General features: G+C 41.6%; 5 protein-coding genes across 6 annotated transcripts; 3 read left to right on the plus strand and 2 right to left on the minus strand.

Annotated features, from left to right (window-relative positions):
- Nucleotides 1–15,950: 15,950 nt before the first annotated feature.
- On the plus strand, nt 15,951–28,532 carry RAB5IF (RAB5 interacting factor). Its single transcript, XM_063453253.1, has 4 exons — nt 15,951–16,215; nt 22,089–22,192; nt 24,431–24,560; nt 27,773–28,532. The coding sequence occupies exons 1-4, from the start codon at nt 16,105–16,107 to the stop codon at nt 27,812–27,814; spliced, it is 387 nt and encodes a 128-aa protein (XP_063309323.1). The 5' UTR covers nt 15,951–16,104; the 3' UTR covers nt 27,815–28,532.
- A 15,942-nt stretch (nt 28,533–44,474) lies between these two features.
- On the minus strand, nt 44,475–56,713 carry LOC134610308 (ubiquitin carboxyl-terminal hydrolase CYLD-like). The gene is made up of 12 exons (XM_063453254.1): nt 56,669–56,713; nt 54,125–54,567; nt 51,990–52,116; nt 50,384–50,522; nt 50,158–50,265; nt 49,581–49,660; nt 49,380–49,446; nt 48,896–49,028; nt 47,625–47,733; nt 46,723–46,841; nt 45,633–45,825; nt 44,475–45,078 (listed from the first exon to the last, which is right to left on the minus strand). Exons 2-12 carry the CDS (start codon nt 54,536–54,538, stop codon nt 44,891–44,893), a joined length of 1,677 nt encoding a protein of 558 aa, XP_063309324.1. The 5' UTR covers nt 54,539–54,567; nt 56,669–56,713; the 3' UTR covers nt 44,475–44,890.
- A 15,950-nt stretch (nt 56,714–72,663) lies between these two features.
- On the plus strand, nt 72,664–112,811 carry GGT7 (gamma-glutamyltransferase 7). Its single transcript, XM_063453255.1, has 15 exons — nt 72,664–72,820; nt 81,240–81,466; nt 85,158–85,309; nt 88,170–88,287; nt 88,594–88,661; nt 89,042–89,115; nt 89,493–89,686; nt 91,345–91,432; nt 92,416–92,543; nt 98,005–98,093; nt 99,301–99,453; nt 99,581–99,698; nt 99,993–100,130; nt 101,192–101,291; nt 111,751–112,811. Exons 1-15 carry the CDS (start codon nt 72,664–72,666, stop codon nt 111,912–111,914), a joined length of 1,968 nt encoding a protein of 655 aa, XP_063309325.1. The 3' UTR covers nt 111,915–112,811.
- A 17,713-nt stretch (nt 112,812–130,524) lies between these two features.
- NCOA6 (nuclear receptor coactivator 6) lies at nt 130,525–171,616 on the plus strand. Its single transcript, XM_063455713.1, has 15 exons — nt 130,525–130,604; nt 137,134–137,254; nt 137,349–137,593; nt 137,734–137,889; nt 142,472–142,594; nt 144,460–144,588; nt 152,137–152,937; nt 154,578–154,724; nt 155,716–156,787; nt 157,895–158,004; nt 163,620–166,466; nt 166,696–166,764; nt 166,889–166,916; nt 167,562–167,698; nt 170,440–171,616. Exons 3-15 carry the CDS (start codon nt 137,368–137,370, stop codon nt 170,484–170,486), a joined length of 5,892 nt encoding a protein of 1,963 aa, XP_063311783.1. The 5' UTR covers nt 130,525–130,604; nt 137,134–137,254; nt 137,349–137,367; the 3' UTR covers nt 170,487–171,616.
- Nucleotides 171,617–184,643: 13,027 nt separating this feature from the next.
- TP53INP2 (tumor protein p53 inducible nuclear protein 2) lies at nt 184,644–202,184 on the minus strand. Of its 2 annotated transcripts, none has more exons than XM_063455717.1 (4): nt 201,992–202,184; nt 191,212–191,475; nt 188,091–188,400; nt 184,644–186,356 (listed from the first exon to the last, which is right to left on the minus strand). In XM_063455717.1, exons 2-4 carry the CDS (start codon nt 191,327–191,329, stop codon nt 186,107–186,109), a joined length of 678 nt encoding a protein of 225 aa, XP_063311787.1. In that variant the 5' UTR covers nt 191,330–191,475; nt 201,992–202,184; the 3' UTR covers nt 184,644–186,106. The 2 variants fall into 2 exon arrangements, with proteins under 2 accessions (XP_063311787.1, XP_063311788.1); XM_063455718.1 differs by lacking the exon at nt 201,992–202,184 and adding an exon at nt 198,758–199,001.
- Nucleotides 202,185–288,358: the final 86,174 nt, after the last annotated feature.

Below are 288,358 nucleotides of genomic sequence, written 5' to 3' on the forward strand. Positions count from 1 at the left end.
CTCCCTAGCGATTTTCATGGCAGCCGCGATAAACCCGCCTCGTTTAATGACACGGCTAATGAGCGCCGACATCATAATGCTAAGAACGCCACAGCCCGCCAAGGTGTTTGAATGAGAAAATTTTGGGGGCGTCGTTACCTACCTAAGTGAACATGGTATTTAAAGAGAAACCAGGGGGAGACTCACTGCCCTGTTGTGGTTCTTGTTTGACCCAAGAGTGCGTATTTCATATTGGTATTCTGACTTTGGCATCGTTTGACTATTCCTCCTTCTGTGTTCCTTTGACCTCGCTATTGCATTATCGTTGATACTGATTTCTGGTACCCCTGACCTTGGCTCGCTATTTGACTCTCCTTTGTGTGTGTGTAGTGTTACTCCAGCCATCCTAAGGTCAGATACACACACTGACACAGATACACACACCTTGACACACTGTGTGTGTATGTATCTGTGTGTCAGAGTGTATCTGTGTGTTTGTGTGTGTGTGTGTGTGTGTATGTATCTGTGTGTCAAAGTGTGTATATCTGTGTTTGTATGTGCCAGTGTGCGTATCTCTGTGTCAGAGTGTATCTGTATCTGTGTGTGTGTGTGTGTATGTATCTGACACACAGACACACACACACACACTCACTGGCACATAGTGGCACACAGATACACACTGACACACACCTTGACATACACACGCACATACAAACACACTGATATACACTGGCACATACACACACACTTAGATACACACAGTGACACATACACAAATCTTGACACACAGATACACACACTGACACACTCAGACACACATACTCTTTGACAGACACACATACACTCTCACTGACAAACACACATACTCTTTGACAGACAAACATACACTCTCACTGACAAACACACATCTCTATGAGGAGGTCCTGATTGGCCAAAGCGGTGTTTGGCCCCGCCCCCTTGCCAATTTTAGCCAATCCCATGGGAAAGCATTGTATTGGCTAAATAATTCTGCTGATGTCACCAAGGGGGCGGGGCCAGGGCGGCACTTGAAATAAGGTGAGTTGTAATTAACTTTTAAGGGATTAAGGGGGGGCAAGCCACCTAAATGGTGGGTTTTGCACTATAGGGTCAGGAATACATGGTTGTGTTTCTGACCCTATAGTGTTCCTTTAAATCATCTAATCATAGCAAACATATTTAAATTTGTTCTCTATACCGTTTACGGAGAAGTACTTCTGCAGGTCTAAAAATAATTTCTAAGTACCCCTGCCTCGAGAAAGTTATTTCTATTGATTTAAATTTCAAATGAAGCGTGTAGACACTTATATTTAAGGGAACACTACAGTGTCAGGAATACAAACATGTATTTTGACATTTTAGGTGACCGGTCCTGCTCGGATCACGCTGAGGAGGTGAATTTACTCATGTTTCTTACGCCGTGCCGGTCTCGTCGCAGCTCCCTGCGTGGCTTTGCCTCAATGGCTGACAACATCAATCCAGATTTGACACACACTGACAGCCACACTTACTGACACACACATTCGCTGACAGACACACTCTCACTGACAGGCACACACCAAGTTACACATTGATACACACTTTTACACTTACTCACTTACTCACGGAGGACATTGACACCCATTCATTGACAGACACACTCATTAATTTGACACACACACACATTCAGTGTCAGACACACACACACACACTCACTGACCAACACATTCACTAAGTTGACACACACTGACAGGCACTCTCTTTGACACAAACTATCACTGATTTGACCAACATTGACAGACACACTCACTGATACACACTCTCACTGATTTGACATACATCAACAGTCACGCTGAGAGACACACACTTGTGTAATCTTTGTGCTCTTCCAGCTCTGCTCCCTCACACGCTGCCTAGTGATGCAGGGGCCGGAGACATCATAACCCAGCTCCTGGCATCATTGCAGGGCGTGCATGGGAGCAGTACTAGAAGATCATGAATATTTTAGTTCCCTCGCCACCTCTGCCTCGATTGTCCAACCGGACACTGCATTTGGGCAGACTAGGCACCTGCCATCCAAGTAAGCACACAGCCGGCTCCGTCCTGGGGGTGTTAAAGTGGTTGGGTCTTGGCATACCTCCTTCTTTTGGTGCGTGTACCCCTTGGGGTACACATACCAATGGTTGAGAAACAAAGCTCTACACAATCTAAATTTATTTTGTATTAACTGTTAAATAGTGTTTACATTGTGTACGTAGAACATGAACAGTATACACTGAAAGGTTAATCACTAAAGTAACTACCGCTAAATTGTTGGGAATCAAAAGTGAATTTTAGTTTTAATTACAATTGAACTGAAAACATAGCTGACATGGGACATTTTTCTGGTTGGCTATCTTGGCCTAGAATTGAATTCCTGATAGTTAATATTTTAGTGAATAACCCTGAATGTCTGGAGTGTGTCTGGAGGAAAACGTAAATTTATACCGACAGTAAACCATCTATACGTTGTGTAAACAAGGATCAGTACAGGGTCAGTACAACCTGTATGTGTAAGTAAGTTAAAAAGGAAGGCCTTTTTTCAGAATCTCAGGACGTCACTCAGGCATAACCCTTCACCAGTCTGACAAAATAAACTGTGTTCCTCCTGAATATCTCTGCTCACATTATGTCTATTCTGCCTCACAATTTCTATTTTAAATGGGCTCAGATCAAATTAGAATTTTTGATAATCCTGATTTCCGCCTTAAAGCGGTGCCCTCACCCCCCTAAAAAAATGAGTATTTCAAAAAGATATAATCTTTATAAAATACTTGTATTGACTGTATTGGAATTTCACTGAAATTCCAATCTAGTCATAAGATATACTGAGACAAAGTAGGCAGTAGCGGGATTTAAAAATGTTAGTAACCAGTTCCGAGTTTTCATATGTTTCCAACTCCACAGGGTCGGCCCAAGATATTGTGCTGCCTGAGACCTAGACTCCATCCCCACCCACCCCCCAAATCATGCGCACTCACACAAGCACATCGACGCAGTCACACATACATTCCCTGGTTGGCAAAAACACATGGGCAGCAGGGTAATGCTATTAATGCAATAAATGCAAAAGCCTTGTATATCATGCCAATGAGCAGCAAATGCATAAATCCTGAATATCATACCAAAGAGCAGTAAAATCAAAATAGCAATAAAAAGTACAAGTCAAGAGTCCCAATAAACATCAAGGGCTCACGATTTGATTGTGGCGAACATCGCCACAGGCTCCTGGAGGAGCCTACTTGCCAGTCTCCTGCCGAAAGACTATGGGCCCTGTAACAACCATGGGAGCAGGTGTTGGTCCAGGGTGAGAGGGGACGGGGAGACCCCAGCCAAGCTGTGGCGGCTAAGGGCACTACTGTGCTTATGGTGTCCGGTGCGGTGCTTATAATACTCGGCGACAGCTAGGAAGTGCGATTGGCAGAGGCACCCAGCCAGGTGGTCCGCCACATCTGGGGGCAGCGGTGGGATGGCTTCCTAGCGAGTCGAGAATCATCCTGGAGACACCAGAATCATTTGGGGGATAGCGCTAGCATACGTGCAGCGTCCCTGTCTGTGAAGGAACTCAGCAGGATGGAGCGAGCTATCCCCCGGGCAGTCTCCACATATGAGGATGAATGAGTAGTTCCGTTGTGCGATGCGTCTACAACTGTCTTTGTTTTGCTCTGATGTTTCGGTGGAGATTATCAAGGCACTCAAAATTCTAGTGGCCACTGATTTACAAGATAGGAGGGAACACGAGCTTCGGGTGGCCAAACTGAGGTCAGAGAGTGCAGGTGGGGGACTCCAGCGAATGGAACATTGTAGCGGCTCCTCAGCAGGTGGGGGGTGCAGATGGGACCGTGGTCTCTGTGCCTACAGAGCAAGGAAGCTGGGTGGCTTACCCAGACCTGCCACACTCCGGGTGGGGAGATCTGACTGCTGTACCTCCTGCTGCACTGCCAGTTCCAGAAACAGGGGACCTCATAGACTGGTCCTGGGAGGACATCCAGTTGGTCGGTGCAGATGGGAACGAGGTCTCTGCACCAGCCCTACAGGGATGTTGGGCAGCCGGCCCAGATCCCCAACAGCAGCTAACCTCACTGGAAGGGAGGAGAACCGGTTCCCCTTTCCAACCACAGCTGGAACTACTGGGAGAGAGAGACAGTCAGTCCTACTCCACAGCGGCAGCATACCTCTGCCCACTAAGCCCAGACTGCTCCACGACTGGGAGCAAGGGAGAGACCAGGGTAATGGATACCCACACAGCAACCTGAGACAGAGTATGGCACCAGAGGCTACCAGGTCAGATACTTGTTGTTGGGTGGGCTTCTCATCTGACTCAGGCACAGACCGGCAGCAGGTCTGGTGCCTGGTTAGTCTTCCCTTGAGGGGGGGAGATATGTGGCAGACATAACCTCGCCATGGGCCATGCTTGCCAGTCTCCTGCAGAAAGATTAAGGGCCCTGCAAAAGACTTGGTTCGTGGGATTTTCTTATTGGTTCGGAAACCGAACCAACTCCCGAACTAAAGACCACCCGGGAGCTTGTTAAACATTATTGACACCTTGTAACGAGTCTGCCAGCAGTGTTCGTCTGGGTGGCCGCCGTACGGATGCCTGAACACGTAGTGGCGGTCATCTTGTCTGCGCAAATGCAGGCAGCGGGGTTTGGTCGTCGAGTGCATGGAACTAAAATCGGACACTCGACCTTGCGAACACCGCTGAACTTCCATCCCGCCTGCGTTCGGTACTTTACATCCTGGAAGAGCGCTGTTCGGTGGAATCGTTTGTCTGGATGAGGTAAACAAGCTTCACATTATACTTAGCGATTATGTTTGGTATTTTAGGAGCATGGAACTCCCGAACGGGACTGGCCGCAACCCCTCAATTCATGGTACTGTTTTAGGCATGGGGCCATGTGTGTGGCCGGTCAGAACGATTCGGCTGTGTTTGTGCGAGCTGAGCACTTTTTGGATATGTTGGGCGCTCAGATCAGATGTATAGACTGTGGGGGTTCCTATGTGAGAAATTGTAAATGTGTATTTTTATGTGCTTTTAATATTTTGTATTTTATGCTGAGTCACAGTGACACTGTATTTTATGGCACATAGTGGGTGTGTTTGGGGGCGTGTCACTGTGCTCAGATTCTGTATATAAGTGGGCCATTTGGACGGGTTAAACAGACTACCCCCAGCATTCAGTCTCGATTTATGTCTGTGGGGTAAAGCTGTACCTGCTGTAATCACTTGCTATACTGTTCTTTGGATTACTATACCTGCCATACTCTCTTGGAGGAGAGGTCTTCCCTCTGGGAGCTGGATCCAGGTGTTGGTCCAGGGTGGGAAGGGACGGCGAGACCCCAGCCAAGCTGTGGCAGCTAGGGGGACTATGGTGCTTATGGTGTCCGGTGCGGTGTTTATAGTACTCGGCGACAACTAGGACGTGTGATTGGCGGAGGCACCCATCCGGGGTGCCAGGTGGTGAGCTATATTGACCTTAAAAGTCCTAAAGCCGAGCTTCAAGGAAGGGGATAACCCTTAAAATAAGTGCAAACATAGAAAAAAGGAGTCCCTTAAATTAAAAGGATCCTGGATTGAAGCTCCGTCAACAGAGAGGGGAAAGGAGTCCCTACCTTTATTAGTTCTAGGGACTAGGGATGTGCATGGAAAAAATATTCGGTTCGGTTCAGCATTCCGAAATTCAGCACTTCGACACTTCGGAACTTCGGCATTTCAGGAACCTTGGCGCTTCGGGACTTGGGGTAAGTGTTGGGTTAGGGGTAGGGTTAAGTTAGGGGTAGGGATAGGTTAGGGGTAGGGGTAGGGTAAGAGGTAGGGTTAGGGTAGGGCTAGTGGTAGGGTTATGGTAGGTTAGGAGTTGAGTTAGGAGCAGGGTTAGGGTTAGGAGTAGGGTTACGGTAGGGTTAGGGGTAGGGTAGGGTAGGGTTAGGGGTAGGGTTAAGAATAGGGTTAGGATTACCCTACCCTCTAACCCTACTCCAACCACTAGCCCTACCCCAACCACTAACCCTACCCCTAACTCTACTCAACCACTAAGCCTACCACAACCACTAACCCCAACCCTCTCCTGTTTTGCCACTTTTCAGAAATCAGAATCACTTCCGGAATTCGGCACTTCCGAAATTCGGCAATTCAGTTCGGTTCAGCATTCCGAAATTCGGAACTTCGGCACTACGAAAATTCGGCGGTTCGGTTCGGCATTCCGAAATTCGGCACTTCGGAAAAATTCAGCACTTCGGACATTCGAAAGCATCCAAATGTCCGAATTTCCGAAATTCGTCCGAATTTGCATTCGTAACGAAATGAATTGCACATGTCAACTATGGACTAACATTACAACAGTAATCAGGACTAAAGGAAAATAGGGTGGGGTAGTGCTGGGGTATATATAACCAATATTGGGTGCCAGTTGACTCAATAGGCAAAAAATGTCCAAAATTGATAAGGCCTCCACACTGCCCTCCAACATGAAAATGCTTGTTCTTGGGTAGAACATTGGCTTAAAAACAGAGTTCAAAGAGTTGTCATTAATGGTAAATTTTCAAGCTGGACAGAGGTGGCAAGTGGTGTCTCTCAGGGGTCTGTTCTGGGACCCCTTCTATTTAACATGTTTTAAATGATCTTGAAGACAGCATTGAAAGTCATGTTTCAGTGTTTGCAGATGACACAAAACTCTGTAAAATAATACAATGTGAGCAAGATATTACTTTGCTGCAGAGGGATTTAGATAGACTGGGGGACTGGGCATTCAAACAGCAGATGAAATTTAATGTTGAAAAATGCAACGTTATGCACTTCGGCGTAAAGAATACACAAGCAACGTATACCCTTAATGGAGCGAATTAGGGATAACAACACACGAAAAGGACTTGGGAATTGTTATAGACAACAAACAATGCAACAATGTACAATGTCAATCAGCAGTGGCCAAGGCCAGTAAGGTATTGTCATGCATGAAAAAGGGCATTCATTCTCGGGACAAGAATATAATTTTGCCTCTTTATAAATCACTGGTAAGACCACATATTGAATATGCTGTGCAATTTTGGGCACCTGTTCTAAAGAAGGATATTATGGCACTAGAAAAAGTGCAGAGGCGGGCTACAAAATTAATAAAAGGAATGGAACATATCAGCTATGAAGAAAGGTTTAGTTTTGTTAGAAAAACGTCGCCTGAGAGGGAATATGATAACATTATACAAATATATTCGGGGCCAATACAAACCATTGTGTGGAAATCTATTCACAAACCGGACTTTACATGGGACACAAGGTCATGCGTTTAGACTGGAAGAAAGAAGATTTCATCTAAGGCAAAGGAAAAGTTTTTTTACTGTAAGAACAATAAGGATGTATAATTCTTTGCCTGAAGAAGTGATTTTATCAGAGTCCAAATAGCTACTAGATGCATACTTGCAAAAACAGAATATTCAAGGATATAATCTTTCAATATAGGGTAATAACTGCTTGATCCAAGGATAAATCTGACTGCCATTCTGGGGTCAAGAAGGAATTTTGTTCCTAGCTTGTTGCAAAATTGTGCTTCAAACTGGTTTTTTTTTGCCTTCTTTTGGATCAACAGCAAAAAACAAATGTGAGGAAGGCTGAACTTGATGGACGCAAGTCTCTTTTCAGCTATGTAACTATGTAACACCCACAGATGCTAGCAATATTGAAGAGAGGTAAATGGGGAGGTAGGGGTATGGAAATCTTAATGGATGTCCATAAGCTGTCTGTATTCAAACCAAGGCTCCCCCTAACCATACCTCGGTTCCCATGGATAAATCCACTAGTACCTACCTAAACCAAACTTTTCCTGCCTGGAAAAAAAAAATCTAGTGCTTTTTTATGATTCAGTGCACAGAAGCTATCCCACTGAGAGAAATTGTATCCTAATTAATATCTTGATTTTGTATTTATTAGTAACAGTCAGTGTCCCTATCACCACATGCATTCCCAATACCCATGCGACAGCTGTATATATTGGGGGAGCCAGCGAGGAAATAACCGAGAGAACAAAAACCGTCAATTAAAAAATAATAATAAATATTATTGTACATACATAGTTTACAAAGGTAAGTAATACTATGTCCAATCTGTAAGTTTCTTATCTCTGTTGAAATATATAATCCTACTGATGACGTAGGACGCAGGACGCAACGATGTAGTGTGAGAACCGAAGGGGGAAATGGAAAAGACTAGCGGCATGAACCTCACGAACATGCGAACAAGGAGAACACCTCACTAGCACGAAGAAATTGAAGAGATGAAGGGTACAGACGGACAGGGAGAGCTTCTAAGAAGCATAAGGCAGACGATTCACGATAAGTGAGGGTGGTAGGTGGGAAGCCTTTTCTGGGATTTGGAAGGATGGAGCTAAGAAATTGGGGCATTAGTGGGAGTGGAGCAGAGCCCAAGGGAGTGGAGGGGTGATGTACTTGTTGCAAACCGGGGCCGTGAGTCTGTGAATTTTGTTGAGACGGTGGTGTACATTTGGAGTGAAATCACTGTGGAATGGTGGTGTCGGATTGGGTAATCTGCAAACCCTGATTACTATTCAAGGTTTTTGAGCAAAGAGATTGGGGACTATTTGAGTGCAAATTAATTGTATAGGGAGGGATGAGGACGCCCTAGATCCTAATAGCAAGTACTGCTTCATTTAAATTAGATAAGGTGGATTAAATTATACACCAGGTTGATTGGGAGTTTCCCCCTTTTCCTCCTTTTAAAGGGGAGCTATCCAATCTGTACATCTCTCTGCAATTCTGGATTAAATTATACACCTTATAAAAACATTTTTTTAAAATACTTTTTCTATAAAACCATAAAAAGAAAAGAAGAGCGGGAAGGGAGAGAAAAACAAAAGTGAGAAAAGGGGAAGCAAAAAAGGAAGAATAAAAGAGTAAAGGAAAGAAAACCTCTCTTTTAAAGAATATAGAAGAAAAAAGAGATAAAGGAAAAGAAAGGATAAAAAGAAAGAAAAGGAATAACAAAACTCCTTCTGGTCCCTTTAAAAAAATAAAAAGAAAGGAGGATTTTTATTTTTCTTCTGAAAGGAGATAATATCAAAGAACAAAAAGTAGGATGTGAATTTAGAGGTGAAAAATAAATCAGAACCCCAGTATCTTCAGTTCAATGGCTCTAAAAAAAAGAGAAGATTCAGACTACTGATAAAGACAAATCTATAAACACCTATTACTCGCCCAAAAACCCAGGAAGGATAAGCGAACCTAGAAGTTCCCTTGGGAACACAGAAATACATCAGTCAAACTCAAGTAACTTTGAACAAGATCAGGTGGAATCCCAACAACCACAACAACTTCTAACTAAGGAATGTGTAATGGAATTTATGGATAACCTACACACATAACCTACACAAAGATATGACGACTCTTGTGAATACATTTAAAGAAGAAACTTCTTTAATTCTTCAAGCTCTGTCTGACCAGGCATATACTATAAAAAATCTACAAGAGAATTATAGATCTTTACAAATCAAACAAGAAATTCTAGAAAACAAAATAAAATACTTAGAGGCTAAAACATTTGATATGGAAGACAGAGCAAGAAGGAAGAACATTAGAGTCAGAGGGATCTCTGAGGAATTTACAGGAGAAAAATTAGAAACCTTCATATTAGTTCTATGTTTATAACTAATTACCTCACATAACCTTGGTCAATACCCCTTCGAACGATGCCATCGTCTGTCAAAGAACAAAAATGTTCCAGACCATTTACCCAGAGAGGTGATCTTACGTTTCTCATCATATTACATAATAAAAACCTAATCATACAAGTGGCTAGGAAGGACTTAGTAAAACTGGAATCCTACGAGGAGTTAAAACTATTTCCTGACATATCGTTTGTAACAAGACAAGGAAGAAGAAGTTTTGAAGAATGTACGAAAATACTGAGAGAGAATCATATAGCATACAAGTGGGGCTTCCCAGTATTCCTGATCATTCAATATGATAACTCCTCTCTGATGTTTAAAGAACCCTCCCACGCATACCAGAAACTAAAACACTGGGGCTTATGCAAAGATTATCACAATCTAATGGAAAATCAGACATAAAAAAGGAAGACGGGTAAAGAAAGGGTAAAGAGATAAAGTAGGGAAGGGAAAAGGGAAAGGAATAAAAGGGCCCTAACGAGTTTGAACGAGTGCTCCTTCTCTGATTGGTCGCCTGCACCCTGCAGCGACCAATCAGCGCTCACTCGTGTTGACCAACCAGGAGCATGGTGCGAATGCAGTTTGAATGGGCGCTCCCTCTCCCATTGGTCAGCACGGATTCCATGCGGCCAGCGCAAACTCTGCGGCCGTGAGACTGGCTCACAGCCCCAGAGATTCCCTGCTGGCGCGCGTCCCTCTCTCCTGTGGATACCCCCATGCCGGTAGAGAGCGTTCTCCTGGGAAGCTACAAGCCTAGCTAGAAAGGGGGGACGGGAAACACTGATCCGTTGGGGAGCTGGTAGGATGGTTCCCAACATGGGGACCGAAGACAGGGTGCGCAGGCCGGTTCGGTATACGAATGCTGCCCCTTGGTGGTCTTCGGCTATACGAACCGGCGGCCACCCAGGGGCAGCACGCGCCGCATGTTCCCTTGCAGTCTGCGGTTTTCACATCTCGTTAGCGAGGGGTGAGCATTCTGACCACATATTCTAAATGGAGTATCGGGGTGGTCCAGCGCACGGAAATATTTATTCTTATCTTCAGTACTGATCCTATTCAATACGGATTCCTATTGGGAAGTACCTGATTTTTAGAGTAAACATTTAATATTATTGTTATTAATATTTAAATTATCCGAGAGATGACCTGGTGTTCAAGAACATTAAAAACACACTAGATTCAGTGATAGCCCCCCCACCACCCCCACCTCCAAAAGAAAGGGGGCCTCCCCCTCCTCCCCCCATCACAGAACCGCACCTCCAAAAATTGGACGAAGGTCACCTAAACTGTTCTCCCTAGGAGGGGGTAACCCTCAAAACACAATATGAAATAACAAAATCCCAGTGCACTCCACTCACAGAGACTGCAATGGGGAGAGCACAGTGGAAAGGTAATAAGTAGAAAAGGAACCCTAGTTTGGAGAGGTTCTTACAAAGATTGAGGGCTTTCTGTCTGATTGCATTACTATGACTTTCTCAGTTTAGTCCTTACCTTCTTTCAAACTAAAGTTGTATTCATGATACCTGGACTATTGCTCATACATCCCTACATGCCCCCTGGTTGGATTATATGAGGTGGCTATTCCTTATCAGAGATTGCGTCTGTAGTTCCACCCTCCTTCTAGTTGTCCCTAGGACCTTGTGTTTTTAGTTACTTTTAGTATTTTTTCTATACTAGATATAATAAAGCTAGGGTTCCTTTTCTACGTATTACCTTTCCACTGTGCTCTCCCCATCTCTGTGAGTGAAGTGCACTGGGATTTTGTTATGCCCTGGGGTTCATTATCTCTCATTATAATTATTCACCAGTATTGCCTACTGCTTATATCTCTTGATAAAATGAATGTAACAGAATAAGTTACAATCCAAATTATCAAACAATTCTATAGGCTATTTAGCTTTATACAAGGCCTTACTTGACTCCTAAATGAAAGCACCAGTATATATCAAAATCCGATTATTATTTCATTAAAGGACCACTCTAGGCACCCAGACCACTTCAGCTTAATGAAGTGGTCTGGGTGCCAGGTCCAGCTAGGGTTAACCCATTTGTTTATAAACATAGCAGTTTCAGAGAAACTGCTATGTTTATAAATGGGTTAATCCAGCCCTCAAAGCCTCTAGTGGCTGTCTCACTGACAGCCGCTAGAGGCGCTTGCGTGATTCCCACTGTGAAAATCACAGTGAGAGCACGCAAGCGTTCATAGGAAAGCATTGATAATGCTTTCCTATGAGACCGGCTGAATGCATGCGCAGCTCTTGCCGCGCGTGCACATTCAGCAGAATGGGAGGAGAGGAGGAGAAGAGCTCCCCGCCCGGCGCTGGAGAAAGGTAAGTTTTAACCCCTTTCCTCTCCCCAGAGCCCGGCGGGAGGGGGTCCCTGAGGGTGGGGCCACCCTCAGGGCACTATAGTGCCAGGAACACGAGCATGTTTTCCTGGCACTATAGTGGTCCTTTAACACAAACTATAAAGACACAGAAGACACTCATAAATAAAGATCTTTGAAAGTCATCGGTTTTAATGAGGTCTAAAATTAAACCAAAGCTATTTTAACATCATAGCAACAAAATGGATAACGTAACATCAATGTTGTAATAAGAGATGAAAAAAGATCAGTATCTTCATTACTTCGTATTGCATTCAAGGTGAGATAGTCTGACCTGCGGTCAAAAGATATTTGAGAACACTCACAGATGCATATATAGATCTTTTAGCTGTTTTTATCTCACATTATCTTGGGCATTTTAGGAATAACACACTTAAAGGGACACTGTAAGCAGTGTGACTGCTTCATCTCATTGAAGTGGTTATAGTATATGGAGTCTCCTGGCGATATCCTTCTATACTGCATTAAAACCGTTTCCCCCCCAATGTATGGTTTTTATTAAAGGTTAAACATGGATACAAGACATTACAGAGAAACACCGCGTACATTGAGGATTATATGATTTGAACAGCATAAATATCAGGTTGGCATTAGCGATGATAAATGAGTTACTTGTGATACACATTGACATGTTGCGTAATGACATTGTTCATTAATCGTTTGCATTAACATGTACTCTGGTCTAGTTGCAGCGTGAGTTATACCAGTGTGAAGGAACATTCCTTCCCTACATTTGGTGTATTCAACTGCTGTTCCTTGCGCTTGTCTTGTCAGTATCCGTAAAGGGTGAGATAAAGAGGGGAAAAGAGTAACAGAATTACCAACAAAAACCAAAAAGAAGAGATGGAAAGGTATAGTTGTGAGCGTGGTATCCTAGCGGGATCTATAAAGTCGTGATATGCATGTGCCTCCGTGTACCTTGGTGGGTCAGTTCCCAGCCATATCACGGCGCGTGTGGCACCTTTTACATGTGGCCTGCCCATATCAGCTCTATATACATGGCACCGGCTCATTAGTATAGGTGGTCAACATTACCTGTGTGTTTTATTTTTTATTTGTACTATAGTCGCCTCTACCTTAGTTACCACCTAAAAGGCGTTTTCTTTCTACTACCCAGCTATTCCAGAGTTTCCTGTGTTTGCTTAGGTTGCCTATTACCTTACTCATAGTTTTTTCATACTGATATGTGACTTCCAGTTTTTTTACAACCTCGTCCATTGGTGGAGCAATGGAGTGCCACACTTGTTTTTGCTACAGTAAGAAGGTTTATTTTGATAGTCTTGTCTGGGTTTTTGTCCAGTTTAGGGGACATATGCAAGAGATAGGTTTCTGGGTTCGGGTCTAGGCTTGTTTTGCATACTTCCCTTATAAATTTGCTGACCTGCCCCAGGATTGTCGCAATTTAGTGCAATCCCAGAATATGTGTTTTATCGTACCTGTTTCTGTTCCGCATCTCCAACACATCGGACTAACAATTTCACAGATGCGAGAAAGTCGCTGGGGGACTAGGTACCACCTCATCAGAACCTTGGTGTAGGCCTCCCAATGCGATAAACTTTTGGAGGCTTGGTTGGTATGGAGGATTGCCTCCTGCCACTGCTCCAAGGAGAAGGCCCTGCCCAAATCTCTCTCCCGGGACAACATATAGTTCAGATTTCCCCCTTCCCCCTGTTCCGCAATAGTGTTATAGCATAAGGATAGTGGTCTCATATGGCTCAAAGGTTTCAAGCAATACCTGGCCACTGACTATAGCATTGTCATATCGGCCTGTTTTATGCGTTTGGATTGAATTATGTCTTTGATTCGTAAATAGGTAAATATTTCCCTAGGGTGTAGTTTAAATTCGGCTGCTAATACAGGAAATGTTTTTACGCCTTGGGTGTCGCACAAGTAATTTATTATGCAAATGCCTTTCTTGCCCCATACATTTACCGGGAGGTTCGGAGGGAGTGTCACCGGTGCCTGGATGGGGGCTAGAGCGAGTAATGTCATAGGGTGAATAAGTGTACCAATCCAACTTTTCCATGAGGATAGCAGAAACTTGGTGGAGGGGAGGATCCTAGTGGATGGTGAGGTTGCAATTTCAGGTGTTGTGCAGGACCATAGTAAGTGAGGTATGGACTTCCACCCCGTACATGCTTGCTCAAGCGGTAACCACAATGGGTCTGATGATGTATGTAACAAGCGCAAGCCCTGGGATAGTATTGTTGCTTGATAGTAGCTGCGCACATCTGGGATGCCGAGATCACCTTTGAGTCTAGGTAATCACAGTAGGCAATAAGCAATTTGTGGGGGTTTCCTCTTCCGGATATGAGCATTTATTGTTTTTTGTAGATTTTTTGTGATGTTTTTTGAAATCGAAATGGGTAAAGTTCTAAAAAGGTATAGAATGTGAGGTAGGATCGTCATTTTGATGGTGTTTACACAACCTATCCATGACACTTCTAGACCTCTCCCCTTGTCCAGCATTGAGCCAAGTTTGTGGAACAGGGGGAGAGTGATTTTCTGATGTCAGTAGGTGAGTTGTTTTGATGAGTTTTATTCCAATTTAGGAAAGTGAAATTTTTCGCCAGTCGAAGTTACGTTTGTTCTGCAGTATTGATTGGGTCGTTGAGGATAGTCCTATTGATAAGGCCTGGATTTTTAATTTTTTTTAAAATTCTTTATTTTTGACAATGCAGCATGAGGTAGACAATTTTCAAAAGGCATGTATACATATGTACGTTATGAGGCATACATTCAGTTAACATATAAGGTTATCCATACTGCACTGTTTTTTTTTTAGTTTTTGTTCAAGAAGTCAAATAGGTCAAGCGTGAAAAAGTCTCTACCAGCGTAGCAGCACCTGGGGGTCACAGTCCTATACTGTGGGTGATTGGGTCCGAGAGTGGGACTGCGAGACTCCCCACGTGTCGGCCAGCCGTGAGAGAGAGTACTTAATGTACTGGCGTGTTAAGGCTGTCTATGTGAGCAGCTTAATTTAGTGTGTAAGTGGTGTCGGAGCGGGGTCTTATTCAGTAATGTCTCTAGGGTACAGATGTGTCTTGCTGACGTGGGTCATGCAGTGCCCTGTCAGGGGTAAGGCCTGGATTTTTGATACATTATTTTTATAATATGAGATTTACCTGTAAGTCTGTAATAGATTAGTTAGGTTTGGGATTGAGTTGTGTGGGTCAGTTAAAAATAATAAAATGTCGTCCACAAATAATGCTAACATCTGTTCCCCGGCAGGTGTAGAAAGCCCCTTTGTGGTGGAGTACTTTTTGATATGGCGAATAAGGGTTGGACATAAAAAAAAAAGACATAAAAAAAAAAAAATCAAAGGGGACAGCGGGCAACCCTGACGCGTTCCATTAGTAATATCAAAGGCAGATAACAGAAAGTCTGAGTTAAACACCCTTGCGGTGGGAGTAGAGTATAAAACCAGGACACTCCTTATGAAGTTGACAGAAAACCCCAATTTTTATATGGCCAGCTCCATAGGGGGAGGGGGGATGGTGTGTGTGTGTGTGTGTATATATATATTATTTTTTATTTATTATTTATCTATTGCCTACACAGTCTCCTAGACGCAACAAGATACACACTCTCTCTCTCTATATATATAAAAATGTTTATTGACAAATGGCAACTCCAGTACATGCTTTAATACACTCTACAATCACTGTCTAATTGAGTTGGGTGGTCAGGGACAACCACAGATTTTTCATAACTACATCTCCCATGATGCTCCGCCAGTGTGATATGTGGTAAAGTAACACGGGAGTTGTAGTTCTGTGACACCGTGGGGCCTGCCCAGTGTGACGTGGAACGTTTGCCAGGCGTTCCACTGGCAGGGTGGATTTAGTGCCAGCACTGCGTGACGTAGTTTTATCGCGCCGCTTCCAGGCTTCCCAAGGTGTCACTTCCGGGGCACGGTTTGTGAGAAGCCAGTCATCTCTGAGGAAGCCTGAGATCCCTGGGGATCCTTCCACACTGCCAGCCGCCATCCAGGCCCCTGCTAGGGGGTCCCAGCGTCCCTTCCCTGAGGATGAGTAACGCCAAGCGGAAAGAGGAGCAGCCCGTGTCCAACGGAGGGGTGAAGGGGAAAGTGTCTCCCTGGAGCAAAGCGTGGAGGGCGGATGCAGCATGGGAAGACAAGGTACTGCTTACTATATATGTACCAGGACAACTTCACTGGGTTATTATAGACAGCAAGCACTGGGTTATTATAGACAGCAAGCACTGGGTTATTATAGACAGCAAGCACTGGGTTATTATAGACAGCAAGCACTGGGTTATTATAGACAGCAAGCACTGGGTTATTATAGACAGCAAGCACTGGGTTATTATAGACAGCAAGCACTGGGTTATTATAGACAGCAAGCACTGGGTTATTATAGACGGCAAGCACTGGGTTATTATAGACGGCAAGCACTGGGTTATTATAGACGGCAAGCACTGGGTTATTATAGACAGCAAGCACTGGGTTATTATAGACGGCAACCGCACTGGGTTATTATAGACGGCAACCTCACTGGGTTATTGTAGACGGCAACCTCACTGGGTTATTGTAGACGGCAACCTCACTGGGTTATTGTAGACGGCAACCTCACTGGGTTATTGTAGACGGCAACCTCACTGGGTTATTGTAGACGGCAACCTCACTGGGTTATTGTAGACGGCAACCTCACTGGGTTATTGTAGACGGCAACCTCACTGGGTTATTGTAGACGGCAACCTCACTGGGTTATTGTAGACGGCAACCTCACTGGGTTATTGTAGACGGCAACCTCACTGGGTTATTGTAGACGGCAACCTCACTGGGTTATTGTAGACGGCAACCTCACTGGGTTATTGTAGACGGCAACCTCACTGGGTTATTGTAGACGGCAACCTCACTGGGTTATTGTAGACGGCAACCTCACTGGGTTATTGTAGACGGCAACCTCACTGGGTTATTGTAGACGGCAACCTCACTGGGTTATTGTAGACGGCAACCTCACTGGGTTATTGTAGACGGCAACCTCACTGGGTTATTGTAGACGGCAACCTCACTGGGTTATTGTAGACGGCAACCTCACTGGGTTATTGTAGACGGCAACCTCACTGGGTTATTGTAGACGGCAACCTCACTGGGTTATTGTAGACGGCAACCTCACTGGGTTATTGTAGACGGCAACCTCACTGGGTTATTGTAGACGGCAACCTCACTGGGTTATTGTAGACGGCAACCTCACTGGGTTATTGTAGACGGCAACCTCACTGGGTTATTGTAGACGGCAACCTCACTGGGTTATTGTAGACGGCAACCTCACTGGGTTATTGTAGACGGCAACCTCACTGGGTTATTGTAGACGGCAACCTCACTGGGTTATTGTAGACGGCAACCTCACTGGGTTATTGTAGACGGCAACCTCACTGGGTTATTGTAGACGGCAACCTCACTGGGTTACTGTAGACGGCAACCTCACTGGGTTACTGTAGACGGCAACCTCACTGGGTGGCTCACTGTAGCCACTGGGATGTGTAGATTTTTTTTTCTTTTTTATTTATAATATGCTACATATATAACATTTATTTAAAGGTGCCTAATTTCACAGCGATATATATATATACACACACACAAAATACAAAAAAAGTCTTGCACTCCTACCAATAAAGATTTTAACCCGGTGCTTGGTTGCACAATAGATACAAAACCAAAAAAGGCCAGCACTCACAGGATTTGCAAAAAATAGAAAAATATTACTTTTACTCCGTAGTCAACGTTTCAGCACCACTTGTGTGCTTTCATCAGGACAGCATACAAAACATAAATGAAAATACATTGCTTAAATAAGAACATCAATTAGATTGGGACTCACCATTCAGGTCTGACGCCAGCTAATTCGTGATGGATTTCAGCCTCTAGCCGCAAAAACGCCGGGAAACATCTCCTTCCGGCTAATGCATGCACTGTCACATGATCCGAATGACCACGTGACGTGACCGATCACTATGGAGATCAAGACGCTATTTGCGTCTAATGATCCGCCCTCCAGTTACTTCCTGGTAGATCGTGTGTCCCATCACTATGGGAACGTACTGCGCATGCGCACTAGGTCTGCCATTCCGAAATCCAGATGCATTCTCGTGATAAATACGAGTAGCTAACTGTTAAGGTATTAGGCTTTAAACATAGGCAAAGCCAAGGGAGTATATACAAAGGGGTGCATATGGACTTCTAGCTACCCCAATAGAATCAAGAGATAGACATATCCTCCCGTGGCAAAAAAATATTTAAAGGTATAGTGGACTCTAAAGACACTACATACAGGTCTTCTATAGAACAGTGCTCAAATCATTTAAAGGTATAGTGGATTTAAAGACGTTTCGTGCAAGTCTTCTATAAAGCATCGCTCAATGCTATTATTATGTGATAAGCTATCCCAATTTGGGATGGACAAAGTTATTAAAGGGCAATATCACCCACCATCTTGAGGATATTACCTGAGTGTCATAATAAACAAGGGAAAGTGATACCTGCTTTTTAAGCGTGTATAATACCGTGTGTGATAAACATCATGATAGATGTAATCTCTATATATAGTGATATCAATTGCTAACATGCAACTTTGCTGTTATGTGTGAGTGCTATTTTACGCATAAAGTGCATAATGCTGCAATATAAATAAAAATACAAACGTGAACTGAAAAACCAATTCAAATATAGACTAAAAAAATGCCCAAACAAATACTTACACTGCAGTGAGCAGCAGAAGAAATAACCTTCCATCCTTCCTAAAGAGTAAATAAGGGTAGTCCCTAACTCCCAAGCGAGAGGGCTAACCCCTCCCATGCGAATACCTATACTGAGACCAATATGAAGAAAGTTATAATTTGGCAGCCAGATACCCAAATGGGGTTTCCCAATCCAAGAGATAGAGTGAGCATAACATTAAATCATAATTAATATGAATTAAAAATAGAGGAAAACTTAAACTCATCATAAGGAGGGGTCCTTACACAGCTGGATACCAAGCCCCCTTCCATAGATTACCATAACGTGGTTTCTAAGGCCCTTACTCTTGTAAAAATGATTACAAGAAGGCTATAAATGACAATTTTTCATTTAGTCCATGTGGGGCTAATGTTCCCAACTTTTTGATCCACCATGTCTCTCTTTGTAATAGACGTTCCTGTCTGTTACCGCCCCTTCTTGAGACGGGGACATGATCTATGGCCACACACTTCAATGTTGTGAGAGGATGTCCTCTTTCCAAAAAATGACGTGCGACTGGTTTGTCAGACTTATTGTCCCTATAGGCCAGTCTAATACTGGACCTATGTCCCCTAATCCTTTCACAGAGGGCCGTCTCGGTTTTCCCAACGTAGTTGAGTCCGCATGGGCATGAAAGTTTGTAAATTACAAAGTCCGTCCGGCAGGTAATTCTGTGTTGTATTTTAAAAGTCTGTCCCGTATGTGGGTGGGTGAAGGTTTTACAGGGGATCAAGTGACCGCAGGTTACACATCCTAGGCATCTTATGCATCCATTGTTGCTCGTGTTCCTATTTGTCGGTAGGTAACTCTTGATGGGATCAGTCTGAACTAAAAGATCCCTTAAGCTTTTGTTGTTTTTATATGAGAACATTGGTTTGTTCCGTACGCTTTCTGGAAGAAGCACTCAGGAAGGCCAGGGAATACATGACCGAGGGTGTGATAATGACCCGGGACAAACAGACCCGAACCCCCTTTCCAATGACCTACAACTCATCCACAACTAACATCTGCCGAGAGATTAATAAGAATTGGCACATCATGGAGAATGATAAAAGTCTTCCAGAAAGCGTACGGAACAAACCAATGTTCTCATATAAAAACAACAAAAGCTTGTATAAATATATATATATACACACACACACACACAAATGGAAGCTTGGCACTCTCCTCCAAAAATAATTAATTATATCACATATGCCTGGGTGCAAATTGCTGGCGTCAGATATATATACTCATAAATGAAAAAAATCTAAATGCATTCACAGGTCTTCGAATTAGTGGACAAATTGGTGCTTTATTTGGTCATCAAAAAAGTGTACAAAAATCAATCGACGTTTCGACCCTGCCGGGGTCTTTTTCAAGATCTATATATATATATATATCTCTATCTTGATTTTTGTATTTTTCGTGAATAATGTGCTGCAAATTGTATAAATCGTCTGCAAATTATATAGATTATATAGATAGAGAGATTTATTAATTAAAATGCAGCACATTATACATACAAAATACATCTAAAAAAATATATATTCTCAGATATAATCGTTAGTAATAAAACATAATTAGTATTTTAGTGCTCTTTAAATGCATTATTTCTTCAGAATGTTGAATGAATTGTAAATAATAATATCTCTATCTCTATCTCAAGTTTTAAGAGAAAATGTGAAAGACACTGGACTTCATTGAGGGCAATTGTAGGGCGAGGTTTTGTGTGTGGCACACTCAGCAGCAATTATTCCACTATTTTCACAGCTGTTTGTTCCAGATTTAGGACTTTGCACCGTGGTTTCTTCTTGTGCAAATATCTCCTTGAGATAAATACATGTTAGAATGAATTGTTATTGCTGACGCAGAAGTTCTGCATTAGCAATACAGCAAGGAGGAAAGGGGCCGCAAGGGAGGCCTTTGCACATAGTGGGTACGGTGGTTAGACTGCTCCCAATCTGAGAATTTCATAAAGATAAAAACTTTATGAAATGCTCTCATTATTTCGCAACCCAGTCAAAATACATTCTAAACTAAAGTAGGGACTATTTTGTCTTGGTATTTTCCTACGCTTGACAAAAAGACAGAGCTTATTGTCAAGACCCAGCTCTACTGACGGCTGAGGGTGAAAAGGCTCTGTCTAAGCAGGGTCCTTCATAGACCTCAAAGTTGTATTCGTACATGCATGAGAGTACAGCGCTGATGTCTGCTCCTGGTACTAAGGCGACATTAGCTGAAGAGGACTGACAGGAAGAGCATGGAGGCAGCTCACCTTCCCCTGCACCCTGCAGCAATGTCACTGTTGGGGGTCTTTGCAAATTATGCAAAGAACCCACACAGTGACTGCGCTGCTTTAAGCCACAGGTGAATTACATTTGCTGCGTCTGTTTGTGCCCACCCCCCATTCATACCATATTTGATTTTCCTTCTTTTTTGTTTAAATGTGAAACGTTCCTTATTTTGTTTTCTTCTGTAGACACATTTGTATGGCCATGTAATCAGTTTTGCCTTGTTCCAGAATGTAATTTATCTTATTACTCGGAGGTCATGAACTAAATTTATATAGCTTGACAATGCTTAATACATTTTAATTGGCATTTAGAATACTCTGTCAAAACGCATGTTATGGATTTTGCTAAAATATAAGTGGCAACATAGCATTTTGTGATGTACCGTGCCACAGCAGAAAAATCTGATTTTGAGCACTTCTTTCCTTAAGGATTGCCATAGTGACTTATATTTCTAAGACCGAGAGCTTCTTAAGAAGGATAAGGATTATTTTACCCGGGAATGCTGACTCTGCATGTATGACATGCTTGGTGACAGCTGTGAAAAGACTTAAAGCCTTTTTTAAAAAAAACTTTTTGTCACTTCACAGTGATTGAAAATGCCACAAGATGTAAATAGAGCATGCGTTACCAAAATCACTTCTTGCTACCACACGAATATGGTTTTGGCGCTCCTTTGCAGTAGTGGTCTTAAGCGCAGCCATTTCACACAGTATATTAATGATTAATATAATAATGGTTATAGCTTACTCATTCTATGCAGCTGTAACTCCTACAACAGAATGATCAATGAACCATAGTTTACGTATTTGACACAATAAACACCTTAACTTGAATATTGAATATTTTTGTATTTTATTTTTTTTGTATTTTATTTGGATCATAGCTGCACAGGTGGAAGACTGTTTCAAATTAATAGCCATGCAGTTGTTTCTTTATATCTGCAGTGTGTTCAGTCTGCATTTTTGAATGTCTTACACTTGCTTTTTCTACCAACAGGATGAATTTTTGGATGTGATCTACTGGATCCGTCAGATCTTGGCTATTATATTGGGAGTGATCTGGGGAATTGTACCGCTGAAGGGTTTTGTGGGAATAGCAATGTAAGTATTGTCTATTAAGACTTCATATAGAGCTTTGTATGTCCTGTTATTTTCTTCAGATATTATATAATGGGGTTATATCTACCATTGGTGATAGATAGAGTGTCCGCTGATACCCTCAGCCCATCACTACTGCCTAAGGGAAAATCTTCTGCATTGGAGCTGGATGAGGAGGGTGGGAAAAGGGCGCACAGGCAATATAGAAAGGACTTTATTAAACTTTTCAAAAACAATTTAATCCCATAAGATGCTACCCATGACCTTCAGACACCATAACAATTTTATTGAAATCAATTTTTCTGTAGCCCAGAGCGCTCCTTTTAATAGTTTTGATCTATCTATCATTCATCTCAAACAAGGAGAAGCGCACTCTCGGGAATTTTTAAATCAAACTTTTCACTGCTTTTTAAATATCAAAAGCTGACAATCACCGCACATCTATGTTTTAGTCTCAACAGGAGGCTTTTCTCAAGACATAGTATTGCACAGTGAACAAACTTAAATAACCTTCCAGATAAGTGCGGCTGACCGTGAAAAGTAGGCATGAACACCCGTAATCAGTGAATTAACTACTAAAATAACAAGGGCTGAGCATCGGTGTCTGTCCTGCCTAAAAGTGAAAAACAATAAAGATATAGACTTGGTCGCACTGCTGCCAAGCAATCACGCATTTATAGTCAAACTTTTAAGTCTATATCCTAAATTAAGAAAGATCCCAATTAGACAGTGACCAAACATTTCTGCACTCGAGAAGGAGGGGGGGGAAACCCAGTTGGACCACACAGGTAGGTAGGTAGGTGTAGGTGTGTGTGTGTGTGTATATTCCACAGCCGGAGAAAGAGCTTCGCCAAGCTTTCAGCAACTTGGTTTTGTAAAAAATGCAATAAAGTGTGTATTTCTCGAATTTATCTTTTTGCCCTCTTTTATTTACAGGCCCACTCGTACGTTGGTTTCGGCACACCACAACCAACTTTGCTCACAGTTACTATCCATTACGTATTTAAATTCCGAGCACAAGTTAAAAGGCCTGAACTTGTGGAGGCCTGAATTTGTGGGAGGAGTAAGTCCCCTACTTAAACTCCCAGCCCCTACTCACCTCTGCCTTTCAGCTGATTGTTCCCACCCACCTACACCCTGTTATAATTACATTCTCCTTGGTGGGCCCTCTTTTATTTACAGGCCCACTCGTACGTTGGTTTCGGCACACCACAACCAACTTTGCTCACAGTTACTATCCATTACGTATTTAAATTCCGAGCACAAATATATATATATATATTGTGTGTGTGTGTGTATATATGTATATATATATATGTATATATATAATCTCCACCAGAGGGTGCTGTGGGATCTTGATATACTCAGAAGTAAAATGCTTAAAAGTATAAATAAATATCCAGTGATACAGGTTGCAAAAAATACAATATATACATTAAACATGTCTGATATTAAATACCACACTCGTGCATATTAAATAACATTTCATAGTCACAATAATTTTATCCTGTTGTCCAAGAGCCGTAGCAATACACTGATTATCTGAAATCATCGCTTGAGGCGGCCCCTCAAAGCCTTCTAATTGGTATAATATTAACATGTGTTGCCACTAAGGAGGGATGGGAGCAACTTGTAGGCACTGTACCAACTTAATTTAGAAAACGTTGATTTTAGTACCTCAAATACACAAACTGGCATTAAAAAATAAATAAAAAATAAATAAAAAAATAATCATCATGTCTGCAAGGGAAAATATCTTAACATCTAGCACCAGAGCACTGTGCGCTCTGACAACAGAAATAAAATATGCACAGAATTGACACTTTGCACGTGTGCCAGGGGTGTAACTATCCCCTGCTACAAAAGTGGAAATTAGTCATTATGGGGAGTATTTCAAGCTAAAACACAGCACGTACATACTAGTACCACCATGGTCACTTCAAATGACTGAAGTGATTATAGTAACCCCTTAAAGCAGAGCTGCCCAACAGGTAGATCATCAGATGTTGTAGTACTACAACTCCCATGATGCTTTGTCATTCTAAAGGCATGCAAAGCAATATGGGAGTTGCAGTTCTACAACATCTGGGGGATCTACCTGTTGGGCAGCCCTGCTTTAAAGCATCTTTACCTGCTGAACACTGCTGCAAAATTGTTGTCTTGTTTGTTCTGAGATGGTTATGTGATTTCTTCTATCCTCTTGTCGCTTTTAATCATACATTTTTATTTTTTATTCTGCAGATTTTGTGTGCTAAATGCCGGCATACTGTACCTGTATTTTAACAGCTTCCAACAAGTAGATGAGGAAGAATATGGGGGAACTTGGGAACTTACGAAAGAAGGATTTATGACATCATTTGCCCTTTTCTTGGTACCAGCTTCTTTTGTGTTTTTATATATAATGATAGACATTAAGTAGGATAAAGTGTAAAAATAGAACATTTCAAATATTGTTGGCCTGGAATAAAGTCATTCCTGTCGCTTTACTGTTAAAAAAAATTTGAAATCACCAATTACAACAATCAATGGTAGTTGTCATTTTAGGTGTTTTATCCCCTTGCTTTTTGATGTCATCCACAAAATGTTTGAGTGACAATGTCCGCATTACTTTTATTGCACTAAAAAAAAAAATCATTAGTAAATGTATATATTTAAATTATTTATATTTAATATAATATATTTTATATTTAAATGTTAATCTACTTCCAAAGTTGCCATTACTGTGGCTGTGAGCAGTTGGCGTGCCTACGTATACAGTGCTAAGTGTTGCAAAGTGCAATACACATTATGGGAGGAAATAATCTGACAGTGTGCAACTTCAGACACATAATCTGACAGTGTGCAACTTCAGACACATAATCTGACAGTGTGCAACTTCAGACACATAATCTGACAGTGTGCAACTTCAGACACATAATCTGACAGCGTGCAACTTCAGACACCTAATCTGACAGCGTGCAACTTCAGACACCTAATCTGACAGCGTGCAACTTCAGACACCTAATCTGACAGCGTGCAGCTTCAGACGCCTAATCTGACAGTGTGCAACTTCAGACGCCTAATCTGACAGTGTGCAACTTCAGACGCCTAATCTGACAGTGTGCAACTTCAGACGCCTAATCTGACAGTGTGCAACTTCAGACGCCTAATCTGACAGTGTGCAACTTCAGACGCCTAATCTGACAGTGTGCAACTTCAGACGCCTAATCTGACAGTGTGCAACTTCAGACGCCTAATCTGACAGTGTGCAACTTCAGACGCCTAATCTGACAGTGTGCAACTTCAGACGCCTAATCTGACAGTGTGCAACTTCAGACGCCTAATCTGACAGTGTGCAACTTCAGACGCCTAATCTGACAGTGTGCAACTTCAGACGCCTAATCTGACAGTGTGCAACTTCAGACGCCTAATCTGACAGTGTGCAACTTCAGACGCCTAATCTGACAGTGTGCAACTTCAGACGCCTAATCTGACAGTGTGCAACTTCAGGCGCCTAATCTGACAGTGTGCAACTTCAGGCGCCTAATCTGACAGTGTGCAACTTCAGGCGCCTAATCTGACAGTGTGCAACTTCAGGCGCCTAATCTGACAGTGTGCAACTTCAGGCGCCTAATCTGACAGTGTGCAACTTCAGGCGCCTAATCTGACAGTGTGCAACTTCAGGCGCCTAATCTGACAGTGTGCAACTTCAGGCGCCTAATCTGACAGTGTGCAACTTCAGGCGCCTAATCTGACAGCGTGCAACTTCAGGCGCCTAATCTGACAGCGTGCAACTTCAGGCGCCTAATCTGACAGCGTGCAACTTCAGGCGCCTAATCTGACAGCGTGCAACTTCAGGCGCCTAATCTGACAGCGTGCAACTTCAGGCGCCTAATCTGACAGCGTGCAACTTCAGGCGCCTAATCTGACAGCGTGCAACTTCAGGCGCCTAATCTGACAGCGTGCAACTTCAGGCGCCTAATCTGACAGCGTGCAACTTCAGGCGCCTAATCTGACAGCGTGCAACTTCAGGCGCCTAATCTGACAGCGTGCAACTTCAGACGCCTAATCTGACAGCGTGCAACTTCAGACGCCTAATCTGACAGCGTGCAACTTCAGACGCCTAATCTGACAGCGTGCAACTTCAGACGCCTAATCTGACAGCGTGCAACTTCAGACGCCTAATCTGACAGCGTGCAACTTCAGACGCCTAATCTGACAGCGTGCAACTTCAGACAAAAACAAAAGCTGAAAGATTGAGAGTACGGCGTGTGCGTCAGTGCACTCACCTGAATATACATTATAAGAGTGTTGTTGTGAGTAACGAAGCACTCCGCTTTAAACAAGTTTTAAAGCAGATAAAGCTTTTTAAGACACCTTTTGTTATTTAAAAAAAAAAATAGCCTAGATTTAGTTCTCGTATAATGTGTAAACATGCCACTATTTACAGAGTACCCAGTTTTTGGCAGGAGATATATGTAATAGACTATACCAAGGGCAGGCAACTTTCGGCACCCCAGATGTTGTGGACAGCATCTCCCCTCATGCTTTGCCAGCATTATGGGAACTGTAGTCAGCAACATGTGGAGTGCCGACCATTACCTACCCCTGGACTGTACCTTGCACCTAATGTATATCCCTTTGAATGTTATTGTGATGTCATTTACCGTATAATATCCACTAGGTGGAGCTGGTGTCAGTTATAGAAGAGATCATACCACTCTGCACTATACTACAATTAATAGTACATTCAAATACACACTAAAAGTTAGCTATTAGATATGCCATATTTAGCTGTGCATTAGATATATTTTGGTTTTATTTTAACTAACTTTTGTCAGTATAATAAAAAGTGTCCTCTCTATTTTCATATTAAACAAGTAGGGAGTACCCTCTTTTAATAGTATTTAATAGTATTCTATTGTTGAGATCAGCATCGCAAACCATTTTGTAATTCTTTCATTATTGTCTAATGTAGCCTACTGGTTTCAGGAAAGCCAGTACATTGAATGTCTTACGAAGTGATGTACCTTTTTATAGACCCTGATTAATGGTATTTGTGCAATTGAAAAGGGATTTGAAAGTTCCGATTACATCATGGCCTTTATTCCAAGTTTACAATAGACAAAACATGTCACATTTTTGTTTTACTTTTTAATTGAAGCATTGGTAAAGAATACTGCATGTAGTTTCAATATAAAACCAGTACTTTGTGAACATAGGTGGTATTCTATCCTCTGCTGGACATCCCCATAGATATATAATCTAACAGTGGCCACCTCTGTTAATCTGAAAGAGCGTGCCAGGCTCTCCAAATTGCTGTCCTTACTAGCCTACTGACATATGTATATCACTACGTATCCAAGGGAGAGAGTGGGTCGGTGTATTTAGGCTTAATTCATAATGTGTCATTGTATCAGATAGAAAGTGTCTATGTATGCAAGAATGTTATTAGGAGATATGGGGCTTCCGACATTCACTTTTATTTATGCCATTAATTTTCCTAAATGGATGATCATTTTTGAATATCATCTCATGCAAAAAAATTGTTCCTCCAATGTATTTTAAAAACCTGACTTTTTGTTTCCCCTTTCTTTCTTACAGGTAGTGTGGGTCATTTTCTATACCGCAATACACTTTGATTGACATGGATTTTTAGCTCCCTTTTTTGCCAAACTTATTTTTTTTTTTTTTTCCTTTTTGAGGAACCATGATTCCCCCCCCCTCCCGTAACCCCCAAATTAAGGCCTGCTATGTAGACACTGTGGAGTGTACTAAAGATGAAATTTTTTTTTTAAACACTCATTGACTGATTTATTGTTTGAAGCTCTGCCAGTGATAGTCGAGAGTCCTCGTGAAATGGATCAGTTAACCTTGGAGGTGCCAGCCTATTAACTGCCATTGATACCCACAGCAGAGAAACTTAAGTGGTCAGCTTCCTTTGCCACTTAAAAGATCACATGGTCCAATTTCAGTGTCTTCCTTGCGTTTCGCCGGTGTCCCAGAACTAGTTTCCAGAATCTGACACTGCTTCTCCTTATTGATGCTATTCCAGACATTCTGGATATTTTTACAATGGAACATTGAGGGCTACTGCTGACAATTTTTTTAACCAGAAAATGTAATGGAGAGTACAGCTGTAAAATAAATTCTTGACATTTCTTCTACCTGGACAAACCGCAATGTTTAATTCTTTCTCCAACCCTTTGTTGGCCAAGAGGTTTAAAATATTTTCTAGGCTCCTCATTAGGGGTTGAGAAAGCCTTGATCCTTTCTACATGACAGTATTGAACAAAATGGTATTTAAGCTGGTGAGAATGTGTTTTTCAATTAAAGTTGATTGATTGATTACTTTCTTATATTACTACTTGTTTATTTGGATCTAGTGGGAGTGGGGCAGGAAATGCCATAAACTTGAATGGGCACCTGGACACTCATCGGGGCTTGCTGTAAATTAAAATCCCAGCGTGAGTGTAAACTTTATTTTTGTATTTTTCATAATGAAAAATATTTTATAAACATTTGCATTCAAAGTATATCAATCAGGATATCTTGGAGAAAAACAATAGAATACGGAATACAAATCTAGCCAATTACGAAATAAGTGAACACAAGAGGGTACATATGAAGGTTTGCCACACAAGGGTCATGTCAACAAGATATGTTACTACCGTGGATCCCAAGGAGTATAGAAGCAAGACGTTATCATTTCAAAAGGATAAGAATAGTATCCATCATATGCCTCTAAGACAGGGCTGTCCAAAAGGTAGATACCCAAATGTTGTAGAACTACAACTTCCATGATGCTTTGCATGCCTTTAGGATGACAAAGCATCATGGAAGTTTTTATTTATTTATTTATTTTTTTACATCTGGGGATCTACCATTTGGGCTGCCCTGCTCTAAGGATTAGACTGCCATTGAAGTTTGAAAAGGATTCAGAATGTCATAACCGGACCTTCAAGAGATGAGTTTAGAAGGGGAAGGAGAGAAAGAAAAAGAATATAGGAAAACTAATTGGGCATAGAACCATGTACATTAGGGGAAGCAGTCGAGCAAGAGTGACTAAATCTATTGAAGAAAGAGAGAAAAATTGTAAATGTTTTGTTCAAGAAAACCGTGGTGTAATGCATGTTTAGAAAAACACTTATTTTGGATTTTGACCATTGTAGAGGAAGTCACCTGCTGTTGTATAGCTATGCAAAGGCATGTCACCAATCACAATCAAAAATCCATTTATTCATTAAGAGAGAAAATCGTACAAAACGGTAATACTTAAAGAAGTGTAGTCTGGGGACAGATTTCCAATCTACTGGCAGTGTAGAAAATAGGTAGAAATGCAATTAAATCTCTATATTCTGGCAAGTGGTGTTCTAACCCTTCTTGTAGACACACTGGTATCAAATAAGGATATATTTATTATAATTTCAGTATCATCTAAAGATGGTTTCATAACCGTTTTTTTAACATGTATACTTTTAATATTTTCAAAAAGTGTTGTCAAATGTTCTGGAACTAGATTATCCTTCAATCCTATGCACCTCCCTATGGATTCAGAAAATTGGCCTTCATCAACACAAATATTATTTCAGATACAGACACAGAGTATTGTGTGATATGTTCTAACCTCAGTATGTTTGGAGGTAAATCACTTTTATCTCTGTTTATGGTGACCTAGCCACACCTCCCCTGGCTGTTCTAAGTGGTTTAATTTTCGATCAGCTCTTATCGTACTGTGTGTTTCCTGGCCATTCATGGCAGCATCACTAATGGGTTAGCTCCGCCCCTAACATGAACAGGACAGGAAACAATCAATCAATTAATCAACCAGACTATAGGTATAAAAGGTCCCTCCTCCTTCCAACCCACAGTCTTTTTTTCTGTCCTTAGCAGGACAAACAGGAATTATACCTTAAAATTTTATTTTTGAGGCCACCTTCCCATGTTTACCATGGGTTCCTTCCAGATAAAGTTCAGCCTCTCTTTATCTGAAGAACTCAGTAATCAGCCTGCAAGAGCAGGACTAACTGAGTTAGGGTACATTTTAGTATATGTACCTCTTTAAATGGAAGGGCTGTATAAAAGATTAATGATGTGGGGTCGGTGTATCCTTAAAAATTCCCCTTTAAGCATCAATAACCCCCCCCTCAGATTTGTGGCAGAGGAGAAGCTGGGTAAGTGACTGATTTATTCTTACCCTAAATACTGGAAAAGAGTGCCACTATGGGCCAAAAATATACGATTATAAATATGGCTCTTTTTTTTACAGCCCGAGCAATCCACAAGAGGATTCACCTAGAAAACATAAAAAGAGAACCAATAGGTGTGTGAACTGCAATCAAATTGCACCTAGTGGACGTAACTTATGTCCAGATTGTCTGACTGAAGCCGCTGAAGGAAGGGAGAGAAGAAAGTCTCCACAGACAGAATTGAAAAAATGGATTGCAGAGGCGATCGCAGAAGGGTTCAAAACCACAAGCAAGATGTCCTCATCTAAACGCCTGAGAAGAGAAGAAATCTCCTCGGAGTCCAGTGATAATATGGAGATGGAGGATATGTCAGACGAAGAGGGTGAAGCTGAAAATGTTTCGAAAAGTCTGGATTCTAGAGCAGTTGACAAATTGATCAACATAATCAGAGAGACCCTGAGATTCCCAGAGAAAGAAGCTGTAATGAAGGAATCTGATAGATATTTTGAGGATTTGAGAGCCAATAGGCCTACTTTCCCAGTACACGCTGCCATAAAAGAGATAATTTCTCAAGAATGGCAAAAACCAGAAAGAAAAGCGACACTGAAAAGTAAGGTGTTCAGATTGTATCCTTACGCTAAGGAAGACTGCAAAACCTGGAATTCTGTTCCCAAGATTGATGCCGCAGTCATTCATATGGCAAAAAAGACAGCCCTTCCCATTGACTCCATGGCTTATTTGAAAGAACCTATGGAAAAAAGGCTAGATGCCAGCCTGATAAAGTCGTACCTGGCTTTAGGATCAGCACTACATCCAGCAGTAGCATTAACAACATTAACAAGATCTTTTAAGGTATGGCTAGACAACTTAGAAGAAGATATCACTAAAGGAGTTCGCAGAGAGCATCTACTGGAAGGAATGAGAGATCTGAAGCTGGCAACTGAATTTTGCTCAGAAGCATCTCTGGATGTTGCCTGAATGGTGGCGAAGAGCATGGGCCTCTCTATAGCAGCAAGAAGAGCTTTATGGCTACATTCTTGGGGGGCAGACTACGCTTCAAAAGCATCCCTGTGCGCACTTCCTTTTCAAGGGGATCTCCTGTTTGGGAAGGTGTTGGATGAAGCGATACATAAGGCTGCAGATGGGAAGAAAGCGTTTCTTCCTCAAGTCAGAAAATACGGCTCTACAACATGGAAAGATAGGCGATATAAAGACCTTTCGAGAAAGTAGAGCATATAAACCGGGGAAAGAATATTCCAGACCAAACTGGAGAAACACCCAGCAAAAATCTTCCAGAGGAAGGGGAGCTAGACAAGGTAAACATTTCTGAACGTGTGCCAGCCCAGCCAGGTATTACATCTTTTCTATCCTGTCTGGGTCAGAAGTGTGACGGACGCCTGGGTCCTTTCAATATTGGAAGAAGGATACAGGTTAGAGTTCGAGACCATGCCAACAAAAAATGTCTTTACCCAGTCTCGGGTAGCAAAAGGAGAAAGCCATGAAAGATTGCATCTCAAAACTCCTGAAAGATCAAGTAATAGAATGCGTTCCAAAAAGAGAAAAGAAGAAGGGTCACTATTCTACTGTTTTTCTAGCCCCAAAACCTCAAAAGAAGTGGAGGCTTATCCTGGACTTAAAGAAGTTGAATTTAACACTAAAAAGAAAATCATTCAAGATGGAATCTATTTCAACGATTATTCCAAACATCAGTGCGGGGGATTGGATGACATCAATCGACCTGAAAGATGCGTACCACCAGATCCCAATCAACATGGGGCATCCGAAGTTCCTCAGGTTTTGTGTTTTTGGAAGTCACTACCAGTTCCGGGGTCTCCCATTCGGATTAAGCCTGGCTCCGAGAACATTATCAAAGGTGCTTATCGCATTAGTCGCAGTAATCAGAAAGAAAGGGATAGAGATATACCATTACTTGGACGATTTTCTGATTATAGGACCATCCAGCCAGACGGTAGCACTCCACACCAAGTGGGTCGTGAATATACTCGTGAAGCATGGGTGGAAACTAAACTTGGAATCAGTGGAAAGAATGGAGAGGATTCAGACAAAGATAAGGAATCTTCACTAGAGTTGCATTACGGCACGGGAATTTATGAGCCTTATAGGTTCCCTTACATCAACTATAGGCCTGGTGAAATGGGCACAGTGGAAGATGCGCCCGATCCAGTCGCAGTTTCTACGAGAATTTAAGACGCAAGAGGAAAACTGGGATCGAAACATTCCTATTTCTCGAAGAACATTAGACGACCTGACTTGGTGGGAGAATACCAAAAACCTTTCTGTGGGGTTTCCCCTGGAGGATCCAACTTGGATCACGGTGACGACAGACGCAAGTATATGTGGTTGGGGTGCACACTTAGAAAGGGATTGGATTCAAGGATCCTGGACTCAGAGAGAGAGCAAGCTGCACTCAAACCTAAGGGAACTGAGAGCACTTTTATATGCCCTGCAAGGGTTTCAACACGCAATATCGAATTCTTGGGTGAGGGTCCAGACGGACAACAGAGCAGTGGCCTCATATGTAAACAGACAAGGCGGAACCAAAAGCAAGGCCCTGTTGCGAGAAATATCTCCATTGATGGAATTTGCTCAAGACAAATTGCAGGGCCTGAAAGCAGTATATCTACCTGGGAAAGAAAATGTTCTGGCAGACTATTTGAGCAGAACAAAAATTCTTTCGGGAGAAATGGCAATTAAACCCAGAGGTTTTTCAACAGATAGCATCAAGGTGGGGCACACCCCAGGTCGATTTGATGGCTTCGTATCGGAATGCTCAAGTCCCGAAGTTTTTTTCTCTGAAGGCAGAATATCAGTCAGCAGGACAAGATGCCTTTTCCCATCATTGGGACTTCGATCTGGGGTATGCATTCCCTCCCCTGCCTATGATTCACAGGTTGTTTTTTTTTTTTTTAATTCTTTATTTTTGTAGTGCTTTGCATTAACTTACAGGTTTACATAGACATTGTAATTGGCAACAGTAAAGGTTATCCAGCAGCATATATTACATGTCAGATGAACAGCACTTTTTGTTTTTATAAAAGGTATAGTTTAACATTAGAATAACATCAGATTGATCTTGCTGGTATGACATATGGTCTTGTTAAGTAAGATTAGTCAAGGATCTACAAAATGGTGCAACAAGGCAGATAGTAACATAGTGTGAACAAAGCTGTTCGAGTAGGTACACGGTTTAGCAATGTGGTGAGACATGCGTCTAGTCTGCCTAGGCATAGTATACGTGACTGCGTGTTGCATTAAGCTAAGTCTACATGGTTAGTAGCTGGGAGGCCAAGGTAATAATTCCAACAGAAACCAACACAGTGTAAATTGCAGGCTGGGCAAGCTTGAAAAGATATGTTGGTATATAGGACTTGTAGGCTTAATGTATAGATATGTTGGTTCTGAATATTGAGCTACATTTTTACTAAACGTGAAAACATCCTATTGCAAGATGTGGTCAGCAGAGTAGCAGGCTATGGTTCAGTGGTAGTGTGTAAAAAGCATAGGAGCAGGCTACTTTATGAGTAAGAGTCCCCGCCGGGTGCATGCTGTCAAGGGGCAAGCCAATGGGTATGTGGACATATATTTATATCAGGCATAGAGTAGAGGTACATGCAATTAGCTAAGACATTAGAACCATACGTATAATGAGAGTTCTGTGGAGAATACAGCTCGGTTCCCCAGGAGTCCGCATTGTTCCGTTGCTCAGGAGACCCCTCCGGTGCTCGGAAGTGGAGTCTAGACCTCTGCATGTGGATTCTTCAGTGCTTTCCCGGTGTCTGTTCTGCTGAACTGCTGTCGCTATATGTGAGACAGGTGATGGATTCTTTTAGTCGGTGGCTTTTCAGACTGTCATCTGGTGTGTCGTGGAGTACAGACCGTGAGAGTCCGCAGGTCGGGCAGACTTGTTGCAGGCTGGGTGTTGTGGGAGCGCCCGATCGGTCCTCCAGTACAGTTGTCGCACCGGCAGCTGGCATACTCGCTCCTGGCAGGGAAGGTTGCTGCCCACCACTCCGTCTCTCCCATGCAGCCGCTGTTTCCGGCTGGTTCGGGTCATCTGTGCCTCTCCTTGCTGGCTTAAGTGGCCGCGATGGCTGGGATCAGGAGGTAGGAGCCATTTTAGCTGGAATCTTGGGAGGGAGATGATATACCTCATGGCGCCCGCCATTTTGGAGGCAGCAATCGAGCCCCTCTGCCTCACGCTCGCGGTCACCGTGTGCGGACCGGGATCACCCCCCCGGTCCAGAGGGGGGGGGAAACGGGACCGGGGCCGCACAGGTGTAGAGTTGCTGTCAGGCTCCGTTAGGCGGGATAGTGGAGCGGCGGCCGTCCACTCCACTCACCGCCAGGGAAGGATCCGCTCGTTGCTGCAGATATCTCCCCTCCAGGGGACTAAAACTCGGGGAGCAAGCCTCTCCCTGGTTCCGGTAACCTGTGTCCATCGAGGGCCGCAGTAGTGGGTGAGTTGGGTGCTTAAAGGTATGTTCCATAAGCTTTAAGGTGTCTGCATTTGCAGGAGCTCAGCCATCCTGCGACCGCTCTGCTCGGCGGCCCGGCCCCGCCCCGATTCACAGGTTGTTGAGGAAGATTCGGAAGGAAAAGAAGACAGTGATTGCTATACTTCCGAGTTGGCCGAGAAGACCATGGTTCCCCCTCCTGAACAAGATGTGCGTGGGTCCTCCATGGCCTCTTCCTCTAAGAATGGACCTGTTGATACAAGGTCCAGCGGTGCATCCCAATCCGAACCAATGGAAATTGGCGGCATGGCTCTTGAAAAGCAGAGACTTTTAGAACAAGGAGTACCAGAGCCGGTGGTGAATACTTTACTGAAATCCAGAAAAAGTTCTACATCTGCATGTTACCACAGGATATGGGATGTGTTTCGTGTATGGGCGAATAATAAGTCCAAGAATTTCCTACAGCCTCGAATTTGGATGTTCTGGAGTTCCTCAACGAAGGTCTAGAAAAGGGCTTAAGCTTAAGCACTCTGAAGGTGCAATCATCAGCCCTATCAGCCCTGTGTAACACCTCCTGGGCATTAGACCCCATCATTGCGAGGTTCTTTAAGGCAGCTATACGCATAAGACCTCCTTCTGGAAACTATGCTCCTCCTTGGGATCTTCCTTTGGTACTGGATGTGTTGTCAGACAACCCCTTTGCTCCGTTGGATGAGTTGGGTATTATTAATCTGACGTACAAGACTTTGTTCTTGGTGGCAATCACGACAGCAAAAAGAATGTCGGAGATTCAAGCCTTCTCCAGTGATCCTGACCACGTTCAGGTCTTTCATGATAGGATTATCCTAAGACCTAAAATGGAATTCCTACCAAAGGTGGTTTCTAGTTTTCATTTGGCTCAACAAGTGGTTCTACCTTCCTTTTACCAGAACCCCTCTTCTGCGGAAGAAGCTAAGCTCCATCAGTTGGATGTGAGGGAGTGTGTCATGAAATATATTGAGGTCTCAAACAAGTTTAGAAAATCGGAGCAGTTGTTTATTATCCCGTCAGGATACAGACAAGGGGAGGCGGCATCTACAGCTACTTTAAGGCGTTGGGTTTCTAATACCATCAATATGGCATATAAACTAAAGAAAATATCTCCTCCGGAAAAGATAAAGGCGCACTCTACGAGAGCATTGGCCACCTCCTGGGCTAATTGGGCAGAGGTTCCTTCTGATGACATATGCAGGGCAGCCACCTGGTCGTCACCTATAACCTTCATCAAACATTACAAACTGGATGTGGTCTCTTCCTCATCATCCTTCGGTAGAGGGGTTTTGTCCTCAGTGAATCTATCGTGAATAAATTCTCCTTTGCAGCATGATATTGGAGTCTCGTTTTATTTACCCTCCCTTGATTATGGAGCTTGGGTATTACCCATTAGTGATGCTGCCATGAATGGCCAGGAATATAGAAAATTTTCTCCATACTTACCGTAATTTTCTTTTCCTGGCTATAATTCATGGCAGCATCAGCAACCCTCCCAATATTTTTTTTTTTTTAAGCTTTATACTAGACTGTGGGTTGGAAGGAGGAGGGACCTTTTATACCTATAGTCTGGTTGATTAATTGATTGATTGTTTCCTGTCCTGTTCATGTTAGGGGCGGAGCTAACCCATTAGTGATGCTGCCATGAATTATAGCCAGGAAAAGAAAATTACGGTAAGTATGGAGAAAATTTTCTATATTACTTGTAAACATTAACTCCTCCTCTGTAAATTGAACTCTAATCACACACAGGAGGTTGTTGCAGGCTATTAACAGACAAGAAATAATATATTCAAAGTTAAACATGCTGTGCAATATAGGTCATTCAGAATTAAGACTCTTTCAGGAAGTGTGTAGGGAGGCTGTGTGAGTCTCAGACTGGGGTGTGTTGCTAGGGCTGCATAAACTATTACAAAGGTGATTTTACTCATAAACAGCAGAATATTGAGCAGTGAGAGTGCAGGTGGCATGATCTATACACTAAAACCACTTAATTAAATGGTCACTATAGTCACCAGAACAACTACAGCTTATTGCATTTGTTCTAGTGAGTAGAATTATTCAGAGAAATTGCAGTGTTTACATTACAGCCTAGTACTGATTCCTTAGATGGCTGCTAGAGGTGCTTCCTTGGGCAGTGCTGCAGAGTAAGCAGCACTGCCATCCAGGGTCTCCACTCTCTGCATGCAGACACTGAACTTTCCTCATAGAGATTCATCTCTGTGAGAACATGCTGATTGGTCAGGGCTGTGATTGACTTGTGCTGGCACTTCCCATGATCTGCCTCCTTGACAGTCTTAGCCAATCCTACGGGGAAGCACTGTAATTGTCTCAGGCCACCACATCTGATGATGTCAGCAGACAGATGCAGTTCACAGGCAAATGGGGGCAGAGCCAGGAGCTGCATACTTGAATACAAGTAAAATGTTACTAAATGTAGTGAGGCAAGAGGGAACCAGGGGGGCTAGATGGTGATTTTAACACGTTTGTGTTCTTGACCCTATACTGCTCCTTTAAGCTTTGTCCTTTTAAAGTCAATAATGGAATAAGGTTATAAAAAACATCAAAGTTCCTAACTCTACAAAGCCCCACCAAGCAAGCAAATTAGATTGGAGTGGAGTGCTAATGTGAGAGCTGCGTTATATAAAGCTGGTTGCAAATGAGTGCCTGCAGAAATAAGGACTTCGATATTGAACCCTCTTTCATATGTTCAAATAATGAAAAGTAGAGTATACATACCAAGCAAGCAGAAAATATGTTGACTGTTTATAGACCCAAATCAATTTTTAGCTGCATCTATTTAGTGTTGGTGGAAAAGTGCAAGTTTTTAGGTTATTCACTAAACAAAACCTTAGCGTGTTAAATGTGAACGTATAAAGTGAGATTAAAATAGCCGTGACTATAGCAGAGAGGGTGGTTTTATTTTTTTTTTCTTCTCCATATTTGCTTTTTTTTTGCCTCAATGTTGACATTTAGATTTCATTTGCTAAAATAGTTTATTGAATAGGGAGGAATAAATGTCAGAGCATTTAAAGGTACACTGTAGGCACTATAACTACTTCATCTCAATGGATTTGTTATGGTACCTGGAGGTTCCTGGGAACCATGTTACGTTAAAGGTATTGAATATTTTAACAAAAATACAGTACGTCTAGCACTCTACCTGATAAAATCATAAAGTCAAAAATACCAATGTGCTCCACAGCGCAGAAATTATATTCCAAAGAAAAAATTAATGCACTCACTGGATTCCAAAAAATCCAACTGTGTTTATAAGTTGCAAAAAGAGCAACGTTTCAACTTCTTGGTCTTTATCAAACGTTGCTCTTTTTTGCCATTTATAAACATGGTTGGATATTTTGGAATCCAGTGAGTGCATCCATTTTTTTCATTGGAGAATATATATATAATATATGTGTATGTACAAAAAGGAGAACTCGTCCCTACCTTTAGAATATGACCAGATACCTCAGCTTTATACATACACCTAGGGTCAAACTGTGTTTGAAAACAGACAGTTGATTTCTATGGTTTTCTCTGCTGCAGGGTGTGACTGTCAAAATAAAAATCTATATCCTTCCAGTACTCCAAAATATTGTATTAAAAAATATTTTTGAAGTGAACTTCTCCTTTAAAGGGACACTCCAGGCACCCAGACCACTTCTGCCCATTGGAGTGGTCTGGGTGCCAACTCCCACTACTCTTAACCCTGCAACTGTAATTATTGCAGGTTTTTATAAACTGCAATAATTACCTTGCAGGGTTAACTCCACCTCTAGTGGCTGTCTACTAGACAGCCACTAGAGGGCACTTCCTGATTTATAGCAAAGATTTTCTTTGCAAGAGCGTCACTGTACGTCCTCACGCTGTGTGAGGACCTCCAGCGTCACTCATTTCCTCATAGGAAAGCATTGAAAATCTTTTTCAATGCTTTCCTATGGGGAGCGCTAATGTGCATGCATGGCATTGCCGCGCATGCACATTAGGTCTCCTCGGCCGGTGGGTTGGATCAGTCTCGCCCACCGGCCGACGGAGACAGTGGGAGGAGCGGCGCGGAGGAGGAGACAGCGACTCCTTCAGTAACCGGGGATTGGGGGGTGGGAGGGAGAGGGTACCTCCAGTGCCAGGAAAATGGATTGTTTTCCTGGCACTGGAGTTTTCCTTTAAGGAGCTGAAAACTTTAACCACCCCCAAACTTGTTGAGACTATTACACATGTTGGACCATCTCTGAAAACATATTCTAAATTAAATATATTTTTAAATAAATTCCTAATTACAGAAGGCTATGAAAGAGCAAAAATAGGCTATATTAAGTTTATGTTTATGCTGTAAATCCACATCCATTACTGCTTTTACTTTTTACAATAAACTCTGGCCACAATCACTACAGCAATGCTGCTATGGGTATAGCAGGGATTTGTGGTACGTGTAGTTCAACTGTCCGCTTTTTACAGTAGAAAGCTAACAGTTGACCTATACTTCCCAGAACCTCCATTCCCGTGCAGCCTAATAATATAGAAATATTTATGAGAGGAAAAAAGGAAAACTTCAGATCTTTGAGGTGGAGAAAGGGTGGGCCTATGGAGCAATCTATTATATTTAAACAAATTGACCACAATCTGGCACCTAAGAGCAGCCATCTTGTTTGTAGTGCCAGGACCCAGACACATGAGACAATTTTTTCTCCCCCCTTATTGAAGGTTTTTCTCTTAAGTGGAAATTCAAAGAGAATTTCAGATTTAAGGTCGTAATAGGCGAAACTGGAAAATTAAAGAAGTCCGCTATGCTTCTAGTTCGGCTAATCGGCTTTACTTTGCTTTCTTACTTTAGTGAATAACATTGATAGAGGCAAATAAAACAATTCTTAGTTTTATCACCGCTCATATTACATTTGACGTAATCAAAAAATAAACTTCAGTGTAATCTGTGGAATTACTTCCTTGGAATGTTTATTAGAACAGTGCAAATATTCATATCAACAAGGCCAATCTCAGAAAACGTGTGTACTGATCATAATTACGCAGAATAATTTTAAAGGTGCTTTTCTTTTGTCGAACTAGAAGCAACTTCATGCACGCTGTTTTGTCTGCAGCCTTTGCAAGCCCTCCCCTTCTAAAACTAGCCCAGACTTCCCAATGTAGCTCAGTGAGAAGTCTTTGCAAGGCAGGTACTCTAGGCAATTGCTGCCTCCGGAGTTTAGCTCCACTGAGTTAAACAAACCAGGAATCAACAGAACCTGTTGTCTGATTGAAAGCCATGGGAGTGTAACAAGGTTAATTTATAAAAGTTTACATTTCTATTGAAATCTGCACTCTTTGTAAAAGGAAAAATTAGGACACACTCGTCACACATAAAGCACTTAAGCAAATTTAAAGGGACACTCTAGGCACCAAAACAACTTCATCTAAATGAAGTTGTTATGGTGCAAGGATATCCCTAGAGGCACTCTTACCTCGAGGTGTTATACGTTCTCAAACAGTTTAACCCTAAAGTTGACACCAGCACTGCCAGCACTGATCTCCACTCCCCCCAGGCAGAATCCGGCTAATGAAATTTCACTTTCAGGAAGCGCAAATTGCCCCTGGGCAGGGGCACCGCTGATTGGTTGAAAGCAGTCAACGGACACTCCCAGCCCACCAGTGACTTTCCATTTACAAAACGTAACGTTCTCAAGCCAGTTTTGTGATTGGGGAGTCACTGAAATTCAGAAGCCGGATGCTGCCTGGGGGAGTCGAGATCACCACTGGAGGAAACTTTAGGGTTAAATCCTTAAGGTATAAGTTCGCTAAAGGGCCTCCTGGAGCCATAACAACTTCATTTAGACAAAGTTCTTATGGTGACCGGAGTGTTCCTCTAAGTGCTTTAGGAGTCCGGAGTGTCCCTTTAACCAGCACAGCTTGTTGGAATGATGGTGCAAGTAGGCTATAGATAAAAGTTCTGTTTCTCTCCTGGCATGGAAATACCACCTTTCTGTTTGGGATATAAGACTGTAAAGATATTACTCTCTCGGGGGGCGGGGCCTGACTGCCGACGGGATCAGACTGAGCTCTGTCTGAGCTCTGTCTGAGCTCCCGCTTCAGGGCCTGAAGAATCTGAGCCAACTAGGAGCCAAAGGCAACTACAGTTCCTTACTGGTGCCCACCGTGACCTCCAGCTGATGGAGCACACAGGGATACCTCTCACAACCATTGACTGGCATCCAAAGTAACCCGACGAGGCCGGAAGCTCGCTGGAGCTTGAGCCTGGCAGGGACGGCCGCTCTCCCGGGTCTCCGGCCGGCGTCTCGCCTCCCCCCCCCCTCTGGACCGGGGGGGTTATCCCGGTCTCCATGGGCTGCTACCGACATGCTAACCTGGGCCCAAACACCCGCCCTACCACAGAAGGCTTACAGGGCAGGGCCCCCCATGTGCGTGACCAGCAAACACGAACAAGCTGAATGCAGACCACCCAACACCAACCGACCATCATGACAACCTGCCCCAGAGCATGGCCGGCTGACAATAACGTGCAGACCCAGGTACATACAACCAAAGCTCAGCAGAGAAAAACGGGGAACAAGAAGTGTGGGACACCACTGAACTAGCCTTCTAACGCAGACTCACTGCTGCACTTGGAGGGCCTGCTCAAGCTGCATTTCACCCGAAAGAGGTACCTGGCACGACACTACTTATGCCTACAAACCCCACTACAGCCTCCCACCTTTGCAAAGCGATCACCTACTCACCTGCCTGCAAGCAAACTGGCACCGACGCAGCTGCCCAACACCCACACTCACCGGGCACGGCGCCAACGCAGACCCACTCACCAGCCTCATTGCGGCTCTACCACACGACGGTCAGGAATAGACCGACCCCACGCTCCCAAATCATCCTGGCAGAAGAGACACGTGCTACAGCGCCCACCACAGGCATGGAATCGACCCAGGGGAAATGGCCCGGGACAAGAACCTTGCTGCCCGACGGCTGCCATGATGCAGCGGTGTAAAGGACTTTGGGACTGGCAGCACATGTGCATAAAACAGGGAGTACCCTTGGTGCTCTGTGGTGGTAGCCTACCAGCAGTGGGCATCGAATGAGCCACCCAATATACAAACTGTCAGGGTAGTGCGCAATAGTGAAGGGACAGCTAGGCATAATGCGGCTAACCTTTCAGCTTAAGCATCCCCGCTGATGAAACCTGATAGTCCACATAACCTTATTTTAAGCTCCTACTCACGAACATGTTGTCAAAATTAGTATTTACCTGGTCCACTGTAGACATGTACAAACCACACAGTACAGTAGTGCAGTCTAACTTGAGGGTAACTTGCGAGACGATTCTCAGACATTAGACCAATCCTATAGCCTGGAAACCCTTGTTAACCCTGCAGAGTCAATCCAATACCACAACACACTACTGCGTATATTTAACATGTAAATGTACAGTACCCGCTTTAGCAAATGCAGGAGTGAATGGGCTAGCATGTAACCTCACATTTAGTTTAGACTCCAGCAGTCCCAACCAAGCGTTGCCTATATTACCTGATTATACTACTGCTTAACAGCTAAGAGATACCAAATACCAAATACCAAATAATCCTACCAAACTGCTTATTACTTATAAAATTGTGCATGCATCAACATACCCCTTTTTGTTACAAATGTTTATAAAGAAAAAGCATGAGGATTGCCGTTGGGGTACCCCATGTGTGTTGTTAACTCATATGCACTGCAAAAATAAAGAATATAAAAAAAAATATATAGATATTACTCTCTCATTCATCTAAGATATTTTTTAACTGCTAAAAATATTTTTAGATTTCCTTTGCTGGAATCCACAAGGAACACCCAGATCTAGAAGTAATGTATTTTTCATCTAATCCTGGTCTCACCAGTGCTTTGATCAGGAGCACAATGCTTATTCCATAACTAGTTAGTGAGAAATGTATTTGGCCGTTAGCATCCCACTGAAAGTTACGAGAGGATACAAAAAAGTCACTAGGCAGTTGTACACCCTGTCTACCCATTCTATACAACATCTTGTACAGGTCATGAGAAAATGATGCTACCCTTATGACATCATTGTGGGTGGGTTTATAGCTGATATTTTACCTGCTAACTAATGCAAATAAATAAGGGAGCCGATCAATACAAGAAGTAAAAGTGTTTATGATGTCTGAAGTGTCTCTATAAACGCTTTACTGGCATCGCAATATAGACCTTGCCAGCAAGGTATGCCCTGATTATTTCGCTTAATCCTGGCAGTTGTCAAATGTGCACCACTTTGGAATATACATTTCTTTAATACTGTCACATTGTTATGAGGGCACATACCATTAGTGGACATTAAAGGATCACTCCAACCAAAAACAATGTTATAATAAAATTTGTTTTTTGTTGTTGTTGTAGTTAACAGTTGTTGGTATTTCCTAATGAAGGCACTTACTGTAATCCCACTCCAAGACCAAGTTCATCCTGCATGCCGATCCTCCTTTGATGACATCACTTTCCCTTAATGAAGAGGTTGTGATGTTACAAAGGCCAGGCTGTGTGGAAGGTCTTGGGTGGCAATGCAGGGGGGCATGCGGCGGAGCCAGGTTATCCGTGCTGACGACAGACTTTTTTTATGCACATAATTAACAGCCTGGAACTCTAATTCCAGGTTGCTAATGATGCTTCCAGAGGTGAAGTTACTCCTCTAGCGGCAAAGTGCATTATCTCAGCATACGCAGCATTTCTTAGTGACTCACAGCATTCCATAACCACTTCAATTCACTGAAGTGGCCATGTTGCCTTGTGTGAACCCTTTAACCCCTTAAGGACACATGACATGTGTGACATGTCATGATTCCCTTTTATTCCAGAAGTTTGGTCCTTAAGAGGTTAAAGGGATTATGTTGATATTCCACTTTTTGAAAGACCAAGACAACAGTAATTCTTTTTTTTTTTAAATTTTTATTAACATGATTGCAGTTAACATTTTGTTAAAATTATTTATCTATATCAGCTGAAATACAAGGGAAATGTCTGTCTTCCTTTTTTTCATGTGTTTTCTTATGCCAAGGTTATCTGAGAGGAAAAAACCAAAATGTTGTAGACAAACGTGTTTGTGGGCGAAACTTTTAATTAGTGTGGGGTGTGGTGCAAAACTGTCCAGCTCAGACTTTGAATAGAGAGCAGATTATGGCCAAGCTCCTTATTATCTAAGCGTGAGAAAGAGGTTGTGGACAAGTGGACAGTCGTATATTATTTTCCCTGATTAGCAGATAAAATTAGGAGTGGCTCATAATGTGCCACATCATGCCAAATAAACCAGTTAAACCAGTAACCATATAAAAAAAATCAGGGATCTGTTTTCAAGTATACGAACCGAGCATTCAGAGTCCATCACAACTTGAGAATTTCTTTACTTTGAATTTAAAGGTCCTTAATTATAATTTGGATGAATTTCATCCCGCAATGTCTTGCAAATATAAAACAACTGGAGGCTTGCACCTCTTTCAGTTTTGTCCTGCTGGCCCTGTTTTATGGAGTTTAAATTTCCAAAGTATAAAGAGCATCATACAGCTGGCTAACTTTTCTTTTTTTTTGGAGAGAGAGAAAAAGTTCATGTCGAATTATGACCATTTTAGGTTGTCCTGTTGTCAGCCTCCAAACAGAAGATTATTTTATTGCTCTTTTCAAATAAAGTCAGGGAAACAAATCTCTGCATCAAGCTTCCAATCATGGTTGCCACATAAATCGGATGTATACTGACAAGAACAATAGAAAATAGTCAGGGAACCTGGGAAAACAAGAATGTGAACGTCCTCCAAAACTTATTTTGTATTTGCAGATACTTGTCCATTTTCAAAGATGTAGAAATATTTATATTTCAGGAGGTCAACATCAGCATACAGCGAAGGTGCCAAAAGTTAAATGCTAGCTTTCCCACTGGAAACACTAGAATGTCCAAACTCTTGCATGACTTCCGATCAGTGGAGCTTGTGATGGGAAACATAATTGTCCAAAGAGCATATCACGAACCAAGGGCTGTGACAGATTGTTCATCAGCCATTCTGGGCACCATGCTCTGGGTATTGGTATATGCACATGTAGCTATCCGAGAAAAATCTCCTACATAAACTGTCCATCTTACTGAAATCGACCCTTTGGAACTGCTCTTCGGACATTGATAGGTAGTCTCCCAGTTGAGGGCAAGATCGTACCAGGGGAACATTTGTTCCGATTTCATTTCCTAAGCAGAAAAAACATTAGATTATTTTTAGAATTCTCGAGAATTTTTTATATTGTCCATGTCGGCATAATGTGCAGTTCACAAATATTAGTCTCAGTTCATACCATCTGCCATCACTCTATGCATGCTGTTGCATGAATTTATCAAGATTTTCTACTACACTTTCTGTATAAAATTACGGTAATAATTAAACTAAGAAATTTATTAATTAGTTAAGGTAATTTCCAAACTGTTGTAGAACTGACGCACCCAAGATTCTCTTTAATTCTTATAGTTCCACAAAATCTGGAAGTTTTACCAATAAGCCATTTTTGCTTTACACTAGGCGAGAAGTCTGGTGGATCGTCATAGAAGGGACAGTAAGTTGTATGATGCTCAAATCCATACCTGGATATTTACCAAGTGAAGACGGTTGTCCAATGGGGCCTAATTTCTAATCTGGTAATAAGTTTCCTGTTACAGACATGTTTTCAATATTTAGTGTTTATCTGATTTTGAAATCTCAGATTCTACATTATGTCATGCCAACATCTAAAAATCGTTATCTCCCATACCTGTTTTTCCTGCCATGCTGTCGAAAAACACCCAGGAATGTTTGCTGGGTCCATATTTCACGAATGATATGAAGTGACTAGTCTTAATGCAGAGGACCGCCAACAGCTGTAGTTTTTGTAGTGGCAGGGAGCCATCCGTCTGTGTATCCAGTCTCAGAGGACTGTGGTCATTTAGTTGTTTCTGAGAATGAACCTGAGAGACAAAAAAAGGGAACATGAAAATCGGTCAACTGATTGTTGAAAATCAGCCAGCAACTTTGTTGTGTTCATGCTGATTTTCATCTAACACCAGCACTGTGGAAGGGCATAAATATATTTGATGCGTTTCTCGATTATTCATTAAACCATGAATTTACCAAGGAAATGCAAATTTGTGGTCAAAATAGCAGAAATGGAAAGCCTGCTATGGCTCCAACTCATTTATTATGGCCTAAAAAAAGTAAAAATTCTGATACTGACTGGCTAATGACTTATCCAAATGGACATTATACTATTCACATGTTGAAGCATACAAAAACCCTCTATAGATGGTATATGATGCCTCACAGATTACAAAATATTTTCCCAAGGGTCTCTCCAACATGCAGGAGGGGCGCATCAGACAGAGGAACATTCCTTCATGTCTAGTGGACATGCTGAGGCATTCACCCACTTTGTAATGATGTCCAAAACGTTTTAAGGACCCTTGGAGTAAAACATTTCCCTATGACAGCTACTACTTGTTTACTCATGTTACTTGTTACTAATTTTTACTTAATGAAGAATTCAATGTTTGCAACAGAACACATACCAGACCATGTTGTATTTGGAGTGTCTAGACATAGAAGCTTATTGCTGAACCTTCTGTAATTTGGCTTGTTGTGTGGATGGGGAGAGGTGGGAGCAGTATTTAGCTCATTCTGCTCCATGTCCGATTCCTCCCAAAATTACTTCTTTGGACAAGCTAGCTCACCTTTTGGAACAGGCATCATCAGTGACCACCTAATCCAATCCAATCCCACATAGAAAAAGTGAGGACCGGGTCTTCAGGTCATTGATCTGCAAATGTTACCAGATATCTGAGAAGAGGAGTGTGGCTACCACTGCTTACCTGTCTTTCACACTGTTGGCAGAACTGGCGAATATGGCCGTCAGTGGTAAGAGGGTCTGCAAGACACTGTGTGCATTCATATTCAGCAACTCCCAGGCAAATACAGCAAACTTTGCTTCCTGTAGACAAAACGTCAATTATTAACCAGTAACAAAAACATGATTTTTTCCCCCTTCCTTACAGGCAACTTAACCCTTTTTGCTGTTGGTAATGACCTTCTGTTGTCATCTGCAGCACTTCTGAAATGTGGATGATGAATAAATGTCATCTCCTTATTTTTTCTTCCTTAAAGCATAATGAGGAGTAATTAAATCTTCCCTCTCCAGTATACTAATTAAGGTGACGCCTTAGGTCATGTGAAGTCACCTGGCAAGGCCAAGAGAAAATTCAAGTTCCAACATACCGTACTTGATATTGTACAGTGCCCCATAATTTAATGATCTGATGGTACAGAACTTGATTGGTCTTTGCTTTATAATGAAACATATTTTTGGTGATGACAAAAGATGGTTCGGACACACCAATCTCAATTTAAAGGCAGTTTCTTGCAGACACAGTTGCATACCATCTTTAAAGAGAACTTTTCTTAAGTCTCTGTTTAAATCTGAAAAATCACATCTGTGTCTGTAATAAACTGCCTTTAAATGCTGATCAGTGTTCCCTTCTCATTTTTTTCATATCGTCCAGAGTGTGGCTGGTCCTGGCCAGTTGGCCACTGAAGTACGATCAGATTTTGGATTATGCCTTCTATGTTTTGACGATATTTTTTGGTGATGTCATTCTTAACTTCACCATGAAGTATAGCTTTTAGGTATTGGCAAAAATGAAACCTCTACATATTGCCGGCATCAGATTAGCACCAAAATCTAGCACGATTTCATCTGTCAAGTTAAAATAATTACTTGTGTAGAGCATGTTGGTAATGTCCAATTCCAAGGAAGGGATGATAAAGGGGAACATCTTAAACTTCTTTCCAAATCTTGGCATCTGAAGGATCAGGCATGAGGGAGTCTGTAATGAATTAGGCTACTGTCAGATGCAAATAATAAAAACCATCCAGTGTATACTACGGCACTCATAGGAGTCTTACAGAATTTACACTTATTGAGTATATCATATGTAAGATGGCGAGAATCTTTGTGCAATGCTTTCATAAAAGAACATGGGTTTCTACATCCACGTACAGGACACAAATCCATATTAGGGACCACTACACGTGTTAACCAGCACACATTGTATATCTACACACATGCAAGCAAGTTAGTCAAATATTTTAAACTGACATCATCAAGAAAAATTTAATCTGAATTTAGTTTTTCATGATATATTTCACATGTAGTCTTGCATCTTGGGTTCCTTTATTGTCGTTTTAAATTGGGATCATTTTGGAAATTGTACAGTGCAGGGCAGGGCTGTACTGAAATTTTTTTTTTTAAGCTGAAGAAGGATGCATTTTTAAAGGAGTGCCCCAACATTAAAAAAAAACTTTGTGTTTTATAATTTTAGATGTACTTCTCGCCTATTTAGACTTATGGGTTTAACTTAGCTTTCACCGTACTTCGTGCCTGTCACAGCCTCCTCCTCTGGCTGAGATCATCGTTACTGATGATCTCAGGCAATCACACTTCATATCTATGGGGAGTGTTTGGCATCTTCACGCAAATCATGAAAGATTGCAGGACTGTAATAGGAAGCAACTCTAGTGGCTGTCTGATTGACAGCCGCTAGAAGTGTCCATAGGGACAAATGGGAACACTAGTCAGACATCAGGAACATGCACTCTACACCAAAACCACTACATTAACTTCTAGCAGTTCTGGTGCTTAGACTGCCTCTTTAATATATTTTCCTGCATTACATTTGAAGTTTCTCATATATTATTCTATATCTTTATATATATTCTACAGCATTACACACATATGTTAGGGCTCCAGAGATTAGGAATTTCTATTGTTTTGTTCTTACGAGTATAGTGAAAAATCTCAAATAGTTGATTCTGTAGGTTATGGATTGAGACCCTCTGATCTAGGTTAGGTAAGGTATCTGATAATAAGTACAGATCTGGTTAGGCTATCTCTCTGTCAATAGAAGGAAAGATGAATGTTATAGATAAAAAAAAATTGGGTGTATAATGATGACTAGAAAGCTATTTCTTTTTGGATGATAATATCACCTTTTCAAATTTCAGGTCATCATAGAATCGAAATGATCTTTCCATCAGAGTTTGCACCGAAGGTACCTTCAAAGTTCCATCCCTCTCGACAATAATTTGATAAATGTTGCTTTCTTGCGTCTTGTCGTTACATCTGGAGCAGGAGGAAAAAGGAAAAAAAGAGCTTTCACAAACACCAGCAATATCAAGGTTGGTCATCACTGGCCAAATCAGATTTTGTTTTTCTTTATCTACTTTACTTCCTATTTGAGTTTGTGTATCCTTCTTTCTGTTACATGTCTATTCCCAATACCAGCCACCTTAGAATCCCCCATGTTCAGAACTCCTTTCCATTAATTCAAAATACCCAGGTGTTAACATCTATCTTTACTTTATATATTGTTAATTATGTCTTCTGTCCTGCAGAATTGTTGAGTTTCGTCTATTTTTCTTCTACTTCTAATTTAAGTATTATAAATCATAGCAATGTATATTTTCAGCCCACCTGATTTTCAGCAGTGGTTCTACAGCTAGGACTTCGTGTAGTAAAGCATTTAAAAACTCTTCAGGATCTGAAACAGAGAGTCCATCAATCAATAAATCAGAGAACTAAATAGTCTGTACTTATTCATGTTTTTCCAAATGTATAATGTTGGGGCATACGTGTACGGAAACGTATGAGGTTGGTGGACAAATATTAACGTACCTTTTTCCTCTGTCACGAAGGTTTCACATCGAAGTAACTTTCTGAGCTTCATGACACGCTCAGCATGGACAAAGCCATTTCTGTAAAGTGAAAACAACATGAGATGTAGAATGAGGTGCCAGACAAGGGTGACTATATAAATCATATTCTATCTGAAAGAACCCACAATGCCAAATATTGTTCAAGAGTTCAAAGTTGAACAGGTTCCTCTAGCGAGAAAACATGGTGGCTTTGGAACTTTGATTGGTACTCTTGTGGGTATGATATACATGTGATTTTTTTTATTATCAGAAGACTTTTTTGATTGGTTTCACCAATCAATATATCATATATCATTCTTCCTAATATTGCATTGGTCACTTTAATTACTGGGAGACTTCAAGGAACCCAGAGTTTCATTTTTCACTAGTTCCCAGTTTGTGATCTACCTATCCTTTTTTTGTACAGTTTTGTAATATGCACGTACCCTCACCAAATTACACCTCATGAACCATCAAGTGGAACTAAAAAAAAAAAAAACCTCAGATGGACTCAAGTTGGCAACAGTCTTTACTTCAAGCCTTTGCTGCATGCTTACCTTCTCAGTGGATTCACAATATCCTGCCTCAAGATACGCTGCACTTTTGCATCACAGACCTCCGGAGATTGTAAAATGTGATCCAGAACCGAGGAAAATGTGAACAGACTATAAGGAGGGAAAACAACATTTAAAAAAATAAATCCATTAAAAAAAACAAAAAAACCCATCAACTTTCACTTACTACTATGGATTTGTAGGATACTGTAAAATATTGATAATTTACCTAAATAGTGTGGTATCAAGGTAACATGAGTTGTGGTGCCCTTGTATACCCCTTCTCAATCCAACCATCTTCTCAAGACCATCACACTCACGCACAGGAGGAATATCAATCAAAACATCATCGAGGGCACTGTGAATATCTAGGGATAGGGAGCACAAAACCGGTTCTGTAAGAGCAAAACTTATATACATGTATAATATGTATATAGACATAATATAATATAGCAATACTATTTTTTTTATGAATATAGAAAAACACATTATAGACCATAATTTGGGTAATTAATCTTTACTAATGGATTGTACTAAAAACATAATATATTTGTTACTTTTAATAAACTGCACTAGAAATTATTGGGAATACAAAGTTGAAGGGGATAGAGTTGATTAAAGCGCTACGGAATCTGTTGGCGCTATATAAATGGCAATAATAATAATAATATATTCACCAAAACAACTTTAGCTTAATGAAGCAGTTTTAGTGTATAACTCATGTCCCTGCAGTCACATTTCTCAATTCTCTGCCATTTAAGAGTTAAGTTACTTTGTTTAGGCTGCATTAGTCACACCTCTCTGCATATGACGTGCACTGCCTTCGTAAACACTTCCTTTTTTCATGCACTGTGGCTAGGGCTGCATAAGCAGAAACATGATCTGTACACCAAAACAGCTTAATTAAGCTAAAGTGGTTTTGATGTCTATCCCTTAAAAATAGGCATGAATATATGTCTTTGTTGCAATTAAAAGTATTGAGTTTGTTAAAAGAAAAAAATAAACATATAAAACATATATAGTTGCATAACATCCAATTAAATGTATCCACCTGCGCCTTGCAGGTTGTGTTAAAGATTTCACCATCAAGTATGTTGTAAACAAGTAGGTGGAGTATAATTATCTCTTGAACATACACATTTGCATTACTCGATGCTATGTTCAGGCATTGTTGTTCTAAAGGCATTGGAATGGCATGACAAAACTGCAAAGGATTCTGGACTATGCCTCTTGACGTGAATTTACTTCACAGAGCCCCAGTGCTGCTGTCATTACAAGATGTAACGCTATAGACAAGTTTTAATTGAAATATAGTGTAACACCATAACTACCGATCTGTGGTGGCCTAGTACTGTAGGTCACACAAACTGGAAGTCAGCCATTACGCTGCCTCAGATACTAGAGTTTTAAACGCTTTTATTTGTTGTGGCTTAATGAAGAGTAAGAGAGATGTATAACCCCACACCCCACCTCAGATACTCTAAATCAGGGGTGCCAAAAAAGTAGATTCCAATATGTTGGAGAACTACAACTTCCATGATGCTTTATATGCCTTAAGAATGACAAAGCATCATGGGAGCTGTAGTTTTAAAACATTTGGGGAATCAATCTATCCCTGCTCTAAAACCCATTAAGGAACTAGATCTGTGCAGAAGTCTACACAGCCAATGCTATGGTATAGTAAGAATTTTACAGGGCTGTCCCTTACCCTTACTTACCCATCTGTTACTGGACTACAATTCCGAGCATTCTTAGCCAGCCAATGGATTATACAATATACCACAATACCCTGAGAATGGCAGCAAGTAAAAAACTTAATTATTTCACCTCTTTACCTCTTTCATCCAGGCCTGGTCTGGTGTCTCTGTAATACAGGTGGTACTGTACATTAGAGCTCACTGCCAGTATTTCTCCAGCGTTGATTTTTAATGGTTTGCTTGTATTATTGCTGCACTCCCCATCCTGCAAATTACAATATGAAACTGACATTATGGACAATATAATATATTATTTATATATAGAGCGAGGTACGTCATCAACTCCTTATATAGTAAAGATTATAGCATATTAAAGGAATATTGAAAGAAAAAGTACAGACAATTAAAATGCATTTAGTCTATTAATAAATTTAAATAAAGGGTTCCGCTTAAACACTTTCTTTTTTTTTTTTGCAAAGGATTATAACTGTAACGTTAAGACAGGACACTTTATAAAAATCACACCATACAGCATAAGATAAAGGGACTAAAAGAAAACACTGCAAGACGGGGTTGTTGTTGCAATGATCTCTCCCAGCTCTTAGTTACATTAGTTACATTAGTTACATTAAAGGAAATATGTTGGCACCATAACCACTTCAATTACTAGATGTGGTTATGGTGCCTACAGTGTCCTTTTAACAATATTCTTATAACATAATACATTCAAAACTGCATTGTCATGATAAATAACAAAACAAAACCCTGAATGTGTATAGCATGCCCAGTTTTATGAATATTTCTAAAAAAAATAAATAAAAATGGTATGCTTCTTTGTATTTCACCTTATTGTCTGTGATTTCCTTTTCTACAAATAAAATCATAAATTCCTCAGTACCCCTTGGTAAAAGGGTACTCCAATCACTGTGTAGGGGGATGCTGAGTGATGGAAACCTATGAATAAAGTTAGGATCCAGAGAAATATCCAGACATAAGGATACTGAACAATGATGTTGTTGGTTCTATAAATAATTTTGATCCTTTACGCTATATATACCTATTAAATACATAGGCGTAGAACTGGTAAATAGGAATATTGAATAAGGATCGCTCGGTATGAAGTGAATCTATGATTAAAAATGTTGTAATGGCATTTAACTTTAAATATAGAGTTAAACATGTGCCCTGTAACTTTCCGATTTGAGTGTCTGCCAAAAAATGTTAAGTACTATTTATATGGCTCTTGAATTCTTGGATGTTAAATCTGAAATCCTTTTAAACTGAAAAGATACACCTCAGAATTGCTCAACATAGCCTTGAATTGGGTCTTGTCGGAACTGTACACAACTTAGGAACGTAAGACCCAAACTTGCAATAATAACGTGCCAACTAACTGGGCAATTGCTTGACAAACATGTCTTACCCCTACATCTAGACCAGGGGTAGGAAACGTTCGCTACATCTCCCCTGATGCTTTGCCTGCATTATGGCTGTAAGAGCATTATGGCAAATGTAGTCCACAACATCTGGAGTGCGGCAGGTTGACTACCCCTGATTTGCCACACTTTTGGTATATTGCCAAATTCTCCCTCCTGATCTATATGGAGTCCAAATGACTACCAATTATTTTATTTAAACCCTTGGCCAGTGCACTTTGGGTAAGGGGATAAGAAGGGGACACCCTTTTTCTTGAAAATAATCTGCAGGACCTCCAAAATGCTTGTTACTAGCAGTGACATAGAGACGAGAGCATAGAAAGCTGTGCCCACCCCCATATACAATGCACATACAGTAAAAACGTGAAGCTAAAGTTGAGCTTTTCACAAACTTAGCTGTAGGCTAGAAGGCATTTCTGAAATACATAAGGACCAATCTGACCCATCTGATCCTGCTCCCTTCTGTCCCAGTAACATACATTCCAATAATGGGAGTTATTTAACATACCACAATCGAATTCTTATATGAGAGCCACTTATCGGCCTTGTTGGTGAGGTATAACACATAACAATGCAGGCATATTGAGGAAAGGGTGCATATCTGTAGTTCCCTATTAGATGTTGGGAGACCCCAAAATATGCAAATACATTAAACAATATTGTAAAAGATACACTGAGAATGGGCAAAGGGTTAAAAAAGCTTGTCTTATGGATACTTATCATTTCCATGTATTCTTAGGGTCTCCTTAAATTTAAAAGGACAATCTAGAGTAGGCATATGAGAAGTCCATGTGAAGAAATTACCCACTAAAAATTATTTGAATAAATTGTACTCACCAGCAGTTCCACTTCAATCAGAAGTTTTGTGAGATCTGATAGTCTTGATTTGTCGGAAAGCTCCCAAATGGCATTAACTACCCCTACTGAGGCATATCCCTGGAAACGTATCCTGACAACATCGTTGATCTGCATGCCACATATAGCTTGGAGCAGCTTCTCATTGTTGAGGAGATGAAGCCGTCGCTGGGGCACGCCAATACCATACAGAAAAGCCGAGTCTCTCTTCCCTAGTACGCGAACCAGGTTTCTTTTCACTGTCACTTCTGGACGGTTTGGTAGATCTAAGATACGCCCACGGGAATGGTCATTGTCCAGTAAGACACCCATGGAACCAGCAAACACTTTGTGTCTTCCAGCTGTAAATTCCCGGAGAGCAATAAAAGGTCGTTGGGGCTTTAGTGTGGAGCTCATCTTGGCAATTCTGGCACCTAAAAGTATTTCTGAAATAATAATGAGATTAATTAATGAAATTTGTTAGGTGTGGCAAGATTTTCCACAGATAATTATCCCTATGAAGCATTCTCTGTTGCTATGACAACAAATCAATATATTGCACACACTTGTAGGTTAAAATTAATCAAGCCCACAAAAAGTATGTCTGGATTTTCACATGATTACCCTTTGAAATAATGTGTACTCACGAGCCATAGCCTATAAAATTTTAAAAGTAACCTATAAAGGTTAATTTACCCTCACCCCATTGCTCTAGTGCTGGTATTCACCTTGCAGAGAAACACATTTCTCAGTCAGTGCACCATTCGGGTCCTCTGGATCTTTGCAAAGGTATACTAAGTGACAGCCAACTCCATCTTTCTACATTCATACCAAGGCAACCTTTGTTGGGCAAACTTCATGGCTACATTCCTATTTAGTGAATATTTTTACATTCTGATGGTATTGTTGGAAAGTTACATTCCCAGAAATACCCGTATCAGATTCCTTACAAATACCCATCAATAAGGCATTTGATCATTTCTATTTAAAGGGACATTATAGACACCTGAACAACTTTAGCTTAATGAAGCAGTTTTGGTGTATAGAACATGCCCCTGCAGCCTCACTGCTCAATCCTCTGCCATTTAGGAGTTAAATCACTTTGTTTATGAACCCTAGTCACACCTCCCTGCATGTGACTTGCACAGCCTTCCATAAACACTTCCTGTAAAGAGAGCCCTATTTAGGTTTTCTTTATTGCAAGTTCTGTTTAATTAAGATTTTCTTATCCCCTGCTATGTTAATAGCTTGCTAGACCCTGCAAGAGCCTCCTGTATGTGATTAAAGTTCAATTTAGAGATTGAGATACAAGTATTTAAGGTAAATTACATCTGTTTGAAAGTGAAACCAGTTTTTTTTTTTTTCATGCAGGCTCTGTCAATCATAGCCAGGGGAGGTGTGGCTTGGGCTGCATAAACAGAAACAAAGTGGTTTAACTCCTAAATGACAGTGAATTGAGCAGTGAAATTGCAGGGGAATGATCTATACACTAAAACTGCTTTATTTAGCTAAATTAATTTTGGTAACTATTGTGTTCCTTTAACCCCTTAAGGACCAAACTTCTGGAATAAAAGGGAATCATGACATGTCACACATGTCATGTGTCCTTAAGGGGTTAAAGAAACCAAATATCTAAAAGCATGTCAATTTACATAATTATACTTTTCAGGTATCCCTGCACAGCAACGTGTACACAAAATCTTTGATTTAACCTTCATTTATGTGCTAGAGGTGAATCCATTATTGTAAATACATTGTGCGATATTTTTGTTTAAAAATGATACATATGCAGTGATGAGGTCAACGGTTTCTGTACAGGCTGTGGACATTCTAAATGAACAGATAGACAGACAGACACATACACACACACACACACACATTAATTTACATGTATAACCAAAATATAGTTATATACAACATATAAACAAGCTATGACATATTAGAACTGTGCTGCTGAGTGTTATATAAACAGGAAAGTAAATACGAGAGATGCACTCTCATTATTTGTTTTACAAGGTACCCCAATATAAGCTACCTCCGAGGGCAATGATATTTAACAACAACTCTGCAAATGCCTGTAAGGTATATTTCCTATTATGTAAAATGTCTGCTTGCAGAAGCCGTATTTTGGTATTTTTCTACCATAACTCATGTCATGGCATATATCCTGTCTATTCACTAACAGCTCAAAACATTATCAAAAGTTAGGCTGTAGCATCCAAGCAATAACTATCACTGATAATTCTTTAAACTTTGTAATTTTTCACCTGTATTTCTAAATTTGGTTTTCAATTCACTACAAATCAGTGTTTAGCGAATAAACTCTAACTTCACGTAACCAACAGATGTATCCTCCTTAAACTCAAGCAATCTTAATGCCTAACTACCATCTTCCACGCACAAAAACTGCTACATTTTCTTACAATTATAATTAATATAATTATTTTGTTTCAAACTCTTTTTTTCCCCTTGTCCCTGCATATGCACCACACTGTCCATACTGCCCTCTCTCACTGACCCCTTGTCCTAACCATATAATCTTTTTACCTCTATATTCATATTCTTACTTTTGTGCTTGTGATTCAGTGTCACCGTGCTTCTGTCCTTGTCACTGCTGTTTGATGACAGCTATATTTATACTGGGTGAATGACAGAGATCCACCCATTGAAAACAGGTCGAGCATTTGCAAACTGGCTACCACCCATAGGAGGTACTAGCCATCAGCGTCACTCTATGGACAAGTCTATGATGAAAATAAATAGTTGGATATTAATAGGTAGTTAGATGTGTAGGGTGACCCAGAATGAAAGCCCTATACTATAGGATATTATCAGCTTGCAGAGAGCCCTGTAGTAGGATGTGTATTAAATATTTTTTTCTATGTTGAAAGAATCTATGTACACTGCAAGTTGTAATGGCCACACGTGGAGGGAAAATAGCCGAAATGGAAACATTCTCCCAGCCAGCTATGCTTTCAGTTCCGCTGCTTTGGCCTTAAAAGATTAGTTAAAGTAGACTTACCGAAATTGCTCCCATATACATTAATATACACTAAATATCACAAAGATATAAGGTGTATTCAATGTAAAATATAGAGATTTACTCACTTTTCCTCAGTTTCAGTGCTGCTTCGTGAGTGGTAGTCTTCGTGTAAAACCCACCTTCTGGCCATCCTCCGCTCCACATGCAATCTATTTTGATTTGCCCTGATTGGTATGTTCTCCAAGCAGAGAAAATCTCATCAGTGATGTCGGTACGCTAGCTTAGTTGTCAGGGTGCCGGTGTCAGAACGTCACTCCATTCCTGTACTCCCTAAACAGCAGTAGAAGCGTCAGCTAGGGAGCTTCCATAGCAACCACTGCGCATGCACGATGGTTGATATGGGTAGAGAGCAGAGGGGACCTCCTGTGGGAGGACTTTTCAGCTCTCTCTTGTCAGACTGACAGCTGGGAGAAAAACTTATTTTTAAACAGGTTTTTCTCCTAACCTATACAAAACTTCTATCACAATGTAGAGCTAGAATCGTATGTTTAATCTAATGAGCATAAGTTGTTTGGGGCATGACAGGTGCCCTTTAATTTCAAGTTCTAATTAAATACCCTTCAATTCTCACGTTAGTTAAAAATCCTGCTAGTTTTAAATTTATGATTTAATTTTTTTTTTCTTTATTTAAGCGTGACAAGATAAATACATAAAACATGCAAACAGAGATCAAGAGTATAGCATTGGTGTCACATAGAATTGCATATTGTACATGAACATAAATGTTATCTCTTAAGTTATATAATTTATAATGGCTTTTGGGATTGGATTTTATGCTTAATCCTTGTCAATATTTTGTAGTCATTTAGTGGTGTAAGTAGGCAGCCAGTTTTAGATGTGGGCATCAGTCCAGGTCCAGCTTATAAGCAAGTGTGTGCACTTTCTATACTCCAAATTTATTTTAATCACTGTAAAAATAGAATAGAAATAATTTGTTGGGGAAAAACACATAATAATCACAGCAATTCCTGACTAAAAATAAGGAGAAATTGGGTCTTTCTACTAAATATCACTCTAAAACTAGTCAAGGTGTCACCATACAAACCATCTAAAATAATTAAAAGTAACAGCAATCCCCGACTCCCCCCTCTCGTTGTTCAAAAAAGGAAAATGAGCCAAGCAGGCAGACAGACTAGAGGGAGAAACAGGGGTACACAGTGCCGGATTAACATAGGGGCTGATGGAGCTGCAGCTCCAGGCCCAGGCCCATAGAATAGGCCAATGTAAAAAAACGAAAAAAAAAAAACAACTTTTTTTTTTTAAAACACACTACTCTTGGGTTTGTCACCTGACTGGTATTTTACCAGCACAGCCGGTATTTGGGGTTGCCTGGCTGTGCCGGTATTGCAGTAATACCAGCAATACAAATGCAGATATTTTTCTCAGTATAAATGGAGATTACTCTGCAATACCAGCACCAGCCAGTAGGGGTCACTGTGTGTGGAGAGAGGCAGGGATAGGAAGTTACAGCATATCCCTCCCTGCATCTCTCTACTCACTGATCCACGGGGGGAGCAGCTGCACAGCACAGAGAGTTCAGACAGCAGCTCCCAGTCTGCAGACAGACAACAGCTCAGGGAAGTGAAGGATGGGGGGGAAAGGCAGCAGGAAAACACGGGGACACAGACACTAGGGGACACTGAGACACTAGGCTACACTGTGAGGCACTAGGGACACAGTGTCTCCATGTGTCCCCATGTCTCGCAGCCAATGTCCCTAGTGTCTGTGTCCCCACGGCTCCCAGTGTCCCCTAGTCTCCCAGTGTCCCAGTGTCCGTGTCCCCATGGCTCCCAGTGTCCCCTAGTCTCCCAGTGTCCCAGTGTCCGTGTCCCCATGTCTCTCACTGTCCCTAGAGTCTCATTGTCCCCATGTATCCCAGTGTCCCCAAATATCTGTCTCCCAGTGTCCACATGTCTCCAGCTAGTGTATCAGTGTCCCCATCTCTCCCAGCCAATGTCCCTAGTGTCTCAGTGTCCCCATGTCTCCCAGTGTCCCCTAGTCTCCCAGTGTATGTGTCCCCATGTCTCCCAGTGCCCCCAAATCGATTTCTCCCAGTGTCCCCATATCTCCAAGTGCCCCCAAATGTTTCAGTGTCCCCATGTCTCACAGTGTCCCCATGTCTCCCACTGTCTGGGTCCACACGTACCCCCATGTCTCACAGTGTCCCCAAGTGTCTCAGTGTCCCCATGCCTCCCAGCCAGTGTCCCTAGTGTCTCAGTGTCCCCATGTCTCCCAGTGTCCCCATGTCTGTATCCACAAGTGCCCCCAAGTGTCTGTGTCCCCTGGTGTCTCACAGTGTCCACATGTCTCAGTGTCCCCTTGTATCCTAGTGACAAGGGAAACATTGAGACATGGGTACACGGGGAGAAATGAGGACACTGAGACACTGGAAGACTAGGGTACTGGGCGTCCAATTCTTTGGACAGACATGCCCCCTTTTTGGGCATGTTTGCCCCTTTTGGCAGTTCTGGTCACGTGATTCTCGACAGTTGCCCACCCTTTTACCCCGCCCATTGACTTCCTGCTTCACTGGACACTGCTGTTAGGGGGTATGGATTTACTTGAAAGATGAAAGCATAAATTATGTGTATTAGCATAGAGTATGTGTATTCTTATAGCTGCATCCTTTGATGCACCATCTCCATCAGGTACATGACGCTTGGGAGGTAGGACTGTTTTAGTGTTTTTGGTCGATAAGATTCTGTAATTAGGCCCCATCATAATTGTCAGCACCAGGCCCACTGGGCTCTTAATCTGGCCCTGGGGGTACAGTAGAAACATCGGAATGCCACCTTTACCAAGGGGGCACAAGGGCATTGGCAATACTATGCAAGCACACACACAAAAATAAAAAAAAAGGTAAAGCCTACCACAGAGCACTGCCGGACTGCCCAGCAGCCGGGACGAGGGAACAGATAAACGCTGTCTTAGATAGGCTACTATAACCAGAGGCTCACTAGGCCAGCTAACAGATAGACCCCGCGCAGACAACTAAAATGGTCAGAGTGACTAGACAAGGCACAACATAGACACCTTAAGTGGCACTAGGCCTGAGCCCAAACCACACACGGCACTACTCACACAGACTACCCATCCCATGTCCGGCCACCAGGTCCAGGACGACCCATCAACTTTGTGTGTAGCATAGGATTGAACAAATACTTGTCATGTATGTACCTATTGGTAATGTATTGTACCCAATCTATTGTGTCCACCGGGTCCTGGTATTCACCCCTCCCTCTCTTCTTTTTGTACCCAACTGCCTCTTCGCTGACTCAATAAAAAGTAACAGCAATCAGTAAAACTGGTAAAAAAAAAAAAGTCAAGGAGCTGATATAAGATAGATAACAAGTCAAAAAGAGGAAAAAGGTAAAAACCAAATATGTTCAAATAAGTTCAACTTCAGTCCTTCCATGATGAATAAAAAAAAGTCCCAAACCTACTAGTTAATAAATAGGGCTTATAGAAACACTGTGGCACAACGTGCTAGAGTGCTATAAAATGGGTATGCACTGTAGCAATGATAAAATTACATCTTAAAACAGTATAGAACTTAGCAAGTACCTGTGGAAGGTGTAACAATATAGCACATACAATCCCCAAATTTTTCTTATAGGATTCCACTTTATACGATGTGATTTTAGAGGATCCATAAAAACTTGTCTTTGCAATGCACACTTGGGTTGGTGGAAAGCTGGGAGCAACTCTTCAAATCACAGATTCTGATTGGCTGCACGTTTTATGTACTATTGTTTTATCAGAAACTGCCTCTTAGAATGAAAATTGTGATGCAATTCAAAGATGTCTACCTCGACAATGAAACATTGACATATCTTCAAATGGCATATTGGTTGATGAAGAAAGCAGTTCAGTAGATAAATCCCTGAGCGGAAGACCAGCCTGAAAATCTTCATCTTTGTAGATGAAGCTAGGGAACTCCAGCCTCTGATAAAGTGACCTGTGAGTCACGAAATGCGTTGGGCAGAGTTTGGACTGAATACCGGCGGTGAATTATTGTCCAGCAAAGAAAAAAGGATTTGGGGCACACCCGAAACATGCATTCTACAGGAATGGTGCTGCCATAGTGACCAATATTCATACATGATACAAATGAAGAATATTGTCCAGCTCTATTTTTCACATTAGCTATAGCTGCATCTACAAGTGGTGAAACGCAGGAGACCGAGCACTGGAAAGCACAACGGTCCCAACATAGGATTTCATGGACCCTCCATCCCATTCTAAAGATCAAGCAGTAGGGAGGGTTTTGTTATTTTCTTGAAGGGACAGCGTTCCATGCAATGCTATCTTGATTAATCTTGAATTTTATTCTTACTATTAACAAATTATTGTCGCTAGAGAGAACACTATGCTCTTTTTGTATTACATTTTTTTAGATATCCGACATACAGATGAACTTCTTAAGATCTACTAGCTATAATATGGTTTAAAGTAGAATACTTCATTCATTATTTTGGATTATATGTACTATGTTGTTACACCTTCTACACTAAGTACTATATTATTTCGCAAGAGGTGCTTTTATCACTGTATATATCCATTTTGAAGTACTCTAGCATATTTTGCCGCAGTGTTTTTTTTTTTATAATCCCTTTTATTTATTAACTACTAGGTTTGGGACTTTTTATGCATCTTATAAGGACTCTATTGGAACTTATTTGTTTTTTTTTCCTTATTGACTTGTTATCTATCTTATATCAGATCCTGTTTTTTAATCAGTTTACTGATTGCTGTTACTTTTTTTTTTTTTTTTTTTAAATTCTTTATTTTTGCGTGCAAGAGATAAGCAGATGCGATTACATTTGCAGTGCCCCAACGGCATACACTCATTGTTATACATAGGTTGTTAAGTTAAGAGGCATAGCATAGAGTTACTGTGCACATTTTTATATTGTCACGATATATAGTCGAGTATGTGTCGCTTGTGTGAACTTGGTGTAAGCATATAGTGAGTCAGCGCTTGAAATCAGTCACCCCGAGCCATCAGAGACTGGTACTCCCATGTGTGCATAGCAATAAGTGGTCGAGTATAGTGCTGTGTTGTATGCATGGATACGGCCTTGTGTAGGCGTTTAATGTGAGAGTGTTCCCCCAGGCTGTGTACATATGAGGAGACATGTCTGCTGTCATGAGGGTAAGGAAGAGGTCATCAGTGACATGCAATATCAGTCCTCAAGCACTCTGTGGTCCCCACATGGTACGGGAGGCATAGAGACTGTAGTGGATAATCAGCAGTTAGCGTCTCTGAGCATGTTCAGGATGGTTGTTGCCGGTATATCGGCCTCGGCTTGGCATGTGGAAGTCCTTAAATGTGGGTGCATGAGGTGACATTAGGTTGCTCACGTGAGGCATATTCGCCCATAGTCCCCTTGATCTGTAGCTTGTTGTTCTCCCTCCATGAGCCTTTCCCCATCCTGCTGCGTGTCCATAGTCGTGGCTTGTTGGTGGTCTTGGGCTGCTGCTGGATATGGGATGCTGTTTGGTGGGTTGATTGATGGGGGGGGGGGCGTTGTGTTTAGGGTTCCGGCCCTCGGTTCTGGCAGAGGGAAAGTAGCTCTGCGCATGGCGCAGGTGGTAGTAGCTATGGTGCTGCTTTTCGCTGTGCCTCTCCCCCCTCCTTCTCCCATCTGCCACTGGGGGTAGGTGTCTCTTAGGGGCCCCGCTCTGCCTACTCACTGTGAGGTGCCTGGCATGTCTGTTCTGCGGGGATCAGCAGTCTGTGTCAGGCGCCATGAGGCAATGTTGTCACACGCGGCCTCCGCCATCTTAGATGCCGGCCGTCTCTGCGAGGACTCTGAGTGCGGCCACGGGGTGCGGACCGGGATTACCCCCCCGGTCCATGGGGGGGGGGATCAGGGCCAGGTCCGTTCCAGTGCAGCGTGGCTATCGGGCTCCGGGTGGCAGCATAGTGGAGCGGCGGCCGTCCACTCCACCCACCGCCCAGAGAGCTCCCGCCCGTTGCGGCAGAGAACTCCCCTCCGGGGGACTAAAACCCATCAGGCAAGCCTCTCCCCGGTCCGGTGGCCCCCATCCATCGAGGGTCGCAGTGATGGGTACGTTGGATGAGTTTAATCTGTAGTAGTAGTGGGCTTATAGGGTCATTGTGTGCGGGAGCTGATCTTCCCTGCGACCGCTCCGCTCGGCGGTCCGGCCCCGCCCCCCGATTGCTGTTACTTTTAATTCTATTTTAATTACTGTCAGAGCTCCCTTTGTACCCAACTGGACCCCTCATTCCTACCGATGGCATGGAAGACTGCTGTGCAAGTCATGATGTGAATACCATTAAAAGTAGCCAATAAAATTAAAGAATTTCTCTCAAGCCATATGATACGTTGGTAATAATGAACGTAGGGCAAAATTAAATGTTGTCACCAAAGTCCATTTTTTTAAAAAATTGTACTTGACTTTCCCTTTAGAATTCTGTTTTTTTATTCTTAGGTCACACCTTTGTACTCTGTGTTTTGTGCTGAATTTAAGTGTACTCTGTATTTGTATATTTATAGTACCATACAATTAGTGCAAAATGTACAACTCTGTCAACATTTGGGAGGATCTTCAAATTCATCTTGAAATCCTCCTATGTAATGATGTTTTCAATGAAAAATGCCAATAACCTGATATTTTAAACATAGCTAAATATAGATTTTGGACCAAAACAAAAGTTAGGAGCCCCAAGAGCAAAATGACAAACCAAGACAAATATTTAAACCTACTTGGTCTCATAGAAATGGCACTACTTCTGTTTATTAGATGAAAATATAGATCTAATGACATTCGTTAAGCAAGTAGGGATGACAATAAAATTGACGATTTACTTATTTCTGTAAATTATTAAATATATGAATGTACAATCTCTATACTCTATGTATCATAAGGTGGATTTATAAAAATCTTACTATGTATACATAGTAGCGCTATTGAATTCCAGAATATTGCCAAATGCTTTGCTGAATACACAAATGAGCACACAGATATATCTAATGCTTAATACTATGAAATTGGATCTTTCATGGTACACACAATTTAGGATTATATTAAAGAGCATACATTTCTTACATTGCACAAGCAAAAATGATAGAAAATGATAGATTTTATAGTAACGCACTTTAAAAAGTTGCCCCCTCTTCCATAGAAGGATTAAGGTCCAACGGGGCTCTAGGCAGATGACATGTTTGCTGCCCCCTTTGTTCTTCAAATAGGAATGGTGAATGGGACCAAGTAAATACATGATTTCCAGGGCCCCTGTCTAACTCTTGGGCACTAGGTGGCTGCCTAAGGCCACCTTATGGTCTCACTCCGCCTAACAATTCTTTGCTTAGAGATCTGAGGATTGCTGAGGGTTGAGTTACAAGGGAGGGCATAGGACTTCTCCCAAACGCAGCGTGTTAATGTCATTAGGGAGACTTGCACGGCAGGACCAATTAGAGATGTGCATGGGCAAAAAAATTGGTTTGGTTCGGCACTTCTGAAATTCGTCACATCGGAAATTCGGTACTTCGGCAATTCGGACATTCGGAAGCATCCGAATTTCTGAATTGCCTGAATTTAAATTCGGACCGAAGCGAATTGCACATGTCTAGGACTAATTATTTTAGCGAGATGCAGGATAAAGTAAGAACCAGGATGTATGTAACAACCAACGGATGTCCGAGAATGGCACCCATAGAGCGATGGACACCAGGTATATACAACAATAACAGCTTTAAAAGCAAATAAATATACAATTTAACATTTGATAAACTTAGGAGCTGTTGTAACTTAAAGTGAACTTGGCGTGACAGGTTAATACTGACTGGTGTTGCAGTTACATTTCGCAATTTGTTTTTAATTTCACTACAATTTAATGTTTAATGAATAAACCCTTTTGACTACAATCAAGTCTGCTGGAGATTCGATAAGGTGGGTCCAAGCAAATCAGCACTGCACATATACTTAACCTATCTCTACATATAGTCTAAATATTACAGTATATGCAATCTCCATGCTTTATCTGTGTAATAATATTACGGACGGTAGGTATATAATAAATCTTTGGCAAACACCGTCAGAATTATTTACTAAACTGTGAATTTTTTTTTTTTTATTCTTTATTTATAACACAGTTGAACACCACATGTACAAGAAATATCGAGACATATAACGCCACCTGAATATATGCAGGAGCCAAGAGGAACATAAGGCACATTATATAAAGCATATAATAAGTCTCTTGCAGCTTCGTTGATGTCGTTGGCAAGTTGGTAGCGAGGCATGCATATGAGTGCGTAGTGTCCCTCCATTTTCGTATACATAAAACTCAAAAAGAACTGGAATGGCTATAGCATATGATATACATGTCATTGAAAATTATACATATGTAGTCACATATCCTTCGGGCTTTAGAAAAAACCTTGTCCAGCCTCGCCTATTGGGACGCCTAGTGGTGCGATCGCACATATCTAAGAAAAGCTCCATGTAGTAGTGTCCCTTTCCAGACAGGACAAGGTCCAAGCCAAGATTGAGGAGGAAAAGAATATGAAGCCATTCAGACGAATAGAAAAAGAAAGGGAAAAGGAAGGAAAGACAGGAAAGACATAGAAAAGCGGGGACAGGAAAGAAAATAGAAGGAATGGCCAGGAGGGGAAAACAAAAAGGGGGGGAAGGGGAGGGTAGGTAAAAGGGAGGGGATGTTAGTCACGTGTCCCCCGACAGCAGCTCGTGAAGCAGCGCCAATAACCTCAACTTTACCGTGCCGTACTTAGCCCAAAATCTCACTTCCCCCAAAAAGCTTGGCGTATCCCGGAGGCCGCCTAGTGGGAGCCTCAATATTCCCTCTAAAGGGAAGTAAACCATGCATACATCTGTCCTGCACACAATCATAGAGGGAGGGGTATGGAGGCCCACGCCTAGGTCCCGTGTGCCCTAATCACTCATGCCACTGTCTATCCAAGGTGCCCAAACCTTATCAAATTTAGCAGTTGTGCCCCTGACCTTTGCTGTGAGTTTATCCATAAGGAATGTATCCTTAATCTTCTGTAGCACTGCCTGAAGACTAAACTGTGAATTTATAGGAATTTGCAAGGGGAAATTAACGTGACTGTGCACTACATTCCTAGTACACTGAGAATTGTCAGAAATTTTAAGTAAATTTCAAATTTAAGGTTATAGTAGCTGAACTGGGTGCATAGCTGACTTGAGAACATTTGCAGTTTGGCTACTTTGGCCTTAAATTTGAAATTCACTTTAAATTACCCACAATTCTCACTTTATTAAATAACCCTGCTAGTTGGTACCACCTCACTCTTTATGATCTGGTTTGAACTCACTTTCTTTCCGTGACTTGGTATGTGTTTGTCATATATTTATATGGTCCTGTGTGGACGTCACATTCCAGTGGAATTTGCCACTTGCGTCACTCTCCAGTGATTACGCCACAGTAATGGCAGAAATCTCTGTGTAATTAACACAAGATAATTAGTAATGTTCAGATTGAGATTAGAATGTTTGTGGTGTGTTGTTATTATTATTATGTGTAAACAAATATTATATACTAAAATATTTTGCATTGAAGAATACAATCTGTACAATTATATAATATATAAAGGGCGCAAACTTCGGAAAAAAAACCCTGAAATGTTTTTTTGTTTTTTTTTTAACTTGTGTCCTGCACTGGTAGGCTATTGATGTAAATGTGGATATTGTATGTATAGATTCTAGCCTAATCGCTTTTTCTTTGTCTTTCATATATTTGATTGTTGTATTGTGTCGTAAATAAAGTTACTATTATGTACTTTTCAGTAGTTTAGGTGTGCATCCTGGTTTATTATTAAACAAATATTATATACACACAAATTGTGGAGGGGCAAACTCATGGAAAATAAATTGCCTAAATTGGCAACGGTCAAACAAGTAAAATTAAATGTAAAAATAATTGCTTCAACAAATTACTGCATAATTTACACTATGAGCACCATAACAACTTAATCTGAATGTAGTTGTTATGGTGCCAGGAAGTCCTTGGCGTCAGCTTACCTTTAAAAGTTAAACCGTTCAAGAATGGTTTAACCTCAAAGTCTTCTCTCCAGTGCTGTTTGGCTCTGTTCTGTCTGCTGCTCTCAGGTTCTCTAAATCAGGAAGCCTTGGACTGCCGCAGACAGGAACATCGCTGATTGGCTGAGAGCACCAGCCGACACTCTAAGCCAATCAGTAGCTCTCCATTCATATAAATTACGCACATAAAATACATATATTTCTCAAGCCTTTTTGTGAATAGGGAGTTACTGATTGGCTTAGAGCAGGTGTTCCCAACCTGTGGTACACGTACCCCCAGGGGCACAATCCAGTAGCACGACTGGTCTCCTTCTAACTTGACGGAGTGCTGGGAGGAAGTGAGTCGTGCACTACCTCCCAGCTCAAAGCGAATCTGCCGCGATGGAGGGGGAGCCGCAGGAAGGAGGGGGATAGAAACATAGAATGTGACGGCAGATAAGAACCATTCGGCCCATCTAGTCTGCCCAGTTTTCTAAATACTTTCATTAGTCCCTGGCCTTATCTTATAGTTAGGATAGCCTTATGCCTATCACACGCATGCTTAAACTCCTTTACTGTGTTAACCTCTACCACTTCAGCTGGAAGGCTATTCCATGCATCCACTACCCTCTCAGTAAAGTAATACTTCCTGATATTATTTTTAAACCTTTGTCCCTCTAATGTAAGACTATGTCCTCTTGTTTTGGTAGTTTTTCTTCTTTTAAATATAGTCTCCTCCTTTACCGTGTTGATTTGTGGGATGTGCAACAAGACTCTTACACACATCAGCCTCAGCCATGGAAGCCACCCTCCAGCACCTACAAGGTAAGAAACTGGAGTGTGGCTAGAATTGTGACTTCTATGTTTGTTTTTTGTATCTGTACATCGGTGTGTGCCAGTGTGTGTATCTGTATGGGTGTAATTGAGTGTGTATCTGTATGTTTGTCAGAGTGTGTGTATCTGTATGTGCGTCAGTATGTATCTGTATGTGCCTCAGTGTGTATGTGTGTATCTGTATGTGCGTCAGTGTGTATCTGTGTTTCTGTATGTGTGTCTGAAAATCTATATGTGTGTCAGTGTATCTGTGTGTCTGTGCAACTGTATTGTGTCAGTGTTTGCATCTGTGTCTGTGCAGCTGTATGTGTGTCAGTGTTTGCATCTGTGTCTGTGCAACTGTATGTGTGTCAGTGTTTGCATCTGTGTCTGTGTATTTGCAAGTATGGACGTGTGTGTCTGTAAATCTGTATGTGTGTCAGTTTGCATCTGTATGTGTGTCAGTGTGTGTATTTGTATGTGTGGCAGTGTGTATCTGTGTTTCTGTATGTGAGTCAGTGTGTGCAGGGCCGCCATCAGGGGGTGACAACCATAATGGTTGTCACGGGCCCGGCGACCCTGGGGGGCCCGGCCGCCCGGGCCCCACGTGTAGCAGCGGAACTGCGGCGCCCTTAGGGCCACCCGATGGGCCTCATATCTTCAGGGGCCCGGTCAGCGCTGTGGCCGTGGTATAGCGCGACCGGGCCCCTTTAAAAAATAAATTGCCGCCGCAGCGCAAGTGCTGCTGGGAGGAAGTGGTCACTTCCTCCCAGCTCACTCCGCGTGGGAGGAGGGAGCGCCCGCCCGCGACAATGAAGAGGGAGAGCCAGCCGACTGACAGTCCCATCAGCCCCAGCCAGCCACCCTCCTGCAAAGACAAGGTAAGAAACAGGAGGGTGGCTGGAAAATGAGCTCTGTGTGTGTGTGTGAATGTATGTCTGTGTGTATGTCTGTCTGTCTGTTTGTTTGTGTGTATGTCTGTCTGTGTGTATGTCTGTCTGTCTGTCTGTCTGTGTGTATGTCTGTGTGTATGTCTGTCTGTCTGTCTGTGTGTATGTCTGTGTGTATGTCTGTGTGTATATCTGTCTGTGTGTATGCCTGTCTGTGTGTATGCCTGTCTGTCTGTCTGTGTGTATGTCTGTCTGTCTGTTTGTTTGTGTGTATGTCTGTCTGTCTGTGTGTATGTCTGTCTGTCTGTGTGTATGTCTGTCTGTCTGTGTGTATGTCTGTCTGTGTGTATGTCTGTGTGTATATCTGTGTGTATGTATGTCTGTGTGTATGCCTGTCTGTTTGTGTGTATGTATGTATGTGTGTATGTATGTCTTTCTGTGTGTATGTCTGTCTGTGTGTCTGTGTGTGAATGTATGTCTATCTGTATGCATGTCATTATGTGTATGAATGTCAATGTATGTATGTATGCATGTCATTATGAATGTGTGTATGTCTGTCTGTATGCATGTATGTCTATGTGTATGCATGTCAGTGTATGTATGTCTGCATGTCATTATGAATGTGTGTCTGTCTGTATGAATGCATGTATGCCAGTATGAATGTATGTCATTATGAATGTGTGTATGTATGGATGTCAGTGTCTGTATGAATGTATGTATGCCAGTATGAATGTATGTCTGTATGTATGTATGCATGTATGTCTATCTGTATGCATGTCATTATGTGTGTATGAATGTCAGTGTATGTATGTCTGCATGTCAGTATGAATGTGTGTATGTCAGTATGAATGTCTGTCTGTATGTCATTATGAATGTGTCTGTGTCTGTATGTCCTTATGCATGTGTGTCTGTATCTGTTATTATGTGTCTGTCACTATGTACGCCTGTGTGTCTGTATATGTGTGTATGTCTCAGTATTTGTGTGTCAGTATGTATGCCTATATGCGTATCAGTATGTGTGTCTGTTAGTATGTATCAGTGTGTGTGTGTGTGTGTATCTGTGTCCTTTTGTATCAGTGAATGTGTTTGTGTCTGTGTGTGTATTCCTGTGGGCGGGATTTGGAGGCGGTCTCTGTGGGCGGTTTTGGAGGCGGGCCCCCAGGGGCCCAGACCCTGAGCTCAGTTAGGGGCCCCAAAATTTCTGGTGGCGGCCCTGAGTGTGTGTATATACATGTGTGTTAATGTTCGCATCTGTATGTGTGGCAGTGTTTGTATTTGTATGTGTGTCTGTATCTGTATGTGTGGCAGTGTTTGTATTTGTATGTGTCAGGATAGGTAGCATTGTGTCTGTACAACTGTATGTGTGGCAGTGTTTGAATCTGTGTATCTGTATCTGCGTCAGTGTTTGTATCTGTATCTGCATGTATCTCAGTGTGTGCATCAGTGTTTGTATCTGTGTACCTGCATGTTTATCAGAATGTATATCAGTGTATCTGTGCATCTGTACGTGTGTCAATATGTGTCTATGTATCTGCATGTGTGTCAGTGTGTGTATCTGTATCTCTTTATCTGTGTGAGTGTGTCATTGCTTGGATCTGTGTGTCTGTACATCTGTATGTGAGTCAATGTGTGTGTCTGTGCAACTGTATGTGTGTCAGTGTTTGTATCTATGCATCTGTGCATGTGTATCTGTGTTTTTTGTGTCAGTGTTTGTATCTGTGTCTTTGTGTGATTTTTTGTCTATGTATCTGCATGTGTGTCAGTGTGTGTATCTGTATCTCTGTGAGTGTGTCATTATTTGAATCTGTGTGTCTGTACATCTGTTTGTGTGTCAGTATGTTTATCGGTGTGTCTGTGCAACTGTATGTGTGTCAGTGTTTGTATCTGTGTGTCTGTGCATCTGCATCAGTGTTTGTTTTGTGTCAGTGTTTGTATCTGTGTCTTTGTGTGGTTTTGTATCTGTATCAGTGTTTGTATCTTTGTACCTACACGTGTCAGTTTGTGTGTCTGTGTATCTGCATTTGTGTCAGTGTGTCTATCTGCAAAATGAGAAGCAGGGAGAGCCTGGGGCAGAGGAGAAGCAGGAAGAGCCTGGAGCAGAGGAGAAGCAGGGAGAGCCTGGGGCAGAAAACAAGGGAGTCTGGGGCAGAGAAAAGCATATGAATTTGAAATAACAGCAACTATATTAATAACAAACATTTCGCTAAAATGAGGAGTACAATTTATGGAAATGGGCTGCCAAGGGGTACTCAAGTGAAAAAAAGGTTGGGAACCACTGGCTTAGAGCATTAGATCACTCTCTTTGCCAATTTGTGACATCCTTGTCGTCTGCAATCTGAGGCTTCATGTTTAAAGAATCTGACAGCAGCGTCAGGACGGGTTGAGCTACATTGTGCTTGAGAGAAAACTTTAGTGGTTCATCAATGTTTAAATCCTTAAATGAAAGCTCAAGCCAGGGACCTCCTGGCTTCCTAACAACATCATTCCGATTAAGTTGTTATGGTGCCTAGAGGATCCCTTTAAAAAAATAACATTTCGGTCATCGCAAAGGTGCAGGCTTTATCCAAATTGGGGATCCAAATGTTATTATTTTGAACTCAATTTACAGAAAACAGAAAAATTAGGTGTCCTATCCCACCATCCCAATTTAGTTTCTGATGTCCCAGATACAAGGACACAAGAGAAATGTTCTCAGTCAGCATGATGGGCTGACCGTACTAGGACCATGCAGAGAGTGCTCCACCAAAGCTCTCTGCATCGCCTGCCCTGAGTGGGGCCAGCTGTGAGTCAACTGGTGTGACCGTTCTCAGATACTTCTAAAGCAGACGTCCCTACTTCCGCATTATGCGTTCAGTCCAAGGTTGGACAAAATGAATTTTGATATAGCTGAAGCGGAATATCCCTCCCCCCCAATTTTTTGCAGGTTGGGGGTATCATCTAGTAGTCTGGTGTATGGTACATTCGCAGTGCTGTAGTTCATTGAGGAGCTCCACATGCTCCCTTGGGATGTTGGCTGTTCCAGGAGGTTTTTTTTTTTTAAAAGCTGACCTGTGGCGTGGCAGTGAGACCTCTTGGTCAGTGCTCTGATTGAAGGCCTAATTTGCCTTACTTTAGTATGAGCGCTGGAAAACCAAAAGGACAAGTGAAGAAAGGGATCCATAACTGCGCAGAGCAGGCATAAGGCATTAATCTTTATTATTGCACAAGTTACCATACAGTATTAAGGATTTATTCACTGAACCGAAATGAAATATTTAATCCACAATAGCCAAAAAAAAAAAAAAGGTTCGTTCCACACGTGTTAATAATTGCACAAACCTCTCTCAGTTCAGTAATGTCCTGTTTATTTCATTTTCACTTGGCCCATACAGGTGTATGGGACTAGTAATTTTATTTTACGCTTTATGTGATGGAAATTTAAGGACACCCACTTTCTCCCCCTAAAAATGTAAGTATCCATATGTTCTGCCTTTTAATAATACAAATAATAAAGCTCGTTTTTTCTATCAACGTGAGAGCAGCTGTGCACATGTGAGCAGAAATAAGAATAGATTGTTTATTCCAATTTATTTATGCCACCATCCACAGCTCTGCTGTAACCATGGCGACAGAGAAAGCCATTAGGTAAATGCCTTATCCCGGCACGTGACGTCACGCGGCGACAATATCAACGTGACACCCGACCCTCCCTTTTTGTGTGCTCGTGACGTCATCACATTCGGAGCCGCTTCCCGTGACCGCACCGGTGACGTCAGAGACGGATAAAGATGGCGGAGCAGGCTCCCGGGCGCTCGCTGGGCTCCTACTCCCCGGTGGATTACATGAGTATAACCAGCTTCCCCCGGCTGCCCGAGGAAGAGGCCGGGGGGGAGCCGGGGCCGCGCGTCGGGGAGGAAGACACCTTCCTGGGGGAGCATGACTCCGGTAATACCCTAACATGGAGACACGGAGCTGGGCTTTACCATTATTATTACTATTAATATTATTATTACTATTAATATTATTATTACTATTATTATTATACCGGGCTCACAGTGGGCGATAATACAGTGCGGCAGCATCCATCCAGGATACAGGCAGAACCAGGGCAGCATCTCTGCATCCATCCCATGTACCTGGGCATCCTTTCATACCGTGTACCAAAGCATCCCTTTATCCATCTCATGTACCAAAGCAACTCTCCATCCCAGACACCTATGCATACATTCTATGTACCTGGGCATCCTTTCATACATAACGTGTACCAAAGCATCCCTTCCTCCATCTCATGTACCAGGGCATCTCTTCATCCATCCCAGGCATCTCTCCATCCATCCCATGTACCAGGACATCCCTTCATCCATCCCATGTACCAGGACATCCCTTCATCCATCCCATGTGTCAGGACATCCCTCCATTCATCCTATTTACCAGGGCATCGCTCCATCCATCCCATGTACCAGGGCATTGCTCCATCCATCCCATGTACCAGGGCATCCCTCCATCCATCCCATGTGCCAAAGCATCCCTCCATCCATCCCATGTACCTGGACATCTTTCCATCCATCCCATGTACCAGGGCATCCGTCCATCCATCTCATGTACCAAAGATCCCTCTATTCATCCCATGTATCAGGGCATCCCTCCATCCATCCCATGTACCAGGGCATCCCTCCATCCATCACATCTACCAGGACATCCCTCCATCCATCCCATATACCAGGAAATCTCTCCATCCATCCCATGTACCAAGACATATTTCCATCCCAGAAATCTCTCCTTTCATACCACATACCAATGCATCTCTCCATCCACCCGTGGTATCTCTTCATCCATCCCATGTACCAGGGCATCTCTTTATCCATTCCAGGCATCTCTACATACATCCCATGTACCTGGACATCCCTCATAACAGGTTATCCTTCGATCCATCTCATATACCAAATAATTTCTTCGTCCATCCCATGTACCAGGCCATCTTTCCATCCATTCCATGTACTAGAGCATCAGTCCCATGTACCATCCCATGAGCCAGGGCATTATTTCCATCCCATGTACTACAGAATTTCTCTACCCACTCATGTACATAGGTGTCCCTCCATTCCACATATGGCATCCCTCCGTGAGTCCATCCATTCCATGTACCAGATCAGTATTTCCGTCGTATGCAGCAGAACATTATTTCCATCCATCCCATATACGAGTACATCTATCCATCCATCCTTCCATCTTACCACAGCATCTCTCCAATCTTTGTACCAGTGTATTCCAAATGCATCTATGTATTGCATGTACCATGGTATATTCAGTGCCACTCTCCATCCATCCCATATATCATTGCATCTCTGAAATACATGATTCGTATCAGTACATTTTCTATGCATCTTAGTCTGCCATCCCACTAACCAGCTTTAGTGTGAAGTAATTTGCAGAGTAATGTTTAAAGGAACACTCAAAGCACAATAACCACTAGAGTGTACTGATGTCACTCCGTTAAACAATGATTAATAGTGTAATTTTATTGACAAAATATTGCAAACTTTTCTTATCTATTCTGTTTGATTGTTCTTTTATATCCAGTTCAACCAGAAATTCACCTTAATCTTTATGTATGGTCATATGGGCAGGACATGAAAAGTGCTTTCCACCAGTATTTAAGATCAGCAAGGTAATCAATTCAAGTAGTTATTTCGGAATACTTTCTTAGTTGAGCAAGGGGCTCTGTCACCTTCTGGAGCCTTTTAAAAATATGCAAAGACTTTCGACGGTGACTTCGCCGCTTGCAGAGCAGTGGCCCAGCTAAGGGAACACGGGAAGGTTTTACTTTTCTGAAGCTGTCCCTCATGGCCACTTCCAAAAAGACCCCTGATAGTAAAATTTCTGCTTGCAGAGCAATGTCCCTGCCAGGGGTGCTTGGGAAAATACGTTTTATTTACCTGAAGCTGTCCATCCTGACAGTTACCATCTTCATCCAGTGGAACCTCTTCAGCTCCTGATGCTTTATCTGCTAGGAACCCACATCAGTGCTCTACTCATGCGCTAATGCAAGAATTCAACACTCATGACTATGGGGGATCCCGCGAGACCACAGGAGCCTCTGTAGACTATGCCATTTCCTCGCAGTCGTCTCTAGTGACGGCTTTGGGAAATGACAAAACTTGACGTGGTTGCCCTGTTTGTTGTTTAGTTTTGTTAGGTGTAAGAAAGATACATAAGACAAAGCAGTTATTATTTTGTCTTATGATATCTTTTGACTGCTTCGGAATTTCAGTGTAATTTCAACACAGTCATTATGTGCATTTCATAAAGATTTTTTATTTTATTTCCCTCCTGCAGTTGATGAATTCTACATAATACCACTGCCGATTAGCATGAATAAATGGTACTTGACCGAAAGGGGAGCGGGCTATATTCACATAAACACATAAGGCGTTCAAACTTATTCACTAAAGGGATAATTGTCAGGAATTCATATTGAATTTCAAATTTAAGGCCAAAACACCTGCAGTGAAAAATTCTCTAAGTCAGCTATGCTGCCAGTTTGGCTACTTTGCCCTTAAATCTGAAATTTACTTTGAGCTCCTGACAGTTCATACTGTAGTGAATAACCCTCTTTATGTTTGTGGAATGAGTATTAGAGTTTCTCCCTATATCTGATTTTCAGAATTCTTGCTTAATTTTGGCACTTAATCGTATCACATCTTCAGCCAAAAACCAGAACCTAAGTTAACAAACAACATATAATTCCTATTTTTAATTCCATTATATGTTAAAGAAAGTTATACAACAGCTAATGCTTCCATCATCGCTGTTGACTAATTAATTAAACCAGTTATGCCAGCTTTAGCAGCAATGACACCAACCGTACGTACGGTGTAATTATTGATTGGCTCTCATGGCAATGTTGTGGAAGTTTCCCAATTCCTCTTCGCAGAGCTGCTTGTTTGTGATGTAGGTTGTGATGCAGTAAAGCATTCCCACACATGACACACTTGTCCAGAAAAACATGGTTCTGGAAACTCTGCCACAGCATGGCTGACTGTTCTTAGAATAACACTCTTAATGGATTATTTACTAACGTGAGAATTGTCTTGAATTCAAGAACTTCAAATGTAAGGCCAAAGTAGTAAAACTGGATTGGTTGACTTGAAGCATTTTTCCAGGTTAGCTGTCCTGGCCTTAAGGGACACTCCAGGTACCCAGACCACTTCTGCCCATTGGAGTGTTCTGGGTGCCAACTCCCATCACCCTTAACCCTGCAAGTGTAATTATTTAAGTTTTTATAAACTGCAATAATTACCTTGCAGAGTTAAGTCCTCCTCTATCAGACAGCCACTAGAGGGACTTCTGTGTTCTTAGAATAAGAAAAGTGTTTTAAACGACGCTGGACGTCCTCACGCTATGCATGAGGACCTCCAGCGTCGCCGGAATCCCCATAGGAAAGCATTGAATATTGGTTTCCTATGGAGAGGTCTAATGTGCCTGCGCGGCCATTGCCGCGCATGCCCATTAGGTCTCCCCCGCCGGCTGATGGCGGTGGAGGAGCGTGGGCGGAGCCTGACTAAGCACCGAGGGACATCTGCACTGAATTCAGGTAAGTCACTGAAGGGGTTTTAACCCCTTCAGCAACATGAGATGGGGGGTGGGATGGAGAGGGGCACTGCAGGAGTCTGCAGTGCCAGGAAAACTGATATTTTTTCCAGGAACTGGAGAGTCCCTGTAAATTTGAACTTCACTTTGCAATCCCGACAATTCTAAATTTAGTAAATAACTCTGTTGACGTGGAAGACAATCAGGGTTATTCACTAGAGTGATAATTGCAGTTTGCAATTTGAGGTGAATTTTAAATATAAGGGCAAAAATAGCCAAACTGAACGCAGAGTTGATTTGGAGACTTTTTAAAATGGTCTATTGTGGCCTAAGTTGTGAAATTCACTTTGAATATCTGGTAATCCTCATTTTGGTGAATAACTTTGACATTTACATTCCTCCAGATGTAACAGTGTCTAATGTTGTCTTATCTTACATACAGGACTTTTATTTTTTTTTCCCTGTCATTATCCAAGACTATAGATGAACAGTCACATACAGGATTATTCACTAAAGTGAGAGTTCAAGGGGAATTCACAGTGAATTTAAAATTTAAGGTCAAGATAGCTGAAATTATAAAAATAACAATTCTCTACGTCAACGATGCTTGGGTTTGGCTACTCTGGCCTTAAATTTGAAATTCACTTTAAATTCTTACTTTAGTACATAACCCTGATAGTCTTATTCACTGTAAATCTGAATGACAAAACTAAGGCTATAACAGCCATGAATTACAAAGCTGGAGATTTTTTCCAAAGCAGCAATTTTTGCCTCAGTTTTGCGATTCCGATTTCATTCTCTAAAATTTGAAATTTAATAAGTAGAATGTTTGCCTTTCTTTGGCTGATGAGAGAGAGTTCCACAGCTTTCTCATGTTGTTGTTTTGGTCTTTGTGATTTCTTGAATTATTTCCTGCCTTGTACCTGAATAGATTTAGCTGTATGGCCACTTCTGAAATGGTTTATTACTGTCTCAAATATTTTCTACTTTGATAGTATGGGGGTTATGTAAAAAAAACAATCACATTTATTTTATCATGTTTGCGACAGATTTGTGTGAATACACCATTTTCTTATGTAAAACTGTTACTCTACATTTAAACATTGGTGACTTTTTTTGTTGTAATAATCCAATGTTTTGGGCACTTTTTGATTAGTATTTCTGATTTTTCAACCTTTTTTTCCTCCCTGTTGATTTTACCATTAATTACATTCACAGAATAAGACAAGTCAGGGGAAAAAAAAAGACAGTATTTTTTTTTTTAATGTAAAACAAAAAATAATATTGTGAAAGTTGGTTACCTGTCTCAGAAAATCTGCCAATTTGATATTGGCGGGAAAAGTTTGTCATAAAAAAAGTGCACTTTTTTTTTTTTTTTTGACAATCTTTATTTTGCGTTTTCAAAAACAGGAAATTACAGAAAGAAGAGCACAATAACTTTGAGTTAGTGTCACGTTCCAGGGTACATTCAAGAACCATATAAAAATCACATTTATAATACAGTAAAAGGTGCACTTTTATACCTCTATGTTATATATTGGGAGCTACACATTTGTGAAATAAAAAAAAAAAAAAAAAAAACAAGAAAAAATTATCAGTAATATAAAACGACTGAAGAATCACAGTACGGAATATTTTGGTGCAAAAAAATAAGGGAATGAATTGACAAAAGTAAGAAAATTGCCACAAAAACATCTTATAAAATGAGGACAACACCTTTTACATGTCATCCTCTACGTTTGTCACTGTTTGGTGAAGCTAAAAGGCTGGTTGACTGACTCTCATCAGACCTGATAGTTTACTAAGGTACTCACACACCTGCCCCCCCCCCCCCCCCCCCAAAAAAAATACCTTTTACATTTGAGATAATATAATCCCCACAAGGGTATCCAGAATCTGGTAGTTAAAGGAACAGAACAATATTTCAAAACATAAATTTAGTAGAAAGTATTAAGGGAAACGGATACAATTTAACAGCAGTGCTTTTAAAACTTCATCATTTAATCACCAGTGACTTATGAAGGCTTTATTGTAAACTGCCAAAGAGAGCGCTGGTAGGAAATTATATCAGTGCCCGTTAATGGACTTGTGATGGCTACCTGGATAGGGTATTGGTTTAAACCTTATAATAAGTGTGGATGGCCAATATTGCAAACAAATCCTATAAAGATATCTTTGAATATATATATACAGTGGGACCTCGGTTTAGGAATTTAATGCGTTCTCCGGGACGTTTCTTATTAATATTTGTAAACCGAAACGCGGTTTCCCATAGGAATGCATTGAAAACCAATTAATCCGTTCTGGAGGTCAGAAAAAAGTCAAAATGAGCTGGCATGGAAACCAACCCACAATGCAGAACACACAATAAAAGGCATGAAAACGACGAAGCTTAGCTCCCTACTTTTCCACCGCTTGAGAAATGCACCAAAAAGTCCCAAAACAACTGCAAACAATTTCCAGAATGGCTCCAAAACTCGATGCAAAAGGTGTCTTTTAGATAGATGGCTTAAACTAAGCTAAATCTATCTCTGTCCGTAACAGGAGAACAAATCCCATCTAGTATTCTCACCACTCACTATCCCACAGATCACAATAAATCTAAAATAAGCTGAATGGGCTACTCACAGTGAAGCACTCTATTAGGTCAGTATTAAATAACTATGTAATCTTCAAGTGTCTTATTAAGGGTCCAGGCCCAGGGAAGGACTGGTACTACCTGTACTGACCAACCCTGATTTGGTGTAGCTGCTGTTAAAGGGTTTATTTTAATCACATTATCTTTTACATTAGTAAACCTTTTTCACACCTGAAGATTGTGTGGTTGATTACCTAGCGCACACATTATGTGACTAAATAATGTGGCAATCCTTATTGCTTACCTACCTACCATCCATCCCATAAGTTATGTACTTAAGCGTGAATTTAAAGGGAAATTCAAATTTAAGGCCAGAGTAGCCGAACTGAACGAATAGGTGATTTCGAGAATTTTTCTAGTTCAGCTATTGGACCTAAAATTTGAAATTCACATTGAATTCTCACTTTAGTGAACAACCCTGTTAGATACCAATATAAAATATAGCACATGCCATAACAGGTAAGATATTTGGGGTTCTGCAGTGCAGAGCTGAGCAATGAAAGGTATACCAAAGTTTACATGTCCTACCTTAAGCCTCGCTGATCACTATAACAGTCCCTGTGAAACGGCTTTGTGCTTGCTGCTTGTTTGTGTTTTAATATCGTCTGCGCCCTATCTGTACATCTCTCCCCTTTCTGCGTCACTGTGATGTGGTGTCTGAAGCTTGCCATGCAGTTAATGCCAATATCCTCATATCTGACTTGCAAGCTGCATTATATTTTTTTATGAGAGCAAAATAACGATCACTGGAATGCTTAGAATGCACAAAGATGATTACCTCCTCAGAGTATTCTGTAACACAGGTACGCTCTGTGCTCACATTCACAGACACTGCACTGCATAGATCGCATGTACAAAAACAGCACATATTACAGATACATACTGCACTGCATATATCACATGTACAAAAACTGAACTGAATATATCACATGTACAAAAACTGTACTGTATATATTACAGATACACACACAATGTGTCACACACTCATAGGTACACATATTGTACTGTATATGTTACAGATACACACACAATGTGTTGCACACTCATAAGTACACATATTGTACTGCATATATTACAGATACACACACAATGTACTGCATACTCATAGGTACACAGCTCTTGCCGCACCACTGGGGGTCATTAGCCAGCCCGGAACAAGAAGTAAAGTAACTCCATCTATACACCAAAACTGCCTCATTAAACTAAAGTTGTTTTGGTGACTATAGTGTCTCTTTAAGGCTGAGTGGACTGATTCTTATCTCTGATTCTTATCTCTCCCCACCAACCTTTAAGCTCAAAAAGGCACAATGTAAGTGCTGAAAATGGGCATATTCTGCGTAATGGGAAATGGGGCCAGGGTACACGTAGCATCATTAACACTACAGCGCACTGAAGTGATATCAACCTATTGGTCCTGTAATGTTTTGTGATTGTCTCAGTTATTGTTAAATGTCCCCCTTAATATTGTAAAGCGGTGTGGAATAAGCTGGCACCTTTTATTGCCAAATATTATATTAAGGCTTGAAGTAAATCTGGAAAAAAAATTCCAAGTCATGTTCCCAGTTCAGCTGCTTTGGTCTAAAATGTTAAATTCTGTTTTAATTAATTTTGAATTCCCAACAGGTCTCACTTTAGTAAATAAATCCTGACTGTGTATAATACAGATACGCAAACTTGTCTGCTTCAAATACAGGTAGTACTTAGCACTGTTTATACTAGAGCTAAGTAAGGGTTAACATTGGGGATTTACACTTGAAATCTGAGATACTCCGGAGGACATTTGCTAATCTCAAGACTTTATTATACATTTTAATCTTTTGGGGAATGAGATTTGGGGACAGAGATATCTCCGGAATAGAACAGGTGAGACGGACATATACACAGGTAAGTACTTTTACTGGAGAGTGGAAAAAACTGTCAGAAATCTGTGATAAGGCAACCTCTCAGGCACTCCTGATGTTTGGGACTTCATCTCCCATAATGCTCTTACATCTATAATGCTAGCAATGCATTAAGGGAGATATAGTCCACATCATCTGGAGTGTTGAAGGTTGCCTACCCCTGTAGGGGGGGGGGTTACTAAACTACACATTGTAGCAAGGTTAGTAAAATCCAAATGTTCTATTGTCTCTACAGACCCAGACGCCTTCCTGAAATCTGCCCGTCTCCAACGGCTTCCCTCCTCCTCCTCTGAAATGGGGAGTCAGGATGCTTCCCCTCTCCGAGAGACAGCCAAGGATCCCTTCACGTCAGATTGCAGCTGCCGCCAAGATGGCCTCACTGTCATTATCACGGCCTGCGTAACGTTTGCAATGGGAGTCACCATAGCACTAATCATGCAGATCTATTTTGGAGATCCCCAGGTACGACAATGACATTGGGTTTCAGGTTGATCCTTATTTTATGTTCTACATAGTTCAGTTAATTGTATTTAATGAAAGATAAGATGCATGAATTTCCAGATCTCAAAGGTTTCTTTATGCACATAGTTTTTCCGGACTTATAGAGCTCTTGTTCATGTGCAGAAAGATTTTCAAACACTGTAGGTCTCTTGTGTACCAAGCCTTTTAAACCTCACACATCTCTTCCTCTTGTGTACAGAGTTTTCTAAACCTCATACGTCTCTTTTGCATATGTGCAGAGGTTCTGAGGGGCCTCTTTTTCAAAATGCATATTGTGACTAAAACTCCCACGTATGTATTGTTTTTTTTTTTTTTGTTTGTTTTTTTAATAATCCACATAAATACAGTAAGTACAAAAAAAGTTAATGGGGATACAGAAAAAAGGAAAGGAGCTCTGTGGAGCTACATCAAATGCAGTTTAACATTATTACATTGGAAAATATTTCAAAACATACATTTAGTATTTTTACATATTTCTGAGGTATGCAATAGAGTATACACCAAAGCTTAAAGAATCTAAAATTCTTTCCCTCTTCTACTTATAACGACGATAGCTATAAATCTTTACTTTTCTGTTTAAACCTATTAGATTGAATTTGGATTTTAGCCAAGGGTGTCTTAGCACATTGATTAATGAATTTTTTGATCACTCAACTCTATGTTAATTTTCCTTGGCTTAAAAGGACGCTATAGTCACCTGAACAACTTTAGCTTAATGAAGCAGTTTTGGTGTATAGAACATGCCCCTGCAGCCTCACTGCTCAATCCTCTGCCATTTAGGAGTTAAATCGCTTTGTTTATGAACCCTAGTCACACCTCCCTACATGTGACTTGCACAGCCTTCCATAAACACTTCCTGTATACACTAAAACTGCTTTATTTAGCTAAAGTAATTTAGGTGACTATAGTGTTCCTTATAGTCATAATATCATCTTAATATCGCTCTCTATCTACCTCAAAGATAGAGCTCTCCAACTCAAAGCAAATAAACAAAGATTTTTTTTTTTTTAAACGAAGGGGGAGGGTAATCCTAGACCTGTAGCTCACTTCTCGATTTCTATAGAATATTCATATAGTAAGTTAAATTGCTATATTCTCAGCCTGCAAACTCTTGAAAAGGGCTTTATAAGAGAGCAAAAATAAAACTACTGTGTACACCAGAAGTGCATCTGATGTTTGGCACCTGGGTGGATTGTCCATTGACACAACATCCCCCGTGAGAATTTATACTAAAAAAGGTCATATTCCAAGTACCATAGCTTCTGTGGTTTATTGTAGCAGTTAGGGTGTAAGGAGGCTGTGATTTTGTTCAACACAAGGTCATCACATCTGCTCCCATTATCCTGTATCAGTCTTCCATTCCCCATCCTGTATTTATTCCCAACTTGTGTCTTCCCCCCGCTCTCTCTATTCCTACTTGTGTATCCCTCGCTGATCTCTACTACAATTGTTCCACCTTCTCTCCTCTGTTCCTACTTTTGTTTCTCGCTCACTCTCCATTTGTCTCCCTTAAAATTGTGCCGCTGCACTGCATCTACGACCCACTTTGCCTCTTTCCCACAGATGTCTCCCTGCCCCCAAATACTTTATCATTTTTTCTAAGCTCTCTGATATCCCCACATATGTCTCTACATACCACCATACTTAATGTGTCTCTATTATTATTATTATTTTATTATTTATATAGCGTCATCAGATTCCGTAGCGCTGTACAGTGGGTGCACTAACAGACATGTAATTGTAACCAGACAACTGGACGTACAGGAACAGGAGAGGTGGAGGGCCCTGCTCAATGAGCTTCTATCTCACTCCCTAATAATTTGTGTGTCTGCTCCCTCCACCCCACCAGACACCTGGATTGCAGACAGCGCACCAGGGGAATGCATTTTACTCTGCCAGTCTGTTTAGTAAATCTGTGTGCTGTACAAGAGTGGAGATGGGTTGGATGTTATGATGCATTATGGTGCTGCCCCCTCCACACTGTCAGCACTGTGGGGTCTCCAAAGAAGAACCACGCAGAGTCAAGTACTCCTTTGCGTGCTCCTGTTCGGCTGCCCTACACAAGGGAAAAACTGAGCTGTGAGTGCCCTCAGAGTGACTTCACTCCTATCCCAGGGGTCATCTAGTGCAGACCACCCCAGTCTCACCAAGACCCAACTGATTTTATCTGATCTTACCCAACTGATCTTATCTCTCTCCTGCTGACGTATATATTCACTATAGCGTTTATAAATATTGAATACTGTAAAATAAAAACATAGAAACATAGAATGTGATGGCAGATAAGAACCATTCGGCCCATCTTGTTTGCCTAAATTTTCTAAATACTTTCATTAGTCCCTGGCCTTATCTTATAGCTAGGATATGTACACCAAGAGAAACAAGTAAAATAGGCGCTAACCAAATGTCTTAAAAGTATCTAAAATATTTTTGTTAAGAACAAAACTTACTAAGTGAATAAAAGCAGCTCCCCTTACAAAGTGCAATAGCTCAGAAACACTTAAAACAACACAACACTTCATAAAAGAGGGTGCGCTGTGACTTTAAGACAAAATGTGAAATATTTGACCATAATCACAAATCGTGATGTAGAAACGTCTTTTAAAGTGACTGGTAATAAAAAAGAAGAAATTCTTGTGCAAAAATCATGCAAATTGTGATATTTATATATACTGCAAAAAAAATATATATAACGTGCAAAAAAATATATACCCGTGCTCTCAGTGTAATAGGGGAGCACTTACTCTGATAGACCCACTTGGTTCAGCTTGGGTAATTCTCTCCAACATTCATAATGTACATAATATAAATCAAAAGAAAGGAGAGAGATATATGGTGTAACACGGTTTAGGGAATTTCTACTAAATACTCAAAGATAGAATCCCACTCACAAGTAGAGAGCAGGGAAGTCTGCTCTAACTGTTTGCACTTTTGGTATCTCCATTAACAAGGACCAAATCACAGCAGCTAATCGAATATAATCTTTATTTCATAATCTTCACATTAAAAAGCTGCTTGTCATATCACCTCACACTCCTTTTGCCACCCTTCAGATTGGAATACAGTATGTTCGGTATTGCTGCTGGCTTGCTGTTTACCGCGGGTTCCAAATACAGGTACTTCCTGGAGGCGGAGCTTAGTGAGGTAATAGGCTGGGCATGATGACGGCAGAGATCGGCTTCCTCTGATAACACTTCCCTCTTGCTGCTGTCCTCCTTATAAATCCGCCCAAATGGGTGTGTAGACCTCAATAGTCTTAAAGTCATTGGTTCTGAGTTAAAACTTTATGAAAAAATTGTCTTTATACGAAAGTCCATATTATTAGTACAAAGAGTGGTATATCACCTAAACAACAAACTTAAAAACATACAAATCATATATACAGCATATTCATACACTGATAATTGATCAAATCTTTTATATAAAACTCCTCTGTGCTACTTATTTGAAAATCTAAAGTTCCCCAAATTCTAAATCCTTTTCTATGATCCAGCTGAGGAGGCTTGGTATTTGCCATTGCCTTGCTTTTTAATTATGTTGAAATTCAGAAAGTCAAATTTCACATGTTTACATCGAAGAGCGACGTGCTTTGTTGTTTTTTTTAAAACTGTAATTATTCTCATCTAAGCACTCTTAATATCGCTACTTGTAGATCTTTCACCAGGGGGCAGTAGTGAGTGACGCGTCAAGGTGCACCAATTTGGGCATAGAAGTGCTGGAGAAAAGAGGGAGCTCAGTGGATGCAGCAATTGTGACCACCCTGTGTCTAGGGATTGTTAATCCTCATACATCTGGCCTTGGCGGGTAAGTATAAAGAGTTGTTATTATGTAATAGTGCATACATAAATTACTTGTATCATTAGGAGCCTATCACAAAGTGACACCAATAATAGCCTGATCAATATTTTTATGTCAAGGATAAAAAGGGATGTTCAACCCTTCAAGCATTTTATTATGATGATTGATCAGACAGAGTGAGTGGAGAAGTTGGACATGAGGGCAACACTGACCACTGCAGGTGCCTTAGATGAACATTATGGCATGATGTTACTATATGGATCATGAGAAGGTGGAGTTTTTCCACTGCCTGGTGTCCAACTTGGCATTTAGTGTGCCAAATTTAGAATGAGACTATGGGTTAAACCATCTATAACAGGTATCTCAAACTTGTGCCCACAAGATGATGCTGAACTACAACTCCCGTTGATTCTTTGGCCATGTGTTGAATTCAAAGAATTATAGGATTTGTAGGCCATTAATATCTGCGGGGCCAGAGCATGAGATCCCTGATCTAGAACATATTGGCCTTGCACCCACCTTAGGGGGTACAAATAACAAGTATTTATGAGACACAGTATCTGTCCATCCCAATGCAGGGAGTATCTTATTATATATAATGCTGTATTGTGTGTGACCGTTTTTTTAGTCTACACACTTTGGACATTAATAGCTTGCTTAGAATTTACTTACATTTGCACAGTTCCATTTTTGAGAGATTTGGAAAGATTTTCAGCGTGATAAACCTGCTGAAACGTCTTGTGTGATTCATGTATAAAAGTGTCATATAACCCTATAATAACCGCACATTGCTGTGTACAAAGAACACAATGTGTTCAAGACAAGGTATGGTTGCTAAAAAGTATTAATTTTGGTTCAGTTCATCCATGGAGGAATGCTTATAGAGAACTCTGGTTCCTGCCACCCTCAATTTAGCCCTTCCTCAGTCCCCTGGCACCATCAAACCATTTGCAGTTTTTTTTGGTCTTCTATGATATCACTAAAGTAAAAATTTCCAAAATTATCAGAATTAATTTTGCCTTTATTGTGATGTCATTTATGGACTCAGAGATTCAGCTGAATTAACAGTTTGACTCCTTTCTGTGGGACTGCGCCAAGGGTTGGCGTGCTGTAGTAGAAACATAGAAACATAGAATGTGACGGCAGATAAGAACCATTCGGCCCATCTAGTCTGCCCAATTTTCTAAATACTTTCATTAGACCCTGGCCTTATCTTATAGCAAGGATAGCCTTATGTCTATCCCACGCATGCTTAAACTCCTTTACTATGTTAACCTCTACTACTTCAGCTGGAAGGCTATTCCATGCATCCACTACCCTCTCAGTAAAGTCATACTTCCTGATATTATAAAACTTTGTCCCTCTAATTAATTTTGCCCTTATTTTGATGTCATTCATTGACTCAGAGATTCAGCTGAATTAACAGTTTGACTCCTTTCTGTGGGACTGCGCCAAGGGTTGGCGTGCTGTAATAGAACCTTTGTCCCTCTAATTAATAGTAGTTATGGTGCTTAGAGTACTGCTTTAATCATTGCTAGTAATAACAGGAAGCAGATGTTTGCAGCTAAAATATAGCAACAGGTTTCCATAGTCAACGTTTGCATGCTACTCACATCTGCATCCTCCTGGTTTGCTAATTAGGCATACATAAGAAGGTGTGTTTCCCTATTCATTGACAAAGCAAATCCACCACGACATTATAAGATATGCCCAGGACATGCGCTCATTACTTCAATCTGCTGATCTAAGTGCATCATGCTTGTAGTGCTTAAATATGATTACATTTACCATGAATAGAATTTTCAATGCAGGATGTATGAAGAGTTTGTAGTTGTTAATTTGTGTTTTCCTCTTTGCTCCCAGATGACACAGGTGTAAGTTTAAGTCAGAAAGACAGCTGGTATTTTATTTATAAATCAGGTGTTACTTAACTTTTAGTGTCTTTTGTTATTCTTTATGGGAAACAGTAAACGGTTAAGCAGTCTTTAAACATTAATAGGTTACTGTAACCCTATATAAAAATATTTTTATTTAGTTTTCATTGCTGTACTGGGCATTATTAACTGTTGACTAGGTCCCCCCCTTATAACCCTGCAAATAAAGAATACACTTACCTGGTTTCCAGGGCCAGGCGAAGCTCCCTATGCCTCCGTCTGATGTCTCTGCTGTCCGCTCGTGGTCCAAACAAATGAGCGCACTGTGAGCCGGGTAGAGGAGGGAGGGATCAGGTGGACAGGTGAGGAAAGTTAAACAATGCAGGAAGGTGGGGAGGGATTGCACAGGGAGGGATGAAGATCAAGGCTTCCGCTGTCAGCAGAGCTGCAAGGAAGAAGTCCATTGCATCTGTCATCACTGTGTGCGCTGTTGACAGACATAATTTTTGCACAGAATTGACATTAGGCATCCCACAACAGCTTAGCTGCCTAAGTCACATGTGCCGGGGATTTAGCTAGTTCTCGGCACAAAAGTGCAGATTACTCTGTATGTACAGTGTTTCGAGCAGAAACATTGCACATACAGATTTCCACCATGATCACTTCTAAATGCAGAAGTGGTGGTAGTTGGAGAAATCCTTTAAGTTTTGTAGCATGGAAACAATCGGTATTCGCTAATGATAACTATAGTGTAGCGTTACTTACCAAGTCGGCGCAGCAATGTCACCGTGCAGGTCGCTGGAACTTCACAGGTAAGCCATACGTTCAGCCCGAATTCCAGAAATGTGATCAAATTTTCTCTTTGAAAAGCTTTCAGAGGAAGTGATGTGTGAGAACCTAGTCTGATTTGTTTCTCACAGCGGAAGCGACTCTAGTGGCTGTAAGGAATATGATTAATACACACTAATTCTGTCTTTTCTTGTTTGTAACAGAGGTGGAGTAATGCTAATTCATGACATCAGAAACAATGTCACAGATGTCATTGATTTCCGAGAGACTGCTCCTTCTGGAATCCACGAAGACTTGGTGAGACGGTACTGGAAAGAGAAGGTAAGGTCCATCCTACCAGCCGCATGCTGTGTCTTTCTTATGCAGTAAACAAGTTTAAATACTAGATATTTTCGGATACACTTATAAACGCTTTCCTATTTTGAAAAATATTTTGATATTCCAATATTGTATTTTAAAAAAAATATATTTATTTATTTTTTGATGGTTTCATATTTTGAAAAAAACAAAAACATTTTAGAAGTTTATACAAAAATATTCCATAATTTGAAAAGCTTGTCCAAAAATATTAAACTGAGGTCTTTGTCAGTTATCGGAGACCTGATGGTCTATCTCCATCTCTTCCAGCCCGGGATTTTGGTTGGAATTCCTGGAATGCTGAAAGGTCTAGCAAAGGCTCATGAGATGTATGGCAAGTGAGTACAAGGGTATTCAATTTGGGTAAAAGGCTGTTGTCCTTGAGAAATGTTTGGAGGTTTCTATGGATTGTTGTAGAATAGATATTGTGTTAGAATGAGTTTTGGTAAAGTGACCGAATGAAAGAATCACCCAACCCTCCGCTTACCAGTGAGTGATTTAAAGCCATCTCCTTAGAGTTTGAGTTTGTGTTTCTGGAATGAGCAAGATTATTTTCTTATGGGTAGCAGTCCTATGTATCACTTATGAATTAAAATTTATCACAAAGCCAGTTAAATTAGCATATTAAAACAAAGTATGACAATCTGTGTTTTTCTGTCTACCAGTAAGTCCCAACCATCATCCCACTTTTTTTAATCCATTACTATCTTGATCACAGATTGCCCTGGGAAGAATTAATCAACAAAGTGGCCGAGGTTGCACGCGATGGATTTAATGTAACTTATGATTTAGGTACGTAACTAACCAACCGACCACTTTATTAGTGAATTTACATAATGGAGAGTAATATATATAGATCTGGACAATTGAAACAATTTTATTTTATTATACCTTCTTCCAACTTTAAGTATTTATCTACATTTTTTTTATTTATTTATCACGGGTTAAGCCTGGACTTGGGATTTAGGTATCAGTGATTTTTCACACAATTAATTCCTTTTACAGCAGATAATTGTGTTTTTTTTTCTTTAACTAGTTTTGTTTCAAAATGGTTGAAAGTTCAAAATGGTTGGCAACTACATTATATTTAATAAACGGTCCTATAGTTTAAGTTTCATCCACAAATTTGTGACATTGGGATCATTTTTGTGTGCTCTCCATTACCTTAGCTGACGCCATCAATGATGTGAAGGGGCAAAACCTGTCTCGCAGTTTTCGGGAAATTTTCCTACCAGACGGACAGCCATTGCAGGCAGGGACATTTACATCAAGGCTTGACCTGGCAGCCATTTTGGATGATATTGCAGCAAAAGGAAGCGAGGCTTTCTATGCAGGAAATTGGACACAGGAAATGGTTTCCGAGGTGGGCAAAGCCAATTAATGTTATGAAGTAACATTTTTATGTTCCTGTTTGCATCGTTATTCGCTGACAATTCTCAATTCATTTTTTTAATGGCTGAGGCACACTTGACAACTGTGTCTGTTATATCAAGAAATGTCATGCACAGTTTCTAACATGCTAATAACAGGTCAACAATAGTGAATTACAAGGATTGCTGAGTGTTGGGACGGCAAAAGAACTAGCCAGGCCAAACATTACAGAGTGAGTTAACAACAAGGAACTACTGCAGGGTTTGGGTTTAAAAAAAATATATGATTGTCTAAGGGACTAAAGTGAAAGCCTAATCTACTTTGCGGTCATAACAATCTACTTGAACCTGGCACAAAATAATTTCAATTAAAAAGTTTGGGGCACCTGCCCTTGGGCATTGACAGGGCTATTTGCTGAACTCTGAATATTCCCTAAATAATTCTGAAAGGAACATTGGAGGCAAAAATAGCTGAAGTGGAAACATTTTCTAACTCTGCAATAGTTTAAACACAGCTTATTTTGCCTCAGTTTTGCCATTTACCATTATGTCTGAAGGACGGCCACAAGAGTGTTGAAATTTCAAAATGTAAATGTTTTATTAGAAATAGCACTTCTTTGATTTGCTAGGCTGCAGGGGCAGAGTCTATGTCATCATATCAATTCATTATGACAAAGTGATTTTGGTGCTGTGGTGCAGACTCTCCCTTTAATTTTTTTACTCGGCAATTCATGGGGGTATGGAGACAGCATAGAATAAAAACTTTAGTTATCTATGTCTTGATTATGGATCTAACGTTGCTTCGGCCTTTGTCTTTGTTTGTTTTTTATTCTTTATTTTTGTTGTGCATGACAAAGGCAGCATATTGGCAGTCATGACATTGCTTATTAACATGAAAAAAGGATCAACATATCAGCATAAACATGGTGGGTGATCTGCACATTTTTTGTAAGGTAGTAAAATCATGAGTAGAAGAACATTTATTTATCTCTAGAAATAGCTTACAACTGTAGAGAAATGCAAGTTACGTATATAAGAGCCACTGGGTCTTGATATTCACAGGAGAACAATTAGGGGACTGTGATAGATTTAACAAGTGCAGGAACATTGTAAAATAGGGTCAGGATTAAACCGGTCTATTGGTTTTATAAAATAGCCAGTTAAACTGTGAATCTCCTCCAGTTTTATTTTCCTCGATGTTCTGGATGCTGACTAATAGTTTTAGTACTTTTCACTGATGTTTTATCTTTAATAATCTATTTTTATATAGTGGTTCCTGCTGAAATGGAAATCAAAACAAGCTTTTGTAGGTCTGTTTTTTGAGATTAGAAATTATAACCCAGAGTTTAAAACAACAATCACACTTGGAGCATTCACCTACTGACCTTCCTCAGCAACTCTTCAGAACAGTGGTAGGCTGAACCTGGCACTATAGATGTCGTAGACTACATCTCCCATAATGCTCTACAGCCTTAGAGATGGAAAAGCATCATGGGAGATGTAGTCAACAACATCTGGCGTGCCGACGGTTGCCTACCCCTGCCTTAGGATGTGTGTGAGGTGATCTGTTTGCCCAAGGTCTATACTGTCCCTTTAGTATTTAATGTTTGTGACTTATTTAAATGTTGTTGTCACATTGCTTTGTCTGCAGGTAAACATGTACGGTGGGGTTCTGGACGATGAGGATTTCAGTAATTACAGCGTCTCCTTACAGAAGCCTGTGCAAACTATTTATCAAGGTAAACCAGCAATTGTAATCATTTAAGTGGATTCTTGAAGCACCATAACCACTATGTCATGCTGTAGTAATTATGATGCCTGGAGTTCCCTGGTGCCATTCCACGATAAGCTCTGAAACGGTGTCCTTCCGGTCTGCACTCACATCCTAAAGTTCATACTTGTGCATTACCAATATCACTTTTGTGCAATTTTGGAGATTATTTATTGGCTGAAAGTGTCAGCTGACATCTCTCAATGATTAGTGTCTAAATTCGGTATGCTAATGCTGAAACGTAAGCTTCTGGAGCACAGACGACACAAAGCTTGGGCACGCTAAAAAGCAGATAATTCATTGCACCATAACCACTACAGCACGCTGTAGTGATTATGGTGCCTACAGTATCCTCTTAACTCTTGAACATTCCAAGTAAACACAAGCAAATGAAACTATTTAAGCAACTAACAGCTATATTAATGTTGCTACATCTTGATTTGGTTTAGTTGTTCCTATAAAAATGCAAGTTGTTGGTCTTTAATTGTTTAATTAAAATACACGCCTAAATTATGTCTTTTTTTATTTTCTATTGCTAGGCGTTCCTATATTCACTATTAATAACACAGCCCCAGGTAGAATGTAAGGATAAGAGTATAATGAACAGAGAACAATGGAAAAGGATTAAAGCGAGGAACGGTAATATTATGTCAGCAGTACTTTGTAAGGGTTAGAATACAAGGGTAATATTTAGTTCTCCAGGCAACTCGTGTTTGGGGATATGGGGGCGAGTCAGGCTCCAGCGTCAAACATCGATTCTCTACTCAAATAGCTTTTATTATGTGATTAATTATAAGCTAATATTCTTCAATAAGCTAAACCAGGCCAAAAATACAAATAACTTGCCCTTGGGTTACAGTAGTCCCAGACATACAGCATTCCCAGGGTAATAGTTTTGCCTTATTTAGGCCTGGTCAATAAGGTGCTCTCATAAACATTGTGTTTTCTCAGGTCACCTAGTATTTGCGCCGCCCGCTCCACATGCCGGACCTGCTCTAATAACTGCCCTCAACATCCTGGATGGGGCAAATCTAACCAAGCACACACCCAGGTCTAGCGCCCTCCACTGGATAGCAGAGGTAAGTCGGCAGGCCCAGAATATTTCCCGTTCTGCACAGAACGTATGGGTTTTTTATAGCGGAAGGAAGGAATATGCAGATAGAACAATGGCGAAACAAGGACATTGTTACCTTTAACATTTCTATTGCTATTTATTCATAGATGTTAGAAAATAAAGTATGACCGAATGGGACTCCTTTTGTGAGTAAAGAGAGACAAAGTACCTAGCCTCTATATGAATTCAGAATATATGGGAGCTTGGTTTCTAGCACGTATGTATTAGAACAGGTAGGCAGCCACAACACCCAAACCAGAGTCTCTCAATCCGCTCAAAAGAACAGATAAAAAGAGGGATGACCTTGATTTATTTCTTGAGGTAGAGGTGTTTCCAGAAGTAGTATTATATGTGTAGGCAGAAAATATAACAAATCTAGTAGTATAAAGCCGTAACAATTAAAAAGAAGAAAAAGAACTACGAATTGCACTCACAGTTTGTAGAGCTAGGATAGCTCCATCTAGATGCTCCTGGGCGGCATAATTCCCAGCAGGGGCATACCTAGAGCAAATGGCACCCGGGGCGGGTCCTAGTTTTGGCACCCCCCCTCCCCTCCCCCTGCACTTTAAAATGTAAAAAACACCCACAATTGTTTTAATGTATGTAGCATTGAGCAGTGCTTGCGTGTTTCAATGTAAGCATGCTTTTGTATGGAGTAAGTGTGAGTGAATGTAGGGGTGTGTTTGTATGTAGTGTTGGCATTTTAATGCAGGCATGCTTTTGTGTGTAGTGTTGACGAGATGCAGTGGTGTGGTTATATATAATGGTGATGTTTTAATACAGAGGTGTGTTTGTATGTAGTGTTTACACTGGAATGCAGGAATGTGTTTGTGTGTAGTGTTGGCAAGATGCTGAGATGTATGCAGATATATACACACACTGGCACACATGCAGATACAGACACACAGTCACAAACAGATACAGAGACACACATTTACACACATGCAACTACACAGACACACATACAGATACACAATGCCATCCTCCTGTTTAGTACCTGTTGGCTGAGGATGTTGGGAGTTGGGCTCTAGTTCTTTCCCCATCAGTGCCGCCCTCCATCCTGCGTGTCTCAGTGTTAGCTGGGAGGAAGTGACTGAATTTCACTTCCCCCAGGGCTGCCATTATATTATTACAGAAGCCTGGTCGCACCATTAAAGCACCACAGCGCACAACTGGGCCCCTGAAGCAGTGGTGACTCTAGGAACAATATATAGGGGAGGCACATAAACAGGTGGGGCTGGGAGCATTAATCATTTTCACTAGGTAATGGGGTAATGTGCTGCCATTGGCTGTCTGACGACAGCATGTTGTGCATGCTGGCATCAGACAACACAATTGCATAGAATTCACATTAGCCACCTAGATTTCTGGGATGGCTGACACCTCTTAACTTTGATCTTTGTTTAGCGGATAACTCCCCTATTTCTTATCCTTATGTGGGATTGCCATATTTAAGGACACCAAATAAGGGAGCTATCTGCTAAACAGCACCCTAATTTGGTATCTTTACATATGGAATCTCACATAAGGGCACCAATTTAGGGAATTCTCTACTAAACATCTAAAAGATCAAAATTTAAAAAGCCTTTTTCTTAATTTTAATCTTTAGGTTGTTTAGTAGATAACTCACTTATTTGTTATCCTTATGTGGGATTGACATATTTAAGGACACCAAATTAGGGAGCTATCTACTAAACATATACAGAACCACAGATATACACACACATTTAGTTATTAAGAGGTCCAACCAACCTCCCTACCTTACTCTGGGATTGACTAGCGGTTTCTGCTGGGCTGGGATCTCTGTGCTCTTCCTTCAAAGCTCACTTGCACGACCAGTAGTGATGCCGATGCCAGGATGACGTCATACCCCGGCTGCCGGCTTACTGCAGGGCGTACACAAACTCCTATATGGTCCATAAAAATGTTTAATCTCACTGTCTCCCAGTATATATCTGTCCTATCTGTCTGGGGGAATGTGACAACATGGATGTATATGTAAGTGGGTGAGTATTACTAGCAGGAGAAAGGTATATGGCAGGGTGGGACAGTGTAGTGGATACTATGACAGTGTGTGCCATTGCACACAGTGGATTGAAGGAGGTGACTGCAGGTGAGGTGGTGAGTATATGGTGTTTTATGTCACGGGTGGGAACAATGGGATTGGGTGTTTTATGGAAGAGAGGATATTATGTCAAGGCAGGGGTGTATGGCAGGGTGTGTATTATGATAAGGTGGAGGTATATAGCAGGGAGGGTATTATGGCAGTGTGGGTATTACATGACTTGTTAAAGGGGTATATGCCAGGGTGGGAATTATGACCAGGTAGTGGGTTTATAGCAGGGATGGTATTATGACAAGGCAGGGGTGTATATGGCAAGGAGGGTATTATGACAAGGCGGGGGTGTATATGGCAGAGAGGGCAGGGGTGTTGAAATTTAAAAACAACTACTTGTCCAGGGACTAAAGTGTTTGCCAATCTACTTGTCTGCCGTGACAATCTACTTGTCCTGATACAAATCTTTATTGATAGTAATTTAGGAGACAGACCTGGTGTAGGGAACATAGTGTGGGGTGATAGGGATGTAGTATGGGTAAGACACATAGTGTGGGGTGGGATAGGGATGTAGTGTGTGTAGGGCATTGTAAGGCACATAGTGTGCTGTGAGATAGGGATGGCAGAGTGAGGTGGGGACAGGTGGCAGAGCGTAGGAGGGAGGGGCTGACAGAGCGTGGGAGGGAGTGACAGGTAGCAGAGTGAGGGAAAGAGGGAGTGACAGGTGGCAGTGTGAGGGAAGGAGGGAGTGACAGGTGGCAGAATGAGGGGGTGGCAAAGTGAGTGAGGGGATGACAGGTGGCAGAGTGAGGGGATGGCAGGTGGCAGAGTGAGGGGATGACAGGTGGCAGAGTGAGGGGATGACAGGTGGCAGAGTGAGGGGATGACATGTGGCAGAGTGAGGGGATGACAGGTCGCAGAGTGAGGGGGTGGTTAGTGACAGAGTGCCTGAGGGAGGGGGTGACAGGGTGCCTGAGGGAGGGGGTGACAGGGTGCCTGAGGGAGGGGGTGACAGGATGACTGAGGGGGTGTCAGTGTGACTGAGGAAGGGGCTGACTGGTGACAGAGTGACTGAGGGAGGGGGTGACAGGGTGACTGAGGGAGGGGGTGACTGACAGATTGACTGAGGGGGGGGTGACTGGTGACTGAGGGAGGGGGTAACTGGTGGCAGAGTGTGGGGGTAACAGAGTGACTGAGGGAGGGAGTGACAGAGTGACTGAGGGAGGGGGTGACAGAGTGACTGGGGGGGTGACTGGTGACAGGGTGACTGAGGGGGGGTGACAGAGTGACTGGGGGGGTGACAGGGTGACTGAGGGAGGGGGTGACAGAGTGACTGGGGGGGTGACTGGTGACAGAGTGACTGAGGGAGGGGGTGACTGGTGACAGAGTGACTGAGGGGGGTGACTGGTGACAAAGTGACTGAGGGGGGTGACAGAGTGACTGAGGGGGTTGACAGAGTGACTGAGGGAGGGGGTGACTGGTGACAGAGTGACTGAGGGGGGTGACTGGTGACAGGGTGACTGAGGGAGGGTGACTGAGTGACTGAGGGGGGATGACAGGGTGACTGAGGGAGGGGGTAACAGAGTGACTGGGGGGGTGACTGGTGACAGAGTGACTGAGGGGGGGAGGTGACTGGGGGGGGTGACTGGTGACAGGGTGACTAAGGGGGGTGCCTGTCCAATGACTTTTCAAAAGTGAACACTCCGTTAACGATCAAGGCATAGCCCCTCTTCTTATATGTTAGCATCTATATGAGTCTGAGCAGGGGTCAAGAGATGGGAGTAATGAGAGACATAGAGGTGGGACACACCTAGATCATATATGGTCTACTTAGCTCTTTTCTGACTCTTCTATCTAAACCGAATACTGTTAGAGCAAAGGTGAAGAGGCTGGTGACCTGAGCGGGGGGAGGCTGCAAACAGGGCTGGAGAGAACCCAGGGAAGACTCATAGGTACTGAGAACAACAGGATGTAGTTAGGGGAATACCTCCTTTTGTTTTTTTTCCAGTTTATTTCATTGTGCATTAGCTGTTGTAACAGGAAATTTTACGTATAATTTAATGGTTAGACAAATAGAACTTATGCGATAATTGGCTTAGGGTTATTCAAACGTGGAATGTTCAGAAGGGTGACAAATAGCTTTGGATAAAACATGTTTCCAAAATACCTTTCCGGGTACCATGTAACACTGAATATATGTAATCTCTTGTTAATGTTTTAATGTCTTTCATTTTTGTTCTGTGAAATTACAAAATCTAATAATGATAATGAAGATGAAGATTGTAAAAAAAAAAAAAAAATAGAGGAGGGAAATAGGGATGGATGGTCGAATGGATGGATGGATAGATTGTCGAATGAATGAATGGTCAAATAAATGGATGGTTGGATGGATGGATCGTCGAATGAATGGATGGTTGGATGGATGGTTGAATGAATGAATGGATGGTTGGATGGATCGTCGAATGAATGGATGGTTGGATGGATGGGCGAGTGAATGAATGGATGGTTGGATGGATGGATGGATCATCGAATAAATGGATGGTTGGATGGATGGATGGATCGTCGAATAAATTGATGGTTGGATGGATGGTCAAATGGATGGATATGTAGACATGCCCAATAAGTGACAACTTACAAAAGATGAACAACTGAATGGAATACACTTACAGTTTGATAGGAATGGATGGGCAGATACACAGACAGGCAAGATTGTCTGGATCTCATAACTATACAGGTTTACTCACTAAAGTGAGAATTGTTGGTAATTCAAAGTGAATTACATATTTATGGCCAAAGTATCCAAATTTGAATCATAGCTGTCTTTTTTTTCCAGTTCATCTAAGTTGGCCTTAAATTTCAATTCCACTTTTAATTTACTATAATTCTCACTTTAGTGAATAACTTTGACAGTGATGGATGACAGGTAGTCAAACAGACAGTAGTGTGTGGATGACAAACAGGCAGAGATGGACGAATGGACAAATAGACTGAAATAAAACAATGAAGAGAAATATTTAGAAATATGGCTGTGTAAAGGGGTTGCAGACATAGAGTCAGACATATAGCATGAATGCATGGACAGACAAACCGGAATGGACATAAAATCAGGAATACACAATGAGACAAACAGGAATGGATGGTTAGAGAGACAGACAAACAGACACTGAGCCCCGCTCATTAATAAGTAGAACCGAAAATAATCACAGATAAACTATACACAACTCAGCGTCTCTGACTTAAACAAAAACTACAACATTTCTCATAATGCCCCTGGCTATTGAAGGACATAACTGATTTGGGCTTCTTCTTTCTTGTGCTGCTAAAAAAGATGCAGCTTCAGACTGTTGCGTGTTCATTCTTTTCTTTACAGACCTTAAAAATTGCTCTTGCTACCGCCAGCACCCTCGGAGACCCCGTCTACGACCCATCCTTGGTTGGCTTTATAAAGGAACTGCTGAGGTGAATGGCTGCATGGCTTACCCTAGACATGTTACAATGTATAGTGGTACACCTTCTCCCATTAAATGTAATAAGATTATGGAAGAGCTTGTAGAGGTACTGTTTTTAACCATTGTTGGACACGGGTAGAACTTTAATTAATTGGTTATAGTCATTAATATTGTTTAGAGGATCTGTCTAGGTGTGTTGGAAAATCCAGCACTTAAGAGTAACAATAGCTCCACCGAGTGGCCATTATTTATTATTGTACATTGGATTTTGTGTAACTTCTTTCTGTAAAGAATTGTAGGTTAATGGGACAATCAACTGCCCAAATAAAAATATATAAGTAAATCACTATTTAATAGATATGTCCCAATGAAATAGTGCATGCATTTTTAGTTATTTATTTTTTAGTTAGAGTATAAAGGATATCTAAAACAGCGGGCAAAAGCTGCAGATTTCCTGTCTGCAGCCTTTGCCAGCCCTCCCCTTCTTCCCCAGCCCAGACTTTCTATGTCTGTCCAATCACAGAGTTCCCAATGCAGCTCAATGAGAATCCTTTGCAAGGCAGGTGCTCTGGGCAATTATGGGTTAGGTTACTGTTAACTATATTTTATGAGTTATTTTTTTATTAATATTCTTTATTATTAATTTTTTAATTAACATAATTCATATAGCATGTTTTTCCATAAACGCACACTTTCTGCTCATCCCTCCTAAACTGTAATGTTTACCGTTTTTTGTCCAAAAAATATATTGTTTAGTGTTTTAATTGCTTATATTTCTGGGAATGATTTACACATTTATTAATGCTGGTGAGTTAATAGCTTGCTGCCAGGAAATGTTCCGTTTTACTCTTGCCAACTTTAACCTTTACCTAACCGACTGTGTGACGGGCACTTTCAGCACTAGCCCTATTCAATTAGAGGTGTCTGTCATTGAGACCTGGTCAGATAATGAAGTTCTACTTGAGGGATGCCCTCAGTCAGTTTCATATAAAAACAAGTCACTCCCTGCAGGTTATAGTAAGTGAGTATGAGTTGGGGACTGGGACAATTTCCATAATTAATCATAAAGTAGCAAGGTGTCCCTACTCAGGATTAAATGGCATTTAAATTAAAAACAATTCTTGCCATCGTATCATATAATACATTTTTCAAAACTTTGTTTCTGTTCAGGACCCCTTTAAATACTAGCTAAAGTGACATTCTTTCTTATTTCTTAGTAAGTCAGAGACCAGTTTCCTTCGGCAGCAGATTAATGAATCTTATGCGGCACCTACAGAACATTACATGCACTGCTATGCCATGGACCCTGGACCTTCTGCAAGCCAGGCCTTAGTGATTGGTCCAGATGACTTCATTGTAGCTGTTGTAAGGTGAGTAATAAAGTTTTTTTCATGGTCGACAAAAATCCTTGGTCACCAGATTGTAACAATAACACTGCCACAGTAAATAATCTATTTTTTCCTCTCCAATTTCTCTCTCTTCATTTCCCATCCATAGTTCCTTAAACCGTCCCTTTGGCAGTGGAATTATGACTCCCTCTGGAATACTACTCAACAGTCAAATATTGGACTTCTTTTGGACCAACAGAAGTTCTGACCAGTCTTCTTCTAGTCCTGTGAGTCACTAACTTTGAGAAAGACATGATTCTAAATCTTGAATATGGAAGTTACTGTGGAAATAGGACAAAGCTTTACCTAGTTTCGTAAACTTGGAGACAAGTGCTTTTATGGAAGCCACCAAAGATATTGAAAATTGGTCCAAAACCTTAGCCAAGGCTGTTGCTGCCACTTTGCAACCTAATTTTGAGTATATTTCTTTCTTGTCTTGTCCACCCCTCATTAGCAGTTACTCTCGTTCATTTAGCTGTAGGGGCATTTATTCAAATTATTTTTCATGCCTTTTTCTGCAGAGAAATAAGGTTGAGCCAGGGAAAAGGCCTCTCTCGTTTTTGCTTCCTACATTAGTGCGTCCTGCCCAGGGTCTATGTGGAACATACCTGTCTCTTGGTGGATCAAATGGGGAACGAGCGCTATCTGGAATTGCACAGGTAGGGCAGAGAGCAATTCAACATGTCTTGCTTTATTTTCCTACAGTGTATATTATTCATCTGATCTTGTGTTTTTAATTTCCAAAATAAGTAGACATGATGTAAACTACATATGGTATATCTATCACAGATATAATTACTTTTATGTTAAAGGCTTACTTCAATCACCATGATCACTATTGCTTTTAGAAGTGGTGATGGTGGTCGGAGTCTGTTTGCGCAGTGTTTCAGCTTGAAACCCAAGTTTTACCCAGGCACATGTGACTTAGGTGGCCTGGAACTCTGTTCTAGACTGCCAAATGTCTAAAATGATGTATGTCATCAGCGCGCACAGTGCACTGGTGGTGACCAATGTAATATTTTTTTTCCCTTGCAAGCAGTGCGCATCCAAGAGGAAGCTTTCTCTCTATACCTTCCCACCATGCACTCTCTTCCACCTTCCTCTATTGCGGTGTATTGTTTTTTTTCTTTCTTATTTAAAAAAAAACAAAAAACAAAAAACAAAAAAACATCCCATTGCCGGCTCATGCGCACTAGTTAGTAATGCCCAGTAGGGTATTCTGAAAGTAAATGTAATGCTGAAATGTTTAGAGTAACCCATTAAGATGTGTTACTTCACTTATAAATACATTGGGTGCTATATTTATTTATCAATTTTAGGACAAAGTTCTAAAGTGGAACAATCACCATGGAAACAAATAGAATATTCCTGCAGATTGTTCCAGAGTTGGGTTTCAAGCTGATCTCCTCCATTTCTTCATCCTCCTGATACCACTCTTCTGTCTAGTTGCACTTTGTCCTACTCTCATGACGCTCCTACTCTTTATTTTCTCCCTTACATCGCATTCCTTCTTTCTATACTTGGCTTAGTGAATGAACATTACCATCTGTCCAATCTTCTGTGACAAGTTAGATAAACCACTAGAAACATCTACTTTTCTATGTTCATTATATTGTTTGGCCTACTAACCTTCCCTTCCTGACTTATATATCTTCTGGCTGGTGACGTCGAATGATGTTTGTTAATGCTTGCTTATTACATGCTTCCATCTGTCCCTCAGGTGTTGTTGAATGTATTGTCCTTTAACAAGAATCTGAGTGACAGTATATCTCTGGGGAGGCTGCATCCGGACCTCCAGTCAAACCTTTTGCAAGTGGATGGTGAGTACCCAAAGATATTATTTGTGGCCTCCTCATTTTTATACAACAATCATGATTCAGACCGAGTAGCCTTAACCCCTTAAGACCGCAGCCAAATGTACAAGTTGTGAACCAAAAAAAATGTAAACAAACCACAGATTTTGACTATATGTCTGTTCAACAATAATTTACCTCTTTCATATTAAATGCACCCACACTTATTATATATCATTTTGTTCAGGGGAAACAGGGCTTTCATTTAACATCCAATATTTAGGTATGGAACATAACGTAATATGAATAAAATATAAAAAAATGAGAGAAAATATGATTTTTTTTAAATTTTCTTAGTTCTATGTGACATTCTAACTGTGAATGTCATAATACTGTTTGCTTTTACTGCAATAAAATACACATATTTGTATTCAGCGATGTCTCACGTGTAAAACAGTACCCCCTATGTACAGGTTTTATGGTGTTTTGGGAAGTTACAGGGTCAAATATAGCATGTTACACTTTTCAGTTTTTTCACATTGAAATTTGCCAGTTTGGTTATGTTGCCTTTGAGACTGTATGGTAGCCCAGGAATGAAAATTACCCCCATGATGGCATACCATTTGCAAAAGTAGACAACCCAAGGTATTGCAAATGGGGTATGTCCAGTCTTTTTTAGTAGCCACTTGGTCACAAACACTAGCCAAAGTTAACGTTAATATTTGTTTGTGTGTGAAAAATGCAAAAAACTAATTTGAAAGCCAATTTTGGCCAGTGTTTGTGACTAAGTGGCTACTAAAAAAGACTGAACATACCCCATTTGCAATACCTTGGGTTGTCTACTTTTGCAAATGGTATGCCATTATGGAGGTAATTCTTATTTCTGGGCTACTATACGGTCTCAAAGCCAACGTAACCAATCTGGCGAATTTCATTGTGAAAAAACTGAAACGCAAGCCTTATATTTGACTCTGTAACTTTTGAAAACACCATAAAACCTGTACATGAGGGGTACTGTTATACTCAGGAGACTTTGCTGAACACAAATATTTGTGTTTCAAAACAGTAAAAAGTATGACAGCAAAAATATCGTCAGTGTAAGTGCCGTTTGTGTGCGAAAAAGGCAATAAATTTCACTTTCCCTGACGATATCATTGTTGTAATAAATTTTACGGTTTTGAAACACAAATATTTGTATTCAGCGATGTCTCCCGAGTAAAACAGTACCCCCCATGTACAGGTTTTATAGTGTCTTGGAAAGTTATAGGGTTAAATATAGTGCTAGCAAATTAAATTCCCTATACTTTCGGCCTGGGTTGTTAGGCAGGTCCCGCTAATTGTAATTAATTAGGATACCTAATTATGTAAAATTATTACATAAATATATATGTAAAATTATTATATATACACGTGTGTGTATATATATATATGTATATATATGTATATAATTTTTTTACTATTATTTTTATTTATATATAGGTATACATATAGTGATGTATACGTATATACTTGGGTATATTATTTCGTTCTACGTGTATTTTGATATCTATATCTATATATATATATATATCTATATATATATATATATATATATATAGATAGATATATATATATATATATTATCAAAATACAGTTAGAACGAAATTACACACATATATATTTTTAATTATTTATTTTTTTATTTTAATTTTTTTTACGTATTTACATATTTTTTTATTATAATATATATATATATATATATATATATATAATTATGTATATATTTAATCAATATCCTTCTACGTGTATTTTGATATTAATATATATATATATATATAATTATATATATAAATATTAAAATACACTTAGTGTATGTGTAAATGTGTGCGTATATATATATATATATTATATATAGATCATATATATAATATATATATAAATGATGTAAGTGTATTTTATTTTTAACTCTAATTTATTTATTTTTTTACATTAAGGGGTTAATAGGGGAGGAGAGGGGCAGAGACAGTGTCAGCCAGTGATTTTACATCACTGGCTGACACACAGGATCAGTGATCACAGTGACAGGCTGTCACTGTGATCACCTCCTGCAGATCGCGGTTTTTGGCCACAGGGGGAGTGCCTGGGTGGCCAGGCATGCCCCCCACCGCGATCTGCAGGGGGATCCTGCCTGCAGTTACTATGTGTCAGCCAATAGGCTGACACATAGTAACCTCTGATCGCAGTGACAGGCTGTCACTGCGATCAGATCGCAGGGAGAGGCTGTCTCTGCATTCAGATCGCAGAGACAGCCTCTCCCTGCGATCATACTCTGCAGATCGCGGTCACTGACCGCAGGGGGACTGCCTGGGGGGCCAGGCATGTCCCCCGACCGCGATCTGCTGCAGAGAATTCCGCCGGCTCCATGTGTCAGCCGATTTTAAAATCGGCTGACACATGGTAAATACCGATCGCAGTGACAGCCTGTCACTGCGATCGGAAGCTGCAGACCGCGGTCCCCAGGCACAGGGGGGCTGCCTGGGGGGCCAGGCATGCCCCCCGACCGCGATCTGCAGCGGCCATGTTCCGCCGGCCACGTGGGGCTGAAGACCGCCCAGGACGTACTATGCCGTCCTGCGGCGTTTAGAGCCACCAAAATAAGGACGGCATAGTACGTCCTGCGGTCTTAAGGGGTTAAAGGTCCACTGTAGGCACCCAGACAAAGTCATCTGAATGAAGTGGTCTGGTTGCAGTGGTCTGTCCTTTTTAGTCCTGCAGTGTAAAACATTGCCAAACACACCTACGGTGGCTGATTTCCTGACAGCCACTAGAGGGTTCTTCCGCTGCAACAACCAACTTTGATATTATATGACATTTGACGGTCAATGTCATCAAATGCTGGAGAGCATTTGATTGATCAAGCATGGTACTTGTCGCACATGTTCTTCTCGTTCCCAATGTTTCTCTATGTGAAGCATTGTATTAAACATGAAGACGAAATGAGACAGCCTGCAGGAAGATATCACTGGAGGGGTGGCTGCAAAGAATAAGTCTTGGCACTGGAAAAGGGTAAATCTCAATTTCCCCCTTTTTTAGTTTGATGGGGAAGGGTACCAGTATCAAATTTTGGAGTAGAACACTAGAGTTAGTTACATGTTTGTTGCTTGTATTCCTAAAACTACAGTGTTTCTTTAAGGTTTTCTGTCCTTTACATAGTGCAGTTATAATCTTTTGCTGTTAAGGTAAACACCATGATTAGAAGTTCTGTATGTTACTAGTTGGAATAGTAAATAATGTTCCATAGAAAACAAATGTAAAATCATATATTTTGATAGTAGAAAAATGCTATTGGATCTATCTGGTCTGACCAATTCTCACCTAAAACAGTAGAGCTTTTTTTTCCCTTCGTATAGTGGCAGTACTCACAGTAGGGATGTTCCTTCCAATCTGGGACAAGAAGCTCCCCCTTCTTCCGGTTTTTATGTCTGTGCTCCACCTGCTGCCTCCATAAATCCTGTATGCCCTGTACACACGCCAGTTCTTCTTGTCCCGACAACGGGACGGACAGGTTCCCCAGTCTGGTGGAGAAGGTGCGATCAGCACAGGCTGCTGATCGAGGAGGTGTGCGCCCGATAGCTCCCCGGGCGGGAGCTGAGTGGCAGAGTGTTTCCGGTCTGGCGTTACGGAACGCGACCAGGTAGGGCAATTTATGTGGTTTTCCTCAGGAGTTCCCGGGCGGTCCTCCTCGTGGGACTTTACGCATGCGCACAGCAGTGGAACGCACGCCCGGGTGGCGTTGCGTTCCACCAAACCCGGTATTGCGCTACTGCGCATGCGCGATCCGGCGTTTTGGCGCGAAATTTCAAAATTGGTATATAAGCTGTGCTGAACCCTTCTGACCCCAAGGGTGGATGTACAGTTCGGTTTCTCCGTGTCACCAGCCCTCCTACACAGATCTCAGGTGGATAAAGGTGAGGTTTAACTATTTAAACTCTCCTCTTTATCACCTATTATAATGCATGCGTTAATTTTCTTTAAATTATTATTAATTGCTTCCTTATTCTGGTTCACAGATATGTCCAGCCCTATAGCTCCGGACAAGGCAGATAAGGACAAGATGTCTACTTCTGTGCCCAAAAAAGCCACAAACAAGTCTAAGCACTTAAGTTGTCTGGAATGTGCTGTTCCTCTACCTGACGGATGTCGCAAAAAGACATGTAACCAGTGCGCTTCTGAATTACTTAAAAAAACGTAGGAGGAATAGATCCCCTTCTGAGTCTGACGTCTCTTCTGGAGAATGTTCCCTTTCTTCTCCTTCGGATATTTCCAGCCTGGCTTCTAGTGTGGAGGAGGGTTTTCCACCAGAAGAATTGAAAAGATTCATTAAAGAAGTGAGTGCGGCTTTTCAAGAGACTGAACTTACCAATGTGAAGGTTAAAGGTTTCCCTATGTCTCCAAAAATATTGGATCTCCTTCACAGAGAATGGAAGAATCCTGAAAGACGGGCGTTTATTTAAAAACATTTTAAACTGCTGTTCAAACTACAGTCTGAAGAAAAGTGGGAAGATCTTCCTAAAGTCGATATTCAGATTGCCCAACTATCTAAGAAAACCACTATACCCATTGGCGAAGTCTCAGGCCTCAAAGATCCTATGGACAAAAGAGCCGAAACTTCATGTAGAAGAATATACCAGGCCGCAGGCTTTCAGTGCAGAGCTGAAGTTGCGGGTTCAGCAGTGCTCAGAGCCCAGAGTGTTTGGCTTCAAGCACTGGAAGATTCCCTTATGGGAAAATCCGATACGGACCCTTCCCATCTCATGTTCCTGCTGAAGCTATCCAATGAATTCCTTTCGGATGCTGCTGAGGAGTTTCTTCGTTTATCAGCAAGAATTATGGGGTTATCATCAGTAGCCAGGAGGGCTATTTGGCTTCGAACATGGACAGCTGATTCAGCATCGAAAGCAGCTTTATGTGAATTGCCCTTCGAGAGGAACAAGCTGTTTGGTACTCCGTTGGAAGACATTATTAAACAAATGTCAGATACAAAGAAAGCCCTTCCGCTGGAACCAAGAGCCCAGGGATATAAGAGATTCCAGTACAAGGGCCAGCGGTCCTTTCGTTACCAAGGGCGGTTTCGCAGGTTCCATAAACAGGGTGGCAACAACAGCCAGTGGTCTAGGCATGAATCCAACAGACAAGACAAAAAGAGGAAGTTTTGACGCCAAAAGAGTGGGAGGACGCCTTCGGTTCTTCACCCACGAATGGAGAAAGAGTACTTCAAATGGGTGGATTTTAAGAACCGTTTCAGAAGGTTACAGGATAAAGTTTTCATCAAGTCCTCGGCCATCCTTCCTTCTGTCAAGCTATCCTTCAAAGGTAAAAACAGAGGCTCTGCTTACGGAAGCACTCATCCTTTTAGGAAAAAATGTGGTGGAGAAGGTACCCAAAGGTTGGGAATTTCAAGGAGTCTACTCACGCTTTTTTCTGGTGCAAAAACCAGATGGATCCTTTCGACCGATCCTAGACCTGAAGCAAGTCAACACCTGCATACCATACCAGAAGTTCCGTATGGAGAGCATTCTGTCTGTAACACACATATTACAAAAGGGAGATTTCATGGCAAAGTTGGACTTAAAAGACGCCTATCTGCATATACCAGTGGCAGAATCTTCCCTGAAGTTTCTCAGATTTGCAGTCCTAACGAGAAGGCGAAGGATTCTCCATTTGCAGTTCAAAGCTCTTCCCTTTGGCCTATCTTCAGCTCCTCGAGTTTTTACAAAAATTCTGGCACCCGTAGCAGCAGTTTTACGTCTGAAAGGTATTGCGATTGTTCCATACCTGGACGATTGGTTCCTGAAAGCCCAGTCAGGACAACTGCTAGAACTTCATATCAAGATTGCAAGGAAGGTTTTAAAAGATCACGGTTGGATCCTGAACCTGGAAAAGTCCGAATTAACTCCGTCTCGGAGTTTAGTATTCTTGGGGCTTCGGATAGATTCACAGTCCCTATCTCTTTTTCTTCCAAAAAAGAAACAAGTGGGGATTTTCAGAGCAGTATCAAAGCTGCAAAGAAACCTAAGCTCAATCAGAGATGCTATGAGGTTGCTAGGCCTCCTAACTGCTACAATACCGGCCGTCGCCTGGGCAAAAGCGGAATCCAAACCGTTACAGTGGGACATTCTGTCCCAGTGGACGCGGAAACAGGAAGATCTGGACTCTCCCTTCCGCCTATCCGAGGCGGTGAAAAGACAACTGAACTGGTGGAAAGTAAAAGACAACATCTCAAAGGGCCTGTCGTTCGCACTAAAACGGTGGATTACGATAACCACAGATGCCTCCCAGACGGGTTGGGGCGCTCATCTAGGCCCTCATTTCCATCAAGGGCTTTGGAACAAAGAAGAGGCATGCGCTTCCTCGAATTTCAGGGAATTAAAAGCGGTTTGGGAAGCTCTGATTTCCTTCGGTTCTCTCATCGCCAATCAGTCGGTGAGGATTCAGTCGGACAACGCCACTACGGTGGCCTACTTGAATCGCCAAGGGGGCACAAAGGTAAAAGCTCTTCAAGATCTTTGCTACCACATAATGGCTTGGGCCCAAGCGAATCTTCTCGCAATATCAGCTACCCATATCAAAGGGTCTCTAAACATTATTGCAGACGACCTCAGCAGAAGCCATTGGTCTCAAGCAGACTGGGCTCTATCAAACGAAGTTTTTCTGGAGCTGGTTGCACGCTTCGGCAGGCCAGAGATGGACTTGTTGGCAACAAGGAGAAACAGAAAGGTGCAGAGATTTGCGTCACTTCATTCAAGAGATTACCCAGATGTCCTAGACGGTCTATCGATCCCTTGGCATTTCGATATGGCTTATGTTTTCCCTCCTATAGCCCTTATACCACGAATTGTTCAGAAAATAAGATGGGAGAAGGCAAGAATTCTGGCAGTCCTGCCCTTCTGGCCGAACAGAAGTTGGTTTTCGGGAAGTGGAAAATATGGCCATCTCTCGTTGGCACCTCCCGGTCTCTTCCCACATTTTAGAGAACGTGAAGCTTCCAGAAGAAACCCTAGCAATGTTTCACCTGACGGCATGGTTGCTGCAAGGATGATACTCCAAGGTCAGGGTCTTTCTGACCGTCTATGTGACGTTCTGCTGTCATCTGTCCGCTCGTCCACTTCAAGAATCTACTTCAGGGTTTGGATGAAGTTCAGAACCTGGTGTTCGCTCCGGAATTCTGATCCGGCCAAAGCCTCAGTTCCGAAAATTCTTTCTTTTTTGCAAGATGGGTTTGAAGCCGGCCTAGGGGTATCTACACTCAAGGGCCAGATTTCTGCTCTTAGTCACTTCCTGGTTCAGGATATTGCATCTAACCCTCTTGTTCGAAGGTTTATTAAGTCCGTACGGTTGAAGAGGCCTCCCAGGCTGGTTTCCTTTCCTACATGGGATTTGTCTCTGGTTCTTCAGGCCCTTTGTGAACCACCATTTGAACCTTTGTTTCAAGTCTCCATCAAATTCCTTACCTTCAAGACGGCCTTCCTGGTGGCGGTTACCTCCGCTAGGAGAATAGGTGAAATCCGAGCTCTATCATCTTCGCCGGAGTTCACCATTTTTCATCAAGAAAAAGTGGTACTACATCCCAGACCTTCTTTTTTGCCTAAGGTTATTTCGAGTGCTACGATCAACCAGCCTATTGTTCTGCCAGCCTTTTGTCAATCACCCACATCTGAGCTAGAAAGAAAATTGCATCTCCTAGATGTTAGGAGATCCCTGAAATGCTACCTTCGAAAAACTCAGGAGTTTAGATCCTCAGATCATCTTTTCATCTACTTTCAAGGCAAATGTGCGGGTAATGCTGTCTCTGGACCCTCATTAGCTAGATGGCTGACAAATACCATCAGGTTGGCCTATCGCTCCAAAGGGATTCCCCTTAGATTCCCATTAAGGGCTCATTCAACTAGGGCTATGGCTACCTCATGGGCTGAAAGAGCTGCGGCTTCGCCTGAAGACATCTGCAAGGCGGCTACTTGGTCTTCATTGCATACCTTTATCAAGCATTATAGGCTGGACATATTCTCATCATCTGAGGCTGATTTTGGGCGTAAGGTGTTGCGAGCTGTGGCCTGCTGAGTCCCCACCCTTTATTTTTTACAGGGATCTTGATATATCCCAACTGTGAGTACTGCCACTATACGAAGGGAAAAACAGCAATTTTACTTACAGTAAATTCCTTTTTTCTTTGTATAGTGGCAGTACTGGCTTTCCCTCCGCTTTTTGTATAGATTAAATGAATTTTGCATGATTCGGTCTCCGTTTGGGTTCTTTTTTATTACTGGCGTGTGTACAGGGCATACAGGATTTATGGAGGCAGCAGGCGGAGCACAGACATAAAAACCGGAAGAAGGGGGAGCTTCTTGTCCCAGATTGGAAGGAACATCCCTACTGTGAGTACTGCCACTATACAAAGAAAAAAGGAATTTACGGTAAGTAAAATTGCTGTTTTTCTTCTTTTGTTTCTGATTGTAACGGTACCTGCGCCATCCTGCTCTATTTTGCCAACTCAGGATCATTCAGGCATTAATTGTGAAACTAGATGCTACCTTCATGCATCCTTTTATTCCCAAATACCCACGAGTCATCATTCTGACACCATTTCCTTGGCATTGACACACACAAACATTCTAGTAGTGCAAGAAAGATGCAAATAAGTCTGCAGACCGCAGTAGCTATAGTATATAAACGTCACACATGCCTAAATGCAATGCCTAGTTGTGGTTTATTTGTAATCCCTATATAGCATTCCTGATTCTGTGTGTCCGTTGGTGTCTGATCTGGCTTGTCTTGTTTATTCTATCTTCTGGATCTCCTTGACTAACCTTTAATATGACCAAATCTCAAAGGTCTTAAAAGTTAGCCATTGATTGTGCTATTTAATAAAATAATCATAGACTGTTTTTATTATACTTTCCATGCTGTGCTTGGCAAAGCATGTAGATTAATTAACCCCTGCAGTGCTGGATGCATGGCACCGGAGTCCCAACTTTGGGGTTAAACTATTGCAAAATGGTTTCACCACTGAAAGTGAGATGGTGTCTGGACGGTGTCCCTATACCAACTTAAATGAGCTTATATTGTTACAGGGGTGGAAGTGACAAGAAATATATCAAAACAACTCCAAATAAAGGTGCGCTGTGTCTTTAAGACCAAATTTCTAAAGTGCCGAATGTGCAATATGTGATAAAGTGCAAAAATTTAGAAAGTGCACTCAAAGTGTTAAACAATATTATACATGCATATATGCATCCACTCCAATAGCAATGAACATATAAAAGGGAGAGACAAAAAAGCAATAATACTGTAAATCTGTTTTAAAAGACTTATTAGTACGGTGATATAAAATTTACACTCACAAAGATAGAGCAGTAAAAGCCTTTACGCACCACGTGTTACACACAACTGGAAACTCCTCCTCCCGGAAGTCTGAATCAGAAGCAGTGGCGACAGCATCGGCGGAATACTAAGGGACTTGTCGACACCCCAAAGTATATACGACCCATTCCGTTTGATCACGTACTGTATGCAGAGGAAGGTGGAGTACCTGTGCTAAGCTGGGCATTAAAATATGTGAAAATAATCTTTTGTCCGTGCAGTCTTTTTCCTTAAGGAAATATTTGAAGAAGCTGATACAGCTAGAGCAGGCTTTTACTGCTTTATCTTTGTGAGTGTAAATTTTATATCACCGTACTAATAAGTTTTTTAAAACAGATTTACACTATTATTGCTTTTTTGTCTCTCCCTTTTATATGTTCATTGCTATTGGAGAGGACGCATATATGTATGTATAATTTTGTTTAACACTTTGAGTGCACTTTCTAAATTTTTGCACTTTATCACATATTGCACATTTGGCACTTTAGAAATTTGGTCTTAAAGACACAGCGCACCTTTATTTGGAGTTGTTTTGTATTGTAAGAGTGTTGTGTTGGAGCTTTACACTTGTTAAGGTGCAGCTTTTTCTGTTTTATAATATTTCTTGATATTTGTATTTAGACTTTTAGACAATTTTTACTAGCGCCTATTTTCTACTTGTTTTTGGTGTATACATTAAGAAATATATCAGTACTAATTTAATTACATATGTATATTTCTCTCTAAAATGCCCCCCACCCCCCCAATGCACTTGTTATAGGAGTGTTTTTGAGCTAAACAGCGTGATTCCTAATATAATGTAAATCCATACATCAAAATAACGTTATATCAGTGTGTCCTATTGAGTCTGCTAATACATATAGTGTTTTAAGCTCCTTCTTCTAAGATGAATACAATAAGTACATCATGTATATTAATGTATATATTTAACAATTTAACTGTAGTGTATAGTTTTTTTAAATTATTATTTTTCATTTGTTATGTAGAGAAGACCTACGGTCTATAGCTGACCAAGCCACTTTGTGAGTTAATCCAAATACTGCACATACCACACAACGCAATTTATTATTATTTTATATTTTGTTACCAGGAGACCTCCCTGAGAATGTCACAGAAGGACTTGAATCCAGGGGCCACCTAATGCGCAGGTCACCCTTTCTGTCTTTGGTTCACGGCTCACGGAGGAGCAACGACCTCATCATCGGGTTCCGAGATCCACGTAGCAAAGACGCAGAAGCCGCCACCATTTTGTAGACAAGCGGAAAGTGGGTCCTAACTGCACACCTTCAACTACATTCAGGAGAAGAATTTCTCCTGAACTAAACAATGGTGTTTCTGCAAAAGGGCATCTTCTCTTTCACGACAAAATGTAATAATGGAATCTAGGATGAAATTGTATGAATGATGGGGCCTGTTCACAGCTTGTTGTCTCCCAGAGTTAATGTATATTAATGAAGGTGATGTGTATAAGGGATCTGACTGTGGAGACCAATGTTTCCATACGCAAACTTCACAAGCCCAACAAAAATTCACCATTATATGATGTCATACTGCCAACAGGAAGTAGTCATAGAAGAAATGGACTTCTGTATGATGTCACTTGGAGTTTGTAAAGAGTTAGTGTAAACATTTCCCATGAATTTTCAGATTAATTTATTATAATGAAGTGTTTCAAATTATTAAGTCATGATTTCCAGAGTAGCACTATATTTTCAATGAATTTTTATAACTACATGTTTTAATTTTCAAAAACCTATCCTGTGTAGATTGCCTTTTAAGAGATGAGATAGAAAGACTGTTTATGAGCTTTATAAATGGTGATTTATTGCTATTTGACCTTCCTCGGAATGACAGAATCAAAATTGACTGTATGCTAAGGATTCTGGTACAAATAGGGCAGTTTGCATGAGAATGGGTGATGTAATATATTTGAATTTGTATCACATACCGAAAATTTGTATATATGCAAAAAATATGTAAAGGTAAATGATAAAGGCCAGTGATTAAAGTCAGCCTGCTTGGCTGACTTTGTGAAGGCCTTTTACATCTTTTGCCATCCCTTTCCTATCTTCCCTCTATTTGTGTTGGTCCAGGCTCCAATAATTTGTAGTTTTTTTTTTTTCTGGCAATGAAAATTACTAGCACTTCCTATTTCAGGAGTTCCCATCGTTTGCTGTCTGAATCTTATGAGCTAGATAAATGCCAATACTCCAGGTTAATAGCCATTATATTTACCTTATGTATAGATTCACACATAATATATTGAACTCAGTCAAGAATCAAAGTGTAGATATTGGTGCGGTGTAAGTGACAAGGACCTACACCTATAAGTGGAGCGCTCAAACACAGATAAATCTTACCAAAACGTAGTCTCATTCAATGGTAAAATATGGGGTACATGTCAAAGTAAAATACAGAAAATACAATATAGTGTAGATGGTACTGAAAAATGGTTTCACAGTGATTATAATGATATCGTGCTGAGTATTACACTCACATTTCAAGGAGCCTGTATGTAGAAAACACTGGCTCCGTATAAAGGCTTGTGTGCTGTTATGGTAGCACCACCCTCCTACTTCGGCTTGAAGAATTTCTCTGGAACACGAAAAAGAAGGGAAGAAAGCAGACCAATGTATAGACTTACGGTGATAAATGACACAGATATGGGTTCAATAAATGGGGTGCTCACCTGGTCCTGAGCCTACGAATCCCGGCTCTAGGTGTGTAGGTTTTGTGCCAATTTGAATGGGGATGGCACTTCCCCTGTGAGGATTCCTTGGAGGCTCCAAAAAGGACTTGGATGAGGTTTTGAATAAAAATTGTGAATTTATTAGTTTAAAATAAACATGATAAAAGTCCTCAAATAAAAGTCCTTTAAAAATGGCCAATACGCGTTTCACTCTCAAATAGAGCTTCTTCATCCAATACGCGTTTCACTCTCAAATAGAGCTTCTTCAGTCAGCTGACTGAAGAAGCTCTATTTGAGAGTGAAACGCGTATTGGATGAAGAAGCTCTATTTGAGAGTGAAACGCGTATTGGCCATTGGCTGACTGAAGAAGCTCTATTTGAGAGTGAAACGCGTATTGGATGAAGAAGCTCTATTTGAGAGTGAAACGCGTATTGGCCATTTTTAAAGGACTTTTATTTGAGGACTTTTATCATCTTTGTTTTTATGTTTATTTTAAACTAATAAATTCACAATTTTTATTCAAAACCTCATCCAAGTCCTTTTTGGAGCCTCCAAGGAATCCTCACAGGGGAAGTGCCATCCCCATTCAAATTGGCACAAAACCTACACACCTAGAGCCGGGATTCGTAGGCTCAGGACCAGGTGAGCACCCCATTTATTGAACCCATATCTGTGTCATTTATCACCATAAGTCTATACATTGGTCTGCTTTCTTCCCTTCTTTTTCGTGTTCCCGAGAAATTCTTCAAGCCGAAGTAGGAGGGTGGTGCTACCATAACAGCACACAAGCCTTTATACGGAGCCAGTGTTTTCTACATACAGGCTCCTTGAAATGTGAGTGTAATACTCAGCACGATATCATTATAATCACTGTGAAGCCATTTTTCAGTACCATCTACACTATATTGTATTTTCTGTATTTTACTTTGACATGTACCCCATATTTTACCATTGAATGAGACTACGTTTTGGTAAGATTTATCTGTGTTTGAGCGCTCCACTTATAGGTGTAGGTCCTTGTCACTTACACCGCACCAATATCTACTAAATTTATTCAGTGGAATAGAGGATATTTCCACACTAGTGTATTGAGCTGCCTGTAAATCACTTTTTGACTATTTTGAGCACTTTTGTTATACACACTCGTCTGTAAAAAGAGGCAACCTTTGATTGGTAGGCGACCTTCGGCAGTCTGGATACCTACATCTCCCATAATGTTCTCACAGCCATAATACTGGCAAAGCATCAGGGGAGATGTAGTCCACAACATTTAGAGTGCCACAGGTTGCCTTCCCTTGCCTTAGAGACTCAAAACAAATTTGTCTCCCTAGTCTTATGTCTACCGGAATATGTTAGCATATGTCTGTGAGAAGTACTACACGTCTAAGGTGCAATATATTCTGAGAAAGTTTACTACTACCAGGGTTTTTAACTAAAGTGCGAATTTCACTTTGAATTCTTACTTTAGTAATTAACCCTGTAAGTCTTCCTGCCTAAATGTCACTTCAGCTCCTGAGATGGTATTCTTCAGGGTGCTAATTTATCAGCGGAACTTCTTTACCCATAAATCTTCTCCTTTCTCACACCCTAAGTGTCATATATAACAGTGGGAAAAAAAAAAAAGTCCAATGCGTGTCTGTGCCAATTGGCACCTTCATCAGGGTCCGATAAGGAATGACAATAAGGGACACAATATTCATTCAAAAGTTGGGCATATATTATCTAAACACTAGACTGTTTATACTGAACCATTGGTTTCCTTTTCTTTATCATTCTATGTCTTACATTAACATGTGAAATAGATAGATTCTACCCACAGAATCTTTGGTTGGGGAGAATATCTACACTTTCGTTTGAGAGCATAGAGAAGCTCTATCATATGTGAATAGGATTATGTCTATTTTATAAAGAGTATATCTGAGAAGTACTATATTTCACTGTTGTGATTATATCTTCTACATGTATCAAAATGGGTCTATCTCCAACTATCTGTAGACATGGATAAATCCACTGATTGCTTTAAGAACTTTCACTTAATTCCATATAGAATTTAGATAATGTTATTGATTGGTTACTGACACTAGGTTTTAATTTACTTCAATGTGAGAATAGAATGTATACAATCTAGTACATAAGTGCTATAGAATATAAAAGGATTGTGAGACTGTTTTTACATTGAAGATAAATTATTACTATTATTTGTATCGAGCCAACATACTAAGCAGAGCTTTATACTTTTCCACAGCAGGTAGTTGAAAAATAAACATAAATAAAAGGTTAAGGGAAGGGGGGGGGGGGTTTACTCAGATTAACTTACAATAAAGAAGAGAAATGTTTTGAATTTAGTACTTTTTAACATTTATCTCTTAGTGTCCAAGGCCATGGAAAGACAACCTTCTGCACTCCTGATGTTATGGACTACACGCAGAGGTAGGCAACCTCTGGCACTCCAGATATTGTGGACTACATCTCTCATAATGCTCTTACATCCATAATTCTGGCAAAATATCATAGGAGGTGTAATCCGAAACATCTGGAGTGCTGATGGTTTCCTATGCCTGCTACAGCATGTGGCTGTATTAAAGGAGCACTATAGGGTCAGGAACACAAACATGTATTCTTGACCCTATAGGGTCAAAACCACCATCTAGCCACCCTGGTCCCCACACGTCCCCTAAACATATAAAATCTTACTGTATTCAAGTCTGCAGCTGCTTACTTTGTCACTGTTTTCTTTAGACCTGCCCACTGCCTGCTGACATCAGCAGAAGTGGTAGCCTTGTCCAATCACAATGCTTCCCCATAGGATTGGCTGAGACTGACAAGGAGGCAGATCAGGGGCAGAGCCAGCATGATTCAAACACAGCCCTGGCCAATCAGCATCTCCTCATAGAGATAAATTGAATCAATGAATCTCTAAGAGGAAAGTTCAGAGTCTGCATGCAGAGAGAGGAGATACTGAATGTTTGGATGCATTTTAGGCAGCCATGACCCAGGAAGGATCTCTAACAGCTATCTGAGGAGTGGCCAGTGAAGTTATCACTAGGCTGTAATGTAAACACTGCATTTTCTCTGAAAAGACAGTGTTTACAGCAAAAAGCCTGAAGGTAATGATTCTACTCACCAGAACAAATTCAATAAGCTGTAGTTGTTCTGGTGACTATAGTGTCCCTTTAAGTTGAAAGTTTACTTCTAGCTTCTCTCCATAACCTATTGAAAAATAACAGAAACTGTTAGTCCGAGTACCCAAATCCACCTAAGTTGGACTTGCTGACACTAATGCTTTCTTAAACTCTGAAAATATATCACTTAGTGTGGTGTTTAATTCCTTGCCGTTTAGTCCTTCACTTCCTGTGTCAAAGTACTTTAGGTCCCACAGTGTCACAGTACCTAATTCTTTGCTGGTAGAGATATGTATTCCTGAGCATATCTTCTAACCATTTCATAGTATACTTTGTGCCAAATATACAAACACTCTTTCAAGTCCAAGCTAATCAGATCACAGTCACTATGTAATAGTTTTAACTCTTTTGTGTTGAACTGGCTTCATTCCTTTCTGTGGCCAGGTGGGGTGGCAAACGACATAAGGGGGCTGGATATTTCTATGATTTCACTCTTTGAACCCAGTGAATATTTGTGTTTCACAAATTGCATTATGTAATAAATGAATCACTGGTTGTTGCCTGTGTCAAATTGTGGTAAATTGACTTATTTTAATTTTATTTGTATAATTTGTCCTACTGACTTCGCTTTTGGTCCTTCCCAAATAGATGTGATGTTTTAATGCCTTCTATAATGATGCATTCCTGGGTTTTAGCTATAGATTTCTGAAATGTTAGCTCTGTTAGTTTCATTAACTAAGGAGCAAGTTGCATCTTCGGAAACCTACTCCATCATGACCAATGTCTTGGTGTCACAGGAAGGTCTGTAGGGTCTGGTATAATGTGCGGGTTGACCAGCAATGGCTGGTCCCTAGTGATTTTGGTAAATAGTCATTTCTCCCATGTGGATTTAACAAACTACTTAAAACCAGGAAATAAAGTATATACACTAAGAGAAAACACGTATACTGAGATAGTTCCAGGTGAACTTCACAACCACCTATGGAAATATGTTACAAAAAGACAAAAGTGGAAACCACCCAGAATACGTATAATAAATGAAATACAAAGGGACAACCTGATATGGGTCAAATTCCCTAGAATGGGATCTGTGTGAAAATGAAAAACACTTTCATAGCGTAAAAAAATATAAATATAAATGGTGTTTAAAGTGAGATTAGAAATGCACTCACAAACAAACGGTTATTCAGGCCTTTCACCCTCTCAGGGGTAATGTGATGAGCACAGAGATCCTCCAGCACGATATATGTGGATGTAAAAAATGCAATATAGTGAAGAATGTTTAGAAATTTTCAGCATAAAAAAGGCATCTCTCCATAAACATATGGAACTCCTAGTGGTGATAGTCGAGTGTCCACAGTCCAGAGTCAGGAAGAAGATACAGCATACAAATAAAATTAAATAAAAACAATTATAAGTACATAAGAAGTGTAGTAGTATCCAACGCGTTTCGTCCTATTGGATGTCGGACTTCTTCAGGGATAATAGTAGATCCACTTCTGAGGGTTTATGTACCCTTCCAAAATCATTTTCTTAATCCGGTACAGCTGTTAACGAGCATGCGATTCACTGTGAACCGCAGAAATCCGGCGCGGAATACAGGAGGCTTCTCCGACAGTTCCGGGTAGTAGTGCGCATGCGCGTAATGTCCGCGCATGCGTCTACTGAAAAGACCACTGCCTGTGGGGGACAAAAGGCATAGAGAGGCGAAAAACGCCTGAGAACCAAACCGAACACATATTTCTACAGATTCTAATGGAGTAGAGGAATTACCGAAAATATTACATCGTACATACTCATTATACATATTAAATATATCTCTCCTAACAGTATATATGCACACACTTGTACAAATAAGCACAGAATAAACTGCATAATATGAATTGTACATATATATATATACAGCCATATGTAAATATAAATTAATACATGAGGATGGATTCAAATCCAATTAATATAAACCCACTTAAAGGGACATATAGCCCCATTATAAGTTAATTAGTATACAGGAATACTGGATGTGATTATTATTATAGAATTATTATGTGTAAAATAGAGAGTAAAGCTCAATTAAAGGGCCATGTATATCCATCATATATTGTTGATATACAAGGAAAAAGGTATAGATTAAATTGGTTAAATAGCTTCTTTATACGTGAATTAAGGAATATATTCTTTATAGTGAGGAATAAATATACTTAAAGAATATACAGGTATATTCTATATATTTACATATAGGTTAATATATACATATAAACATATAAACAAAGAAAAATAGAGAAAAAATAATGACATCTGGTTACAGATGTTTGGACAACAAAGAGAACCCTTAAGGAAATGATTAGATGAGACCCTGTAAATCTATTTCTTGGTTAAGTCCCATATTCAAGGTTTTTAGATTAAAAATCCACCAAGCTTCCTTCCTGATTAGTTCCTGTAATTTGTCTCCCCCTCTCCATCCTGATTGAACCAAGTCTATTCCATAAACTTGCAGAGTGTTCCAAGAGAATGAGGGGCAGGAATTGCAGTGTCTTGGTACACTGTGGTCAGTTTTATTTTTGCGTATGTTGTTATAGTGTTCCAGTATTCTGATGTGTAACTTTCTGGATGTACGTCCAACATATTGAGCACCACAGCCGCATTGCAGTAAATAGATTACAAAAATAGAAGAACAATGAATATAATTTTTTATTTTATATGTTTTTTTCGTGTATGTACCAGTGAAATCTTGGATTTTCCTTTTAAGATGTGTACAGGTAGAACAATGGCCACAGCTGTAAAACCCTTGTACTTGGGTCTTAAAAAAGGGGTTACAGGGAGGAGTGGTAGGTAATAGACTGGGTGCCAATTTGTTCTTTAAATTGCTAGATTTTTTGTAGATTACTGTGGGTAAGTTTGGTAATATATCTTTTAGGATCTCATCTCTCTTTAAGATGTACCAATGCTTCTTAAGGATTTGTTCTACCTGTCTAGCTTGAGAATTGTATTGTGTAACGAACGCAAATTCAAATTTGCTTTTAGTATAATTTTTGTTACTCTTATTTTTTCCTATATCTGTACTGTCACTGATCTCCTTATTTCTGTTTTTCCATTTGAACCTATTTTTTATTTTTTGCTCAGCTGTTAGTAGTTCCAGACCCTCTTCATTTTTGTTAGTCAGTAGTAGTGATCTATCAGAATTTAATACTTCAGATTTAGAAGTCTCCATTTTTTTCACATTATACCCTTTATCAGTATATCTTTGTTGTACAATCTTGGACTGTTCTAGGAACATATGGTTGTCTGTGCAGTTCCTTCTGAGCCGGGTAAATTGGCTCTTAGGAATGTTTGAGAGCCAAGGAGGATAATGAGTACTGGAGTACTCGATAGCTGTGTTACAGTCTGTGGGCTTAAAATACGTCTTAGTTTTTAGTTTGTTTTGTTCTACATATATGGTTAAATCCAAGAAATTAATAGTGGAATCACTGGATGTGGAAGTAAATTTTAAATTATAATCATTCTCGTTAACTTGACCCAAAAATAAATCAAGGTCTTCTACAGAACCATCCCAGATGATTAAGACATCATCAATGAAGCGCCGCCACAGGATCAAACCACACCCACCCCGTTCCGCCAACTTGACGTGCTGACGCTCCCAATGGGACACATACAAGTTGGCAAAACTGGGGGCGAATTTAGTCCCCATGGCGACGCCGCACCGCTGAAGAAAAAACTGACCATTGAACCAGAAGAAGTTTTTGACCACAGTGTACCAAGACACTGCAATTCCTGCCCCTCATTCTCTTGGAACACTCTGCAAGTTTATGGAATAGACTTGGTTCAATCAGGATGGAGAGGGGGAGACAAATTACAGGAACTAATCAGGAAGGAAGCTTGGTGGATTTTTAATCTAAAAACCTTGAATATGGGACTTAACCAAGAAATAGATTTACAGGGTCTCATCGAATCATTTCCTTAAGGGTTCTCTTTGTTGTCCAAACATCTGTAACCAGATGTCATTATTTTTTCTCTATTTTTCTTTGTTTATATGTTTATATGTATATATTAACCTATATGTAAATATATAGAATATACCTTTATATTCTTTAAGTATATTTATTCCTCACTATAAAGAATATATTCCTTAATTCACGTATAAAGAAGCTATTTAACCAATTTAATCTATACCTTTTTCCTTGTATATCAACAATATATGATGGATATACATGGCCCTTTAATTGAGCTTTACTCTCTATTTTACACATAATAATTCTATAATAATAATCACATCCAGTATTCCTGTATACTAATTAACTTATAATGGGGCTATATGTCCCTTTAAGTGGGTTTATATTAATTGGATTTGAATCCATCCTCATGTATTAATTTATATTTACATATGGCTGTATATATATATATGTACAATTCATATTATGCAGTTTATTCTGTGCTTATTTGTACAAGTGTGTGCATATATACTGTTAGGAGAGATATATTTAATATGTATAATGAGTATGTACGATGTAATATTTTCGGTAATTCCTCTACTTCATTAGAATCTGTAGAAATATGTGTTCGGTTTGGTTCTCAGGCGTTTTTCGCCTCTCTATGCCTTTTGTCCCCCACAGGCAGTGGTCTTTTCAGTAGACGCATGCGCGGACATTACGCGCATGCGCACTACTACCCGGAACTGTCGGAGAAGCCTCCTGTATTCCGCGCCGGATTTCTGCGGTTCACAGTGAATCGCATGCTCGTTAACAGCTGTACCGGATTAAGAAAATGATTTTGGAAGGGTACATAAACCCTCAGAAGTGGATCTACTATTATCCCTGAAGAAGTCCGACATCCAATAGGACGAAACGCGTTGGATACTACTACACTTCTTATGTACTTATAATTGTTTTTATTTAATTTTATTTGTATGCTGTATCTTCTTCCTGACTCTGGACTGTGGACACTCGACTATCACCACTAGGAGTTCCATATGTTTATGGAGAGATGCCTTTTTTATGCTGAAAATTTGTAAGTGCAATGAATAAATGTGAATTTATATATTTCTAAACATTCTTCACTATATTGCATTTTTTACATCCACATATATCGTGCTGGAGGATCTCTGTGCTCATCACATTACCCCTGAGAGGGTGAAAGGCCTGAATAACCGTTTGTTTGTGAGTGCATTTCTAATCTCACTTTAAACACCATTTATATTTATATTTTTTTACGCTATGAAAGTGTTTTTCATTTTCACACAGATCCCATTCTAGGGAATTTGACCCATATCAGGTTGTCCCTTTGTATTTCATTTATTATACGTATTCTGGGTGGTTTCCACTTTTGTCTTTTTGTACTTAAAACCAGGGCCTTGCAAAGATTTTGGGCTACACAGGGAAAGACGCATTTTGCTGCCTCCATAAAGGAGCCTTTGCCAGTGTCTCTTAACTCCAAATTTTTCCCCCTTTTTTTTTAAATCTTTATTTATTGCAAGGCAAGGCACCAAAAAGCATAACAGCAGTGAAATACAATACAAATGTACATTGATATAAGGGCATGTCGTAATGATATGGTACTTAAATATGCAAATAGTCGAAGGTACGATCAGCTGCATGAAAGTCCACCATGCATTATCAAATTTTTCCCCTTTTAACCATACTTTTGCCTTATTTGTGCCTCTTACCCACGTTTGATGTCTGTTTTCTCTCTTTTCTGTATTGTATTCCCCGTTCTTATTCCTATTTTTGTGTCATGATCCCCTTTTGTGATCTCCCCCTCATTTGTCTTTTATGCCCCTTTTGAATGTTTCTCCCCCTTTATTATATCATACCCCCTTTAGTGCATATTATCCCCCCACCTCCCTTTTAACCCATTTATGTCTTTTGCCCATATTTTTGGATCTCTTAAAACCTCCATTTCTCTTAACACTCCTCCGCAGTGTCACTTAACACCCGCTTATTCTTTTACACTGCATTAATGCATTCGTAAACTCTTCGTTTGACATGACTGATCCACCTTAGACGTTTTGGAAAGGAAAACAGAGCATGGTACTTTTTGCAAACGTGTTACCTTGTCATGGGGTTCAAAGCCACCAGGTTACCTGTTACGAACACTGATTTCCGAGCACATAAAGAACCTTAATAAAACAGAAGCGGGGAATTAAACAGGAAGAGAAAACCTCATACAGAAAGGGGAAGTTCATTTGGGTTGGAGGGGAGAGACCATGATTTACAGCTCAGGTGTCTGCAGACACTTTAATCACTACCATCCCTTCTCTAGAAAAAAAAAATACAACAAACAAAGTTATTTAATAAAGTGAAAATAAAAGTAAATTCAAATAGAATTTCAAATTTAAGGCCAAAATACCTGAATTGGAAAATATCCAATTTGAGGAAAAATGTTGGCACGGCTTGTCAGTTTAGATTTAATTTCACAAGAATCCACTTTTTAATGAATAAACCCTCACAATGCATAGGTTACACACTGGCATGCATTGGTAAATCACGAATAGGCACCAGAAGGCCACTTGTACACAAATTATTTTATTACTTATCATTAGTGATGTCGCGAACATAAAATTTTCCGTTCGCAAACGGCGAATGCGAATTTCCGCAAATGTTCGCGAACGGGCAAACCCGGCGAACCGCCATAGACTTCAATAGGCAGACGAATTTTAAAACCCACAGGGACTCTTTCTGGCACAATAGTGATGGAAAAGTTGTTTCAAGGGGACTAACACCTGGACTGTGGCATGCCGGAGGGGGATCCATGGCAAAACTCCCATGGAAAATTACATAGTTGATGCAGAGTCTGGTTTTAATCCATTAAGGGCATAAATCACCTAACATTCCTAAATTGTTTGGAATAACGTGCTTTAAAACATCAGGTATGATGTTGTATCGATCAGGTAGTGTAAGGGTTACGTCCACTTCACAGTGACAGACCAAACTCCCTGTTTAACGCACCGCAAACAACCGCAAACAGTCCATTTGCACAACCGCAAACTCCCCATTTGCACAAGGTTGGATACCAAGCTAGCCATGTCCCGTTCCTTGTCCTCACTGATGTCATTGAAGGTCTCTTCCTCCACCCAGCCACGTACAACACCAAGGGTCCCCGAAAGGTGACAACAAGCCCCCTGTATTTTTTTTTTTAAATGTACACTACTGTTACACCAGATATGAGTTGCACTGGTGTGACACTGTGCCCTGGCAGGCCCTGAAACGCACACGTGTGAAGGAAACTGACTGCTATTATATTACAGTCAAAAAAGTTTTTTTTTTTTTTTTTTAAATGCAAGTATTGTGACACCAGATATGAGTGGTGGCACTGGGACCACCTTAAAAATATTGGATATCGCTAAAAATCATGATCACTATATACTTTCTCTACAAACCTCTAAAACGAACCAAACTACTCATCCATCCGCTATACCACTTTATCCCACCTAGAACTAGTGCCCAGTTAAAATACTTGACTCTTACTTACCCACACTCAGTCATGCCACACACATTTCACCACTACTCCCACTGAATCCCTCTGACTACGGCTAAATTAATCTTCTACATCAGAACACTACTCCTAAGATTGGGTTGTATCCATGTCTCGGGTCTTTCATTTAGAATAGGGGCAGCTTCGGTCTCCTTCAACACTGACACTCCAGTGCATATTATTAAAAGATTGGGCAGATGGAAATCCTCAGTCTACAACCGATATATTTCTCATTCCGAGAAAGAAATGAGGAAAGCTTTTAAAAGTTTGGCTTTGTAAATTTGATGCAATAAGTGTGTTTTTCTTTAATACCTTTTCACCCTCTTTGCATGAACCCGATTTACATATATTACTAATATGTTTCTGAACATATATATTATATTATTCACTCACTTACTTACTCACTCTCTGGGCCGGCCTAAGACATCATGCTGCCTAGGTCCAACCAGGGCCGGTGCTTGGATTTTTAGGTACATAGGCGAAGATGCATTTCCTCCCGCCCCCCCAAAAAAATCTTCACCTATGTGCCTCTTAACCAGCCCCTCTCCCCTCCCCGACCATTAGTGGTCCCTTCCCTATCCCTTAGTGTTCTTCTCCCCTCCCCCCTCTTTTCCCTGTCTCTTGGTGTTTCTCTCCCATTCCCTCCGTGTCCCTTGGTGCACCCCACACCCCTTTAGTGGTCACACTCCCCTTCCTGGTGTGCCTCCTACCTCTATTGTTGCATTGCCGAGCAGAGCAGATCCCCTAAAGGAGCTTCAGTTTTCTGTACCCGGCCGGACTGACAGGGAGTGCTCTCTCTGTGAGCGCCTCCTGTCAGTCTGGCCAGGTACAGGAAACAGAATCTTCTGTACCGCGCTCTGCTCAGCTACACTCTGTACACACTGACAGTCACACACTCAATGACAAACACACAGACGTCACTGACAGACACAGACTCATTGATCTGACACACACTCATTCATTGACACTGACAGACCCACACTGATTGACACTCATTGACAGACTCAATGACAAACATACTCTCACTGATTTGACAGACACACACTCATCATACACTGACAGACACACTCATACACTCACATGCACACACACTCATACAATCACTCACAGACACACACAGACGCACTCACTCACACACACACACACTCAGTCACTCACAGACAGGCGCTGTCACTCACAGACAGACGCTGTCACTCACAGACACACGCTGTCACTCACAGACAGACTCTGTCACTCACAGACACGCTGTCACTCACAGACACACACTCTGTCACTCACAGACACACACACTGTCACTCACAGACAGACACTCACACACAGACACGCTGTCACTCACAGACACACACGCTGTCACTCACAGACACACGCTGTCACTCACAGACACACGCTGTCACTCACAGACACACACTCTGTCACTCACAGACACACACACTGTCACTCACAAACAGACACTCACACACAGACATGCTGTCACTCATAGACACACACGCTGTCACTCACAGACACACGCTGTCACTCACAGACACACATGCTGTCACTCACAGACAGACACTCACACACAGACATACGCTGTCACTCACAGACACATATGCTGTCACTCACAGACAAACGTTGTCACTCACAGACACACGCACTGTCACTCACAGACACACACACTGTCACTCACAGACACAGACACTCACACACAGACACATGACATATATTCACTAATTATTTTAATAAATAAAAATTTTCCACCCAGCCTCCCTACCTGGATGATGGATCATTTCCTGTGGTCCAGTGGGGCTGCTGGGCGGCGTGCGACAGTGCTGTGATCAGGCGCGGCGAGGGAGCTCTACTCTCACCGCTCTGCTCCCTCGCAGGCTGTCTGCTGATACCGCGGGAGCCGGAATATGACGTCATATTCCGGTTCCTGCGGCATCAGCAGACAGCCCGCGAGGGAGCAGAGCGGTGAGATTAGAGCTCCTTCGCCGCGCCTTATCACATCACAGCACTGCCACGCCGGTGTCCAGATGGTGGCCGGCAGGAGGGAGAGCTTCCCTCCTGCCGGCCACTGAAATATTGCGCCCCCAGAGCCCGTGCGCCCTAAGGCGGCCGCCTGTGCCACCTTATGCGCGCGCCGGCCCTGGGTCCAACGATAAATGACTATGGGGGATAATGTATGATAAACACAGGTTACTGGCTATGGGGGGGATAATGTATAATAAACACAGGTTACTGGCTATGGGGGGGATAATGTATAATAATCACAGGTTACTGGCTATGGGAGGATAATGTATAACTAGAAAAGCTACAATTGATGGGGAAATTGTGTGAAGTGTTCTTGCCTCCACCAGTAGTCTACAAGTGGAGTGGGCAGAGTAACTGTTATCATTTATATAGCACATTTAATTGCAACGTTGTTGCACAGTTACATTAAACCATACATTTATAAAAACATTAGCAGGTGTACAAAAGTCCCTGTCTATGACATCACTTGCTGCTGCAGCCTGGCAGAGGTCAGAGTATTTTGGCGGTTGCCATCTTCAAATGGTCGTATTTTAAAAACTATAAATCCTACAGCGAAGAGCTTTATATTGTGAGAATCACAAGACCAAGACCTACATTTTGATAGTATGTCTCTGCAATATTAACAATGAAGGCACAGTCGCAGTTTAGAAATTGCCCTTCAAATGTGAGCTTTGCAGAGTGGAGTTTCAATGAATGTCAATGGACGGCGTGAGTTGCAAACAAATGGTCATATTGTGAAAACTATCAGGACTATGGCTTATCTGTGGACATTTTTAGCGGCAGCAGGGATACCTGAACGTTTTGATATAAGATTTGTGTAGGTGGGCCTGAAAATGAGGGAGTGGTGGCAGTTTAGAAATCATGTCCTGATTTTTCAGCTTTTGCCAGCTCCCACTCTAGCTTTGCCATTCATTCCTATGGGACAAATTTCGCCACAAGAACGACGATATTCCGTGAACCATTCGGCGAAAAGTTCCACGAAGTAATAGCAATCCGATCGGGAACAATCTGCACGTTTTGGTAAATTTTTGTCTATGTAGTGTAAAAACTGTGAGAGGAGTTGGGTGGCAAATTTTGCTATAATAATAATAAAATATATATGTGAGATAACAGTAAGTGGTCTTGCTATGCAAGAACACTTAATAAACACAGGTTACTGGCTATGGGAGGGATAATGTATAATAAACACAGGTTACTGGCTATGGGGGGGATAATGTATAATAAACACAGGTTACTGGCTATGGGAGGATAATGTATAATAAACAGGTTACTGGCTATGGGGGAGATAATGTATAATAAACACAGGTTACTGGCTATGGGAGGGATAATGTATAATAAACACAGGTTACTGGCTATGGGAGGGATAATGTATAATAAACACAGGTTACTGGCTATAGGAAGATAATGTATAATAAACACAGGTTACTGGCTATGGGGGAGATAATGTATAATAAACAGTAAACACAGGTTACTGGCTATGGGAGGGATAATGTATAATAAACACAGGTTACTGGCTATGGGAGGGATAATGTATAATAAACACAGGTTACTGGCTATGGGGGGATAATGTATAATAAGCACAGGTTACTGGCTATGGGAGGATAATGTATAATAAACACAGGTTACTGGCTATGGGGGGGATAATGTATAAAAAACACAGGTTACTGGTTGTGGGGGGGTAATGTATAATAAACACAGGTTACTAGCTATGGGAGGATAATGTATAATAAACACAGGTTACTGGCTATGGGGGAGATAATGTATAATAAGCACAGGTTACTGGCTATGGGGGGGATAATGTATAATAAACACATTTTACTGGCTATGGGAGGATAATGTATAATAAACACAGGCAGGGCCGGCCTTAGGGGTGTGCGAGCTGTGCGGCCGCACAGGGCGCCATGGTGCAGGGGGCGCCCTGCGGCCGCATAGCTCACACGGCATGTCTGTTAGCCGCAATGCTAACAAGGCATTTGCCTTGGGCGGCATTTTCCAGGGGGCGGCAAAAAAAGCCGCCCCCCAAATGCCCAAGGCAAATGTCTTGTTAGCCTTGCGGCTAACAGACATGCCGGCGGGCTCCTGGGCGGTCGGGCGGCGCTGGCGGGCGGCTGGCGAGGGAGCACTTCCTCTGAGCTGTCTACTCAGCTCCCTCGCGCGCTGCAGAGTGAGACTGGGAGGCGGAGCCGGAATATGATGTCATATTCCGGCTCCCAGCCTCACTCTGCGGCGCGCGAGGGAGCTGAGCAGACAGCTCAGAGGAAGTGCTCCCTCGCCAGCCGCCCGCCCAGCCCAGCAGCCACTGGACCACCAGGGAGGAAGATACCCCCCCCCAGCATTCCCAAAGGTAAGGAGGCTGGGGGGGTGTCTAAATAAATGTAAAAAAAATGTGTTAATGTGGGTTAGTGTGTGTGTGTATGTTAGTGTGTGTCTCTGTCTGTTAGTGTGTGTGTGTGTGTATGTTAGTGTGTGTCTGTGTATGTTAGTGTGTGTGTGTCTGTTAGTGTGTGTCTGTGAGTGTGTGTGTCTGACTGTGTGTGTGTGGCTGTCTGCCTGTGTGTGTGACTGTTTGCCTGTGTGTATGTGTGTGTGTGTGTGTGACTGTCTGCCAGTGTGTGTGTGTGTGTGTGTCTGTCTGTCTGTGTGTGACTGTGTGTGTGTGGCTGTCTGACAGTGTGTGTTTGACTGTTTGTCTGTGTGTGTGTGGCTGTTTGCCTCTGTGTGTTTGACTGTCTGCCTGTGTGTGTGTGGCTGTTTGCCTCTGTGTGTTTGGCTGTCTGCCTGTGTGTGGCTGTGTGTGTGGCTGTCTGCCTGTGTGTTTGTGTGTGTGGCTGTGTGTGTGGCTGTGTGTGTGGCTGTCTGCCTGTGTGTGTGTGGCTGTCTGCCTGTGTGTGTGTGTGTGTGTTTGTGTGTGACTGCCTATGTGTGACTGTCTGGGCAGACTAGATGGGCTGAATGGTTCTTATCTGCCGTCACATTCTATGTCTGTGTGTGTGTTTGTGTGTGGCTGTCTTTGTATGACTGCCTGAGTGTGTTTGTGTGTGTGTGTGTGTATGGCTGTCTGCCTGTGTGTGTGTGTGTGACAGGGTGTGTGGGAAGGGGTAAGGAGTGGGGGAGGGGGGACGGGAAGGGGGGGCGCTGTGAAGATTTTTTGCACAGGGTGCCCAAATGCCTAAGGCCGGCCCTGAACACAGGTTACTGGCTATGGGGGGATAATGTATAATAAACACAGGTTACTGGCTATGGCTGTGAGGTACTGGGTCATAATTTACTCAATAATGACGAATAGGGGGCGGAGCGAACATCGCATATGTTCGCCATCCGTGGCGAACGCGAACACGCTATGTTCGCCAGGAACTATTCGCCAGTGAACCGTTCGGGACATCACTACTTATGATTGCTAATGGTCGCACATCCATTATTTAATTCTGGGTGCAAGTGTGAAAACTTCATGGCCTCTTGATATTTTTTAGTGCTGCATGGCTGAGGTCATAGCTGAGATCATCAAAATTGGCGATCTCAGCCAACCCAATGCTTTCCCATAGGAAAATTTTGGGAGGCTATTGCGCATCCGTCGTCAAAATGCGCTGAACTGCACCAATCAGCATCTCCTCACAGAGATGAATTGAATCAATGCATCTGTAAGAGGAACATTCATTGGGTTTATTTTTCTGTCCAGTCAGAGGCTTTTCATTGAGATGTGACAAAGGTGTTTCATAAAAGTGTTGATTTCGCTTTCTCTGACTTTTATAAAATAAGACTTCTGCCTCAGGGACATTACTGGGAATGTGCATCAGTAAGATGAAGGGAATTGCTTCAGGTGATTGGAGTGATCCTTTAATGAGGCCAAAAGCTATCAAATAAAGTTGTTTTAGTACCTGGGGTCCATTTAAATGATTTTCTCCTGTCATAGGAATGCTACATACTCCAGGCTTGCAGTTTTCATGTAAACACCACAAGCATGAAAACATGCTATATTTATTTACTAAACAGTGAATTATTGCAAACAGTAAAAAAATAAAAGTAAATAAAAATGTTAAAGCCTACAGGTTTATTTAAAGTGTGATTGTCAAGAATTCAAAGTTAATTTTAACTTTTAGTTATTAAATGATGAACAAAAATAAATAATATATAAAAAAAACACCTTGATACATTTTTTAAATCCTCTCTGTATTTATTATGAGATTAGTGTCTCCATTTTTGTGTTTTGGACTAAGATTTGTCTTTCAGTGTTCAATCCCCCACAATACACAGTTTAGTAAATGTCCCGGATGTTGAGTCTGATTCCACTCCTCCTCCCCAGAACCCAATGTACATGTAACCAGCAGCACTTCTGCCCTTTATTAACATTAAGCCACGCCCAGTCACTGGCACGGCTCTCCTTGGCTTCAGACCCCGCCCACTCCCTGGCATCTTCCTCCTCCTGTGGGACACCGCTCGCCGCAGCTAACTGGTGATGACGTCATCACCCTCCACCAATTGGCCGGGCGGACTCTACCACGCCGAGTGGAGGGGGGTGTACGGACTATGTGTCACACGCCTCACCGTTCCACCTCTCGCTGGTCCTCAGATTGTCTCCCCCTATCGCTTGCTGTCGTGTGGTACAGCCTAGGCCTCGCTGCTGTTCGTTGTTCCCGGGAGCGGAAGACACCGAGTGTTCGGTAAGGGGGAGGGGAGAGGAGGGCAGGCGGGTATCGGTAATATACAGTGAGTGTGCACTCACTGAGTGAACCCTGCAGGGTGTAATATGGAGTGTGCACTCACTGAGTGAGCCCAGCAGGGTGTAATATGGAGTGTGCACTCACTGAGTGAGGGTGTAATATGGGGTGTGCACTCACTGAGTGAGCCCTGCAGGGTGTAATATGGAGTGTGCACTCACTGAGTGAGGGTGTAATATGGGGTGTGCACTCACTGAGTGAGCCCTGCAGGGTGTAATATGGAGTGTGCACTCTCTGAGTGAGCCCTGCAGGGTGTAATATGGAGTGTGCACTCTCTGAGTGAGCCCTGCAGGGTGTAATATGGAGTGTGCACTCTCTGAGTGAGCCCTGCAGGGTGTAATATGGAGTGTGCGCTCGCTGAGTGAGCCCTGCAGGGTGTAATATGGAGTGTGCACTCACTGAGTGAGGGTGTAATATGGGGTGTGCACTCACTGAGTGAGCCCTGCAGGGTGTAATATGGAGTGTGCACTCTCTGAGTGAGCCCTGCAGGGTGTAATATGGAGTGTGCACTCACTGAGTGAGGGTGTAATATGGGGTGTGCACTCGCTGAGTGAGCCCTGCAGGGTGTAATATGGAGTGTGCACTCACTGAGTGAGCCCTGCAGGGTGTAATATGGAGTGTGCACTCGCTGAGTGAGCCCTGCAGGGTGTAATATGGAGTGTGCACTCGCTGAGTGAGCCCTGCAGGGTGTAATATGGAGTGTGCACTCGCTGAGTGAGCCCTGCAGGGTGTAATATGGAGTGTGCACTCGCTGAGTGAGCCCTGCAGGGTGTAATATGGAGTGTGCACTCGCTGAGTGAGCCCTGCAGGGTGTAATATGGAGTGTGCACTCGCTGAGTGAGCCCTGCAGGGTGTAATATGGAGTGTGCACTCGCTGAGTGAGCCCTGCAGGGTGTAATATGGCGTGTGCACTGACCTCCCTTTAATATAGCCTGAGTGTGTTATATTCATCAATACATAGTGTGTGCATAGAGCCAAATATTACATGATCACAACATTATTTTTATATATCTCAGTACATAGTGTGGGCATGTGGGTAGCAATGTAGTGTGAAATATATATATATATATATATATATATATATATATATATATATATATACACACACACATACATAGGCATATCTATTTTCTTACATTGTTACATTTTAAAGCAAAAAACAAAACAAAACCCCAGTCCGTAATATGTTCAGTTTCGCCACTTTGGCCTAAAATTTGAAATTCGCTTTCAATTCACACGTTCAAGATTAAATGTATCTATCTGTGGTGATTTATCCAGGGAGCATGCGTATTTACTAAGCTAATGAGTGAACGGCGAGCTAAAAAATATAAACAGATTTAAAAAAAAAAAAGGATTTGCAAGAGGACATGTTGCTCTCGTGGACTTGTTTCCCGTAGTGGCGTCATGTTTGTTGGAAACAACAAATGAAATAAACGTGGTCTTGGGTAACCTCTTTGCCGAGAGACAAACTCATCGATTCACCCTTTTTGTTTTCAATAAGCATTTTATTGTTTTTAAAGGTTTACTCCAACCATAAACAGTGTTTCCGTAAAACAGTGGTTTTGGTTGTAGTAACCTCTTCGGAGCTGATCTGTGGGATTTTGGTGAGAATTAACTGGGGGAGCACAGTGGAGGTGTGGTTGTGGGGCCGTGCCACTATTGTCTGACTGGCTCCAGCATTCTGTGCATATTGGCATCAGACAGCAGTCTTGCACAGAATTGACATTAGTCAGCTCTGAACTTTATTCTGGTCTAATGACAGTGCCAGAGTTGGATTTACATCTCGTGCAGCAAAGTGTTCAGTGTTTCACTGCGAAACTCTGCACATATAGATTCCAGGCACCATGACCACTTAAAATCTCTGACATCACTGACAAGGTCATGGAACTTGAAGCAATGCACTAAAGTGTTAAAAAATATCCTACGTGTTAAGTCTTTTCTGATAAACTAAATAATATTTAAGTTTATATATTATATTGCACTCCATTCTCCTTTTAATTGAGAACATGCTACTTTTTTGTTTGGTGTAACAAGGGGTACATCTACTACGAAGCTGTGTTGTATCTAAATCCCCATTCTAAAGCAATTGCAACAACTCCAGATTTCATCCAGAAAAATATTTTAATTCTTGGTTAAAATAGCGAAGATTTGGAGATCAACTCTTCCCCCTTCCTCAAAAGGGATTATATTGGCTCCCAGCTGTAAATATTTTGCAGACGCAGTCAATTAATTTTTGAAAGTATCGTCCCGTCCTCTGCGCAGGGTGACTCTCCTATTTTTGTGGTGGTGGTATTTTTTTTTCTTCTATGCACGGAGACTACCCTCTTCCGCGCATGTAATAAAGCAGACGCTTTTATGCCAGTATAAGACAGACATCCTGGTTAACACGGAATATGCGAGAAGGCAACTGGCTTGTACATAGTTATAAACAGGTCTTATTAGGTGAGGAGGATGCCCCCTGTTTTAACCTTTTTTGTTAAATGTTTCTATCATTAACACATGGCCAAAATCAATCGGATTATCATTATACGGACACCTGAGACTTTAAGAATTTCTATGCTATGGAGGCCTTACAATTCATGGCCCTAAACATATCCTGCTATGGATGTCGATTGACCCATGTCTTCATTATCCTGTATGTAGTTTATTTTCTGATTTCCTATGCGACCAGAACCAGTCCAAGACCTGTGCGTCTCTGGTGTTCTTTATCTCACCGAAATCTTTGAGTTTCTATGTTATCGAGACTTGCGAGTCTCTATAAGTTTTGTATTAACTTTATTTATTTAAAACTAAAATGAGAGAACATTCTCTCCCCTGAATAAAAAGATATTTACAAACCAAAAAACAGACAAACAAACCTTTGAAAGGAAAGTGCAATTGCTTTGGATTGCAATAAGCATAATGGAGCTGTCAACCACTACTGTGCTTTACAGGCCTAGTTGTCAATTTGGAGACCAAAAAAAAAAAATATATATATATATACACAAACAAAAAAGAAGTTTTTTATTAAAATAGCGTTTGGGTCATCTTGTTAAACAAACTTATTAAAATATATATATTTTAGCTTTTTTAAATGTATTTATTTTACCCTTAAGCCGGAGTCTAATACACCAGCATAAACTTTAAATTGTAATCTAGTAATTATATAGGGAGTCTGTCAGTGGAATCGGAGTCAAAGATTTTATGTGGAGTGTTTTTAAATGATCACTATAGTCACATCTCTGAAGTGGCTGGGTGCAGCGGCTTTTTTTGTTTTTGGTCCTACAATGTAAAACCTTGCTGTATTGTAGCTACGACAATGTTTACATTGCAGAGCTAAAAAGGCCTCTAGTGGCTGCCTGCCTGACATCTACTGCTGTCTTTCCCCAAAAATAAGACCGGGTTTTATATTAATTCTCCCCCCCCCCCCTGAAAAATGCACTCCGTCTTATTTTCGTGGGAGGTCTTATTTCGGGAAAAACCATGTGCTAGAAAGCAGGTCTATGTTTGGGGGTATTCACCTGAACATAGACCAGTTTACTAGGGCATGGAATCATGAACATCTATGTTCGGGGAAAATTCCCTGAACACAGATTAGCGAACTAGAGTTTTTTTCCAGGGTAGGGCTTATATTACGAGCATTGCGAACATAGATTAGCTTACTTGCTAATAGAATACCGCTAATCTATGTACATTTAGCTTTTCAAAACTATTTTGTTCCTAAAATCCTAACCTATTCTGCATCTACGCTAACGTTTGCCCACCACTAACATCTTTGCTGATGCTAGGCATTGTCCAGTAAAATGTTAATAGATATGTTTTAAAATAAATAATGTTAAAGTGTGTGTGTGTGTGTGTGTATATATATATATATATATCTATATATATATCCTTGTTAAATATTAGATCTATTACATATTAATACAATAAAATGGACTGTGCTGAAATAAATAATCCCAAAATGCCCTAATTTCAAATAATTGTTGATTTCTTCTTGCTTTATCTACGCTCGCACAGGGGCTGCCTTACACTAAGAGGCAACAAACAGTCCAGACAATAAGGACTTCTAAAGTAACCTGTTGAGTAAGGTTGCTAAGATAGGTTGGAGAATTAAACCTTTTTTGAGGAAGCAGTGTGAATGTGAGTCCCAGCCAGTGGAGGTTTGGCTAGGGCTGCAAAAATAATATGATACATTCTCGATCGTTTAGGAGTTAGCAGTGAATTCTGCAAAGGCTTGAGAGGAAGTGGTTTTAAGACTTCTAGTGTCCCTCTGATTTTTGTGTAAAAGTAAACTCCAAAGTGTTGAAAGGTTGTTTTTGTTGTTGTTGTTGTTGTTGTGTTTTTTTTTTTTTTTTTTACAAGAGAGGTGCTTATCATATCTCATCAAGCATTCAAATTCACATCCAGTACCTATGGAAATTTGTATCTAGCACTTGTATGTGTACGACTTCACATCCAGCTCACGTAACGTAGCATAAACAAATAGAAACAGTAAGCTTGATTAGGAATTAAACTAAGAACATACAAAAGCAATCATATCTTGGGTTAGTTCCCACTCTTCAGATCTCAGAACAGTGATCGTTAACTTGTGCGTTTGCTGAGTGACATTACACAATTTGCATGTTAAGCCTTGTGTTTGGGAATGATCCACAGGGCAAACTCTGGAACTTTTGTCTATTCTAGTTGTGTATTCTTTACCCTGGTTCTTGCATATTGACCTGTCCCATCTATAGTAGTGCAGAAATAAAATGCCAGGCACCTGCATAACAGATACAGCAGCCCCAGGCTATTGTTTTAGGTTCTCATAGGCCTTGGCTTTGAGTGTACAAGAGATCCACACCTAGATTTCACACGTAATGAGGACTTGCATCATGAACAAAGTTGTTGGATGAGTGTATAAAAACAGTGGTTCATAGGATCTGGATAGTGCTCCCATTGAAAACAGCGATAGGACCATCAATGTCTTAAGTCTCAACCACGTCCTGGTCTCCAGAAAAACTTTGTAGGACAGTTTGAAGGTGTGAGGGGCACAAATACCAAATAACTGTTTCAACCTGTCATAGGTTAATGAAACTCAATCTTGTTATCAGTGAGGAAGGAATTCATTGTTAGATGATTTTTTTTAGACTTGGGGTGTGCCGTTGCATAATTGGCATCATGGGATGTTGTTTACATCATTTGCAGATGTAGCAGCTCCATGTACAGCTGCTTCATTTATCGCGGTGACTCTCTTGATTGACCGTTCTGAAGGTGACCTTGGCTCCAGTTGGGTTCTATGATGCGAGTATGACGATGGATCAATTTAAATGGACCATTGACTGAAAATACATTTATTTAGCTTTAGTTTGGTACCATTTATGACTGGGTTTGTCACATCTACAGCAGGTGTCCATGGTGATATCGAAAAGAAATGTGGCACGGATATATGTCTCATTGTAGGTGACGAGATCTTATAGACTGATAGGAAACTGCTTGTCTCAAAATCTATGGTGGCTGTTTCTTTTCACCAGTGGAGGCTAGTCCACGTCCACCTCCTCCCCCTGTGTGTTTTTAAAACAACATAAAAAAAGAGAAAACACTTAAATCCGTAGAGCTTCAAATAACCGGTGTTGGAAGAAACTTATATCTGTCACTATTATATCTGCAGTTTCCATTGTCCCTCTTATTGATGACTGGGTATGCAGCTGGTTTTTAACAGGGAATGGCATCTCCCTGGGTAGAGCCCAAGAACTTACGGGGAGCAACTCTACATCACCCTTAAACTTCACCAACCAACACTGCTTCTCACGCGTGCAGAATGCTGGCTGCCGATTCACCTTCCCAATTTCCTCTCTATTTTCAGCACTGACACAGGTGATCAGCAGGGGATGGAAAAGGAAATTTATTTTAGTGGGCAAATGTGATTAGCTGTTCTAATTCAGATTTTCTCTTCTTTTTGACCATCTTTATTTTCATTTTGGCATATCGTAATAATTACACAGTAGACCACGAAAGTGAACAGAAAATATGGTAATATGTGAAAGGATCATTCGATTTCCAGCACAGCGTGTTTGTTGCCTTAAACCACCAGTGTTTTACATTAATGTCAGACTAAAGCATCAGTCATTCATTACCGGGTGTTAAGCCACTCCAGATGCAGTCCGTTTGGAATAACTGAGCTGCCCATAGGCAAACTTTAGATACCGTAAGTGTAAAGAATTAACAAATAAAAGGTAACTTGAAGGAGAATGGCCCTGATTTGATATTAAGTGATATTTAACAGTAAAGCAGTTTGATCTATTTTACATGTTACAATTATCAAGTACCTTTGATAAAGCTATGACATCACCCAGATCTCAGAAAACAATAGTTAGTCTCATCAAAATCCATTGTGGTACTCAACGGTAAGGGGCACAGTAGAAACTAGTGAGTGGGGACATGTACTTTATTTAAGCAAGTCCGGCTATGTCAAAAGGAGTAGTTTGTGTAATTGCCTTATTTCTTCTTCCATTAGAATGTAAGGTTGGAGCTCCAGGTGGAGAATATCATTCTGAAGATGTTTGTTCCCGCCTTCCAGCTGAAGAAAGCAAACTACGTAGAAACGTAGTGAAAGAAAGCACTCGGGGGCTGTGTTGGTAATTTCAGCATAATAAAGGGTTGGATGGTGGTAGCTGTGATTTTACCTTGTTATAATTTATTTCTGGTTTTCTTTTTACCCTTTGGCCACAGTTCATTCTGACACTCAGCTATGCTCTTCCAACATCCGAGCGATCGAAGAAAAAGCCAGAGTAGACTTCCATCTTCCTATGAGATAGAACTTGAAGGTGACAATGACTCTGGTATAGAAGACGAGCTCCGGTTGGAAGGAAACAATTCCACAATCTTTGTGGCTTTTAAAGGGAATATTGGAGACAAAGACTTGAAGCAGAATCTAGCGCAGATATTACAGAACGTACCCAACCTCATAAATATGGGTATGTTTATATTGCCCCCTCTATTTCTCTACCAATGCTCTCATATTATGGTCTGGAATATAGATTGATGATGGCCACTCCAAACAAGATAATAGGAGCATAACATTTTATTCGTAATTTTTTTTTTAAAACCATTTCAGAGTCCAGCCGGCTGAAGGTCCAGAAGGTGGAGCCATGGAACAGTGTGCGGGTAACGTTCAGCATACCAAGAGAAGCAGCCGAACGCTTGCGTCTACTTGCTCAGGGTAATAACCAGCAGCTTCGGGATCTAGGAATTCTTTCTGTCCAGATTGAAGGTACAAATACTAAGGTTTTTTTGTGGCTGTTATTCTATGTTTTCATTTTGCTGCTATTTTGCCATGAGACCTCTACATCTCCAAACCTAAGGGCTGGAACTTGTTAGATGTGAGTTCGGAAATGTGAAGTAAAAAAAAAATTAAAAAAAAATGATATACCCATAGGTTAACACGGTGATTCCCAACCAGTCGAGGATTTAGGGATTACCCAGTTGTTTCGAAGATTTTTTTTTTTTTTTTTTTGAAGGTAATCCATGAATCTTGGACTGGTAGGGGTGCCTTGACGACTGTCTTGAGAACCACTGGGTTAATTAATTTTCATAGAAATTTTGGGCCATGCATATTTAAATGAACACTTTAGCATTAGGAATACAAATGTTTATTCAATACGCTATAGTATCCTAGTCACAGTTTGGGTGGACCTCAGCCAAGGGTTTAAAAGGTATTTTACTTCTCATCCCATGCCATGCTGCTTTCTTAAAAGATCTCAGTCAATCCAATGCTTTCTCATAGTAAAGCATTGTGAGGCTAGTGCGCATGCGTGCCAAAACACTGCGCTAATCAGACTCTATGAGAGCGTCTGATTGAAATAGCTGAATTTAATTTGGCTATTTGGATGGAACTGCCTCTAGTGACCGTCGGAAGAGGCATTCAAAGCCATTTCTGCAGGACTGTAAGGTTTTATATTGCATGGGTAAATAGCAAGGGACGTGACATCCGCACCACTTCATTAAGATCAAGTTGTCTGAGTCCCTTTAAATGTACTTTGTTTTAAGTAGCCAGTCAAAAAGATGTATCCCCCAACTGATTTATTAAAATTCTGGACAAAAGGCATCAATACTCTCTTAGGTATCATGTTTGCTGCTTGTGAAACCTTGTCAAGTTATGGTGTACCCCCAGTATAAATAGAAAACACTGATCTCCTGTTCATAATTCTACAAATGTTACAAATAAAACATAAGATTTTTGCAGGAACTTGCATGTCTTATTAAAAAAAACATTCTGAGCTATCTTCCTAAAAAGATAGTACTTTGGTCATCTGGGATACTTACACTTCCTGTTTTAAAGTGGCTGCAAACTGGAGAAAGTATTTTTACATTTCTGTTAAAGTGCTGCCACTGGAGCAGGATTTGCTCGCCCCTGGGTAGCAGTGATGAACACAGTTCCTTTGCTCTCAGCTCACTATGCATGCTAAAAAAACAGGACATGTAATTCCTGACTGACAGTCTATGAGATATATATTTTTTTATAATTCTCTTTTGATTGACATTACCAAAATACGATGAGGCTTCCATGTAGCGTATTCAACAATTGTGACATTTAAAATCTAAGGCAGACTCCAAAATAACAAAAAGAGCATGCATCTATGAGGATAATGGCATCTCTTTCATAAAATTGAAGAGGGGTGAACAGAGGTAAATCTGGTAACATTAGTATCGAGGAAATCCCTTTATAACACTCCTGCAGAATTTGTTGGCGCTTCATAAATAATAATAATACAAAGAAAAAAATAAGCGTTCCAATAATTACTGTAGTCTTCTCTGGTGTGATCCCGAAAGGTTGTCCAGTACGTGACAACATATTGGCTCAAGATGTTTCTTAGACCCAAGTAAGGTAAAACCAGAATAGTCTAAGAAGTATAAGAAGATAGTGAAAACCAGGTATTTGAGAGATTTCATAATAAAATGAAGAGAACCATGCATTTAGTGGACAGCCTATGATTAAGGACCATTATGTCAGAAACGCGCAAGGAGTTTACGTTGACTCCCCCCTCTCCACTCCCCTCTAGGCGGTTTGAAAAATATTCTAATCATAATCTTGTGGAGTACCGTATTTTACATTGTCAGTACCGATATCTGGGAAAATAAAGGCATTCGCTAAACTCTTTATTTTAGAACTGGTGCGGTAATTAGAATTAAGGTCATGGTTTGGGTTTGAGCCTCAGTAGCCCACCGATTGTGGTATATGTTATGATAAGGTGTAAAATGAAGTACCAGGCGATAACATTCTGTTATGATGGTAGTTTTTAAATATTGATTTTCCTAAAAGTGAAAATTGCATTAGAAAATAGTGTTGAATCCATCATTGAAACGATTTGTTTTCGCCAAACAATAGATTTGCTGACAAAGCTTCAAGATTCTATTAACCAGTAGTAATGTATCACAGAATGCAGCATTCCTTTGTTACGATAGAGAAATTGTGCAATGATACAATTGGGTTGAAAAATGTTTTATTAGTTTAAAAACAATACAATATATTAAAGTACAATGAATGTGGAAAAGACACATAACCATAATATAATGGTAGATCAACACAAAACCACAAATTTATTATTCTATATTTCTTTAATTTATGTTTTATTAGAGTTTCCACACTCACAATACAACTTGTTCAAATGAATATAGCATACAGTGAGATATACATCTCCATTATGGGTCATAAGCATATGACTAATTATTGCTTTTGTAGAATTAGACAGTATATCTAGGTAACGACTGTAACTTAGAATAGATTAACTAACACCAGTATGATTTGTTGCCCGTAGTTTTGTCTACCTCACTTGAGAGCAGTGTAAAACTTACAAAAGAACAGAAAAGCAAAGTATAACACAACAAAGGATTATATCAATTAAATTGCATCACTGCCACTCCTCTATACTGCGACAGGCAGGTACAGCTGTGGCTAAGCTAGCTCCCATCGTTCTTTGGGAGATGGCCAGTTCAAGCTCTGGAGAAAGGATGCCTGGTCTCTAGATGAGGACAAAGACAGTGTGTTGTCCCCCCCCGCAGGACAATCAAGTAGCTATCCTCCCACTAACTGAGTACCTCCGTTGTCTAGCGGTTGGGGATAATTGCCTTCTTTCAAGCAGGACCGCAAACGGTATGTCACTGGAGATCGCCACCGGACTGCCCTCGAACTGGATGTTATCTAGCTCTCTGAAACGATTCATAATCGCTGCCATGCTGGATACATCTTTTGATGACTACTATGGTGTCTCTGAGGGCTTCAGGTGGGGCAGTAGCAGCTTTGCGGACTCTGAATGCTGAGAGTGGTGCTCGCATGTTCGGCTTTACCTCTAAGGCCCATGGAGGTTAGCAGTCTCTGTATGAAGGGCAGCAAGTTTTCTCCATTGGATTAGGAATGCGGCTGTTTTTCTGTGCTTGGATTCCAGTGTGGACACGGTCCTACTGAGTTTCTGGACCTGCTGGTATAGGGTGTCCACTTAGCTCTGAGTGTTTAGGATCTGACTCTCAGGATATTTCTCTGGTCTCCACCTCCTTAATTTGCTGGTGGAGGACCCACATCTCCGTTTGAGTCTCCTGAAGGTCTGACTTCCAGACCTTCCGCAGGTGTATCAGGAGGTGCTTTATGTCTTCTTTTGTGGTCAGCGCAGAGTCATCCTCTGATTCTAAATCCAGTTTGGCCTCACTCATTTCAGGTGAGGTAAGTTTTTCACCATCTTCTTGTGCTCACTCCGAGCTTCACTAGTCACCGCGAGCGCCATCTTGGAGGACGTGGTCGGAGCAGGCCTCGCAAAGGAAAGCCTGAAATCTGGCATCCTTGGGGTCTCTGGAGGGTGAAATCTTTCATGCTTCGGCCCATTCTAGTCTCTGGTGGGAGACATGGTATCCATATTTTTTGTTGCTGGAAACTGTGAGTTAGAAGCCCCCCTATCTGCGGTCTGAGATGGAGCTGCACAGAAACGCGTCTTGTCTGGTGTTCGGCTAACCGCCCCCCACCCAGCAATCCAAAACAACAAATTTTATGTGCAGCAACGTAATTTAAAGGCATTCTCCACGGCCCAAATACAAAAATGAAAAAAAATCACTGTTTAGTCGACATCTCAAATTAAAACATACATGTATTTAATCATTTTTTCATTGGTGGTATATCTAAAAACCATTAGCAAAAACTGCAGATCTATTGTCTGCAAGCACTTTTCTTCTAACCCAGCCCAGACTTTCTGTGGCTGTCCAATCACAAACTTCCCAATGCAGCCTAATGAGAAGTATGTGCAAGGCAGGTGCTCTGGGCAATTACTGCCTCTTGAGTTCAGATCCACTGAGTTAATCAAACCAGGAAATAACATAAACCGTTGTCTAATGTGATAGCCAGGGCTTGTAATTAGGTTAATTTATAAAAGTGTCAAATTCTGTTGAAGTCTGCACTTTTTGTACAGTACACACTCTTCACATACAAAGCTTTTCAGCAAGCTAAAGTGCTCAAGGGGCTTTGTAGTATCACTAGAAGTGCATTTGTGTTTTGACCTGCTATTCATGCTATATTTTTTTTTCTGCACATTCAAATCTCTATATAGTTTTGCTTAAAGAAAAAGAAAGCACATCTTCCAGATTTGAACAGTGTGAAAAAAAACCCCAGCATGAGGCCAAAACCACCTTCCTACATTTTCTTTCAAATGCATTTAAAGGAACACTGTAAGCACCATAACCACCTAATCGCACTGTATGGTGTTTACTTATATCATTCCAGTTTATCTCATACAGTAACGCTGCTGATAATCATATGGTCAGAGAGCAGGTGTTTTTTTTCCCTTTCAAGTAACCGTTATTGCTTTGTCTAGGGGAAGGGGCCATCAACCTGGCACTATCGCAAAACAGAGGACAGGAAGTACGGATGAATGGGCCAATGGGAGCCAACAGTACCATGAGAATTGATGCCAACTTCCCCATGCAGAGTCGGGCAGGTATGAGGTGTGAAATATGCCCTGTTCCATTCATGGAAGAAGTGGTATGTTCTGTCTTTTTAAAAAGCCAACATTAGCCTGAAAATATTTTTTTCCACCATTGGTATAAACTGCTGAAGTTCCTTTTATTGTATTCAAAATAATTGTACAGAGTATAGTAGTAGTATGGTCTACCATACAAATATTGTATAAGTACAGAACAGGTCTCTGGCCATGAACCAAGGTTTAAATTTTATCCAGAAAAATGGGACGAGTAGCCTACATATAAACAGACATTACCATGGGTAATGCAGAGCAAGACACAAGAATAAAGTAGACAGGTGGGTTCACAGGGCCAGCTCAGGAACTCACTGGCCCATAACATCCTATAACCTTAGGCACAAATATAGACTGACCAGGGATCCCAAGTCTTGTGGAATGAAGAAAGAGTAATGTGAACGTTTTCATTTTTATTATATATTTATTTGGAATAAATTGCTGGTATGATAAGTGAACATAACTTGCCCCTCTCTTCCCAATTACGAGAACCCAGTGAGGAAATCCAAAGAAAATCTCGGTCGTGGAGTAGTTCATAGAGCAGGAAGTTATCTCGGTTGTGGAGTAGTTCAGAGAGCAGGAAGTGATCTCGGTTGTGGAGTAGTTCAGAGAGCAGGAAGTGATCTCGGTTGTGGAGTAGTTCAGAGAGCAGGAAGTGATCTCGGTTGTGGAGTAGTTCAGAGAGCAGGAAGTGATCTCGGTTGTGGAGTAGTTCAGAGAGCAGGAAGTGATCTCGGTTGTGGAGTAGTTCAGAGAGCGGGAAGTGATCTCGGTTGTGGAGTAGTTCATAGAGCAGGAAGTGATCTCGGTTGTGGAGTAGTTCATAGAGCGGGAAGTGATCTCGGTTGTGGAGTAGTTCAGAGAGCGGGAAGTGATCTCGGTTGTGGAGTAGTTCATAGAGCAGGAAGTGATCTCGGTTGTGGAGTAGTTCATAGAGCAGGAAGTGATCTCGGTTGTGGAGTAGTTCAGAGAGCGGGAAGTGATCTCGGTTGTGGAGTAGTTCAGAGAGCGGGAAGTGATCTTGGTTGTGGAGTAGTTCAGAGAGCGGGAAGTGATCTTGGTTGTGGAGTAGTTCAGAGAGCGGGAAGTGATCTTGGTTGTGGAGTAGTTCAGAGAGCGGGAAGTGATCTTGGTTGTGGAGTAGTTCAGAGAGCGGGAAGTGATCTTGGTTGTGGAGTAGTTCAGAAAGCGGGAAGTGATCTCGGTTGTGGAGTAGTTCAGAGAGCGGGAAGTGATCTCAGTTGTGGAGTAGTTCAGAGAGCGGGAAGTGGTCTCGGTCGTGGAGTAGCTCAGAGAGCGGGAAGTGATCTCAGTCGTGGAGTAGTTAAGAGAGAGTGGGAAGTGATTGCGGTCATGGTGTGGGTCAGAGGAGAATTACCTCGGTCATGGAGTAGATCAGAGTAAAGTGGTCGGACTCGTGCTGCAGGTCAGCGAGAGGGAAGTGATCTCGGTCATGGAGTAGGTCAGAGAGAGGAAAGGGATCTCGGTCATGGAGTAGGTCAGAGAGAGGAAAGGGATCTCGGTCATGGAGTAGGTCAGAGAGAGGAAAGGGATCTCGGTCATGGAGCAGATCAGAGAGAGGAAAGGGATCTCGGTCATGGAGCAGATCAGAGAGAGGAAAGGAATCTCGGTCATGGAGTAGGTCCGAGAGAAGAGAAGTGATCTCAGTCATGGTGCACATGTTAGTCACATGTTTTATTTGAGAGGACATGTTAGTTAATTCTCTGGCGCACCTTTTGGGAGACGTTGGCATCCAGACATGATATCATATTGTGCAATGTAAAGGGCTTATGGTCTGGTACAAGCACCCTATCATTTTTATTGTCCAGGCCTGATCAGGATGAACAACCCATCAGCAAGCATGATGTCCCAGGGTCCTCACGTATCTTCTGCAATGATGGCTGCCGGCAGTAGCTCCGACATGCAGCCAAGGACCCCCAGACCTCCTTCCCAAAAAGGTACACAAAAGCACATCTACAAACTGGACCCTTTTATATGTATATATGTGGAGTTCGAAAGGCAAAATGTGTTGAAAATAAAATCAAGACCTTGAACTCTGCATCTGAACTAGCTATGTTTTTATCTCGTGAGCTGCTGCTCTTCACCTGAGGTTGGTAAGAAACCTGAAGGTACTCCACGTGCTTTTAAGTTGGCATGAATCCTCATTGAGTAAATAGGGACTTCGGAACGCAGGTTATGTAACCTACCAAATTTCAGATGAGTACCATATTATTTGGAATGTAAGACACACCGGAATTCAAGAAGCATTCCTTTGATTTAACTAAAATTTTCTAGATAAGATAAATCAACCTGTTCCTTAATTGCAGTAAAATTTAGCTTATGTGTATCGGGGATGTCACATGTTTAGGGAATTAAGTGTACAATATGTCTTTGTGGGATGTAGAGTGTGTGTAGGGGATGCGGGGTGTACATAGGGAGGCTCTAGGTGACATCTGGCAGTGTTGCTGCCTCAAAGTTAAAGGGACACTATAGTCACCCAGACCTTTTCAGCTCAATGAAGTGGTCTGGGTGCCAGGTCCCCCAGGTTTTAACCCTTCAGATGCAAACATAGCAGTTTCAGAGGAACTGCTATGTTTACATTTGGGGTAAAGCCAGCCTCTAGTGGCTGTCTTCCGGACAGCCAATAGAGGTGCATCTGCGACGCTGGAGGCATATTATGCCTCCATCACGCAGAGCGTCCATAGGAAAGCATTGAGCTGATGTCGGCAGGGGAGGAGAGGTCACCAGCGCCGAGGGAGCCCGGCGCTGGAATAAGGTAAGCTGCTGAAGGGGTCTTAACCCCTTCAGCACCACAGGAGGAGGACCTTGAGGGTGGGGGCACCCTCAGGGCACTATAGTGTCAGGAAAACCGCTTTGTTTTCCTACCACTATAGTGATCCTTTAATTAGGCTAGAGGCTCATAGCAAATACAGTGATCAACAAGGCTGCCAAAAGGTGGTCACTTTCTCTAGTTTTTGTTTTGCTTACTGAAAGCGATATGTGGTGCCTAGTTTGGATTTCTTCTGTTGAAGCTTAACCCCTTAAGGACACAACTTCAGAAGCTTGTCTTACCCTTAAGGACACAAGCAATTTTTACATTTTTTGTTTGTGTTCAACCGCAATTTGCATCTCTTTCATTTATTGCATGAACACATATTATATACTGTTTTTTAGAGGACAAAAAGGGCTATAGTTTGATGTCACATATACATATATAAATTCTCATTAATTATAAAAAAAAGCCAAAAAATGGGGGGGGGGAAAACTAAAGAATTTTTTTCCCCCACAGTTTAGGCAATAATATGTGTTTTCTATGTCCAGCTTAGGAAAAGTAATTCAAAATAAATTCATTAATGTGTCTTGATTTATAGAGTACTGTAGAATATTGCATATTCTATGTTTCTATTGATTAAATATGGATGTGTGGATTGACATAAGTAACAGATGGTATAAGTCACAAGGCTTTCTTTGAGAGCTCTGGAATGTAAGTTGGGGGTTTTGTCCTTATAGGGCTAGAGTTATAGTCTGACGTCATTATGGTCATATCTATATAGTAACTGAACACAAGATCTCTCTCTCTCTCTGGCTCTCTCTCGATGTAAGGATGTAACTCTCCCTTCAGGAGTCCAGCAATTACCATCTGCTGTTGAAATCCATTATCCTGTAACATCCTTTGTTGTTTTATTATGTATCCGTAACTAAGAATAAACCTGAAGAAACCGTAAGTCAGATTGCGTATTAGTACTTTTCATTAATAATGTGGCGAACAAGTTTGGCCCAAGACACTATAGATATATATATATATATATGACGTATATATCAATCAACTGAAGAGAAGAAGAAATTAAGAAGAATTAACATTGTCGATCCGATTCCAACCATAAGTACATAATATGTATAAGATTTCAGCCTATTTTGAAAGTTACAGGTCATCAAATACAAGGACCAAAATTTAATTTCAAGTGAAACTATTTTAGAAGTTGGTATGTTTGTCTTGTACGTTTAGTAGCAATCACAAAAAAACTAAATTGCCACACAAAAGTATATATTTATATACAGGCTATTTTCCGAAGGTTATTTTTTTTTTTTTAAACGATATATTTTTTTTTCCCCCTCCAAATATCTTGTTTTTATTGAAATGTTCATGTTGTATAAGGACTTCAATAAGGGTTACAGAAAGGAAAATGGGAACAGTGCATCTTCAATGTACATTCGGGTAAACACAATTTGACATTTGCTGTTTTGTCACATATGGTAAACAGTTGGTAGATCACAGTCCTCATTACCATAATCACATCAATCACATTTAGTATGTAGCCTATGTAAAGCTTGTGCGCTACCCAGAGTGGACTTAGCGTAGTATCGTCTGCGGGTGTGAACTGTTCTGAGTGTGTTGGTACAGTTGGGTTGCTCATTTAACCTTGCGTAGGTCTGTTCTATACATAAAGTATGTCTGCTCTATGCAAAATTTAGGCTCCTGTACCTGTGTTGGCTACTTCCCTCTGTGGTAGTGTACAGGATGGGCCTTTGACCTTGTTTCAAGCCTAATGACATTATACCAGGCTTCCCCAAACTCCGGCCCTTCAGATGTTGCTAAACTACAACTCCCATCATTCTGTAAACTAAATAGGCTGAGAATCATGGGAGTTGTAGTTCAGCAACATCTGGAGGGCCGGCGTTTGGGGAAGCCTGCCTTACACTGAGGTGTAGCGGAGTGAGTATTGTCTCCGTGTCTCCGTGTCTGGTTGTCTGCTACCAGTATCTATGTGGCGCTTAGGAGTTCTTATGTGACCATGTTACTTTAAGTTGTCCTGATTGTGTGGTAGCTTAATCAGGCATAGTGTCGCGTATGACTAGGTGTCGGTACTTGACCCTGTCTGTAGAGCTTTACGCCTGTCTACGCGTCTGTCTCATGGGGGAGGCATGTTTGCCCAGCATCCCCACATTTGGGTGTGCTTATGTTCCTGCCCTTTCAGTAATTTTGACACTTTCTACGTAGCTATTTCATCTCTAATCTCTGCTAAATATCAGTGCTGTGGAGTCGGTAGATATATGTTCCGACTCCTCAGCTTTTTGTACTTCCGACTCCGACTTTCCGACTCATCTGTATTAATATGCAAATGTATTTTATACATTCCTTGAAGAAAAGAAAGGCAACATACATGTCATTACCACAGGACTACTGATTGTGAAGCTAACAGTCTACTGTATTGAACAGTTTAAGCAAAAGACAAACACAATGAAAACAACAAAGTTTTATAAAAATGTTTTTATTAATCAATCAAGTGGCTGGATAGTAGCAGCAGGCAAACAAACCACGTTATTTGGTTGTTTTAGAACAAAAACAAAGCTTATCTAAATGAACCAAAAACAAAATCTGTAAAACCTAGAAATGGTTTATATTAATCTTGAAATGTAGTTATAGGCTTAGCAAATGCAAATCAATTCAATATAGAGTTCGAAGGAAGAGAATTGCCTCTGCCAGATCCTCTTTCATAGAGGCTCTTAAGTCAGACTTTATTATTTTTAGGGCTGAAAATAATCTTTCGACACTGACTTGGGTGGGTGGCATTGCAGTAACTATTCTGGTTACATCACTAACGATCTCTGGATAAACAAGGATGGCTTCTTCAACAGTAAGTTTTGATGAGCGATCATACTTTTCAACTTCTTTTAGTGCTTCATAAAACTCCTGTTGGAATTTTTTTATTTGGACATTTACTGGTTCTGTAACGCTTATGCGACTTTGCTTTATTTTAGAACCTTCCATTTTGTCTAAGAAGGAATCAAAATCTAATTCTTCGTTTGAAGAAGATGATCCTGATTTACCACTATTGCTTAAAAGAACTTCATCCAGTGGAGGTATTTCAGGTCGTAATCCCTTCATGCGAACTGCTACATCATAGAGGGCCCTTTTCCCAGTAGCAGTCTGTTCACTGTTCAACAAAAGTCGGCTCATTGGGTCGACATAAATAGCCGCTAACAAGATTTCATTTTCCAGCAAAAGACTCTCTTTTCATCATTGAAGATGCAATGCCCTCAGCTAATAACCCCCCATTTTTGTTCAGGCGATATAACAGGCTCTTCCATTCCAAGAGGAATTTACCCGGGGTTAGATTGTCACATTGCAAACTCTTGGCGACAGTGAAGGGGTGAGAAAGAAGGGTCTCCAGCTCTTTTGTTTGTGTCCACTGGCTTTCAGTTAATGCAAGATTTTCATTGTCCATTTCTTCTATGAAGTCTTTAAGTTCAAGCAAACGCTTCACCATTAAATAAGTGCTTCCCCAGCGAGTTGTCCTGCAAAAAACATATTTACTTAATCCCTTATCAGTGAGAGGCTAGGTTACCCATGGGCGCTGCGTTCCCTGTAACAGCAGAACACAACACTATGGAAAGTATAAGTATTGCCGCTCCTAATTGTGCGTTGCATGCCATATAGTGAAGCACATGAAAAGCATGCTTCTTCACGGTCACTTAACGTGTTCGTTTTGCGGTTACGTGAGGCACTGCATGCATTGGTCTTTATTCTTACAGTAGAGAAGTCATTAATTATAACCTTTTCTGAATTGGGACATTTAAACTTGCTTTTTTTAATTCCAATCTAAATTTAGTATGGGTAGGAGTCGGAGTCGGCAAACAATACTCCGACTCCGACTCCAGGTACCCAAAATTTCCTCCGACTCCTCGACTCGGACTCGGACTCTGACTCCACAGCCCTGCTAAATATTGGAGTAAAATGTTTTTTTTTTCTCTCTCTTTTGGCATATATATATTTTAGGTTTTTTTATGTGTATTTCGCAAAGCTGGTGTGTGCTATTCCTGCCCAGAACCTCATATTGTGTTCAGCTACATCTGCTGAGTATAACGATACCCCCATTGTATGCCTTTGGCACTATTCTTTGAAGCTACAATGCCATATAAGAGACAAGGCTAATTTAGTTTCTATAGTTAGAATTTCCATAGATTGATTTGACGGGCCTATGTCTCTTTTTGTCGCATTATAACAGTTTAAATGTATAATAAACCATTTGAGAAAGGGCTTCCATTTGAGAAAGCAGACACCCCAGGTTATCTTATATGGTGTATATTGTGCCTTAACTTGTCACCATTTTTTCACTAATTTATGTCAATGTTTGTGGTGAGGAAAAATAGCATTTTTTACAAACCTTTTTCTGCCTTTTTGACACACAAAGTGAGTTTGCACAGGATATTTTGTAAACCGTATGTGTGCTACGACTGTATAATACTTCATATGATGCTCAGCTATGTCGTCTGAGTACAGCAATACCCCCGTATGTACCTTTGCCAGGTATATATTGATATTGATGGGGCACATTTGAGACACAGCCATTCCAGTTTTTTTTTTTCTTCAAACTTAGAATTTTTGCGCTGTGTCCAGGTCCCATTTTCGAGTATATGAAGCAGACTATATATTCCAACTATCCCATAAAAGTATACCATTTCTTAAAGAAGACATCCCAGGGTATTTCAAAAGGCATATTTTGAACCTTCGCATGGGATCATTTTTCCGCTAGTTTGTTCCAATGAGCATTTTTGTTAATGTATTTTTTTTAAAAACCTTTTTAAACTTTGTTTACTTTTTAAAACTTGTGTTTAAACTTTGTTTACTTATTAAATTTATTTTACTTTTTTAAACTTTGTTAAAACTTTTTTACACTTTTTACAATTTTTAGAAACTTTTTTTTACCGTTAACCCCTAACTAGCAGTAAGCAGCACTAACAGTAAATTCCCCAATTTCCCATAACTCCCACCCACCCCAGCTTGCAAAATATATCATTTTAAAATATTTAAAGTAATGAAATAAATTGAACCCCATAGGAATAAAAAAAATAATAAAAGCTAACCCTCAGGGGTTAAAATAAAAAATCAGATCAAAATACAGTGATCAACTGGCAGGGAAGGGGTTCATTTTTATTAGGAGTGTGTAAAGTGAAGGGGGTGGGATTTTTAAAACTTTTTAAAAGCTAGCCTAACACCATATTCCCCACTAACTTCCACCCACCGCAGCTAGCTAAATATATAATTTTAAAATATTTAAATATTCTGGCGGACCAGAAGGCAGCCTGTCAGAGTGATCATAGCTACAGGGACAGCGCGATTGGGTGCTCCAGGTCTGTCTCAAATACCGAGGCAGAACGGAGGAGCGTTAACCCCGGGTCCGTCATCTGTCGCTAAGTGCTTCCCTAGCATGAGGGACCGGGTCCGTCGTCCGTCATTAAAGCGGCACGAACGTACCTTTCCCCAATCGATTCCTATTCTCTTCCCCTGTCAGGATATGTTCTTAATTTATTCCTGTCTGCTCTAGTGTTCGTTAAAACATAAGACAAAGTAGGGACTACTTTGTCTTATGGATGTTTCCTACGCTTGACGAGCGGAGGAGCAAAGTGTGCTTCCTTTCCGGTGGTCAAAGCAATTTTCACCTTTCCCCCGTGATCTTGCAATGCTTCCTGTCAGTATTCCGGAACGTCCTGTCACGTTTCGCCGGCGAAACCACTGAATTTCAACCTCACAGAATGAGAACATTTTCTCCATTCGTGTTAGGACGCAATTCGGGACTTTGTTCGTATCAGAATTTTATTCGAATGAAATTCCGATCGCGGCTGAATCTTGCAGCCACTTAGTATATAACTCCCTAATTCCCACGATATCAGGAAGCTATCTACCAAAAGGCTGAAATACCTAAACTGGTCTTTCAGCCAAAATTACTTATACTAAGTAAATATTACTTGGTATTAGTAAATTCTGCCCCTACTCGCTATGCTGCGAATAGGGGCATGTCTACTAAACAGTGAGCAGCCAGTGAACTATTGCCCCCCCCCGGGCCCCTACCTCTGAGCGGCGAGTGTGGGTCCTAAATGAAAATGGAGGGGGGACCTATCGTCCTGCCCCCACCCATGAGCAGCGGGTGGGGGCCCTAAATTACAAAAAGGGGGGGGAAGACCTATCATCCTCCCCCTGGCCTCCACCCCTGAGTGGTGGGTTGTAGCCCTAAATTACAATAAGGGGGGGGGAGGCTATCGTCTGGCCCCCACCCATGAGTGGCAAGTGTAGGCCCTAAATGAATATGGAGGGGAGGACCTATTGTCCTCCCCACCAGCCCCTACCCATGGGCGACGGGTGGGGGCTAAGTGTCCTCAAGCCTGTTGTTCTGGTGACTATAGTGTCCCTTTAATGGATCTTTTTACCACGTTTCACTCAAGTGCTGTTTCCTCTGTAGCCCCAATCTACACTCGGAGGTCTCTTACCCAAGGAATTCTGGTTTGCTAGATTTTTTTGCTGTAACTGATTTTACGATTTTTCCAAGTACATCATGGCATCTGGTGTCCATGTGAAAAGGTTAAACCCTATTAAGGTCCCATTTACTTTAATTTTACAATTATGGCGAATATTGTCGTGATATGTAGTTTCAACCGCCTTGAAACACTGTGTTGACTCAACATCTGCATGTTATAACCATACTTCATTGCTTTATTCCTCCCAACAGATGGCATTGACCCAATGACATCTGGTATGACTGTTCAGCAACAAGGCCACCCCTCTGGGTCCATGGCACCCCAGATGCACCCCATGCAGTCCGCTGTTGCTAATAGACCCATCAATGCAGCAAATTTTCAACAATTTCAGCAGCAAACTCGCCTACCCCAACATCAAGTTGCACAGGGACTGCGGCCCCAATTTGCAGCTCCTGCACAGGTCCCGGTACCTCCAGGGTGGAATCAGCTTGCTTCTGGAGCTCTGCAGCCTCCCCCTGCTCAGGGGAGTATGGGAGTAGTGACTGCTAATCAAGGATGGAAGAAGTCCCCAATGAATGCGGGTCCAATGCAGCAGCAACAGTTCCAACAGAGACCCTCTTTGTCTACAGTGCAGACTCCTTCTCATCCTCCCCCTCCATACCCCTTTGGCAGCCAGCAGGCCTCTCAAGCTCACTCTAGCTTCTCTTCCATTTCCGGGACAAACCAGTTTAACACACCTTCTATGAAGCCTTTGCAGGGAAGTCCAGCACGGGCACCAACCCCTTTGCAGCAACCCCACCTCACCGGCAAGTCCCCAGTTTCGTCTCCATCTCCTTTTCAGCAAAACTCCCCAGCTTCTTCCCCAACAGTGATCCAAACACAGCAGCAGGCCATGGGACCACGCGGAACACAAGGCAACCAAATGCAGCAAGGGTTCCAGCAGCCACCAGTCAGTTCCCCCAGCCACATGATGTCACAGGGGAACTCAGCGGGCAACTTCATGATGCAACAGGCACAGCAACAGGGTCAGGGTCCACAAGGTATCCATACAGGTACGTAAGCTGTGAAAACAAATGCAGTAGAATTTTTAGGATCAGTCCTTTACGTATAAATGTTTACATTCTCACTGTATTTATTTTTAAACAAAGCATGATTTCTTCTATTGCCCTAATATTTCTTAAGTTTTACATATACTTTCTTGTGTTTAGTTTAATTAATTTTTTAAATTATTGATTACATCATATTCCTACTTTTCCTTGTCTTGCTTCCCGTTTTTTTTCTTGTCTTGTCATGTTTCACTCATTTTATTATTATATCCTTACATGTTTTTTTTTTCTTCATATATTATGCCTTCTCTTGTCTTATCAAATCCCTACCTTTTCCTTTCTTTCCTTAAAGCTATACCCAGGACCCTTCTTGTTATGTACTTGGGGGTCCACAGACCGTAAGATGCTCTTTAGACCCTATAATCGGCACTGTGAGCAAACAAAAAGAGACCCGCAGGTCACATTGCAATGTAACTTAACAAAGTGAACCCAGATCTAAGGACAAATCAATAGACCTAGAGTTCCAATATTTTGAGCCTCTCCTAACCCAAATAAACCATAACCAAAACATAAAACCATAGCAGGAAAAATGGGAATAAGGGTGATTGAGGAGGGGTGGGAGAAAGGGATTGATCGCACAGGGAGGAGCTGTGTGCTTCCATTTATCTTTAAAGCTGAGAATAGAACGAACACTTGCCCTGTGTACTCTCCTGTAGGGCGAGTTGGAAACATTCACTAACAGTAGTGAGTAGCCAATAGGCTCATATAGCTGTATATTGCTGCATCCTATCTGAAGCACTGAAAAGACATTCTCCATGGAACAAATCTCTTCTGTCTTGGAAAACCATAGGCCCAATAAAGGTCTATATAGTTGTCTCCAGAAAGGGTCATCGATTTTTTTCACTACATTCCGGATACAGACTGCATTTGAGTTCTTGTAACGGGTGGTAGATATGCGTAGGTGCAGGCGCCATGGGTGGTGGCAAGTCTGACAAGTGTTACAGTATGTCATGGATTTTAGACCAAAATGGGCCTATAATTGGTCAATCCCACCAGATGTGTAGGAAGGTGCCCGGATCTGCAAGATAGTGCCAGCATCCTCCGTCTTGGTTTGCATCTATCGAGTGCTGGAATTAGGGAGTGCAGTACCATAATGACAGTATTTTATATGCACTTTCCTGGAGACGGAGAAATGGTGGGTACGATCAAAAATCGTTTGCCATTGGGTGCTGGTAAAAGTCTTGCCAATGTAAATTTCCCACTCCGGAAAGGAAAGGGGTGTAGATAGATGTGATTGAAGCATAGCTGAAATGACACTCCCTGCTTCAGATGAGTGTAATACAAATATATTACTTGTATACGATTTGTTTGCTTAAGTGATCAGAAGTATTTTTTTATATTTCATAGCAATGTCTGTTATGGGTAAATGGTCATTTGGGGATGTCATTGTAGTAACATTCATTGAGTCCAGTAAGATCTAGCATCCTCTCCATGCATGCAATGTCATATGACTATCACACCTTTTGCAATGTGTGCATCTTCAGTTATACAGCATTTTCCAAATTTCACCACTCTGCTATTTGAATTATTTAATCGCTGCCCAACATAATTGTTTTTTTGTTTTTTTTAATATGTTATGGTTTTAGGAGTCCCCAAACGGCTTCCTCCAGGTTTTCCATCGGCACAGGGAAACACAAACTTCATGCAGGGTCAGACCCCTCCAAATGTGGCCGGATCACCAGTAAATGGTGGAGCACTACAACAGCAAGTAAATGCAAGTGGTCAAAAATCAGGTACGCAACGTCTCTGGGTAAAGTCCACCATTTATTTTCTTGTATCTTCGTTGTAACCTTTCAATATAAATACCATTTGTTTTATCAAATTGTAGTACTTTATTTGCTTGTTCTGCTTTATAATTGAGGTGTGTGTGTATTTATTTATTTCCAGGGCTTAAATTTACAAATTCTATATAACTAACTTTTTTTTTTTGTTTGTTTTTTAAATCTTTTTCGGGTTTTCTGTCGGGAAGATGGAATTAGGGTTTCATTAGCCAACATTAGAGCACATCTCTATGTCTTAATATAAACCAAGTACAATAAGATGAGTAGTGAGGTGTTGCATAGCTTGCGGATATAACATCTTGGTACGTTTTTGTGATTTGTGTATGTGTGCTGTCTGTGCGTATATAGAGTAGGTACTGTGTGGATATGTATTGCCATTTTTTGTTCTGTGCGTTTTTGCAATATTGTGTGTGGAGTAGTTATTGCAGTGCTATCGTGTGTGAATGAAACTAAAATCACATACTCCGCCTGGCTTGTGGAAGCCAATAGAAGAAAGAGAGGTAAATAATTTGGAAATATCCAATGTATGGCAGATAACAGAGATTGTCTGTCTGAAAAACAAAGTTAAAATATGTCTTTGGTGGTCCCACCAGGAAGCTTTATAAATTTGGTTTTATCCACTCATTATGTATGCTGTCTTTTTATTCTACTTACTTTGAATGGTGGTGAGGACATATTCAGATTTTGTTACAGATATCTTAATTATTATTTATGGCATTCACAGTATAAAAAAAGTTTAGAAAAAGGTTTTTATTGTAGCACCTTGCAAATGATACGGAGATGGTTTGGATAATTCTGTGTTTTACCCAGTGGTCCAAACCTGTAGTTAACTTCATATTTCTACCCACATCAGAAATATTTTAATATATTTTTCAGTATGGATTTCCTACAAAGGAAATGAATCAACAGATTATACCTATTTAATTATTTTTGTGTCTTGCAGTTGGTCAACCAAATGGTTCCTCACACAATCAGATGCAAGCGTCCCATGGAGGTTCAAATCTAATGCAGACCAATCTGATGGGTCTTCACAGCAACATGAATAATCCACAGGCCAGTGGAAGTGGTGTGAACCAGGTCAACATTAGTGGGATGCACTCACAGGGCCAGCAAGGACAGCAATCTCAGCTTATGGGCATGCACCAACAAATCATTTCCTCTCAAGGTCAAATGGTTAGCCTTCAGGGGCAGGCTCCTCTTAATTCGCAAGGCCAACTGGTACTCTCCCGATCACAGCTTGTGCCTCAAGGACAGATGATGGGGACATCTCAGAACCAGAACATGGGCCAAGCACCCCAGAGGATAACGCCTCCAAAGCAGATGATTCCTTCTCACAACCAATTAATGACATCGCAAGGACAAGCTCTAATGCCGCAAAACTCTGTAATGGAGCAGATTATGCAGGGTGGTAAACAAGGATTCAATACCCAGAACCAGACAGGTGGGATGGCAGGACCCAGCCAGATTTTACGAGGACCAACCCCAAATTTGCCTAGCAACATGGTGCAGTTCTCTGGACAGGCCTTGTCCCAACAGGGAGCAATCAGTGGTAACCCTACACAGGGGGTGAGCATGCAAGGTCATGTTCTCAGGCAGATTGTGCCTGGACAACATTTACAGCAGTCACTTGGAGAGGCTGCCAACCAAGCCGGCAGTGATTTAAGCTCCATGCTATCGGACCTTCCTATGCAGCAAACAGGCAACATGGCAGCTCAACATATGCAGAACATGCAAGGAAATGGTGGACCCGGCCAGCACTTTGCAGGACATGGGCTATCTTTTGGCTCTCCATTTTCTCAAGGTGCTAATGGGAATCAAATGACTTGTGGGCAGAATCCTGGCTTTCCGGTCAACAAAGACGTCACGTTGACTAGTCCTTTGTTGGTGAACCTGCTGCAAAGTGACATTTCAGCTGGGCATTTCGGTGTCAACAGCAAGCAGAACAGCGGTGCCGCTAAACCAAAGAAGAAAAAGCCACCAAGGAAAAAGAAGAACCAGCAGGAGGAACAGATGAGGTACATGTCCAATGTGGACTCAAAATAGCAAATAGTTCAAAAAGAATGCAGGATAAATTATCATACTAAAATATGATCTTGATTTGAATTTTTTTAATTTGCATGATGCCAGTTGTTTGGTTTTGTAAAATACTCACCACCACTTGACTTTATCCATGTCCTCCATTTCCAAGAGTAAATGGGTCATTCTAAGCACCATAACTACATTGCAGTACTACAGTGCCTGGTGCTTACAACATCCAGAGTCCGCTGTCTGAGAGTGGCTTGTAGAAGCAGCAATTTGTAATATGAGAAACGGCACTGTATGTAAACTGCTAGCAGTCTTCTATAAAATGTGTCCCATGTTGTACACTCATCACGTAAAATAGGGAAGGCACTTTCACCTACATGCATGTGCAGTTTGCAGCCTTCTCAGAGGGGATTCGGGTACTGGGTATGATGGCTTGATTTTGGTGCCAGCTGCTCTACTTTGGTTTGAGGATTGTCCGCCTCCTCCCCTTGGTACAGACGACCATGCCCAAGGTGCTAAGGCATTAAAGTAGACGAATCTCCACTAGCATGGAAGTACCACAGCAGAGTCATAAGCCAGGGATCTCAGCCAAGCCAAAAACGGGCTATTTGTATTTCTGTATTTAATTCAGAAATTTAGAGGAGCTCCAGTGAAACGTGACTGCTCACCTTGGCAGTCAGGCTTCGCCTCCCATTATTTTAATTCTTTAAATAACAAATGCGTTACAAATACAGGAACAGTTTCTATAACCTAATCATTTAGCACTAAATTCTGGAACTATACATTTCCTAGAACCTATTTGCAACAGTCTTTTGCTCATTCATGTAGTTTAACAGGACTAGGATTGGCTTGTAGATTTCAGCCATTGCTCTTATTAAAAAGGATGTGTGTGCAGTAACAGCAAGTCCTGGGGATTGTTTATTTTAATTTTTTTTGGAAAAATTAAATTTTCTAATTTTTACATTTTTTTTAAATTGACTGGCTTTAGCATGACATTGATATAAATAAATATATGACCATTCTCAATCAATCTCTTGCCTAATGATATGTCATGCTCAATTAAGTATTCGCTAATGCCATCCTGTCTATCATTTTAGTTCCACTGAGTCTCGCCTCGACGATAGCGATCAAACTGGAATAGCAGGAGATCAAGGAGGAACTCTAGACGTTGGCCAGAAACTTTCAGAATTTGCAAACAGGCCTCCAGGTAAGCCAATCAAAGGGTATAACTTTAGTATTACCTCTTCTCACTTATACATGTCACTATAATGGTGTTTGTACATACTTATACATGTCACTATAATGGTGTTTGTACATACTTATACATGTCAGTATAATGGTGTTTGTACATACTTATACATGTCAGTATAATGGTGTTTGTACATACTTATACATGTCAGTATAATGGTGTTTGTACATACTTATACATGTCAGTATAATGGTGTTTGTACATACTTATACATGTCAGTATAATGGTGTTTGTACATACTTATACATGTCAGTATAATGGTGTTTGTACATACTTATACATGTCAGTATAATGGTGTTTGTTTAGCCCCTGGGTATGGAGGATAATACTGGTACCTCTCACAGCATCGCTGTGTTCATGTGGAGCAGCTATTTTTTGTTTTCTTTGTGTTGGTTTGGCAGGCTTCAGCGTAGGATGTTTGGGATGAGCATCACAGAGGGTAGGGGGTTGAGGCCATTTGGTTCAGTTTAAGATGGCATTTGGACATTAGCGGTTACATTTTACAGTTAAGGATAAGTATGTTATGATGCAGCCACGTGTATATTTAATTAAAGGGAAACTCCAGGCACAAACCTTACCCATACCCGTTAGTAGTGGATTTGTTTTTCTTATCAAACCATTCACAGAACAGTAAGCAGTGCTATATGACAACTGCAGCTGAGATACAGAATGATTCGTGATTAGTGCATATATTATATATATATATATTAGTAGAGGCCTGTGAGCTGTGTAGATGGCCTGTACACAGGAATAACAGTGGATGGAGCTCCAATCTGACAGATAATTGAAATGTTAAACAATATGGTGCATTATTGTTTTCTCTTATCAAGCCAAACAAATATAGGTAGAGATTGGTACTAATTGTAGTCCCAATCACATAGTGAAATGCCGATCATGATTCTGTTGGTGACACACTGTAGCACTGTGACTATAAAGACCACATTGCCCCATCGATGTCCTCAGCCTCCCTCTCGGCTGGTAAAGAAAAAACTATGGCTTTTTCTTCAGTGTGTGGTTGGTTCTATTAAGAGATAGTTATGAATGAGAAGCATTTTGTGGTCTGTGTGTGACATCAGTGCACTGGGGTGGAAGTGAGATACAAAGACAGACATGATCTGAATTCGGGGAGCGAAAAAAAAGGCGCTGGGAATTACCATAGAGAATCATTGCTTCATGCTGATTGGATCTGAAATGGAAACTAGTTAAATTAAAGGACAACTGGCACTTCAAATTTTTTTTTTTTTTAAATTATAATAATCATTTCATCAAGTTTTAAAAGTAATATTTAATTATTTTAACATGAAATATATGTACAAAAATGAGAGAAACTCGTTTATACCTTTTAGTATATGATGGGGTCCTTCAGCCTTACACGTGCACCTTGGGTCAGACGGTGTTTGAAAACCAACAGTTAGTCTCTATGGTCTTTCTAACGTCTGTGTATGGAGTGAGTAGGAAAAACCACAAAGACTAACTGGTAGTTTGCAAACACTGTCTGACCCAAGGTGTACGTGGCTGAAGAATCCTGTTCCATATTAAAGGTAGGGATACGTTAACTAATTCATTTATTTTACATATAATTAATAAAAATAAAAAATTGATAACTTGCGTTATGGTAATAAAATAATAATTTTGAGGTGACAGTTGTCCTTTAACCCCTTAAGGACACATGACATGTGTGACATGTCCTGATTCCCTTTTATTCCAGAGGTTTGGTCCTTAAGGGGTTAAAGGGACACTCCAGGCACGCAGACCACTTCTGCCCATTGGAGTGGTCTGGGTGCCAACTCCCACTACCCTTAACCCTGCAAGTGTAATTATTGCAGTTTTCATAAACTGCAATATTTACATTGCAGGGTTAAGTCCTCCTCTAGTGGCTGTCTATCAGACAGCCACTAGAGGGACTTCCATGTTAGAACACGAAAGGTGTTTTAAACTACGCTGGAAGTAATCACGCTATGTGAGGACCTCCAGCGTCGCCGAAATCCCCATAGGAAAGCATTGAATAATGCTTTCCTATGGGGTGGTCTAATGCGTGTGCGCGGCCATTGCGAGGGACATTGGCGCTGGACGCCGGTAAGTCACTGAAGGGGTTTTAACCCCTTCAGCAACTTGGGATGGGGGGTGGCAGGGAGAGAGGCACTACAGGGTCCTGCAGTGCCAGGAAAACGAATATGTTTTCCTGGCACTGGAGAGTCCCTTTAAGGTGGTAATGACAGGACTAGAAGCCAAGGAGGTACTAGTCTGTAGAAAAGTCAGAAAAAAAGTTATTGACATTAAAAGTTCAAAAATACCTTTATTGTATTATATTTTTAGAAATTTGTATACACAAGAAAAAAGATTGGGTCATTTTTGGACCAGAGTGTCTGTTACAAATTAGGGGTTAAGGTTAAGTGAGGATTGAAATAGAGTGTCTGTCGACACATCCCTTGGAAGTTTAAGATCCTCCACTGAGCTTCCAGCTACAGCCCAGTGGTCCCCCGGCAAGTTGACTAATCATTCTTAAAGCAGCTTTTTGTCTACGGTTTTCCCTCATGTGGGATTGTAACTGATGGATTGTGGGTAAATTTGAGTCCCGCCCATTGTCAAGTTTTGTCAACTTGACAGCTATAAATAAGGAAACATAGTCCCTACTTTTCTTTATGTATTTTAGAAAAACTAGAGCACTCTGGAAACAGAATTGAAATTCAGACACATGGAGCCATATAGACGCCGATTAGATAAAATTAACGTTTGGTGACATTTTAAACACTTAAAATATTTACTCTGGGAAGGCACTTCTGGCTCCAGAAGGCTGTAGTGGTTATGGTGCCAGTAGTCTTTAATGTATTTATGAAGATAATTAAAAATGCAAAAAAATTTAAGATTCTCAGAATGAGTCTGTATGCGGTTGCAAGTGTATAGTTCCATACCAATTAGAAATGATACAATTATGAACGTCCAGACTATGGGGGCTGGTCTTGTCTCAAAACCTCTGTCCAGAAGGAGTTTCCGAGATAAGTGGGTTTATCCCTACCTGTACTTCCAATCGTCCTATGTGTATGAATATGATAGCTGCCATACCGCGGTTGCTATCGGGGTACACACACGACAGGTTCACTTTAACAAAACTGTTAAATGAAGCCTGCACCTTGCTGGGCTGTGCATTTTGGAAGATCTAACGTTGTGGAGTGTTTTTTAGTTTAGTAGACTGAGATAAGGACTGAATTACATTCTCAAGGAAAAGAAAGGAGAGAAACGTATGAAAGTGAGAAGAATAAAGCCGAACAATAGCCTTGGAATGTCTGAAAGCAGAAGATGTATACAAATCTTATTTGTGTTTTTCTTGTGTGTATCCAGTGTGGCTTTGTTTTCCTCTGTTTCCTCTGACTTATTTTCCATTTTTAACTTTTTTAGGTTTATTTTTGTTTTGTTGCAACTATGAAGATTTGAGCCTGCAAAAAACAAACAAAACCACAGCATATTAAAGGGGTCAGAACATATCAGCTAGCGTTGTATTGGTGCATGGAGTGTCCCTTTACTTGTTTTGGTGCTTAGTGTCTCTTTAAATGAACACACACATGCACCATAGCCAATACAGACTGCTTGTGCTGTCACATAATAATTTGGCTATCTCATTTAGGGATGGTTTGAAAGCTTACTTTGGTTCCTCCTGGGTGCCTTCGGGCTCAGCTCTGCAAGAAGGATCCAGTTAGCTCCACTGAATTAAGCAGGGCTGTGCAAGACCGCATTCAGCTGATGCTCTCAGCCAATGAGTGCAGCCTCGAGTCAGGCCTGCTTAGCTCTTAGCACTATCACAGCCGGGTAGGGGTTACGATACCTGGAGTGTTCCTTTAAACTCCTGAGATAGCTTCTTCCACAGAGTGGAATTATCTTTGTCTTTGCTTGGTAATTTTACATGTGCTGGACTAATGGCAGACAGTGTAATGTTCCATATATGTAGAGACCTGATCTGAAAGCAAGAAACGGGTTTAGAAACCGGTGATGCCAGATTAACAGGTACTCATGGGAATATTTTGGTAATAAAAAGAAAGTGTGTAAAACTCCGCTTTTCCCGTTACTCACTCTGCACCCAGCAGAATGGCTAATGGTTTTAATCCTCTTTTGTGCAACAGATGCACATCAATTGCATCAATGTTTTGTGCTCGCAAACAACCGAATCTGAACACACTGAGATTGTCTTAAGCTTTCTGCTCACAATAGTCCAAGTGTTGGCTCTTCTGTATGTCCTTGTCTAAACTTTGTAGGCTTTGAGCAATTACAAATTAATCCCCTCCTGCCCCTGGCTGCTTTGCAAGGAGCTGAAGGAATCGAGGAATCCTGCTTGGCCTTAAAATTGAACAAAACGCTTCTACATTCAGTGTTAGTTATATTATTATATTTTATTATAAAGCTGGCAGAAAGAAAATTGTTTAGTGATTACCTCCAAACATAAGATAAACCTACCTGTATTTTAGTGGTTGTCAGTGCTGCTGTTGTTACATACTTTTTATCTTTATACTTTTGTCCTAATATACATTATTTCAGGGCTCAACAAATCCCAGGCGCCATGTCAACTAGAACTGGCACCTGGGATTTGCAGCCCTTTAGCTAAAGCGGACAGTTGTGGGAGCAATGGAGCTGGGCGGCCGCCCTGGGCTGCGAGGAGGCGGCAGGCTGGGGCAGCACGTGAGGGAGCAGTAATCTTCCTGCAGTTCATTTATGCTCCCTCGCACTGTATGGTGATGCTGGGAACTAGTATATGACGTCACTCCGGCCCCGGCATAGCTGCAGGAAGATTCCTGCTTGCGAGCAGCCCCACTAGACCCTGGGGAAAGATCCACTCAGCTCTCCCAAAGGTAGGGAGGCTGGGTGGATTAAAATGAAAAATGTTGTGTGTTGGTGTGTCTGTCAGAGAGTGTGAGCCTATTAAGGTGTACCTTCCTCCCTCCTCCGGTGTTTTTACTCACCCCTTTTCCCACGCTGTGCCGGTTTTGCCGTGGCTTATCCTGCATTCATGGCTGAGCATTGGGAGGATATTGCGCATGTTCTCTATGGGTAATATTCAGCACCTCCATGCAGAGCGTGGAGACGCTGAACAAAGGTGTAGCACTGACCCAGGATTTTCTGGTGGCCGTCTGAGAGTGTTTTTAGAGGTGTTACTAGGCAGCAATGTAAAAACTGCCTTTTCTCAAAAAAAAAAAGCAACGTTTACTTTGAAAAGGCTACAGGGACAGGCTATAGTCAGCAGAACAACTACATTAATCTGTAGTGGTTCTGGTGATTATTGTGTCTCTTTAAGAATTGTATATTTCTTGTTGTAAATTAAATTTCGCTAGTTTAAAAATAAAAAATAAAAATGACTCCTAACATTAGTTGGCTCCTAGATTCCAAACAAATTTGTCAAACCTGGCAATTTGCTTTCTATTCATTTATACTCAATTATTAAAAAATAGCACCCTCTTAAAAGATGTGGAATTTTGCGTAATGCAGTAAAATGTTGATTTAAATCCCCCCTCTTGAAGTTCTGAGTTTGTTTTTAGCTGATGAATGCCCCTTGATTATTAACAAAACCATTTTTTGTCTGTTTTCAGGTTACCCAGTGCAGTCACTTGAGCAGAGACCACTGCAACAGATCCCCCCTCAGCTAATGCAGCTGGGGCAACAACAGGGACAACTTGGCCAAGCTCAACCCCCGACTGCCCCTCAGCAAATGATGATGATGTTGATGATGCAGCAGCAACAGCAGCAGCAAGACCAGAAACCTGTGAGACTTCCTCTTCAACAAGGCATGTTTAACCCCAGATCCGCTATGAACCCAGACGCACAGAGGATGCCCATGCAACAAGGAGCAAATTTGCCTGTTATGGTGAACTTACAAGGTTCTGGGTCTATACCACCTTCACCCGACAAGCAAAGGATGCCTATAGCAGCCAGCATGACTTTGGGAAATAATGGAAGGAAGATAAGCTTCTCGGATCCTGGGCAGAACCAGTCTGGGTCGCCCCTGGGTGATGGTTCCTCAGCCTTACTCCCAGATGTTCCAGAGCTTCCCTCTGCTCCAGGGGCACAAAACAATATTGCGTCCCATTTACTCCTTTCACAGAACCAGCTGGTCATGTCTGGCCCTAAGCCTGGCGCACCGTCTACAATGTCGTTGGTACAAGGGGCAAGTCCCCAGCAGCATGCCAGCACTATGAGTGGCTCTCATGGACACCATTTCCAAAGCATACAGACTACGTCACAGACATCCCGGCCAAAAACACCAAATCGAGCAAGCCCAAGACCTTACTATCCTCAGACTCCAAATAATCGACCACCTAGTACTGAGCCTTCAGAGATTAGTTTGTCTCCAGAAAGACTCAATGCCTCCATTGCTGGCCTTTTCCCTCCTCAGATAAATATTCCATTACCGCCCAGGCCCACATTAAACAGAGGTTTTGATCAGCAAGGCTTGAACCCAACTACCCTGAAAGCAATCGGACAGGTACCTCCAGGGCTGTCTGTAAATAACCAGTCTACTTTTGGCCAACATGTAAACAAGATGGATAATGGGGCAGGAAAACAGTCAAACACTGGGGGAAACAAGCGAGCCAGTCCAAGCAACAGCAGGCGATCGAGCCCTGCATCCAGTCGCAAAACCACACCAAGCCCTGGAAGGCAGAACTCTAAGACTACAAAGTTGGTTCTTGGAGCTCAGCAAAATGTTGGACTTCTGCACAGCATGGAAATGCAAAGGAATCTCTTAGCCAGTCAGACATCAATGCAGGCTTCTGCTCATGGGTCTTCAATTGGACAGTATCTACCTGCCAGTATTTCTGCTTCTAACAACTCTGCAGATGATATTAGAGAGAACCCCCCCATAATGCATGAGAGCGATTTCCAGGCAACTCAGTCCAGTGGCAAGGAACAAGGCACAGTGGATGTTAAAGCTGTTGTTCACCAAGAGATGAAGATGTCATCACCTGTGGAGTCAGCCAAGGTCGATCCCCATTTAACTGATGCCAGTAGGCCTCCCATAGGTGAAGAAAACAAAACAATGATATCACCAGCCATGCGGGAAGCTCCAACTTCCTTGAGTCAGCTACTTGACCATTCAAATGCCTCTCAATCTCACAATTTCAGTACACTTCGTTCATCCGCCCCCCAGCCTCACTTGTCCAGCGCCCCCCAGCCACAAAATGCAAGTGCCCCTAGCAGTGAATGTCCCCCTCCGCAAACATCTACAGAAGACACAATAATACCAGAACATCCTGCACAATTAGGTGATACCTTAAGTAAGGAAGTTACTAGTGCATTATATCCATCCCAAGACATAGAGACAGTCACAGCTCAAGGGAGACCAGAAACACTGGAGCCCAACAACGTCTCACCAAACCTCCCTGTCAACACGTTAAAAAGAACAGCTGGTCCCATCTCAAATTCCAGCTCTCTGCCCCAAAACCAGATAACTGTATTTGTTACATCAAACCCAATCACTCCATCTGCCAATGTATCTGCCTCAATGACATCTCAACTTCAGCCAGCATTGATGCCTACGATGGTGACCTTGCCGAATGTCAGAAGCAAGGTCATTGTGTCTGAGGGACAACAGACTGTTCAGTCCGGTGCACACCCTCAGTTTATCACTCCTGTTTTTTTTAATTCTTCCTCTATCATCCAAGTCATGAAAGGGTCTCAGCAAGGAAACATAGCTACATCCACAATGCCTCCCAATACAAACATAATGCCTCAGTCTGTTGCAGTTGTGGGTCCCTTGCATATATCCCAGAATATTCAGTTCTCTGCTGGACATCCTTCCTCAACCAGTAATACCTCCAGCACATCTAACACTCGACCAGTCCTTTTTAATCAGGTGCAAACTGCAAATCAACTTGCATCATCTCCAGTAGCCGTTCCAACACCTCTTGCCTCCCTGCATGGGAGAGAATGCAGTTTAGATGAGACGCATTCTCAGATGTCCACACCTCCTGGCCAGGGGTCTCCAGCATCTATACAACCTGCACCATCCCCAGCTTCTGAAAGTAGCCCAGGATCTTTAGCTAGTAACAAGAGGAACTCTGCAGTGCCCTCCAAAGCACCGGGCAAAGTAGACAAGATTGGTCAACGTTTGTTAAATAGGGCAGGTAATAAGGGCTCAGATGGAACTGAAGAAGAGCAGCTTCTTTTAGACCAAGAGAACTCAGATATCTTTGGCACAGAAGGCAGCAGTACTGGTTTGTCTCCCCCTCTAGCAAGTCAGGCCACTTCAGAGACTACAAGTACCACAGTAACGTCCTTGGATCCTGCATGTCCTGCAAGTAGTTCTCCTGTTAATCTTAATGCATCTCCATCTGTAACTCACTCTTCTCCAGGGAATAAAGAAAGCACAAGTGTGTCTGTTGCTGAGCAAGTTGGTGTCAGCCTGGAAGAGAAGCCAACAGAACAGCCTGCAGGAACAAGTAGGATATATTTCTTGCTGTACAATTGTTCTTTTCTTTATACTGCGTGATTTGCAATGTTCTGACCCTCTGTACAAAATTTCTTGTTTCTGTCTTTTTATAATTTGTCAAGAAGGTCATGTTGCTATAAGTAGAGTGCGCCGTTTAAACTCTTGGACTTATTTATGTTTTTTTTTTTGTTTGTTTGTTTTGTAAAAGCCTTTCAATATTGTCTTCTGTTTTTTTAAAGTTTCTTCCCAGTGCAGCACTCAGGATGAAGGATTACCGACCGGCAAGGACCGTGCCCCAGAAAAACCAGGTACAAACTCCCTACCACCTCTTTTTATTTCCTACTTTGCACCCGTCCTTTCTTTCATCTGCTCTTGGATTTATGTGCCGTTTATCCATTCACTGCTCATTTTCAATATTTTTTTTTCTTTCAGACCCTGACTCACTAGAGAATGTAGAAAGGTAAGGAGTTAAGCTATCTTGTGTCAGTTCAGTATCGGAGTGAGTAGCATTACAAGGGGTAATATATTTTTGCCCCCACATGCCAAATTACCCACAGCATTTGTGTTGCAATCCCATGCCTATATAGGCGTTTGTGAATGCATACTTAGCCAGACCTTTTCTCGTTTATCTTGGCTGTTAGATCCCTTATCTGGCTGGTAGCTAGTGAAACTATGCACAAGCGTCAACTTTACATTATTCTGCACAATGGTTTTTATGATGCTCAACTAACCTCAAGACTCGTGTGAAATGTAGATCCTAAATATGTGCATTTTGAACCAATGCAATATTGATGTCTCTTGTATGGTTGATTTTCGTTCACACAATTCCCAGGCTTATTTATTAAAATGTGAATTGTTTTAATATGTTTTTATTTTAATTACATTTTGCCATTCAAATCTGAATGGAAAAACTGAGGCAAATTTAGGTGGTCATAAAAACTTCTGCAACTCTGCCATAGTCACAATTTGGCTAATGTTGCCTCTGTTTTGCCATTTGGATTTAATTCATGAAAATTCTGACTTTATTTAAAAACCCTGGCATTGGAATAAAAAAAATGATGTAATGATATCTTATCTGATCTGTGAATGTCATTGTTTTTTCCAGCGAAATAGCAGAGAGGTCTAGGCCCCCAAGCAGAAGGAATTCTAAAATAGAGGAGTCTCCTGCACCTCCAGAACCATTAGAAAGTGGCCAGCGTAAACGTTCCGCTCGACCTGGTTCAGCTTCTAGCTCTGCAAAAGGTGAGCGTTTATTTTATTCTAGGAACGCGCATTGTATGTAATTTTACACTCAACTCACATTACATAATTTTATTTTTATTTGTGGGAAAGTTATAAAACTTAATCTTTTTGTAATGTTAAAATGTATTGGAATTTTTGAAGTATAAAAATTGAATAGATTAATAAACATTCCAAGCACCATAACCACTACAGTGTGATGTAGTGGTTATGGTGCCAACAGTGCTCTGGTGCCCCAGTGTAATACTTACCTGGGTCTGCCAGGTACCACTTACTATCTCCACTGCAGATGCCACTTGGCCCTGAGCTTAGGCCGGCTGTGCTTTCAGCCAATGAACTGGCCCTGCACCCCAGGGTTGGATCAGGAGAGCTAACGGAAGCTCCTAGCATGAGCTTCTGGCTGAGAGGAGGAAAGGGAGCAGTGTCCAGTGGACCCCAGGAAAGAAGTCAAACTTTTAATACATGGTTTCACTACTAACAAAAGGGGTGCCAGGGCATAACTTTGCATTTTATCTATCTTTTGAGTGCCCTGTCCCGCATCGAAATACGTGGATGAATACCATCAGGCCCTGGGGTTTGTTTAAGCGTTCTTTAGTTGCCACAGCACATTGTCTTGAGCCATCCAATTACATGTTTTCTACAAGTTATGTGTTGCAGTCATTTGGATATATGCCATAGATTCCTCCTTATAGGGACCTTCCACTGCAAAAACAAAACTAAATATAAATTACTGTTTATTTTATCTACCCCAAAGAAAACATACATGCATGTGTTTGATTACTTTAAAAAAATTTAAAGTATTTTTTTTTTTTTACATTCGGGGTATATCAGAAACCATTAGTAAAAGCTGCAGTTCTCTTGTCTGCAGCCTTTGCAAGCTCTCACCTTCTAATCCAGCCCAAACTTCCTGTGGCTGTCCAATCACATACTTCCCAATGCAGCTCAATGAGAAGTCTTTGTAAGGCAGATGCTCTGGGCAATTGCTGCCGCTTCCATTTAGCTGCACTGTACAAAGCAACTAGGAATCCACAAAACCAGCTGTCTCATTGCCAGCTTTGGGGGGGGCACTTTAGGAAGCTGGATTGCTTTAGGGCTCTGGTGTGCCCCTTTAATACATACTGTGGAAAATAGTTATTTATAATGTATTCCTTCTAACACACCATCTCTGATTTCACTGAATACACTTTAATTATTTGGTTGTTTAGAAATTATTTACTGTAAAAAAACATTTGGGGGTTGATTTGCTCTCTTTGGCATCATTTTCTAGTTTAGCCGTTTAGCCAATCTATTCGGCTTTTTTCATGCATAAAGATGTAATAGGACTTGTAGAGGGGGTTCTCTAAGATTCACTTGCGTTCTGATTGTATAAAATATATTTAGAAAAGCACAAATTAGTATATGTATATTTGTAATGTTATTGCTTAAAGGAACACGATAGTCACCTAAACAACTTTAGCTTAATGACGCAGTTTTTGTGTATAGATCATGCCTCTCAGGTTTCACTGCTTAATTCTCTGCCATTTAGGAGTTAAATCACTTTGTTTCTGTTTATGCAGCCCTTGCCACACCTCCCCTGGCTATGATTGACAGAGCCTGCATGAAAAAAAAAACAGGTTTCACTTTCAAACAGATGTAATTTACCTTAAATAATTGTATCTCAATCTGTCTATCTAAATTGAACTTTAATCACATACAGGAGGCTCTTGCAGGGTCTAGCACGCTATTAGCATAGCAGGGGATAAGAAAATATTAATTAAACAGAACTTGCAATAAAGAAAGCCTAAATAGGGCTCTCTTTACAGGAAGTGTTTATGGAAGGCTGTGCAAGTCACATGCAGGGAGGTGTGACTAGGGTTCATAAACAAAGGGATTTAACTCCTAAATGGCAGACGATTGAGCAGTGAGGCTGCAGGGGCATGTTCTATACACCAAAACTGTTTCATTAAGCTAAAGTTGTTTTGGTGACCTTTAAGATAATAACAGAATATTGTTGCAGGTCCAGGCCTTACAACTGATTTACTCTAAGTGTATTTGCATGCCACTTATGGTTATTGTAAGTCTATGACTGTCCCCCAGGTTTCTTGGAAAACACACAAGGTCTATATACATTTGTTCTAGTTGACTGCTTATTACAGGGAACCTATAGTCCCGAAAATAACTAGTGTTTTTTGGTACTATGGGTTCTCTTCTATTGCGGTCAGCACTGTCCACCCCACCATTGATGATTAAAAAAAAAAAAAAAAAAAAAAGTTTTATAAAGATTTCTTAATATTGTTTCCATCTTCCTTGAAGTCTTCCAATCCAGTACTTCTCCTAGAATGGCATTGGATTGGAGAAAGGCACGTGCAACCAAATGCAGCATTTGATTGCAGGATCGAGTGTTACTCTGTTCTGGAGGAGAAAGTGCCTCTAGTGGCCATCAGGAAGACCGCCACTAGAGGTCATTTAACTCTGCAATATAAGTACATTGCAGGGTTCAAACTACAGGTCCTCTGCACTCAGACTCTACTTGATTGAGAGGAAGTGGTCTTGGTGACTTTAGTTGTCCTCTAAGTGTCTTGTCTATGTCTCTACATAAGTCAGTTGCCAAATCAGATCTTTTAAAACGTAAATAAAATTAGGGAGTGTGTGCTATGGTTTGCTAATCGAGTCCTTTTTATACAACTTTTAGGTTCAGGCTTGCATTGCTTTGCACTAAAAAAAAATGATCTCTATAGTTTAATACGTTTCTGCTTTCTTTACAGAATCTGGAGCCAGCCCTACACAGGCCAAGCGGAGGAAATCCAAGTAGAATTATTGTTTTCCGTACCTTCTGAACCAGGGTTGTCCAATCCATCAACCAGCTGTTGTTGCAGACTTCCCTGCTGTGAAAGATCTGTATATGTGTGTGTGCGCTGTGATAGATTTCTATTTTTTTATCAATGGGAGGCTGAAATGGATGTACATTATTTTTCTTTTGTTCCTGTGAAGAAGTCCTAATTTAAAATAATAATAATAATAATAATTATTCAACTTTTTTTTTTTTTTAATTCATATTGATGATTGACTCAACTTTTAGGTAAAGAAAATCATTGTATTGTGTTGGTAACCCTCTGTCTGTCTTAAAGGGTCTTACCACAGGGGCAATTAGAAGATTTAGAGCAGGATAGGCAGTGATTGTGAATACAACTGCCTCGTTGTCTGTTCTTGGGCTAGCAGTGCCCGGCCGATGAGGTTTAAATTAGCACCCGTCTTATTTTGTCATTTTGTTTTCAAAGCAGACTGTATACTTCATGCTCAGAGACAGGACAGAAAGTGCACCATTTTTCTTTTTACAATTTTAATAATGTGAAGTAATTTTTAGAAATGTTATTGTTTTTTTTTTATCTTCTCAACTGTTTGCAACTGCAGTGAAAAAAAATACAAAAGAATTCAAATTGAAGTGTCCTACACTAAATTCACCTTTCGTAAGAATAATCACGTTTTGTATAAGTTAAAAAGCCAAGTTTGAAATCGGGTATTGTGCACAGTGTCCGGGCATTTTCTATGATGTCTGAAGATTTCCGAGCAAAGTGTGAAATAATAAATGTAAAATAGATTTTGAAAATTGAACCCTTAACTTTAAATGACCACATTTCGGTTTCAGTAGGCTTTGTTTTCATACTTTGCCTCAATGTATTCAGACATGTCATAGAATAGCTAGGCAAAATATTGAATATATATATTTATACACAAGCATCCCACACCCTCTTTTTGGTGAGAATCATGAGCTATACAGACTCCACTTATTTTGTGTTGTTAAAGTACTGTATTTATAAAGCAAAGACTTTACTAAGGCAGCAGCCAGGAGATTTAAATGTTGTAAATATTTTTAACAATCATATGGTTAATTTGTTGTAGAATTGGACCAGTGGACACAATGTTTGTAACAAATATATGGATGTTTTAAAATAAATGTCTCTTTTTTTTTTCTATTGGACGTTGGCGTATTGTTTCTTGGCCTCAAGTGAAAATCTGTTGGTTATAGTTTTGCGTTCTTTAGTCCAGTGTCTGGAGTTTAATCAGTATGATGTGCCTGCTTCAACCATTGTGGATCCACTAAAATAGCCTGGTGATCCAAGGGTTAAACACTGCTTTAGAAGTAGTCCGGTTAAACTGAAAATAGTTTCATGAAACTTGGAACATACTATTGTAGTAAGTTATGTTTTACACAGTAGTGTTGCTTATAAATAATGACAAACTACCGTATTTACTCTGATCTAATGGAAAATCAAAACAAATCTGTCTTCCGGACAGCTACTAGAGGCACATCTGCAACGCTGGAGGCGAATTTCGCCTCCATCGTGCAGAGCGTCCATAGGAAAGCATTGAGAAATGCTTTCCTATGGACACTTTGAATGCGCATGTAGAACTTGCCGCGCATGCACATTCGGCTCCAGTGACGTCGGACGGGGAGGAGAGGTCATCAGCGCAGAGGGAGCCCAGTGCTGGATTAAGGTAAGCTGCTGAAGGGGTTTTAACCCCTTGCATGTGTGAATTTCCTGCAGTGCAATTTGCCTGAAAAATTCTAATTGTGCCCCGTATGTAATGTGCATTCAAATTTTGGAAACTTTATTTTCCAAAAGGAATTGCGCATTAGATTTGAGTAAATACGGTATTTAACCAGGAAAGGTACATTCTGAGATTCTCTGGTTTCCAAGTACACCCTGGGGATGTAAATTGCAAAGGATGAAGGGATTTGAACCTGCAACCCCCGAAGGTTGAATAGAGTCTACTGATGATGCATTGGCAAAAGTAGGCCAATGAGAGAGCCCACTGGGCTATCACGTGTCTACATATATAGCCCAATCACTGCAGTAGTTCTTGCTTCATAACCCGTATTGGCTTTTTTCATCCAAGTGAGATTTGTGAAAAATCAATAATCGTATTGCACATGTTGGGGCAAAATAGCAGAATTGAGTCAACCGACGCTCTAGCCTGAAACGCTTAACCTCTTTATTGAACCTACTACCGATACTATGCTACTATTATTATACTTAAAAATGTGCCTATTTTTCCTAATGCTCTTGCTGCTATGCATAAAACCATGCTCGAGGACTGCTATCGGGGCACCCCAAGCTTGTATGTTTTTTCCCAGCTTGACTATTGTGGCCTACAATATGCAAGACCCCCTGTCCGTTCCCTTTAATTCCTGGTTTAGCAAGTAAACCCTAAACTCTTTCTGCAGGTGGTGGATGGTTCTGGCTTTATTTTAAAGGATTATTAAAATGATTTTAAAGGGGAGACCTTTCCCTACTTTAATCGCATATAGTTCTTTCAATTCCTAATAAAGCCTGAAAATAAATCTTTTGGTTTTCTCACCTGGAATCCAGCACTGGGTGAAGTTCCTGCGGCTACTCTTCTGCGCCACCTTCTGACATCATTGGGATTGAGCTCAGAGAACACTGAGGGAGCGGGGAAGGAGGAGGGAAGCTTTTTTTTTTTTTTTTTTAAATAAAGAATGTTGAACAGAGGGAACACTCACAGGGAGGGAGGGGACTTCCCCTCGCAGGTGCTCTACCTGCAAGGGAAAGATTTTAATGTCAGTGTGCAGTGCGTGCCGACTTCAGATGTGATTAATGCACAGAATTGACATACGGCAGCGTGGAACAGAGGTCTGCGCTGCCCATGGCATGGGTGCTGGTAGTGCAACTAGCCCCCAGCACACAATTACAGATATCTCCATATGTGCAATGTTTCAAGCATAAACACTGCACATACTACTACCACCATAACCACTTAAAATCACTGAAGTGGTAATGGTGGTTGGAGTACACTTTAACGCCACATCACGTATCAGTTGTTTTAATGTTTTATTCCTTGGAGGCTGAGAAACACATCAGGAATGGAATTACAAGACAGAAAAACAGCCTGTAGGTGATACCAAAAAACGTATCTTAATAAAATCTCTTAGACTTAAAAGTAACAAAATGTTTAGGGCCCGTCAATCCCCTAATGCAGCGGTTCTTAACCTGTGGTACGCGTAACCCCAGGGGTACAATTCAGTGCCCAAGGGGGTACTCATAACAAGAAACCCAGGTATTGGCAGTGGTGCGACCGCCCGCACGTGCTACGGACGGCATGGTGAGCGGGTGCATTGGGTGGCCCATGCGCTCAAGGCCACCCAATGGACATGTGCCATGAACCAAGCTACGTGGGAGGGGGGTCACAAACTGGGTGGAGAGGACCAGGACCTTAACTCCCAACAGCCTCAGCCACAGAAGCCACCCAAAAGGTATGTGTATTTTTGTTTTGGGTGTCAGTGTGGATGTAGTGTTTGTATCTGTATGTCTGTGTATAGGTGTGTGTCAATGTGCATATCTGTAGGTCTGTGCGTGGATCTGTGAGTGTGCATTTCTGTAAGTGTGATTTTAAGAGTTGTGCGTATTTGTATGTATGTGTATTTGGTTGTGTGTCTATCTGTATCTGTGTGTTTCAGTATGTGCATCTGTATTTCTGTGTGTGCATCTGTCAGGCCTGGGACATGCAGGAGTCTGATTGAGCCAGTAACGGTGTAGACAAGAGGAGCAGAGCTGCAAGGAGTCAATTCAGACTTCACTTCAGCAAGGACAAGCATGTCAAACATGCGGCCCACCTGCCTTGCGGCCGCTTTCAGCTGTGGCTGCGACCAGCAAAACCGGAAAGATATTTCCTGATTCTTGCTCTCCCAGCCACAAGAGGGCAGAGTGGCTGCTCAGTGTCAGAGCAGCCTCTGGCCTGCTTGAGCAGGGCTGGAACTGGAGGACAGACAGCAAGTTGTAAGGTAGGAGAAGAGGAGGGTTTGGGGGAGAAGGGGGCAGTGTATTCATTTGAGGGAGGGCAGTATTAATTTGAGGGTGGGAGGGGACTAGTTTGTTAAATTGGGGGGAGGGCAGTGCAGTGCAGAGTGGTGGTTGAGGTCAGTGTGTTAAATTGGTGGGAAGGGCAGTGAATTAATTTAAGAGAGGGAAGGGGCCAGTATATTAATTTGGGGAAGTCAGGGAGCCATTGAATAAAATTGGGGAAAGGGGCCAGTGTATTAGTAGAGTGGGGGCAGTCTATTCAATTAGTGTGGAGGGAGGTGGGGCAGTGTGTTAGATTTGGGGGCAATGCATTGGATTTGTGGGCAGTGTGTTAGATTGGGTCTGCGTGGAGGCGCTGAACGCTCCCCATGGAGATGCTGATTGGCCGTGCAGCTTTTTGCCACACATGCACAATAGCCTCTTTCCTATGGGGAAGCATTGGATTGGCTGGGATCATCAAGTCAGCCAAAGTGAAGAACAAAATGTGAAAAGTTAAAAGAGGTCAGCGCTAATAATAATGATAATAAGGAATAGGTAGGCAGCAGCCTGGCAGAGGGTAACCCTCTAGCATAAGAGTAGAAAATATCAACAGTAGTGCAAGGCTGCGCCAAAATGTATCAATGTAGACTTATAGGAAAATAAAAACAAGTAAATAGATAGAGCATATATATAAACCTAGGTATAATAGTCTCTATTAAAACACCATAAAAAGTAGGTAAAGCAGAGTCCATCCAAGTGTTGAAATGTTCAGTATAAATCATAAAACCGTCTCACTGGTATATGGATAGGGTATGTGTACAATCCTCAGGAGTTGATCCGTCCGGGTTGTAGGTAATCCGTATATATGTGAAGATAAAAAAACACGACAAACTTCCAATGGTGAAATATTGTAGCTCCAAAGGTAAAATAAATAAAAAGGAGGATAGTACACTCACATTTGGTGGAGCTAAGGCCAGCTCTGAGATGGAGGGCGCTTAGCGGTATAATCCCCGCTAGAGGATATACTGGAGAAGTGGGTCCGTCCTTCCGACTTTGGTTCCGTCCTACTCCACAGAATATATATAAAAACAGCAATAGTGCTCTCAGTTGGAAAAAGTAAATAAAATAGGTAAAATAAAATATACTCACAATGCTCTATTGACACAGCACTGGTGGAATTATCCCCACCTATGGATTGCTTGATACAGGATACAATTAAAATAAAAAAGCCAGGAAAAATAATAAAAAAAAAGTGTATATACAATAAAATAAGTATAAGATTGGTCCTATAAAAAAGTTAACCAAAATATAACTTTTTATTGCTTTAAAATACACAATTTAAAACCATTTACGCGTTTCGCCACTAGGGCTTAGTGTTGTGACGTTAAATTTAGTGTGCATTTAACTAAATATGTTACTGGAATGTATTTATCTAATCATGATATTTTATTTTGGCTTTAATTATCAGAATAAATATAATTAATGTAGGAGTGTTTTGGTGCCGTTGTTTTGGGGGACCCAGGCAGAAAAGTGTCTTGGGCTGGCCCTGGTATATGTGTGGGTCATTGTATCTATATCATTGTTTTTATATGCATGTTAGTCTATGTGTCTGTATCTGTATGTCAGTGTGTGTATGTGTGTCAATGATTTGTATCTGTGTGTCTATATATCTGCGTGTGTGTCTGTGTATCTGCATGTGTGGCAGCGTTTGTATTTGTTTCTGTACATCTGTATGTGTATCTGTGTGTCTGTACATTTGTATATATGGTAATGTTTGTATAAGTATGTCCTTGCAACTATATGTATGTCAGTATGTGTATCAGTGTGTCTGTGCAACTGTATGTGTGGAAGGGTTTGTGCCGGTCTGTACATATGTGTGTGTCAGTCTGTGTGTCTATCTGTATGTGTCTTCTCTGTGTGTCATGCAACTGTGTGTGTGTCTCCATTTGCATATGTATCTCAGTGCTTGTATCTGTGACTATGTATCTGCATGTGTGTCAGTGTGTGTATCTGTATGAGTGTCATTGTTTGTATCTGTGTGGAAGTGTTTGTGCCTGTCTGTACATGTGTGTTTGTATTTGTACGTATCAGTGTTTTCTCTGTGTGTCTGTGCATGTGTGTCATGCAACTGTGTGTGTCTCCATTTGCATGTGTATCTCAGTGCTTGTATCTGTGTCTATGTATCTGCATGTGTGTCATTGTTTGTATCTGTACATCTGTATGTATGTCAGTGTTTGTATCTGCACGTGTATCAGTCTGTGTGTTTGTGCATCCACGTGTGAAAAGCATTACATTTGAAATTACAGCAACTATAATAATTACAAATCAGAGTTTATTTTTCTATACAGCCATAGAAAATCAAACTCAAAAATTCAGTCTATTAATCCATAAAATTGCATTTTTCCTAAATGACAGAAACAGACAAAATCAAGTTTTTAGTGTTTTTTTATTTTATTTATTGCATTTTATCATTTTAAATATTTTTTTTCTTCAAGTCAAAGACAAGTTACAATATAACAGGCATCCTCCAAAAATAAAATAAAATCATAATATCTGAAGAAAAACTCACAGCCATACAGAGATAATGTATCTGTACACCACTGTCTTATATCCACAAACCATCTTACACACTCGCTAATGGTTAACACACTCCATTTATAACCGAAAAGCCAATTAATCAACACTTGCCACTAGGGAAGCGTACAAACTGCCGTTTGGTAGTGAAAGGATTCGGTGATACTGTGCCTTTAAAAAAAGGGAAACATAAATATCTTTACTCTTTCAATGCAAAGTGACAATTCCCAAATATATAGCTGCTCTTAAATTCAGCAAACTGTACAGTATCGCAGGTCCATTCTTGTAGAGAAAGGCCTAACCCATGTCTCTGTAAAAATACCTGCAAAAACAAAAATTCTTGCTAATTTACTAAAGATGTTTGAACGACTATAAGGCATACGATGGGTTAAAGGCTTCGCCTCCTGATAGAGGTGAAATATATATATATTTATACTGAGATAACAACTACCCTCACACACACTACAAAGGACAGTAACAAAGAGCAATGACAAGTCAGAGGGACGTTAAATGTATACATTTGGTTTGTTATACAATATATAGCGCAAGCTAAAAAGGTGAGAATCTGGTGATTACAAGATCAATAAAACCCATAATTGTAATAATTCAGATTAACTTCTATAATATTTTCTACTGGAAGCAGTGGCTGGCGGGTATGTATATTATTTTAGATAGCAAAGAATTAATGTAATATTGGCTACAAAGGGTCTAACAATTTAGATATTTATAGATTAATAACTTACTATTGCTGACCCACTCAGAGCAAAATGTGTTCTACACAGGCTGTGTATCCCATAAATCCCACTATGGCCATAAAAACCAACTGGATTATGGGAATGTTAGCCCATAACAACTTGTGCAATCGCCTATCACTGCACTAGGCTGTGAACGTTTTGATAATACTGGGGGAGAAAAGCCCCCCGCTCAGCCAATAAAGTCATCAGCATTTCTGAGTTTTCATCCAATTTATTGTGAATTGGAGGTGCGTCCAAACACTGTGCTTCTCCGATTAAATGTTGCTATAAGCAGCATTTGGTTCCCAGAGTGAGTTTCCCTTGTCCTGAAGCAGGAGGCGACTCTAGTGGCAGACACAAAGCCGCCACTAGAGGCGGATTTAACCCGGCAATGTAAACGTTGCAGTTTCTACCCCCCTTTTTTTTTTTTTACATTGCAGGATTAAGATTACGGAACCACTGCGTCCATATCCACAGTGCTTTTATAATTCTTTTGAAATGTACATTCTGAGCTGACTGTAAATGAAAATGTTATATTTCTTTTAACTATACTTTTAAAGAATCAACAGATTGTCAGGTTTCCTAAACATCTGCCCTCAGATGGGTTTCTCAAACCTTTGCTCACTTACCTAACCCTTCTTTTAAACCCAGGGACTAAAAAGAAAGAAAAAAAAAACAAAAACCCAAAGACATGCAAATGGAGATTTAAAAAGCACATGCTTTAACAAACATCAGGCGTGTTCGTGTTAAGTGTCACAATATACAGTGTAATCAATATATTGCTGTAATAGATTTTTTTTAAAATATAAAAGAATATTAGCTGCTAATTTCAAGATTATGGTACTAAAAGTCACTCATCACCCAAACAACACACCAAGATTATTAAAAAGCACAAATGCCTTTTTTTTTTTAAAAACATTTTTTTTGTTTTTTTAAATCACATCTATTACCCAAAATAATAAGAAACTAGATTTATGATGTAATGGTTTATATCCATAAAGCTATTTTAGGAAAGATTAAGAAAATTGTTTATACTTAAAATACCATTCTTATTGGTAGGAAAGATGCATCCAACAGCACCATAATATCTAGAACAAAGTGTTTGTTTTGTGTTTTTTTTTTTTTTTTTGTGTTTTTGTTTTTTTACAAGCAGGGAAAACTAAACATTACTTTTTTATTTCGTACATACGGTAAGTCTTAATGATTTCTCAATCATCTGCAGAATGCATGTAGATTACATGTATACTACAGCTAATATTCTATTTTATAAGTTTCATCTTTTTATTAATATTTTTTTTTTTTCCCAAGTTATTTCTTTTTCTATCTAAATTGAGCAAAAATACACACACCTGTATACAGTGCCAATTCTAGAGCTGGGATAAAATCTCAAAAATCAGTTCTATCACGTCTATAGTGACAAATGAATATTCCAAAATGGCACGGTGTGATTGGATTGAGAAAAGGGAAAAACAAACAAACTAAAAAACGTTCTCTGCCTTTCGAAAATGCCATTATTTAACAATTGTTAATATTTTGTCTTTTATTCAAGGTGTGCAATCTATATTTATAGTTAAAATAACATTTTTAAAATCAGAATTTCACTTTAATGATCTAATTACACATGCCATGAATCTGCATTTTCTACACTGACCTAGGTATAAACTTGCAGAGTCTAGGATTTGTGTTAATGACAATGAAAGGTCAGTAAATCTGAACATGAAAAATGGCGTATATGAAACACACCATGTCCTAATGTTTTCTGATAAAAGGAAATTGCCCCAGCTGTTTTTTTTGGATCACACTTAAATGGAGGCATTGTTGTACACCGCTTTTACACTCTGAAGCACTATTTGCAAAATATTACTCTTATTTTAAAGGAAACCACAACAGAATTCATAGATCATTAAAGGGAAACTATAGTGCCAGAAAAACCAACTTGTTTTCCTGGCACGATATTCGCCCCCCCCCCCCCCTCCCCCCGCAGAAGGAGTTCAAAACCCTTTCTGTCACTTACATGGGTCCAGCGTTGATGTCACTCGGCGGCGTTGATGTCACTCGGAGACCTAATGCACATGTGCGGCAATGGTCGCGCTTGCATTAGGATTTTCCCAATGGAAAATATTATACAATACAGCTCTGCTGAGCTCAAGAACCAGGAAGTAACAGGACCTGATTGACAGCCACGGAAGTGTAACAAGGTAAATTTATAAAAGTGCCAAGTTCTTTTGAAATCTGCTTATTTTATAAAATGAAAAAATTTAAAAAAAGGAGGACACACTTCCCACATAAAGCATCTCAGCAAGCTTAAGTGTTTTTATGTGCGTGAGTGTTGTTCTAGCATTGTTCTGGCCAAATTGCTATTACGTTTATAGTTTAAAGCAGAGCTGTCCAACCTGCGGCCCCCCAGATGTTGCTGAACTACAACTCCCACGATCCTTTCAATTGAACAGATAGCAAGGGAATCATGGGAGTTGTAGTTCAGCAACATCTGGGGGGCCGCAGGTTGGACAGCCCTAGTTTAAAGGATCACTATAGGGTCAGGAACACAAACATGTATTCCTGACCCTACAGTGTTAACACCACCATCTAGCCCCCCTGGGCCCCTAATGCCTCCATAAATATAGTAACAATCTTACTGTATTCAAGCCTAAAGCTGTAAATCTGCATGTTGTTAGACTCAGAAAAACAAGCAGTCTGCTGACATGTGGTAGCCAAATCCAATCACAGTGCTTCCCCATAGGATTGGCTGAGACTGACAAAGAGGCAGATCAGGGGCAGATCCAGCATGATTCAAACACAGCCCTGGCCAATCAGCATCTCCTCATAGAGATTAATTGAATCAATGAATCTCTATGAGGAAAGTTCAGTGTCTGCATGCAGAGGGAGGAGATAGTGAATCACAGCATGCTGTGCACAGTGCTGCCCTGTGCTCTGCTGACAGCAGATATGAGTCCCTCTGGCTCACTCTGAGTGACTGCAACTGGAGGTGTTCCTAGCTTTCTATGTAAACACTGTATTTTCTCAGAAAATACAGAGTTTACACGAAAAAGGCTGCAGGGAGCTATAGTTCTCACCTGAACAACCTCATTAAGCTGAAGTTGTTCAGGTGACTATAGTGTCCCTTTAAATGTAATTCCAAATCCCCCCCCCCCCTTTTTTTAGCCTTTACGCCGTATAAGCCAGTAACATAGCAGGAATGACTATCATGTCCATGGAGATCTAGGTCTGCAGCTCCCCAAATAAATTGGTTTTGGTATACTCCAAGGACCCTGGGATACTTTGCATATCATTATATTATTCTTGAACTCAGATATAGTCAGTTAGGCTATTTCTGTCAGATTTCTATTTTGCTACTATTTTGAGTTGAGCAAAAAAGTATTTAAAGTCTCTCGTGAATACATTTCAAACTTCAAAATAACTTCTATATCTGGGCAGCTTAAAAATCTATTACTGAGGAAATGTTCCTAATAAGTGTTTATACAGAGGTATAAATATATGTTCTAATTTAAGTTTAGACATCTTTCCTGAGTTTATGACACAAGAGCTAGTTTTATTATTTCTAACTAATTTGAAAATGGGAGCAAAATTCTAAATCCCCATCGGTCAGGAGCATAACTACACCTTTAATTCATTAAGATATGCATTGCACCTAGCAGAGTCAGGGAGGGTTGATTGGCAAAACATCTGGCACTGAAAGGGTTATAGAGCTAAAATATTCCATAAAATGGACGCTAACACGATAAATAAACAACAACTGTTTAACTTGAAGTACACAGTAGGTCATTGTTAAATGTCTTAGAAGACTCCAGCAATCTAAAGGTTAGATTTCATACAAAAGTCACTTTTGAGCATTTCCTATACCGCGCTACAGAATGCTTGTATTTGAGGCTTTCACTCTGAACGAAAAACATAATACTTGGCAAATTGCCTAGCTATAAACACTGTAATCTGCAAAAGTTCTTCAATGATACATTTTATCTAGGACCTCTTCCAAGGCACCTTGACAAACTGGCATTTATTTCAAGTAATGCTATACATTGTGCTAATATTTAAGAGAACATTTTGACAGTGATGGAACATGCACATTTTTACGTTTATTGTCTTATGAGTCTTCCATTTTCAGTAGAGTGGGGACTGCCATTAGTAAAAGGGACACTCAAAGCCCCATAAATTGTAGTGGTTATGGTGCCAGAATTGCCTTGTCCTCCCCCCCGGTTTTAGAACAGTTTGGCTTCTTGCTTGTGGTCCGCCAGCTGCTGCTCCATGACTCCACTTCGCAACGGCAAAAAGCCGAATGTTCCTAAGCAGGAACTCCCGTGAGCTGATTGGGTCTAGCTAACGAGCTAAGCCCTGCTACGCGGAGCCAACTTATGAAGTCAAACTGTTCTAAGACAGTGGGCGGGGGAGGGGCCATCCATTGTTATGACTTGCTGTAGTGATTATGGTGCTTGGCGTGTTTCTTTAATCCTTGTCTGTGGATTTCCTGGTCAATGACCAAGAATAGGATTCTTAAAACATTAAAATGCTTGACGTGCAGACTGCATCATTTTTACATATAAAGAGTTACATTAATTTAAAACCATTTATATAAGAACATTCTTGGCCCTTTAAATATGCAGCCGAACCCTCTGTTATAAAACAAAATGTGTAATTTCTGTTAAGACAGACAGCTCAGAACAAAGCTCATTTGCAAAGAAAATACTCAAAAGTAAATTTTGATGAAATATGACAAGATACATTGCTGTATTTAATTTTTTTTTTAGATTATGCCAATAGTAGGGTCTTGCTATTAAAAAACCCCATAAAAGTCGGATGCATATAAAACCAACAACATCACTAGCACTTAACAATTCACACACTTTAAATTGCCAACACATGCACACCAACCTATCAGAAATTATTTCAACTCTATTTTAGATCAAAAAGGATAATGCTCATTTATCCTACAGCCGTGAATCTGAACCAAAGCAGCTAAAAAATTAACACTCGGCTCGTGCAGAAAACATTTGCAAACACAATCTCCAAATACTCACACATGCGTCTTAGTGCTCTAAAATATTTACACGTTGTTCAACAAAAGTTAGTGTTGTAAGCACCTTTTTAGTTTCTATATACAAATCTGCTGAGCTTCTGGAAAGAGAGGGGGACGGGACATGTTAACCTCTCGCCGGTTATTGAAATTGAGGGATTTGCTTGTAACAAAATGTTTTTGAAATATAAAGAGAAGCTGGATCCTTGCTTAGAACACTTTTTGCAGATTTAGAAAGCAAGTAGTTGTTCGAGAGGCTATGATTGTGATGGTGCACCTTGAACGAGTAGCATTGCACAGTAGTCTAAGAGAGAGAGAGAGAGGCCTTTGCAAGCGAGCCTGGTACTGGTGGCTAGCAAATAGTTTACAAACAATTAAACAATTGGGACGCCAAGGCAAGCCACCACTACTCTACATTTTAGACTTAAACACTAAATTGATCTTTTTTTATTCTTTGTCCAAAATAATGTAAAAATGTGATTAATAAATAGACTCTTTAGTGCATATTATAGCTGCCCCTGGCATGTCCAGAAAAACTGCCCATGCTTAATTTAAATTTTACAGAAAGTTAAACGATAATTGAGGAGACTTGACAAAGATACAGCCTAGGTCAAATAGCTTAATGGTAATGATAAGCGTGTGGGATTTTTCAGATTTTTTTAGTCTAACTGTTCAACTCCCTTGTCAGGTTTCCACAAATCTGAATTTAAAGAATCGGCCCCACATTTATGTACATATTTCTAATATAAGAAGCTGATCATAAAATTAAATATTATCAGCAAAGCTCCTGATTGCACATCATGAGGACTGGCTTAGACAGTGGTGGCTATCCATGCCATCAGAACAATCTGCAAACAGTCACCTATTATCATATTAAACATAACCCAAAGTGGCTTAAAGGGGGACTGTCACTTCTCTGGAATTTACACAATTAAACAAAAACATTCAAACCACCTAGTGTTGATACCTGTATTCTTTACATTTATATTGAAATAAGCCCCCAGCTTCTGGCTAAAAAGGTGTGTTCTTTTTAAAAACTCACAAATACATATTTTTTTAACTACAGGGATACGTTAACATAATATTAAAAATACTGGGATGTGACGGTTCACCCTTTAAAGTACCAGTAAGGGGCTTGCAATGCTCTAACTCAGAATTCCCATAATCCTCTACTCAAGCAGGGCTGCTGTAACGTGACCTAGAACTTGTGCTAATGTTTAATAGGTATTTTGTTTTTTAACAGAGGGAAAATGTAAAATAATGAACATTCTAAGTTCACTGTGGAAGATGTCCTACCCATAACGACAGCCAGTCTGATATTCTTATAGTAAACACTGGGAAGCTTGTTGGCTACAGTCCTGCTAACCTTAGGAAAATCCTATAGCATTTTGATGACTCTGGCATGTTGTCTATCGTGAAGGGTTTTTTATTTTGTTTTAGACTGCAGAAGTAAAATGTGTATGAGGTGAATCTGAATCATCACCAGATGTGATCTGCTAGGAAACTAAGATTTGTTTTGCAAATCTTACACTGAAAATATGTTTGGCCTCTGCTGTACCAGCAACCCTGCTTAGCAGCCATCCTACATTTTCAACTTCAATAACACACATCTAATCCCCCCTACTCATTTTACCTTTTTCCTCCACAAGTTCAACTCCCTCCTGCCCTCTAACAACATCCGCTTTCTTTCTTCAACATGCAAACCCCCATCTCTCAGCATGAAGCATTGCAGGCCCCTCTTGCACCAGGAGAGTTAACAATGTTGAGAAACCCCTACCCCTCTCTCTCAAAAAAAAGAAGCAGTTTACAAGCAATAAAGTGTTTCTCTCCCCCCCCCAAAAATGTTAATTATTGCCTAAACACCATTTGTCCTCCTTTGGAGTTCAATCATTACATCATGCAGGAAATGCTCCGATGTTAATTTGCGTTTAAGCAAGGCATTTTTAAAGATGGCCGCCATCCTGCTCAAAAATAGCACCTTTAAAACAATTAAAAAAAAAAAAAAAAAAATTCCACAGCTCCACGTGTGTGGTTTAAAAACACAAGGATCTGATCCTTCGAAGAAAATAAACACAAGATCTGCTAACCAGTTACAGAAACAAAAATTGTGTGTGCATTTACATATATGTATGGCAACACATATACATACACACACACACGCCAGTGCTGGTGGGTACATTTGTGGCCCTATTACCAAGTTACTGCAAAAGGCCTTTTTTCAGACTAGTCCTCAACAGGGCGTGGGGTAACCAGATTATTTTGGAAATGTGGCATGGCAAATGATGAAAATTATGGAGAGGAAGGGTAAATCATAAATAATATATGCAATGTGCTAGCAAACATTAAGAGAAATATGGAAAAAGTGGTTTAAAATGTCTTCACTTAGCCCATCGGTGACATCATCATGTGGTTGCACTGGAGCTGTAAGTCTGCACTACCCATTGATATGTAAAAGCCTGCACTATGTACACAAATTATTTATGCTTGATCAAATTATTCATTTGATTACAATTATACTAGGACAACATAGCCCCGTAACAACAAGCTCAATATAAACACACTGTTAAAGTGATAGGTACCCTTGTTAGCTGTACCCCAAAACACAAGTATTCTCATTCGATATTTCCAAGGGAAGACCAATTGATGATGTCACTGGGGGGCTGAGGGAATGCAGATTTCTTAAAAATGAAATACACCCAAATCTTCAAGAACAATGTGTTATCGGTCAGTTCCTTAGGCCACATCATCTGTATAGGTTTTCCTCAAATATCTGGACAGGACAAGGATCGGCCTGGCTGACAGGTCCACCAGGTTGGATTTGAGAAAAAAAAAAACTGTGCAACTGATGAGGATTTATAATACTACATAAACCTTTGGCAGTAGACCAAGACTGCCCAATTGCAGCTTCCCATATCCCGTAACCTTCTGCTGCATTGTAAAGAAGGGTGGAAGTTGAATTCAACAGTAGCTGGGGGTTGTAGATGGTCAACTTCCGGTATATGTTCTGCTATACAGTACTGTTTAGAGAAGTTGTTAATTCCGACAAATTATCTGCTGGGTGTCCAAGGTTTTCTACCAAAAAGGATTTTAAGAGTCTCATAACCTAAATGATCTCTTAGTATTTTATTTTCATTGTTGCTATCAGGGAGCGGTGTTTATTAATAAGTAAAGGGAGTGAAACATTGAGGCCTTGAACATAGCATGTAGAGGCAAGATACGGTAATGCCAACCAATGAAGTGTGATCCGGGAATTCTGGTTAGAGATAATGCCCACGGTCATGTAAACAGCAGAAGTTTAGTGGTTGCTCTGGCGCTGCCGTGGTTGGCACAAGAAGGTGCGCTGTCGCACATTAGCGCGTTCATGAAACTGCTTTGCAATGTTTTGCCTTTGCAAACTCTTGCGTCCAAGTTTGCGCCTGTCCACCGTTGCCTTGGCGCGTTGGATACGGGTGATCTGACCCACTTTACCCAAGATGGCAGATTTGGCAGAGACTGAGGTGGCGTGATGAGGTGTGCGACGCTCCACTCTGGTTTTGGATGGGGATCTGAAAAGATGAAATGATGAGTAATTGGCTTCTTCGATCTCAATATTTTTACTGTCAAAGCCAGATCATACATCCTGCCGTCTTCATACATGCATACATAAAACCTTCCCAGTAAACTGTAAAATAAGACGTCTTTCTATCTCAACACACAACTAGCCTGTATAGTTTTTACATTCATTAGTTTATGTTTTGATTCCTTCATATGACTGTTTGACAGTCTGTTATAGTGCGGCTAAAGCGACTAACATCAGAAATTCCGGTTGCATGTTCATGACTTTTCATTAATTCTTAAAATTAGACAACCGAACTGAAAAACAAAAACCCTTTCTATACCATGTTTTTAAAACGTTTTTGTTTAATTTCTTACTAAAGGGATACTGTAGGCAACCAGGCTACTTCAGACTTGGGGCACAATAGGGAGCTATAGTGCCAGGAAAACAGCTTAGTTTACCTTTAAAAACAAACACACACACACATACAAACCAACCAAAATATTTCAGTCAATATGAACTTCCTGTAAGTTTTTTGGTCAACTACACTCAACCTTTTTAAATTCTTTAGCAGCTTAATTCAAAGCCTATGGACATACTGCATCACGTGTGCGAGAAACAAACCTGCCCGAAAATTTGTTGTATAAAGTTATCGCCAGGTCAGGCTTTTATTTTCTAAATGAACAATTATCCCTGGCCTGATAGTCTAAATATTGTGGTGCAATTTCAAAATGGCCACCTCCACACAGAACATCTAACTAATGCTGGAAAATCGTATAGCAACTTTTTTAGACCTGCAACCAATTTGCTTTAGAATTGTAGAATTGAAAAGTGCAACAGCATATATTGCTACTGAGAGGTGATTTTGCTCAATTCCATTTTTAGAGCAATTTACCAGATGCCCATGGTTTACCATTCATCGATATTTAACAGGAATACATTTGGATGCTCTATTTACTTCAGTATCTTGCCCTCATCATTAATACGGCAATTTAAAAAAAAAAATTACCTTAAAAAATCTATTTCGTATGGTAATTTAAACAGTGCACCCATGGATTAAAGTAGCAGTGTAAGTACCATAACCCCTACAAATAAGTGCAGTGGTTATTGTGCTGTAAGTCTATGGCAGCTAATTACGGGGGGACAATCCAACCATTGAAATACTGGAAACAGTCCAACCCCCAGGCTATCAATTCACTCCCTTTACTCTGATTCATAGAAATTACATTTCATAAACAATACAGCATACAATCCCTACCATTCCGTTGTACAGCACTACAGAATTTGCTGGCGCTATATAAATAGTAATAAAATAATAATAATTAACATTATATTTTTAAATTATTGACATCACCTCCGATTTATAACTGGCAGATTATATTGGAGCTTTTTATAGCCATGTTATGACTCATGAAAGAAGGAGGGTTGGTTTTAAGTTCTTATCCAGAGTACACTTAATATGTTATGTTCTATGGCAGGCAGGTCTACATCATTTACTAAAAATATTTAACAAAATTAGCTTCAAAACTTCCTGTAGCTGAAACTATGCTTGACACGTGTATTTAGAATTCACAATAAAAAAAAAGTGTTAAAAAAATTAGCTTTAACCCCTCATATACACGCATACATACATATACACACACACACACTCTTACACATTAATCATACACACACACAGGGGCCTTATTTTAACCATATGCACATATACTACAATAGACAGGTCACAGTTTTGCTTTGTTCTTACCGGTCTCTGATTACTTCGGAAGTGTCTTGTTCCACCACAATGCTTCCACTGGTAATATACACCGACATGCTTGGGTGCTCTATCAGCAGGTCTTCCAATGGACTACTTCCAACCTCGGTGTGGCCCGAACTCTCTGCGGTGAAACAGGGGGGAGGGGTAACAAACCAGCTCTCGTCCATCGAGTGGGGTGGGTGGGGTGGGATGGACCAGCCAATCCTCTCAGCTAGGGAGTGGGGCAATGGGCTGGGAGGGTTTTCATCCTCCGGCCCTCGTGACCCATCATCCTCACTGAAGGTCAAGGCATAGCTATCTGATATGGAGAAGGAGTCCAATTAGGAAGGGAATAATCCATGCCATAGGAGAAAGAAAAGATGGAAGACCACACGCATACATTGCCAAGGAGAAGGGTGGGATGGGAAAAATGATAAGGAAGGCGATATTAGTTTAGAATATGATTTGACCTCTTTGGGGTTATTAACGCCTTCATTCACATAGGGAGTTTTGTAAATTTCCAGCCAAGAGAGAAAGCAGCACATTAGTAGGTCCCAAAGTTGGGAAAAAAACCAAAACACTAAGCCTTAAGTTCTCAGATCTCAGACTTCACAAGGTTTGAGATCCCCGCTATAAAAGCACAGGTTGATTACAGTAAATGTACTAATCCCACCTGTGTTCATAGCTGGAGATTTTAGGAACCTGCATAATTGAGAACTTAGGAGTTAGAATGTCTATATGTGAACCAGTTGACCTTCCGCATGGACTTACCCATCTGCTTGTACCTAACAGATTTATTATACGTTTTGACAATTCCCTTTTCTACTTTAACTGTACTCTTTCCCAGTATTCTTACAGTTGCCAGGGGTTTGAAATATACAGAAGCTGTTATAAGTTATGGAACAAAATCTCACCTTTCACAGGACTCCGATGGAAACGGATGTATTGGACTGTTCAAAAAGTCTTATCTTCCAATACAATGTCTATTTCCATTGCTTTTGCACACTAGAGAGTAGCATTGTATCGGTACTATGCTGCAATATGTATCTTTTATAAAGGGGGTCGTCTAGTCATTCTATCTACACAAATCAAGCATAATATGACCTGCAACTTGTATCTGCCTAGGTTAGTGATGGCGTCTGTGAACCCTGTAAATTATGGACTCCTTAACCAGTCCCTCATAAACCTACAATGCTTTGGGTTTAATCAGTTTCCATATAAAAACTTAACTATGAGGACCCAAAACACTCAGGAAGTCTGAGGAATGGTCTAGTAACCATCTCTTCGCTGCTGTAATGGCATCGAAACTGCTTATTCAAAAAAAAAAATGAGGGAGTGGATATTTTCCACCATTCTATTAAGCACACCAGTAAAACAAGGTGAAGGATAATTAATAACGCAGTCTGTTATGCAACTTATGTCTCTTGTTTACATTCATATCCTCTTTACACGGCCAGTTGGCTGCTTCAGAATTTACTTTTCTGACTGACAATAGAACTACTGCATAAGCAATAGTCTCTTTAAAAAGTCAGGCTGCCTAGAATCGTGGATAAATACATCTTCATATGTGCAGCCTTGACACCTACTTATTCAACACAATATCAAGTGTCTTTGAGGGGTCATGCTTGGCCCAACGCTAATTTAAGACTGACCTCTGGGGTACGATTCAGAAACCCTTAAAGTGATAGATACCCAAGGGATAAAACAGGCATTATTAGCTATATAAGATGTATCTTTATTCTACCTGCCATTTTGTGCTAGCAGATTATGGTTCTAGTGGTTTGTGTGCACCTACTATATCATGCTTGAAATTATGGTGGGTTATTTGAAAAGACAATGGTTATTTGTGATTACTCTGTTCATGCATTATTTCCATATCTTCATATATTATCAAACCGAATGGCAACTGAAAACATGCAAATAAAAGTCCGCACATTTTGAAAAGTGTACCTATGATGCATGGGATATGGTTATATTCTGATAAAGCAGTGACACAGATCTATTATGTTTGTCAATATTTCATTTATATTATTTGTTTTAAGTTTTATTAAAGGGATACTCTAGGCTGGAACAGATCCCACTTTTTAATGAATAATGAATTAAATGCATTATAAGGTAAAAAGTAAATAGGTAAATATTAAAAATAAGAACACAATTCTCTCCCTTGAATTTCCTGTCTGCTGCAAATCTCTGAAAAATTCTCAGCCAACCCTGGTGCTGTGCACATCATATAAACTCCAAGCCAGGTCTAGTAGTAGAATGTTCAGGGAATGGCTTAACATGAATGCGAAGCTATGAGACAGAACTACAAATTGCTTCTTCTAGAATGTAGCTTCACAAACAGAGAGTAAACATACAGTTTTAGTATTTTCCAAAAATCTCGGCAACTGTAACTCCCTGTTTCCATTAACCCTTTTCATTACAGCCTAATTAATAGGATTAAAGAGACACTATAGGCACCCAGACCACTTCATCTCATTGAAGTGGTCTGGGTGCAGTGGTTCTGTCTGAAACAGCATTGTTTCACATTGCCGGGTTAAACAGAGAAACTGCAATGTATACACTGCAATGTTAAGTTCACTTATAGTGGCTGTCTTCTGGACTAGTGGTCCTTAAGGGGTTAAGGGAAACATGGATTTCTTGATGCTTAACATATCAAGAACAGTTCAATGATTAATTGGCCTATTACCATTGAGTTTTGTTAAAGTGAGTATATTAATCTGTTTATTTTCCAGGCCACCTCCAGAACCTGCAGGTATGTGTGTTAATCAGGTGATTAATTCTCCCATAATGCCTTGGGTTTATATAGCAAGACACACGTGTGGTGGTGAGTGGGATACCATCTGTATATATGTCACTGGCTAAATAAAAAGTTATCCCAAGCCAAAACTTCAATATATTTGACTCTAAGCGTGTGTGTTTTGACGTTATACAAATGTTAAATTATAATTAAATAAAAAGCAATGTTCACTGCTCTATCAGAATATGACAACATCATTGATGTAACATAAGTCTGTTTTAAAGGGGAATATGGTTCACAGCAAGTTAATTCTCTGCAGAGGAAGGGTTTTGGTAGCTAGTGCAACGGGTTGCTGCTGACTAAGGAAAACAGATTTTTTTTTTGGCTCACCATTGATATCAATAATTAGCCACCCATCATCCTCTTCATCTGCCACAATGGCTTTTGGTTCTTCGGGATCGCTGGCTGGTCCCTCGTTGAAGAAGAGTCTGGTGAAACGCTGGAACATGGTTAACGGTTACTTGGGCTGTTGCAACCACTAGAAAGGAAGTGGCCGGTTGTAAACAAAGGGGCTGTGTCGTCTGGTGGGATCAGCAGAGTCCAGCAGTAGGATTTGTAAACATTAGGCTTCTGTATGGCTTGGTTAGAATAGCCCTGCAAGTAAAAGCAAAACAAGATGGATCGTAAATGCACAACAAATTTTCCTGTCTATCTTTCTTACATATTTACAGTGTTTATTTAAAGGCAGCAGAGATTCACAGCATGTTTCCCAATGAAGGGAAGATCCTTCCCCCTGCTATTTATTCTGCCTCTGTAAGCCCTTTTTACATACACAACATATAGCGTCTCCAAAACATGCAGCCTCTTCCCCCTTGTCTGGTGTAACAGTATCTAGACTGTAGGGCTTGTTTACACCCCTGGAGTCAGGTCTGCTCCAGGGCACAGCTGCTTGCTACCAGTATATTTCTTGGAAAACAGAACTGCTCCACTCCTCTACTTTATTAAACAGCTAAGTGCAGGGGTTGGCCATTTAGTAGGCTATTACCGGAATGCAACCCTGGTCAGATATGTCTTGGATGGGAGTTTGAGACTGGTCACCCCTGGCTTAACCCTTAAAGGTGAAACATTACTTTTCCATATAATTTCACCTTTAAGTAAAACGTTACAAATCATATATTAAAGATTTAGCAACTGACATTGAAAATCCGTTCATCTAGGCACAACCAGTGCATTGGGGGAGGAGAACAGAGACATGGTTTATATTTTCCGTCCTCTCTGGATTCAGAATGACAGGTGCTAAATCCAGACGTAATAAAAATGATTGACAGAGAGCCAAGTTGGAAGTACAGGACAGAATTGTGTAAATGTATTCATCACCCATTAGGTGACCAAGATGGGCCCCCTGTATTTTACTGGAGCAGGCCCTCTTTGAGTGGGCAAGGAAATCAGAAGAGTCTCCTGCAGGGCCCGGTCTTTTTTCACTTTGTTGAGGGAGCATTATGGTACCATCATCAGGTACAAACTACCGCCCTGGCGGACCCCCAGAGTTACTTGATGACTCAAAGCGCCACAGCCAGTGGTCTGAGTCACTGACTGAGAGCTGGACTTGCTGCAAGCAGTCTGTATCTGAAACAGATGATGGAGCTCACCCACCGGACCACAAGGTATCCGACTCACCCACCTCTACACCACCATGGATCCTGCACACCCTCCACTGGAACAGCAGAGAAGGTAAGCAGTAAAAGGGGTGTGGGGACGTACACACACACACACACACACACACATTAAGACTCCCCAGCACACACAAAGCTAAACCAGCACACACAGATAAACTCATCTTTCCCTCACACAGCTCTTACACACATAAATACTTAGACACTACACACAACACTCAATACACACAATTCACGGAAATAAAGCCCAATGCTCTAGGAGGGGTTTCTAGGGCTCTGGGGTACCTTAATCCAGCTCTGAAATGTATACATTGTATGTATAATACATAGAGGATAAGTAAACACAATATTAAAATTATTGGGAGGTAACAGTTCCCCTTTAAATGGCATGGCATATTTATAAAGTTAAAATGGCCAAAAGTGGTTAAAATGTCTCTGTGACTTCTGAGTATTTCATAAAGATATAATCTTTACAAAATAAACATAAAACATTCTGTTCATGTATAACAAACTTGTCTTGTTGGAACTAGTTGTTTGTTAGTCAACCTATTGTACACCACTGCAGAATTTGTTGGGGCTTTATACATAATATTAATAATATTGACTTGTGAAATCTCATTAACATTCCAACCCACTCAAAATCATTGACTACTTTATATTGTGGGCCAGTGAGAGGTTTGTCAATTCCCACAAGAATAGCGTCTATAGACCTCTGTAGGTTTGTGCATGTACTACAGTACGACAATGGGGCAGTTCCTGGCAGTTGTAGCAACAGGAACTGAAAATGGATGACACAAGAAAGATAGCGGGGTCAGAGCTTCAGGCACCTCAAAGGTCTTTGTCATTTTTTGGGGTCTGTGCAAATTAAGGGACACTGTATGTTTGATAATTATATTGCAATTCCAAGATGGCTGCCCCCATACTGAAAAGCTGTGAGACCTTCAAATAATATAAAGGAGAATTTTATTAACCCCTTAAGGACACATGACAGATATATTCTGTCATGATTCCCTTTTATTCCAGAAATTGTGTCCTTAAGGGGTTAATCTGTCTGGATTGTTTGAAACAGATTTACAGAGAGAACATTTTAGTAACTGCAACACTTTTAGTAAATAGTGGGAAGAGTACAATGTATTTCACTTCAGTAGCCACAATGGCCGCTACTCCATGTCTGGGGCTAGCAGAAAGTACGCTTGTTTCATTTGCGAGTAAGGCAAGTGAACAGAGTACTTCTGGGCTAATGTGAGAAGGTTGTCAGTAGCACAAAGGGTTAAGGTGTGAGATATAAATAATTACAGTCACGTGAAAAAATAAACTGTGTTTCAGCAAAATGTAATGTATTTAAGCACAAGGAACATTCGGCTTAGTGTTTCTGGGTAAGGAGTGTCTTCGCTAATTAGATGACTGGATGTGCTGATCCCCCGAAAAGCACTATGTTCCAGAAATGCAAATAAAGTAAAAGGCACCGGGAATGACCATCCAGTAAAAGCTGTTGAGACAAATGTTGTTGCAAAATTTATAAGGCTGTGGTCTGTGTAAAGCTTGAAGAACAAACAAGCGTGAACATTGAGATAAATGGCAGAATGACACAGTTGTTGAAACACATTGTTCTGTCCTGAACTCATGATCTATGTTTCTGCGAAATGTTTTTTTAAGAAAAACAAAACAAAAAAACACCCCCTCCTCATCAGAGATCACATTATGGGGCTGGAGTCATCGTACCGAAGGGGGAGGTGTGCAGTTGTAAGTATCCCCTGTCCAGCTCTGAAAGCTTTTTAGGCGTTTACCTTTTACCCATGTCTCAGGAGTATACATAGGGTTAAACTGTCCCTGCCTCCATTTCAGATTAACTCTTACAAAGCACAAGCCTCTCCCTCTCTCTCTCCATATTTAATACTGTATTGAGCCTTCAGGGAGATTAGTGTATGCCTAATGACCCAGGCCAAGCCGACATTAACCATGTGATGCCATGGCAGAAAACACGGTAACTGGGGGTATGTATTAGATTTAGACTCATACATTTTTATAAGCCTTGGATTTATTTTTTCAGGAACCAAAATATATACAATAAATTTAAAAAGAAAATCAGCTTCAGTGTAACTGTGCATATATACAAATGTAAATGTGACTATAAAAGTTAAGTATAGACACACAAAACACATCAACACCCAAACTGTCATCTCTCGTCATCTGCATTACGCCCTTCTGACCCACATAATGCCAGTTTCAGATTGAGCGATTGTGTATTTAGGGCAAGATTGGGTAATCTTCTTAATGCCTAGGACTGTTTATACATTTTCCGCCCTAATATGTTTCTTGTGGGTTTCATGCAGGGAGCTTGGGGACCTGACACTCCCAGAAAACGCCGGGTTTATAACTATTATCAACCTCAACTCACCATAGGTTGACTGATGTTGGCTCTGCCGTAGTCTAGCAACCATTTAGAATGCCCAATCCCACTTACAATGGATTGTTCAATGTGAATAGTCAAGACGTGACAATAACACAATTGATAACTGTGCTAGGAGCTCTACTTACATTCCCTATGTTTTATCTGGCATTCCTGCTTTGGACATTTTCTGATGTAGGGACTCAACATACAAAGATGTGTATTAAGCAACTATGGATAATTGAAAAGGGTTTTGCAGATGTAAAGACAAGCAGCACATTTGGAAAAATAACTGCTTTAAACATTTTTTTTTGTTTTAATTCTTGTCTGGTCAGTTATTTACTATTTCCAGGGGGAAAAAATATTTTTGTGAATACCTATTCAGAGGTTAGTGGAACTGTTTTCTATTACTGTCCCTTTAAACAACCCCTCCCCCAGGCTGACCATCTTTATTCATCATGAAATGGGGGAGTGCTGTTGCTATTTCTCATAAGTGATTCCTAAGCACATATATACGGGTTAATATTTGGTGAACGATGTTAATTTGATCCTATAGAGCCTCTGGCTGTTTGGGTCACTGTGCTTGTGTAAGGTGAGAACACGTCAGACGTCAAACAGATACACAGACATAGCAGTGCTTTCTGCCTCCCACAGAAATAGCATGCAATCACCTCCTGATGATACTGTCTGTGACACATGTAAACAGTGTGGCAAGGGTTAACCCCTTCATGGCCAGCACTAGGCAAATGCCTGCTAATTGAATCCAAGATGTTATTGGTCCTTACTGGGTTAAGTGACCCTCTACTGAGAAGCTATTTGATGGACTGCAACTCTAATCAAAGCCAGTCTATTTGACCATTTCTAAACATCTACATTTCACAGACGTGTGATCTGTTATTCATATTCAAGTTGGCATTGTGAATAATTGTCATGAGAAATACACATTTTAAATCACAGAGTTGAGCTGCATGGATGCCATCTTCAGCGGCTCCGGCCTGAGGGCATACAATCTGCTCAGCCCACCACTATCCAGGGCACAATTCTGACTAACTACACAATATTCTTGGGGGAAAGTAGCACTGTAGCACTATACCCTGCCCCCCAATATTGTTTGAATTGCTGCAAGTTTAGTCAAGATATTAGGCCTGATCTGGGCATGTCCTCCCAGAGGAAACTAATACAAGGGTCTTGATTATGACGCATTGCAACAGAGATGACCACAGGGGGGGGGGGGGGTCATCCCGGACTCTGTCAATACATTTTGTTCTGCTGGCTCCACCTGCTTATCCTCGCACCTGTGTTCAGTGGCCCTGCCGACGGGTACTGCCTCTTTCAATTTTAGTGTTACAAGTTAAGTCTATTCTTTCGTAAGCCCTCTTTCAGGAATGAAGTTCACCTGTGTGAATTCACCAGTTTGAATTTGTCGGAATGCAATTTTCCAGGAAAATCTCAAATTTTGCCCCGAATGTAATGCTCCATTAAATCTAATGCACATTCAAATGTTGGATACTTTATTTTGCACAAAAAGTGCGCATTAGAGTAAATAGCGTATTATGTTTGTTTTTTAAATCCATTTATTTTTATTCACTTGTTTAACAGTGTATATAACAGATCATATTACATACAGACAGGGTGGGTTGTTCTGTCGCTCTGCTGATATGTCACAAACAGACAGGCCAGTGTCACATTACTGCAAGTATTGTATCAATAAATGTATATTAAGATACACATACGCATCCTAACATATTAGTATAAATACGACAGCAAGTTCAGAAAGATTTTTGTTGCAAAAGACCCAATGACCTTCAAAAGGTCACCTTATATCCTTGAACATGGGAATGATTTTAGATGTTGTGTAGGCCAAGGGCATCTACGCCACTTTAAAAATAATTTCCATTGATAGCTACTCACAAAATCTCAAGATTTAAACGCCCCAGACATCCTCAGAAAGAGGATTGCTGTTCCACTGTAAATTGTTTATGAGAAGTTATTTTTAAAGTGTCAAATATTCTTAGTCTTCCCCACCCCTTCTGGTCTTAATTCCCCAATTAAGGAAAAATTGTGTCGGATGCCTCCAACTAACTCATGCTGGGCATGTTGTTCTCGGCCACATTTAGAAACAAATCAGGGAATCCTGGAGGTTATAATAAGATTAGGTGCGGGACGCTATGTACTAAGGTGTGACACTAATTAAGAGGCTGTGAACTTCTTGCTATCAGCACTACTTTTATCTGTTCCTAGTCTGAATATATGAATAGCTTGCTGGCTAGGTTACATAGGAAAAAAGGCACAAGCATGAGATAAAGAGTCCATATCTTTTTTAAAATATGTGCAGGTGCAGACAAAAGCCAAGGCAGAGTCCAGAATGATAACTGTACACAAATAGGCCTGGCAACCAGTTAGGACATGCACGTCTTGTCCAAAACAAAATAGATGGAAGCAAGAATGCATTCTTAAACTGCCCAGAAGAGATGATGTCCTGCTACAAGTTCTTATAATGTCTTAGGGTTGGTATTTATGCATGTCTGTCTCATAATTAACCTCAGATATTATTATAGCCCCTTCACAATCCAGCTATTGAGGACTCTTTAAAGGAACACACCAAGTGCCCTGGGTCCCTTCCAATATAAGTAGTCAAACCGTGTGCCAATGTTTTGAGTTCCTACTTGGGGTCTGCCAGGCTGAAAGCAGGAACTTCCTACTCACAATATAGAAAGAGGAGAGGCAGGGAGTGGAGCCTAACTGAAGCCAGGTAAGATGTCAAAACCTTAGCAAGCAGTTTGACTGCTTACATTGGGGGGCACCAGGGAACTCTAGGCACCATTATCAATACAGGACTCTTGAGTAGCTACGGTGCTTGGAGTGTTCATTTAATTTTATGCCAGACTATATACATTGAGAAAATCCTAAAAGCACTTCTTAAAGTAAAAGCCGTTTTGCCCGTTATGTAGGTGGAAAACACAGGCAGACTGTGTGGAAGAACAAAGATCTGCTCACATTTAAGAGCGTTTTGTGAAGGACCCAGGATTTTCACTTTCAGTGACCATTGAACAGAGAAGAGAAAAAAAAAGCCTCCCCCATCTTAATTAAAATACGTATGTTTCTTGAATTAGCAGTACAGTAGTACAGACTGTCCTGTAACAGGTTGGATTTCGACTATGGACGTTCCAAACCCACAACCTGGAAAAATTAATGCACCAGTTGCAGAGCTCACTCAGTGCTCAGGGCTAGATATGTTTAATTCCTAATACAGTGAACGTCCTTTCATGCTACAAAAGACAATAACACGTATGCCCATAAGTTAGGTCATGACATCAATTTAACAATGCTATCCCCTAACATTTCTTTGTGTGCTCCATAAGTCAGCCACATCTATCGCACATGCATATGTCATTTTTTTTTCATTCTAACAATGGAAGCATAGAACAAACAGTTACTCACTGAACACAAGCTGTCACAATTCACAATGACAGGCTAGTGATAGCGGTATCCACCCAAACAGCAGCAATCTAACAGACAGAGCACTTGGTAATGACATTAGCGCACACCATGCAACAGAAACATACCAACATACACATACACGGCCGGCGGATTACTCATATCACCAAGATACTATTGTTACAAGACTACAACAAAGCATATGAAAAGAAAATTAAGCAGATAAGCAATAATGAACTTCATTCAGGTACTAAACACAATATATTTAATTTATACATTCTGGCAGGCAGCCTTCATTGTTACGGATTCTCTGCAATCTTGGGAATACAATGTCATATACGAGTTCCAGGTAACAAGCGCACAAAATCCAAAACAACAATCTGACCACTCGACAGCTGCTTAAATATAAAATATATTGTAAATAATCCAAACACACCTGATATATACATCGAAATAAATTTGGGATAAAACATGAAAAAAAACAAATGGAGTAAAATGGTTTGCGGAATAAAGGCATTATCATCTTGCTAAAAGCTTCAGACATTCCAGTGCAACCGGCGGAGATAATGTGTAAAGGGGTTTTGCCGTTGATTCGGAAATCGACGAAGGTGATGTAGGTGCCATTGAAGTGGTCCAGCAGAGAAGGGTGTTTAGAGTTAAACAGCTTTATTTAGGATTGCAGTGAGTGGTTGACAATCAGAAGGTTTATTCTGAGCACATCTTGGCAGTTCAGTGGAGGACAGACAGGGAGAGCGTGACGTTCAATGTCATATGCAAATTAGGCACTCGTCATCAGATCTGTCTATTTGCAAAGCAGGAGGGGTGATCCCTTAATGCCCTAAATATTTTACTGAGGCAGGGAACATATTGCAGTGTTGTACAAAATCAAAGAGGATGCACAGGCAAAATATCATATATGGTTAGATGTTTTGTTCTTGCATTATGTAAAATATATTTTATTACTGTATTTCCCAATTAAATCCCTCCCATTGATCGACATATTCTTACCATAAACTCTCTTCCACCGGGGAATAAGGAATAGTATTAGACATGAGTAAGTGTAATATAGCATATATGATATAAAGTATAATTAATAAGAGAGTAAAATTATTTTATGGACCTATGGGAGATCTATTGATCAATAGGAGGTATTAAAAGATATTGTTTATGAAGCTTCTGGTGTGGTTATATGGATCAATAAGGGAAGCTATAGTAATCATAACAACCTTCACTATGGATGCTTCATAGCCTCAGTCCTCAAAGTACACCAACCGTCCATGATTTAGGAATTCCCAATCTATTTCTATTGGACACTGACAGGACATGGACCATTGGTTGGTTTCAAGCACTGGCATAGAGCAAGCGCAGCAGAGACTTTTTGGGGTTAAGGAAGGTGTAAAGAAACAAAATATTGATTGCACAAGGACCAGATATTTCCACTTGTCACTTTGCCTCTGATGAGTAAGGTACCGTAATTAAGTAAAAGAGTAAAAAACAAAAAGGATGCGGTTTCCTTACATAATGTATAGGGTGGACCAGGAAATCTTTAAAGGCTGGTAAATTAAAGGTACAAAGTTCTAAGCCGTCCAGTCATAATTTATCTACACAAAGTCACTCTGCCCGTTTTTTTTTGTTTTTTTTATATTGTGCCATAGTTTAGTCTCTGAATCTGTTCCTTTTAAATGTTTGAGGAATACAATAAGCAATATAATCCCGTAGGCACATTGCGCTAGATACTGTAACTCACCTACTTCCTAGGTTCATTCTACTGTCCATGAAGAGAGTGGATTTAGAACATGCAAACTGGGGGCCATTAGAAAGCTACAATGGAACAGACCTAAGAGAGGCATTACTAGCTGCTAATCTCCATGGATTTATATGTTCATCTTGCACACTATGCAAGGAAGTGAAGCCCTGCCTTACAGAATCATCTGAAAGGTTAGGTTTGGGCAGGGAGTGAATTGAGGGACATTACCTGGCAGTAATGTTAACATCCATAGAAGGTCTGAAATCCCAGGCACATTTTTTCCACCAGATGACACCCCAACCCCCTTCCTACGGCATCCTGGGTATGTACCAGACCTGGATTAAGTATTTGCATATTGATAGATGTGGGGACAAGCCTGGAGGAGAAGGGGAGGGGGCGAGAGATTGGGATTTCTGACAAAGCAGGCCTACAGCAGTCCCATTAATTTCAGGTCTAATCACAATCCTAAACTGTTAAAGCCTCCAGTATTTTTTTTTTTTTCTTTTAAATTCATTCAAGGTTCTGTAACAGGCCGAGTATATACATTTTGTTATTGAAAAAAAAACCTGAACTACGGATACACACGGATTAGGGGCAGACCCTAAACAGGCACAAGAAAAATAGGAGGAACCATGGAGACAGGAGGGAGAGAAAGGGGAAGAGAGACAGAAAGGAACAGGGACATAGAGAAGGAGGGAGGGCTACGAGCTGGAGAAGGAGGAAGATGTGGGAACTAGAGATACAGGGGAATGATTAAAGGAGGACAAACAGACTTGAATGAAAGGAAGGGACAGGAATAGCAGGGAGTGAACAACAGGGAGCTATAGTGTATTAAAATAGAATTGCTAACACACAGTGTGGAAAGAAAAGGAAATCGGAGCAGACAGCATAGAAAATAAATATGTATTTATAGGATGGAATCACACAGGATGAGACTGTCATGGTCTATATCACCTGTCTACAGCAGGTACTGTGAGCAAAGCTCTATGCACTATCCTGTATCTCTCACCCCTCCCCCAGTGCTAGGATCTATTGTTACCTAAGAGGTCATATGCTGACCACCAAGTTCTGAGTGTACCAGATCTTATAAATAGAGTAACACCTGAGACAGAAGGCCTTTTAGACCTTTCTGGCACCCATCAGCTGGACCTGCATAGCAGCACCCCTGCAAACAGAGGCAGAGAAAAGAAATGGTTAAATCTCAGGTTACAGGGAAGCACTTTATTGTGTCTCCCTTAGGATCGGTCATGGTTTTCGTTTACAGAATTAATGTAATAGACTGCAGGTAGAAATATACACATAATAAGTCACCTGGAGGGATCATGACCTGGGGTGTAGAGATGGTGGTTAGAATGAAACGCCTCCAGAGACAGAAAATGGTAACAATACACCTGAGCTAGGGGCTGTACGTTACGGAAATGTCTGTGCCTGTCAATTTAACCCTTGCCACAAAAGGTGTTTAAATACCAAAAGGAGGACACCAGCATTTGTGGATTCATAACAGTGGATCTCAGATATTTCACGCACTGCGCTTCCACTGGAAAGAGAATAGTTAATCCGAGCAATCACGTAACCTTAACAGCGCCGGGGAGATGACATCACGCGCGGAATTAACCCTACAAATCTACACGTGTCCACGTGCACCGAAGGTAGACATACAGATTTCTCCGCGTAAAAATATAATTGTAACACATAAAACAAGCATAGAACTAATGTCTAATATGTGAATACATACAAAATATATAAGACTAGTACTGTGTTACGTGCTCTTTGTAGACAAGACAGACGGATGGATATTCTGATCTGGTTTTGTAATGCAGACAAAAACCCATAAATGCACTGTACGGTATAAAATGGCATGTTTACACTATGTCATAATTTTCTTACAAACTACAAAGATAGGGAAAATAAGTAGAACCTTACCTTATCCTGCAGTAGTCACTGTATACAGATACAATGTCCAAGTCAGTAAACAGAAGCCCAGCCTGAGGTAGGTGCACAGTGCTGTATACAGTGGTGGCTCTGCCGGTTCATCTCACTGCTCAATCTTGAGGCTTCAACAGCTGACAGCTACGTCACAGGTCCCCGGCCCCTCCTGCCCAGTGAGCTCACAATCAGAAGCCTTGCCAATTGGTGAGGGTGGAGTCAGGCTCTAGATAGGGGAAGGAACAGTGATTTCTGGTTACGTCATTGCTTGCAAGTGTAGATTGGTGCAGTGTGGGACATTGAGATTTTATGGAAAATTGGATGCTTAGGGTTATTTACGAACGTGTGAATTTGAGATTCCAAGTGAATTTCTAATTTTAGGCCTAAAGAGGACAGCTATGTTTTCCTTTCAGCTATTTTAGCATAACATTTTGAATTCACTTTCAGTTCATGTGTGTTCCAGACAAACTATTGTTATTTTGTATTTATGAAGTGCCAACATACACCACTGTACTGTACAATTTAGGGGATTAAGAAATAACAAAAACAGAGACACACGATACCTTGGGATCACATCTGATCTTAAAGGGCAGGTATGCTGCATTGGTGTGTATACTGAAGACATGGGATTAATATTAATTGTGCTGCTTAACCCCTTAAGGACTGGACTGTTTTTGCGATGTTGTACATTTGCGGCCAGGCCTCTTTTTACACTTTTGTGGTGTTTGTGTTTAGCTGTAATTTTCCGCTCTCTCATTTACTGTTCCTATACAAATTATATATTATTTTTTTCAGGACAAAAAAAGGCTTTCTTTACATACCATTATTTATATAATCTCATGTAATTTAATTTAAAAAACAAACAAATATGATGAAAAATTTAAAAAAATACATGTTTTTTTGACTTTTATTTGAAAAATCTTTTACTCATCTACAAAAGCGAATAAAAAAACAAACTGCTAAATAGATTCAAAATGTTGTCCTAAGTTTTAAAATACCCAGTGTTTACATGCTTTTTTTTTGCAAGTTATAGGGTTATAGGTACAAGTAGAATATTGCGGTTTCAAAACATAAATTTTTTTAAAATGTATCAATAGTGACATTGTAACACTATTATCTGTCAAAAGTCTCTGAATAACACCCCACATGTACATATTTTTTTTAAAGTAGACAAACCAGGGTATTCAATATAGGGTATGTTCAGTCTTTTTTAGTAGCCACCTAGTCGCAAACACTGGCCAAAGTTAGTGTTCATATTTGTTTTCTGTGTGAAAAAAGTAAAAAACTAAATTGAACGCTAATTTTGGCCAGTGTTTGTGACTAAGTGGCTACTAAAAAAGACTGGACATACCCCATTTGCAATACCTTGGGGTGTCTTCTTTTGCAAATGGTATGCCATTATGGGGGTAATTCTCATTCCTGGGCTACCATACGCTCTCAAAGGCAACGTAACCAACCTGGCCATTTTCAATGTAAAAATATTTGACCCATATATTTGACCCTGTAACTTTCAAAACGCTATAAAACCTGTACATGGGGGGTACTGTTATACTCGGGAGACTTTCTTGAACACAAATATTAGTGTTTCAAAACAGGAAAACATATCACAACAATTATATCATCAGTAAAAGTGCTGTTTGTGTGTGAAAAATGCGAAATAAAAGTCACTTTCACTGACAATATCATCGCTGTGATAGGTTTTACTGTTTTGAATCACTAATATTTGTGTTCAGTGAAGTCTCCCGAGTAAAACTGTACCCCCTATGTACAGGTTTTAGGGCGTCATAGAAAGTTACAGGGTAAAATACAGTGCTAGCAAATTAAATTCTCTGGAATTTCGGCCTGGGTTGGCAGGCAGATCCCTCAAATTGCAATTAATAAAATTACTTACTTATGTAAAAATATTACATAAATATGCACGTAGAATTTAAATATATATGCATATTTATATATTTGAAGTCTACGTGTATATTTATATAATTATTTATAATTTTGTATATGGACATATGTATATTTCGTATTATATTTATTTATTTATATATATATATATATATATATATATACATATATATATATATATACAATTTCATTCTAAGTGTATTTTGATATAAATATATATATTTTAATATCAAAATACAGTTGGAATAAAATTTCATATAGATATGTAATTTTTTTTATTGTAATTATTATTTTAAATTTGTTTAGTTTAATTTAATTTACTTATTATTTGTATTTTATAATAATATATATATACAATATATATAGTTATTATATATATACTTGTGTAATTTAATTATAAGTGTATTTTTATATTAATATATGTACATATTAATATAAAAATACACTTAGTATGACATTATATATATGATATATAGACATATATTAGATAAATATAATATATGTCTATATATTATATATATATATATATACACACACATATAAAATAATTTTTATTTTTATTAACATGTACCTTAAGTTATTTTTTCTGATTTTACACTAGCAGGGAGACTGCCTGTCAGCACAGACAGTCCCCCTGCAGGCAGACACATGGACACCTATTGTGGCCATGTGATCACCCTGTTGAGCAATCACATGGCCCCAGGGGTCCTAATCCGCCATGGGGAGACTGTCTGGGCTGCAGGCAGTCTCCCAACACCGGGAGCACCGCCGATCGCCGCCGGGGCAACGACAGCGATCGGGTAAGTACATTGCACCGTTAGGACGGTTCAGGACCGTCATCGTCGGCAATGCAAAAATGCCGATGACGGTCCTGAACCATCCTCGGTCGCTAAGGGGTTAAATCACATTTATTTATAAAGTTTTAACAAATACTGCACTTCTAGTTACAGCACACAGTTCTTTAGGTATTATAGAGTCAGAAATAATGTAAAGACCACACACTTACAATCCAAACTTTGTAATATTAATAAAAAAATATGTTATACATACATATATATATATATATATCTACTTGACATCATAGATACACTGAAGTGGTCTGGGTGCAATGTCCCTGTCTCCTTAACACTGCAGATGAAAATATTGCAGTTTTAGAGAAACTGCAATGTTTTCATTGCAAGGTTAAAGGGATTCTCCAGTGCCAGGAAAAACCCCCATCCCAAGTTGCTGAAGGGGTTAAAACCCCTTTAGTGACTTACCGGAGTCCAGCGCCGATGTCCCTTGGTGCTGGGTCAGGCTCCGCCTACTCTCCTCCCCTGCCGACGTCAGTCGTTGAGGGAGACCTAGTGCGCATGCGCGGCAATGGCTGCGCACGCGCATTAGACCTTCCCATAGGAAAGCATTATTCAATGCTTGCCTATGGGGATTTCAGCGATGCTGGAGGTCCTCACATGGCGTGAGGACGTCCAGCATCGTATAACACATTTTTCGTGTTCTAAGAACACGGAAGTCCCTCTAGTGGCTGTCTGATAGACAGCCACTAAAAGAGAACTTAACCCTGCAAGGTAATTATTGCAGTTTATGAAAAGGGAATAATACTAATGTAAGAGAATGATTATTATCATCCAGCAGTGCAGAATAATGGGTAAGCAAAACAGGCAAACAAGTCGGGTTAAAGAAGTGATGTTCAGGTAAACATTACATCCAGAGGGAAGTTTGATTGCTAATTATACTAATAATATACAGTATCAATAAAGTCCATGATCAATGTAAATGAGCAGGGTTACTGAGTGGTATAGGAAAATGAGAAAGGGGTGTAATCTGAAAGGCAGATAAATCAGATGTTTTGTTGATAAACAAGAGGGTTTTCTGGATTTTATAAAGGACTCAAACCATTCATTAAAAGCTGCAAAGGGGGCCATCTAGACTTGCATCAAGTTTAGTGGGGGTAGCAATAATGAATATACGAGGTAATCCAAGCATGAACAAGGACTTTCACTGTATTTAGCATTAGAAAGTAGAGGATACATTTATTTTATATTGATTGGCCAAAGACTTCACTGCAGAAAAATAAATATATGTTTTGCAAAACAGTCTCCTAAAAATTATTTTTTTTATAAAAATGTATACACTGCATTTTCACATGTTAAGAAAAAAACAACAACAACTAAGTGGTTACACCACACTCCAACATAATTTTAGGGAACTCATGGAATGCAATGCAATATATTTTGTATTGGAAGAGGTTTCATGGATGAGGGTTAAGATTTTATCATCCATTAGGAATATCTATTCATTGAATGCCTGGATAATGTATTGCCAATCAAAGCATTTTTATTTTGTTTGGAAGACTGACCCTGGATTATTGGAGTAGGGGGAGGGGGCAAGGTTTAAAATCAGAAACCCATATTCAGTCTTAGAATAAGAAGCCGTGTCATAAAAAAAAAAAAAGAGAGAGAGAGATCAGAATACCAGATACATACCAAATTACTAATTTAGATGTTCCGGTTTGAATACCCCCATTTTTTTTTAACCAATTTTCTATTCACTGGAAGGCACTTCCATGTATCTACTACCCTTTATCTCTCTCTGTGTGGTGCAGTTCATGCATTGTGCCTTGTTCTAGCACTCCAACTTTTGCTCATTACAGACCAAGATATTCAGTCAGGTGGCTGGTTAAAAGGACCACATTAGTGACAACTCATATTCTTTCTTTATTGTGTTATTCCGGTCTCTCTGTACCCTCCCTTCTCCCCTGGACACATGCAACCTTTACAACAGGATCTGTTTGTGGTGTCTAAACACAGAGGGTGGGGTGGATTTTGAGTTTCTGGAAGCTGATGAAACACTTCCTTGTGGTGAAATCATTTAGTGCTGTTATTGTCTTCCTCTGCCCTGATGTACTGTCTGCACAACAACATTCATTTAACAGAAACTATAAGTACAAAGCTGTAGGCTCAGTACCCTTTAGATATACACTTGCTCTCTGTATACAATTGTTCCAATAAACCGCATTTAGAGGGTCATTGTACACTAGGTACAAACCCAGAACTTTCTCAGCCAGTCCTGATAATCTGCAGTCAGGAGGTCGCTGTACATTAGATATAAACCCAGCACTGTCCAAGCCGGTCCTGATAATCTGCAGTCAGGGGGTTCCTGTACATAAGATTTAAACCCAGCCCACTATCTGAGCCTGTCCTGATAATTAGCAGTCAGTGGGATGTTGTACATTAGATACTAATATGAGTCCTGTCTGAGCCTGTCCTGATAATCTGCAGTCAGGAGGTCGCTGTACATTAGATATAAACCCAGCACTGTCTGAGCCTGCCCTGTTAAAGGAACATTATAGCGTCGGGAATACAAACATGCATTCCTAAGGCTATAGGGTTAACCTACCTATTTAGGCGTCTGCCCCTTCTCCTCATGAGGGTTTAAAAGGTAGTTGTACTAGATCTGCCTCCCTCATGGGAAGCACTGTGAGGCTGGTGCACATGCACGGCATAACGCCATGCTGCGCCAATCAAATGCTCTCTGTGAGCATTATTTGATTGAATACCTGATTTGGACTCAGTTATTCAGTGGAAGCATCTCTAGTGGCTGTTACGAAGACAGCCACTAGCGCGGTATTTAATCATAACATTGGCGTATCCACTAAATGGAACTGTTTTATATTACAGGGTTAAAACTAGAGGGTAACTACATCCAGACCACTTCATTGATATAAAAAAACCTCTGGGTACCATTAGTGATAATTTAATCTGCAATCACAGTCATAATCTGCACATTAGATATAAACCTGAGCTGCCTGGGACTGTCCTAATAATGTGCAGTCAGGGAGATGTTGTATATTAAATGACATCAATGGATGTACATATTTTCCCTTAATGCACCTGCTCTACTATGGTTTGGAAAATTTGGAGACATCAGGCATGGTAGGAGAGGTCCGCAAATTCAACACAGTCGTGTGAGATTTGGGACAGAACTTGCCCTGATAGTCTGCAGTCAGGGAGTCATTTGTAACCCATCATCTAGTTTGAAACAACGTGTCTAACACGATTACATATAAACAAACAGCTCATTTAACAATACTTCACATGGACTTATCATGTCTTCACCTTCTTAATTACATGTGACAGGATATACCTGTATCTAACAGATAATTATTAGAAGCTATGAGTTAATTGATTGGTTTTTCAGTATATGAATGACATATAATACAGTAATTAATAAAGTCACTGCCACATCATAACTTGTTTTTAGCCACCCATGTCTTGTCAGACAATTTTGTTGTAACAGTGATAAAAATCCTACGGGGGTGTATACCAGTGACAGTGTCAAGACTAAACCCAGGGAATTTTACTGTCCCCTTACACAGGCTCCGCCTATGTAGCGGATCCCCTATACTCCAGCTGAGTATACTCCGCTGAAGAGTCTTTCTAGTCCTGCAGAGTGAAAGTGTAATATAGCTCTAGTATCCCCAAACATCAGCCAAGACTTGATGAAGGGTAAATCAGTATGGCTTATTAAGGCAGAAGGTACGGGTATTCATACAAGGACACCCAGCATGGGGTCTCTATTCATTCAGTCCTAAGCCCGCCCAGGCGTCTCTGTGTCTGGCAGATAATTGAGCTCATAACCGGTAAACTAATTATCTCCCAGACACAGAAGAGGCTACACACAAAAACATCCCGAAAACAACATAATATCCCCACAAGTCAAATATCTCATGAAGGAGGGGATCAGAGCGCCTATTCTGTGAAAATAGAGCTCTGATCCATGGGAAATTGTCCAATCGCCACTCAATTGACTTTTAGACCGACCACTGTTATAGTTCTTCCCGAAAATAGTTCCATGCGATTAGGGCTATGTCGAGGTCTTTTACCGGGGGTTCCAGTGGGCTGAAAGGGGGGGCTCCCTCCATTTCACAGGGAGCGATTATTAAGGAGGATGAGGTAAACCTAACCTCCAAAGAGCGCCTTCCTAGATCTTTGGGAAAGGGGTTAAAACAAGGGTGAAAAGTGACCGGGGTGAGGTGCTTGTCCATAGCCGCGCTGGAGTTCCAGAGAGATTCCCTATGGTCGGGTAAGCGTTCTAATCGGCTCAACTGCTGAAACAAAGGGCTTGCTGGAAAGGCTGTTTGTGGGGGAAGGTGTAACAGGGAGAGAGTTACAGCCTACTTAATCCCATGTACTCAACTAATGAGAATTCATACCCAAGGACAACACTCTAAACCTATTTATACACACATATGAAAATGTTTAAACTAGTACTGACACTAAATACACACAGTGGGGTAAATAGCAAAGTGAATCCTTCCTAGTACACTCTAAGACGTATTCAATACTACACTCTCAAACTATATTTGGGAAACAAATACGCTTCAAGTGTACAGACTCCACCCCATGAATGACCGTCCTTGAAGACAGGACAATACATGTACATCAATTCTTCTTTTCTTCCTCTCTCTCAATCTGTTCTTTATATCTCTTCCATTTTTCTAAAAATTCATAAGGCAAAGTAGGAACTACTTTAATTTCCTAGTGTTGACAAAACTTGACAAAGGGTGGAGTTTAAGGCAAAACATATGGAGTTTTTGTCAAACCATATTGTGTCCTTTGGGCTCAAATCTCACAATTCTCTGTTGCCTTCAAGCAACTATTGCACATTTGGGGAGACATTCAGGGCACATAACGTGAAGGGAGACCTTAAAAAACAAACAACCAAATAATGGATAAGCCCAAGACAGAGCAGCTTTAATCAGATTTTTTTTTTTTTTAATTATGGAACCAAAAAATTGGAGGCTGTGCAGAGGACTGATATACTCATAAAACATAACTTTTCATTTAATATACTTTAAAAAAAAATAAAAAATTCCCCTGGTATACTGATAAGAGAAATGCAGGCTGGGCGTTTTATTATCAGATAGACGTGAATTTAAAATCAATATCTTAAGATATAGCATGTGAGTGTGATTGAAAGTTTACTAAGTGAACCAACTTGTTTTAAAGGTGATTCCCTAAGACGTCAATGTTTAGCTTTCATTTCTCATTAGTGACTTTGGTTCTTGGTAGTGTATGGAGATTCTTATTGTTTACCATTCACACTCCTTAAGAAAAAACTGTGATGGGTCAGGCTTATTGCAAACATTAACTCGGGATTTGTCTATTCATGTGCCTTCGAGTGCTCTATCAACCCAAGGCACAAGGGCGGGTGGGCTTTATCTTTCAACTATAGTTAACCAATTAGGTGACAAAATCCCCCTATTTTGTGTGTACCAGTGCCCTTGTTATATTCTGTTTGAGCATTTGGTACTATTTCCCTTCTTATTTAGTTAACTGAACTAATCACTGAACACCGACCACCCTTTTGGCTCGTTAAGTTGAAACAAACCACAAGAATGCAGTGTTCTCTTTCGCCATCTTGTCGCACGTACGCAGGCAGCGGGACTTGGTCGTCAAGTGCCAGGAACTCTGAGGCAGCCACTTGACGACCCGAACACCGGTCAAAACACACGAACGCCTGTTTCTGGCTGCGGCAAGCTAGGAGAACCAAGGTTTGATGGTTTGTTCTACTAAAACTACCGAACCATTACTATAATATGAGCCAGGGGATTCATTCATCTTTTTGATGATTTCACTGATTTCCGTTCGAATGAAAACTCATGAACTAGACCGACCCTATAGCTAAAATCACGGAACTATTTCTGGCCAGACTTATTCAGAGCGGTCGGTCAAATCCTTTAACCCCATGGCGATTCGACTGCGTTCGTGGGATCTGAGTACTTTTCGGATATGTTGGGCGCTCAGATCCAAGCTATCTGGGGATATGTAGACTATGGGGGTTCGGTTATGTGAAATGGGATTTTATGTATTTTAAAGTGTTTTGTGAATTTTATAACCTTGAAATATTTTCTGTACCTGGAGATAATTAAGTTTACTATGACCACTTAACCCAATTATCTCCAGGACAGAGAGGAGGGATTTTACTGTTTCAGTGGGAGTGTTTTACATTGCATTATACTTTGATTGGTTATTGGAATTGTGTTCCTGTCCCCCACAAGGTCCATCTGGGAGTATACCTTGCTTGGGGACTTGCATAAAAGGCAAAGCTGTGGCCTCCATTAAGCAGATCGTTTTACCCCTTCATGAAGTCTTGGCTCATGTTTGGGGGAATTTTGAGTTATAATCACTACACCTTCTCCTACACTTGGATTTCGGGAGATTCTGCATGGATATACTCAGATGGAGTATAGGGGATCATTTACAGGTGTTATATTGCTTTAAAAGCAAGCAGTTACATTTGCAACTATTCTCAGTGTTGCCAGCTGGTAAACTGAAGTAAAGTACCTTATAGATGGTTTGCAACATAGTTGCTATTACAACAAGACTGTTTGTCTTTCTCATTTTATTTAGATTTTATGAGATGTACAATTACACCCATCTAGCTACTATGACATTTTTAAAAAGGGTGGGATTTGTATTGTGAGACAATTTGTGTCTGTTTGAATACTTTTGTTTAGTTGTTTTTTGTTTGTTTCTGAAATTAAGGAACATTTTTGAATTACTGTATTTTCTAAATTTTTGTTACTCTAAAATTGAGGGTCATTTTATACACGGAATGTCACTGCAGTCCACACACATACCTGGCCTATCTCCTGCCGATCCACTCATGAATGCTGTGGCAAAGAGGAAGAGGTCCCTATATGCGTGGGAACTGTAGCAGACTTCAGCACTTACTACCAACGTTGTTCCAAAGACATGCCACGCCATAAAAGGAGCAGCCATGTTAGGTAGGTCTTGCTTTCTGATATATATGTATGGGGTGGGAAATGAGGATCGTGGGAGCAGATGGAATACAACTGTGATGTCCCAGCATGCCCCCGAACCACCTGCTGTATTTAGGCAGCTGTAATCAGCACGGAATACAATTAGGGGACCTACCCCGGAGACGGGTGGTAACCTATACCGCTGACTTTCCTGAAATTCCAACCAAGATCAGCAGCTCCCACAGGCGGCAGACCCGAGGCCCAAGAGTAGGCCTACTCACGGTGGACGTGGGGAGGCGGCCGATCCCTCTGTTCGAGGTACCACATAATTCCAGAGGTCTTGCCTACAATATCCCCTCCACCCCACCCACCGGTGAGGGATTTCCCGGCGCCTCTTGCCTGCGCTAATCCAGTAATGCCTGCACAACTTATCATCCAGAGCGCCCAACGCCGAGTAGACAAGATGGCGGACGCCACGTGTACGGGACCTGCAACTCAACTTCATGTCCAAACTGGATGAGCTGCTGGACAACTTCTGGAAATCACTTACCCTGCGCCTAAATACTCCTCGCACACTACCATCAATGCCACCCAGGCACCAGACCACCCAGCACTACACACCACCTGGGCGACGCTCTGACACAGCACTGAGAGTAAAGAATAGGAAACAGGCGCATAAGAAAGCGCCACAGCTCACCAGGGTACAACATCCTCCTAAGTCGCAGCCTGGGCAGGGACAGTCCTCTACTTACCACTCACGCCCTTGGAGCGCCACTTTCACTCAAGTGCACAAACATCCTTGCGAAGGAACTCAAGACCAAGCCCTGCTGGGAAACTGCAATGGGACTCATGAGCTTGATGAACTGGGCTGTGCTGAGGACTATGGCAGAAGGGGCGCAGACATGTGGGACTCTGGATACCAGTGCAGTAACCTGTGTGTTACTTAGCATCACTGTAGTGCAAGAGTTTCATTGCATTGTTCTGTAGAACCTTAACCAACGCTAACATAATCGTAATCATTAGCATATTTCCTGTCTCCTAAGCATGTTTTTATGACCCCTTATGCAGTCAGTCGGACTGACCTATGTTGAAAATGCTTTTGATTTCTCTCCACTGACATACCTAATACCCTTGTTTTCTATGCTGGTAAACAAAAAAAAATGTGCAGTACTACTCTTTGCCATTATTATTATTATGATATTTATAGAGCACCATCAAATTCCGCAGCGCTTTACAATGGGTGGACGAACAGACATGTAGTTGTAACCAGATAAGTTGGACACACAGGAACAGAAGGGTTGACGGCCCTGCGCAATGAGCTTACATGCTAGAGGGAGTGGGGTAAAATGAGGTAAGGATAGTATTAGACTAGTGACAGTTGTAGAAGAGGAATCAGTCAGGAGCTATTAACAGTTTAATTGATACGCTTTTATGAAGAAGTGGGTTTTTAATGATTTTTTGAAGGAGTGGAGACTGGGTGAGCATCTAACGGAGGAGGGAAGCGAGTTCCACAGGAACGGTGCAGCCCTCGAGAAATCTTCAAGGCGAGCATCAGAGGTGGGAGTACGGACAGAAGACGTAAGTCTTCAGCAGATCGTAAGGGCCTAGACGGGACATACTTGTGTATAAGGGAGGATAGATAGGTGGGAGCAGCATTATGTAGAGATTTGAAAGCAAGAACCAGAATTTTAAATTGAGCTCTATATTTTATAGGAAGCCAATGTAGGGACTGACAGAAGGGTGAGGCATGGGAGGTGCGGGCGGACAGGAAGATGAGCCTCGCCGCCACATTCATTATGGACTGTAACGGCGCAATTTGGGAGCACGTAAGACCACTGAGAAGCGGATTACAGAAGTCAAGGCGAGAAAGGACAGTGGAATGGACCAACACCTTAGTCGTTATCTGGCGTTAAGTAGGGGCGGATGCGCGAAATGTTTTTGAGATGGAAATGACAGGATTTGGCGATAGATTGAACGTGAGGCTTGAAGGAGAGGTCGGAGTCAAAGAGAACACCTAGGCAGCGAGCCTGCGTGGTGGAGCTGATGGTAGCACCGTTGACTTGGAGGGAGGGAGACACAGGAGTAACAACACTTGAGGGAGGAAAGACCAGAATTTAATAATTGTTTCTCATGATTATTAAGGCGTGGTTTTGCAGGCCTGATTTGTTAATCCATGCACGGAAAAATAAAGAATAATTTTTTTATTTTTTTTTAAATATTGCTTTCTTAATTTTGGGCTAAAACAAATAGGGGTCATCTTATACACGGAAAAATACGGTATCTATCTTAAATAAAAGAGTATATGAGTCCTCTGCATATCCTCCAATTTTTGGTTTTATAAATTATACAGGAGTAAACCCCAGTAACACAGGCAATCTCCAGATGACATTTAGTAAATTTTGAACCCAAGTGATTGATCTAAACTACTTTTTGTTTTAAATGTTTTTGTTTCTAAGACACTTATCATGAGTACTTATCATGCCAAGAGATTGCAAAACCCGCAAAATATGAAACAGGTTGCCGCCCCACCAGCCTCCACTGGTGGTGTCAAAGGTTAATTGGTGGAAAGGGATGATTATATCGTGTAACAGGATGAGTTATAGGGTATGGTTATACAGATTAATAGAAGGAGTTACAAGGAGGGTTATAAGGAGCAACAGGATGAGTTTCAAAAAGTAACAAGAGTGGGTATAGGGAAGATTGTATGGAATAACAGGATGGATTAAAGACAGTACTATATGTATTGATGAAAGGAGTTCCAGGGAAAGTTCAGTTGAGCCACACGTTTGTAAGACATATAAGGATGGCTTTGTGTAACAGGAATTATAATGACAGGCCTGTGAAGCACTAGGAGCATTATTGGTAATGGCTTCATGTGTGAATGATTAATAATGGTCATCTAATAAAATGTTGTGAATTTTGGGCCGTAACTACATCTACAACTCAAGTTATGAATTTATGTCCAAAAAATAAACAATACAGTTATGCAATATGTTTAAATTTTTGTGAGTAATAAGACTCTGCTTATCTGTCACACGTCACCCACAGAAATGTATATGACTTATATAAGAATGTTCCCTGGGAGTGTTATTAATAACTAACAATTCCAAAACACTGCCCATGATCATCCGCCCTCTGTGACTAAACATCAAGCTCTCTTCAGTTTCAGCATCTATGTAACACCTACTTTTCTAAATAAAACATTTTGATCATCCTAGGAGAGACACTTAAAGTTCGGATTGACTCCACATACATTTGTAATGCACTAGGTGAACAATTAAACATTTAAAAACAGGACTTGCAGCTTCTGCAGCAAGTTCTAAACCAGGACGTGGCTCAGCCAATACCGATGAACCTATTGTTTTCAATAGGAGTTGAGCATATCCCATAAACATCTTCCCAAAGGGGATTAATAAAACAAGTCATTTAACACATGGCAGGAGATCCATTCATCAGATAGGATAAATAGAACTGTTATGCTGATCACACCATGCCTTCTATCAACGTACTGGTTGCTCCAGTCAGACTTCTGTTTGAATGATATGCAACTACAGTTCAGGTTTATTCACAGTAAGCTAAATAGGTGGACACTCATTTACTAAGCAAGAACCAAGGAAAGCATTAGTTTGTTCCTGTGAAGGGGTGGACTTTGCTATAGTGATGTTTTCAAATCGCTGCATTGTGCAAGGAAACAGGGGATTGAACTGGGCCTTAACCTATGTACAGTTTGTTATGGTGCCTGGACTGTCCCTTTAAAACACAGTCTTAAAGTGGCGCTGTCACTTTGGGAATTTTTGCACTTTTAAGTGTTGGGGAGAGGGAAAAAGGTAACAATGCTTACCCAAACATCTTACTCCTTGTAAGTAACAAACGTGTTGCCTACCAAAATCTTCAGCTTCTGTCAGCTTTATCTACTAGGAGTCGCTGTCACTACTGTATTCTCTCGCATGTCATACCTTCCATTTCAAAATTCAGCAGACAGTCCTGAATTCAGGCTCATGTCCTACTGTCCCAGATTTGTTCCCTGTTGTCCTTCATCAGTGGATACCAGGGAAATGTCAGGAGAAAGCTTGGCAAGAACATTGACAAACATGCTGGCATTGCACTAAGTATCTTTAGAGAATTGAGCCCATTACAAAGTGTTTTAGGAACTCTGTGCCTGGGATGCCCAGAGTATGTCCGGTCAGTGTGGTTTGTCTGTCACCCTGTTGTGCAAATACTCCAAGCTGACAAGCCCACTTTTCCCAGTTTTGGGAGGTAAGCACAAATACAAAAGGGGCATCCTCCATAGCTAATATTGAGCAGTGATAATGCATTGGCATCTGTTCCACAACAATTAGGGTAAGGCCTAATCCCCTTAGCCACTGCAAGTGAAAATTAGATTTTATAACCCGAAAAAGTACCACCCATTTATATTTCCACGACAGGTGAACTTTAACTTGTAACAGAACACCAGTATTAGCTAACCTGGGTTTGTGTTTGTAAACTACATCTCCCCTGATTCTCAACCATGTACATTGGGCCTTTAACAGCTACTTTACTGAGTAAAAAAAAAAAACTAATGGAGGAGGCAGTAGATATGCTTCTCTGAGTATTTTATCTCCTAATACCAGAGATTAAACATGTTTGATTACTTCTCTGCGTTAGACAGATATACTAAGTTATAGAATATGTTCCATATTATATATATGTTAAAAATGTAGACATGGTGATCGTATATCATTGAAGCTAACTTCTACTTTCTCATTTCCCAAACCAAGTAAACACGGTTGCTTTTACTGGGGTGAATATTACACCAGAGGTAAGTGGCCACCTTCTGGACATTTTCGCCACCCTATGATGCCACGGGGGTTCTTAGGGGTGTTTTGTTATCTACACAGAAATGTCACATGAGCACATGCATATTTGAGAATTCATTCAGTAGTTCTGTACATGTGCAGTGAGTACGCACTACAGGGGTTAAACTAATTTACAGGCCGTGCCAGTACGGCATGTAAATAAAAAAAAACGGAAACTAGTGAGATTTATTTAACTAGTCATTAAATCATTGAAAATGCTTCAAAATGACTCAGAAATTTACAAGTTTATGTTCAGCCTGATTCACAAGTCATTTCCATTGTTTCCAATATTACCACCAGACACCACTTGATAAAGTGCTATTCCCCCTCGCCCCCACAGTCACAAGTCAAGCAGACATGGCACCCTTGGGGTCTCCACAAATAACAGCGCCGTTTTAAGGGGGTTCTCCAAGTACCTTACTACTCCTCATTGAAGTAGTTATAGCGCCATTTGTCATTGGATGTCATTCTCCTGGGTCTCCTAGTTCAAAAATCCCTGCCCCAAAATTCAGCTCTATTTATCCATCCAAAGTCTTCCAGCCTTGGACGGTAACAATATTCTGCGAGCGTAGGGTTAATCTGCCCCTAATGACTGCACTTACTGTATATAGTACAAGAATAAGTAGCAATGCATGTGGGCATGCATATGTATAGGTCTATATCTGGGTGTGTTTGTATATATTTTAAACATATTATGTGAAGGCTGCACACATTGCACAAACATGTCATGTGCAATGCAGGTGTGTGTATGTGTATATAAGTCTACATTAACACAAGGCATTCTGAATCTTCAGGTGTGCTGCTGCAGGCATGCTTATTGAAGCCAGGATTAGGATCAGGATAACCCTGCACACACGGCACTAGGTCACAGAGACATGCAGAATGTGTATACACAGGATGGGAGGAGACATCTGTCCAGGGTGGCTGCAAAGTAAAAAAAAAAGAAGCAGCCACTATGTACACATAGGTAGGTTACCCAGAAACTAAAGAACATCCTCTAAGCTTGGGTCATCTTGATGAGGAAGTTTGCTTTCTCATTAGCCATCCAACATATTTGTATGGTGTGCGTGCACATTTTGTGCAATGTCCAGTTCTGAATACCGGGGTATATAGCAGGACTTGGCTGTATGTAGTTAGCTTGACTGGTGTGTCGGAATCGCATCAAAGCTCTGTGAAATTAAGACAGAGTCTGTGACAGTGATGGTATCTGTGTGGGGCTCTCTTATTTAAGGGGCATTCTAAGCACCCATAAAAACATGGTCTTTTTTAGTGTTTATGGTGCTAGGAGACAGGACATCGTCCTGTGGTTTTCTGTCAAAGAATTTAAAGTGTTTTGAGACAAACCCCAGGAGCTACAGGTGCCCATAGCCTGGACCCTTACTCGACAGATTGGGGATGCTCTGAGACAATCAATGCAGTCCAAATTTGGAAATGTGGAATTATAACTTCTGCACTATGTCAGGGGTACCCTTGGTTTGTGTCATGCAGAATTAAAAATATCCAGCACATGTCAACATGTGAAAAAGCACTAATGTGGTCCCCACAGCAGGAGCAGCATTTCAACCTAACAATATGAGTTTCTCAGGTTTCTTGGTTCATGTCAAACTACTTTAATATGGTAATTCTTAAAATAAGAAAAAAAAATCCTCCACTCTCCCTATTCTATATCTTTGTGTAGGTAGGAGCATGCTGATCCCTAGCAATCAAATGGCTGGATGCCTGTGGTCTGTACTGGGTGCAGATCACATTTATTGCTCCCTCTGATGTGTAGGGCACTAGAAGGGTATATAGGCACCAGAGTACAGACTACATGATTTGTGGTGGATCCAAAAGATGTAGACAGTGGCACACACTCATCCGAGGAGCAGATTATCTGTTTACGCTGTCCATGTACAAATTTAGGAATTTGTCTGCTGCCCATTTTTTGTTCAAAGTGAATTCGGTTGAAAAATATGGTTTATAAGATATAGGATTCTCTTATTTATCAAAAAATTGGGATGTGAGAATAATTTTAAAAGGGACACTGTAGTCACTATAACAACCTCACATCAAGGCTGTCATCTGGTGCTGTCCCTCCATTCACTGTTAAACTATTTTTGAGCAGTTTAATATTTAATAAAGGTTCCGGGCCACCTATAGCCCCTACAGGAGAAATGGCTAAGGCACAGAGTCCTTGTAGCCATACCGATTCATACCAGCAATGCTGGCGATGATAGACTGAAAGTGGTCAGCTGACACTCTCAGCCAATCACATCCACTGATTGCTGCTCAAGCTAATGCTTCCTCATTAAAGGAGCACTCCACTTCCCACATGGGTGGGGGTCAGGGGGTGGGGGGGGGGAGAATCACTGTGACGGTACCAAATGAGGTACCTTTACTAAGTATGAGAATTGCACATTTGACTTTAATTCAATTATATTTTAACAAAGTTTGCTGTTCTACAACAAATTTGGTCCATAGTGAATAGACTTGTAAGACTATGAATTCTAGTGTCTACATTTGTCAAAGCAGAATGGAAGCTGCAGCTGGTACAATAAAATTGATGATTAAGAAGTGGACCTATCACCATGAGTCTAGGCACTATGGAAACACCAGACTTTTGTAGTACCAATACAGAGTAAGAAAAAAAAGCTTTGATAAAACAGTTTATCGCTTTCAGAATCCTATGCTTGCATGAACTCTCTGCACTTTCTAATCTGTTATCTGCTGGTTATATATATCCATGTGTTGTTCATACAGTTGCCAGGAAGAGAAAAGTGTCAGATAAAGACAGTTTGTGTCCTGTAGTGCAGTCCTGGAGATAGTTCAACAGGTTCAATAAACACATGTTAAAACATGCCTCGACATATTTCTTTTCCTTTAGAATGTTTTTAATATGATCTTTATCTAATCTTGTCTTTATATTGCTCTAACATTTCGAGAAAATAAACGTGCCTTGTGAAACCAAACTGTAATCCTGATCAAACTTTTGTTCTGAAATTACATTAGTTATTAAAACACTAAAAACCCAATTGCCAAATCCTGAGCAGTTTAATATTATATAAGGATACCTGGCCACCCACTGACCATCCCCTCGTTATTTATGGCTAAGGTAGAGATTACACAATTCTTCTAACCATACCAGTTATGCGTGCTGTGATAGGATGACACTCTCAGCCACACTTTGCTGCTCAGACTAATGCTTCCTCGTGGGATGAAATAGTTACAGTGTGTCAGGGTACCTGAGGCCTCTACCTCTAAGGGAGGTAGAGACTTGGTGGTTTATCCGTCCAGGCGAGCTGTTTCCTCCGTTCCTCGCGGTTCATCCAGTCACTTAAACACCGGCCGCGAGGAATCCACGTCCTTTTCTAGCAGGACGCTCAATACGTGACGTCATGACGCTATCACGAGCGACCTGTCACTCAAGTGTCCGATATCCAATCGGTACTTGTCAGAGGCGTGATTACCATCCAGGGCCAGGGTATTTAAGCTTACTTCTCACTTCAGCTCATTGCCCTGTCGTGGTTCTAGCTTGTCTAGTCCTCAGTGCTCTGGTATTCTAGTTTGCTCTATTGGTTTTGACTCGGCTCGTTGTACTTCTCTGCTTCTCTGTTATCCCTTGACCCGGCTTGTCTCTCGCTTATCTGTCTTCTCGTTCCCTCGACCTCGGCTTGTCTCTGACTATTCTTTATTACTCTCGGTACGTTAGTCCGGCCATTCTAAGGCCCGGTATACGTACCTTTCCACTCTTTGTACTCTGCGTGTTGGATCCCTGTCCCGATCCTGACATTACGACAGGGCCAATGGATCCTGCAGGTACAAACAGTCAGCTTGGTTCTTCGGATCCCAGGTTTGACGCCATGGAGCATAGGATGGATCAGATGGCTTTGGCACTACAGGCACTTTTGTCTCGTGCTAGTAATCCACCTGAGGAGACACGTACTCCTTCTATTTCTCCTGCAGTCTCAGGTCTAGAGGTAGCCACTGTAGGTGCTTCTTCCCGTATTACCCCACCAGTACGTTATGGCGGGTCACCGGAGAAGTGTCGTGGCTTTCTAAACCAGATTAGCATCCATTTCGAATTACAACCCCGCTCTTATCCTACAGATAGAGCGAAGGTTGGATTTATTATTACTCTACTCATTGAAAAAGCTTTGAGATGGGCCAATCCTTTATGGGAGAATGATAATCCACTAGTCTATAATTATAATGCCTTTGTAGCTGCGTTTAGAAGAACTTTTGACCCTCCTGGTAGAAAGGTCAATGCAGCTAGATTACTGTTGCGCCTTAGACAGGACAATCGAACACTTGTGGATTATTCACTAGAGTTCAGGTCCTTGGCGGCAGAAATTAAGTGGAACGAACAGGCTTATATAGATGTGTTTCTGAATGGGTTATCAGATGTAATTCTTGACGAGGTTGCTACTAGAGAACTCCCTGAAAATTTGGAGGATTTAATTTCTTTTATATCTCGTATTGATGAACGCTTAAGAGAGAGGCAGAACACTCGAGATAGGACCCGTAGACCCTCCTTTAAACTAGCGCCTACCTTTCAAATTTCTGAGTTCGAGGACTCACGTATTCCTGAACCTATGCAGATAGGCAGTACTCATCTCACAGAGAGGGAGAGACAGTACAGGAGAAGGGAGGGTTTATGTATGTATTGTGGAGTCAGGGGTCATTTACGCCTAAATTGTCCCAATCGTTCGGGAAACGCTCGCACCTAAGTTCCTCTAGAGGACAGGCCTTGGGTGTTTCTACTTTGTCCTCTATTCACAACTACAAAGAGCTCAGGCTTCTGTTACCCGTTTCTTTAAAGTGGGAGAAGGGAGTAGTTAAGACTATGGCACTAATCGATTCTGGAGCTGCTGAGAGCTTTATAGATCAGGGTTTTGCTGCCAAGCATGCTATTCCATCCCAGTTAAAAGAGACACCACTGGCCGTTGAGGCCATCGATGGTAGACCGTTACTTGAGCCTGTTATTTTCCATGAGACCATACCGATTAACTTAACTGTTGGCATCCTACATAGAGAAGACATATCCTTACTGCTCATTTCTTCTCCGTCTATTCCCATAGTTCTGGGGTACTCCTGGTTGAGGAGACATAACCCTATTATTAATTGGGAGTCAGGGGAGATAGTTTCGTGGGGACAGAATTGTCAAGAGAAATGCTTGCGGAAAGTCTCACCTCTCGGCTTAACCAATACTTCGGCTAACTCTGACAATCCTACAGAGACACAAATTCCGTCTCAGTATCTAGATTTAAAGGCTGTATTTGACAAAAAGAAAGCCGATACCTTACCCCCACACAGGTCCTTTGATTGCAAAATTAACCTACTCCCTGGTACCATGCCGCCCAGAGGTCATGTATACCCGTTATCTACGAAAGAGAACTCAGTTCTAGAGGAGTATATTCACGAAAATTTAGACAAGGGATTCATTAGAAGGTCCTCCTCCCCTGCCGGGGCTGGATTTTTTTTTGTTAAAAAGAAGGATGGTTCTTTGAGACCTTGTATTGATTATCGAGGCCTAAATAAGATAACCATTAAAAATGCCTACCCGATCCCCTTGATTACCGAACTCTTCGATCGTTTGAAGGGCTCTACAATTTTCACCAAGTTAGACCTCAGAGGGGCATATAACTTGGTGAGAATCCAGCAGGGACATGAGTGGATGACGGCATTCAATACTCGATATGGTCACTATGAATATACTGTTATGCCTTTTGGGTTATGCAATGCACCAGCTGTATTCCAGGATCTGATAAATGAGGTTCTTAGGGAATTTCAGCAAGATTGCGTCATTGTATACCTAGATGATATACTCATTCATTCTAGTGACATTGAGATTCATCACAAGCAAGTCAGGAGGGTTTTGCACAAGCTCCTCCAGCATGGCTTGTACTGCAAGTTGGAGAAATGTAGCTTTGATCAAACCCAGGTAACCTTTCTCGGCTATGTGATCTCTGGGGAGGGATTTAAGATGGATCCGGATAAGCTCCAATCCATCCTAGAGTGGCCTTTACCCAAAGGTCTTAAAGCCGTACAGAGATTTATTGGTTTTTCTAATTATTATAGGCGCTTTATTAAGGGCTATTCTTCCATTATCGCACCTATCACTAACATGACCAAACAGGGGGCTGATACTAAGAATTGGACTACTGAAGCTCTCCTGGCGTTCAAAACTCTCAAGGAGCTTTTCGCTTCCGCTCCAATTTTAGTTCACCCCGACACTTCTCTGCCTTTTTTACTTGAGGTAGACGCATCTGAGACTGGTTTAGGTGCTGTCCTATCTCAAAGGTTGGGTGTTGATAAACCATTACATCCATGTGGATTTTTCTCTAAAAAATTGACCGGTACTGAGAGCAGGTATGACATTGGTGACAGAGAATTACTAGCGGTTATCAAGGCTTTGAAAGAGTGGAGACATTTATTGGAAGGTACTTTACATCCTGTTACCATTCTGACAGACCACAAAAACTTGTCTTATATCGGAGAGGCCAAGCGTCTGTCCTCCAGGCAGGCTCGTTGGTCGTTGTTTCTTACCCATTTCAATTACGTTCTGACTTACAGACCTGGGTCAAAGAATTCTAAAGCCGATGCGCTATCTCGCCAATATGAGCCCTCTGCCTCAGTTGAACCACTGTTGTCCTCCATTGTACCCAAATGCAATATTATTGCTAATACCAGTCTCAAAATTCATTCTCCGCTACTTGACCAGATCTTGAAGTCACAACATCTAGCTCCCGGAAACACTCCTGAGGGAAGAAACTTTGTTCCTCCTGAACTTCAACTGGAGCTCTTACAATGCTTTCACGAAAGTAAAATAGCTGGTCATCCTGGTATTCGCAAGACATACTCTCTGATATCCAAGGATTTCTGGTGGCCTTCACTTCGAAAAGATATTGAGGAGTTCGTCGCAGCTTGTGAGACTTGTGCCAAGACTAAACTACCTCATGCATCTCCATGTGGCCTGTTACACCCCTTGGACATTCCTGAGAAACCTTGGTCCTGTTTGGCCATAGACTTTATCGTTGATTTGCCTGCTTCCAAGAGACAGACTGTTATTCTCACGGTGGTGGATAGATTTACTAAGATGGCCCATTTCGTGCCATTACCTAAACTTCCGACTTCTCCTGAATTGGCGGAGATCTTTGCGAGAGAGGTTTTTCGCCTACATGGGATTCCTTCGGAGATTGTTTCTGATAGAGGTTCTCAATTTGTCTCACGTTTCTGGAGATCCTTTTGTTCTCAAATGGGCATCAAATTGAACTTCTCCTCTGCCTATCACCCTCAGTCTAACGGAGCTGCTGAACGTACTAATCAAAAGATCGAACAGTATCTGCGTTGCTTTGTTTCCGAACACCAGGACGATTGGGTCGGTCTGATTCCTTGGGCGGAGTTCGCACACAATAACCTTGTTTGCGATTCAACTCGCTCTAGCCCTTTCTTCATGAACTATGGCTTTCATCCTTCGATTTTTCCTTCGGTTTCCTCTTCTCAGGGGATACCGTCGGTTGATGATCATGTCGCCAACCTGAAGAAATTATGGGATCAGACTCGGCAAATTCTATTACATAATTCCTCGCTGTTCAAGAAACACGCTGACAAGCATAGAAGAGCGGCTCCTGTTTTTGTTCCTGGGGATAGGGTATGGTTGAGTACTAAGAATATTCGCCTAAAAGTTCCATCTATGAAATTTGCTCCTCGCTACATAGGCCCTTACAGGGTTCTCACTCGTATCAATCCGGTTGCGTATCGCCTTGCTCTGCCACCTGCCTTACGCATTCCTAACTCTTTTCATGTCTCCTTGTTGAAACCTCTTATTTGCAACAAATTCTCCTCTAAGGTCTCCTCACCTCGTCCTGTTCAGGTGGAGGGTCGGAAGGAGTACGAGGTCAGCTCCATCATTGACTCCAGAATTTCAAGGGGAAAATTGCAATATCTGGTCAACTGGAGGGGATATGGTCCTGAGGAGAGGAGTTGGGTACCTCAGGAGGACGTTCATGCTTCTCGCCTTCGCAGAGCATTTCACCTCCGCTTCCCATCTCGCCCCGGTTCATTCCGCCCGGTGGGCGTATCTGAGAGGGGGGGTACTGTCAGGGTACCTGAGGCCTCTACCTCTAAGGGAGGTAGAGACTTGGTGGTTTATCCGTCCAGGCGAGCTGTTTCCTCCGTTCCTCGCGGTTCATCCAGTCACTTAAACACCGGCCGCGAGGAATCCACGTCCTTTTCTAGCAGGACGCTCAATACGTGACGTCATGACGCTATCACGAGCGACCTGTCACTCAAGTGTCCGATATCCAATCGGTACTTGTCAGAGGCGTGATTACCATCCAGGGCCAGGGTATTTAAGCTTACTTCTCACTTCAGCTCATTGCCCTGTCGTGGTTCTAGCTTGTCTAGTCCTCAGTGCTCTGGTATTCTAGTTTGCTCTATTGGTTTTGACTCGGCTCGTTGTACTTCTCTGCTTCTCTGTTATCCCTTGACCCGGCTTGTCTCTCGCTTATCTGTCTTCTCGTTCCCTCGACCTCGGCTTGTCTCTGACTATTCTTTATTACTCTCGGTACGTTAGTCCGGCCATTCTAAGGCCCGGTATACGTACCTTTCCACTCTTTGTACTCTGCGTGTTGGATCCCTGTCCCGATCCTGACACAGTGCCTACATTGTCCCATTAAAGGGATACTATAGTGCCAGTAATACAAAGCTGTATTCCTGGCACTATAGCTCCCTCTCCCTCGTGCCCCCCAACTCTTTATTCACTTATTTTTTCCCAGAGCCAACATCCCTTGGCGCTGGACCGACGCTCCGTCCCCTCAGACAGCCCGCAATTAGCGGGTGATAATGTGCATGCGCGGCAAATGCTGTATTAGACCTCCCCATTGAATCAACGCTTTCCTATGCATGAGGACATCCAGCGTCAGATTTGTCTCCAGAGTGTGAGGACGCCCTGTGTCAGATACCGGACCAAAGGTCCGTTTTGATTCAGGAAGCCCTCTAGTGGCTGTCTGGTAGACACTGCACCTAGACCACTTTAATGAGCTGGGTGCCTACAGTGTCCCTTTAAGTAAAACTAAAGACATTTGAAAAGGGAGAAAAATAACATGAATATGGTATATGAGGTTATAGCTTACAAAATGCTATTATGTTACGTTGATGCACAAATTGTTCCTTAAAGTGCTTGCCATTGGTTTATATGCTGTATTTTTCACCACGTTGAAATCTATTTTGTTTGCCAAAAAAGAAAAACATTTTGCAGCTCCCTGCAATATAACTCCTCCCACGTAGCTATGCCCCCTCTTTTGACAAATATCTTCCTTTTTTTGAGTATGTGTTCAGTTCAGCATGAGAGGTCAGTGTGAGCTGAGATACTGACATAATTCTACCCAACAACCAAACACTGTATTCCATAAACCCCTTGCCCATTAGCACAACTTTGCTATACTATCCCGATACAAAGAGGACAGTAGGTGACTATGTGGCGGAGTCAAATCAGAAACTCCGCTCACACTGACCTCTCACTGGCTGAGTAGTTACACTGTTTATTTTTCAATTAAAAATACATTTTGTGAAAATGCGACTTGTGGCTAAGTGGGTGGCGTTATGCTGTAGTGTACAATGCTTATTTTTTTTTAAGAGTAAAAATATTTGAACAGGTTGAAAAAAAAATACAGCATGCATGCATATGAGAGCAATTGTTTGTTAGCTATTGATTAGGAGAGAAAAGAATCACCGTAGAAGGTTTGTTTAGAGGCATGAAACCTCTGGATTAGATCAGCTAATGGTGTCAGGGAGGTTCAAAGTAATATCAACAGAAATGTCAGGTTGGTTGGGGTCCATATAGTATCAGTCTTCCTTAAGAAAACACATGTGCATGAAGGCAGGCCAAGCGTTTTAGAATATACTTAAATGATGTCGTAACATGCTTGCATGCATACATACCAGACAGTGCATGGTTTTTTAAACAAGGATAGTCAATGTCTCAAAGGCTTTTTGCCAAACCAGTACTCAGGGACTTCAGAGAAACTGTAAATTGTACTGCATATTTGTAGAACATGCTACTAGCAAAACAATGAGCTATCTTCAAACTGCTTTGCAGTACACAAATACAGAAAAATGGCCTGCTATATTTAACCTGGACTGTTCCCTCCAACTGACCTCTGCTCGTTATACTGCAAGGAAGAAAACACTTTCAGCAATACTCAGCAACACTCCCCCCCTTAATAATTACAGAATACCATCTTACTTTTTTTAAATAAAAAACTTGAAAGAATGTTCCAAGGCCCACAATCACTACAGTAGACAGACCCCCTTCCACACAAAGACAAAACTCTCCTTTCAGGATTGTCACACTGTGGACTGCGGGGGCTGATATTATCCTAGAATTCCCTGTCCAGAAGTGGATTATGGCAGGGCTTCACAAACTTGCTTTCAATCTGGGGCCAGCTAAAAAGTTCAAAGACAGTTTTTTCAACGACAAAAATACAATACTTAAAGGAACACTATAGTCACCAGGACCACTACAGCTTAATTTAGTGGCTGTAGTGTCTTTAGCCTGTCCATGCAGGCTTTTCAATGTAAAATCTGCCTTTTCAAAGAAAAGGCAGTGTTTACGTTGCTGCCTAGTAACACCTCTAGTGGCAGTCACTCAAACGGCCACTAAAGTGTCTGCTATCTCAGTGCGGCAGAATGTGCTGCACCTACATTCAGGGCCTCTAACGTTCCCCATAGAGATGCACTGATTTAATGCCTCTCTATGAGGAGAGGCTGATTGGTAATGGATAATCGCAACTATGGAGGTGGGCCAGCTGCAGTGAGACCAGCAGGGCGTTGGAAAAAAAGGCAAGTAAAAACACAATTTCCATGCGATCGTAGGGGGGCTGGTGACCTAAACATACACATTCAATGACAGACACCCGGACTGACAGACACATACATACACACACAGAGACACACACTGAAAGACAGACACACACATCTCTCATACACCCAAGTATTAGTTATTATTTGATACACTCAAATAGATACAAACACACACACACAAACATTCATAGATACACACAAAAATAAAAAACAAATACACATTTGTATCCACCCTGTTCCTACCTTTTGGCTTCCCTGGGGTACGATAGAACTGGGCAGGAGCAGGTGACATTAGATTAGTGTGGCTGGCTATGACTAATGGGAGTGGGCTGCCGCTGGGCAGACTCCCCCCTCCTCCTGTCTCTGTATCCCCGTGCAGCTCTCTGCACGCCGGGAGGAAGTGAAGGGAACTAATATTACTTACTCCTGGATTATAGGATAGGTAGTTTATCCTCTAACAGCAGTACAAATCATCACATAGAATGATTGAAACTGCATTATGAACTAGCAGACGCACCAGCTATCAGTTTAGTAAACTAGGCTGCGTTTATCAACCTTGGACCACGCAAGTGTAGCCCACAGCACGGCTCTCGCCTTAGGAGAGAGAGAGAATCTTTTTTTATTGTATGTGTGGTGTATGCACACGACATGCACAATATGGAGATACACAGTGTGTATGCTCCATGAAAGCCCTGAGATGGAGAAGAAATTATTTTTTTTTTATAGAAAGAGGTAATATTTGCAATACCCATAGTTATATTCACACATATTATGTTCAGTGTCAAGCTGGAATTACATGTCAAGGAAGATAAAGTAAGTATAATTTATTTATTAACTGGGCATAGCAGCCCTGAAAATATCTAAAAACATTCATATTTGACAACTATACATGTATAAATGTATACATGTTTTTTTATTTCTGTTTGTAGAGTATTGTGTTGGAATCTGTGAGTATAGTGAGTGTGTGTAGTTGTGTAAATGCACGCAGGGTTAAAAAACAAATGTTAGAAGTGGTTAGGATAAAGGGGGTTTTATGTTCGAGAGGCGTTAATGCCAAAGTTAGATTTCTTGGATGTTTAGTGTTAAGATTAACACATTAAGAGGTTGTATAAATGTAGTATAAAGGTTGTTTAGGATTACTGAGTTTAGGGCTAGTGTTAGGTTAAGTTTAGTATTGGCTTACAGTAGGTGTTTTGTTTTTTTAAGGGGAGTTAAACATAGGATTAAGGGAAAGGGTTTACTTTCAAGATTCGGCTTGCAGTGCTAAGGTTTTAAGGTTTAATTTGCAAAGTACTCACCCTGCTATGTTTTCTGTTGTCCATTCAGATTGATGATATGAAAGCTGCAGTGTTATACAGTGAGCATCACTCAGAGCTTCCCCTCTGCAAGGCATTTCCTGTGTAAGAGGTTACTAGTGGGCAGAAGGGAAGTGACCTTTTCCTCTTCCTGTCCAGCCTCACACACAGACACTGGAGGACCTGAGACAGCACTGAGTTTTAAAACACTCTTTAACTGTTCCTGCTGCTTTGCTACTAAGACTGGACTACAGAGGACACTGACCAAGGCTCCTGATACTTATCTCTCCCCACCAGCCTATTTGAACTCAAAAAGGCACATTATAAGTGCTGAAAACAGGTGCCGCCTAGTGATTAGGCACATGCAGACAGGTTCCTACTTATGATGGTTCTGACAATATTAATAAAAGTTTAAAGATTGAATGAGCCGGATACAGGAACAAGGAAACCCGGGGGCCTGGCCTGGCTGAACAGCTTTTTTTTGTTTGCCTATTAACCTGAACGGATGACACTGCTTGAAGGCACAATTAAACAAAACAAATAACCACAACAGTGTCTAAACTTTTGCCAAAAGTCACAGAATATGGTGAAAAGAGTAGGTTACATGGTCATCTGATCAGTATTACTAATAATTTTACTACTCATGGTGTGGTAGAGTATGGTAAAGGGAGTGGGTTACACAGTCACCTGATCAGTACTACTAATAATTTCACTACTGATGGTTTGGTAGAGTATGGTGAAAGGGGTGGGTTACACGGTCACCTTATCAGTATTACTAATAATTTCACTACCCATGGTGTGGTAGACTATGGTGAAAGGAGTGGGTTACGCGGTCACCTGATTAGTATTACTAATAATTTCACTACGCATGGTGTGGTAGAGTATGGTGAAAGGAGTGGGTTACACGGCCACCAGACCAGTACTACTAATAATTTCACTACCCATGGTGTGGCAGAGTAGGGTGAAAGGAGTGGGTTACGCGGTTACCTGATCAGTACTACTAATAATTTCACTAATCATGGTGTGGTAGAGTAGTGTGAAAGGAGTGGGTTACGCGGTCACCTGATCAGTATTGCTAATAATTTCACTACGCATGTCGTGGTGGTATTGGAAGGGCTGCTTACATGAAACTCAATAAAATTGCCTTTGAAGTGTTATTTTACATTAAAGGGAACCTACAGTCCTGAAAAAAAACCATAATTTGTTATTTCAGAACTACAGTTGCAAGAAAACGTATGTGAACCCTTTGGAATGATATGGATTTCTGCACAAATTGGTCATAAAATGTGATCTGATCATCTAAGTCACAACAATAGACAATCATAGTCTGCTTAAACTAATAACACACAAAGAATGAAATGTTGCCATGTTTTTATTGAACACACCATGTAAACATTCACAGTGCAGGTGGAAAAAGTATGTGAACCCCTAGACTAATGACATAATCAAATCTAATTGGAGTGAGATGTCAGCCAACTTGAGTCCAATCAATGAGATTAGATTGGAGGTGTTGGTTACAGCTGCCCTGCCCTATAAAAAACACACACCAGTTCTGGGTTTGCTTTTCACAAGAAGCATTGCCTGATGTGAATGATGCCTCGCACAAAAGAGCTCTCAGAAGACCCACGATTAAGAACTGTTGACATAAAGCTGGAAATGGTTATAAAAGTATCTCCAAAAGCCTTGCTGTTCATCAGTCCACGGTAAGACAAATTGTCTATAAATGGAGAATGTTCAGCACTGCTGCTACTCTCCCTAGGAGTGGCCGTCCTGTAAAGATGACTGCAAGAGCACAGCGCAGACTGCTCAATGAGGTGAAGAAGAATCCTAGAGTGTCAGCTAAAGACTTACAAAAGTAACTGGCAAATGCTAACATCCCTGTTAGCGAATCTAAAATACGTAAAACACTAAACAAGAATGGATTTCATGGGAGGATACCACAGAGGAAGCCACTGCTGTCCAAACAAAACATTGCTGCACGTTTACAGTTTGCACAAGAGCACCTGGATGTTCCACAGCAGTACTGGCAAAATATTCTGTGGACAGATGAAACCAAAGTTGAGTTGTTTGGAAGAAACACACAACACTATGTGTGGCGAAAAAGAGGCACAGCACACCAACATCAAAACCTCATCCCAACTGTGAAGTATGGTGGTGGGGGCATCATGGTTTGGGGCTGCTTTGCTGCGTCAGGGCCTGGACGGATTGCTATCATCAAAGGAAAAATGAATTCCCAAGTTTATCAAGACATTTTGCAGGAGAACTTAAGGCCATCTGTCTACCAGCTGAAGCTCAATAGAAGATGGGTGTTGCAACAGGACAATGACCCAAAACATAGATGTAAATCAACAACAGAATGTCTTAAACAGCAGAAAATACGCCTTCTGAAGTGGCCCAGTCAGAGTCCTGACCTCAACCCGATTGAGATGCTGTGGCATGACCTCAAGAAAGCGATTCACACCAGACATCCCAAGAATATTGCTGAACTGAAACAGTTCTGTAAAGAGGAATGGTCAAGAATTACTCATGACCGTTGTGCACGTCTGATCTGCAACTACAGGAAACGTTTGGTTGAAGTTATTGCTGCCAAAGGAGGTTCAACCAGTTATTAAATCCAAGGGTTCACATACTTTTTCCACCTGCACTGTGAATGTTTACATGGTGTGTTCAATAAAAACATGGCAACATTTCATTCTTTGTGTGTTATTAGTTTAAGCAGACTGTGATTGTCTATTGTTGTGACTTAGATTATGATCAGATCACATTTTATGACCAATTTGTGCAGAAATCCATATCATTCCAAAAGGGTTCACATACTTTTTCTTGCAACTGTATAGGTTCCTTTCTGTCCACCCGCTTTTCATTTTAAAAAGTAAGTAAAATAAATATTACTCGCCTTGTTTCCAGCACCTGGATTCCTCTGCTGCAGCAGTCCTCTCCACCTTCAAAGACGTCAGCATACCTGCTAACATGTTTGCAATCTCCTACAATGCATTGTTTCTCAAAGAGAAGCAATTGATTGGAGGTACGCATATGTGACAAAATGCTGCGCTCCTCCAATCAAGTGTGGCTATCAACCAGCCTTTGATTATTCAGACCGAGTTTTAGTTGGTCTGGAGGAGGATGCGCCTCTAGTCGTTGTCAAGATCTCATCTAATCCATTGTATAATTGGAGCTACGTATGCACAGCACAGCACTGCTTCTCCAATCAAATGCTGCCATCATCAGCACAAGCTTTACGTAGTCTAGAGGGAAGCACCTCTCGTGGCTGTCAAGAAGACAGCCACTATAGGTGGATTTAACCATGCAATGTAAACATTGCAGTTTCTACAAAACCACAATTTTTACATTGCGGGGTTAAAACAATAAACAACTACATTGAGATGAAGTGGTATGGGTGACTACAGTGTTTCTTTAAATATGCTTTCTAGTACATCTGAAGGTAAGTCCCTCTAAAATGTCCAAAAAAAATTATAATTTATAGACAAAATAAGGCCATATATGTTTTGAGCGATGGAGTTTGACAGCTAATCCCCACACTGATACTTAAAATTAGAAATGCAAGCAGAATTGACCTATTGAGGTTTTGTTTTTTTAAACTCCTCCAGGTCAGGTTTGTTCAGCTAGTGGCCTATTGAATCACCCTCACCCCAGACCTCTAGTCTTTCACAGTATGTAGCTCATATGCTAAACAACCACTTCATATGATACCTGGATCAACAGTTACCTGGAAGAGGTTGAACTTGATGAACTTGTGTCTGGTTGCAATCTACATAACTATATTTATGTGACGCTGACATAGGTTTGCATATAAAGATTTATTGCTGTGAAGCAAATTCTGACTCTGGATTCTTTAGAGTGTGGAAAGGTGTAGCTTCGAGTTTCAGGGACCAAAGTAAGGAATATCTAGTGTCTCCTAATAATAACCTGGGAATATGTTGTTAAATATACTGCAAACAAGGGCACTTAAACACAGATATATGGGTAATATATGGTTTTTTTTGTTTGTTTTTTGGCACAATACACTTTTTTTTTACCTTGCCGCAATCAGATACAGTTTTAGTAAAGAAGTTATCTCCTGCAGGACTTACTATCCCAGGGGAAGCCCTTATGGGGGCTGAGGCTGATTGGTGTTCATTTTTTGGTGTGTATGGTATAAACCACTAAGGCAGAGCTTGACAAATTTGCTTCGAATCTAGGAGCCAGCTAAAAAACGTAGGAGCCAGTGAAAGCAACGCCAACAATACAATTCTTAAAGGGACACTATTGTCACCAAAACCACTACAGCTTAATGTAGTTGTTCTGAAGTCTATATGCTGTCCCTGAACACTTTTCAATGTAAACACTGACTTTTCAGACAAAACGTTACATTGCTGTTAAGTGACACCTCTAACGACAGTCACTAAGACGGTCTCTATAGGTGCTTCCTGGGACAGTACTTCACACTGTGCAGTACCTATGTTAATGCTCCCTATAAGGATGCATTAATACAATGCATCTCTTTGAGAAGTTAAATTGGCGCAGTGGCATTTTGCCGTGCGTGCGCAATTGTCTCCCAATGATTTCCTATATGGAAGCATTGGATTGGCTGAGATTGTCAAGATTTATGATCTCAGCCATGGAAGTGGGACCAGCCGCAGTCACCAGCATGGCATGGGAAAAAAGGTGAGTAAAAACACCTTTCCCATGTGATTGGAGGGAACACACACTCACTGACCGACACACACAGACATACAGACACACACACACACACACAGAAACACATACTCACAAACAGACACCACTCACAACTAATAACTTTTTTTTTTTTTTATAAATTCTTTATTTATGTCAAGGAAGAACATTACAATAATTGCATATCAAAACGAGCCGATACAGGATATTGTTACATTATATATGCATGGTTCACATCGTATTTGGAATGACCTTAAACTATCCCTCCTAGTAAACCTTCACTTCACCAACGTATCCTGGAATGCGGCTATCAGCTTTTAACCAGTCCTTCCCAGTTTTTTATTTTTAAAATTTTTAAACTTATAACATAGATGAGAGATAAGCAAAGGCAGTAATAAGACAAAAACAGAAACCAATAAGGCAGGTCAAACAGCACCATATATGTCATACTAGTATGTTCGCATGTTAAATATGTGTAGGACATGCCCTATTTTCCATCCTGTGTTTCCATGATAATCTAACAACTCGTTTGCTGTTTTATATTTTTTGTCAAACTCTTACAAAGTTCTATCCAATTGCACCAGTAAGCCCATGTCCCAATCCTTTCGTGGTACTGAAAGCCTGCCTGGCTTTCGTGAAATAATTAAGAAGATCTCACAAGAGAGAAGGAAAGGAACAGAGAGATGAAAGTAGATATCAGAGTGTGAAAAAAGGAAAAACTAGGGGAGAGAAAAAAAAAAAAAAAGGGGGGGGGGGGGGAGGAGGGTGACGTCAGGAGGGTCCGGCCATCCCATGTCGTGTGAGCTAAACTCACGTATTGGCTGCGCTGGCCTCCCAAGGGCCCCAAATTTTTTCAAACTTTTTCGTCGTACCCCTAACTCGAGCTGTGAGGTCATCCATGAGGTAATTATCTTTAATTTTCCTGATCACCATATCAATCCCTGGGGCCTCCTGTTTCAACCATCCCTGTGCCAGAGCTCTCCTAGCTGCCAGAGTCACCTTATTCAATAGGGTTAGTTGCGCTTTGGTCCAGTTATCTATAGGTCTGGCTAACAGGAACACCCATGGGTCTAGTTTAACCTCCCTCTCAAATATGTCTCGTAGCAATTGCGCAATTTGTCGCCAAAACACTTGTGCTATTGGGCATTCCCACCACATGTGGACATATGTGCCCTTGAGACCACATCCTCGCCAGCATAGGTCTGTAGTAATTTGATTCATACGGCTCAACTTTACCGGTGTGGTATACCACCTAAATAGCGTCTTATAGGACTGTTCCTGCAGGGAGACACACATAGAAGCCTGCGCGGCCGCCTCCCAAATCTCCTGCCACTCCACTCCCTCTAATGTCTCTCCTAATTCCGCTTCCCATTGGGCTATGTATGTTAGTCCTCCCCATTCTGAAGTGTTGTGGCATAAATGTAAGTAGATAAGTGAAATCATTTTTCCTGGGAATCGTTCTTTTGCGCACATTCTCTCAAAGAACGTCATCTGTGCCTCTGCGGCTTGTTTAACCTGGATGTTACGGGCATAATCCCTGATCTGAAGGTACCTGAAATAGTCAAAGGGTCGCAGAGGTGTTTTATTTTGCAGATTGTCAAAAGTCACGATCGAGCCCCCCTCGTATAGCTGAAATAACCTTTGCAGTCCCGCCCTTTCCATGCCTCTAAACTCCCGGGCCGACATCCCTGGTAAGAATGCTTTGTTCCTCAATAGAGGGGTCATCGGTGAGGGGGAGGACGCCAAGCCATACTTAGGTGCAGCCGTGTCCCATATTTTCAGCGAGTTAGAGATCGCTGGACAAGTCACTGTTATGTTCGGTCTGTGCTCCTTCGGGGTCCACATATAGAACTGAGGCATATCCATCCCCATAAGGGATGCTTCCAGGTCAACCCATCTTCTTTCCTCAGGCGGGGAGTGCCACAGCGCCACCTGTGCCAGTTGGGCGGCAATGTAATAAAAGTGTAAATGTGGAAGGCCAAGTCCTCCTCTGCCCTTAGCTCGATATAGAATGTTGCGTGATACCCTGTGTTTCCTGTTTTGCCATATAAATTTGCCTATGGCTTGCTGTAGCGGCCCTAGGTCTGATCTGGACACCCTTATCGGAAGTGCCTGGAACAAAAACAATATTCTGGGTAGCACATTCATCTTTACGGAGTGTATCCTGCCGATCCAAGAAATTGCCTTTTCCATCCATTTCTCCATATCCGTCATCAAGGTCTTAATCAGCGGAGTGTAATTCTGTTGGAATAATTTAGATGGATCCGCTGTCAATCGTATGCCTAGATATTTTATGTGATCTCTCGATATTCTTAACTTGTAGGTTCTCCCTATGTAGTCTGTGTCCAGCTCCGGCATCCCTATGGGTAACACACTGGATTTATCCATATTCACCTTGTATCCGGCCAATTCTCCAAATTCTCCCAAAACGTCTGCCAGTGCCGCCATAGATCCCCTCGGTTCAGTTAGCGTCAGTAACACGTCGTCGGCAAATGCCGACACCACGTATCGTTTCCCTCCGACATCTACCCCTTTGATATTCGGGGCTGCGCGTATTGCCTGAAGGAGCGGCTCTAAAGACAGGGCGAATAATAAGGGCGACAATGGGCATCCTTGTCTCGTGCCATTGCTAAGACCAAACGGTTTTATCTTTGCACCCGAAATGCGGATTTGGGCTCTGACGTTGGTATACATTGCTCGAACCGCAGTCGTGAACTGAACCGGGAATCCAAGGTGATCCAGCATTGTAAATAAGTAAGGCCATTGAACCCTGTCGAAAGCCTTTTCGGCATCCAACGATAGTAATATCGTCGGTATCTTCCTCGTGGTTTGTCTCCATATGAGGTCCACGTTACGTCGAGTATTCTCGAATAGTTGTCTAGTTGGTATAAACCCCACCTGGTCAGGGTGAATCAGCCGAGGTAGGATCAGATTTATCCTGGTAGCCAGGATCTTCGCTAGTATTTTTGAGTCGTGATTGATAAGGGAAATCGGGCGAAAGTTTTCTGGGGTCGACAAATCTCTGCCTGGTTTCGGCAGTAAAACGATGTCTGCTAGTGACATATCCCTATCAGGCGTTCCTCCATCTAATAATTCGTTAAGCCAATCAACCAGGTGTGGAACCAGTTCTTCCCTAAAGGTTTTATAATAAGAGCCATCGAATCCATCCGGTCCCGGAGCCTTATTACTTTTCAGAGTATAGATTGCCACTTCTACTTCCCCCTCTGTAATCGGTTTCCTCAAGGACTCCACTTCCGCCCCATTTAGTTTTGGTAAATCCAGCCCGGCAAGGAAGGCTTGTATCTTGTCCCTTTCGTCGCTGATTCTGGCGGGGTCTGTTGTGGAGTGGTTGTATAGTTTAGCGAAGAATTCCGTAAATACTGTAGCTATATCTGTGGGGTCTGTGCGGTATTGACCTAAGGCATCTCTGATTTTAGTAATGTGGGGTCGATGCTGTCGTGGCCGTAACGTTCTCGCCAGTAGGGTATCCATCTTGTTGCCCTTTTCAAAATAGGTCCGTTTAGATCTTACGATAGCCCGTGCTGTTTCGTCTATCATCGTTCCTTTAATCGAGGCTCTCAGTTCCCGCACCACCTGCAAGTTAGCAGGTGTAGCGTCGATCTTATGTTTCAGTTCGGCCTCACGCAAGGACTCCAGAAGGGAAGATAGCAGTTGGGTTTTGCGTTTTTTCTTCAGCGTTGCTGCACGAATCAAAACGCCCCTGATCACCGTTTTATGAGCCGACCACACCGTCACCTTTGATAAATCCGTGCCAGTTTCTCTAGCGAAGTAGTCAAGCAATTCCTTCCTAACCTCCTCAACTATTGCCGGATCACGCAGCAAAGAAGTGTTCAATTTCCATGACCATGGGGACGTAGCACTTAGTTTATCCAATGTTATGGAAATGTCAGCGTGATCAGACCAGGTTATGGATCCTACAGTCGATATCGATACTTTGGGCACTGAGTGAGTATTAACCAAAAACAAGTCAATTCTCGAGTAAGTATCATGGGGTGCAGAGTAGAATGTAAAATCGTTGTCGTCCGGGTGTTGTGCCCTCCAGATATCTACTAAGCCTGTGTCCTGCATGAAGATATGTAATAATTTGTCCTGTCCGCCCCTATTATGCGATCTAGGAATACCTTTACCTGATCCCCTATCTCTCGCCGGGCATGGCGCTGCATTGAAATCGCCTCCTACTATTATCATGCCATGTGGTAGAGTGTTAATCATCAGTGTCAATTCCGCCCAAAACTCCTTAGAGGGGTCATTGGGGCCATAAAGATTAATAATATGTATGCTATGGGAGTACAACGTTCCTGACAGGAGCACAAAGCGGCCCCCCGAGTCCGCATGTACCCTAGTAACATTAAGCGGGCATCTGTGGTGTACCAGGATTGCAACGCCATTCCTCTTATTGAGCGCTCTCGACTCATACGTGGTTCGGTACGTACGGTCTCTGAGTGCAAATTTCGCCGAGGCCTGAATGTGTGTCTCCTGCAGGAAAGCTATATCGGGGTTCAAACGGTTGAGATCCCTAAACATGAGGCGCCTTTTTTTGGGTGCATTAAGACCTTTAACATTCATGGACAATATCTTCACCGGCATGGGTCTATCCCGTGTGAATCGCTATGATAAAACCCATTGTGAAGCCTGCGCACTAAATGTATTTCGTCTAACTTTCTCTCGGTAGGAATAGATAATCTTCGCCGGCGCGATCTAGCTTGCATAGTAAGCGCTGCTCCTGTCATTGAAGTCTCACCAGTTACGTTCCGGCCGTTCCTAAGGTGTATTCCCCCAACGTCACCCTCCAGGGCTGGGTAAGGGAAGGTATAAGAAGGGATAGAAAGGGGACAAAATAAAGAGGAAAAAAAAAGAACAGTAAGTAGAAAACATATTATGTACAGTAAATGCCTGGTCTTATCTAAAGCCAGGCTCTTGTGGGGTATGAGTCCCTGTCCCTCCAGTGATCCTAAAAGGCTCAACAGGGCCAGGGATTCAGACCAACCTAAAAATAATTAAAACCGCAGCCGAATAGAAACGATTGGTGGCGGTCATTACAAATACATTCACCTAGGTAGGACGCCCCACCCCAGGCTCCCCTTGGGTATCATACCCGTACTCCTTCTCGGGCATCCCTTGCAACTCGACTTTACTCTCGCCCTGTGATCCCCTCGCTGCTCCCTGCATCCTATGGGTGGAAAGAGCTTGCCTTGCGTGTTATTTAAATCAAATGGGAAGACATTTATATAGGCCCGACCGGGGTATCCAGGGTTCGTGCGACTAAATATGGGCTATAGCCCTGGGGATATCCCACAGCTAATGGAGCGTGAGCCGGAGGCGGGAAGAAATAAGGCCTAAACCGACGTCCCCCCTCCCCCGTAAAGAACAAGCAGTATGCCCTTTGCCTCAATTGTTGGGGACCCCCCTCATCCCTAGCTCCCCGAGTCAGCCGGAGTGGAGTATACGGGTGCCAAAAATTGGTCTTGGTGGATTTCAACTATCCACCTCTATGCAGCCCAACATGTGGCTGCATCTAATACCTGGTTGTGGGTACTCGAGAGTGAAAGAGGAAGCATAAATACATAGAGGGGGGTACGAAGAAAAAACTAAAAACTGTTTAAACATGCCTATAACCGAACAATAGGTGTGCATAGTACAAATACAAATAACCCCTCCGTCGGTGCCTACCCCACCGTCCACCCCGCTCCCGCCGGACATATTAAAAGTCAGAGTCCAGACCTCACAACAATAGCGAAAACGTTAACCCATGAGCTGGCAACCACACCGTGCCTCGATTGTATGCTGGGCGCCGCCTTGCAGATGCGTCAGAATCATGTCCCCAAAATGAGTATATAATCCCACACCTTTCCAGAAGGAGAAGCCCTAACCCTCCCCAAAACACAATGGAGCCCCCCCCCGGATATCAACCCCAGGCCGAGCAAAAATCACTCGCTCCTGACGGGTACAAAAACCTTTAAATTAAAATAGATATAAGTGCCCGCAGAAAAAAGACCCCCTCCCAAAAAAACAGGATGCAAAATACCCCCCACAAGCCGTCCCCAATGGGGCACTTCTTCAAGGGGCTGGCACCAGAAAAGGAACGTAAGGGAGCCCCCCGCGGACCTCACTCACCCGCCGTGTACCATTCTCGAGGGAGGGGATGTACCGTCGCTGTCGCAGCTCCAGGCACTGCAATGTCGCCTGTGTCTTGTACCCCTAGGTCGTGCAGGAATGCCGCCGGATCGCCCCCAGGGTGTAGGATCTTAGAGCGCCCATCCTTAAAGGCCATCAGGCGGAACGGATGGCCCCACGCGTATTTAATAGAGTGCTGTTGGAGCAATTCAGTTATAGGCCTCCATTCCCTCCTCTGTCTCAGGGTGTCTGGTGTCAGGTCCTGAAATAGGGCCAATTCAGCTCCTCTATACTTGATTTGGTTTTCCCTTCCATATCTCATCAAAGCTTCCTTTGTTTGAAAAAACTGAAATTTGATGATGATATCCCTGGGTCTGGTATCATTTGGCCGTCTGACCCTGAGAGCCCTATGAGCCCTCTCAACATGCCAGAGGTTTTCCGGTATGTTTGGTAGCAATGGTTTAAATATGGCGAGTACCACCTCAATCAGGGAGCCTTCCCCCTCTCTCTCTGGCAAACCCCGCAGTCTGATATTGTTCCTACGCGAGCGGTTGCCCAAATCTTCTAGTGCATATTCAGCCACCGCTAACCTGGATGTTAACAGGTTAATTTGCGCAGCGGCTGCATTGTGAGCTTCCACTGTGGACTCCACTCTTTGCTCTAGCACTGCTGTTCTATTGCCGAGTGCCTGTATCTCCGCCTTAACTTCGGCGGTATTTCTAGCTATCTCTGTCGCTAGGTAGGATCTTACCTCCGCCAAGGTAGCCAGTATCTGTTTGGCGTCAGGCTCTTGGGATCCCGAAGTCCCGCTGGATGCCGGGCTGGACGGAGATCGCGGCCCTCCAAGGCTTTCCCGTCCGCCATCTTGGGTGTTCCTCATGGCGCGGGAGGCCGCAAAGAGATCTGCCACCGTCGCTCCCTGTTCAGCCTGTTTTTTGGTCGGCTTCTTAGGGGCCCGCTTTTCCATCTCGGGTCTCCCTTCAGTTTGATCCGCAATCGGTCACGGAATGCCGCTTCTGTTAGCCGTTGATCCAGTGGTCCCGGCGGAGCTCACACGGACACGTCCAGCTCGCTCCCACCTCAGACCACGCCCTAACTAATAACTTTTTTAAATATTATTTAAATCCACTCAGTCTCCCTGCCTTTGGAGAGCTGGAGTGAATAGGCCTGCCCTCGGGTCCAGTGGGACTGCTGTCATCTCCCTCTCCCGCACTTTTTAGTGAGCCGGGGACCGGAGTGACGTCATAACCCGTCTTCCGTCATCACTACAAGGTGCAAGGGAGCAGAGCAGGGAGATTACAGCTCCCTCTCTCGCTGCCACACTAAGTCAGCCGCCTGTCTCCCTCCTTCCTCTGTGAGCAGACTTCCTGCCTCTGCTCTCAGGCAGCCCATCACCTTGGGGGCTGCACCGGCTCACAAATCCCAGGTTTCATGTATCCTTAGTGCAGGGCTCAACAAATCCCAGACGCCTGTAATTTGTTGAGCACTGCATTAAGGATACCTGAAACTTTGGTATAAGTGGATGCATGTTTATTGAGAATTATAAAATTAAATAACTGGCACAGTTCACAAGATAACAAACTTCTACAGATTTTGATGACTGGAACAGGGAGACCTGGAAAGTCTAATAATTCCACTTGTTCCACTTGTACAAAGGAAAGTGGTGGAAAAGTAAAGTTTTACACTTCTCTTGGTCTCTTTAGGACACCAAATTATAAAAAGGTCCAGAATCCTATTGTTGGGAGGTCTCACACAGAATCTCGGCCCCATCTCCACAGGTGGCACTATAAGCAGTTCTACAGTTTTTACAGACTAAGCACTGTGTTACGCAGTAACACAATATAAGCCAATCAATGATCTTACAGAGGATGCACAAATTGGATTTTAATTCTACTTACTATCTGAGTGAAACAGGATTTATCGACTTCAAAAAAGCTGCACCTAAAGACATCAATGCAAGACTAACTTGCTCATGCTTTTTGTAAACACAATAGAATAAAGAAGGCAGAGTTTTAATCATGAATCAAAATACTGAACATTTAATTGACACATAATCTATATAAGCATATGTCACCGATTATATTATTTCCCTCTCTCACTTGATGGTATGGACCTTCAGGTAAGGCTTCCTCAAGTTTAAAGGAACCCTACAGGCATCCAGACCACTTCATCTCAAGTGGTGCTGTGTCCCCCCCCCCCCCCCCCATTCTAACATTGCTGCTGAAAGCATTGCCGTTCTGCAGAATGTTTTCATTGTAGGGTTTATATGTCTCTAGACGCTTCCAAGGAAATAGAGTAAATAGAATCTCAGAGATGTCATCTGATTGGTGCAGCACAACATTTTGCTGTCCATGCGCGCCGGTGTTAATTTTGGCAGCAAATTTCAATTAGGTTTAAGTTGTATTTTAGTCTAAAAATCTCCAGTGGATTTTAGTCAACTAAATCTCCAGTACATTATACTCAACTAAATCTCCAGTACATTATACTCAACTAAATCTCAAGTACATTATACTCAACTAAATCTCAAGTACATTATACTCAACTAAATCTCAGGTACATTATACTCAACTAAATCTCAGGTACATTATACTCAACTAAATCTCCAGTAGGTTTCAGTCGACACGACTAAAATCTTATGGGACTAGTTAAAGCCTCTCTTTTGCCCCTTCCCCAGCCCTTCTAGGACTCTTTGAGTCCTCTCAGTCCCTTTAGGTATCTCTCTCCCAAGCCCTGATCTGTCTCTTTTGCCCCTTCCACAGCCCCTCTGTGCAGTGTGAATTTTGGCAGCAAATTTCTATTTAGTTTTAGTTGTATTTAAGTCATCTGAATTGTTTTAGTTTTAGTCGACTAACTCTCAAAAATTTAGTTCACTAAAATTTGACTAAAATTGCTAGTCGACGGACTACCAAGCAAACCAGACGTGCATGGCGAGAGTTCCTGAGTCTGGAGCCAAGATTCTGGGTTTATTGCCTGACCACCTGAGCACACCGACTGCTAAATGCAATACTCGTGACAAGGAGGCTGCGCTGCACCCAGAGATACCCGTCACTTGGGTCTCTCTGGTGCTGGGCGGACCAAACCGTGACCTGCGGCCTGTGCGGGTGGGAGCCGAGGAGAGACGGCCGCTCTCCCGGTTCTCCAGCTGACAAGGGGGCACTCCCAAATCACCCCCCCGGGGGTAAACCGGTGGGGGTTATCCCGGTCCTTGAGGACCTGAACTGCCTTAATCGTGGACGCTCCTGTGAGCCCTGCAAAACTCTCAAGCCACATGGGACCAGAGACACTCAAGATGGCGGAAGCACCAAGCTCTAGAACACGAGGCCTGACACTGCCACAGCCTGACTAAGCAGGCCCTAAGTCCGAAGCAACGGACAATCTGGGAGCCATATTTGACAACTTTTGGGCCATGCTGCTCAAACGTACAAGGCAAGCAATGGCTACACGGGAGCCCGACAAGGGACAGTCCGGGAAACCCTGTGGGCATAGGCTGAAAGGGGCCAACCCAAGGGATATATGGAGCAGGGGGACATGTCCATACACTTAACCACCCCATGGGACATTGTAACAGCCAGCAGACTAAGGCTTAGAACGTGTATAGTTCATACTTTTGTTTCATTTTATATGTACCAGCTTAGTTATGATACATGATTTCTTAGGCACTTTTCTTTTTCTTGCACCACTTCAACCTGCCTAGGTGCTCATAACCTAGCTCAGCGGGTGTCACCTACGATTAGCAACCTACTATTAAATACCCCACCCTGTATATGCGCGGGTAATGTAATCTATATCAATGAAAAAGCGCAGTAACTCTAACATATGTTGTAATCTCTTAACTCATATTTTCTGTTATATATTGCAATGAATGTGATTCTGCTACATAGGCCTGCAGGCTTAGCACCATATTTCGGAACACACACGCATGAGCCCAGCTCTCAGACATGCTGGAAGTACTATCCCAGACACCACCATGCCACTAGTTTGTCCAGACTGGATAGCCTGCCAGAAGTGGGAAATGGTCGAGAGGACCCACACAAGGCCCCAAGTCCCCTATTGTACTGCGTGGTGTAAATGTGATGCTGGAGTATTTTGATGCCCCCAAACTTGAAGTAGAGTCAGTTAGCCAAACCACAGGGATGTCTTTGGACGCCATTTAATATGTACTAAACCGCGGGCCATGGTTGAGAGCGGCTACTAGGTCCTCAACGATACAAAAGCGCAGTCATACAGAGTATTAATGATATGCTTAACTCTTCGCTGATGTACGGCTACACACACTAAAGCCAAATATGTAACATCTTGCTGAACCAACATGCTTACAACGCCTGCAACCTAGACAAATCAGCATAGTAAGACACTCGACTGTTACGTACCTTGAATATCATTATTATAGCATTTGTACTATAGCTTTACGAATACACATTTGTATTTCTAACACTATACTTACATAGTTACATAGTTACATAGCTGAAAAGAGACTTGCATCCATCTAGTTCAGCCTTCCTCACATATGTTTTTGCTGTTGATCCAAAAGAAGGCAAAAAAAACCCAGTTTGAAGCACTTCCAATTTTGCAACAAGCTAGGAAAAAAATTCCTTCTTGACCCCAGAATGGCAGTCAGATTTATCCTTGGATCAAGCAGTTATTACCCTACATTGAAAAATTATATCCTTGAATATTCTGTTTTTGCAAGTATGCATCTAGTAGCTGTTTGAACATCTGTATGGACTCTGATAAAACCACTTCAGCAGGCAGAGAATTCCACATCCTGATTGTTCTTACAGTAAAAAAACCTTTCCTTTGCCTTAGACAAAATCTTCTTTCTTCTAGTCTAAACGCTTTACCTCGTGTCCTATGTAAAGTCCGGTTTGTGAATAGATTTCCACACAATGGTTTGTATTGGCCTCGAATATATTTGTATAATTTTATCATATCCCCTCTCAGGCGACGTTTTTCTAAACTAAACAGGTTTAAATTTGTTAACCTTTCTTCATAGCTGATATGTTCCATTCCTTTTATTAATTTTGTAGCCCGCCTCTGCACTTTTTCTAGTGCCATAATATCCTTCTTTAGAACAGGTGCCCAAAATTGCACAGCATATTCAATGTGTGGTCTTACCAGTGATTTATAAAGAGGCAAAATGATATTCTCGTCCCGAGAATATGTTCTTTTTCATGCATGACAATACCCTACTGGCCTTGGCCACTGCTGATTGACATTGCACATTGTTGCATAGTTTGTTATAACAATTCCCAAGTCCTTTTCGTGTGTTGTTATCCCTAATTCGCTTCCATTAAGGGTATACGTTGCTTGTGTATTCTTTACGCCGAAATGCATAACTTTGCATTTTTCAACATTAAATTTCATCTGCCATTTGAGTGCCCAGTCCTCCAGTCTATCTAAATCCCTCTGCAGCAAAGTAATATCTTGCTCACATTGTATTATTTTACAAAGTTTTGTGTCATCTGCAAACACTGAAACGTGACTTTCAATGCTGTCTTCAAGATCATTTAAAAACATGTTAAATAGAAGGGGTCCCAGAACAGACCCCTGAGGGACACCACTTGCCACCTCTGTCCAGCTTGAAAATTTACCATTAACGACAACTCTTTGTATTCTGTTTTTAAGCCAATGTTCTACCCAAGAACAAGCATTTTCATCTAGACCGATTTCCTTGAGTTTGAACACTAATCTTCTGTGTGGAACTGTATCAAATGCCTTGGCAAAATCCAAATAGATCACATCCACTGCAACACCCTGATCTATACTGCTCCGTAAAGTCTTTTAAAACTGATTTCAATAGAGATTCTCTTTACAATTACAGTTCATGGGAATTCTGATGAAATCTGACTAGAGAATTGCCACAGTAAGAGGTGTAAAGATTGAGACTGACACATTTTCATTAAATTTAAAGGGACACTATAGTCACCAAAACAACTAAATGAAGCCGTTTTTGTGTATAGACCGTGCCTCTGCAGTCTCACTGCTAAATTATCTGCCATTTTAGAGTGAAATCACTTTTATATCTGTTTATGCCGCCCTAGCCACACCTCCCCTGTCTGTGACTGACACAGCCTACATGAAAATAAAATGGTTTCATTTTCAATCAGATGTTAACTCACGTTTAAAGTTTTTATCTCCTGCTCTGTAAATTTAACTTTAAAGGGACATTGTAGTTGCCAGAACAACTACAACTACAGCTTATTGTAGTTATTCTGGTGAGTACGTGAGCATAATCATTGCCTTCAGGCATTTTTATGCAAACACTGCCTTTTCAGAGAAAATGCAGTGTTTACATTGCCCGTAGGGACACCTCCAAGTGGCCACTCCTCAGATGGCCACTGGAGGTGCTTCCTGGCTCAGGGCTGCACAGTAGGCAGCAGTGCCGTTCAGCGTCTCCACGCTCTGCATGGAGATGCTGAATTTTCCTCATAGAGATGCATTGATTCAATGCATCTCTATGAGGATATGCTGATTGGCCAAAACAGTGTTTTGGCGGACCAGCGCGGCTCTGGAAATAAAGTGAGTTTTATTAACTTTTAAGGGGCAAGCCACCTAAATGGTGGGTTTAACACTATAGGGCCAATAATACATGTTTGTGTTCCTGACCCTATAGTGTTCCTTTAACTACAAACAGGAGATTCCTGCAGGGTCTGTCAAGCTTTTAACAGTGCAGGAGATAAGAAATTGTAAGATAAACACAATTTGCAATAATAGAAGTGTAAACATTAGATGACTCTTTACAGGAAGTGTTTAGGAAGAATGTGTAAGTCACATGCAGGGAGGTGTGACTAGGGTGTATAAACAGACAGGAGTTAAATCACACAAAGTGATTTAACTCCTTAAAGACAGGGAACTGAGCAACGTGACTAAAGGGGCATGATCTATACACCAAAACTGGTTCATTAAGCTAAAGTTGTTTTGGTGACTATAGTGGCCTCTTTAAGGCAATTCAATTATCAAATTGGATCAATTAGATGTTTAAAACCTATACGGTCACTTTAGGTAATTTTAGGTTTCTGTTTGTATTCCAAATAAACTATACACTATAAAACACCAAAAAGAGGAATGTGATCGTTCTCTTTAAAATCCCTGTTTTTATGTATGTACAGTGATTTTACACAAGCTTTTTTCAATTGTCTGAAACTTATTTTGCGTCTATCTTTTCTGGTGACTGGTATAGTACGGAGACTAGGTCTGTGTTCATCAATTTGTTCTTGGAGTAAAGGTCAATCACAGTTAACAGCTGCTGGGGTATTTATGTTATAAAATTACAGAGAATTATGTAATTATACCTTTTTATTATTTATTTAGACGAGTTGCAGTGCTATATATATAAACAAACACAGACACACACATTGCAAAACTATGCAAGGCTATGCAAGGTTTAATTCTCTTGGCTTACTGTTATGGTTAGGGCAGACTTGCATGCCAATAAAGCATGTCGAGGCATTTCAACCAATCAGCTTGAGGCGTGGTTAAAGAGCTATTAACTTCTCTCTATGCCCTTGAATTCCTCTTGCAAGCTAGTTGCCTCATTCTTGTTTCAACGACTCAAACAAACCCTGATGTCAACGGGTTCAAGTCACTTAACAGGTCACATCGCTTGGAAAAACAAAGTTCAATTTCCTCAGACTCGTTCACAACTGTAACACAACACCGACGGAAAAAAAAAAAATCTGTCTGCTTGTTCTGAAATGTAAGTGAAAGGTGATGAATGCCAAATATTTTTCTGAATTTTTTCATTCATTTTATTTTCTTATTCTCTACTTGCTTGCACAGCATCTCTGTGTGTGTAATTAGTGGAAATCACTATCCATTCACCCTTTGAGTGCACTCAACACAATGCAAAGCACTAGGTGGGTAACAAGACCTTGCGTCAAAATAGATACCTACCCAATCATGTATCGCTTGTGACTCCTCAGATTCTAAATGCAGCTTCTGTGACGTCATCAGCTATCGGAACACGGCTAGAATAAAGAACCACTGCACACATTTGGTGTCACAGTTAAGACCATAGGTACATATTGAAACCAATCACACTGCGCAGCCATTATATATCTGTCCATTCACATTATTGCAAGCTAGTTGCAGGTTATGGGACATGTGTAAGCAGCATTCATTTATTTCCATGGCTACACATCAGACAAGCACAGTGGTGCTGTAGGCTCATTACAGTCACCAGGCCCAAATAACTAAGGTATTGTCATAAATAAAAAGTAAAACTTAATCTGATTAAAATATATTTTTTTCCGCTTTAAGAGCCCGTCTTAAATAAGTGGTGCAACTTATGGCACCTGGTTTTATAATTTAAAAAACAAAACAAAAGACAAACAAACAAAAAAAAAATACCACAACAACAAAAAACTATAAACTTTAATTATGAAAGTAGAAAAAGTGCAGAGGGGGGCTCCAAGTTTAATAACAGAAACTTAATTACAGTTAATAAAAATGCGGAATGCTCTGCCTAAAGTGATTGTGTTATCAGATTCTGTACTCATTTTTTAACATCTGGAATTCGTTTTGGGAAAGAATAAAACAAAACAAAAAACGCATAATATTTAAGGTTATAATAGTTAAAGGAGCACTAAAGAGTTAGGAATACAAACCTGTATTCCTAGGTATAATGTCCCTGTCCCTAACTTAAAAGATCCTCCCACATGGAACGATTACAGGATTATAAATACTTTTTTATAGTATTTATAGTAGGAGGGAGAGGGGCAAATTCTGCCAATACAACCCCCCCAGAGGTCTGCAACCAATGAACCTGTGACAGAATCTATGCTGGAGAACATGTTGGGGGGCCCTGCAGAAAACTATACAGGTGGATGTGGCCTTGCTCCGCACGGACATCACAGGCCTGGTAGGCCGCATAGGCGCAGTGGAAACCACCACGGAGCACCTGACCCAAACAGTAGCCCAACTTGAACTAGAAGGGCAGGCACTCACCAAACGTCAGACTACCTCCGATCTCCGATTCGCCGCACTAGAGGACTCAAGGCGCCGCAATAATTTGAAAATCCGGGGAATCCCGGAGAATATGCCCACATCTGAGCTCCCACACTTCCTCCGGAGGCTCATGGCTCACCTATTGGAGCCCAAACAGGCGAGGAATATCACCCTCGACGGGCACTTCAGAATACCGAAACCCAACCGGGCACCAGAAAAGGCCTCTAGGGATCTGATCGTACGTTTCCGTCTGGGACGGACAAGGCGCTGGTACATGCAGCCCTAAAGGGGGCTACCCCACTCACCTTTGAAAACACGACTCTCTCATTCTTCGCAGACCTCACCGGGGAGACACTTCACTGGCGCAAAACGATACAACCCCTCATGGTACTGCTCCGAACCCACAATGTGGAATACAACTGGAGATCCCCGCGAACACTGCGAGTAAAACGCAGGAGAAGCATGATACTTCATCACAGACATCACTGAAGCGCCTGCGCTCCTCACCAAGCTCTCCATACCAGAGGAATCACTGCAATCACCTGGCACCCACACCACCAAGCAACCAACCCAACGCTGGAACCCGAAGGCTATAACACCATTCTACCCGAAAGGGAAAGAACCCACAGCATCCGCCGCAGCGAAGACCTGAGGAACAACCCTGATGTAGTGGATCCTCCTCGCCAAGTTGTGATGGACTGCAGTTAGCTAGACGTGGCCCATCTAACACCATGCCCCCCCCTCACTAGAGCTGTGACTTATCCATTTCAAGCCCCCATGCTACGACCCATACCGGGGCGAATACACCTTCCCCCGCCACCGACACACAAGTTTAGCAACATTAGAAGGCTGGAGGTGTAACTCTAGCCCCAATACATACCTGCTATTTGAGGCACACTCTTGTGGCCCTATTATATACAACCCCCCATCTAACAAGCAGGATAACCACTAAGTTAGATACTCAACTTCACTATACTAATAACCCTTTAAAGCTTTTTCGTTAGTCCAGCGAAGTTCAACCTACAATAGAGAGACACCGGAGTATGATCCTAAGACCCATAAAAAAACAAAACTGTGCATGAGTACAATAAGCCAAAAATTACCCCACGAATTACGTTTTTTCTTTTCTGTTTGACATGTATACTGTGGCTCTGCGAGCCGTATGACCCTTGTTGCAAGCAAAAATAAAGAATTAAAAAAAAAATACAAAAAAAAAAATATATTGTACACATATTTACTATCATGCTTATCAGTATTCAATATTTATTCTAGGGTTATCTACATGCATGTAAAATGGGCATCTGTGACCCTTTAAATTCTTCTTGGCCCCTAAAACGCTTCCTATTACTCCATATAACCCCTTATTGATTCATGTATTAACACCCAGTACATCTCATTGCTCTATAGAATTATAACCGTCTCGAGAAAGCCTACTTCTCCACCAAAATACCCATTGTACTTTTAGATATTCAGTACTTGCTCCTATTGCTGTAAGATAAAACATGAGAATGTGAAAGGTGACAAGTCCACCTCCGCATACACACACTGACACCTGCCAATGGCAGAGCAGGACATATTTCCTTAACAATTATGTAGCTAGACAGACAGGCAAGTCTTGCTCCCAAATGAGCTGCTGGACAGGATTCTGCCATGCCAAGGTGCTGAATAACAACACACGTGACAAGATCTATTATTCTTATCCATTAACCCCTGCTGTGCAACATCCATGCCTCCTCCTGTCACCGACACTCCTTCCTCCTAGAGAAAGCACTAGCACGTAACTGAATACATCACGTGACCGAACTAAAAGTGTAAATGTGCATTCCTTTCCTGGATACTATGCTTGATATCTGTTTGTTTCATCCTCATTGTGGAATGTTTTACATTTCAACATGTACAGTACCTGCCTCTGATCACTTATCAATTTAGCAAATATACCACTGAAGCAAGTCAAACACCTGTTAAAGGACCACTCTAGGCACCCAGACCACTTCAGCTTAATGAAGTGGTCTGGGTGCCAGGTCCTTCTAGGGTTAACCCATTTTTTCATAAACATAGCAGTTTCAGAGAAACTGCTATGTTTGTGAATGGGTTAAGCCTTCCCCTATTTACTCTAGTGGCTGTCTCACTGACAGCCGCTAGAGGCGCTTGCGTGATTCTCACTGTGATTTTCACAGTGAGAGCACGCAAGCGTCCATAGGAAAGCATTATGAATGCTTTCCTATGTGACCGGCTGAATGCGCGCGCAGCTCTTGCCACGCGTGCGCATTCAGCCGACGGGGAGGAGAAGAGGAGGATCGGAGGAGGAGAGCTCTCCGCCCACCGCTGGAAAAAGGTAAGTTTTAAACACTTTCCCCTTTCCAGAGCCGGGCGGGAGGGGGTCCCTGAGGGTGGGGGCACCCTCAGGGCACTCTAGTGCCAGGAAAACGAGTATGTTTTCCTGGCACTAGAGTGGTCCTTTAAAGGAGCAATGACATGCACAATATTCTGTACCTAGTGTATGGGGTCCGTAGCGTCGCTGGTGGAGCCAGGGGGCCTCCTACATCATGCCTTGCCCCTGCCAATTGAAACGCCATCCTGGCTGCGGTTGCCTTCGATTTTTTTTTTTTAATGTAACATCTAGCAGTTATCAACTCGGACAAAATACATCCAGGTGTGACAACCCAGGAGTCCAGGTGGCAAGGCAGGCAGGCAGCTCTTTGCTTTGCTGTGCTCTTCCTGCACAGCTCCTGTGAGAGCCCTTCAGTGAGATGGCAGCTGCAATAGGACATCATCCTGAGATCGGCAGTTGAGTTTTACTTACTTGAACCGGTCTCTCGCGGACGCCACCATCTTCTCCCTGCCGGTCCTTTTCAGCTCCTTCAGCGCCAGGAGTCACTGTCTGAAATCTCGCATTACAGCATTGAGGTCTATGGAGGGCCATCCATAAATAAAGCCAATTCTCTGCAGCCATCACAGGGCACAGCTGTGGAAATTGATACTTCTAGACTACTACATCCAGTATCTAAATGTGTCTGGCATAGGAAATATAATGAGACAAAGTACTTTATCTCAGTATATCTTTTGACTGGGGTGGAATTCTAGTGAAATTCCAACACAGTAAACAGGAGTATTTCATAAAGATTCTGTCACAAATATACTCTTTTTTGGAGGGGTGGGGGGTTAACAGAGCTGCTTTAAATATGGCAATTCCTCATAAGGATAACATATAAGGGCATTATGTACTGAACAGTTGGAATATCAAAATTAAGGAAAGGGGTTTTCTTAATTTTGATCTTTCAGCTATTGTAGATAATTTCCTAAACTGGTACCCTTTTGTGGTATTTCCATATTTAAACATATCAAATTAGCGCTCTGTTTAGCAGATAGCTCCATTATTTGGTGTCTTTAAAATATGGCGATCCCACATAAGGATATCAAATAGGCATCAACTAAAAAAAGATCAAAGTTAAGAGGTGTCATTAACCAGCCCAGAAGAAGAAATTTGATTGGCTAATGTGAATTATATGCAAATTTGTTGTCTGATGTCAGCATGCACAGCATGCTAGTATGTCACACATGTCATGTGTCCTTAAGGGGTTAATAAACATCCAAGTAGAAGAATCTGAAACATTAGACCCGTTTGTCCACGGATCAAGGCCACTATTCGTCCACCCAGGCTATTTCTGTGGGAGCCCACTGTATGGACCAGACACATAATACTCATGAGGTCCCAGACAACTCACAACAAAATTCTGCTTCTGTAGATTTTAAAAACATGTATTCCTGACCCTATAGTGTTGAATCAATGCATCTCCATGAGGAATGTTCAGTGTCTCCATGCAGAGGGTGGAGACATTGAATGTCAGTTCTGCACACTGTGCAGCACTACCCCAGGACGCACCACTAGTATCCATCTGAGGAGTGGCCAGTGCAGTTATCCCTAGGCTGTAATGTAAACACTGCCTTTACACTCACTGTGTTTACTGCAAAAAAAGCCTGAAGGGAATGATTCTACTCACCAGAACAAATACAATAAGTTGTTCTGGTGACTATAGCGTGCCTTTAAGTATTATATCAAATTTAAGATTAAGTCACTGACAGAAGTTTACAACAAAAGAATTATATAATTCACACAATTTGTGAAAAGATATAGAACCACTGGGTAAGACCATAAGTCACCTCACCGTCTTGATGCCTATTTTCTATTGGTCAAATAACTGATTTATACTACCATTGCTAACAACTGTTATATTAATATATTAATCACAGGTTGATAATTCAGTTGTATATTACCTTTTTATTTTTCCACTTACGTCAGCGACTAGTTTTACCAAATTTCCCAAGCATCAAAAAATGACAAATGACTCAGTAACGGGAGCGTGACTTGCACGGAGACTAGAGCGGTCGCAGGTCTGCAGAGCTCAGACGAGAAATCGACTACAAATCTACAACGAACAGCATAACTCACCCCAAACTGACCCAGACCGTGCCCCTGAAACCGGGGAACACATGGGGAAGCTCAAAGAAGCTAAAAATACACACGGGAGACAGGCACCGTAGTATCGGGGAACTCTTCTACATGCGGCCTAAACCTAAAATGGCGGCGCCGCCTGAAAACCAAGACTCCTCATCCGAATCAGAGGAACTATTAGATGCCCCTGATCCAATTCCTGAGGCTGAACAATCCACACCCCACACACTATCAGGGGACCGTGGATCCCCAGCCACCAAGGGGGACATTATAGACCTTATGGTCCACCTTCGGGCCTTTTTTAGGGCTGATTTGGCAGTGGTACAGGAGGAGGTGAGAATCTCAGTCACGGACAGGATCCAAGCAGCAGGAAGACATTACCTCGCTCTCCCAAACTCAGGCTGGTACGTCGGAGCATGTCCGCCAAATACAAACCTCTCTTAAAGACATGCAGAAGAGATTGAATGCGATGGATGATGCACACCGCCGCAAAAACCTCAAGGTACGAGCCGTAACTGAGTCAATCACCCCTGAGGAACTACTGCATTATTTCAGGCGCTTATTTGTGGCCTTACTGCTACACAAACATACCAATCAAGCTTTGGCAGAAGGCATCCATCGACTTCCCAAATCCCTGAGGGCACCGACCGCAGCTCCCAGAGATGACCTGATCCATTTCCTTTCCTTCAGTGACAAAAAAGCGATCCCGAGGCATTGAGGTCCAAAGTCCCATTAGAATTCAACGGTATGCAACTTACTTTCCTTCAGGACTTATGCAGGGCTACGCTTGATTGGAGGCGATCAGTTTACGGTGTTACGAAGGTACTCAGGGAGGCAGGAATCGCCTACAGATGAGGGCCACCACACACCCTGACAGCCAGCAAAGATGGCACTACCTTCCGACTCACAGAAACAGATGCCTCCCAATCGTTTCAGGCGCAGCTGGGCCTGGCTCAGGAACCAGCCTCCATGTCGGCGGCTCACACCTCCTGGGATATGCGGAATATTGTCCCTTTTGTCCCACATAAAGGAACGGATACAGGTTGAGAAACCTCCGGTTGATGAGACACTTCCCACTGGATGATCAGGCAGTAAAAGCCAACTCCAGAACTCTGGCAAACCTACACACTCTACCCCCCCATAATGGCGGACTGCTCTAAGTACTTTTAGTTTAACATTACTATCGTTATTATTGTGTTACTTTCCTTAGTTCTAAATTCTTAAAGCTTATACCTTATACTCAAATGATGACAGGCAATACTTTGAGATAGAACCTCCAGGCTCACACACAGCTACCCTTAACACCCCCACCTTAAGGTTATCGGGCGAAGGAAAGAGAGCGGCCTACAGCGGTAGTGCCAGATCTTATGATACCAACCACAGAATTATAGGCCTCCCCCTTTATTGGCGCTACACGACCCCCTCCACCTACCCTTAAGTAGGAGTCACTCGGCAGCTCTAACTACAACACAGAGGCTTACTGGGGCCACAATCTGATCCCTTCCTTGGCACATACCTTGGCCCACAGCTGAATCCTCAATGGCCAAGGACCACTGTACCTTTCAAGCCTAGTTCAGGCATTTAGTATTTTATTAATATACATACACCAAAACATACCCGTAGTTCTCACACACACTGGAACTGATATGTACAGGGCACCACAAATGCTAGTCTCTACGTTCCTCACATATCACTGTCCGTGTTGAAAGTCGTGTAACATAAAATGCACTATGTGCTATCAATGCTAACCAAATTGTACAGAAAACATTGATCATTGCCTGCTTAAGCTGTTGGGGCATCGTGGACCACACTGTTATCCTACTATGTGCAACAAAAATAAAGAATACAAAAATAAAAAAATTACTCAGTAACTTCTAAAACCTGGACTACTGGTCAGATTACCAAGTCAAAGAATACCAACATTAGTATTGTTCGCTATCATTTTCTTCTCAGCTCTACCCTGTGCTACGTAACTATTTCTGGGAGTGGTACTCCTTCAGAATCACTAAGGACAGTGTACATGAGAACAAGGTCCTAGTTACTCTGAGAAAATAACAATAGTAGGAGTTTCATATTTCTCTGCTGACGTTTCGAGAAGAAAAAGAAAATTGATAATCAAGACTACATTGACATGTTAATTGACATAAACTAAAAAAACAACATATTTTAAGACATAGTACCCTTGTCTTCCATGCTGCTTATATAATACATATGTTATGGCCAAATAATGGATTGTAAGATTAATTAAAAGGGCAGGTTTGAGACAATCCACTACTCTGCCTCAGACATCATAATGAGGAGTTTCATTTCCTCGTTATCTGTACATATATTTTAAAAACAGAATTATTTTGTGTAGAATGTTCCTTTAAAGCTGTGCATCATTAAAGGAAACCTCCAAGCACCATAACCACTACAGCTAGTGCATAAAGGGATTCTATAGTGTAAGAAATACAAATCTGTATTCCTGATACTATTGTCCCCTATGGCCACCCACCCACCTTGCCCCCCATCCCTTTACCTGCATGGAAAGGGTTAAAAAACATTGTAAAGCGTTTCCCCTCTACGCTGGGTAGGTGCCCCGCCTCCTCCAACGGGGGGCATAATACACATATGCGGCAAGTGCCGCAAGCGCATTAGGCCCTTCATATATGAAAGCATTGCTTCAATGCTTTCCTATTGGGTTTTTACTGGCAAGATGCAGAGCGTGAAGACATCCAGCGTCAGTAAGTTGATCAAAAATGTCATATGTCTTGTTAGTTCTACAACTACTGTCTACAGTTTAATTGATCTTTCAGATGTATGTCAACTATGCTTTGTCACATTTCACTAATGCTGAAATGTCTTTTTACAAATTCGTTTTCTATCTAAATTCAAAATACTTAGTCAACTGAAAACAAAAACGAATCTAGAGATTACTTTGTCAAAGTTTGTCAACCTCCCCAGCCGTTAGAGATGGTGGTGGCGAAATTAAAACATTTTACTCACTCATGGCATGACAATATTTATGGTGGCTCGCCAGCAATCTGGCAGCATCCTCCATCGCAATTTGTGCTGTATGCTCTGCATCCCCAGGCCCCCCATAGATCAAGCAGTTATGGTTTGTGCTCTATCAAAAACAAAACATTATAATAATCTAAAAAAATATTTCAGGTTGACAAACTATCAATCAACCTTTTGGCTTCCTCAAGTGGTATGAATTAAATTAATGTAAAACATCATTGAACAAATCAATGCTCGACATTGTAATAGAATTAACTTTGCTATCATAGAGGATTACTGAAAACCATAGCTCTGTTTGCACCGACTATGGACGTTGATATATCAATGTAAACCTAGGATAAATGCCAGGGCCTCAGGATATAGAGACGCTGCCAAAAACGCTTGCTTTTGTTGTTTTTCTTGCATTGTTACAAATAAATAAATCCTTTTGGGTATGACACTCTTCTGTATATTAAAACTCTGCTACCTTGCTAGATAACTATGTTTCATCTGTCTGTTCTGAATCTACTAAAACACTCATGCTTTACAAACCGACCAAATTGTGTGTTTTTTAAAGACACAAGACACAGTTGTAAGGTCAGTCTAGGCACCATAACAGCTATAGCACTCGCTAGCGGTTATAGTGCTATATATTTACACGCACACTCTCTCTCTTTTGAAACCTGGAATCTTGATAATTTAATTAACTAGGTCTGTGTTCTGTGTTTCATTTTAGGAGCTTAATCTCAAATTCAATTGAGAAAAACGCCCTAGAATCGTAAGTTAGTAAGCTGTATCACCGACACCCAGTCTAAGGCTTCCATATTGAAGCAAGGGCTAGATAAGGCAGCAGAGGGCCTGGAGGACAGGTGCCATAGGAAGCACTTTGGTATTAGACTGTTCTTAAACAGTAATAAGGTGAGATGCCTCCGAAGACCTCAAGGCAGCATATCAACTTCACTAAATAAAAGGAATAGTGGCGGGGCTTGTTCATCATGGCGTCTGGATGTGTTTCCAGCAAGCTCCTCAGAAAGAGCTGAATAAAATCCGACTAACTTCTGTTCAAGCAATATATTTCAGGTGTGTAATTAACTCTCTGCTATATGTCCTAACTGACCAGTCTGGGGGTACTTCCAGTGGTCTCCAGGGTACCAGACGCCAAATACTCGCATGGCCTAGAAGGCGCTAGGGGAGAAGGAGGTGCACGATCTTCTGACCCGGTGCGGACAGGATACTGAAACTGGCAATGATACCCTGCTTCCCCACCTTTGAACCGACCCGGTCCACACCCTGGTGGCTCCCAAAACCCAGCAAGGATCCATGACAGTTCCCCCAGATGCCGAGGATACTTCCAGGGTTGCATGTAAAATGGCGGACGCCACGAGACACCTGCAGTCCCACAAAGAGACATCCACTCTTCACCACGGCCTGGAAGAACTCTCTTTGATTCTTTCTGGAGAATTGAGGGTAAGCTGACCCTACCTGCTCCTGCGCCCCCCAAGGTTTCCTCCGGACTGATTTGACGCATCCAAAGCCACCCGCTAGTGCCATTAATGGCCCAGCATGCAGGAGACAGCAGATGCCATATCGGTGGCGCATTGTAATATCAACTGTAAACACTGCGGAATGCCGGCAAACCTGACAGCACCGCACCCTTGGAACAAACACAGGGCCGGTGCAAGGATTTAGGCAAAGATCCATTTTTCCGCCCCTCATGTCACTCTCACTGACAGACACACACTGGCAGACACACTCACTCACTGACAGACACACACACACAGGCAGACACTCACTCACTGACAGACATACACACACACTCACTGACATCCATACACTCACTCACTGACAGACACACACAGGCAGACACTCACTGACACACACACACACACACACACACTCACTGACAGTAAAACACTCACACACTCACTCACAAAGACTCAGACACCCAGCCTCATTATCTCCCTGGGGTCCAGTGTGGGGCAGCTCCTCACTCCCCCAGCGCACCGTTTAGTATGCCAGGGCCAGAATGACATCATATTCCAGCTCCCGGCATCACAGAGGGCGCGCGAGGGAGGAGTGGGAAGCTGCAAGAAGTGCCTCCCTCGCCGCCCACACTGCCGCCTGCCTGCCTCCTTTCCTCCTGGTAAGCAGGTGCCTGCTCTGCCATACCGAAAAACGGACAGCTTTGAGGATCGGCCTGGCACTGAGGCTCAGGACAGGGTGAGCCCACCAGGAAATAGGTGAATGCCAAGTTTTCCTAACGGTGGCGCCGACCCTGAACAAACATATGGGTCATGCAGTTAGAAGGAGAGATAGACGGGAAGCAACAGCAGAACTGGAACTCCATTGGCTCAGAGGCTGCAAGTCCATGCCATGTGGGACTGTGAATTCCCTGTACTAGGAATAGGCGGACCGCCATGTTTGAGTTTCCGGCTGCATGTTACAACCAACCATTTATAATGTTTACTACATTTCTTCTCTTCCTTATCTATACCATATGCCTAAAGGCATTAGATAAAAAGCACTTTTTAAAAAAAGAAAAAAAACATTATGTGCTTCCATGCTTGTTAATGCTTTTGTGGCACTACAAGTCTGTCTGCATTTGCAACCATGCACAACAAAAATAATAAAATTAGATAAAAAGAGTAAAAAAAAATCCTGTTGTTAATTGTGCCTCATTTGATGTCAGGTATGCTGAGAAGATGGCTTCAATCACCAAGAACTGTTTGGAGCTAAACACTTCAGTAGTAACTACTGGAATGAGGAGAAGAAAAACTGCATACAAATCAAAGGATGGAGTTCAGACAATTCTCAATTCTATTACAAGAAACAGACATTTAAAGATCCAATTTTAAAATTAAAGGAACACTATAGGGTTAGGAACACAAACTTGTATTCCCGTGTTAAAACCACTATTTAGGTGGCTTGCCCCCCCTTAAAAGGTAATAAAACTAACCTTATTTCCAGAGCCACGCAGGTCTGCCAGTGCTGTAACTGTCCCCAATCTGCCTCCTTGCTGACATCATCAGAATGTATTTCCTGTGCAGCACTGTCCCAGGAAGCACCTTCAGTGGCCATCTGAGGAGTGGCCACTGGAGGTGTTCCTAGGGGGCAATGTAAACACTACATAAAATGCCTGCAGGGAATGATTATACTTATCAGAACAAATACAATAAACTGTAGTTGTTCTGGAGACTATAGTGTTCCCTTTAAGAATCCCACTCATATAAAGGACCATTAAAGTTACCCAGGCCCCTTTATCTCATACTGACAGCCACTAGAGGCGCTTCCTGCTACAGTAACAGAGTAAAACTTGGTCATGTGGCTGCAGCCACCATAAGAAAGCATTGGTTCAATACTTTCCTATAGGGAAATTTGATGCTCGTGTGGCTCGCCGCGCATGCACATTGGGTTCCCACTGCCAGAGGAGAAAAAATATGTGCTACAAAGGAGCCTAGGCACTGGAAAATAGGTAACTAAAAATGCCTTTGAACTCTTATTATGCCGGGTAGAGAGAGGTGAACCTGTAAATTTAGGGAAAGGAACACTAAAGCGTCAGGGTTGCAACGATCTACAAATCTTAAAGGAACATTTTAGGCACCCAGATCAGCTTATTGAAGTAGTGTGAGTTAAGTGTCCCAGGCCCCTCAACCCTGCAATTGTAATTATTGCAGTTTTTGATCAACTGCAATAATTACTTTGGAGGGTTAACTCCACCTCTAGTGGCTGTCTACCAGAGGGACTTCTGGGTGGTTTGGTGACATTTGCTCTGCATGAGGACATCCAGTGTCACCCAAAACCCCATAGGAAAGCATTATACAATGCTTTCTTATGGAGAAACCCTCATGCAAGGGCGGCCCTATAGGGAGATACAGTGCCAGGAAAACTCTGTTTTCCAAGCACTGTAGTTTACCTTTAAGTAAGCAAGATGTTACATATTACCATAGAGGCATCAGAGTGTGGTGAATGATAACTAGATCTTAATGGGTTAATTAAAAATGTATTTAAAATAGATATAAAATAAATGAATGTAATATACAGATTTTTTTTTTCTATTTCGTTTCCAACACGTTATTAAAGTTATCGCATTTTACTCCACTGGAGGGTGCAATAGCTCTACCAACTACAGAAAATTGATAGAACATTTAGAAAAACACAAGTTATATATTCCTCCCCATTTAACAGTAATTCAAGTGTGTTTAGCAGTTTCAGTGTGTGAAATCCAAAATAGTCGCCATCATCTTTATATTCTGGCATTATTTCACAAAGCACAACTGACTTCATATGATTTTTTCCCCCCATATTACTTGATTATGACAGTCAGTATAAGGGTTAATTAGAGTTTCTTGTGAAATTACTGGAATAGTTATTTATGTGTCTCTTCTGTCTCATCAAGTATGCAAATTTGATTCAAAAGAATGCAAAGCAGAATTGGCACACGAACAACAAAAATAATTACATTAAAACTAGCTAATTGGGTTGTTTCCAAATCCCCAATTAATACCAAAGATTTAAAATCATCAAAAGGAAAAACAAATACCGTATATACTCGAGTATAAGCCGACCCGAATATAAGCCGAGGCCCCTAATTTTACCCCAAAAAACTGGGAAAACTTATTGACTCGAGTATAAGACTAGGGTGGGAAATGCAGCAGCTACTGGTAAATTTCTAAATAAAATTAGATCCTAGAAAAAATATATTAATTAAATATTTATTTACAGTGTGTGTATAATGAATGCAGTGTGTGTGTATGAATGCAGTGTGTGCGTATGAATGCAGTGTGTGTATGAGTGCAGCGTGTGTATATGAGTGCAGCGTGTGTATATGAGTGCAGTGTGTGTATGTGTGCAGTGTGTGTATGTGTGCAGTGTGTGTATGAGTGCAGTGTGTGTATGAGTGCAGTGTGTGTATGAGTGCAGCGTGTGTATGAGTGCAGCGTGTGTATGAGTGCAGCGTGTGTATGAATGCAGTGTGTGTGTATAAATGCAGTGTGTATATTATCAGTGCAGTGTGTGTATGAGTGCAGTGTGTGTATGAATGCAGTGTGTCTGTGTGTATGAGTGCAGTGTGAGTGTATGAGTGCAGTGTGTGTATGAGTGCAGTGTGTGTGTGTGAATGCAGTGTGAGTGTATGAATGCAGTGTGAGTGTATGAATGCAGTGTGTGTGTATGAATGCAGTGTGTGTGTATGAATGCAGTGTGTGTGTATGAGTGCAGTGTGTGTATGTGTGCAGTTGTGTGTGTGTGTGGCAGAGCCTTGGTGGGGGGTGGGAAATTGGATTGTTATTTTTTATTATTATTTTAATATTTTTTTTATTATTATTTTTTATTTAATGTAATTATTATTTTATTAATATTTATTTTTTTTGTCCCCCCTCCCTGCTCGCTCTCGCGAGACTTACAGTGGGAGCTGACAGAAGAGCTGACCGGACGGCGCGGAGGAGGAGAGAGCTGACAGGAGCTGCAGGAGAGGTAAGTAAATGCTCTCTGCAGCCCCCACAGTCCCCTGTCTGTATTATGGCAATGCAAATTGCCATAATAAAGACATTGACTCGAGTATAAGCCGAGTTGGGGTTTTTCAGCATAAAAAATGTGCTGAAAAACTCGGCTTATACTCGAGTATATACGGTAAACAAAAAAAACAACAACACAAACACCACAAACCATCTGCACTACTAATTTGCAGTTCAGAGGGATACAAACCCAGCACTGTCTGAGCCTGTCCTGATAACCTACAGTCAGGGGGTCGCTGTACATTAGACCCAGCACTGTCTAAGCCTGTCCTGATAATCTGCAGTCGGCACTGTCTTATGTGCAGAAAAGGGATCACTTCACATTAGACACAAGTTAGGCAGCTGCAATGTTCAGAACCAGGTGTCTAATGTCAACTTTTCATGACTCCCAACTGCCCCGATTTTGTCGGGACATACCCAATTTACGGCTACTATGCCACCAGTGGTGTATTTTGGATTTGAGCTGCCATAGGCATGACAAAACTCTGGCACACCCTAATCTAAATTTGCCCCACTCCTTCCTGTTTAAGACCAGCACACACTTTGCCTGACAGACACACACTGTTACACCCACTCACTGACAAGAACACACTCTCAGATACACATTCAGTGACATACATTCACTGACAGACACACACATTTACTGACAGGCACACTGAAAGACAAACATTCACATACAGACACACACATTCACTAACAGACTTACACTGACAGACACTCATTCACTGATTGACACACACTGAGAGACACATTCACTAACAGATGCACACACACTCATAGACACACACCGACAGTTACATTCACTCACAGACACACACTCATAGTCAAACACTGACAGACACATTTACTAACAGATACACACACACTCACCGACATACACTGACAGACACATACATTCACTAATAGATACACACTCACAAACAATGACAAACTCACAGACACACCCATTCACTGACAGACACCCACTGACACACACCCTGATACTGACACACACACACACACACACACATTGTCTAACACTCACAAAGTATATGTAATTTAATTGTCATTTAAATCCACCCAACCTTCCTACCTTTGGGAGAGCTGGATTGGATTATTTCCTGTGGCCCAGTGTGGCTGATGTCCTGGGGTTCAGTGGGGCTGCTGGGCTGGCTCCTCTATGGTGCTGAACGGCATGGAGGCCAGTCAGGCGGTCAATGATGGCAGAGAGGAAGCTCTAATCTTCTGGCTTAGCTCCCTTGCGCATTGCTTAGTGATGCTGGGAGCCAGAATGATGTAATATTCTGGCTGCTGGCATCAATGCTGGGCAAGCGAGGGAGCTGAGCAGGAAGTGCTCCAAGAACAGTGCTTCCTCACTGCCCACTTACAAAATAGGCAGCTGCCTGCCTCGGTGGTGCCCTGAGGTGGCTTGCATGCCAGTTCTTGGGCCCCCCATGCAATGAGGCTAACAGGGCATTTGCCTTGTTAGACTCACGCTAAATACAACCATGTGTACCGCTATCCCGACCTAGTCCCCTGGAGTCCCATAAATAGGGACTCCAGGGAATTGTCCCCAACAATCAAAGCACAAGTGTATCATTAGCAGCATGGTTATTATTATTTATAAAGCACCAACAAATTCCGTAGCGCTGTACAATAGGTGGACTAACAGACAAGTATTCGCAACAAGACCAGCTGGACGCACAGGAACAGAGGGTGCTGAGGGTTTTGCTCACAGGACCCTGCAGGGAGCACTTCTGCTTTTTGAATTGGTCATGGTGGTAGGAGTCTGGATGTGCAGTATTTTAGCTTAAACTATGCACATCCAGAGATATTTGCAATTGTAAGCCGGGGGCAAAGTTACAACCCTGGCACACATGACTTAAGCAGCACTGTTGTGGACTGTCTAATGTAAGTTCTGTGCATATTTCATGTTTGTTGTCAGCTTGCAACATACACACTCTGCTTCTCCCTTGCAGGGGAAGCTTGTGTCTCCGATCTCTCCCTTCCACTTTTAGTGCTGTCCTCCCACTACCTTCTCTATTATTGTTTTTTGAACCCGGCCTTCCTCCCCACTCCCTCTCCCTTCGCCATCTCAGAGTGGGCGCATGTGCTCTGTGCCAGTTAAAGGGACTCTCCTGTGGCAGGAAAACAAACCGCAGCAGGTCCCCTCCCCTTCACCCCCCATCCCAGGTTGCTGAAGGGGTTAAAACCCCTTCAGTGACTTACCTGTATTCAGTGCTGATGTCCCTCGGGTGCTGGGTCAGGCTCTGCCTACGCTCCTCCCCCGCCGACGTAAGCCGGCGGGGGAGACCTATTGCACGGCCGGAGGCGGTGGAGACCTAATGCGCACGCGCGGACATCCCGCGTAACTCCCCATAGGAAATCATTGAATAATGCTTTCAATGCTTTCCTATGGGGATTTCGGCTGTCCTAATAATCAAATGGGAGGCATTCAGAAACCAAACAGAAGTAAATGATGAAGAGCTGGACATAGATAGACAGAAATTTTCTGTCTTGAGAACATTGCATGGCGTTACAAAGACGTAAACAAACTCAAGAGGAAAAGCCATGAACTAACTAGGTCACTAACAGGAGAAGCATGAATGAGTGCTAGGACCAAAACTGGTCAGTAATTGGAATATTGGAAGAAGAGCTGTACTCTCCAAAGAATGAGCAAAAGCTAGACACGTTTCTGTTAAAATAAAACAAGATTTCGGCATCCATATTGAACATTACCACTGTAATATAGTGGGAAAATCACAGACATTTTTACAGTAATAGATACAAATGCACTTGGAAGTTTTACATGTGCACAAGGCAGATCCAAGCAAGGACACAAATATAACAAACACGATGGGAAAGGTGCCTGCTGAATCACAGTATTCTGTTGTAGTCTACTAAATATGCCAGCTGACACTCTCACATTTGTCCAATCCGATACCTTAAACCCAGATTAAAGGCCACACACATTTCACACTTGGTAAATCTAGGAAGAACAGTATGTTCTATAAACAGGCTAAATGTGCACACTTTTATTTATATACCAGAACAGTGCACGTCCAAAGAAGACAGTTAGACCGTGCGTGAAGAAAAGAAAAAAAAAAGTCTTAAAGAAGCAGTTCACAAGGTACGGCATTAAAGAATCTGTGGAGGTAAAGGGACAAAGAAAAATTGGGTTAAAATGTGATGAGGAAGAAAGCTTTAGTCCTTGATTTTTTTTCCTTCACACACTTTACCAGATTAATACATTTGCCTCTTTTACATTTTCTAGACTAAATTCAAACCTCTAAGCCAGATCTATGGGTAAGATAAAGGCAACACAGGTCGTTAATGGATCTTAATTAGCATCTCTTCCACTCTGAAAGGGAGCTTCTCAACCTTCTTGCAATGCTAAGGTCAATTAATTTTCCAGTGTCTCGTCATGAATTAAAACCTCCTAAAACAATTATCTGAGAACCCATATAAGTCGTTGCTATAGTAACAATGTTACCTTTAGAATGCTAACGATTTAAATAATTGTTCATGGACACCTATACAATATATTAAAACCAACACTCATGCCCTCCTGGATTTTTAAGGAAATCATGTAAAATATTATTGAGAATATTTTAAAGAAAACTTGTTTTATGCCATCTAGAACATGATAGGTTACTGCAAGCGATCACACAAATACCCTTTTCAACTTGTATGGATTTTAGTGGTTTTTATCTATGTTTGTTAATCCTCTACGGACATTATCTTGAACAACACTGGTTGCCACCTGCATCCAGTCCAAATTCTATTTTGAAGTGTATAGTGCAAATAGAGTCCTTTCAGTACAGATAGAGATTTGCCCACGATGCAGATCCTGAGGTCACTGAAAGTCACATAATCTATTCTCCACACCGGTTACCGTCTGGACTTTGCATCTGAGTTGCCCTCAGGTACTGCACATTAAGATGGATATGGAATAAAAGATCCAGCCAATGAGAGTTTGTACAAGACTCTTTTAGGAAGTCTATAGGAAGGTCTGGATATTTGTACCAGTTTTGGAAGCACCACCTTTTTAGACATTGTCCTGCTTATGCAACGTTTTAATTTTCTTATCTTTATATTATTCTCACGTATTAAGGGGACACTATAGTCACCCAGGCCACTGCAGCTCAATGAAGTGGTCTGGGTGCCAGGTCCCTCAGTTTTTAACCCTTCAGATGCAAACATAGCAGTTTCAGAGAAACTGCTATGTTAACATTTGGGTTTATGCCTCCATCGCGCAGAGCGTCCATAGGAAAGCATTGAGAAATGCTTTCCTATGGACACTATGAATGCGCGCGCGGCACTTGCGGCTCTGCTGACGTCGGCAGAGGGAGCTGACGTCGGCGGGGGAGGAGAGGTCACCAGCGCCGAAGGAGTCCGGTGCTGGAATAAGGTAAGCTGCTGAAGGGGGTTTATCCCCTATAGCGCCACGGGAGGGGGGGCCTTGAGTGTGGGGGCACCCTGAGGGCACTATAGTGTCCGGAAAACCGCTTTGTTTTCCTGACACTACAGTGATCCTTTAAGGCTGCATGTACTTAGTATATATTATTAATTTTTTAGTTTCCTACCTGCTGGGAACTTTCAAATAACGTTATTATATATTTATATATATTCTTATTAAAGTAACATTCCCCACATATAAAGTATTTCAGCCAAGATGCTTGTTTTAATAAAGCAAAGATAGATAGTTTGGTCCTTCTATGCAATCCATGGCATAAATTGCTAACCCCCCCATGTTCCTCCAGGGGCAGGGGAAGGAGATTAGAGTGGTGTTCAGCTATATTAGATTTTACATTATCATTGTCTACTACTCTTCTATCTACTTTTACTTCCTGCTTACATCACCTTTCTTCTTCCTAATGTCAAACATCTGAGATTGAGTTTTACTGCATATTACTGAAAATCAGGGCCGGACACAGCACTTCGCTCCCCCTCCTTCCGGTCACTTCATTTAGAGTGGACCACAGTAAAGGATCGTCTGTACCCTTTACCTGGTTTGACAGAAGGGCTCACTGAGAGCAACAAAGAGTATTTTGTCAGACTGGATTAAGTACCATATTTATCGGCGTATAACACACAGTTTTTCTCCCTGAAAATAGGGGGAAAATCATGGGTGCGTGTTATACGCCGATATCCCATATTTACTTACCTGTCTTGAAGCGTGGGCCGGCTTCACAGCGTGCACCGCGGTACTGGAACTTAAATTTCAGGTTCCGGTTTCCGGCGGGACTGAAAGGAAGTGTGCACAAGTGTGCACACTTCCTTTCAGTCCCGCCGGAAACCGGAACCTGAAATGTAAGTTCCAGTACCGCGGTGCACGCTGTGCAGCCGGCCCACGCTTCAAGACAGGTAAGTAAATATGGGACAAGAGGGAAAGTGCACTAGGGGACACTATGGGAGGGGGGGGGGGACACAATATGGGGGGTGGAGAAAAGGGGGGGGACACTATGTGAAGGGGTGGAGAATACTATGGGAGGGGGGGAAGAATACTATGGAAGGGGGGGAACACTATGGGATGAGCGGGGGAACACTATGGGAGGGGGGGAGAATACTATGGGAGGGGGGGAGAATACTATGGAAAGGGGGGGAACACTATGGGATGAGGGGGGGGAATACTATGGGAGGGGTGTAAATTTCCTGGAATTTCCTTCTGAAAATGAGGTGCGTGTTATACGCCGGGGCGTGTTATATGCCAATAAATACGGTATACAGAAGATCCTCCAACTCAGTCTGCCCAGTCACACTACAAGTGGGAGGTCAGCAGGAGGGGAGAGGGGGAAAGACCACAAAGGAGGGGGAGCACGAGAGAGACCACAAAGAGGAGGAATGGGAGAAAGAGAAATAGAGGGGATGGAGGGAGAAAGTGACGCACAGAAGAGCTGGGGGAGAAAGAAACAGAGAGGTTGGGAGACAGAGACACAGAGAGGCTGGTGGAGAAAGAGAAACACAGAGGTTGGGGGCAAAAGACATACAACAGTGGTGAAGGGGAGAAAGAAACACACAGAGGTGCTGGAGAAGAGAAAGACAACAGAGGGCCTGGGGAGAAAAAGACACACAGAAGGGCTAGGGGAGAAAGACACACAGAAGGGCTAGGGGAGAAAGACACACAGAAGGGCTAGGGGAGAAACACACAGAAGGGCTAGGGGAGAAAGACACAAAGAAGGGCTAGGGGAGAAAAACGCACATAAGGGCTAGGGGAGAAAGGCACACAGAAGGGCTAGGGGAGAAAGCCACACAGAAGGGCTAGGTGAGAAAGACACACAGAAGGGCTAAGGGAGAAAGACACACAGAAGGGCTAGGGGAGAAAGACACACAGAAGGGCTAGGGGAGAAAGACACACAGAAGGGCTAGGGGAGAAAGACACACTGAAGGGCTAGGGGAGAAAGGCACACAGAAGGGCTAGGGGAGAAAGGCACACAGAAGGGCTAGGGGAGAAAGAAACACAGAAGGGCTAGGGGAGAAAGAAACACAGAAGGGCTGAGGGAGAAAGGCACACATAAGGGCTAGGGGAGAAAGACTCACATAAGGGCTAGGGGAGAAAGGCTCACAGAAGGGCTAGGGGAGAAAGGCACACAGAAGGGCTGAAGAGAAAGACACACAGACGGGTTGGGGAAGAAATAGACAAATAAGGGCTGGGGGGAAGAACAAAACATACAGAGGGGTTGGGAGAGGGGAACAAGAGACACACTGCGGGGCTGGGGAAGGGGAGAATAAGGCCCATAGAAAAGCTGTGAGGAAAGAGGTGCTGGCGCGGAATGGGAAAAAGAGAAACACAGAGGGGCTGGAGAATGGGATAAAGAGCTAAGGGGCTTTGGCTAAGAGACACAAAAAGGGGCTGGGTGGGCAAGATGGCCAGACGTGTTTCGGCTTGGCTCCTGCACAATCGGGCTGAAAAAAAAGCCAATTTTTACCTGCTAACAAGCTACAAATAACAATGCCCGAGCACCAACCTACAGCAACACAGACCGTCAGAACCGGCAATCAGAGAAATAGAGGGGATGGAGGGAGAAAGTGACGCACAGAAGAGCTGGGGGAGAAAGAAACAGAGAGGTTGGGAGACAGAGACACAGAGAGGCTGGTGGAGAAAGAGAAACACAGAGGTTGGGGGCAAAAGACATACAACAGTGGTGAAGGGGAGAAAGAAACACACAGAGGTGTTGGAGAAGAGAAAGACAACAGAGGGCCTGGGGAGAAAAAGACACACAGAAGGGCTGGGGGAGAAAGACACACAGAAGGGCTAGGAGAGAAAGACACACAGAAGGGCTAGGGGAGAAAGACACACAGAAGGGCTAGGGGAGAAAGACACACAGAAGGGCTAGGGGAGAAAAACGCACAGAAGGGCTAGGGGAGAAAAACACACAGAAGGGCTAGGGGAGAAAAACGCACAGAAGGGCTAGGGGAGAAAGGCACACAGAAGGACTAGGGGAGAAAGGCACACAGAAGGGCTAGGGGAAAAAGCCACACAGAAGGGCTAGGTGAGAAAGACACACACAAGGGCTAAGGGATAAAGACACACAGAAGGGCTGGGAGAGAAAGACACACAGAAGGGCTAGGGGAGAAAGACACACAGAAGGGCTAGGGGAGAAATGCACACAGAAGGGCTAGGGGAGAAAGGCACACAGAAGGGCTAGGGGAGAAAGAAACACAGAAGGGCTGAGGGAGAAAGACACACAGAAGGGCTAGGGAAGAAAGACTCACATAAGGGCTAGGGGAGAAAGGCACACAGAAGGGCTGAAGAGAAAGACACACAGACGGGTTGGGGAAGAAATAGACAAATAAGGGCTGGGGGGAAGAACAAAACATACAGAGGGGTTGGGAGAGGGGAACAAGAGACACACAGCGGGGCTGGGGAAGGGGAGAATAAGGCCCACAGAAAAGCTGTGAGGAAAGAAGTGCTGGCGCGGAATGGGAAAAAGAGAAACACAGAGGGGCTGGAGAATGGGATAAAGAGCTAAGGGGCTTTGGCTAAGAGACACAAAAAGGGGCTGGGTGGGCAAGATGGCCCGACGTGTTTCGGCTTGGCTCCTGCACAATCTGGCTGAAAAAAAAGCCAATTTTTACCTGCTAACAAGCTACAAATAACAATGCCCAAGCACCAACCTACAGCAACACAGACCGTCAGAACCGGCAATCATGAAACACGCTGCACAACTGTGCCATTGAGCAGTCTGGTCATGAGGCCTGAAGGGAATGACGGCCAGGCAGTTGGGGGAGGCGGCCAATCTCCTGGCGCCGGGGGTGCATCACTCAGCCCTGATGCCCTGCAAGCCTCCCCCCTCTGGACCGGTGGGGGATATCCTGGTCCCCTCTTGGGAACCCCACCTCTCTGCACCCTCTGACTCTCCCGCTGGGCTGGAGACCGCACGGTGAGCCCAAAATGGCCGCCGACCCGCGGACCCTACATTCCCAGAAAGACGCTGGCAGCCTGAAATGGAGGGAAGGATTCGAGGCCCAATTTGAATAATTCTACCAGGAGTTCTGGGGACACATCTCTGACAGACCCCACACCCCCAACACACAACCACTGGAACAACAACCATGCCCTGAGCTGACGGCCCAAGAGGTGACGCAGCAACCCAGCCACCCAAGCACCTGGAAGTCTCCCAAGCACCCTGAGCGACCCCAGACCTATACCTCCACCAAGCAACGACGGAGAACCCCTGGGAAAGCGACAGGAAAAGGATCTCGGGTGGAAAGAAAGCAGAGGCACAGTCCATCCCCGGCAACCTGCAAGCCTGAAGTCCAGCCTGGCATACCGACCTGCCTGAGAGAGAAAGAGGACACCGAGTTTACAGGGAAGGGAGCTGGTTTAAGGTGACCTCTTTGTGGCATAGGCTGAAATGAGTCTGTCCAGCACGAGACCATCGTGCAGCTACGTCTGTCCTTTCTCTGTGCCCTTAAATGAAGGCAATACCCAGCGGCTACTAAGCTACTGAATAGATTGAGAATTAGCATGTTACCCTACTATATTTACTCAATCAGTGTCAGGCTACAAAGTATGTTTCCATTAACCCTTATGTATATTCATTTACTGACATCTTGATTTAGCTTGTGAGAAAAAAAAATGTGCAGTTATCAATTTGATGGCAAGACAGGAGGCTTCATATTTGCTTTACTTCCTTTACTGTTCTTCCCAGCAGCAAAGAAACAGTTAACAGATTGAAAAAAGAAACAACCAATCAGAACACATCTAGTTAGTAATAAGCGGCTGTGAAACTCCTCCCAATTCCTCTTTCTTTGCTGCTTGCCTCCCAGGTGAATCAATTCTGATTACAGACTTTTATAGAATATTTTATAAAGTGTTTTTTATATATATATATATATATATATATAAAACAGGATCATCAAGATAGCACTCTCAGGACTCTAAAGTAAAATTTAACTTTTAATGAATATTGACGTTTCAGTCTGTTATACACAGACTTTCATCAGGACTAATGAAAGTCTGTGTATAACAGACTGAAACGTCGATTTTTTACTAAGATTCATTAAAAGTTACATTTTACTTTAGAGTCCTGAGAGTGCTATCTTGATGATCCTGTTCTATACTTTGCTTGATAAGCACCGGGCAAGTACTTTTTCATTACATGGAGTGCAAGATTATTTTCTATTTTTATATATATATATATACATACACGAGATTTTGAAAAAGAGCACCCCAGAGAATTTGTTTAACAAGCTTTATATGTGATTCAAAATGATCAACGTTTCGACCCAAAAAGGTCTTTGTCTTACTTTTTTTATATTTATATATATTTATTTATAATTGTCCATTATATTTTTGTCATAACTTTGCTATATTGGATTTATATTCTACCTCCTTTGGATTTTATCTATCCTCTTTATTAACCCCTTTGTTTTTTTTAAACTCCTGGGGCCCACAGGACCTTTGCCTCTCACTGGGGCACTCAGCACCCATTGGGAGTTCCCACCGAGGGTTTATTCCCCTCTTACACCACCCAATGCGTTTTTCCGCCAACCGCCATCTAACCGCGGCTTTGTTTACTAGCCTGTCTCTTGCAATGTTTATGTCTACTCTGAGACATTTAACTTGCGCTCTTTCACCAATTGCCGAACCACAGGGGTGATCTATTTGCTTACCTGTTCATGCGGTCTTATGTATGTGGGGAAAACTTTTCGCCCATTCAAGCTCAGAATTAGGGAACATGTGAACTCAGTGAGGAGACGTCTTGAAACACCTATATCAAGACATCTACATCTCTGCCATAATCACTCTTCAGCAGGAATACGGTTCCTTGGATTAGAACATATCCCCCAACCTCCACGAAAAGGAGGGTGGGATATTAAACTTCGTCAGAGGGAGGCTTTTTGGATTTTTAAACTCCAAACCCTATCCCCACAAGGTTTAAATGAGGGATTTTCATATACCCCCTTCATTCAATGAACATACTCTTTTTAGTAACGTTACAAGGGTTTTGTTTGTTATGATTATTACTTTTATTCAATATTTATTCTTAAAGCTATGATTTACTTTTTGGTTGGTTTGGTGCTTATTTAGGGATCTCATCTACCATGTATATCTCCCTATACACTTCAGTGATGCTATATTGGTTATCCTTAAGTCACCTGATTGTCTGGAGGTATCTATATTTGCCCTTGTTATATAACATATAAGAGGGCTCTATATTGACCTGTTATGGTTAGATAATGTGGAAGAGGCACATTCTGAATTTGAGTGTGACCAATCCCAAATATAAATGTAAATCTATTACTTTTATTTCCCTAGTGGGCCCCATGTGTGTGTGTGTTCATTACCACTGTACATGGAGTTGCCACATTATCCGGAAATTACTAGACAATCCTGGGTCAGGATCCGATCACCCTTAAGACTTTATTATAGGGTTGATCAGTCTTCTAAATCCCCTCGCTATGGCAGATTTTCGGAGTTCTCTAATAACTCCGCCTACCCAGTGACACCTCAGTCACATGGCTTGCTAGTGAGGGGATGTAACTATGGAGACGGAGTCCTCCCCCTCTCCCCCGCCCACGTGACGTGACGTTCAACGTCACGGTCACGTGGGCTATCCAGATTTCGCAATCATATTCCCATTTGCCCACATGACGGAACGCGATGACGTCATCGTCACGTGGGAAACACGGAAGTAAGCTGTGCTGCGACGGACTCATTGGTCTAGGCCGGCAGGAGGAGTTTCGTCCGGACTAATGAACTGTGAGTCTGTATGATGGGGATCAGCTGCTAACGATGACCAATTAAGAATTAGGCCTTTTAAGGAAGTGGGAGAGACCGGTAGATTTCATAGCTGCCCCTGACGACGGCGTCTAGATACGCTGAAACGCGCGTTGGGCTTTGATCTTTTTATTTTTTTATTTTTTTTATTTTAACTATGCACTTGGGGTGTGAGGGTTAGCACTTTTCTTTAACTTTGTTTAGTCACTCCACAGGACTATCGTCTTAGTAGGCATGAGCTCTATGCTATGCTGAGGTAATAGGGACAGTATTCAGGCAGCACTTAACTGGCAATTGATTAAGAGAAGCTACAGATGAACTTTAGCTGTGTAGCACAGACAGGAGTGATTTAATACCTGCTGGTTACTTATGATCAGTTTTTGCTAGGACTCTTGTTTAGAGTAAGCTACGGATTATCCCTGATTGTCGCCTTTACTTTTTTTGCATAGAATATTTCTTTTTACCTACGACTACTAGTACTTAGTGGACTGGAGACTAAGGTTTTTAAGCTTTATTCAATAAATTACAATATTTTAATCATAAAGACATATCTTAAGGGTTGTACATCTTTTTCCTGGCACACTACCGATTCGGGTATCTGTGCTGGTGAATTAGAATCTTTCTTTCTTCTGTTTAACAATTTTCAATGTGGGTTACCCCCTGTTATGTACAACCTGGTGGCTCCCTTTGATTTCAGGGTTCTGGGAGGGAAACCCGCCTATTCACCCCACTTTTCCGTTTGGGTTGAGGAAGGGGGGTCTCCCAACTGAACCTGGAATCTACCTTTAGATAATTGTCTCTTGCAATGTTTATGTCTACTGTTGTGGCATAGCAAAAATAAAGATTTTTTTTAAAAAGGGGGGGGGGGGGGGGAGGGCTGGGGGGAGAAAGACACCCAAATGTGCCTAAAGGGAAAGAGACATACAAAAAGGGTCTGGGAGGAAATAAGAGATACACAAAGGGGGGTAGTAAAAGACACACAAGGGGAGATGTAAGAGACACACAAGAAGGGTATAAGAATTACAAAGGAGAAAAATTGGGGCACAAGATACACTAATATATCTAAGACAATCAAAAGAAGGACTAAAAAACACAAAAGGGGGCAAGAAATTAAAAGGGGGAGTTAAGTGAAACACAGTGTCACGATACCTGTGCTTCTCGGTGCAGTGCAGTCACAGAAATGTCGTCTCATCTGTGTTCTGATGCACATCCACTCATCCCTAGCTAACTGGTGCCTCATTATGACATCATACAAGACACGGAACCCTTCCATTCATCTCTTTTTTATAATGTCAGTCAGTCACTTATGACATCATAATCCACTGTAACCATTCACAACCCAGTACAGAGTACTTCCTGGTTATCCTCATTTCCTTGCCCTGCTGTGGTTCTTGATACCTGAGAGTGGGTTTATACTGTGTATTGGATTTACAGTGTTCTGACATCAGCTTGTTTGACAATTCTTGCGCTCTGTTATCATGACCCTGGCCTGATTATCAATTCTGCATATCTGTTATCCTAGACCTCAGCCTATTTCTCGTTTATCCCCTATTTACTCAGTTATTCTTTCTTTAGTTTGCCTGTCATGGTATCTCCATTTCTGACACACAGGTGAAGATGCATTTTTTAGGAGGGTGCATCTTCGTCTGTGTCTCCTGCTCAACCTGTAACTCAGTTCTTCAGCAAAGGAGTCTATGTCAATGAGTTGATTGACAGGTGAGAGAAATACCTCTAAGTTTTTTCTGCCAACACAATCTTGCTAACACAATTTACAGATTGAAGTTGTAATATATGTGATTCAGACAGATATATATATATATATATATATATATATATAACCAATGAAAGTGATTAAACTCATAAATTGCGGAGAATTGATAAGGGAAACGTAAAACTTGAGAGGCATGATCTATACACCAAAATTGCTTCATTAAGCTAAAGTTGTTTTGGTGACTACAGTGTTCCTTTAAGAATAAGAAGCCGCTGGTGGACTCCAGGTACCATATCGACTTTATTAACATGAAATGGTTTTGTTTCCCCTTTTACGGTCATCTGATTTTTTTTATTTTTTTTTTTAACCCTGAGGGATATTTTTTTTTTTTTTTAACCCTCAGGGGTTAAATTTATTTTTATTAATTAATATAAATATTTTAAAATTATATATTTAGCTAGCTATGTGGGTGGAAGTTAGTGGGAAATTGGGGAATTTGGTGTAAGGCTAGCTAGGGGTTAACGTTATAAAAAAGTTTAAAAAGAAAAAAAAACAACCCCTTTATCCAGTCCGAATAAAAATTAATCCCTTCCCTGCTAGTTGATCACTTCTTACAGTGAACAAAATACAGATCACAGTATTATGCTGTGATCTAATTTTTTTTAACCCCTGAGGATTAACTTTTATTTATTTTTTTAACCCTCAGAGGCTCAATTTATTTCATTATTTAATTTAAATATTTTTAAATTATATATTTTGCTGGCTGGGGTGGGTGGGAGCTATGGGAAATTGGGGAATGTACTGTTAATGCTGCTCACTGCTAGTTAGGGGTTAACAGTAAAAAAACGTTTATAAAACATTTTTCAAGTGTAAAAAAAGGTTAAGAAAGTTTTAAAAAGTTTTAAAAAAAAATAAGTAAAAAAAGTATAAAAACGAGTTTTAAAAAGTAAAAAAAGTTTAAATAAGTAAAACAAATAAATTTAGCAATGCTCATTACCACCACACCTGGAACAAACTAGAAAAAAAATGATCCCACGCTAAGGTTAAAAATATACCTTTTGAATACCCCGCGGTGTATTCTTTAATAAATAGTATGTGTTTGTGGGGAACTTTGAATAACCAACCAGCTAAACTACTCCAAAATGGAACATGGACACAGCGTAAAACTTCAACGTTAGAAAAAAACCTAAATGGCTATGTGTCAAATGTGCCCCATTCAACATCCACATATACCTGGCAAAGGTACATACGGGGGTATTGCTGTACTCAGATGACATAGCTGAGCAACATATGAAGTGTTATACAGTCGTAGCACACATACGGTTTACAAAATATCTTGTGCAAACTCACTTTGTGTGTCAAACAGGCAGAAAAAATGCTTATTACCACTACACTTGGTACAAGCTAGCGGAAAGATTATCCCACGCTAAGCTTCAAAATATGCCTTTTCAAATACCCTGGGATGTCTTCTTTAAGAAATGGTATGCCTGCGGGGGGCATGGCCTGACTGCCGACAGAGATGGACGCTTAGAGTCAGAGCTCCGCACCCGAGGCTCCAAATAAGCACTGCCAACGGCACCAACCCGCAACAGAAGCACCAGAACCGAACCCTAACAACCTCCTAAACACCTACCTACGGATGTCAACCCGCAAATATCAGAAAAAAGGCCCCAGAGAAGCCGTTTCAGTGGCCGACATGCTCACAACCCCGCGAGCGTCATCACGTTGTAACCGCTGGCGGTTCCCTTATTTACCACTATAATGTCTTAAAGCATAGAACTTAGTAGGGCTAACCATACAGATATCTTAGCCATAATTTTATATAGTTAGTAAGAGATCCTCTATTTAACATATATAAATAATTGAGAATACAATATAAAATAAGGATTGTCTTGGAAGCCATAGATTTTGTCTTTTAGATATTTATTATATAAAAATATAAATATAGACATATAAAATCCATTATAGCAGAGTTTATAAGATGAAATTAAATGCTTGCAAATATCATTAATAGGTTAACATACCCTTCTGAACATGTCATCATGTCAGCCTCTCAGTCATTTTAAGATGGAGCAGCGTCTGTCTCCAAGTCTCTCCTCCGTTTCTTAACATTTAAAAGTACACCTATTTATACCTTAAGTGTCGTCATTTTAGAGTCACCATAGTTCATATATGAAAAAGTAACTTGTCTACTTTAAATCAATTTAGGACCTCCCTTAATTTGGCGAAGATACAAGGCAATAACTAAAGGGTGCATACGTCATGGAAATTTTCCTGACTTAGTTCAAGATGGCATCTTAAAGTCTGAATAGCTTATCTGTTGTTTATACTAAGACGTAAGTGCACAGTCGTGGGAGATTCCCGGATTTGGGGAAGTTCCATTAACTTGGGGTTACCACAGTATATTGTGTACTGAAAGAGTCGTAGTATAGCCTTGAAGCTTGTTTATGCATTATTGTTATTGTAATTCGTCTGGGACAAAATGGCGCAAACATATTATGCACTGAGGTTATTGCTTAAAGAAACATCTATGAAAAACAATATGTTCCATTTCTAACACCTTGTCAGTTTGCAATATCTCTTAAAGACAAAGTACACAGTTTAAGAAATACAACATTTCATTCTAAAACTTGTAATATTTGCATTTGCCCATAACAACGTGGCATCATGGAGGACACGAGCACCGGCAATAGAACCGGAGATACTAGCCCTCGAGAGGCCTCCACAGAGGCGGGCAAAACCCCAGAGGCATCATCCAGTGCCATCCTTCAATCACTCGCAGAAGTGAAAGGATACCTGGCGGCAGAAATTGCACGAACAGCAGAGGAAGTTAAGGCCGAAATTGCCGCAATTGGCGCCCGCACGACAGAAACAGAACACAGAGTGGCACGACTAGTCACAGCACAGAATACTACCACTTCACTCACTAATGTACTTCAACAAAAAATCACCGACCTGGAGGTCGAAATGGAAGACATTTCCAACAGATCACGACGCAATAATCTACGCGTCCGAGGTCTGCCTGAAAAGGTGAAAGAAGACGATATAGAAAATGTGCTGGTCCAACTCTTCCAGCTCCACTTACCAAATATGCCTGACCACATGTGGCAAATCGACAGAGCACACAGAGCTCTCAGAGCAAAAGGCCCAGACACAAGCCCGCCAAGGGATGTCATTATAAAATGGCACTACTTCAAGACGAAGGACGCCATCTTGAAAAGCAGCAGAGCACAGCCGTTTAAATTCGAGGGAAGGGAGATCCAACTATTCCAGGACATTGCTCCGGCCACTCTTCTCCGTAGACGGGCATGGAAGCCGGTCACGGAATTACTGAGACAGAAAGGGATCAGATTTGCATGGGGATACCCCTTCAAGATACTGATTTTCCAAGGCCCCACGCCGGCAATCTTACTACCCACAACAGATGCCCGAGCTTTCCTAACGGACTTAGGTATATCGGTACCGGATGACCTCCAACTTCCAGTGAACGGCATCCCAGAACTGACACCTCTGCCGGAAAGCTGGGAAGAACAACGCCATCGACCACGCTGAAACCAAGGACATACCGTAATGTATACCGTCAAGTATACATATAATGTTGATTTTAGGCCGGCTTAGGCGCTAGATAGTTTTTTAACGGCGCATCTAACTGGGAACCCCATAACATTGTGTTACTAACTGTTCATACTGGTGTAATATTGTTAACAAATCCTGGGGATGGGGGGAGAGGGGACTGTACAAACCTTTTGACCACTGTGCTACTTAATTGATTGTGGTATATCCAATGTTTAACTATGGTTTTTGTTGTGTGGGAAGGGGGCAGGGGACGGAAATTTTTAACCAAATTGATCCATGATGTTAATAACGTGTCACAAAAATAGCGGGACTTTCGGGTCACGGGACCTGGGATTCCCGCTCAAACATGACGAGCTCCCCACGGAGAGCCTCTGGCCTTAGGCACCCTAAGCAGCGGAGACCAAGAGAATATATCCACGCTACGGGTAGGGACACGCATAGGCACCCGGACGGGACACGACCCATATAGACATGAACTTAAGCACAGGACAGGGCCAGCACTTACTCATTCAACCCCAGAGAGCATATACACCTCCGACCTGTGTAAAAAAGAGATAGGGGGACGATAAACTGATATGCCCTCGACCCGATAGGGACAAACCACGAGGGATACTGACACTAGCCCCATAACCCCCAGTAACCAATAAGGCCGCCCTTTGCCCGCGATGCAATCTGCTTCACCAGAATAGACACACAGAAAACCAACATTTGATAGATCAAATTGGCAAGAGGTCAAAACAAACAAGCAACCAAACGAGCATGATACACCATAGGTCGCCCTCCCCTACACTCCCAGGAGACACAGGTTGATTTTATTTTTTATATGAGCCTCGCCAGGGTGCATATCGGCTGAGCTTCCCCCCCCGTTAGAGGAGATACCCTCAACGCGGTGGACACCCACCCCCTATAGCTCCTGGCGACTGATAAGACCCGGATATTTTAATTGTACTGTTTATTGTTTATAAACTGTTTGTAAAAGTTTGCGCACCTAGTGAACTCAGCGCACTCACGCTATTATATAGCTTGCGTATTTAACGTGCACTTCTACCTTTCCTTAGGTGATATACCTAGTGATATCCCTCACCTCCTCCCCCCCCCCCCCGCCCTCCTCTACCCCCCACCCACCCATAAACGCACCCGGACGAGAACGAGAGCGGAACTGCAGGGGCGTGCGGATCGGGGTGAGCTGCGCGGGCTCGGGCACCGGACCCGGAACAGACTGGGTAAGCGGACACACACTAACACTAGACTAAACATGGACCTGAAAATCACCTCCCTAAATGTGAATGGCCTGAATGTGCCCACAAGACGGAGGCTACTCCTGAGAGAGGTACGTCGCCAGAAGGCCGACATCACCTTCGTTCAAGAGACGCACATACCACGCTCCTCGCAACTAACTCTAACGAACCACATATACACAAAAGCATACGCATCACGCGCCCAATGTAAAAAAAACGGAGTAGAAATACTCATACATAAGAAATGCCCCCTACAGGTAACAGGCGTACAAACAGACGCTGAGGGCCGGTACGTGGCCCTGTCGGGCACGCTGCAATCCAACACATACCATCTGATTAATGTCTATGCACCAAACACCCCCATACCTGAGTTCTGGGCTAACCTTGAGTCACTGATAACTGCCCTACCAAGGGGTATAATAATATTAGGGGGAGACCTTAACGCCACGCCCTGCCCAGCGACAGACCGGGGAGGAGGCCAACGGCTCCCGCGCTCCCAACATAGAGGGGCCCAGGACAAACTCCTACATAAATTCATCCTCAATACAGGGCTACTGGACCCATGGCGCATCCAACACCCAGGCGAGCATGATTATACATTCTACTCGGCCCCACACGCCACTTACTCCCGCATAGATCTTTTCCTCACGAACTGCCTAGGTATGCAGTGGATTAAAACATCTGCAATAAACCTAATCTCCTGGTCGGATCACGCCGACATAGAAATAACCCTAAGAACGCAGGGGACACATGCACCCTGGAAATGGCGTATGAACGCCTCTCTCCTTAAAAACCCACAAATTCTGGAAAGCACTAGACAGGAGATAACAAACTACTTCCTAACTAACGATACCCCAGACATATCACCAACGACACTATGGGCGGCCCACAAGCCCGTAATCCGGGGCCACCTCATAAAGCTAGCCACACACTATAAAAGGAAAAAGTATGAGAGACTAACAGACCTCCTAAAACAACTTCGAAAAGCCGAAATGCGAAACAAACAGACGACCACTCCATCCACGACGAAAGACTTACAAGACATAAGACGCATGATTAGGGAGTTAATGGTGGACGAGGTCAGCAATGACATACGTCACACAAAAAGGCTCTTTTATGAGAAGTCCAATAAAATGGACACCCTCTTAGCAAGAGCCTTAAGACCCAAAACTCACAAGACTACAACTATGGCAGTAAGAAACACGCAGGGAACAATTCTCACCAACCCTGAGGACATCAACGTCGAATTCACACACTTCTACACAGATTTATACAACCACGCACCTACACTAACTGAGACCAATGAGGAATACATGGGAGAGGTTAGGACGTTTCTAACTAAAGCCCAACTCAAGAGGCTCCCCGCCAACCTGACGGGGCCGCTGGGAGCCCCCATAGAGGTGGAGGAAGTCGTCATGGCCGTCACTGGACTTAAGGGCGCTAAGGCCCCGGGGCCGGACGGCTTTGACGGCACATACTACAAAACCTTTAAAGAACAACTCACCCCATATCTAACTAAAATGTACAAAAAGTGGACAGAAGGAGAAACACCACACCAAGACCTCATGACAGCAGACATTACCCTCATTCCTAAACCAGACAGAGACCACACCTACATCTCCAACTATCGGCCCATATCACTTATCAACTTTGACGTCAAAACCTACGCTAAACTGCTGGCCAATCGACTTAACCCACTGATCACCAGATACATACATGCGGACCAAGTGGGCTTCGTACCCACTAGGCAGCTGTATGAAAATACACGAAGGGCAGTGGACCTCATATGGAGGGCAGGAAGAAAGCAAACGCCTGCTCTGCTCCTCTCCCTGGATGCAGAGAAGGCGTTTGACAGGATCCTATGGCCATATCTATTCACATTACTCCGACAAATGCAATTACCAGACACATTCCTTACAGCAGTGCACGCCTTATATGTAAACCCCAGAGCACAGACACTAGTGCAGGGAACGGCACCACGCCCCTTTACACTTAAAAACGGAACACGTCAGGGATGCCCGTTATCCCCCCTGCTTTTTATCCTGGCCTTAGAGCCCTTATTGACACTCATCAGGGAACATCCAAGAATACAAGGCATCCGAGTGGCGACGGAAGAGTTTAAAGTGTCAGCGTATGCCGACGACATATTACTGACCCTTACTGAACCTAAAGAATCTGTACCACACCTTCTAACACTTCTAGATGAATACAAACGCGTCTCGGGATATAAAATAAATGTAGATAAGTCAGTGGGCATGCCCATTGGAATCCCCGATTCGGACGCCACGGAGTTGGCCCAAACCCATGGATTAAACATCACACAACGACCAATCAAATACCTAGGGGTCGCACTCCCGCCCAACACCGACGACATATATGCAACCAATCACCAACGCCTAATGGCCACACTAATCAAAGATCTAGCCCAGTGGAACAACAAACCCATCTCGTGGATAGGAAGGCTACACAGCGTAAAAATGAACTTACTACCCCGCCTCCTGTTCCTCTTCCAGGCACGTCCGACGAGGGTCACTAAAAGCGACCTCAAGCCACTACAAACGGCAATAGACGACTTCGTCTGGGCCGGGAAGAGGCACAGGATAGCGAGACAAACAATGTACGCACCCAAAAGCAGAGGGGGCCTGGGCCTCCCCAACCTTCATGCCTACTATCTGTCAGCACAACTGGCACAAATAATAGAATGGCACTCACCACCCGACATCCACAGATGGGTTGACTTAGAAACACTACTCATGGGTACTGATCTCCCGCAGTACTGGATATGGGTCCCAAGACAAGATAGACCGCCGATATCCACAACATGCCCAGCAATCCTAAACTCCATCAGGATCTGGGATTATGCTGCCCACAAACATGCACTCACTCACCCCACCTCACCGCTCACACCATACCTACGCAATAAAGCGTTCCCACCGGGCCTAACAGCCAGAGATTTCAAAGACATAGAAAACACGGGCATCCAGAGATACCACCAATTGTATCATAACGGCTCAATCAGAACTTTCGAGGACCTCAAGACACTGGCCCCGCTGACCACCAAAGATTATTTTCGTTACATACAGCTTCGGGACTTTGCCGGAAGCGCGCAAGTCAGGGCCGCAGCACACACTAAACCTACCTTCTATGAAGCCCTTTGCGCGGCAGAAGGACCACGTACCGGCCTCATCACCCGCCTCTACACCCAGCTTAGCGCTCCATCAGACAAAACATACACTCCCACATATGTCACGCAATGGGAAAATGACCTACAGCAAACACTGGAGGGGGTGAATGGCAGGATATATGGGAGGCAGCGACAAAAACATCCATCTGTGTAATTCACCAAGAACAGTGCTACAAGACACTCATGAGGTGGTACACCACACCAGTTAAACTATTCCGCATGGGTAAAACAACCACTGACACATGCTGGAGGGGCTGCGGGGAGAAAGGCACATACATACACATGTGGTGGACCTGCCCCAAAGTAATGACCTATTGGGAAGACATAGCTCAACTGCTGACGACGGTACTAAACAGACCAATCAGACCAGATCCTTGGTCTTTCTTAATAGCCCGACCCATTGACAATTTGCTCAGTAAAGAACAGAAATTGCTCAATAAAATTACGCTGGCCGCCAGAAGAGCCATGGCTCAACACTGGTTACAAATTGACTTGCCACAACTGACCGATGTTACCCGAAATGTCAAGGAGGCCCACCTCATGGATAGATTGACTGCACAAGTTAGGGACACCTACCCACTTTTCATCAAAATTTGGGAACCATGGGAAGACTACACCAACCGTTGACAGTATCGTAACCGACCAGACTCACACACTCTACGACTCGACAGACGAGGCCCGCCCGGGCGGCTCGCCCTGAGCCGGGTGTACCCTGTACCTACCCCCAATCCCACTCCTCCCCCTCTTACTCTCCCCTACTATCCTGGCCTCCTTACAGGCCACTCTTTAGAATTGGCTATGTTACTAGAGCATGTGTGATAAGTGCTTGAAACGATCTGCATACCTTCTGTCAAACAAAATGTATGAAGCTACTGAGATAAAAACCTTATCCCATTTTACATGTAAACTTATGTACAGATGTATGTATATGCCTGAACATATACACATACCAAAATAACCCCCGTGACCACTTTCAACATATCAGATACGCATACAGCACATGTTGTACCATCCTGCCTTCGCCCTACCTAGAATCTGTACAACAAACCATAGACACGGGAGACAGTTATGCAGACTTATGTACCAAGATAGGTGTAAGCAAGAACCAACGCGTTCAACGGAGGTAACCAACTTTCCACGACCTTACGCGATAAGGAGTCTGATTGAACCTGCCAAAAACATAGCACCTCCACGTACTCTATTTAAACAAACAAAAAAAAAAATGTACTGTGCATGTCTTATTATATACCCTACTGTTCTGAATGTTATTGTATTGCAAGAGGATTGCCTTTGGGGTACCTCATATGCACGTGTTACCTGTTTAAGTACTCCAAAAATAAAGAATTAAAAAAAAAAAAAAGAAATGGTATGCCTGCTCAAGTGCTCCAAAGTGGGACACGGACGCATCAAAACCCTCCATGAAAAAAACACAATTAAAAACCTGAATCTGCCACGTCTCTTTTACAGCACTATAACTTCACAAAATAGTGTCTAGGTCATACATTGGGCATATTGTTTTAATCAGAAGATGTAACTGAGCATTATTTGGGGGGTTTCATGACAGTGGTACATATCAAGTGTAAGAAATACTAGAAATTCAAAAATGCAACATATATGTAAAAATGTACAATGGAACAGTGGAGCGCTTATTTATAATTGTGGTACACCACATGCAATACCAGTGATACACTTAAATAAACACTTAACTTTTTTCTATACAGAGATGTATATTCTGTTGTAGTGGTACCTTTAAGACAAAAATAAAGTGTACATAGTGCAAACTATTAAACACTTTTGAATGTGATATTAATAATAACAAGGGAACACTCACAGATTCCAGAGCTATGAAAACCTAGCTCTGGTATGACGCACTTGAGAGTCTGTTTAGGGCGACCCCTCCCCTTTTCCAATTGTATAGATATATAGGCTCCCTTCGTATCTCGGGAAAATGGATACACAAAATATAGTGAAGTTCCGTTTGGATATATAGCAACAAATAAATAGAGCTGTTATACTCACAAGAGTGGAGCCTTTAAACTGGCTCAGTAAAACGGCTTAGTGTAGTTTAAGGGATACACTCCCTTCTTTTCACCACAGGAATCCGTTTGGTAGAAGTATATATATATATTATTGAATACAATATAAAAACAATAAAAAAGGAATAACTATAACTCCATAAAGTCCATATGCAGATGAGAAACGTGTTTCACCATAATCACGGCTTCCTCAGTCTCCTGAATGTGGCTTCTTTGATTCCTGTTTCTTAAATATCTTCTTTCCGTCCCTCTTCACAGCTGTTGCTGTTTCCTAATTAGTTAGGGGCAATATTTATTTAAGAAAATGGCAAATTTCAAAATCAAAATGGCAAGATTTAGACAGGGGAGCTGAAGGGAGCTGTTGGAAAGGTAAGTAAGAGCTTGCTTGGCCCTCCAGGACCGCCGGGCTTGTCTTTGGCCCGGCGGTCCTGATCGGCAATATCATTATCTTTATTGGCCGATACCAATATTGCCGAAAATACCGAATATCGGCCAGACAGATAATTGGTTGATCCATAATATTATGCACATACTATTTTTGCCAATTTGTGAAAAAAATATTATTTTTTTTTTTCCTTTATAATTAATGAGAATGTATCTATGTAAATGTGACATAAAATTAAAGCCCTGTTGCCCTCTAAAAAAACGGTACATAATATGTGTTGGTGCAATAAATTGATGCAAATTGCGGTTGAACACAAACAGCAAAAAATGCAAAAATTGCTTGTGTCCTTAAGGGTAAGACACGCTTCTGCAGCTGTGTCCTCAAGGGGTTAAAGGGACACTCCAGGCACCCAGATCACTTCTGCACATTGGAGTGGTCTGGGTGCCATCTCCCACTACTCTTAACCCTGCAAGTGTAATTATTGCAGTTTTTTATAAACTGCAATAATTACATTGCAGGGTTAAGTCCACCTCTAGTGGCTGTCTACTAGACAGCCACTAGAGGGCACTTCCTTGTCCACAGCACAGAAAACCTGTGCTAGAGCGTCGCTGGACGTCCTCACGCTGTGTGAGGACCTCCAGCGTCGCTCATTTCCCCATAGAAAAGAATTTTCAATGCTTTTCTATAGGGAGCGCTAATGCGCATGCACGGCATTGCCGCGCATGCGCTTTAGGTCTCCCTGGTCGGTGGGCGGGATCAGTCTCACCCACCAGCCGACGCAATCACAGGGAGGAGCGACGGCGGAGGAAGAAGCAGCGAGTGGGACATGTCGCTGCCTCTGGTAAGTTACTGAAGGGGTTTTCACCCCTTCAGCAGCCGGGGATTGGGGGGTGGGAGGGAGAGGGGACCTGCAGTGCCAGGAAAACTGATTGTTTTCCTGGCACTGGAGTTTCCCTTTAAGGAAGAATGTAATAAGTAAGTAAACAGGTGTAATGTATTTCAATCAAGCAACCTTGTAGTAAATATATTTTATAAGTGTTTTTTAAAAACACTGCAAGGTCGGACATAATTTGTAGACGCGGTTTCAGAATTTTCGTTCATTGTTTAGTGCATGGTTGACAATGAAATATTGCTGCATAGCACTAACTCTAGGCTGGATCTGAACCATTCTTTTCATGCACTAAGTGTGCTGGGTCTCTTCATATCTGTCCATTAATGATTTTGAAATAGTCACTGAAGGACATGTGTCAGTGTTTGCAGATGACATAAAACCAGGTAAGGTAACACATAGCAAACAGAATATTACTTTGCTGCAGAAGGATTTGGATAAATGAGGGGACTGGTATAGGTGTAGTACCCACACCAGTCCCCCAAATATACATATATTTGATTTGTTAGTTTTTTTTTCTATTTTGCCAAATTTTGGCATAATTTCTTGTCTTGTTGCAACTACTTGTTTGTTAGTCCACATATTGTACAACTCTGCGGAATATTACCGTATTTAATGTAACGTAATGGATCACACAAGACTGCACACGCATATAGTGCAATAAATTTTATCTATATACAGTGCTAGCAGAATTTTTAGTTCGGGTATAGTTTTTCTAAATATATATATGGTCCATTCCCTCACCTATCATTCTATGAGTGACACACTTGAGTGACAGGAGAATGTCCATAGTTGCTCTGATTATCCCTCCTGCAATCACATTTTGGAATATAGAGACAGATGCCACTATTTTCTAATGAATGAATATACCCTGTAGGCAATAAAGCTACCATGTTGGCATTGCTGGGGAAGTGGGGAAGTGTGCCCTGGTTGGGAAAAAATAAGACCCACACACCTCAGATCATAGATACAATGGCATCTGTGGAAAGGAGGCAAATATTAACATTTATTAATAGGCAATTAAATATATAATTTATCACGATGATAAATAATATATTGGCATAAGCAGATGTTAGAATTTGAAGTGTACCGGTCATGAGAGGGGGTCTGTCCCTTTAACACTTTAGTTTAGTGCTTAGCAACATTCAGGTGTTGTCTGTACTCTGCATAATATACATCAATGATTAGATATAATCACTGGTTAATGAATAAACTCCTGAGAGGAAAGGAAAGGTTTTAGAATGCGTTATTTTCAGATTCTATAGCAGATGTAATGAGGGCAAGGTAAAACTTTCTTTGACTAGTTTTTACATTAACGCCCATCAATTTGGGTCACTTTGTGTATCATGCATCAGCATATTGCCCCCCCACCTTTCATCTAAAAACAGAATTTCAAGAACACTTTGCCACTGTCTGAACTGTCACAGCTAATCATGTCACAAGGTGGACAGGGTATCCTGCAAAATACTAAAACCTTAACAACAATTTAAAGTTCACTTTGTTTAGGGGGAAAAAAAAGCATAAATAAATTTATATCCATAAAATAACATGATAAATATGAACTTACAAAACAAGTAACATTCAAGAACCAGTATCACAACCTGATATAAAACTACTGGGGTACAGGACACCTGGATACAGTATATAATAAAGGGAGACAATAGTCACCAGTACAACTACAGCTTAATGTAGGTGCTCTGGTGTGTATAGTATGTCCCTGCAGGCATTTTATCGTAAACACTGCCTTTTCAGAAAAAAAAAAACACCCTAGAGACACCTCTAGTGGCTGTCACTGCTCTGCATGGAGGCGTTGAACACTCCCCATAGATATGCATTGATTCAATACATCCCTAGGAGATGTTGACTGGTGCACCATGGCATTTGGCCACATGTGCGCTTTAGCCTCCCAATGCTTTCCTATAGGAAAACATTGGATTGGTGAGATTGTGAATTCGGATTATCTCAGCCAAGGAGGCGGGCGTGAGTATAGTCAGCCGCAGCTGACACGCATGGCGTTGGAGTAAAGGTGAGTTTTAACTCTTTTTAAGAGAGGCAAGGGGGAAATAGTTGATAGAAACTTGGACTAATTGGAATGGAAGCATTACTTTATGTGGCACCTTGCAATTCCATCTGTAGTCTCTGACCCAGGCTTCCCAAGCCTGGATACATATTACACCTATAGCATGATAAACTGTACATTAAAAGTGCAGCTCTGCAGTATGCATAATTCATATGTTGCAGGATGAAAGTTGACCAAGTGAGGAGACACTCTAGCCCCCTTAAAAGGAAACCTACAATAAATGTTATTTTCATGACCATAAATAACCTTATACTGTTCTGACCCATGATAACTTTTTAGCAGCAAATGTGGGTTAAGTTTAATCAAATTTACTCACCTTTTTTGCCAAAACACCTCTGCTGCAGGCGCCCACTCTGCCTCCGTCTTCATGCCTGATGACATCTTCCCTGAATGTAATACTGCCCATAGAGAAGCATTGGGGATGAGATTCATAGGAGTGGAAAAATGCCATAATTCTCCATTCAATTGCTGCTATGAATTGCATTTGATCAGGGAGACAGCCACTAGAGCTGGAAACATTCCCATAAACTGTTTTAGACCGGTTTGACTTGTTACCTGGAGCCTGCCGGGAGGCTGCTAACGACCTCCACTACTTCCGACAGATGATAAGAAGCTCTCTGCTAGGGGTGAGACAGATGGTGCAGAACTTAGCTCATGAGAGCTACTGGAATCCCCTAAGCTCCTGGCTCTCTGTTGGCAATAGTGAGGCCTGCTGTAGTG

The sequence above is a fragment of the Pelobates fuscus genome, chromosome 5 (assembly GCF_036172605.1).
Source record: "Pelobates fuscus isolate aPelFus1 chromosome 5, aPelFus1.pri, whole genome shotgun sequence".
In the NCBI taxonomy this organism is placed as follows: domain Eukaryota; kingdom Metazoa; phylum Chordata; class Amphibia; order Anura; family Pelobatidae; genus Pelobates; species Pelobates fuscus.

Bases quoted from the DNA above. Each gene is read 5' to 3' on its own strand.
- TP53INP2 (XM_063455717.1), bottom strand. From the start codon at position 191,329: ATGTTCCAGCGTTTCACCAGACTCTTCTTCAACGAGGGACCAGCCAGC. The intron at 188,401-191,211 runs GTGAGCCAAAAA...TCTCCATATCAG, and splicing joins GCTAATTATTGATATCAATG to ATAGCTATGCCTTGACCTTC. The intron at 186,357-188,090 runs GTAAGAACAAAG...TCATCTTTTCAG, and splicing joins TCCGAAGTAATCAGAGACCG to ATCCCCATCCAAAACCAGAG.
- GGT7 (XM_063453255.1), top strand. From the start codon at position 72,664: ATGGCGGAGCAGGCTCCCGGGCGCTCGCTGGGCTCCTACTCCCCGGTG. The intron at 81,467-85,157 runs GTACGACAATGA...CGCTACTTGTAG, and splicing joins TCTATTTTGGAGATCCCCAG to ATCTTTCACCAGGGGGCAGT. The intron at 98,094-99,300 runs GTGAATGGCTGC...CTTATTTCTTAG, and splicing joins TTTATAAAGGAACTGCTGAG to TAAGTCAGAGACCAGTTTCC.
- LOC134610308 (XM_063453254.1), bottom strand. From the start codon at position 54,538: ATGAGCTCCACACTAAAGCCCCAACGACCTTTTATTGCTCTCCGGGAA. The intron at 49,661-50,157 runs GTAAGCATGCAG...TTCACTTTACAG, and splicing joins ATTGTGAATCCACTGAGAAG to AAATGGCTTTGTCCATGCTG. The intron at 45,826-46,722 runs GTAAGCAGTGGT...TTTGTCTCTCAG, and splicing joins GCCAACAGTGTGAAAGACAG to GTTCATTCTCAGAAACAACT.
- NCOA6 (XM_063455713.1), top strand. From the start codon at position 137,368: ATGCTCTTCCAACATCCGAGCGATCGAAGAAAAAGCCAGAGTAGACTT. The intron at 156,788-157,894 runs GTACATGTCCAA...CTATCATTTTAG, and splicing joins CAGCAGGAGGAACAGATGAG to TTCCACTGAGTCTCGCCTCG. The intron at 167,699-170,439 runs GTGAGCGTTTAT...CTTTCTTTACAG, and splicing joins AGCTTCTAGCTCTGCAAAAG to AATCTGGAGCCAGCCCTACA.
- RAB5IF (XM_063453253.1), top strand. From the start codon at position 16,105: ATGAGTAACGCCAAGCGGAAAGAGGAGCAGCCCGTGTCCAACGGAGGG. The intron at 16,216-22,088 runs GTACTGCTTACT...TTCTACCAACAG, and splicing joins ATGCAGCATGGGAAGACAAG to GATGAATTTTTGGATGTGAT. The intron at 24,561-27,772 runs GTACCAGCTTCT...TCTTTCTTACAG, and splicing joins CATCATTTGCCCTTTTCTTG to GTAGTGTGGGTCATTTTCTA.